This window comes from Macaca thibetana, chromosome 16 (assembly GCF_024542745.1).
Source record: "Macaca thibetana thibetana isolate TM-01 chromosome 16, ASM2454274v1, whole genome shotgun sequence".
NCBI lineage: Eukaryota > Metazoa > Chordata > Mammalia > Primates > Cercopithecidae > Macaca > Macaca thibetana.
Genome location: NC_065593.1, coordinates 71,646,534 through 71,934,891, shown reverse-complemented (window position 1 = coordinate 71,934,891; position 288,358 = coordinate 71,646,534). Strand labels below are relative to the sequence as shown.

Sequence of the window (288,358 nt, the reverse complement as noted above, 5' to 3'; positions counted from 1 at the left end):
GAGAATTGCTTGAACCTGGGAGGCAGAGGTTGCGGTGAGCTGAGATCTTGTCATTGCATTCCAGCCTAGGCAACTAGAGCAAAACTCTGTCTCAAAAAAAAAGAAAGAAAGAAAAAGGACAAGGCCGGGCGCGGTGGCTCAAGCCTGTAATCCCAGCACTTTGGGAGGCCGAGACGGGCGGATCACAAGGTCGGGAGATCGAGACCATCCTGGCTAACACGGTGAAACCCCGTCTCTACAAAAAAAAAAAATACAAAAAACTAGCCGGGCGAGGTGGCGGGTGCCTGTAGTCCCAGCTACTCGGGAGGCTGAGGCAGGAGAATGGCGTGAACCCAGGAGGCGGAGCTTGCAGTGAGCTGAGATCCGGCCACTGCACTCCAGCCTGGGCGACAGAGCGAGACTCTGTCTCAAAAAAAAAAAAAAAAAAAAAAAAAGAAAGAAAAAGGACAGAAAAGTATCTGTACCCCACCAAGTTATGTATTGGGTAATCACTCTGATTCCTTATGGAGGAATTCCTTCCATGGTTCCTGTCATAAGCATACTCACGTATAGGCCCGTCCTTCATGGCCTCCTGGCTCCATTCTGTTAGAGTTTGACATTAGTGACCACATTTTAATATTGACAACTTTTTTTTTTTTTGAGACGGAGTTTTGCTCTTGTTGCCCAGGCTGGAGTGCAATGGCACAATCTCGGCTCACTGCAACCTCTGCCTCCCGGGTTCAAGCGATTCTCCTGCCTCAGCCTCCTGAGTAGCTGGGACTACAGGCTAATTTTTGTATTTTTAGTGGAGACAGGGTCTTGCTATGTTGCCAAGGCCGGTCTTGAACTCCTGACCTCAAGTGATCCGCCTGCCTCAGCCTCCCAAAATGCTGTGATTACAGGCGTGAGCCACCATGCCCAGCCTAATATTGATAACTTTCACAGAGGATTCACAGATGTTAGCCAAAGGACACAAAATTTCATTTAGACAGGAGGAATAAGTTCAAGAGATTGTTGCAGCCTAACAGGTTCTTCTTGCTCACTGCCCCAAAAAAGAAAACCAATGGATCGAGAATAGCAGGTGTTGCAGCAAAGAAAGAGTTTGATTATCACAGGGCTGGCCAAGTGGAAGGATGGGAGAAATTCCTCAAATCTACCTCCCCGAGAATTCAGAGGTTAGGGTGTTGAAGGGTACTTTGGCAGGCTGGGGGCTGGGGAACCGAAACAATTGACAGGGCGGGAATGAACTCATAGTGCTGTCTAAACGGTGTTTGTGCAGCCGAGTCCATTTCCAGGAGTCTCAGGATCGGGTGGTGTCTCTTGGTCTGCCGAAATGCTAAATCTGAAGAATAGCTCAAAAGCCAATTCTTTAGTTTTCACAATAGTGATGTTATCTAGAGTTACAGTTGGGGAAGTTATAAATCTTGCAACCCCCAGTTATGTGACTCTGGGGTAGTAAGCAACTTGTAGAAAAGCAAGTTAAGCCATGGCAGGTCATTGTTTATGCCTATTTTTTTGTTGTTGTTGTTTTTAGATGGAGTCTTGCTCTGTCGCCCAGGCTGGAGTGCGTGGCGCAATTTTGGCTCACTGCAACCTCCGCCTCCTGGGTTCAAGAGTTTCTCCTGCCTCAGTCTCCCATGTAGCTGGGATTACAGGTGTCCACTACCACACTCAGGTAATTTTTGTTTTGTTTTGTTTTGTTTTTTTGAGACAGAGTTTCACTCTCGTTACCTAGGCTGGAGTACAATGGTGTAATCTTGGCTCACTGCAACCTCCACCTCCGGGGTTCAAGTGATTCTCCTGCCTCAGCCTCCCGAGTAGCTGGGAATATGGGCGTATGCTACCATGCCTGGCTAATTTTTTGTATTTTTAGTCAAGATGGGGTTTCACTATGTTGGCCAGGATGTTTTTGAACTCTTGACCTCAGGTGATCCACATGCCTCAGCCTCCCAAAGTGCTGGGATTACAGGCGTGAGCCACCATGCCTGGTAACCATGCCTATTCTTTAGCGAAGTCCAAGCCCCTACTGTCAGAGGCGTTTGAACTAAAGCAACTCCATCTTGAATAGGGTAAAATAAGGCTGAGACCTACTGGACTGCATTCCCAGGAGGTTAGGCATTCTAAGTCACAGGAAGAGACAGGAGGTCGGCACAAGATACAGATCACAAAGACCTTGCAAAACAGGTTGTGGTGGCTGGGTGCAGTGGTTCACACCTGTAATCCCAACGCTTTGGGAGGCCAAGGTGGGTGGATCACTTGAGGCCAAGAGTTCAAGGCTATCCTGGTCAACAAGGTGAAACCCTATCTCTACTAAAGATATAAAAATTAGCCGGGCATAGAGGCACGCACCTGTAGTCCCAACTACTCAGGAGGCTGAGGCAGGAGAATCACTTAAACCCAGGAGACGGAGGTTGCAGTGAGCTGAGACTGCACCACTGCACTCTAGCCTGGGCAACGGAGTGAGACTCTGTCTCAAAAAAACCAAACAAACAAAAAAACAGGTTGTGATAAAGAAGCCAGCCAAAACCAGGATGGCCACAAGAGTGACCTCTGGCATCCTCAGTGCTCATAGGCTAATTATAATGCATTAGCATGCTAAAAGACACTCCCACCAGTGCCATGACAGTTTACAAACCCTATGGCAACATCAGGAAGTTACCCTATATGGTCTGAAAAGGGGAGGAACCATCAGTTCAGGGAATTGCCCACCCATTTCCCAGAAAACCCATGAATAATCCACCCCTTCTTTAGCATATAATCAAGAAGTAACAATTAGTATAAGCAGCTGAGCCGCCCAAGCTGCTCTGCCTATGGAGTAGCCATTCTTCATTCCTTTACTTTCCTTATAAGCCTGCTTTCACTTTATGGGTTCACCCTGAATTCTTTCTTAGGGTCTGGATCAGGACCCCTTTCTGGTCACACTACCGTAATTCCAACCTTGTGACCTTATGTTAGTCTTTACAAATACGATTTCAATTTTTTTTTTGAGATGGAGTCTTGCTCTACAGCCCAGGCTGGAGTGCAGTGGTGCAACCTTGGCTCACTGCAACTTCTGCCTCCAGGTCCCAGTTCAAGCAATTATCTTGTCTCAGCCTCCTGAGTAGCTGGGATTACAGGCATGTGCTGCCATGCCCAACTAATTTTTGTATTTTTGGTAGAGTCAGGGTTTCACGATGTTGGTCAGGCTGGTCTTGAACTCCTGACCTCGTGATCTGACTGTCTCAGCCTCCCAAAGTGCTAGGATTACAGGTGTGAACCACCATGCCCAGCCTCAGTTTCAATTTTTTTTTTTTTTTTTTTTTTTTTTAGTTGGAGTCTCACTCTGTTGTTCAGGCTGGCGTGCAGTGGCACGATCTCGGCTCACCACAACCTCCACCTCCCAGGTTCAAGTGATTCTCCCACCTCAGCATCCCGAGTATCTGGGACTACAGGAATGTGCCACCTTGCCTGGCTAATTTTTATATTTTTAGTAGAGATGGCATTTCACTATGTTGGCCAGACTGTTCTCGAACTCCTGATCTCGTGATCCACCCACTTCGGCCTCTTGAAGTGCTGGGATTACAGGCATCAGCCACCATACCTGGCTGATTTCAATTTTTGAACAAGAAGATTAGTTCAAGGGAAGGACTATTATGGCCTCTGCGTAAAAATAAGCAAAAGCACCAGCCTAGCCAACTTGGTGAAACCTCATCTCTACTAAAAATACAAAAATTAGCCAGGCGTGGTGGTGGGCGCCTGTAATCTCAGCTATTCAGGAGGCTGAGGCAGGAGAATCACTTGAACATGGGAGGCAGAGGTTGCAGTGAGCTGAGATTCCACCTCTGCACTCCAGACTGGGTAACAGAGCAAGACTCTGTCTCAAAAAAAAAAATGGAATGACCAAAAGCAAGTTAGTCTGGTAGAAGCAAGATGGAGTCAGTTATGTCAGATTTCCCTTACTATTATAATTTCTGCAAAGGCAATTTCAAGATCTATGGTGATTATGGTTAATAACAATATATTATATACATGAAAATTGCTAAGAGAATAAATTTTGAGTATTCTACCACAAACAAAAATAAGTGAGGTAATATTTATGTTAATTAGCTTGATTTAGCCATTCCGCAAGGTACATATATATAGCAAAACATTATGTTGTACACCAAAAAAACAAAAAAGGAAAAATAAAATTATTTTACTGGGAAACACATTGTGAATTTTTTTTCTTCCATTAAAGCAAAGGTTGGCCAGGCATGATGGCTCAGGCCTATAATTGCAGTACTTTGGGATGCCAAGGTGACAGCGGCAGGAGGCAGACAAATCCTAGGCAAACAGGGGCAGATCCCCAGTGAAACCCAAACTTCAAGCCAAAGACAGTTTAGAGCCTAGCTACTGTGGGTAAGTCCACAGACTGGATTGAGAACCTGTCTTCACATTTGGAGCACTTTCCTCTGATTGACCCCACCCTTCCCCTGTTTTACATGTACATACCCTTCCCTAATTGGTTTATTACACTGTCGTGCCAATCTTTGAGTGGTGCCTTTGTTTTAGCCTTTTTTGCTTACCCACAAACCAATCAACACATACTCCCTATTCTGAGCACATAAAAGCCCCAGACCCAGCCACACTGAGCGAGAGACCATCTGACTTTGGGTAGGGGACCACCTTCACATCCCCTCTCCACTGAGAGCTGTTTCGTCACTCACTAAAATTCTTCTCCACCCTCCTCACCCTTTGATTGTCAGCATAACCTCATTCTTCTTGGACAGGGGATAAGAACTTGGGACCCACCAAGCACAGGTGCAAAGAAGGCTGTACACCCTCCGCCAGTGGAGGGCAGCTGCCTCATGTGATGGGAAGCAGCAGCAGGGCTGAGCCAGCCCTGGAGCCATAGGCCAGAGCAGGGCGACAGGACTGATGGAGCTGTTAACATGCTGTTGTCCATCAGGCTGTAGACAAAGGGACTAAAAGAGCTAATTTGCATGCCGTAACACCCCCTCTGGGGCTTCAGGGTCATGGGCACCCCTGCCTGGATGCCACTGTGTTCCTCTCATCTGGATGCCAGAGTCCACCACGGGAATCACTTGTGACATGCCTGGTCCAGCCACAAGCCCCACATGGAGCCCACTCCTCTGCCAGCACTTGGAACAGCCAGCCAGACCCCACACTCGCTCACTCACACACTCCCTCCTGCCAGGGGCTAAACACGCAGTAGTGGCGGCCATGGGACCTGCACTGGAGTGCAAGCCAGGTGCGGCCCGGCAGGCTGAGTAGACAGGGTGTCTCCTGCAGCAATCCCAGGCCTGAGCAAGGCCTGGGCAGGGGAATTGCCCTCTGGAAATCTCCAGCTGGCAAAGTGACTAAGAAAAATCCTGCATCAAAGGTGGGAGGATCTCTTGAGCCCAGGAGTTTGAGACCAGCCTGGGTAACCCCATCCCTGCAAAACATAAAAATTAGCTGGTCCTAGTGGTGCCTGCCTGTAGTCCCAACCACTTGGGAGGCTGAGGTGGGAAGATGGCACGAGCCCAGGAGTTCCAGGCTGCAGAGAGTAGCACGCCACCACACTCCAGCCTGGGCGACAGAATGAGACCCTGTCTCAAAAAAAAAAAAAAGAAAAGTTTGATTTCTTTGATGTTAAGTGACCTCAATGAACATCAGGAGCCTGACCCACTTTGTTGGTTTTCTTTTCTTTCTTTCTCTTTCTTCTTTTTTTTTTAAGACACAGTTTCACTCTGTCACCAGGCTACAGTGCAGTGGCGCGATCTTGGCTCACTGCAACCTCGACCTCCCAGGAAGCGATTCTTCTGCCTCAGCCTCCCGAGTAGCTGGGACTACAGGTGCGCACCACCACGCCCACCTACTTTTTGTATTTTTTAGTAGAGATGGGGTTTCACGGTGTTGGCCAGGATGGTCTCAATCTCTTGACCTCGTGACACCCACCCACCTCAGCCTTCCAACGTGCTGGGATTACAGGCATGAGCCACCGCGCCCCGCCCTGGTTTTCTCATTGAAAGGTAACATTTCTTTTACTTACACACTGGGTGAGTGTTACCTGGTTGTTGGGCTGATTGACTGCAGTAGCAATAAAAATGCAAAGAGGTGTGTGGAATGGGGCTATGGGCTCTGAATATAGTCCTCTGTGGATGTCTTTGTGAATGCTGAGTACTCATTCAAATGCAGAATATTCTGCTTTTTGCTAGGAGCTGAGAAGTAATAGATTTATAGACCTCTTATTCTTGGTCACCCTTGAGGGTGGAAATCGCTTTATTATAATGCATATAATTCAATACATATTCTCCTGGATTTAAACTCAATCTTCTGGCTAGTGATCCTTAAATTTTTATCTCTAGCTCTGACTTTCCCACTAATTCCTAAATTTGAATTTCCACTGCCTAATTAACATTTTTGATTAGATATCTGAAGCTTAATGTACTCAAAATGGAATTCTGGATTTTCCCCCCACTTTTTTTTTTTTTTTTTTTTTTTTTTTTTTTGAGATAGAGTTTCGCTCCTGTTGCCCAGGCTGGAGTGCAGTGGCATGATCTCAGCTCACCACAACTTACGCCTCCCGGGTTCAAGAGATTCTCCTGCCTCATTCTCCTGGGTAACTGGGATTACAGGCATGCGCCACCACACCCAGCTAATTTTTGTATTTTGGGTAGAGACGGGGTTTCGGTATGGTGGCCAGGCTGGTCTCAAACTTCCGACCTCAGGTGATCCGCCCACCTTAGCCTCCCAAAGTGCTGGGATTACAGGCATGTGCCCCTGTGTCCAGCCAGTTTTCCCCCACTTCTGTTCCCCTCCTCAATCCCACCTTGGACTTCCTGGGTGCTTGGCACCTCATTTCTCTAATCCCTCATCCATCAGCAAGTCCTGTGCACCTCCCCTGTGAGATATTTCCAAGGTGCAGCATGTCTGGTCCAGCCACAAGCCCCACATGGAGCCCGCTCCCGTGCGGGTGCTTGGAACGGCTGGGCCCCATTCCCCACTTCATTTCCACTGCAGCCACCGACCCGTTCTCCAGCATCTCTCGTCCTGCCCACTGCAGCAGCCCCCAACTGACTGCTTTCCCTCTGGCTTCGCTCCTATTAGAATATTCTTTTCACAGCAGATGATCCTAAAACATAAATCGTATCAGTTCACATGTCCTTTAAAAAGTTTCCTCATACTACTCTTAGCGGTGTATAAAGAAAGAAAAACAAACAAAAATTAAAAAACAAAAAAGTTCTGGCTAGGCTTGGTGGGTCATGTCTGTAATCACAGCACTTCGGGAGGCTAAAGCAGGAGGATCCCTTGAAGCCAGAGGTTTATGACCCGCATGGGTAACATAAGCAGATCGCATCTCACTGAAAAACAAAGGCCGGTCGCGGTGGCTCAAGCCTGTAATCCCAGCACTTTGGGAGGCCGAGACGGGCGGATCACGAGGTCAGGAGATCGAGACCATCCTGGCTAACACGGTGAAACCCCGTCTCTACTAAAAATACAAAAAATTAGCCGGGCGAGGTGGCGGGCGCCTGTAGTCCCAGCTACTCGGGAGGCTGAGGCAGGAGAATGGCGTGAACCCGGGAGGCGGAGCTTGCAGTGAGCTGAGATCCGGCCATTGCACTCCAGCCTGGGCGGCAGAGCGAGACTCCGTCTCAAAAAAAAAAAAAAAAAAAAAAAAAAAAAAAAAAAAAAAAAAAAAAAAAAAAAAAACAAAGAAATGAAAACTGAGGCTCGGCACACTGGCTTATGCCTATAATCCCAGCACTTTGGGAGACCAGGGTGGACAGATCACCTGAGGCAGGAGTTTGAGACCAGCCTGGCCAACTTGGTGAAACCCTATCTCTACTAAAAATACAAAAAATTAGCTGGGCGTGGTGGCACACACCCATACTCACAGCTGCTTGAGAGGATGAGGCATGAGAATCACTTGAACCCTGGAGGCGGAGGCTGCAGTGAGCAGAGATTGCACCACTGTACTCCAGCCTGGGTGATGGAGCGAGACGCTGTCTCAAAAAATTAAATAAATAAATGAATAAAAATAAATTAAATAAATAAAAAGTTTCCATGTACTGATCCATGCTATAACATGGATGAATCTAGAAAACATGACGCTGAATGAAAGAAGCCAGTTTTAAAAGGCTGTATGTTGTATGACTCTACTTGTATGAAATGTTCAGAAGAGGCAAATTCACAGGAGCAGAAAGCAGGTTAGAGGTTTCCAGGGGCTGGGGCTGCAGGGGGCAGGCGGTGGGTCCGGGAGGGATGGGGAGTAACTGCAGAAAGGGTTTGGGGCTTCCTCTTGGGGTGAGAAAAATGTTCTGGAACTGGATAGTGATGAAAATTGCACAACATTGAGTGTGCTAAATATCACCGAATTGTACACATTTAAATGGCAACTTTTATTTTGTGAATTTTACCATTTTTTTTCTAAGAAACGTTTAATGACTTCTCGTTGTGATCTTAAAATAGAAACCAGGGCTAGGCATTGTGGCTTATGCCTATAAGCTGTGCTTTGGGAGGCAGAGGTGGGTGGATTGCTTGAGGTCAGGAGTTCGAGACCAGCCTGGGCAACATGGCAAAACCCTGTCTCTACAAAAAATACAAAAAATTAGCCAAGTGTGGTGGCCTGCATCTGTGGTCCCAGCTACTGGGGAGGCTGAGGTAGGAGGACCACTTGTGCCCCGGAGGTGGAGGATGCAGTGAGCCTTGATCACATCACTGCACTCCAGCCTGAGCAATAGAGCCAGACCTTGTCTCAAAAAAAAAAAAAAGTACAATCCAAATTCCTAACTAAAGCCCACAAAACACTGCATGATCTCGCCACCCCACCTCCTCTCCTCCTCGTGCTCTGAGCCTTGCTCTACTTGCTCTAAGCTGTGGGCTGAGAAAGTGATGCACTCAAGTATGGCGCTTTGGGCCGGGCGCATAGTCCCCGCACTTTGGGAGGCTGAGGTGGGCGGATTTCGAGGTCAGGAGTTCAAGACCAGCCTGGCTAATATGGTGAAGCCCCATCTCTACTAAAGATACAAAAAATTTAGCCGGGCATGGTGGTGGGCACCTGTAGTCCCAGCTACTTGGGAGACTGAGGCAGCAGAATCACTTGAACCCGGGAGGCAGAGGTTGCAGTGAGCCAAGATCGTGCCATTGCACTCCAGCCTGGGCGACAGGGTGAGACTCCATCTCAAAAAAAAAAAAAAAAAGTATGGCACTTTGGTGTGCTGAGTATTTTGAACTAATGGAGATTGGAGGCAACCTCAGAACCAAGGTTTCTCTGACCTCCTACTCTCCTGTCTCTCACCCCTCTTTCTTCCCTAAAACGCAAGAAGAGATCTCTCTGAATTTCCCTTGTCTGCCTAAAGACGTGAAACTGCCCTTGCAAAAACTATGACAGTGAGATGAATCTGACATAGTGCCTTCATCTTGCTTCTAACCTCACAAGCTAACTGTCTTTTATGCTCATTCATGGGCCTAGGCCAAGTTAACTATGGAAGTTTAGTTTACAGTTTAACTTTAAAAGATGATTAACAGTTCCTTCCCAAAATGAATCTCGTCTTTGCTCTGGGACCGAAACCACCTTTGTAAATCTAACAAATTGGCCACGAGGTTGGAATTACAGTTGAGGAGTCATGTTGCCAGAGGTGACAAGATTTATAACCCACCCCCCAACTGCTCCTCTAGGTAACATCGTTATGATAAAATCTAAGAGTGGTATTTGAGGTATTTTTCAGACCTTGCATTCTGATGGACCAGCTGGCAGCACCTGGACCAGTAACCTACACCAAGAAACTGACTCCACTGGTCCTGCCACCCCACCCTGGAACTGACTCAGGGCAAGAAGACACCTTCAGCCCCCTGTGATTTCATCGCAGACCCAACCAGTCAGCGTTACCTGTTCCCTAGCCCACTGCTCGCCAAACGATTCTTGAGAAATCCCAGCCTCTGAATTCTCAGGGAGGCGGATTGAGAATTATCTCCTGTCCTTCCACTCGGCTGCCTTGCAATCATTAAATTCTTTCTCTGCTGTAACACTCCTGCTGTTCTCATTGTATTGGCTTTTCCAGGCAGCAGGCAGGAAGAACCCACTGGGCGGTTCCAGACAGACTTTCTAGAAGGAATAGAATTGTCATGAATCCCCTCCCCAAGAGTCTCATCAACAAGAGAAGATTAACTGTATCATGGGAGAGACTGAAGGTTGACCCCACACCTAGAGTTCATCACAGACCATCATCTATTCTTCTGAGGGCTGCTGCAAGAGAACTTCTATTACCCGTGAGATCTTTTAACTGCATAACAAGACAACCTCTACTCACCATGCATTTCCTCTCCTCATCCTCCCATAACTTGTCACCACTACTCCCCAGAAGCTACACACAGGCCCCTCTATTGCTTTCAGTAGCTCCAGTCTTATATTTTGGGACTCACCTGCAGAAGAATATAATTAAAATGATTATTCTCCTATTAATATATTCACTGTCAGTTGATTTCATAGACTCCATTTTATTTTATTTTTATTTTTTGAGATGGAGTTTCGCTCTGTTACCCAGGCTGGAGTGAAGTGGTGCAATCTTGGCTCACCACAACCTCCACCCCACTGGGTTCAAGCGATTCTTGTGCCTCAGGCGATTCTGAGTAGCTGGGATTATAGGCGCATGCGACAACACCCGGCTAAATTTTGTATTTCTAGTAGAGAAGGGGGCTTTCGCTACTTTGGGAGGCCAAGGCGGGCAGATCACTTGAGGTCAGGAGTTTGAGACTAGCCTGGCGAAACTCTGTCACTATTAAAAATACAAAAGTTAGCTAGGTGTGGTGGTGCACACCTGTAATCCCAGCACTTTGGGAGGCTAAGGCCAGGAGTTTGAGACCAGCCTGGCCAACATGGCGAAACCCTGTGTCTACTAAAAATACAAAAATTAGCCGAGTGTGGTGGCGCATGCCTGTAATCCCAGCTACTCAGAAGGCTGAGGCAGTAGAATCACCTGAACCCAGGAGGCAAAAGTTGCAGTGAGCCAAGATCATGCCACCGCAGTCCAGCCTGGGCAGCAGAGGGAGACTCCGTCTCAAAAGAAAATAAATAAATAAATAAATGTGTGTGTGTAGAATAAATGAATGAAGTTTTAAAAATAAAGAATACAAAACACTTCCTTTGTACCTTTTTTTCTTTTTTTTTTTTTAAGATGGAGTCTCACTCTGTCATCCAGGCTAGAGTGCCGTGGTGCAATCTCAGCTCACTGCAACCCCCACCTCCCGGGTTCAAGCAATTCTTATGCATCAACCACCTTAGTAGCTGGGATTACAGGCATGCACCACCATACCTGGATAATTTTTGTATTTTCAGTAGAGATGGGGTTTCATCATGTTGGCCAGGCTGGTCTCGACCTCCTGACTTCAAGTGATCCTCCCGCCTTGGCCTCCCACAGTGCTGGGATTACAGGTGTGAGCCACCTTGCCTGGCTCCTTTGTAATTTTTAATGGAGAAAAATATATATACTACCTATGTAAGAAATCTTAAATCTGCAAGGCATTTTGTGTATTTGGCCAGGAACTGGAGAAAGTGTGTTTGTCAACCAGACATTGGGTAAGAGACTAACCAGTGCTCAAGACTTGGCTTGAAGTCGCTGGTAATATACAGAACTTAAAACTTGGCCTGACTCTGAAGAAGGTGCAGCCTCTTCAGGAGCAAAAGCCTTTTAGCACAAGGGCTAATTCAGGAAAAGTACAAATGTTTACAGGTCTCATTATTTTTATTTTTTTCTGAGGCGGAATTTCACTCTTGTCACCCAGGCTAGAGTGCAGTGCCGCAATCTCGGCTCACTGTAAACTCCGCCTCCCGGGTTCAAGTGATTCTCCTGCCTCAGCCTCCAGAGTAGCTGGGATTACAGGCATCTGCCACCATTCCTGGCTAATTTTTGTATTTTTAGTAGGGATGGGGTTTCGCCATGCTGGCCAGGCTTGTCTCAAACTCCTGACCTCAGGTGATCCACCTGCCTCGGCCTCCCAAAGTGTTGGTATTACAGGCCTGAGCCACTGCGCCCAGCCTACAGGCCTCATTTTTTTATTCCTCAGTCAAAATGAGCTTTATTGCATCTTATGAAAAGAGACAGATACAGTGAGATGACCTACTTTCTTAACTAGAAGATTTCAGCAAAGAAATCATTACCCCTTGTTACCAAGAAAACGTCTGGGTCTGTCCTGAGCAAGTAGCATTCTAACCTTCTTACCTCGTTTTTAGATAGTGCATTAGTTCACCAAGTGACCTTCCATGCATTAGTTCATTTTTTCTTTGAATTCATTTCTGTGGTAGGTATTCCTTTTTTTTTTTTTTTTTTGAGACAGAGCCTTGCTCTGTTGCCCAGGCTAGAGAGCAACAGCGCCATCTCCTCTGCCTCCTGAGTCAAGAAATTCTCCTGCCTCAGCCTCCCAAGTAGCTGGGATTACAGGAACCCACCACCATGCCCAGCCAATTTTTTGCCTTTTTTTTTTTTTTTTTTTTTTTTTTTTTTGAGACGGAGTCTCGCTCTGTCGCCCAGGCTGGAGTGCAGTGGCGCGATCTCGGCTCACTGCAAGCTCCGCCTCCCGGGTTCACGCCATTCTCCTGCCTCAGCCTCCCGAGTAGCTGGGACTACAGGCGCCCACAACCACGCCCGGCTAATTTTTTGTATTTTTAGTAGAGACGGGGTTTCACCGTGGTCTCGATCTCCTGACCTTGTGATCCGCCCGCCTCGGCCTCCCAAAGTGCTGGGATTACAGGTGTGAGCCACCGCGCCCGGCAATTTTTTGCCTTTTTAGTAGAGATGGGGTTTCACCATGTTGGCCAGGCTGGTCTTGAACTCCTGACCTCAGGTGATCCACCCTCCTCGGCTTCCCAAAGTGCTGGGATTACAGGTGTGAGCCACCACAACCAGCCGGTATTGTATTTTTTAAAAAGTGCTTAGAGGGCCGGGCACGGTGGCTCACGCCTGTAATCCCAGCACTTTGGGAGGCCGAGACAGGCAGATCACAAGGTCAGGAGATTGAGACTATCCTGGCTAACACGGTGAAACCCCATCTCTACTAAAGATACAAAAAAACTAGCTGGGCGTAGTGGCAGGCACCTGTAGTCCCAGCTACTCGGGAGGCTGAGGCAGGAGAATGGCGTGAACCCAGGAGGCGGAGCTTGCAGTGAGCCGAGATTGCACCACTGCACTCCAGCCTGGGCGATTGAGCAAGACTCTATCTCAAAAAAAAAAGGAAAAAAAAAGTGCTTAGAGGCAGTGTCTTGCTCTATTGCCCCAACTGAATTGCAGTGATGTGATCATAGCTCACTAGAGCCTCAAAATCCCAGGCTCCAGTGATCCTCCCACCTCAGCCTCCCAAGTAGCTAGGACCACAGGTGCACACCACTACACCCAGGTATGTGTATGTGTGTGTGTATGTATGTGTGTGTGTATATATATGTATGCGTGTCTATATGTATATATGTATGTGCGTGTGTGTGTATATATATGTGTGTGTGTGTGTGTGTGTGTATATATATATATTTTTTTTTTTTTTTTTTTTTTTTGAGACGAAGTCTCGCTCTGTCGCCCAGGCTGGAGTGCAGTGGCCGGATCTCAGCTCACTGCAAGCTCCGCCTCCCGGGTTCACGCCATTCTTCTGCCTCAGCCTCCTGAGTAGCTGGGACCACAGGCGCCCGCCACCTCGCCCGGCTAGTTTTTTTTGTATTTTTTTAGTAGAGACGGGGTTTCACCTTATTAGCCAGGATGGTCTCGATCTCCTGACCTCGTGATCCGCCCGTCTCGGCCTCCCAAAGTGCTGGGATTACAGGCTTGAGCCACCGTGCCCGGCCATATTTTGTAGAGATAGGGTCTCACTATGTTGTCCAGGATGGTCTTGAACTTTTGGCCTCAAGTTATCCTCCCACCTGGGCCTCCCAAGCAGCTAGGACCACTACACCCAGGTGTGTGTGTGTATGTGTGTGTGTGTGTATGTGTATTTTTTTTAGAGATAGGGTCTCACTGTGTTGTCCAGGATGGTCTTTAACTTTTGGTCTCAAGTCATCCTCCCACCACGGTCTCCCAAGTAGCTAGGACCACAGGTGCACAGCACCACATCCAGGTATTTTGTGTTTTTTTTGAAACAGGGTCTCACTACATTGCCCCAGCTGGTGTTGAACTTCTGTCCTCAAGTGATCCTCCTACCTTGGCCTCCCAAAGTGCTGGGATTACAGGTATCACTATTATTCTCCCTTTGCAAATGGGGAAACTGAGGCTCAGAGAGACCACATGATTTGCCTAGAATCCCAGAGCAAATTAGCTATAGAGCAAGGGCCGAATGTGTTCAAACTCAACTTCGAGCAAGTTGCTTGGCTTCACCAAGCCTCCCTCTCTTTGCTTCCCTCCAATCCTTTCCACGTACCCCTGAGATGACAGAGCAAAATGAAATGAAGTAATGAAAGCAAAGTGCCTGGCTCTGGTCATATACCTTGAATCTAGATTTGCTATTGTGATATTTCCATTTAATAAAACTGACACAGCGCTTCCAAGGTGGCCCATAATGGACTAAGAGAGGACTGACAGCTCCTTCTCGCTCGCTCCGCATCCAAGTTTCCTGAAAGGCCAGAGAGCTGAGGGCTAGGATCTCAGGGCCAGAAAGTCTGTAAATATGGGTCTTCCTAGCTTTTTCCTTGTGTTTTTCATACCACACATGTGCTCACACACACACAGATGCTTGTGCAATGGAATTTCCAACTTGGACAGAGGGAAAGGAATGTATATTGAGGCCCACGATAGCCAGAAAAATAATCTGGCCTGGCCCTATTCCCAGGGCCAGGCGTCCCCGATGTCATCCACACCAAAGTCCACATCCAGTCACCCCCTGACCTACTGCCCGCCCAGCAGCTCCACGGCTCTCCCGGAGCCACCCTCTTTTGGGACAGGGTGTACATTGGCTAGATTCAAAGGGCAGGAGGTGACAGGCCCCAGGGAGGAGAGGAAGGAAGGGAGGCCCTCTCCCTAACACACTGCAGGATAATCCCCTGGACCACAGCACTTCAGCCAAGAAGCTCTGCTCACCACACCCTTGCAATGGTGTTCCAGAGACAAAGCAGCTCCCAGACCCTTGTTTACATTGTAGACAAATGAGGATTATCTCTGTTTTCTACTTTGCCTATATGACCATAGCAACCAGGTGGCTTTCAACTTTTCCGTTTCTCAAAGCCTCAATCCCCTTAATAAGGAGCAGCTAATCTGGAGTTGCTTTCATGTTCTTATCCACACCGAACACTCTCTGCCTTGTGCCCTGGCTGTTTCCCTCGACAGTAACTGTAGACCCCACTCTTTCACATAAAATGAGCCCAGTGATTTCATTTTACCTTTTAGAAACCATCACTGAATGGCCAGGCACGGTGGCTCACGCCTGTAATCCCAGCACTTTGGGAGGCTGAGGCGGGCAGATCACAAGGTCAAGAGTTCGAGACCAGCCTGGCCAACATGGTGAAACACCATCTCTACTAAAGATACAAAAATTAAGCCGGGCACGGTGGCTCACACCTGTAATCCCAGCACTTTGGGAGATCGAGGCGGGTGGATCACGAGGTCAGGAGATCGAGACCATCCTGGCTAACACGGTGAAACCCCGTCTCTACTAAAAATACAAAAAATTAGCCAGGCATGGTGGCGGGCGCCTGTAGTCCCAGCTACTCGGGAGGCTGAGGCAGAAGAATCGCTTGAACCCGGGAGGCGGAGCTTGCAGTGAGCCGAGATCGTGCCACTGCACTCCAGCCTGGATGACAGAGTGAGACTCCGTCTTAAAAAAAAAAAAAAAAAAATACAAAAATTAGCTGGGCGTGGTGGTGGGTGCCTGTAATCTCAGTTACTTGGGAGCCTGAAGCAGGAGAATTTCTTGAACCTGGGAAACAGAGGTTGCAGTGAACCGAGATTGTGACACTGCACTCCAGCCTGGGCGACAGAGCAAGACTCCGTCTCGGGGAAAAAAATAAAAAAGAAACCATCACTGAGAGAACTTGATAGAGTTTAGGCCACTTAAAAACTGGTTTATAAAATGAAAAAAACTATTTTAAATAAGTATATCTGTGCATATGAATATTACAATGCAATATTCTCTTTCTATGGATTATTGCCTTGTGAATGAATCAGTGTCTCACTACAAAAGGGGGCTGGACAGTATGCATGCCTGAACTTTCCTAATTGATATTATTTGGCTTTAAGGCCAACATATCATCTCAAAATAATTTTAATGTAATGTTTAAAAAAAGAATTTAGCACAGGATGATAGGGAGAACAAAAGAAAAAAATAATTTAGGTTTTCTACTACAAAGAAATCACAAGGGTATAATAGAGAGAGGAAGGATAATATATGCATTAAAAGAAACTGAAAAGCCATATCAGCCAGACACTGTGCCTCATGTAACCCCAGAAAGGGGTGCTAAGGTGGGAGGATCAATTGAGACCAGGAGTTCAAGATCGGCTTGAACAACATAGCAAGACTCCATCTCTAAAAAAAATTAAAGGCCGGGCGCGGTGGCTCACACCTGTAATCCGTGCACTTTGGGAGGCTGAGGCGGGCAGATCACGAGGTCAGGAGATCGAGACTACCCTAGCCAACATGGTGAAACCCCGTCTCCACTAAAAATACAAAAATTAGCTGGGTGTGGTGGCACATGCCTGTAGTCCCAGGAACTTGGCAGGACCCCCCCCCCCCCCCCCCCCCCCCCCCCCCCCCCCCCCCCCCCCCCCCCTCCCCCCCCCCCCCCCCCCCCCCCCCCCCCCCCCCCCCCCCCCCCCCCCCCCCCCCCCCCCCCCCCCCCCCCCCCCCCCCCCCCCCCCCCCCCCCCCCCCCCCCCCCCCCCCCCCCCCCCCCCCCCCCCCCCCCCCCCCCCCCCCCCCCCCCCCCCCCCCCCCCCCCCCCCCCCCCCCCCCCCCCCCCCCCCCCCCCCCCCCCCCCCCCCCCCCCCCCCCCCCCCCCCCCCCCCCCCCCCCCCCCCCCCCCCCCCCCCCCCCCCCCCCCCCCCCCCCCCCCCCCCCCCCCCCCCCCCCCCCCCCCCCCCCCCCCCCCCCCCCCCCCCCCCCCCCCCCCCCCCCCCCCCCCCCCCCCCCCCCCCCCCCCCCCCCCCCCCCCCCCCCCCCCCCCCCCCCCCCCCCCCCCCCCCCCCCCCCCCCCCCCCCCCCCCCCCCCCCCCCCCCCCCCCCCCCCCCCCCCCCCCCCCCCCCCCCCCCCCCCCCCCCCCCCCCCCCCCCCCCCCCCCCCCCCCCCCCCCCCCCCCCCCCCCCCCCCCCCCCCCCCCCCCCCCCCCCCCCCCCCCCCCCCCCCCCCCCCCCCCCCCCCCCCCCCCCCCCCCCCCCCCCCCCTCCCCCCCCCCCCCCCCCCCCCCCCCCCCCCCCCCCCCCCCCCCCCCCCCCCCCCCCCCCCCCCCCCCCCCCCCCCCCCCCCCCCCCCCCCCCCCCCCCCCCCCCCCCCCCCCCCCCCCCCCCCCCCCCCCCCCCCCCCCCCCCCCCCCCCCCCCCCCCCCCCCCCCCCCCCCCCCCCCCCCCCCCCCCCCCCCCCCCCCCCCCCCCCCCCCCCCCCCCCCCCCCCCCCCCCCCCCCCCCCCCCCCCCCCCCCCCCCCCCCCCCCCCCCCCCCCCCCCCCCCCCCCCCCCCCCCCCCCCCCCCCCCCCCCCCCCCCCCCCCCCCCCCCCCCCCCCCCCCCCCCCCCCCCCCCCCCCCCCCCCCCCCCCCCCCCCCCCCCCCCCCCCCCCCCCCCCCCCCCCCCCCCCCCCCCCCCCCCCCCCCCCCCCCCCCCCCCCCCCCCCCCCCCCCCCCCCCCCCCCCCCCCCCCCCCCCCCCCCCCCCCCCCCCCCCCCCCCCCCCCCCCCCCCCCCCCCCCCCCCCCCCCCCCCCCCCCCCCCCCCCCCCCCCCCCCCCCCCCCCCCCCCCCCCCCCCCCCCCCCCCCCCCCCCCCCCCCCCCCCCCCCCCCCCCCCCCCCCCCCCCCCCCCCCCCCCCCCCCCCCCCCCCCCCCCCCCCCCCCCCCCCCCCCCCCCCCCCCCCCCCCCCCCCCCCCCCCCCCCCCCCCCCCCCCCCCCCCCCCCCCCCCCCCCCCCCCCCCCCCCCCCCCCCCCCCCCCCCCCCCCCCCCCCCCCCCCCCCCCCCCCCCCCCCCCCCCCCCCCCCCCCCCCCCCCCCCCCTCCCCCCCCCCCCCCCCCCCCCCCCCCCCCCCCCCCCCCCCCCCCCCCCCCCCCCCCCCCCCCCCCCCCCCCCCCCCCCCCCCCCCCCCCCCCCCCCCCCCCCCCCCCCCCCCCCCCCCCCCCCCCCCCCCCCCCCCCCCCCCCCCCCCCCCCCCCCCCCCCCCCCCCCCCCCCCCCCCCCCCCCCCCCCCCCCCCCCCCCCCCCCCCCCCCCCCCCCCCCCCCCCCCCCCCCCCCCCCCCCCCCCCCCCCCCCCCCCCCCCCCCCCCCCCCCCCCCCCCCCCCCCCCCCCCCCCCCCCCCCCCCCCCCCCCCCCCCCCCCCCCCCCCCCTGAGGCAGGAGAATCGCTTGAACCCGGAAGACGGAGGGTGCAGTGAGCCGAGATCGTACCACTGCGCTCCAGCCTGGGCGACAGAGTAAGACTCCATCTCAAAAAAAAAAAAAAAAATTAAAAATAGTTTTTAATTTTAAAAAAGGACATATCAACCAATTGCAATATGGAAACTTTACTTGTATCTTAAACAACAAATCTTTAAAAATGTCTGACTTATGAAACAAACAGAAAGTTGATTTCCTTTTTTCTCTTTGCTTTGCTTTCTTTTTACCCCCGCAACAGAGTCTCACTCCATGGTCCAGGCTGGAGTGCAGTGGCACAATCTTGGCTCACTGCAACCTCCACCTCCCAGGTTCCAGTGATTCTCCTGCCTCAGCCTCCTGAGTTGCAGGGATTACAGGTGTGTGCCACGATGCATAGCTAATTTTTGTATTTTCAGTAGAAATGGGGTTTTGCCAGGCCGGGCACTGTGACTCACACCTGTAATCCCAGTACTTTGGGAGGCCGAGGCAGGTGGATCACCTGAGATCAGGAGTTTGAGACCAGCCTGGCCAACATGGTGAAACCCTGTCTCTACTAAAAATACAAAAATTAGCTGGGCGTGGTGGAAGGCGCCTGCATTCCCAGCTACTCTGGAGGCTGAGGCAGGAGAATCACTTGAACCCAGGAGGCAGAGATTACAGTGAGCCGAGATTACCCCCATTGCACTCCAGCCTGGGGGATGACAGCGAGACTTCGTCTCAAAAAAAAAAGAAATGGGGTTTTGCCATGTTGGCCAGGTTGGTCTCCAACTTCTGACCTCAGGTGATCCATTTGCCTCGGCCTACCAAAGTGCTAGGATTACAGGTGTGAGCCACTGCACTCAGCCATCTTTTTTTTTTTTTTTCTTCTTTAAAAATAATTGTTTCGGGCCGGGCGCGGTGGCTCACGCCTGTAATCCCAGCACTTTGGGAGGCCGAGGCGGGTGGATCACAAGGTCGGGAGATCGAGACCACGGTGAAACCCCGTCTCTACTAAAAAAAAAATACAAAAAATTAGCCGGGCGCGGTTGTGGGCGCCTGTAGTCCCAGCTACTCGGGAGGCTGAGGCAGGAGAATGGCGTGAACCCGGGAGGCGGAGCTTACAGTGAGCCGAGATTGCGCCACTGCACTCCAGCCTGGGTGACAGAGCCAGACTCCGTCTCAAAAAAAAAAAAAAAAAAAAAAAAAAAAAAAAATTGTTTCAAAGAGACAGTATCGGCTGGGCGCAGTGGCTCAAGCCTGTAATCCCGGCAGTTTGGGAGGCCGAGACAGGTGGATCACGAGGTCAGGAGATCGAGACCATCCTGGCTAACATGGTGAAACCCCGTCTCTACTAAAAAATACAAAAAACTAGCTGGGCACGGTGGCAGGCGCCTGTAGTCCCAGCTACTCGGGAGGCTGAGGCAGGAGAATGGCATAAACCCGGGAGGCGGAGCTTGCAGTGAGCTGAGATCCGGCCACTGCACTCCAGCCTGGGCCACAGATCGAGACTCCGTCTCAAAAAAAAAAAAAAAAACAAAAACAGGCCGGGCGCGGTGGCTCACGCCTGTAATCCCAGCACTTTGGGAGGCCGAGGCGGGCGGATCACAAGGTCAGGAGATCGAGACCACGGTGAAACTCCGTCTCTACTAAAAATACAAAAAATTAGCCGGGCGCGGTTGTGGGCGCCTGTAGTCCCAGCTACTCAGGAGGCTGAGGCAGGAGAATGGCGTGAACCCGGGAGGCGGAGCTTGCAGTGAGCCGAGATCGCGCCACTGCACTCCAGCCTGGGCGACAGAGCGAGGCTCCGTCTCAAAAACAAACAAACAAACAAACAAACAAACAAACAAAAAAACCAAAGAGACAGTATCTTACTTCTAGAATCTTCAGAGAGAGAGAAAAAAAGAGAGAGACGTATCTTGCTCTGTCACCTAGGCTAGAGTGTAGTGGTGTGATCATAGCTCACCGTAACCTTGAACTCCTTGGCTTAAGGGATCCTCCTGCCTCGGCCTCCATCCTTCTCAGCCTCCCCTGTGCCACCATGCCTGGCTTTTTTTCTACCTTTTGTAGAGGCATGGCCTCCATATGTTGAGCAGGCTGATCTCAAACTCCTGGCCTCAAGCGATCCTCCTGCCTCTGCCTCCCAGAGCACTGGGATTATAGGTGTGAGCCAACTTGCACAGCCAGAATGTGCATTTTTAACAAAATTCCCGCCGGGCGCGGTGGCTCAAGCCTGTAATCCCAGCACTTTGGGAGGCCGAGGCGGGTGGATCACAAGGTCAGGAGATCGAGACCACAGTGAAACCCCATCTCTACTAAAAATACAAAAAATTGGCCGGGCGCGGTGGCGGGCGCCTGTAGTCCCAGCTACTCAGGAGGCTGAGGCAGGAGAATGGCGGGAACCCGGGAGGCGGAGCTTGCAGTGAGCCGAGATCGCGCCACTGCACTCCAGCCTGGGCAACAGCGTGAGACTCCGTCTCAAAAAAAAAAAAAAAAAAAACAAAATTCCCAGAGTACGAGAGACAGATTTCTTCAGGGAGGTCACATGCAACTTAGTGTCGGCATTTTCATACACCGTTGTTGTATAGTCTTTCTAGAGGATGACTTACCGATATGCATCAAAAACCTTACAGTGCAGCCAGGCGCAGTGGCTCATGCCTGTAATCCCAGCACTTTAGGATGTCGAGGTGGGTGGATCACCCAATGTCAGGAGGTCAAGATTGGCCTGGCCAACATGGTGAAACCCTATCTCTACTAAAAATACAAAAATTAGGGTGTGCACGGTGGCTTACCTCTGTAATCCCAGCACTTTGGGAGGCCGAGGCAGATGGATCACGAGGTCAGGAATTCGAGACTAGCCTGACCAACATGGTGAAACCCTGTCTCTACTAAAAATACAAAATTAGCTGAGCATAGTGGTATGAACCTGTAGTCCCAGTTACTCAGAGGACTGAGGCAGGAGAATCGCTTGAACCCAGAAGGCAGAGGTTGCAGTGAGCTGAAATCACACCGTTGCACCCCAGTCTGGGCGACAGAGTGAGACTCCATCTCAAAAAAAAAAAAATTAGCCGAGTGTGGTGAGGTGTGTGTGCCTGTAGTCCCAGCTACTTGGAAGGCTGAGCAGGAGAATCACTTGATCTTGGGAGCTGGAGGTTAAAGTGAGCAAAGATCATGCCACTGCACTCCAGCCTGAGTCCTGGGTAACAAACCAAGACTCCATCTGAAAAAAAACAAAACAAACAAACAAACAAAACCTTACAGTGCATACATGCTTTAATCCAACAATTGCATTTCAAGGAATTTATCAGAGATCTGTACAAAGATATATGTGACAAGCGTGTCCATCATCGTGTTCCTTATAGTAGCACAAAGTGTGAGCTAAATAGCCAATAATAGAGCAGCAATTCAGTAATTTATATGAAGAAATTATATGCAATCTTTAAAAATTATGTTGTAAGGCCGGGCACGGTGGCTCATGCCTGTAATCCCAGCACTTTGGGAGGCCGAGGCGGGTGGATCACAAGGTCAGGGATCAAGACCATCCTGGCTAACACAGTGAAACCTCGTCTCTACTAAAAACACAAAAAATTAGCCGGGCATGGTGGCGGGTGCCTGTAGTCCCAGCTATTCGGGAGGCTGAGGCAGGAGAATGGCGTGGACCCAGGAGGTGGAGGTTGCAGTGAGCCGCGACCGCACCACTACACTCCAGCCCAGGCAACAGAGCGAGACTCTGTCTCAAAAAAAATAAAAATTAAAATAAAAAATAAAAAATAAAAAAATAAAAAATAAAAATTATGTTGTAAGGTTATTTATTAGCATAGGAAAATATACATGATATATTTAATGGAAATAAGCAGGCTTTAAAACAGCTTATGGATTCTGATACTATTTACTCAATGATACTATTTATACACGGAAAAATACTTTACATCATGATTATTTTGATAGGTAGCATTATGGGAGATTTTCTTTGTGTTTTCTATTCCCTAAATGTTAGACACAATAGTTATTTCCTATTGTAATTAAGAGAACAACTATTCTCTGTGTTTCATTTTTTTAAAAAAGGTGTAAGGAAGCAGTGTAATTTACAACAAAAACTATTCTCTTAACATAGGAAACGACAGAAAATGAGGAAATGTTCCCTTCGGATAATGTATCATTTCCCTTCCTTTATTTATTTAATTTATTTATTTTTTTGGAATGGTGTCTCACTCTGTTGCCCAGGCTGGAGTGCAGTTGTGCAATCTCAGCTCACTGCAACTTCTGCCTCCCAGGTCCAAGCAATTCTCTTTCCTCAGCCTCCTGAGTAGCTGGAATTACAGACGTGTGCCACCACGCCCGGCTAAATTTTTGTATTTTTAGTAGAGACAGGGTTTCACCATATTGGCCAGGCTGGTCTTGATCTCCTAGCCTCAAGTGATCCACCTGCCTCTGCCTCTCAAAGTGCTGGGATCGCAGGTGTGAGGCACCGCGCCTGGCCAGGGAATCACTTGTTTTATGAAGCAGAAGGAAATCTCCTGAACCTGTGTCTTTATTTTATTGATAAGTCAGCCAAAGCATTTTAACCTGGTCTTCACAAAGACTGACTGGGAGACAAGGCCCAGGGTCCGGGTGGACCTGATGGGCTTAATAAACTCTGGACTTTGGAAGGACAAGTGGGTACATCTGAGGAAAACTGCAGAAACCAGGGCCTTAGGAATGTCATCCCTCCCAAGATAGTTTGCTGAGAAGCCCCTGTCTCCACACATTTGGACAGTGTTTAGCTCATGCTGGAGGATGGGCTGGCCACACTAAATCTCAGCTTTCCTAAACCCATGGCAGCTCCCAATGGCAACCCGAGGTTAGGGAAGCCCAAGAGGAATGAGTCAGGCACTGGAGAAAAGACCTGAGCCCTGTGAGGGTCACCATCAGTAGCAAACATTTATGGGATGCCTGGTGGTGTACAAGTAAGGCATGCAGAGCCAAGCTGGAGTTTCTTCGTTGCCATTAGCTAGCAGCATGATTTGAATGAATGGCTTAAACGTTCCTTTGGTCCTGTTGTCCTCCACCACCTATCTCCAGCAAGGCCAGGCGGCTGTCCTCCACAGTCTATCTCCAATTCATCTGCTCTTCTCCATCCATCCCCCTTGATATGATTTGGCTGTGTCTCCACCCAAATCTCATGTTGAACTGTAGCTCCTATAATTTTCATGTGTTATGGGAGGGACCCAATGGGAGATAGTTGAATCATGGGGGCGATTTCCCCCCATACTGTTCTCGTGGTAGTGAAGAAGTCTCATGAGATCTCATGGTTTTATAAGGGGAAACCCCTTTCGCTTGCCTCTCATTCTCTTTTCCTCTGGTGCCATGTAAGACGTGCCTTTGTTCTTCCCTCGCCCTGATGATTCTGAGACCTCCCCAGCCACGTGGAACTGTGAGCCCATGAAACCTATTTTTCTTTATAAATTGCCCAGTCTTGGGTATGTCTTTACCAGCAGCATGAAAATGGACTAAGCCCTCATCACCACCTTAATCCAAGCCAACATGACCTCTTCTGGACAACTGCAAAGGTATCCATATCAGAATCGGCTTTAAGTATCAAAAAACCCAATTACAGCAGGTGAAAGAGCAAAACGTTACCTTACTCATGCGATAATGACCATGGAAAAAAGCAGCCCAGGATAGTTCTGTCTTCCTGCCCCATCATCTGCAATGCTTCACAAGATAGCCACTCACCTCCAGGGACTATGTCTGTCACCCAAACAAGAAAAGGGAAGGTCAAGGATCAAGGGCAAAAGCCTTCTCACCTGGTCTTTGTTCCTTCATTTGGGAAGGGAAACCCTCCCCCAGGGACCTGTGCCTGCATCTCATTGGCCAAAGCTGTGTCACATGACATGGCCATCCCCAGCTGCAAGGGAGCCTGGGAATGTGGGGTTTTGCTCTCTAGCCAGTATAGCAAGGGAAGGCAAAGGAGACGAGGTTGGGTGAGCCATCCTACAGAATCTCCCACAGCATCCTTACTGCCTCCCTGGAGCCATCCTTCCTTCCCCCAGTGCATAAGCCACCAATTTTTTTTTGAGTGGGGAGGTCTTGTTCTGTTGCCCAGGCTAGAGTGCAGTGGTGCAGTCTCAGCTCGATGCAGCTTCAACCTCCCAGGCTCAAGAAAATCTTTTCCCCTCAGCCTCTCAAGTAACCGGGACCACAGGCAAAACCCACAACATCAGACTAAGTTTCTGATTTTTTGCAGAGACAGATTCGGGTCTCCATATGTTGCCCAGACGGGTCTTGAACTCCTGAGCTCAAATGACCCTCTCGCCTCCACTTCCCAAAGTGCTGGGATTACAGGCGTGAGCTACTGTGCCCAGCCTATACCACCAACTTTTTTTTTTTTTTTTTTGAGACGGAGTCTCGCTCTGTCACCCAGGCTGGAGTGCAGTGGCCGGATCTCAGCTCACTGCAAGCTCCGCCTCCCGAGTTCACGCCATTCTCCTGCCTCAGCCTCCCGAGTAGCTGGGACTACAGGCGCCCGCCACCTCGCCCAGCTAGTTTTTGTATTTTTTTAGTAGAGACAGGGTTTCACCATGTTAGCCAGGATGGTCTTGATCTCCTGACCTCGTGATCCGCCCGTCTCGGCCTCCCAAAGTGCTGGGATTACAGGCTTGAGCCACCGCGCCCGGCCTACCACCAACTTTTTATTTATTTATTTTGAAATGGAGGCTTGCTCTGTTGCCTAGGCTGGAGTGCAGTGGTGCGATCTCAGCTCCCTGCAACCTCCACGCCCCGGTTTCAAGCAAATCTTCTGCCTCAGCCTCCAGAATAGCTGAGATTATAGGTGTCCACCACCACGCCTGGCTGATTTTTGTATTTTTAGTATAGACAGCATTTCACCATGTTGGCCAGGCTGGTCTCGAACTCCTAACCTCAAGTCATCCGCGTGCCTCAGCCTCCCAGAGTGCTGGAGAAGTGCTGCAGGTGTGAGCCACCGTGCCCGACCACTACCAGCTTTTTAAAAGCTCAAATCAGAGTGCACTGACGATAGCATAGGTGACCTGTAAGACTGGATGATCCACTTCCTTGCTGCTTCTCCAAATCCCTGCCTCCCTTCTCTCATAACCCCACAGTGCTCCAGGCATACAGGTCTTCCTTCAGTCCTGTGACTATATCAAGCTTTTTCCTATCGCAGGTCCTTTGCACATGCAATCCCCTCAGCCACAGCATGGCTGACTGCTTATCTCTGAGGTCTCAGCTTCAATGTCACCTCCTCAGAGAAGCTTCCCCTGACCACTCTTTTTTTTCCCTTTCTTTTCTTTTTTGAGACGGAGTCGCACTATATCTCCGAGGCTGGAGTGCAGTGGTATGATCTCAGCTCACTGCAACCTCTGCCTCCTGGGTTCAAGTGATTCTCCTGCCTCAGCCTCCCAAGTAGCTGGGATTACAGGCATGTGCCACCACGCCCAACTAATTTCTGTATTTTCAGTAGAGACAAGGTTTTGCTGGGTTGGACAGGCTGGTCTTGAACTTCTGACCTCAAGTGATCCACCCACCTTGGCCTCCCAAAGTGCTGGGATTATAGGCGTGAGCCACCGTGCCTGACCTTCTTTTTTTTTTTTTTTTTTTTTTTGAGACAGAGTCTTGCTCTGTCACCCAGGCTGGAGTGCAGTGGCGTGATCTTGGCTGTCTGCAACCTCTGTCCCCTGGATTCAAGTGATTCTCCTGCCTCAGCCTCCCGAGTAGCTGGGATTACAGGCTCCTGACACCACACCCAGTTAATTTTTTTTTTTTTTTTTTTAATAGGGACAGAGTTTCACCTATTGGCCCAGCTGGTCTCTGACTCCTGACCTCAGATGATCTGTCCTTCTTGGCCTCCGAAAGTGCTGGGATTACAGGTGTGAGCTACCATGCCCATCCCTGACCACTCTATCTTAGCAGAGTAGGTTTACCCTCTCCCCTCCATGCCTTATCTCTTTTTTTTTTTTTTTGAGATGGAGTCTCGCTCTGTCGTCCAGGCTGGAGTGCAGTGGCACGATCTCAGCTCACTGCAAGCTCTGCCTCCTGGGTTCACGCCATTCTCCTGCCTCAGCCTCCCAAGTAGCGGGGACTACAGGCGCCAGCCACCATGCCCGGCTAATTTTTTGTATTTTTAGTAGAGACGGGGCTTCACCGTGTTAGCCAGGATGGTCTCGATCTCCTGATCTCATTATCTACCTGCCTCGGCCTCCCAAAGTGCTGGGATTACAGGCATGAGCCACCGTGCCTGGCCACTTTTTAAAATTAATTAATTAATTAATTTATTTATTTATTTTTTTTTTGAGACGGAGTCTCGCTCTGTCGCCCAGGCTGGAGTGCAGTAGCGTGATCTCGGCTCACTGCAACCTGCATCTCCTGGGTTCAAGTGATTCTCCTGTCTCAGCCTCCTGAGTAGCTGGGATTACAGGCTTGCGCCACCACGGCTGGTTAATTTTTGTATTTTTAGTAGAGACAGGGTTTCACCATGTTGACCAGGCTGGTCTCAAACTCCTGACCTCATGATCCGACCGCCTTGGCCTCCCAAATGCTGGCATTACAGGCATGAGCCACCACGCCTTATCTTTTATCCCTTCAACCTCTTCAATTCCTTTTTACCATGAATTTCTACTTGTCATAATTTACTTGCTTCGTCAGGCAGGGACAATGTCAGTACAAAAAAAAAAAAAAGCATTTCCAGTACCTAGCACAATGCTAAGTACTCAATAAATATTAGTTAATTTTTTTCTTTTTTTTTTTTTTTTTTTTTGAGATGGAGTTTCGCTCTTTTTACCCAGGCTGGAGTGCAATGGCTTGATCTCGGCTCACTGCAACCTCCGCCTCCCGGGTTCAAGTGATTCTCCTGCCTCAGCCTCCTGAGTAGCTGGGATTACAGGCATGTGCCACCATGCCTGGCTAATTTTGTATTTTTTAGTACAGACAGCGTTTCTCCATGTTGGCCAGGCTGGTCTCGAACTCCTGACCTCAGGTGATCCACCCACCTTGGCCTCCCAAAGTGCTGGGATTACAGGCATGAGCCACCGCGCCCAGCCTCTTTCATTTGTTTGTTTTTTTGAGACAGAGTCTCGTTCTATTGCCCAGGCTAGAGAGCAATGGTGCGATCTCAGCTCAATGCAACATGTGCCTCCCAGGTTCAAGCAATTCTTGTGCCTCAGTCTCCTGAGTAGCTGGAATTACAGGGGCGTATCACTATACCAAGCTAGTTTTTGTATTTTTAGCAGAGACAAGGTTTTGCCATGTTGGTCAGGCTGGTCTCGAACTCCTGGCCGCAAGTGATCTGCCCGCCTCAGCCTCCCTAAGTGCTGGGATTACAGGTGTGAGCCACTGTGCCCAGCCAACATTAGCCAAATTCTTGAAAAAATGAATGAGGAATGGTGGCTATTGCATCCACAACCTCGGGGTTTCAAGAAACATCCTAATTATGTTCTTTAAATCAAATCAACTTAAATCCTACTTCAAGCTTTTATTTCACCAGACTAACAGGAAATCCAGTCGCAGTCATATTTGGGTTTCCCTCATTGATATGGTTCGGATGCCCTGCCCAAATCTCATGTTGAAATGTAATCCCCAGTGTCGGAGGTGGTGCCTGGTGGGAGGTGATTGGATCATGGGGGTGGATTTCTCATGAATGGTTTAGCATCATCATCTTAGTACTATTCTTGAGATGATGAGTGAGTTCTCATGAGATCTGGTCATTTAGAAGTGTGTAGCTAGGCCGGGCATGGTGGCTCAAGCCTGTAATCCCAGCACTTTGGGAGGCCGAGACGGGTGGATCATGAGGTCAGGAGATTGAGACCACCCTGGCTAACACGGTGAAACCCCGTCTCTACTAAAAAATACAAAAAGCTAGCCGGGCGTGGTGGCGGGCGCCTGTAGTCCCAGCTACTCAGGAGGCTAAGGCAGGAGGATGGCGTAAACCCGGGAGGCGGAGCTTGCAGTGAGCTGAGATCCAGCCACTGCACTCCAGCCTGGGCGACAGAGCGAGACTCCATCTCAAAAAAAAAAAAAAAAAAGAAGTGTGTAGCTCCTCTGCCCCTCCCTCTTGCTCCTGCTCTGGCCATGTGACCTGCTTGCTCCTCCTGCTTCTGCCATCATTGGAAGTTTCCTGAGGCCTCCCCAGAAGCAGATGCCGCTATGCTTCCTGTACAGCCTGATGAAGCGTGAGCCAATGAAACCTCTTTTTATAAATGACCCAGTCTCCGGTATTTCTTTACAGCAATGTGAGAACAAACAAATACACTCACCTTCTATAGCCACTAAGCGACTTAAATGGTGCCAAGGACGTAGGAGAAGAACAGTCCATCATGGTCTTTGACTAAGCCCCTGAGGTTTTTTTTTTTTTTTTTTTTTCTTTTGAGACGGAGTCTCGCTCTGTCGCCCAGGCTGGAGTGCAGTGGCCAGATCTCAGCTCACTGCAAGCTCCGCCTCCCGCGTTCCCGCCATTCTCCTGCCTCAGCCTCCCGAGTAGCTGGGACCACAGGCGCCGCCACCTCGCCCGGCTGATTTTTTGTGTTTTTAGTAGAGACGGGGTTTCGCCGTGTTAGCCAGGATGGTCTCGATCTCCTGACCTTGTGATCTGCCCGTCTCGGCCTCCCAAAGTGCTGGGATTACAGGCTTGAGCCACCGCGCCCGGCCCTGAGGTTTCTTATAGTCTGGCGGATCTCTGTTTCTGTGCAATGCCTGGGATTCAGGAATTTTTGCCAAGGTGAGGGTGGTACCCGCCTTGAGTACCCCAGAGCCAAGGATCTAGTGTCTCCCTCAGTATTGGCCACTCCCCGCTGAGCACCAGCCATTTCTCTGGAGTGCTGCCAGTATGTAAGTGTGGGGGCCCTACTCTTAACCAAAAGTTTTCTCCCCTTTCCTTCCTTCCTTCCTTCCTTCCCTCCCTCCCTCCCTCCCTCCCTCCCTCCCTCCCTCCCCCTCCCTCCTTCCTTCCTTCCTTCCTTCCTTCCTTCCTTCCTTCCTTCCTTCCTTCCTTTTTGAGACAATTTCACTCTTGTTGTCCAGGCTGGAGTGCGATGGTAAAATCTCGGCTCACTGCAACCTCTGCCTCCTGGGTTCACGCGATTCTCCTGCCTCAGCCCCTCTAGTAGCTGGGATTACAAGTGCCCGCCACCATGCCCAGCTAATTTTTTGTATCTTTAGTAGAGACGGGCTTTCACCATGTTGGCCAAGCTGGTCTTGAACTCCTGACCTCAGGCAATCCACCTGTCTCAGCCTCCCAAAGTGCTGGGGTTACAGGCGTGACCCACTACGCCCAGCTGTTTCTCCCTCTTTTCTATGTTCCCCTGTGTTGCTCTTAAAGTCATTCCTTCTCTTTCTTCCTCCTTTTTATTTTTATCTAGTTATTTATTTTTTGACACAGAGTCTTACTCTGTCGCTCAGGCTGGAGTGCAGTAGTGAAATCTCAGCTCACTGCAACCTCTGCCTCCTGGGTTTAAGCAGTTCTCCTGCTTCAGCCTCATGAGTAGCTGGGACTACAGGCGCACATCACCACACCCAGTTAATTTTTGTATTTTTAGTAGAGATGAAGTTTCACCATGATGGCCAGGCTGGTGAGCTCCTGGCCACAAGTGATCCACCTGCCTCAGCCTTCTAAAGTGCTGGGATTACAGGTATGAGCCACCTCACCTGGTCGTCTTCCTCCTTTTTATTTATTTTATTTTATTTTATTTTTGAGACGGAGTCTTGCTCTGTCCCCCTGGCTGGAGTGCAGTGGCACTATCTCGGCTCACTGCAAGCTCTGCCTCCCGGGATCATGCCATTCTCCTGCCTCAGCCTCCCAAGTAGCTGGGACTACAGGCGCCCGCCACCGCGCCCGGCTAGTTTTTTTTTTTTTTAGTAGAGACGGGGTTTCACCGTGTTGGCCAGGATGGTCTCAATCTCCTGACCTTGTGATCAGCCCGCCTCGGCCTCCCAAAGTGCTGGGATTATAGGCGTGAGCCACCGCACCTGGCCCACTTCACCATCTTCAAAATAAGGTGAACTAAACCATTCTTTTTTTTTTTTTTGAAACAAATTTTCGCTCTTGTTGCCCAGCCTGGAGTGCAATGGCGCCATCTTGGCTCACCACAACCTCCGCCTCCTGGGTTCAAGCTATTCTCCTGCCTCAGCCTCCCGAGTAGCTGGGATTACAGCCATGCACCACCATGCCCGGCTAATTTTTGTATTTTTAGTAGAGACAGGGTTTCTCCATGTTGGTCAGGCTGGTCTCGAACTCCCGACCTCAGGTGATCCGCCCGCCTCGGCCTCCCAAAGTCTTGGGATTATAGGTGTGAGCCACCACGCCCGGCTAACTAAACTATTCTTATGTAGCTCATGGGACTTCTGTGATAATCAAAGGTGATGACTTGCTAGCAGTTGTTTTCTATGTAGTGTTAATTGCCGTAAGTATACAATTTTTTTATTATTATTTTTAATTATCCTTTAAGTTCTAGGGTACACGTGCACAACGTGCAGGTTTGTTACATATGTATACATGTGCCATGTTCGTTTGCCGCACCCATCAACTCATCAATTACATTAGGTATTTCTCCTAATGCTATCCTTCCCCCAGCCCCGCACCCCACAACAGGCCTTGGTGTGTGATGTTCCCTGCCCTGTGTCCAAGTGTTCTTATGTTCAATTCCCACCTATGAGTGAGAACATGTGGTGTTTGGTTTTCTGTCCTTGTGATAGTTTGCTCAGAATGATGGTTTCTAGCTTCATCCATGTCCCTGTAAAGGATATCATCCTTTTTTATAATGTTTTTATATGGCTTACTGATTCATTTAATCAGATTGCTTTCTTAACATAGCAAAGCATGTGTAGAGAAGACACTGCTGTATGTAACCAACATGACAAGTCTGCCAGGTATATAAGGAGCTTGGTGCCAATTAGAGGAAGCCAACAGGTCACAGTGCTTTGGTGTACGGATGGGAGCTTGCCTCAGGAGCTCCAAAGCAAACAGGGGAAGGAGCTGGGTAGCAAAGATATAATGGGGCCATTCAATTTTGGAGCATGAGGAGATTGCCCCTGGCCAGAAAGAGCAGGGCCATTTCTAGTAGAAACAAGGGGGATGGGCGTGGTGGCTCATGCCTATAATCCCAGCACTTTGGGAGGCTGAGGCGGGTGGATCACCTGAAGTCAGGAGTTCAAGACCAGCCTAACCAACATGGTGAAACCCCCATCTCTACTAAAATTGCAAAAATTAGCTAGGCATTGTGGTGGCTTGTGCCTGTAATCCCCGCTACTAGGGAGGCTAGGGCAGGAGAATGGCTTGAACCCAGGAGGCGGAGGTTGCAGTGAGCCGAGATCGCACCATTGCATTCCAGCCTGGGCAACAAGAGCGAGACTCTGTCTCAAAAAAATAAGAAAAAAAAAAAAAGGACCAGGCTTGAAAAGGCAGAGGTCAGGTATACAAGGTCTAGGTAATAAGAGGGGCAGAATCTCAGGCCCAGAGGAACTGGTTCATGAGAGCCAACCTCGAGCACAGGATTGTGAATCTGCAGCTGAGGATGCAGGTGGAGGGACTTGGCAGAGATCAAACCCCAGGCACAGAAGGACTGCTCAGAATAGGTAACCAGCTGGGTGTGGTGGCTCACTCCTGTAATCCCAGCACTTTGGGAGGTCAAGGCAGGTGGATCAACTGAGGTCAGGATTTTGAGACCAGCCTGGCCAACATGGTGAAACCCTGTCTCTGCTAAAAATACAAAAAATTATCTGGGCGTGGTGGTACATGCCTGTAGTCGCAGCTACAGGGAGGCTGAGGAAGGAGAATCGCTTGAACTGGAAGGTGGGGGTTGCAGTGAGCCAAGATTGTGCCACTGTACTCCAGCCTGGGCAACAGAGTGAGACCCTGCCTCAAAAACAAATAGCAGGCAATGACCACTATTTCTGTACTGTGTTCCACACTTTCAACACATAATCACATGTCTTTAAAAAAAAATTTTTTTTTTTTTGATGAAGTCTTGCTCTGTCACCCAGGGTGGAGTGCAGTGACGCAATCTCAGCTCACTGCAAGCTCCACCTCCTGGGTTCATGCCATTCTCCTGCCTTAGCCTCCAGAAGAGTGGGAACTACAGGCGCCCGCCACTACACCCGGCTAAGTTTTTGCGTTTTTAGTAGAGACAGGGTTTTGCCGTGTTAGCCAGGATGGTCTCAATCTCCTGACCTCGTGATCTGCCCGCCTCGGCCTCCCAAAGTGCTGGAATTACAGATGTGAGCCACCGCGCCTGGCCAAAAATAAATCGTTTTGAGACAGTCTTGCTCTGTTGCCCAGGCTGGAGTGTAGTGGAGCGATCAAGGCTCACTGCAGCCTCAATCCACTGGGCTCAAGCATTTCTCCTGCCTCAGCCTGCCTGAGTAACTGAGACTATAGGTGTGCAGCACCACATCTGGCTAATTTTTTTTATTTTTTTTGTTTTTGAGACAGAGTCTCGCTCTGTCCCCCAGGCTGGAGTGCAATGGTGCGATCTCGGCTCACTGCAAGCTCTGCCTCCCCCAAATCCCTGGCCGCATAGTAGATGCTCAGTAAATATTTACATAAAGAAGTAATAAGAGGCCGGGCACAGTTCCTCATGCCTGTAATCCCAGCACTTTGGGAGACAAGCCTTAGAAGCACTATTCATGACTCCAGGCAGTGGCGGTGCCAAGGAAGTGACTGAAGGGTTGGAATCCCTCCCACAATCTCCATTAGTCCCACCGAAGCCACCCCAAGCAAGTGTATTATCTTTCCCAGTCGCTATCAAGACCAGCTAGCCCCTGGTTCCATCCAACCCACTTGCCTCCCCCAAATCCCTGCTAAGCAGAAATTTCAGAGCATCACTGGCTCCAGCGAAAGCTGTAGGACAAGAAAGGTTCTGTTGGACTAAAGTCTTACATTTGGGAAACATTACCCCCGTCTCAGCCTCAGTTTTCCTATTGGTAAACAGATAACTTTCACCTGTGGTTCTTAGGGTTACTGAAATAACCAAGTCAAAGAAATATGTATTTCTAAGATTCTAAGGTACTTGTTCTTTCACATATTATCTATGACATTGACATGTGCCTTATAACCAATGGCCTCTTTTATTTAACGTTATTTTATTTTATTTTATTTTATTTTATGAGATGGAGTCTCGCTTTTGTTGCCCAGGCCGAAGTGCAGTGGCGTGATCTGAGCTGACTTCAACCTCCACCTCCCAAGTTCAAGCGATTCTCCTGCCTCAGCCTCCCGAGTAGCTGAGACTACAGGCACGCACCACCACGTCCGCATAATTTTGTATTTTTAGTTGAGACGGGGTTTCACCATGTTGGTCAGACTGGTCACGAACTCCTGACTTCATGTGATCCGCCTGCCTTGGCCACCCAAAGTGCTGGGATCAACGAATTTATAAAACCATTGCCTTTCCGTGACTTTGCCACCTTTCCCTCTCCAGAAGGGCCAGTAGCGCCCCCTGCTGCCTGAACCGGCGCACTCCACTCTGCCCTAGTGGAGGGGGGCCGGGTGATGGGGGGCGGCAATAACGGGAGCGGTCCCTTAGGCTAGAGTGGTGCCTCCAACCCCTGATCCCCCTCATCACAGCCCATTTGTCGGGGCCAGGGCCAAGGACTCGGCCAGATACAGGGAGACAACCCCACAGGAACGTCATGGAAGGTGGTGCAGTGGAGACTTGCTGGTGTCCTGTCCCAGACCACGATGACGTCCATCTGTGCTGCTGCCAAGTTAAACCAGAGTGCGCTGGTTAACCTGGATTTGACCTTGGAGTTCTGGCCTCTGATTTGCCTTCCCTGGGACTCCATGTGCTCACTCTGCCTACAGATATTCTTGATGCATCTGCTAGTCTGATTTTGGACTTCTTAAATGTCTTGGTGTTTTTTGTTTGCTTTTTTTTTTTTTTTTTTTCCCCCAGACAGAGTCTCACTCTATTGCCCAGGCTGGAGTGCAGAGGTGTGATCTTAGCTCACTGCAACCTCTGCCTTCTGGGTTCAAGCAATTCTCTTGCCTCAGCCTCCCAAGTGCTGGGACCACTGGCACGTGCCACCATGGCTGGCTAATTCTTTGTATTTTTTGTAGAGATGGGGTTTCGTCATGTTACCCAGGCTGGTCTCAAACTCCTGAGCTCAAGCAATCTGTCTGCCTCAGCCTCTCAAAGTGCTGGGATTATAGGTGTGAGCCACCACACCTGCCCTTTATTTGTATTTGTTTAAGTACATTTAAAAATTAAAAAGAATCAATGCTACAATTCACAAATTTCTTCTTCCTCAGGGAAAACTCAGTTCTGAAGACTTTTCAACTGATTGAATGAGGTCCACCCAGGTTATTATATTTTTGGGGAGGATTAGCACAGGGTCTCACTCTGTCACCCAGGCTGGAGTGCAGTGGCGCCATCTCAGCTCACTACAACCCCTGCTTCCCAGGCTCAAGCGATTCTCACACCTCAGCCTCCCAAGTAGCTGGGATTACAGGCACACACAACCACACCCGGCTAACTTTTGTATTTTTTTGGTAGAGATTTTTTGGGATTTTGTCATGTTGCCCAGGTTGGTCTCAAACTCCTGGGCTCAAGTGATCCTCCTGCCTTGGCCTCCCAAAGTGCTGGGATTATAGGCTGACCCACCTCGTTCGGCCTCCACCCAGATTATTGAGGATAATTTCCTTTTCGTAAACTCAACTGATAGTAGATGCTAATCACATCTACAAAATACCTTCTAGGCCAGACACAGTGGCTCACGCCTATAATCCCAGCACTTTGGGAGGTGGGTGGATCACCTGAGGTCAGGAGTTTGAGACCAGCCTGGCCAACATAGTGAAACCCGTCTCTACTAAAAATAAAAAATTAACCGAATGTGGTGGCATGCGCCTGTCGTCCCAGCTACTCGGGAGGCTGAGGCAGGAGAATCACTTGAACCTGGAAGGCAGAGGTTGCAGTGAGCCTTGATCACACTACCGTACTCCAGCCTGGGTGACAGAGTGAGACTCTGTCCCAAAAAAACCAAACAAAACCTTCTAGCAACACCTAGATTAGTTTTAACTGAATAATGAGGTACTACAGCATCGCCAAGATGACGGAGGGAACGATCACAGATGGGTATTGGGTACCACCCATGTTGATGAACAGGCCAAAGCAGCACTCCATTCTCTGGCAAACTCAATGGGCTGAAGCCATGCTGTCTTCCCTGGTGTGTTCTCATACAAGTGGGGAGCAAGGCCACTCTCCCGACTTTACCAATGTACTTTCCCACGTGGACAAGGTGAAAGGGAAAATCATTGCTTCTGGGCCTATATCTTATAAAATTCGAATTGAAAATAGCTCTAGTCGAATGCAGTGGCTCATGCCTATAATCCCAGCACTTTGGGAGGCCAAGGCAGGAGGATTGCTTGAAGCCAGGAGTTTGAGACCAGCCTGGGCAACATGGCAAGACCCTGTCTCTATAAAAAAATTCAAATATTAATGAGGTGGGCTGGTGCAAGCCTGTAGTCCCAGCTATTTGGGAGGCTGAGGCAGGAGGATCACTTGACTCCAGGAGGTAGAGGCTGCAGTGAACTCTGATCGTACCACTATACTGCAGCCTGGGCGACAGAGTGAGACCTGTCTCTAAAAAAAAGTTATACATATAAAAAGAAGAAAGCTTTCTAGATTTTATTCATATTTAGCCTAGGGACTGAGACAGCTCAGGCCAGGGACATTGTGTTCCAGATGGCTGGGTTAGAAACTAGACCAGTAGACCAGGCATGGTGACTCATACCTGTAATCCCAGCACTTTGGGAGGCCAAGGTGGGTGGATCACTTCAGGTCAGGAGTTTGAGACTAGCCTGGCCAACATGGTGAAACCCTGTCTCTACTAAAAATAGAAGAATTAGCCAGCCATGGTATCGCAGCTACTCAGGAGGCTGAGGCAGGAGAATTACTTGAACCCGGGAGGCAGAGGTTGCAGTGAGCCAAGATCGCACCACTGAACTCCAGCCTGGGCTACGAGTGAAACTCTATCTCAAAAAAACAAACAAAAAATTAGCCAAGCGTGGTGGCACATACCTGTAATCCCAGCTACTGTGGAGCCTGAGGCAGGAGAATCTCTTGAACCCGGGAGGTGGAAGTTGCAGTGAGCTGAGATCGTGCTACTGCACTCCAGCCTAGGCAACAAAGCAAGACTCCATCTCAAAAAAAAAAAAAAAAAAAAAACCTAGACTGGTAAGAGGGACAGGCACCACTCCCATATTCCATCACCTGGGGCTTATTATTATGCCAAATTTGTCTGCCTGAAGCCGTCTTCCCTTAGGATGCATTATTTCCTAGTGACTTACACCCATAATCCCAGCACTTGGGGAGGATGAAGAGGGTGGATCACTTGAGGCCAGGAGTTCAAGACCAGCCTGGGCGACACAGTGAGACACCGCCCCCCTCAACCTCTACAAAAAAAATACAGAAAATTAGCTGGGCCTGGTGGTGGCACATACCTATAGTCCTAGCTATTTGGAAGGCTGAAATTGGAGGATAGGTTGAGCCTGGGAGATTGAGGCTGCCAGTGAACTGTCATTGCGCCACTGCACTCCAACCTTGGCAACAGAGTGAGACCTTGCCTCAAAGTAAATAAATAAAGATGTATAATTAAGAGTTTATGAATAGATACATCTCTCACATGTCATTATTTGTTTTTCTGAAACAAAGTCCAAGAAACTGTTTGCCTTTAAAAAAAGGGAAAGGTGGTATGGACAAAAGATTTTACTTTTCTTTTTTTTCTTTCTTTTTTTTTTAGATGGAGTCTTGCTCCAGGCTGGAGTGCAGTGGCGCGATCTCAGCTCACTGCAACCTCCAGCTCCCTGATTCAAGCAATTCTCCTGCCTCAGCTTCCCAAGTAACTGGGATTATAGGTACGTGCCACCACGCCCAGCTAATTTTTGTATTTTTAGTAGAGACGGGGTTTCACCATGTTGGCCAGGATGGTCTTGATCTCCTGACCTCGTGGATCCTCCCACCTCAGCCTCCCAAAGTGCTGGAATTAAAGGCATGAGCCATCATGCCCGGCCAAGATTTTACTTTTCACTTAGCTTTTATTTGTAATTTTGGATTTCCAAATCTATATATCTATATCTATCTATCTATCCACAAATATATATATATATAGAATTTTGTCAAGTATCAACCAAGATGCCCTAACATAATTTAACGTAGTTTAATTAATTTCACATACCTAAGTCACTTTAGATTACTTATTTTTCTGTTTCTGTGACTGTGCCTCTGTCACCCAGGCTGGAGAGCAATTGCATGATCTCAGCTCACTGCAATCTCCGCCTCCTGGGTTTGAGCAATTTTCCTGTCTCAGACTCCCAGATAGCTGGGATTACAGGTGCACCCCACCACACCTGGCTAACTTTTTTTTTTTTGGTAGAGACGGGGTTTCACCATGTTGGCGAGGCTGGTCTTAAGTGATCCTTTCTCATTGGCCTCCCAAAGTGCTGGGATTACAGGTGTGAGCCACCATGCCCAGCCCACTTAACTCATTTTAATTTAGTACTTACTATATTTGAAATGCTTCTGATAACTCTCCATGAAGGAAAAGTAAGATATATAAGAATTGGGAGGAAAAAGTACATATATCACCTTTGGCAGTCAATATATTTATATTCTGGAAAATCAAGCTAAAAATGACTTGAGTTTGCCACGGGATTAGCAAGATTTCAGGTTGTAAGAGTCAACTGAATTAATATAAACTAGACTGAGCATGGTGACTCATGCCTATAATCTCAGCACTTTGGGAAGCTGAGGCTTTTTTTTTTTTTTTGAGACGGAGTCTCACTCTATCACCCATGCTGGAGTGCAGTGACGTGATCTCAGCTCACTACAACCTCTGCCTCCTGGATTCAGGCAACTCGCCTGCCTCAGCCTCCTTCGTGGCTGGGATATAGATGCATGACACCATGACCAGCTATTTTTTTTTTTTTTTTTTTTTGAGCTGGAGTTTCTCTCTTGTTGCCAAGGCTGGAGTGCAATGGCGTGATCTTGGCTCACTGCAACCTCCATCTCCCAGGTTCAAGTGATTCTCCTGCCTTGGCCTCCCAAGTAGCTGGGATTATAGGCATGCACCACTGCATCTGGCTAATTTTGTATTTTTAGTAGAGACGGGGTTTCTCCATGTTGGCCAGGCTGGTCTCCAACTCCGTCCGCCTCGGCCTCCCAAAATGCTGGGATTACAGGCATGAGCCACCGCACTCAGCCTATATATATATACTTTTACTTATATATATATGTATATGTGTATATATAGTATATATACTAGTAACAGTATATATATACACATTTTCACTACACTGGTCAAAGTATACACACACACACACTTAGCAGTATATATATTATATATATATTCCAGTGTATATATCTACATGTAAAAGATAGATATAGATATATAAAATATATATGGATATATATATACTGGAAAAGTCAGTGAGGAGAAAACGATCCATTGGCCATACTAAATAAAAACCAAACCAACCAGGAAACATTTAGGAACTAGCTTCACTTTCAACATATAACCGGAAAAACACTAAATGTTGTTGCCTAGGAATTAAAAGTGAAACACCACGCCCAAATGGCTCAAGCTGGTGGCCAGAGATAAGAACTTAAAGGCATCTGTCTCGCCTAGCAGACCGGGCCCCCTGTTTTCCTATCGCTTCCTTTAAACAAACTATTCAGGCATTTGCCCACCAACTTAAAGGGGCTTTAAGTTCAACTTTAAGTGACACCCTGTTTGTTGCAGGTGGTAAATGAATTTACCAAGACAGCTGTAGGTAAAGAAAGGCAGATTTAACTACTCTTCCTCTTTCTGTTTTTTTTTGTTTGTTTGTTTTTGTTTTTTTTTGAGACGGAGTCTCGCTCTGTCGCCCAGGCTGGAGTGCAGTGGTGCGATCTCGGCTCACTGCAAGCTCTGCCTCCCGGGTTCACGCCATTCTCCTGCCTCAGCCTCCCGAGTAACTGGGACTACAGGCGCCCACCACCGCGCCGGGCTAATTTTTTGTATTTTGTAGTAGAGACGGGGTTTCACCGTGTTAGCCAGGATGGTCTCGATCTCCTGACCTCGTGATCCGCCTGCCTCGGCCTCCCAAAGTGCTGGGATTACAGGCGTGAGCCACCGCGCCCGGCCCTCTTCCTCTTTCTCTAAGCGGCCTGAGGTAATCTGTGAAAATGGTTCGCTATTCACTTGACCTGGAGAACCCCACAAAATCATGCAAATCAAGAAGTTCAAATCTTCGCGTTCACTTTAAGAACACTCGTGAAACTGCCCAGGCCGTCAAGCATATGCATATACAAAAAGCCACGAAGCATCTGAAAGATGTCACTTTATAGAGACAGTGCGTACCATTCCAATGTTGCAATGGTGGAGTTGGCAGAGGTGCCCAGGCCAAGCAGTGGGGCTGGGCACAAGGTCAGTGGCCCAAAAAGAGTGCTGACTTTTTGCTGCACATGCCTGAAAATGCAGAGCGTAATGCTGAATTTAAGGGTTTAGATATAGATTCTCTGGTCATTGAGCATATCCACGCGAACAAAGCACCTAAGAAGCACCGCCGGACCTACAGAGCTCATGGTCGGATTAACCCATACATGAGCTCTCCCTGCTACACTGAGATGATCCTTACTGAAAAGGAACAGACTGTTCCTAAACCAGAAGAGGAGGTTGCCCAGAAGAAAAAGATATTCCAGAAGAAACGGAAGAAAGAAAAACTGATGGCATGGGAGTAAATTCAGCATTAAAATAAATGCAATTAAAAGTGAAAAAAGAAAAAGGCAGATGTATTAGAGAAAGTGTGAAAATATGTTGTAAGGGTGCAGTGGGCAGCACAGCAAAGAAGGGACTGTCTGCCAAGAGGTAGGGGCTAGTGGGAGGTTTTATAGGGTCTTGCAGGAGGGGGCTACATGAAGAACAAGGTTGTAATGCTGGGGCTACATGCCAAACAGGTCATTGTGTCCACAAGTTTGTGATTAGCACTTTCTCAGAACAATTGTCCGTTATTCTCCCCCACCTGGGACCCCGTCCTCATTTTGCTTACTTATCAGGACTCCATACTATTCTGTTATACATACCACTAGTTGCCTCTCTCACTCTCTGCCTGACTCTTTTTTTTTTTTTTTTTTGAGACAGAGTCTTGCTCTGTCGCCCAGGCTGGAGTGCAGTGGCCAGATCTCAGCTCACTGCAAGCTCCGCCTCCCGGGTTCACGCCATTCTCCTGCCTCAGCCTCCCGAGTAGCTGGGACTACAGGCGCCCGCCACCTCGCCCGGCTAGTTTTTTTGTATTTTGTAGTAGAGACGGGGTTTCACCGTGTTAGCCAGGATGGTCTCGATCTCCTGACCTCGTGATCCGCCTGCCTCGGCCTCCCAAAGTGCTGGGATTACAGGCTTGAGCCACCGCGCCCGGCCATTCACACCTTTCTTAAAGTGGCAGAAGTTTTCTTCATGTGAAGTTCTTCCAATTCAGAGGCTTTATATATAGGACAGATACTATTCTATATATAAAAAGTGCAATTGCTTTTGTGCAAATTAAAAGAAAATGGTATATATACATAAACACATTTGTTGATATATGACAGGAAAGTTTCTGGAGGGATACATAAGCCATTGTTAGTTTTATTTTATACCTTTGTGTACTGTCTAAATTATTTTACTCTTAGTATACCAGCAAAAGTCATCACTGTTGATCATCTGGGGCCAATAGAACCTTCAAATTTTAAAAATATTTCCTGTAAAGCAATTTATAATAGTAAGAATAAGGGATAGTGAAAAACAACTTTGTTAGAAACTTTAACAAGAATGCTTTATCTCATTACTGGGTCAGTATATAAACATGGTGTTATTTTTCCTATGTTAAAACCTCTCTCATGATCCATCCCACAAGCCCCTCCTATTTCTGCCCCCGTTTCTCTGCTTTTTTTTTTTCTCTGTGAGAGGGGTTCTTGCTCTGTCACCCAGGCTGGAGTACAGTAGTGTGATCATAGCTTGCCACACCCTCAATGTCCTGGGCTTAAGCAATCCTCCCACTTCAGCCTCCCAAATAGCTGGGACTACAAGTGCATGCCACCCCATGCTTGGCTAATTAAAAAAAAAAAAAAAAAAGGCCAGGCGAGGTGGCTCACACCTGTAATCCCAGCACTTTGGCACGGTGGCTCACACCAGTAATCCCAGCACTTTGGAAGGCCGAGGCAGTGGATCACAAGGTCAGGAGTTGAAGACCATCCTGGCTAACACAGTGAAACCCCATCTCTACTAAAAATACAAAAACAAAAATCCTCTGGGCGTGGTGGCGGGCACCTGTAGTCCCAGCTACTCGGGAGGCTGAGACAGGAGAATGGCTTGGACCCGGGAGGTGGAGCTTGCAGTGAGCCGAGATCACCCCACTGCGCTCCAGCCTGGGCAACAGAGTGAGACTGTCTCAAAAAAAAAAAAAAAAAAAAAAAAAGGCTGGGCACTCATCCTTGTAATCCCAGCACTTTGGGAACCCAAGGCGGGCAGATCACTTGAGTTCAGGAGTTTGAGAACAGCCTGGCCAACATGGTGAAACCCCACTTTTACTAAAAGTACAAAAATCAGCCTGACACGGTGGGACACAACTGTAAACCCAGGTACTTGGGAGGCACGAGGCGGAGGTTGCAGTGAGCTAAGATTGCGCCACTGCACTCCAGCCTGGGCAACAGAGTAAGACTCCATCTAAAAAAAAAAAAAAAAAAATTATAGAGATAGGGTCTCACTATGTTTCGCAGGCTGGTCTGTTACTCCTGAGCTCATGGGATCCTCCACCTTGTACTCCCAATCCTGTTCCTCTTGAGAGCAAAATCCCTTGAGAGAGTTGTCAATACTTCCTCTTTCAATTTGTCTCCCCCATTCTCTCCTAAACCCCCTGTAATTAGGCTTCGAGCTCTCACCACTCTTCTGAAACTGCCCTTGTTCCAGTTGCCAAGGACTTTCATGGTCGTCTCAGTCTTTACTTGTCTTGAACAAGTAAAGACTGTTGGTGGCATTTGACGTGGTCGATCATTTTCTCCGTCTATTTTCTTCATTTGGCTCCTCCAATTCTATTTCTTGCTAGTTTTCCTCCTACTTGCTGGACCCTCATTGTCAGTTTCTTTTGCTGGTTTTTCTTCATCTCCCAAACAATGAATGTTGAAGAGTGCTGGGGTGTGGTCCTCGAACCTCTCCTCCATCTATAGTCACTTGCTTGTGATCTCATGCAGTTTCTTGGGTTTGAATATTATCTATGTGCTGACTCTCAAACTTAATTTTCCAACCTGGATCACCCCCACTGGACCATACCCAGCTGCCCTCCTTTTTTTGAGACAAGGTCTGGCTCTGTCACTCAGGCTGGAGTACAGTGGTACAATCATAGCTCACTGCAACCTCTGCCTCCTGGGCTCAACCTCCACCTCCCAGCTCAGTCTCCTGAGTAGGTGAGATTACAATCATGTACCACCATGCCTGGCTAATTTTTGTATTTTTTCTTTTTGTAGAGATGGGGGTCTCACCTTATTGCCCAGGCTGCTCTTTAACTCCTGGGCTCCAGTGATCTTTTCACCTCAGTCTGTCAAAGTGCTGGGATTACAGACATGAGCCACTGCACCTGGCCTGAATATCTACTAGGTATCTCAAGCCTAACAAGTCTACAATTAAACTCTGATCTTCCCCAACCTGTTCCTCCCATAGTCTTCCCTACATCAGCTAATGACAATTCTCCTTCCAGTTGCTCAGGCTAAAACTTTGGAGTCATCCTTAATGACTCTTTTTCTCTTGCACACTCTCTGCATTTTATCCACCTGCAAATTCCATCATCTCTATCTTCAAAATATACAGAATCTGACTCCATTTTGCTGCTTCCACTGCTAGCCTCCAGGCCCACGATGCTGGCCACTATTTTTCACTTGGAAAATTGCAGTAGCCTCTTTTATTCCCCCTTTTTTAAAAAACTTTTTTTTTTTTTAATTATTTTTTTGAGACAGAGTCTTGCTCTGTTACCTCAGGCTGAAGTGCAATGGCGTGATCTTGGCTTACTGTAACCTCTGCCTCCCAGGCTCAAGCAATTCTCATGCCTCAGCCACCCAAGTTGCTGGGATTATACGCGCCTGCTACCATGCCAGGCCTACTTTTTATATTTTTAGTAGAGATGGGGTTTCACCGTGTTGGCCAGGCCAGTCTTGAAGTCCTGACCTCAAATGATCCGCACTCCTTGGCCTCCCAAAGTGCTGGGATTACAGGTGTGAGTCACCACACCCAACCTCTACATACATTAGCTCCTTTAATCCTCATTTAAAAATTCTTGTGGTAGATATGAAGAGTCTTCAAAAAATCCACTAAAATGCATATAATGAATGGAAATACTATACATGGATTTCAAACATTTTTTTTGTATCAAAATAAAAGTATGCTAATTTGTCATAACCTTTCGCAACAGGATCTGGTTTGAGGCACTAAGGATAAGACATTTGTTTGAAAAGAGCTCCTATCAGAGCAACATGAATTCTGCTAAAAAACCACTTTTTTTTTTTTTAAACATAGGGCCTCACTCTGTTGCTCAGGCTGGAGTGCAGTGGCATCATCACATCTCACTGCAGCCTTGACCTCCTCCACTCAAGTAATCCTCCCACCTCAGCCTCCCAAGTAGCTGGGGCTACAGGTGTGCACCACCACACTTGACTAATTTTTTTTGGGGGGAGGAGGATGGAGTTTCACTCTCATCGCCCAGGCTGGAGTGCAATGGCACGATCTCAGCTCACTGCAACCTCCACCTCCCAGGTTCAAGTGATTCTCCTGTTTCAGGCTCCTAAGTAACTGGGATTAAGGTGCTTGACACCAGGCCTGGCTAATTTTTGTATTTTTAGTTGAGATGGGGTTTCACCATGTTGGTCAGGCTGGTTTCAAACTCCTGACCTCAGGTGATCCACCCACCTCAGCCTCCCAAAGTGTTGGGATTACAGGCGTGAGCCACCATGCCTGGCCAATACCACAGTTTCTTTATCCGCTTGTTCATTGATGGACATTTGGGCTGGTTCCACATTTTTGCAATTGCGAATTGTGCTGCTATAAACATGCATGTGAAAGTATCTTTTTCATATAATGACTTCTTTTCCTCTGGGTAGATACCCAGTAGTGGGATTGCTGAATCAAACAGTAGATCTACTTTTAGTTCTTTAAATAATGGCCACACTGTTTTCCATAGCAGTTGTACTAGTTGACATTCCCACCGGCAGTGTAGAAATATTCCCTGCTCACTGCATCCATGCCAACATCTATTATTATTTTTATTTTTTGATTATGGCCATTCTTGAGGAGTAAGGTGGTATCACATTGTGATTTTGATTTGCATTTCCCTGATCATTAGTGATGTTGAGCATTTTTTCCACATGTTTGTTGGCCATTTGTATATCTTCTTTTGAGAATTGTCTATACATGTCCTTAGCCCACTTTTGGATGATGGGATTGCTTTTCTGGCAACAGTTTTTGATGCTCAAGGCATTTTGCTTGTTGACTTTCTGGAGAGCCAAAGAACAATAACATCTGCGTATTAGGAGAGTGTTTTAAGGAAGTTAGTCAAAGCTTCTCCAGAAAAATGGCTGGCAGTTGTACTGAAGAGTTCTCCACCACCACAGTGCTTCTGCTCATTCCTCTCATCAAACAAGGGCAATTTTACAAAAATTTCAATGAGAAATCATTAGGAATGCACCTTACAGTCCTGATTTGAGCAGTTTAGAAATATGTTTCACAAAATATTAAATATTTTTATCTCTTGAGTCATGTATTAGTCAGAACTCCTCTGGTTGCAAGTGACAGAAATCCAACATAGACTACGGAAAAAAAAAATTACCTTAAAGAATTAATTGATCCTGGGCTGGGTGCCATGGCTCATGTCTGTAATCTCAGCACTTTGGGAGGCCGAGGTGGGTGGATCATTTGAAGTCAAGAGTTCAAGACCAGACTGACCAACGTGGTGAAGCCCCATCTCTATAAAAATACCAAAAAAAATCAGCTGGGCGTGGTGGTGTGCACCTGTAGTCCCAACTACTTGGGAGGCTGAGAGAGGAGGATCTGTTAAGCTCCAAGGCAGAGGTTGCAGTGAGCTGAGATTGTGCCACTGCACTCCTCTTTACAGAGGGAGACTCTGTAAAAAAAATAAAATAAAAATAGGAATCGATCCTGGATCCAGGAGCTTTTGAGCATGTGCCCAGGAAACTGAGGTTCTTGGCTCTCCCTGCCTCTGACCTTGTTTCCAGCAGCCATCCTCCCTCTGTTTGCTGGGGAAGACGCCCTGCCAGCTCCATGCCAACAGGAGTTGCACCGTTCTAGTCCTCAGAGTCTTCCCGAGTCCACAACTATCCAACAATTCCCTCAAAAGACTCTGAATAGAGACCAGGTGTGGTGGCTCATGCCTGTAATCCCAGCACTTTGGGAGCCCGAGGCGGGTGGATCACTTGAGGTCAGGAGTTCAAGACCAGCCTGGCTAATATGGTGAAACCCCATCTCTACTAAAAATACAAAAATTAGCCAGGCGTGGTGATGAGCTCCTGTAATCCCAGCTACTCGGGAGGCTGAGGCGGGAGAATTGCTTGAACCTGGGAGGTGGAGATTGCAGTGAGCCAAGATTGCGCTACTGCAGTCCAGCCTGGGCAACACAGCGAGACTCTGTCTCAAAAAAAAAAAAAAAAAAAAAAAAAAAAGACTGATAGAGCTGCCTAGGTCCTATGCCCATTCCTGAGCAACCTCATGTTCAAGGACGGAGTACTCTAACTGGCAAAGACAATGCCGTGTGTGTACCAGAGGGTTTCATTTCTTCCTGGCTTGGGAGAAACTACATTCCCCAGACACTCTTAAGTCTGGTGGAAGCATGTGTCTAGTTCTGAACAATGAATGTGGCACAAGAGAGGCTTACAGCTTCTGAGCTGGATCCTAAAATGCATCCTCCTCCCCCATCTCCATGCTGTCTCTTTGCTTGTCTATGGTGGATGCAGGCTCAGGTCTAATCAAGGGCTCCAAGGAAGCCCTAAGTAACACTGGAAGCGATAAAAGGAAGGAGCTTGGATTTCTGCTTAGAGGAAAGTCTTCTCAGGTCCTCCCCCAGCAACTTCCCAAAAAACCCTCATTGAGCTGTGATATAACCAAGAAACAAACTTCTTATTCTATTGAGCCACTGAGATTTGTGGTTAGTGGTTATCAATCGACCGTGAGTAGATTAGCTCAAATGCTCACTCCTGAGACAGGAGAGGTGGGACTTTTGCTTTAAAACAAGGCATACTGGACAGGCGCGGTGGCTCATGCCTGTATTCCCAGCACTTTGGGAGGCCAAGGCTGGTGGATCACTTGAGGTCAGCAGTTCGAGACTAGCCTGGCCAACATGATGAAACCCCATCTCTGCTACAATTACAAAAAATTGGCTGAGCATGTTGACATGCACCTGCAGTCCCAGCTACTCAGGAAGCCGAGACAGGAGAATCCCTCGAGCCCAGGAGGTGGAGGCTGCAGAGAGCCGAGATTGTGCCACTGTACTCCAGCCTGGGTAACACAGCAAAACTCCGTCTCAAAAATAAACCAAAAATAAGGCACACCAGAGCCATAAAGTGTAGGAGGGGCTGTTCCCAATGGAAAGGCATATGGGTCAGACAATAAAAGAGCAGATAAACAACCCACTTATCTTGAGTTTGGGAATCAGTCCAAAGGAAATAATACAAAAGGAAACTAAATTATTTTGAATAAAGATGTTCATTGCAGAGTTATTTATAATAGCAACAGATTGGAAATGTCTCAGAAGCTCAAAACATGGATGTGATAAAGCAAAGTATAGTTGATCAGTATAATGGACCCATGGATACGTGGAACTGTGTATCGGAAACCTCGCTGAATGACAGATGTTAAGCACAAAAGGATTTAGTCCTCTCCTTACCCCTTAGAAAGGCGCTGGGGGTTGGGCCTCCCCTGGCAGCTGAATTGAGGAGTGGAATCTTCAGAACCGGGGACCTGAATCAGGGAGTTCCCCCTAGATCTGGAGGAGGAAACTGAGCCAAAAGTTGTTCAGCAAACTGGGCTTCACATTCATGAGAAGAGACCCAGGAAGAGACATGGGATCAAGTTGTGGAACTGGGGAGAGAAGACAAAACTTTGATCAGATGAGGATCAAATTGGGAGGCAGGGAGAATGTGTGGGCTGTTAGATGATGCTCAGGATTGGCTTTTGAGGGTGGCTGGGCTGACTAAGCAAAGGACCGGAACTGGGGCAGGAACCAAACCCTTCTAAGTCCTCCTCTAGGCAGGGCAGGGCATCCCTTCACTCACCTGGTGAACTGCCTTTTTGTTTGTTTTTTGAGACGACGTCTTGCTCTGTGGTCCAGGTTGGAGTGCAGTGGCGAGATCTGGGCTCACTGCAACCTCCACCATCCAGGTTCAAGTGATTCTCCTGCCTCAGCCTCCAGAGTAGCTGGGATTACAGGTGCAAGCCACCATACTCAACTAATTTTTTTTTTTTTGAGGTGGAGTTTTGCTCTTGTTGCCCAGGCTGGATTGCAATGATGCAATCTTGGCTTACCGCAACCTCCACCTCCCGAGTTCAAGCAATTCTCCTGCCTCAGCCTTCCTGAATAGCTGGGATTACAGGCATGCGCCACCACGCCCAGCTAATTTTGTATTTTTGGTAAAGACGGGTTTCTCCATGTTGGTTGGGCTGGTCTCGGACTCCTGACCTCAGATGATCCGCCCACCTTGGCCTCCGTAAGTGCTGAGATTACAGGCGTGAGCCATCACACGTGGCCAATTTTTGTATTTTTAGTAGAGACAGGGTTTCACCATGTTTGCCAGGCTAGTCTCGAACTCCTGACCTGAGGTGATCCACCTACCTCTACCTCCTAAAGTGCTGGGATTACAGGCATGTGCCACTATGCCTGGCCTGAAATATCTTTTTTGAGACAGGATCTCACTTTGTCACCCAGGCTGGAGTGCAGTGGTGTGATCTCGGCTCACTGCAACCTCTGCCTCCCGGGTTCACGTGATTCTCCTGCCTTAGCCTACCAAGTAGCTGGGACTACAGGTGCGTGTCATCTTGCTGGACTTTTTTTTTTTTTTTTTTTTTTTTTTTTTTTTTTGTAGAGACGGGGTTTCACCATGTTGGCCAGGCTGGTCTTGAACTCCTGATCTTAAGTGATCTGCCTGCTTCAGCCTCCCAAAGTGCTGGGATTACAAGTATGAGCCACCATGCCTGGCCTAAAAGCTTCTCAGATGATTCTGATCTGCATCCCTTAGATGTAAGCAGTTAAGGTCCTAGCCATTTGCTTATACAGTGGTTGATTTAGAAGGTACAAGGAATGGAGGCCATGGCTGATGTGCGTCAGTGTGTTTTAGACATGGGAATGTAGTGAACTCTGTGCAAATTTTGCAGAATAAAGGAAGGTGATGTCCTGTGTTTCCTAGTGGTCAGGAAGCACAGCGTTCTCTACAATGTAATTGATGCATTTCACCAGGCACCAGGTGGAAAGGTCCAGTATGGGGCATGAAGCGTGACATCTTAGGATACTTCCTCCTATACCATGATGGTGTGATGGTCACAGGCATGGAGAGGGCCCTCTCCATTAGGATTATTGCTGTCTATCCTTATCCAGAGTACCTGTAACTCAAGAACTGATGAATTTGGGAGACCATCTCTAGACCACAGGGCCACCAAAAGTTCCACGGGCCCATGGTCAGGATTTTGAAGGACACACAGTGGCATACTGAGTAGTGTCCTGCCTAATCCCAGAACTGATGTGCAGGTTACTACTGCCAGGACATTGATGGCTATACTGGTGGAGGAGGATCCTGTGCATTTTTTTTTTTGATGGAGTCTCGCTCTGTTGCCAGGCTGGAGTGCAGTGGCGCAATCTCAGCTCACTGAAACCTCCACCTCCCGGGTTCAAGCAATTCTCCTGCCTTGGCCTCCCGAGTAGCTGGGTCTATAGGCACGTGCCACCGTGCCCAGCTAATTTTTGTATTTTTAGTAAAGACGGGGTTTCACCATGTTGATCAGGCTGGTCTTGATCTCTTGACCTCATGATCTGCCTGCCTCGACCTCCCAAAGTGCTGGGATTACAGGTGTGAGCCACTGCACCCAGCCGATCCTGTGCATTTTTTAAGCTTTGAGCAGGCTTGGAGCTCAGCCAATTGGATGATGGCCTTGCAGAACTGTTTAGACTCTCAGCAACAAAGCCGGCATGCCTGCAGAGTTCCCAGGCCACGGTGCTTTGGATGCGGGACTTCTCTGCCATCCCTTGCCATTGTGGCCTTGCTGGCAGGATATCTACCAAACAGTTTAGGCTGCTCAGCTCACAAATATGGGAAGCAAACTATTTGAAGACTGCGAGGAGGCATGAGTTGAGCCAAGTGTATTCCAAGCACTCCTAGGTGTCAGCTAATGGGGAATTCCCCTCCTTGAAGGCCGCTTAGATCACTAGCAATGCTATCTTCTTCACCATGAGGTCACTGACGTTAGTCATCCCAGTTTTCTTGCTGTGGAGTCACAGAAGAGTAAGTCATTTGGGCTGAAGACTGTTTTTTTTTTTTTTTTTTTTTTTTTTTTTTTGGTCCTTCTCCTGCCCGCTTGAGAAGGCTGGGGACTTCTTGACATAGGCTGGATGAGCTGGCCTTGAAGGCTATGAGGCTAGGCTGACTTTAGGGAAGCCAAGGACAAGTTAGAAAGAGTTCTCAGGCCGGGCGCGGTGGCTCAAGCCTGTAATCCCGGCACTTTGGGAGGCCGAGACGGGTGGATCACGAGGTCAGGAGATCGAGACCATCCTGGTGAACACAGTGAAACCCCGTCTCTACTAAAAACTACAAAAAACTAGCCGGGCGAGGTGGCGGGCGCCTGTAGTCCCAGCTACTCGGGAGGCTGAGGCAGGAGAATGGCGTGAACCCGGGAGGCGGAGCTTGCAGTGAGCTGAGATCAGGCCACTGCACTCCAGCCTGGGCGACAGAGCGAGACTCCGTCTCAAAAAAAAAAAAAAAAAAAAGAAAGAGTTCTCAATCTCTGAAACAAAGCACACAGTGAAGCTGGTAGCAAAGAAATCCATTTTTGGTTTTTTTTTTTTTTTTTTTTTGAGACATGGTCTCCTTCTGTCACCCAGGCTGGAATACAGTGCATGATCATAGCTCAGTATAAGCTTGAAGTCGTGGGCTCAAGTGACCCTCCTCCTTCAGCCTCCCGAGTAGCTGGGACCACAGGAGTGCACCACCACAACCAGCTAATTTTTTTATTTCTGTAGAAACAGGGTCTAGTTATGTTGCTCAGGCTGGTCACAAACTCCTGGGCTCAAGTGATCCTCCCGCCTTGGCCTCCCAAAGTGCTGGGATTACAGGCGTGAGCCACCGCATCCAGTGAATCCTAGATTCTAGAATTGCTTGGGGTAAGGGGTCTGCTAATCCTGGAACCCAGACCCTTTGCTCTGCTTGAGACCGCACTGCCTGAACTGAACGTAAACCCACGTCAGTCCAGCTCACAAAACTACACTTATGGGGATTGGCCTGGAGGTGGCGCCCCTGTTTTTGGTCTGGAAATGCTGGCCTGAGGCTCAGGCCAGTCTGGCAAATGGATAAGAACATCACCCAGTGGAAGAGGATGTCACAGCTCAGAAGGCTGGACTGGACTGCACCCTTTATCAGCCCCTGGAAGAGAGCAGGGGCACTACCCAAGCCTGAAAACACTGCACTTCCTCAAACTGCTCAACACTTATCTTGACATCTGTGGCGATTTTTTGTCTTTTTTTTTTTTTTTCCTGACGTGTCTCACTCCATCACCCAGGCTGGAGTATAGTGGCACGATCTTGACTCACTGCGACCTCCACCTCCCAGGTTCAATGGATTCTTCTGTCTTGGCCTCCCGAGTCGCTGGGATTACAGGCATCCACCACCATGCCCGGCTAATGGCTAATTTTTGTATTTTTAGTAGAGACGGGGTTTCGCCACGTTAGCCAGGCTGGTCTCAAACTCCTGACTTTAAATGATCCACCCGCCTTGCCCTCCCAAACTGTTGGGATTACAGGCGTGAGCCACCACGCCCGGCCTTGACATCTGTTTTTAACTTCCATTCCCAGGTCCAGAGTGATCTGGATTTTAAATATTACACCTTGATGTCTTAATAAAACATTCCAAATCCAGCCTTCCCAAAAAATTATTCCATGACACAGCTTAAACACTCTTCTGATCAAAATATACTGAGTGATTTTAGGGCAAAGATACATGTGACATCTTTGGTGGGTTTGTTTGAGGCGGGATCTCTGTCACCGAGGCTGGAGTGCACTGGTGCAATCTAGGCTCACTGCAACTTCTGCCTCCTGGGCTCAAGTCATCCTCCCACCTCGGCTTCCCGAGTAGCTAGGACTACAGGCAAGTGCCTGGCTAATTTTTGTATTTTTTGCAGAGATGGGATTTTACCATATTGCCCAGGCTGGTCTCAACTTCCTGGTGATCCACCCACCTTGGCCTCCCAAAGTGTTGGGCTTACAGGTGTGAGCCACCACACCTGGCCACATCTGACATATTTAATAAAAAGACTCCAAGCAGGGAGGGCCTGAGACAGAAGAATTGCTTGAACCCAGGAGACAAAGGTTGCTGTGAGCCAAGATTGCACCATTGCAATCTACCCTGGGTGACAAGAGCAAAACTCTGTCTCAAAAGAAAAAAAAAAAAGACTGCAAGCAGGTTAGATTGAAGGGCTGGTAGTACTTTCATCACCCCATGTCCCGCAGCCTGGCCAGTTTTGCCCTGTGGTTATGTTGAGCACCTCCTAGTGGAGGAGTCAGGTAGGTCAGGTAGCTGCAGGTGGTCTGAGAGATTCCATTCATTCATTTCTGGGCCACTGCTCTGGCCAAGGGATTCAATCTATGCAAACAGGTTGAGGCATGTCTGCAAGACTGCCTTCTGTTCCTTGCCTCTGTGATCCGGGTCTGCTTTTCTGAACACGATGCAGTCAGAGAATCAGCAAAGCAAGGCACAGTCCTGGGGAGTAACTGCTATAAGACTACAGTAGCTCTGGCTGAGGTCAGAGCCCATGGAATTTGGTCCAGCCTGGCCATACCTGTTCGTGAGGGCAATCTACTCTATGTACATGTGTGTTTTCCCAGGACTAGGCAAAGAAGATCCGTTCCTTCCAGCCTCAATCTGTATTAGTCAGGGTTCTCCAGGGAGACAGATCAAACAGGAGAGAAATAGAGAAAGACAAAATGGAGTTTATTTATTAGGGAAATTGGCAAGAAGTTCCATGACAGGTCGTCTGCAGACTGGAGACCCTGGGATGCTGGTAGTATGGCTCAATTCAAGTCCTGAAGGCCTCAGAATCAGGGAATCTGATGGTGTAACTCAGTTTGAGACCAAAGGCCTGAGAAGCCAGGAAGGGTGGAGGAGAGGGGAGAAGTCCTGGAGTTTAAAGGCTGGGGAGCCTGGAGTTTTTGTCCAAGGACAGGAGAGGAAGAATGTGTCCCAGCTCCAACAGATAGCTTGACATAGTTACCTCCCTGTTTTTGTTCTCTCCGGAGCTCTGGGAGACTGGATAAATAATGCTTTACCAGGTTTCTAGATATTCTTTAATCCATTCAAGTTGGCACCTAAAATTAACCACCACACAATCCATAGATCCCAGTCAAGGCAAAAGAAGCTTTACCCCAGGCTGGGCACAGTTGCTCACGCCTATAATCCAAGCACTTTGAGGGGTTGAGGCAGGAGGATCGCTTGAGCCCAGGAGTTCCAGACCAGCCAGGGCAGCATAATGAGACCCCGTCTCTATAAAAAAAAAAAAAGCTGAGCATGGTGACAAGTGCCTGTAGTCCCAGCTACCTAGAGGCTGAGGTGGGAGGATCACTTGAGCCCAGGAGGTCAAGGCTGCTGTGAGCTGAGATCATGCCACTGCACTCCAGCCTGGGCAACAGATGAAGACTCTGTGTCTCAAAAAAAAAAAAAAGGCCGGGCGCGGTGGCTCAAGCCTGTAATCCCAGCACTTTGGGAGGCCGAGATGGGCGGATCACGAGGTCAGGAGATCGAGACCATCCTGGCTAACATAGTGAAACCCCGTCTCTACTAAGAAATACAAAAACTAGCTGGGCGAGGTGGCGGGCGCCTGTAGTCCCAGCTACTCGGGAGGCTGAGGCCAGAGAATGGCGTGAACCCGGGAGGCGGAGCTTGCAGTGAGCTGAGATCCGGCCACTGCACTCCAGCCTGGGCAACAGAGCGAGACTCCGTCTCAAAAAAAAAAAAAAAAAGAAAAAAGAAAAACGAAAAGAAAGAAAAGAAAAAGGAAAAGAAGCCTCTTTTTTTTCCCCAGCCTCTTTTTTTTTTTTTTTTTTTTTTTTTTTTTTTTTTTTTAGGGAAAAGAAAATCCTATATGCCTTCAACATCAGCTGGCAAGTGTAAATGTATGTTTTATTTACTGCCTTCCCTTCCTCTAAAAAAAAAAAAGAGGTCATTCATATTATGATCAAGCTACTATAAATTCACTTTTGAGCAATGCAAATAAATGTTTAATTAAATTCTGAATATCATAAGATATCAGCTTTATAGATTCCTGGCTGAGAAAGTGGTATTTGTGAGGGTGAAAAGATAATGAAATGGCTGAAATGACTCAAGGTAGCTTTAGTCAATCAGGAAATCAACATATTTTCGCCCTTATAATGCTCAGTGAGAATGAGCCATTAGGAAGACTAAATGGGGCTTTGAAAAACCAGTGCTTGCTTCACTTCCTATTAGCCAGGCCTGCTCAGGGAGCACCCAGAGCCAAAAGAAGTAACTCAAGTATGACAGAAGCCCAGTTCAGAAGAAAAGATTATGTGTAACTTCCCCCTGGAAACAAAATTTGTTTTCCACTGCCAGGCGAGCTGGGCTGCAAATTCTTGAATGGGATGCCTGCGGTGGGGAGGATCAGAGGAGACTCTGTTTGAGTGACTGTCCTGACAAGTTGGAAAAAAAAGACATGGGGCATGATTAAAGGCTGGCAGCTGCTTGTAGGGGGGGTGTTCCCAGGAGCTTCAGAGGACTCAAGAACGAAGGAATAAAAATCACCTGGAACATTTGAAGGCATCAAGACTTTACTTTCAGACAAAACAACACTAGCTTGAAATGTATGATATGCCTCTTGCCAGTTTGCTTCATTCTCCCCGTTTTGGTTATTATGATTTTTTAAATCCTTTCATTCTTTTCACTCAGAATGAAGCAAGTAATTGATTTCCTTATCAAGAGGCCAGGCAGTCCATTTTTCATGGCGTTCAGGATGCACAGCAAATCTAAAACCATTGTCTGGCAAATGCAGCTTGCAGCCGCAATCATTATTTTCATCAGGTAAGCCGGCTGGCTTATGTTTTTAAAATTTTATTGTTAAGTATTGTCTTTTACTGGTTAAATCAATGATAACATTCTTTACTTTGTGGTTGTGTTACTCAAAATGAGGATTTTTAACAATGATAAAAATAAAGCTTGTTAGATCATTTTTAATGATAATAAATTGGTTCCTGGAGATTTGATTAAAGAGAAAACTAGGTCAATCTAAGCAGAGTCCAAATTAGGTAAAAAGTCTGTAGAGAAGGGGGGAAAAAAGGAAGTTGTGGAACCACAGACACAGTAAAAGGAAAAAAACTGGCCAAGTGCGATGGCTCACTCCTGTAATCCCAGCACTTTGGGAGGCTGAGGTGGGTGCATCGCGTGAGCCCAGGAGTTCGAGACCAGCCTGGGCAACATGACAAAACCCCCATCTCTACAAAAACCGTACAAACACACACACAAAAAATTAGCCAGGCATGGTGGTGTGCACCTGTAGTCCCTAGCTACTTCATAGGCTGAGGTGGGAGTATCACTTGAACCTGGGAGGTGGAGGTTACAGTGAGCTGAGATTGAGCCATTGCACTCCAACCTGGGTGACACGGTGACAGAGTGAGACCCTGTCAAAAAAAAAAAAAGAAAGAAAATTTTAAAAAATTATTTAATGAATTAATTTATGTTTGTGACAGTCTCTTTCTGTCTCCCAAGCTGGAATGCAATGGCATAATCATAGTTCACTGCAGCCTCAAACTCCTGGGCTCAAGGCATCCTCCTGCCTTAGCATCCCAAAGTGTTGGAATTACAGGCACGAGCCACTGCAAGGCTAGGCTTTTTTTTTTTTTTGAAACAAAGTTTGGCTCTGTCACCCAGGCTGGAGTGCAGGGGTGCAATCTCGGTTCACTGCAATCTTTGCCTCCCGGGCTCAAGCAATCCTCCTGCCTCAGTTTCTCAAGTAGCTGGAACTACAGGCACGTGCCACCACGCCTGACTAATTTTTGTATCTTTTGTAGAAAAGGGGTCTCGATATGTTGCCCAGGCTGGTCTTGAATTCCTGGGTTCAAGTGATCCACACACCTTGGCCTCCCAAAGTGCTTACAGGTATACCACGCCTGGCCAGAAAAATATTAAGTATTAAAATAAAAAAGAAAAATCACCAAGCCATTTTGCATATTTTTCTGGGGAGATATAGATACAGACACAGATATATATGTAGAGAGAGATAGAGATACCCAGATAGATCTGGACTGGACACCTTATGATAATACAGTATCAGTTGGGTATAACTTTGTTCTGGAAAGGCCAAAGGGAACTGATTAAAGAAGGCTTAAGGCATATATATATATATATATATATATATATATATATATATAATGTTTTCCCAATTTCTCATACCAGTCCTTTTTATTAATTTTTATTGAGATATAATTAATTTATCTACCATAAATTCACCCTTTTAAATAAGTACACAATTTAGTGGGTTTTAGTAGAGTATTCACAAGGTTGTACAACCATCACCGCTATTTGATTCCAGAACATTTGGCCGGGCTCGGTAGCTCACACCTGTAATCCCAGCACTTTGGGAGGCTGAGGTGGGTGAATCACCTCAGGCCAGGAGTTTGAGACCAGCCTGGCCAATGTGGTGAAACTCCATCTCTACTAAAATATATATATAAATTAGCCGGGTGTGGTGGTGCATGCCTGTAATCCCAGCTACTTGGGAGGCTGAGGCAAGAGAATTGCTTGAACCAGGGAGGCGGAGGTTGCAGTGAGCCGAGATTGCACCACTGCACTCTAGCCTGGGTGACAGAGCGAGACTCCGTCTCAAAAAACAAACAAACAAACAAAAAAACAAAAACAGAACATTTTCATCACCCCAGAAAGAAGCCCCAGAATCATTGGCCCTACTCCCCATTTCCTCTCCCGTTTCCTGGCAAGTATTTATTTACTTCCTATGAATTTGCCCATTTGGGATGTTTTACATAAATGAAATCATATAATATGTGATTTCACTAAATAAGACTTTTGTGTGTGGCTTATTTCAAATAATTTTTAAAATTGTGGTAAAGTATGCATAACTTAAAATTTACACTCTAACCACCGGCCCCCCTTTTTTTTTGAGACAGGGTCTCACTCTGTCTTCCAGGCTGGAGTGTAGTGGTATGATCACGCCTCACTGCAGCCTCAAACTCCCAGGGCTCAGGTGATCCTCCTACCTCAGTCTCACAAGTAACTGGGACCAGAGGCACGCACCACCACACCTGGCTAATTTTTGCACTGTTTGTAGAGATGGGTTTCAATATGTTGTGCAGGCTGGTCTTGAACTCCTGGACTCTTGTGATCCACCCACCTCGGCCTCCCAAAGTGCTGGGATTACAGGCGTGAGCTACCACACCTGGTTGTCTCTAACCATTTTTAAGTGTACATTTGAGTAGTGTTAAGTATATTCACATTGTTGTACAATCAATCTCCAGAACTTTTTCATCTTCCCAAATTGAAACTCTGTACCTATTAAACACTAACTCCCCATTCTCTCCTCCCAGCCCACGGTAACCACCCTTCTACTTTCTGTCCTTTTCTTTTCTTTTTTTTTTTTTTGAGATGGGGTCTCGCTCTGTCGCTCAGGCTAGAGTGCAATGGCGGGATCTCGGCTCACTGCAACCTCCGCCTCCTGGGTTCAAGCGATTCTCCTGCCTTAGTCTCTCGAGTAGCTGGGATTACAGGCACCTGCCACCATGCCCAGCTAATTTTTTTGTATCTTTAGTAGAGATGGGGTTTCACTAAGTTGGCCAGGCTGATCTTGAACTCCTGATGCCATGATCCCCCTGCCTCCGCCTCCCAAAGTGCTGGGATTACAGGTGTGAGCCTGGCCTACTTTCTGTCTTTATGAACTTGACCACTCTAGGTACGTCATATGAGTGGAATCACACAGTATTTATCCTTTGGTGACTGGCTTATTTAGCTTAGCATAATGCCCTCAAGGGTTCTCCATGTGGTAACGGTGTCAGAATTTCCTTCCTTTCAAGGCTGAATAATATATCCATTATATGGATCAATGGCATTTGGGTTATTCATTCATCAGTTAATGCACATGTAGGCTGTTTCTACCTGTTGGTCATTGAGAATAATGCTGCTATACACATATGTGTATATGTTTTTGCATGACCATTTGTTTGCAATTCTTTTGACTATATACGTATGAATAGAATTACTGGGTCATATAGCAGCTCTAAATTTAACTTTTTGAGTAACTGCCAAAGCATTTTCCACAGTGCTACACGGTTTTACATTCTCGCTAACAATATATAATGGTTCCAATTTCCCCAAATCCTCCCCAACACTTTTTATTTTTATTTTTTTAAAACAATTACAGCCATGCTAGTGAATGTGAAGTGGCATCTCACTGTGGTTTGGGTTTTAATTAATTTTTAAATTCAAAAGAATAGACTTGGCTGGGAGTGGTGGCTCATACCTGTAATCCCAGCATTTTGAGAGGCCGAGGTGGGCAGATCATCCGAGTTTAGGAGTTCGAGACCAGCCTAGCCAACATGGTGAAACCTCGTCTCTACTAAAAGTACAAAACTTAACCAGGTATGGTGGCATGCACTTGTAATCCCAGCTACTCAGGAGGCTGAAGCAGGAGAATCACTTGAACACAGGAGGTGGAGGTTGCCATGAGTTGGAATCACACCACTGCACTCCAGCCTGAGAGGAGACTGTCTAAAAATATATATATACGTATGTGTATATGCAAAGCACAAACATCTAAGGGCAGGGCATGGTGGCTCACACTTGTAATCCCAGAACTTTGGGAGGCCGAGACATGCAGATCACTTGAGGTCAGAAGTTGAAGACCAGCCTGGCCAACATGATGAAAACTCATCTCTACTAAAAATACGAAAATTAGCTGGGTGTGGCGGCAGGTGCCTGTAATCCCAGCTACTTGGGAGGCTGAGGCAGGAGAATCGCTTGAACTCGGGAGGTGAAGGTTGCAGTGAGCCGAGAGTGTGCCACTGCACTCCAGCCTGGGCAACAGAGAGAGACTCAGTCTCAAAAACAAAATAACACATCTAAGATTATATTGGTACAAACAGGAGAATTATTCACATAGCTAACAAAATGTTAAAGAGTAAGTCAGAGATGGGCTCTGGGTTGACATGAACTGATGGTATTCTTTCTAGGAGGATGAGAGGATTTAAAATCTCTTAGCCAGGCCAGGCATGGTGGCTCACGCCTATAATCCCAGCACTTTCAGAGGCCGAGGCAGGTGAATCACTTGAGGTCAGGAGTTTGAGACCAGCCTGGCCAACATGGTGAAACCACATCTCCATTAAAAAATACAAAAATTAGCTGGTTGTGGTGGCACACACGTGTTATCCCAGCTACTAGGGAGGCTGAGGCAGGAGAATCGCTTGAGCTGGGTGGCAGAGGTTGCAGTGGGCTGAGATCGTGCCATTTACTCCAGCCTGGGTGACAGAGCGAGACTCCATCTCAATCAATCAATTAATAAAAATAAAATCTCTTATCCAGGTGCAGTGGCTCACACCTGTAGGCCCAGCACTTTGTGAGGCTGAGGCAGGAGGATCACTTAAGTCCAGGGGTTCAAGATCAGCCTGGGCAATATAGTGAGACCCCCATCTCTACAATAAATACATTATAAAAAACAAACAAACAAACAAAAAAATCCTTGCAAGCTTAAATGACAATTAAAAGACAAAAATTTTGAGAATTTCCCATGTTATCAGGTCCCCAAGTTAAATATATTATGCATACTATTTCATTTAATCCTTAAAATAATCCTGTGCAATAAGTTCTATATTTACCTTCATTTAACAGCTGAAAAAACTAAGACTCAGGGAGGTAAAAAAAAAAAAAAATATATATATATATATATGTATATGTATATATAGCTACACATGCAAATTATAACAGTATGCAGTATCCCTGGGACTAAATCCAGATCTGATTCCATAGCATTTACATTGAACTATACCATGTGACTATTCATACATTCCTAAATGTTCTATTAATAAAATAGTAAATAATAAATTCATAATTATTGTTACCACTAACCTTCATTAAGTGTTTACTAGGTTTCAGGCATCACGCTAACTTCTTTATATTCATTATTTCATTTAATCCTCATTTTATTAAACTCTGTGGGTACATTCCATTTTACAGATGAGAAGACCAAGGTCAAGGAACCTGCCCAGGCTGGGCGCGGTGGCTCTTGCCTGTCCTCCCAGCACTTTGAGAGGCTGAGGCTGGTAGATCACTTGAGGTCAGGAGTTCAAGACCAGCCTGGCCAACAAGGTGAAACCTCATCTCTACTAAAAATACAAAAATTAGCCTGGTATGGTGGTGGACACCTGTAATCTCAGCTATTCTGGAGTCTGAGGGTGGAGAATCGCTTGAACCTGGGAGGTGGAGGTTGCGGTGAGCCGAGATTGCGCCATTGCACTTCAGCCTGGGTGAGCAAGCAAGACTCTGTCTCAAAAGAGACTTGCCCAGGATCACAGAGCTGGCCCCCAAACATTTTGTCTTCCCATTGTTTCCCAAGCAAGCTGGATCTACTCTGTTCAGAATGTTCTTCTCCAGCTCTTCACATTGACCGCTTCTTGTATATTCAAGTTTGAGCTCAAATGTTACCTCCTTGCAGAAGCCTTCCCCCTTGACCTCATCCAAAGTAGCATTTATTGCATACCTACCAGCACACAGTAGGCACTCAATAAATATTTGAGTGAGTAAGGGAAGGCATTCCATGAACATTCCTACTGCCCAAAATTGCTTCCTCCATTCCCAAAGTTCAGAATGCCTTGCCAACCTGACTCAGTTCCTCCCTGACTCCTGGTAATGCCGCTTTCTTTGAATACCTATAAGACTGTCAACCCTCACTCATCCAGCAGTTCCAGTCTCCTCAATTCTGAAATAATCCTCCCCTTCACTCTCAACCAGTGGAATTCTCCTTTTATTATTAATTAATTAATTAATTTTTATTTTATTTATTGATTTTTTTGAGATGGAGTCTTGCTCTGTCACCTGGGCTAGAGTGCAGTGGTGAGATCTCGGCTCACTGCAACCTCTGCCTCCTGGGTTCAAGCGATTCTCCTACCTCAGTCTCCTGAGTAGCTGGGATTACAGGCACCCGCCACTACACCCAGGTAATTTTTCTTTTTCTTTTGAGATGGAGTCTTGCTCTGTTGCCCAGGCTGGAGTGCAGTGGTGAGATCTTGGCTCACTGCAACCTCCACCTCCTGGGTTCAAGCTATTCTCCTGCCTCAGCCTCCTGAATAGCTCGGACTACAGGCACCAGCCACCAAGCTGGCTAATTTTTGTATTTTTATTAGAGAAGGGGTTTCACCATGTTGGCCAGGCTGGTCTCAAACTCCTGACCTCGTGATTCGCTCACCTTGGTCTCCCAAAGTCCTGGGATTACAGGTGTGAGCCACCGTGCCCAGCCTATTTATTTATTTATTTATTTAATTAATTTATTTTTTTGAGATGGAGTCTCGCTCTGTCGCCCAGGCTGGAGTGCAGTGGCATGATCTCTGCTCACTACAAGCTCTGCCTCCCGGGTTCACGCCATTCTCCCGCCTCAGCCTCCCCAGTAGCTGGGACTACAGGCGCCCGCCACCACGCCTGGCTAATTTTTGTTGTGTTTTTTAGTAGAGACAGGGTTTCACCATGTTAGCCAGGATGGTCTCAATCTCCTGACCTTGTGATTCGCCCGCGTCAGCCTCCCAAAGTGCTGGGATTACAGGCATGAGCCACCGTGCCCTGCCATTTACTTATTTATTTTTGAGACAGAGCCTCACTCTGTCGCCCCGGCTGGAGTGCAGTGGTGCGATCTTGGTTCACTGCAACCTCTGCCCTCTCCGCCCTCAGTCTCCCAAGTAGCTGGGATTACAGGCACCTGCCAACGCGCCTGGCTAATTTTTTGTATTTTTAGTAGAGACAGGGTTTCACGATCTTGGCCAGGCTGGTCTTGAACTCCTGACCTCGTGATCCACCTGCCTCAGCCTCCCAAAGTGCTGGGATTACAGGCGTGAGCCACCACGCCCAGTCCTATTGATTTATTTTTGAGTTGGAGTCTCGCTCCGTTGCCTAGGCTGGAGTGCAGTGGCATGATCTTGGCTCACTGCAACCTCCACCTCCTGGGTTCAAGTGATTCTCCTGCCTCAGCCTCCTGAGTAGCTGGGATTACAGGTGCATGCCACCACGCCTGGCTAATTTTTGTATTTTTAATAGAGACAGGGTTTCACCGTGTTGGCCAGGCTGGTCACAAACTCCTGACTTCAGGTGATTCACCTGCCTTGGCTTTGCAAAGTGCTGGGATACAGGCGTGAGCCACCACGCCTGGCCTGGAGTTTTCCTTTTTATACGTTCAACAACAAATTTCTCTTGAGTCTCTACTATATCTTGCTAGATGTGTTGGAAAAAGATGAATAAATGCAGTTCTACCCTCCACTTGTAGGTGGAGCGGAAGTGTAAACAAGCAATTTCAACACAGTGGGAGAGGTGCTAAAGAGAGACACGCGTGGTCACTGGGGCAGCACTCATAACCAAAAATAAAGAGAGACATATACAAGGCTCAGTGGTGGCTCAGTAGAGCAAAGCCAGGCAAAAGATGACACAGTCGTAAACAAACCAAAATTCACCATCAACATATTTTGAAAGTAGGTGGTGGTGTTGATGTCAAATTTTGGTTCCATCACGCACTAGCTATGTGGCCTCGGGAAAATTACATAACCTCTGAGCACTAGTTTCTACCTGGAGAAAATATTACCTGCTCCAGAGTGTTATTTATGATGAGATTTAAAGGAAATAATGCATGTAAAGTGCTTAGCACTGTCTCTGGCACGTAATGGTGCTTCCAAATTACTACTGAAAAAATGTATATTTTTACTTTTTAAGAGACAGGGTTTTGTTCTGTCACCCAGGCTGGGGTACAGTGACGCAATCATAGCTTATTCATTGCAACCTTGAACAGTTGGGCTGGAGCGATCTTCCCTTCTCAGCCTCCCAAGTAACTGGAACAACAGGGGCATGCCACTATGTGTGGCTAAGTTTTTAAAAACATATTTTGTAGAGACAGGCTCTCCCTATGTTGACCAGACTAGTTTCAAACTCCTGGCCTCAGGCAATCCTCCTGCCTTGGCCTCCCAAATGCTAAGATTACAGGCATGAGTTGTTGCATCTAGTCTGAAAAAAATCTTAAATATAGGAAAAGAAAAAACTTTTAGCACCAAGATATATTTATAATAGGAACATTTCTGGAACATACTGAAAATCCTCTTATTTTCTTTTTTTGTTTGTTTGTTTGTTTGAGACAGAGTCTCACTCTATCACCCAGGCTGGAGTGCAATCTCAGCTCACTGAAACCTCCACCTTATGGGTTCAAGTAATTCTTGTGCCACAGCCTCCCGAGTAACTGGCACTATAGGCATGTGCCACCACATGTGGCTAATTTTTGTATTTTTAGTAGAGATGGGGCCTTATCATGTTGACCAGGCTTGTCTCAAACTCCTGACCTCAAGTGATCCGTCTGCCTCGGCCTCCCAAAAAGGCTGGGATTGCAGGTGTGAGCTACCGCGCCCAGCCTAAATATTCTCTTGATGGAGTATTATGTAGCTGTTAAACTGTGACAATGTCTGGCAGAGTCACAGATACAAAAAGTACTAGATAAAATGTGAATCCAGTGTGATCTTGGCTATGTAAATAGATACCCAAAGTCCCTGGGCCTTTCCAGCCTGCGGTTTTAAATGAGGTTACATTAGCCTTTTACACAAATTTCACCGCCCCATTGCCCCCACCTGCTCTTATGGACCTCTGCAAAGGCCCTGAGGGCCCTAGGGAATAGTTAAAAGTATATGTCCCACCCACCCAAGAATTCATAAACTGTCTGTGTTTGATGGGCACAGCCACCCTTTGCCAAGTCTTTGCCCTTGCCATGCCTCATCACGAACACCTCCCTGTGGGGTTGACCAAACCACCCGGTTTGCCTGGGACTAAGAGGTTTCCTGGGATTTGGGACTTTTAGTACTAAAACTGGGAAACTCTTTGGCAAACTAGGAGAAGTTGGTCACCCTGACTCACTGTGCAAAGCTGCAATTTTTTTTTTTTCTTTTTTTGCACTTTCAAGCTGCAAAATGTTTAAACCCCGAATGGAGTTTTTTTTTTTTCTCAGCTACAGCTCAGCTCCATTCTTCCCGAAACAGGGACTGCTGGACCTCCCAGAGGACTGGGTGAGGTGAATATTCATGTTTTAATTCAGGGAACTTTTATCCCTGGTACCAGGGAAGAACAAAAAACAAAACAAAACAAAACAAAACAAAAAAACAGTCAAAAGGTTGCTTGAGAAACAGCTAATTAGACCGTAGGTCTAGACAGAGATGCTGGTTTGGGAAACATGAGCGTATTGGGTGGCAAGTATCATGAGACTGGACTGGATGGTCCAGGAAACCAGTAAACAGGAGAGAAGCCTGAGGGTAATGACATTTGAGCCAGTCTGCAGAGGTAAGTGAACCCACTAAAGACACCGAGGCCGGGCCTAGGGGCTCACACCTCTTATCCCAGCACTTTGGGAGGCCAAGGCAGGCAGATCACTTGAGGCCAGGAGTTCAAGATCAGCCTGGCCAACATGGTGAAACCTGTCTCTACTAAAGATACAAAAAGTAGCCAGGTGTGGTAGTGACAGCCTGTAGTCCCAGCTACTCAGGAAGCTAAGGTGGGGGATTGCTTGAGCCCAGGAGGTTGAGGCTACAGTGAGCCATGATCACGCTACTGCACTTCAGCCAGGGCGACAAAGACCTTGTCTCAAATAAATAAATAAATACAAATTACAGGCTCACACCTGTAATCCCAGCACTTTGGGAGGCCAAGGCAGGCGGATCACCTGAGGTCGGGAGTTCAAGACCACCCTGGCCAACAAGATGAAACCCCGTCTCTACTAAAAATAAAAAAATTGGCTGGGCGTGGGCCAGGCGCGGTGGCTCACGCCTGTAATTCCAGCACTTTGGGAGGCCGAGATGGGCGGATCATGAGGTCAGGAGATCGAGACCATCCCGGCTAACACAGTGAAACCCCATGTCTACTAAAAAAATACAAAAAATTAGCCGGGCGTAGCAGCGGGCGCCTGTAGTCCCAGCTACTCGGAAGGCTGAGACAGGAGAATGGCATGAACCCGGGAGGCGGAGCTTGCAGTGAGCAGAGATCATGCCACTGCACTCCAGCCTGGGCAACAGAGCGAGACTTCATCTCAAAAAAAAAAAAAAAAAAAAAAAAAATTAGCTGGGCATGGTGGCATGCACCTGTAATCTCAGCTACTCAGGAAGCTGAGGCAGGCGAATCACTTGAACATGGGAGGCAGAGGCTGAAGTGAGACGAGATTGCGCCATTGTGCTCCAGCCTGTGCAACAGAGCAAGACTCTGTCTCAAAAAAAAAAGAAAAAAGAAAAAGAAAAAAGAAACTGAGGGGAGTGGCCAAAGAGATAGGAAGAAAACTAGGATGTGAGGTTTGTAAGTTTTGGTGCATAGTGTCTGAAATTTGTCCAGTTTCCAATTTGGCTATGCCTTCACCCTAAAGCTAGTATTGATACTGATTGATCATGCTTCATATCATCAAGTAGACCACTCTCTCTCCTTCCAGCTTCTGAAATGTAGGTGATTCCCCAGAGTATATATGAGGTGCTCTTAGTTTCTCTGCTTTCTCTTTTATAATAGTTTAGTCTGAGGCTGGGCGTGGTGGCTCACACCTGTAATCCTAGTACTTTGGGAGGCCGGGGGGGGGAGATCACTTGAGGTCAGGTGTTCGAGACCAGCCTGGCCAACATGGTGAAACGCCATATCTACTAAAAATACAAAAATTAGCTGGGCATGGTGGCGCATGCCTGTAATCTCAGCTCCCGGGGAGGCTGAGTTGGGGGAATTGCTTGAACCAGGGAGGTGGAGGTTGCAATGAGCCAAGATTGGGCCACTGTACTCCAGCCTGGGTGACAGAGTGAGACTCTGTCTCAAAATAAATAGATAGTCTGCCTGGCTGCAATTTTTATCTCAATGAGACTGGTTTCCAAATTATACCCTCAGCTTCAATCCTTCCAGAGCTTCAGTCTACCTTTTTTTCTTTCTTTTTTTTTTTTTTTTTTTTTTTTTTTTTTTGAGACAGGGTCTTACTCTGTCACCCAGGCTGGAGTGCAAGCAGTGTGATCTTGGCTCACTGCAACCTCTGCCTCCTGGGTTCAGGTGATCCTCCCACCTCAGCTTCTGGAGTAGCTGGGACTACAGGCACGTGCCACTACGCCTGGATCATTTTTATATTTTTTGTAGAGAGGGGGTCTCACCATGCTGCCCAGGCTGGTCTAGAACTCCTGACCTCAAGTGATCTGGCTGTCTTGGCCTCCCAAAGTACTGGGATTACAGGTGTGAGCCACTTCGCTCAGCCCAGTCTACATTTCAAACTGTCTCTTGGACATTTTCACCTCATTATCTTGTCAATAACCCAAATTCAGCGCACTTAAATAGGAGCCATACCCAGATTATAATCATAGAGATTAGTATTGGAAGGAACCTTAGAGATGATCTAATCTAGACCTTCCTGATTGGAGAGCTATGGACTGATACACAGCGAATAGGGTTTGGGGTGGATGGGGATAGATATTCATCCTCCAAGCGCTCAGGGTGTCCACAGCCTCTGAGCCACTTTGTTCATGATAACCTCATCCTCTGATAGGCTTAACAGGGTGGGGTCTGATGGTGGGCAGGAGCCCACCATTGGCATTCAGTTGCATAGCACATTATTGCCTGTGTAGACAAAGGACCCACAAAGATGCTAGAGGAGTTTATGTCTCAGGAGCCCAAGGAGCATAAGGAACGATCCAATGTGGAGGAAGGGGTGTGTGTGTGTGTGTGTGTGTGTGTGGGTGTGTGTGTGTGTGTGTGTGTGAGAAAGAGAGACAGAAGAGAGAAAGAGATGTGGGCCGCATGCGGTGGCTCATGCCTGTAATCCCAGCACTTTAGAAGGTTGAGGGGGTCAGATCACTTGAGGTCAGGAATTCGAGATCAGCCTGGCCAACATGGTGAAACCTAATCTTTACTAAAAATACAAAAATTAGCCGGGTGTGGTGGCTTGTGCCTGTAATCCCAGCTACTCTCGAGGCTGAGGCAGAAGAGTCGCTTGAACTCAGGAGGTGGAGGTTGCAGTGAGCCGAGATCATGCCACTGCACTCCAGCCTGGGCAACAGAGCCAGACTCCATCTCTAATAATAATAATAATAATAATAATAATAATAATAATAAATAAATTAAGAGATAGGGGTTGGGGATTCTGGGACAGGCAGCTTAGAAACTATCTTCACATACTTTTGTATCGGATAATTTTGGCCAATTTACTACAGATGATGTCCAGGCTGTGAAATGATTGTCCTAATAATGCATTTGTGTTCTGTCAACAGGAACCTCATCATGATTTTGAAATACTATGGTAAGTTCGATTGGATCCCTATGGTAAGTTTGATTGGATCTAAAATCCAGAAGGAATATTCTAACTACATTTGTCAATGAAAGAAACAAAAGAGCTTTAAATATAACTTAAATATCATTTCCACTGTTGTGAATGTTTGGTTATAAAAGATGGCTTAAATTATTTTAGCACATACAGTTGCAAATGGTTTCTTGTCATTTAAAGAGATCACGCACCCGGGGTGGTGGCTCAGGCCTACAATCTCTCGGAAAGCTGAGGTGGGAGGATACATTAAGCCCAGGAGTTTGAGGCTGCAGAGAGGTGACTGCACCATTGCACTCCAGCCTGGGTGACAGAGTGAGATCCTATTTCCCATTTCTTTTTTTTTTTTTCTTTTTTCTGAGACGGAGTGTTGCTCTGTCACCCTGGCTAGAGTGCAATGGCACGATCTCCGCTCACTGCAACCTCTGCCTCCCAGGCTCAAGCGATTCTCCTGCCTCAGCTTCCCCAGTAACTGGGATTACAGGTGCCCACCACCACGCCCGGCTAATTTTTTTTTTTTTTTTTCTACTAGAGATGGGGTTTAACCACGTTGGCCAGGCTGGTCTTGAACTCCTGACCTAGTGATCCGCCCACCTCAGCCTCCCAAAGTGCTGGGACTACAGGTGTGAACCACTGCCTCTGGCTGTGAGATCCCATTTCTACCCAAAAAAAAGAAAGAAAGGTAAAAAGAAACAGATCAGCTAAAGAGACTCAATCAGGACTTACCTTACATGAGCTATGTAGAGTGCAAAACTGAGAATAAAAAGTTAGGTATAAGGATTCAAGTTCAAATTTCTCATTAAAAAATACGGCTTTTTGGGGAAAGTGTTATGAATGCAATATTTAGTATCTTCTCCAATGATATATTTTATTTTTATTACAATTGTACTCCTTAAAGAAATGTTTTAAACCACATTCCATATCCCCTGCTAATTTTCTTTGGGTGCTGTAATGTGGAAAGTATTGGAAAGTCTGGTTCTAATCCAGCCCCCTTAACTGATTTGTGAGCAAACTGGGGCTCAGTCAGGCTTGATTGACCTATCTGACATTACAGAGCGAATCACTGCCTTCATAAATCAGTTCCTGTCCTCTGACTTTCTAAGCCTTAACTGTAGATGTGTGATACATCACCCAACTCATCTAAGTTTAAATCAAATCAGGTTGGTTTCTTTCTTCGTGGCTGTTTTGTTTTGTTTTGTTTTTTAAGAGACAAGGTCTTGCTTAGCTGCCCAGACTGCTGGAGTGTAGTGACACCATCGAACCTCACTGCAGCCTCAAACTCCTAGGCTCAAGCATTCTTCTCGCCTTGGCCTCCCAAAGTGCTGGGATTATAGGTGTGAGTCACCACACCTAGCCTGTCATACTCCATCCAATCTGAACTCCCTCCCAGGTTTAAGGAACCCTTCACATTATGTGTAGCCTGTAACCCACTGTGGGAGCTGAGATGCCAGGCACTTGCCATCATGATCCCTCCCGCTGCTAGACCCTGCACTCAGGTACACCCAGCCCAGCCTTTTCGCTGGAAGCCAGAACAGCTATGAAGCAGTGGCCAGTGCCCAGGATTGATGCTTTACCAGGACAAGCTGGGCTTTCTGCCAGGCAGCTGCCACCATGCTGTCCTCACTGGTCCAGTTCTATAGCCTGATTTTGGACACTTGTTGGCTGCAAAGTCTCAGAGCCTCATTCCTGGGCGCTTTCAGAGATTCTGTGAGCTTGAAGTAGGCAGTGGTTCTGTTGCTTGCCATCAAGAACTCAACTGATATGCCAGGCACGGTGGCTCACATCTGTAATCCCAGCACTTTGGGAGGCGGAGGTGGGCGGGTCACCTGAGGTCAGGAGTTCAAGACCAGCCTGGCCAACATGGTGAAACCCCAACTCTACTAAAAATACAAAAATTAGCTGGGCATGATGGTGCATGCCTGTAGTCCCAGCTACTCAGGAGGCTGAGGCAAGAGAACCACTTGAACCCGGGACGCAGAGGTTACAGTGAGCCGAGATCATGCCACTGTACTCTAGCCTGGGCATCAGAGTCAGACTCCATCTAAAAAAAAAAAAAAAGACAAATGCCATAAAAGGCTCACATTTGCCAGGCGCGGTGGCTCACGCCTGTAATCTCAGCACTTTGGGAGGCTGAGGTGGGTGGATCATGAAGTCAGGAGTTTGAGACCAGCCTGGCTAACATGGTGAAACCCTGTCTCTACTAAAAATACAAAAAAAAAATTAGCCAGGAGTGGTGATTCACACCTGTAATTACAGCTACTCGGGAGGCTGAGGCAGCAGAATCGCTTAAATCCAGGAGGCGGAAGTTGCAGTGAGCCAAGATCATGCCACCGCACTCCAGCCTGGGTGACAGAGCAAGACTCTGTCTCAAAAATAAAAGAACCGATAAAGAAATTGGTACCAGAGGCCCGGCGCAGTGGCTCACGCCTGTAATCCCAGCACTTTGGGAGGCTGAGGTGGGCGGATCACGAGGTCAGGAGATCGAGACCATCCTGGCTAACACGGTGAAACCCTGTCTCTACTAAAAATACAAAAAATCAGCTGGGTGTGGTGGCGGGCGCCTGTAGTCCCAGCTACTTCGGAGGCTGAGGCAGGAGAATGGCGTGAACCTGAGACCATCCTGGCTAACACGGTAAAACCCCGTCTCTACTAAAAATACAAAAATTGGCTGTGTGCCTGTAATCCCAGCTACTTAGGAGGCTGAGGCAGGAGAATCGCTTGAACCCAGGAGGCAGAGGTTGCAGTGAGCTGAGGTTACGCCACTGCACTCCTGCCTATGTGACAGAGTGAGACTCCATCTGAAAAAAAAAAAAAGAAGACTATATATACCACGTTTGTTTGTGTTGCCTTAACCCATTTTCAGAGTGACCTGAAGCCTTGCTAACATTGAGCCACAAGGCAGAGCAAGAGAAGATTCTTCAGCAGGTCCAGGCTGTGGTGCAATGGGTTCTGCTAATTGGTCCTCATGACCCAGTGTATCCAACAGCGCTCTCTGTACAACCACATACTGGGGTGCTGTATGAAGGGCGCATGAAAACCCTGCAAAGGAGCATCATATGGTTGTGCTGAGGGTTTTGGATCAAATCATTGCTCTCCTTGGCTAATAAATATTCTTTCTGGAAACTGCTCTTACTTTGCTCCTGAGCCCCAGCAAAGATTGAAAGCCAGGTGACCACATACCTGTGCAGCTTGTCAGGAACTGAATCTGTTCCACTGAGCCAAAAAATGTCCAGTCGTGCTCCCTTCCCCAAGAAGACATGATGTAGCCTGGGCGCGGTGGCTCATGCCTGTAATCCTAGCACTTCGTGGGGCTGAGGCGGGTGGATCACTTGTGGTCAGGAGTTCAAGACCAGCCTGGCCAACGTGGCGAAACCCTGTCTCTACTAAAAATAATACAAAAATTAGCTGGGCAAGGTGGCAGTCACCTGCAGTCCCAGTCACTCAGGAGGCTGAAGTGGGTGAATAGCTTGAGCCCAGGAGGAGGAGGCTGCAGTGTGCCAAGATCGTGCCACTGCACTCCAGCCTGGGTGACAGAGCAAGAGCATTTCTTGGGGGAAAAAAAAAAAGTTATAGAAAACACCTCTCATTCCATCTATTGTATATGTTTTGTAAATTGTTTTCCTCTACTATTCAATTATAAATTTTGAAAGGTATTCCCACTTCTAATATCTTCGTATTCCCTGTAATACATAGCATTCTTATTTTATTTTGGAGCTGGGGATCTCGCTATATTGCCTGGAACTACTGGGCTCAAGTGATGCTCCCACCTCGGCCTTCCAAAGTGCTGGGATTACAGGTGTAAGCCACCGCACCTGGCAGTACATAGCATTTTACACACTAAATAGGATATACATTGCAAACTAGTAGACTCTGGGCTATATCCAAACTGCCTATTCTTTTTTTTCGGAGATGGAGTCTCCCTGTGTCGTCCAGGCTGGAGTGCAGTGGCACGATCTCGGCTCACTGCAACCTCCACCTTCTGAGTTCAAGTGATTCTCCTGCCTCCCTAGTAGCTGGGATTGCAGGCACACAGCACCATGCCCAGCTAATTTTTGTATTTTTAGTGGAGACGGGGTTTCACCATGTTGGCCAGGATGGTCTCAAACTCCTGACCTCAGGTGATCCACCCACCTAAGACTCCCATAGTGTTGGGATTACAGGTGTAAGCCACTGCACCGGGCCAAGACTGTTTATATTTTTATCAATCTGTAGTGTTTGTTCTGAGACAGGGTCTTGCTCTGTCACACATGCTGGAGTGCAATATAAACATACATTAATATTTATTGAAATAAGTGGCTACCAAAAAGTAATTTAAAGAAAAATAATTGTCTGGGCATGGTGGCTCACACCTTCAACCTCAGCACTTTGAGAGACCGAGGCGGCAGAATAGCTTGAGGCAGGAGTTCGAGACCAGCCTGCGCAACATAGCGGGACCTTGTCTCTAGAAAAAATTTGAAAATTAGCTGGGCATGGTGGTGCGCACCTGTGGTTCCAGCTGCCCGGGAGCCTGGGAGGTGGATTGGGAGGTGGATGTTGCAGTGAGCTGCAATTGCACCATTGCACTCTAGTCTGGATGACAGAGCAAAACCCTGTCTCAAAATTTAAAAAGAAAGAAAAGAAAAAGAAAAAGAAAAGAAAAAAGAAAAGAAACCTAATAGGATTCTGATTCTGTCCACCAAATGGATTATTTTTTTCTTTTTTTGAGACAGAGTTTCACTTTGTCACCCAGGCTGGAGTGCAGTGGTGTGATCTTGGCTCACTGCAACCTCCACCTCCTGGGTTCAAGCAATTCTCCTGTCTCAACCTCCAGAGTAGCTGGGATTACAGGCAAGGGCCACCACGCCCAGTTAATTTTTGTATTTTTAGTAGAGATGGGGTTTCACCATGTTGGTCAGGCTAATCTCGAACTCCTGACCTCAGGAGATCCGCCCGCCTCGTCCTTCCAAAGTGCTGGGATTACAGGCAGGAGCCACCATGCCTGGTGGCTTATTTGAATCTAGATAGGAAAATATAACACATATGTGAAATGAAAAAATACAAGCACTAATTGCCAGGTAAATATATTCAATATAATTTGGTTGAGTACCACGGTTGACAAATGTGTATATGCCTCCAGGGACCAGGTAAGTAATGACAGTCAATAAAGTAGGGCAAGATGAGGACTTTGACCAATGGAAGCGCCTTTTTTTTTTTTTTAGACAGAGGATCGCTCTGTCACCCAGTCTGGAGAGCAGTGGTGCGATCTCCACTCACTGCAACCTCCACCTCCCAGGTTAAGCAATTCTCCTGCCTCAGTCTCCCAAGTAGCTGGGACTACCGATACCCCACCACACCTGGCTAGTTTTTAGTAGAGACAGGGTTTCGCCATGTAGACCAGGCTAGTCTCAAACTTCTGCCCTCAAGTGATCTGCCTGCCTTGGCCTCCCAAAGTGCTGGGATTACAGACATGAGCCACCACGCCCAGCTCTGGCCCCATATTTTGTTTAAAGAGGGTGGCCGGGCACGGTAGCTGTGGCCTGTAATCCCAGCACTTTGGGAGGGAGGCGGGTGGATCGCTTGAGCTCAGGAGTTCGCAGTGAGCCAAGGTCGCTGGGATAATATATGCATATTTAAGGTTTCAATTTTTGTGTCTCCCAAAAAAAATTCTCAGTTCCTATCTTTTTTTTTTTTTTTTTTTTTTTGAGACAGAGTCTTGCTGTGTCACCCAGGCTGGAGTCCAGTGGCACGATCTTGGCTCATTGCAGCCTCTGCCTTCTGGGTTCAAGCGATTCTCCTGTCTGCTTCCCGAGTAGCTGGGATTACAGGCATGAGTCACCACGCCCAGCTAATTTTTGTATTTTTAGTAGACAGGATTTCACCATGTTGCCCAGGCTAATCTCGAACTTCTGGGCTCAAGTGATCCTCCCATCTGGCCTCATAAAGTGCTGGGATTACAGACCTGAGCCACCGTGCCTGGCCACCCTCTTCAAACAAAATATGGGCACTTCCATTGGCCTAGTCTTCATCTTGCCTACTTTATTGACTTACATTACTTACCTGGTCCCTGGAGACATATACACATTTGTCACCCTTAGAGCTCAACCAAATTGTATTGAATGCATTTATTTGGCAATTAGTGCTTGTATTTTAATCTTCATTTCACATATGTGTTCCATTTTCCTAACTAGATTGAAATAAGCCATTTGGTGTACAGAATCCTGTTAGATATCTTTCTTTTCTTTTTTTTTTTAATTTTATTTTTTTTGAGACGAGTCTTGCTCTGTCGCCAGGCTGGAGGGTAGTGGTGCGATCTCGGCTCACTGCAACCTCCACCTCCCGGGCTCAAGCGAGTCTTCTGCCTCAGGCTCCGGAGCAGCTGTAACTACAGGTGCGCACCACCACGCCTTGCTAACTTTCGTATTTTTAGTATAGATGGGGTTTCACCATATTGGCCAGGCTGGTCTCGAACTCCTGACCTCGAGATTCGCCCTCCTCAGCCTCCCAAAGTGCTGGGATTACAGGCGTGAGCCACCGCACCCAGCCTCTTTTTAAAAAAATTTTGAGACAGGGTCTTGCTCTGTCACCCAAGCTGGAGTACACTGGTGCAATCACGGCTCACTGCAACATCCACCTCCCAGGCTCAAGCAATCCTCCCACCTCAGCCTCTCGCTAGCTGGGACCACAGGTGCGCACCACCATGCCCGGCTAATTTTTCAAATTTTTTCTAAAGACGAGGTCCTGCTATGTTGCCTAGGCTGGTCTTGGACTCCTGACCTCAATCTATCCTCTGGTCTTGGCCTCTCAAAGGACTGGGATTGCAGGTGTGAGCTGCCGCGCTCGACCAACTATTTTTCTTTAAATTACTTTTTGGTTGTCACTTATCTCAGTAAATATTAATATGTTTATAAAACCTTTCTCTTATCTGAAGACCTGACCTCAACCACTCAGGGTTGAGTTCCTGTGATAAGGTTTGAGGGTGCCTGAAATGTCATCATGATTCGTCTTTTGGGCTAAGCTGAAACCTAGTGACCTGTCCGGTAAATCAATTAAGGCTATTTTCCGATAATACAAACATTTAACACCGTGAAGTAGGTTTTAGGCAGGATTCCCTCTTTTCCACTGCAAAGGAAAGGTAAGTTCTTGCTGAGGTGATCGAGGTCCTCGCTGGGGCACTGGGAAGGTGGCGGGGCACTGGGAAGGTGGCGGGACATTGGAACGTGCAGTAGTTGCGTTCTGGAGCTTACTGAGGCTTTCCAAGTAGGGATTCCACGCAACAGGTCTTAGGGCGCCCCTCCCTCTGGGCGTGGCAGCCCGGGGCGTGGCTCCTGGCACAGATCCGGAGCAGTTGTCATCGGAGTCATTTTCAGGACTCCAGCTCCAAGCTTCGGAGTTTCCTAAATTAGGGGGGCTTGTCTTCCTGTCCTCTCGACTAATTTCCCTCCGTCGCTGGCGCTGCCCTCGGTCGCTTGGGCCGCCCCTCTCCGCAACTTTTTTTTTCTTTCTCTCGCTGGCTCTTTCAGCATCAGTTTCCCTAGGGGGCGGGAGGGGAATGATATTTGGGGGCTCCCCTGCCTTCCTCTCCGAGCCGCGGAAGGGGAGACGCGGGGAGGAGGTCCGAGCGGCTTTGGGCTCCAGCCAGGGGTCCGCGGAGACTTTGGTCTCCGAAAGCCTTTGACGCCGGGCATTTCGCGAGCTGCGCGCCCCTCTCAGCCGCGCCACCCGCACCCGGAGTCCAGCCGCACCGCGCTGTGCTGAGCCCAGGCGCCCAGGGCTCCCCGCCCCCGACTCGACGCTCCCGCGCTCCCCCTAGCGGCCGCCGTGCCGTCTCACTCCGTCCCAGGCTCGTCGGCGGCGCAGCTCACGTGACCGCGCTCTGGGCCTGCGGCCGCTGTCGGTTCCCCCAGTCACCGAGCGAGAGGGAAGAAACAAGATGGCGGCTGAAGGCGATCCGGAGTGGGGCCCCAGCAATTCGGATTGAGCCTTCTCCCTCCACCCGCTTCCGTCGGCCGGGCCCCTCCCGCCCGGCCCCGCGGGCCTCCCCACCCGGCCCCGGCGCTCCCCACCGCCCCCCCTGCGCCCGCCCCTCCCCCTCCGCTTTCCTTCTCCCCCCGCCTCGGCTCCGACATGAGGGGCCGGCGGGGCAGGCCGCCCAAGCAGCCCGCGGCTCCCGCTGCGGAGCGCTGCGCCCCGGCCCCGCCGCCGCCGCCGCCGCCGCCGCCCACGTCCGGACCCATCGGGGGGCTCCGCTCGCGGCACCGCGGCAGCAGCCGGGGCAGGTGGGCCGCCGCCCAGGCTGAGGTGGCGCCCAAGACGCGGCTGAGCTCGCCCAGGGGGGGCAGCAGTAGCCGGAGGAAGCCGCCGCCGCCGCCGGCCCCCCCCAGCACCAGCGCCCCGGGCCGGGGGGGGCGAGGAGGCGGGGGCGGCAGGACGGGGGGCGGGGGCGGCGGCGGCCACCTGGCCCGGACCACCGCGGCCCGGAGGGCCGTCAACAAAGTGGTGTACGATGACCACGAGAGCGAGGAGGAGGAGGAAGAGGAGGACATGGTCTCCGAGGAGGAGGAGGAGGAGGACGGCGACGCCGAGGAGACCCAGGATTCTGAGGACGACGAGGAGGATGAGATGGAGGAGGACGACGATGACTCCGATTATCCGGAGGAGATGGAAGACGACGACGACGACGCCAGTTACTGCACGGAAAGCAGCTTCAGGAGCCATAGTACCTACAGCAGCACTCCAGGTACCCACCCAGCCCAGTTGCTGCAGACTCCTTCCCCACCTCCTCTGCCCTCCCCCCTTGCTCACTCGAGTGCTGTGCATCCTGCTCCGATCTCCCCCCAACCCCGCCTCCCCCCCAAACGGAGGGGAAATGCGACGGCACATCAAGTGGCAAAAAACTAGATTTACAAGAGGAAAGAGGCGCATTGTTCAAAATGGAGATTGCATTGTTGCAGTTTGCAGGCCACACTCGCTCGCTCGCTCTCTCCCCCCCACCCCCTCTTTTTCCTCTTCAAAATTTGTGCCAGTGCAGTGTCTCCACCGGGCAGGATTGAAACTTTGGCAAACACATATCCATTGCATTCATTTTTCTCCCCTTGTTTTGGTGTGGTTTTCTGGAATGAAAGAAGCCTCTTGTTTTGCAAACCTCTTTGCATTTCTAATGTGGTTTCTTTCGGATTTTTATTATATATCTGTTACTTAAAAGGGAATTAAGGATTTGGACAGATTGTGGCACACAAACACACACACACAAAAATGGGTTTTCACACCCCTAGCTGTGGTTTTAAAATTGTGTTAAGGAAACGGATCATTTGGGTTAGTAGGGGAACCTTATCTGGTCCTGTGTGTTTGTTTTTATTCTTCGAGTGCTAATGAGCCCGTGCAACAGTTGTTGGTAAATGGCTGATTATCAAGCAAAGCAGAAAGCCAAATAAGACCTAACCAAATTTGGGAATTCATCCGATTCAGAATTATTTTGGTTAAATCAAAAATAAAAGTACAAAACCTCAGGAACGCGCGTCTTAACTCATTTAATCGCTTTGCGTTGCTTGGGAAATGTAGTTTCGTGTCACCTGTTGCAGAAGATGTGTAGTTGATCATCTAGACATGGTTGCCGAAGATAAACTTTTGGACCAACTTCTAAGTCACACAGCGTCAGTATCAGATTTATTACACGACGACTTTTTCTTTTGACTCTATTTCTGAGGGAAAAGCCCTCCCGAAATCCGTAATGAATTTCTCCATGGTAACCCCTCTTCTGTTTTCTCACAGAAAGTTTCTCTAGGCTGGTGCTGATATGCATTTTGTTAAACACCCCCGACCCCCGCAAAAGGCTGCTTTGTACGTAGTTGCAATTTACTAAATTGTGAAATTAACCAAAGCAGCAACCGGCAAGACCTTTCCTTTATAATTTTGCAAATCTAGATTAATTAAATTAGAATCTAGTTTTAAAAGCATTTAAAAAATAAAGTTTATGAGAAAATATTTGTGAGGAAAAAAGACCTTTTTTTCCTTGAAGTAAGGTGTGTCATGTCTTTCTTAGAGAGACTACTGTAGTAGAAGTGGTTAACTTGAAAAGTTTCTGATTTTAATAAATGCTTAAATACTTATTGGAGAAGTAGGGTAGTATTAAGCCAAATGTAAACCCGCATAGGTTGTTCTAACTAACACAAACTGAAAAAAGGTCATTTCTTTTGCCCGATGGTCAGAATCGTTGCCAGTCTTGTCTGGGGGAGGCTGTAGGAGTACTTTTTTTTTTTTTTGAGAGGGAGTCGCTCTGTCACCCAGGCTGGAGTGCAGTGTCCCGATCTCGGCTCACTGCAACCTCTGCCTTCCAGACTCAAGCGATTCTCCTGCCTCAGCCTCCCGCAGCTGGGATTAAGGCGCCCACAAGTACACTCAGCTAATTTTTGTATTTTTAGTAGAGATGGGGTTTCACCATGTTGGCCAGGCTGGTCTCAAACTCTTGACCTCGTGATCTGCCCATCTCGACCTCCCAAAGTGCTGGGACTACAGGTGTGAGCCATCGCGCCCAGCCTAGTGCGTCTTTTATAGTAATAATTTTTACTGTACTTCACATGTTGGTCTTCTTTGTACCCAGAGCTAGTAATTGAAATATGGAGACTGAATTGCATACACCCCTGGAGGAAGTTTTTTTCTGGTTAGAAAGAGCTGAGACATTTTGACAGGGCAGTTCAGCTAACTTTAAGTCCCATTTGAAGGCCTATCAAATAATATTTAAGATTGAAGACTGTTCATATGCTGACTTAAATTACCATTTGTAGCTAGGTGTCTTTTAATATAATGTGTTTACTTTTGATACTTTTGTGACATTTTGTTTTTCTTTTTTTGAGAAGGAGTTTTGCTCTTGTTCTTGTTGCCCAGGCTGGAGTGCAATGGCACAATCTTGGCTCACTGCAACTTCCACCTCCTGGGTTCAAGCGATTCTCCTGCCTCAGCCTCCCGAGTAGCTGGGATTACAGGCATATACCACCACGCCCAGCTAATTTTGTGTTTTTAGTAAAGACAGGGTTTCTCCGTGTTGATCAGGCTGGTCTTGAACTCCCGACTTCAGTTGATCCGCCCACCTCGGCCTCCCAAAGTGCTGGGATTACAGGCATGAGCCACGGTGCCTGGCCTGACAGTTTGTTTTTCTTTTTTTTTTTTTTTTTTTTTTTTTTTGACGTGGAGTCTTGCTCTGTGCCCCAGGCTGGAGTGCAGTGGCGGGATCTCGGCTCACTGCAAGCTCCGCTCCCCCGGGTTCACGCCATTCTCCTGCCTCAGCCTCCCGAGTAGCTGGGACTACAGGCGCCCGCCACCTCGCCCGGCTAATTTTCTTGTATTTTTAGTAGAGACGGGGTTTCACCGTGTTAGCCAGGATGGTCTTGATCTCCTGACCTCATGATCCGCCCGTCTCGGCCTCCCAAAGTGCTGGGATTACAGGCTTGAGCCACCGCGCCCGGCCGACAGTTTGTTTTTCTTAATGACACTTGTAGCCTACCATGTGTCTACTTGTCTTATCCTTATATGAAATTATTAACTGGAGATAGGTATTGAGCTTATTCAACCCCTGCAGCTCCTTTAACAGTGTTTTGCACATAGCAGAGGTTCATCAAAGATTGGTTGGATAGATTGTTAGTAGATGTGAACTTGTAATAGATGAAGTTTTGATCATTCTACAGTGGGTGTCATAACCACTAAATACTTTGGATTTAGGAAACTAAAAATTGATCTAATTGGTTTTTTTGTGTGTGTTTGTTTTTTTAATTGGGTTTTGATGGACAATTTGATCAGTGAATGTTTTTCTTTTTTTTTCAGTGAATGTTTTTCATTGCAAGAGTTACTTTGTTTTTGAGTTGCTATTTCATATTGCTTGTTAGGCATTTTCCTTTATTGACTGTGATGTTAGTTTGGATGTTTTACCTTTTGCAGCACATTATTTCTTAAGATTATGGTAAAATGGTTGTCTTTTTTTTCCTTATCTCTTGTAAAAAAAAAAAAAAAAAGGGATACATGTGCAGAACATTTGTTGCATAGGTATATACGTGTGCCATGGTGGATTGCTGCATTTACTGACCCGCCCTCTGAGTTCCCTCCCCACACCCCCCTTTCCCTACCCCCCACCCCCCGGATGTGAGTGACATTTTGAGTTCTAAACTTTTAGAACATGCCCACTTGCCTCGAATGAGTAACAACGCATGACAGTGAGTTGTTTAGGCTAAGTACCAGTTTCATTGGTTTTATAGTCTGTACTTCCTGGAGGAAGGCTGTCAGGTAAATGTGTAGATAGAAGAAAAAAAGTTTTAGAACTGGTTTAAGATATCCAAATAACACATCAAGAAGTATGATGAATTTGAATCCTGTTGTACTGTGAAGGCTGAAAGAGGAATTTACTTTATTGGTGATTTAGAGTAATTTGATTAATTTTTATAGTTTACAGTGTTGGTTTAAGTACTGACATGTGACATTCCTAACATCATAAATAGCTCACTCCTAATATAAGAAATAACTCAGTATTTTGTAGGTAATATAACTTAATGCAAAGACATTCGTTGACATTACTAAAGTCATGAAAGGTTTATTCATTGAAGATTGTTTTCCTTTTATGGAAAAAATGTAAGGATGGCAACTTTTTAGTATAAAATTGAAATCACCTAGTTTTGCTTAAGCTAAAGGCATATGACTGAATAATGCTTTAATTCATTTTTACTTTTTAAATTTAGAATTACTTCAGCTTATAGGTTTTATGACATTGCCAGTATAATGAGAAGGATTGTATAGGAAGTGTTTTCAATAGGCATTTGGTAAAGTTCTGACAGCACTTTGAAATTAAGCATTTGCTAATTTTAAGAAATTATATTTAAAACAGAATGATTCTTGTGTTTCAGTCTCAGTCTCGTGTGAGACTTCTGAGAATACTTACTGGAATTTTAAAACTTGGAACCCCCGATAACTTAATAAAACAAAAGCCCTGGTGTTATCCTGGGAGAGTTAGCGATTTATGTCCTCTAAGGATTGTGACAATGGAGATCAGTGGCAGAGATGCCATGAATGAACCATAGATTTACTTCAAACAGACTTTGTCACTGGTTTGACAATATTATTCCCACCAGTGCCAACTTAATGTCTTTTCAGTATAATTTCTGATTGCTACATGCGAGTTACAAAGTGCAGTAGACATTTCAAGGAGGGCGAGATTATATACCCTGTTTAAGGGGATTGGTGTGGGCATAGGCTTCCTGGATGGGCATGTGGAGAGTAAGGACAGGCAGATGGAGGGAGGGAGGGGGAGGGAGCGGGAGGGAGCAGCAGGCACTGATAGTAAAGTGTGGGCAGTCTCAAGTAACTCAGTTTAGCAAGAGCCTGAGTGTGTGAACAGGAAATAAACCAAAGCTCCTTTGTATGCTGTGTTGGGCAGTACCTAGAGGATCAGGCTATAGCAACTGTACTTTCCCCCTCTTCTGTAGAATAAGAATTGCGCTAGATCGTGATCCTCAGGCCTTTTTCACTCCTAAACACCCCGAGGAGATATGCTGAATTCCCAGCAGCACCATGCACAAACGTGAAACAGAACCACATCAAATCACAGAGATGCTGTTGAACCACTGCTGTAGCCCTTTCTCCCAAATTGAGGGAATTACTGAGGAAATGGCCTGGAGCTCTCTCTCTTTCAAATCTATTTCAAATTTGTTTAATTTTGGGTATTGGGATGACCGGAAGATCTTGAAAGAGCAGGGCGTGATTTCAGAGGGATGCCACGAAGTTTAGCTTAGATTCCCTGCTGCGGGATGGATTGCCAAGGACAAGATAGCTGGTGGGTTTTGTAGCCCTGGATGGAAGACCTGTCCAGGAGGTACTTTAGAGTTCTTCAGGCCTTGACACATAGATGTGTAGAGAGAGGAATGCATTACAAATGCCTCCCTAAGAATGGTAGCACTTTCAGTAACAATAGGGAGGTCAAGATTATAAGGGAAATTAATGACATCTTGTTTCAGGTATCAGCACCTCAAGAGGTTAAACATGAGAATTAAACAAAATGAGAGCCAAAAGGGTTACGAAAAAGTTGGGCAATATGATTTGTGAGTAGTAGAGAGGCGTGTCCTAGGTATGCATTAATAAGTAGTCTTGCACAGAGTTCGTGCTTTTCTATTCTTCTGCTCACCCATGGGTGTGTTTGGAAGTTTGTATTGAAACATGCATATCACAGGACTGGGGATGTTAAGACCAGGAGCTCTGGTCTCTTCTGTTAGGTTCTCCTTTCCTCACTCCTCAAGACCCTGTGTCTTCCCTTTGACTAAAGACCTTTAATGGTGGAGACATGGGGGTGAGAGAGTGGTAGTCATGGTGGGCAAGTAGTAATCTGGGTGACACAGGAGCAAATCCTAGCTGATGCCCTTTTCCCTTCCTACTCCTTAGCCAGGCTTGAATCCCTCTTCCTGGGAGATCTTCCCTGAGTCCTGTTTGCACCTTGGTCTTCCTTCTCTTTGAGTGCCTGCTTACAGTGATTATCATCTCAGCACTAGCTTAACGCTGACACTCATTATTCTAATTTTATTTATTTATTTATTTATGAGACAGAGTCTCAGTCTGTCACCCAGGCTGGAGCGCAGTGGCATAATCTTAGCTCACTGCAGCCTCCACCTCCCGGGTTCAAGCGATTCTCCTGCCTCAGCCTCCCGAGTAGCTGGGACTACAGGCGCCTGCCACCATGCCTGTCTAATTTTTGTGTTTTTAGTAGAGACAGGGTTTCACCATATTGGCCAGGCTGGTCTCAAGCTCCTGACCTTGTGATCCGCCCACCTTGGCCTCCCAAAGTGCTGGGATTTCAGGCGTGAGCTGCTGCACCTGGCCTCTAATTTTTTTCATGCTTTTGGGTTTTTAAAATGACAAGCCTCAGGAGGCAGCATGTTTCTTAACTAAAATAAAAAAATATATATATACATCAAAATGCACTTTAAAAGATAGAAAGTGACCATATAGAAATAATTAAAATGCATGTAATTAAATATAATTATAATGTTTTGTCTGCTGGTATATATCTAAAATTTTTATGTTTTTCTAGATAGTAAGCTATATTCAAATAATTTGTGATTGTCACAATTTAAAAATAGTGACAGTAATAGCTAACATTTATGGGACATCTTCTAAATTGCTGAATGATTTTCAAGCAATATTTATGAAAATTCAGTTTTTAAAAGGTAACAGCTTTATGGAGATATAATTTACATACTGTAAAATGTACCCTTGTAAAGTATATAATTTAGTGGCTTTTTTAGTATATTGATAGAGTCGTGCAACCATTAACACTGCTTAATTCCAGCATGTTTTTATGCCCCCTCAGAAGAAGCCCATACCTATAGCAGTCACTCCCTATTCTTCACCTCCCTCCTGCTCGTCCCTGGCAGCCACTAATCTACTTTCATTCTTTGTCAATTTGCCTTTTTTTTTTTTTTTTTTGAGATGGAGTCTTGCTCTGTCACCTGGGCTGGAGTGGAGTGGCGGGATCTCGGCTCACTGCAACCTCTGCCTCCTGGGTTCAAATGATTCTCCTGCCTCAGCCTCCCAAGTAGCTGGGATTACAGGCGCCCACCAGTACGCCTGGCTAATTTTTTTGTATTTTTTTTCATAGAGACAGGGTTTCACCATGTTGGCCAGGCCGGTCTCGAACTCCTGACCTTGTGATCCACCCACCTCAGCCTCCCAAAGTGCTGAGATTACAGGCGTGAGCCACGGCGCCCAGCCTGATTTGCCTCTTATGGACATTTCTTAATAAGTGGAATAATATACTCTGATAATATATGGCTTCTGTCATTTAGCCTAATGTTTTCAAGGTTTATACATATCTTAACATGTGTCAGTACTATATATATGTATGTGTATATATATATTTTTAAATTTATTTTATTTTACTTTTTTTGAGGCAGAATCTTGCTCTGTCGCCCAGGCCGGAGTGCAATGTTGCGATCTTGGCTCACTGTAGGCTCCACCTCCCGGGTTCACACCATTCTCCTGTCTCAGCCTTCCAAGTAGCTGGGACTACAGGCGCCCACCACACGCCCGGCTAATTTTTGTATTTTTAGTAGAAATGGGGTTTCATGGTGTTAGCCAGGATGGTCTCGATCTCCTGACCTCGTGATCCACCCACCTCGGCCTCCTAAAGTGCTGGGATTTCAGGTGTGAGCCACTGCGCCTGGCATCAGTCCTATATTTGAATAGCACTTCATTGTATGGCTATACCACTTCTTTTTTTTATTTTTTATTTTTATGGAGACGGGGTCTTGCAATGTTGCCCAGGCTGACCTCAAACTCCTGGACTCAGGCAATCTTCCTGCCTCAGGCTTCCAGCCTCCAGAGTAGCTAGGATTACAGGCACACACCTCTGTGCCCAGAGACCATGTTTTGCTTATCCATTTCTTAAGTTCATGGACATTTGAACTGTTTCCACTTTTTGGCCATTAGGAATAATGCTGCTGAGCACATTCGTGTACATGTTTTTGTCTATACATATGTTTTCATTTCTCTTGGGTATATGATTAGGATTATTTGCTGGATTATTGCAAATTCAATTTTAATTTCTTTTTTTTTTTTTTGAGACAGAGTCTCTGTCGCCCAGGCTGGAGTGCAGTGGCATGATCTTGGCGCACTGCAACCTCTGCCTTCTGGGTTCAAGAGATTCTCCTGTCTCAGCCTCCTGAGTAGCTGGGACTACAGGTGTGCGCCACCATGCCTGGCTAATTTTTGTATTTTTAGTAGAATAGGGTTTCACTATGTTGGCCAGACTTGTCTTGAAATTCTGACCTCAAGTGATCCACCTGCCTTGGCCTCCCAAAGTGTTGGGATTACAGGTGTGAACCACCGCGCCTGGAAGAAAGTAATTCAGGAGTTAGAATGAATCCTTGGTGATAGATTGGTTAGGCTGGGATGTGGTGAGTGGGAGAAAAGGATTCAAGGATGAACTGACTTCTGAGTCTCCCTTATTTCTCTTTTCCTTATTCACTCCTTATTTCTTCTCCATCTCGAATGGATATAGTAATACTGATTTCTTTGTAGTTCTCACATACCTAACTCCTAGTCACCTATCTATCACCTTCTCCAGCCTGCCTTCTCAGATCACCATTCCCTTTACCGCCAGGTGGGGCTAAGTTCCTTTGTTTCCCACTCCCTTAACCTCCAGGACCTTATGCATTAATTGCTTTGGTTTCCAAATATTTAGGGATTTTTAAGGTATCTTTCTGTTACTGATTCTAATTTAACTTCATTTTGTTCAGAGTATACTTTGTATGACTTTAATTTTATAAAACATTTTTAGAGGTTTGTTTTGCACCCCAAAATTTTGTCAAAGTGAATGTTCCGTATGTACTTGAAAAGAATTTTGTATTCTGCTCTTGTGGGGTGGATTATTGCATAAATGTCAGTTAGGTCAAGTTGGTTGATAGTGTTATTACGATCTGTCTGACTTTCTACTTGTTCTGTTGATTACTAAGAGAAGTGTTGAAGTCTACAGCTATTGTGAAGGATTTGTCTGTTTCTCCTTGAAGTTCTAGTAATCTTCAGGTATTTTGAGGCTCTGTATTCATGTATTTTGAGGCTCCTTCCTAAAGTCCATAAATCTTTAGGAAGGATCCCTTTATCCTCTTAATTATGTAACCCCTTTATCTATATCTTTATCTGTTAAGACATGGAACTGAAATGGGCTGTTGATGATCTGGCCCTTCATTACAACTTAGTTTGGGCAGGGACAGTCTCATTCAGTCTCTGTAGTGCCTGGTTCAATCTCTTGAACGCAGTAGGCAGCACAGGTAATTGTGGAGCTGAATGACGAGTCAAAGAAAGCCTGTGGATTCTTTTCACCCTCTGTACTGTCCAGTATGGTAGCCACTAGCCATATGTAGAGAGTTAAATTAATTAAAACTAAGTAGGCCAGGCGTGGTGGCTGACACCTGTAGTCCCAATACTTTGGGAAGCTGAGGTGGGAAGATCACTTAAGGCAGCAGTTCAAGACCAGCCTGAGCAGCATGGTAAGACACTGTCTTTACGAAAGAATTAAAGTAGTTGGGCATAGGATGACATGCCTGTAGTCCTACCTAATTGGGAGGCTGAGGTGGGAGGATTGCTTGAGCCCAGGAGTTTGAGGCCCTAGTCAGCTATGGACCATGCCACCACACTCCAGCCTGGGTGACAGGGTGAGAACCCATCTCTTTAAAAAAAAATGTAAGTGAAATGAAAACTTCAGTTTCTCCAGTGGCACTAGCTATTATACGTTCATTTCAAGTGCTCTGTAGCCACGTGTATTGCACCACACAGATGTAGAGCATTTGGGGCATTTCATATCATTGCGGAAAGTTCCCCAGGACTCATTGTAGGCAGTCTGCCTGTGTTAGACCAGTGAGAATTTACCTAACATCTCTTTTTCTCTAGCCTTTTACTTGCCCTAAATCCTGCACAACTTGGGTAGCCCCAGTGGTCTGGCTGAGTGAGGTTCTCCTTTGTGGAGACTCTGGGCCCCGCGTTATTTGTGTATGTGATGGTATTGCTTTTCTGCAACAAGATTTGGGGTCATGTGTGAGATGACTTTCCATTATTTGTTGTTCTTGTGGTAGGGTGAAGAGGCAGTTAACATGTGATTAGAAAATCTGCCGCAGTCCTGGTAAAGTTAAGCTAAAAGTTATATATATAGGCCAGAAGAGAAGGAAGGATTAGGATTCAGAGACTTTTGGTTGAGAAATTAAATGTGATAATTCAGAGAATTTCAGTGTTATAAAAGTGTAAAAGCTGATATACAAACTGAATTGTGAGATGTTAGTATGTCCTCGTGTGTCTGGGTTCTCCTGTATAAAATCTCTTTCTCAGGAGTCACTGGCCAAATTATTTATCTATGGAACCCCCTTGAGATTTGCTAAGAAAGTTATTCTTAGACTCCTCTCTACTCATGGATATGTTCTGTAATTCACACACTTGGGAAATGGCGTGGCCATGTGATTCATACCAAATGGCAATGGTCAGTAGATGCAGTTTATATATTTTACTAGAAATATGGCTTCCTGCTTGATTTCAGTATGTTCATAGTGCCTCTTTTGAGGTCTGTGTATAGTATATAGTATATTCTATTTATGGAAGTTAAAAAAGTATTTCAGAAATGCATGTATTAATCTGTATGGAATTTCTCTTGTCCTTTTGCCTTTCTAATTCTTGCATAGATACTTGTCTCAAGAGATGGTCCAGTATTTAATATAGTGAATGACAGCCCATCCTAAAACAATTCTTTCTAAAGGTTTATGAGGTACATGAGGACTGATAAAACTCCAAGGAGAAACAGACAAATCCTTAACAATATTGTAGACTTCAACACTCTTGTCACAGTAGTCAAGAGATCAAATAGACAGAAAGTACACTTTTCCCTGTTTTTGTAGACATTAAAATTATTTCACACACTTCTTAAAGTCTTATTCAGTAAGTTACTCATTTCTCCACCTTATGACTGCTGTGCTTTCAAAGTGCTGTGCAAAGAATAAAAAGTTTTAAAGTGGTTTTACTGTAATTTCAGATACATATTTGAACTTTTGAGTCTGAATTATCCAGGTGAAATGCATTGGATTTCTGATCCTCTGTAAACTTGGAAGATTACCTGCTTCCAGGTATATTGGTTTTCCTTAATTGCCTTAATAGCGTGAGTTATGAATCTTCTCTGTGTCTCAGAAGAAACCTAACAGTGGAGATTGTTTATGGCAAGGGTCACACATTTACCTGCTCAGGTTAGGACCCTCTGTAAGGTAAAGACATGAAGCGCCCCCCTCTTTATTAATACATAACTGCATTTGCTGATAATATTGATTTGCCTTAAAAAACTAGACCTATTGAGAATTCAGGCTGTTTTTGCTTTTTCAGACAGTGCTGTCCTAAATGTGCTAGAGATGTACATTTAGCCACTTAAACTGGTGTTTCTGTAGGGTCGATTCCTAGCAGTGGGATTGGATTTTTATGTTATAGTGTGTGCCATTTAAAAGACTGAACCAGATTATACTCTCAACATCTGTTTTTAAGCCTTCCCTAGTCTGTGCTTATGTGGTATTTTTTTTTTTTTGAGATGGAGTCTCCCTCTGTCGCCCAGGCTGGAGTGCAGTGGCATGATCTTGGCTCACTGCAACCTCCACTTCCCTGGTTGAAGCAGTTCCCCTGCCTCAGCCACCTGAGTAACTGTGATTAAAGGTGCACATCACCACGCCTGGCTCATTTTTTTGGTATTTTTAGTAGAGATGGGGTTTCACCATGTTGGCCAGACTGGTCTGAAACTCCTGACCTCAGGTAGTCTGCCCACCTTGTCCTCCCAAATTGCTTGGGATTACAGGCATGAGCCACCGTGCCTGGCCTGTGTGGTTTTAAATTAACTTTTTCTAGAATCTACTGAGGTTTGCTCAGACCTTTAGCAAATGTTCTTGGATACTGACTAGGCCCAAAGTCCTCTTCTCATCAATTTATTGGCAAATACACTCATTTGCGATGTGATATGAGAGCCTGAGGTTTGCCTCCCAAATGGCAGGATGTCTGTTTTGAGAGTTTCCTGGCCAAGTGGTGGAAAGTACCGTAGAAATGGAGTTCTTCATTGCTTCTTACTTAACTTGAGTTTGGACCATAGAGAAACCATTCTTCTGTGGACCTCAGTTTACTCACCTGTACAGCATAGGATAGACTCGATGATCTAATGGGCAAGGGATTGGCATACTTGTTCTTAGGTTACCAATTAGTAAATATTTCAGGTTTTGCAGGCCTCCTGGCTCTGTCATAGCTGCTCATCTGTGCCCTTGTAGCATGAAAGCAGCCATAGACAATAAGTAAACAAATGAGCATGGCTGTGATCTAATAAAACTTTATTTACAAAAACGGGCTGTGGCTGGCCATAGTTTGTTCACCCCATTTTTGAGCTCTTGACATTCATTAGTCTGTGATTTCGGTAATTAGTTTAGGAAAAAAGCTTTGACTTTTATAGATAATGCTTCTGAAAATTTGGTAAAACCTTTAAATTTTATTTTTGCTTTTCCCCTTTATCAGGAAAGTAATGTAGACAATTTAGAAAACTCAGAACATTAATATTTTGGTTCCTCTCATTAGGTAACCATCTTTGTGTGAACATGTGTACGTACATACTTTTATTTATTTATTTATTTGAGCTGGAGTATCGCTCTGTCACCCAGGCTGGAGTGCAGTGGTGCAATCTTGGCTCACTGCAACCTCCACCTCTTAGGTTCAAGTGATTCTCTTGCCGCAGCCTTCTGAGTAGCTGGGACTACAGGTGCTTGCTGCCACACCTGGCTAATTTTTTGTATTTTTTTTAGTAGAGGTGCGGTTTCACCAGCCCAGGCTGGTGTCGAACTCCTGAGCTCAGGCAGTCCTCCCGCCTCGGCTTCCCAAAGTGTTGGGATTACAGGCGTGAGCCACTGCACCCAGCACATGTGTGCATATATACTTTTTACAAAATTGGATGAAGTACAATTCATTTGCTAAATATTTTCACTTATGCCATGAAATCTTATTTTATCTTTGTCTATAAAAATACCTGCTCTCCTGGGGCTTCTAGTTGAAAACTAATGAATTTTAAAAATTAATTTTGTAGTTGTTTCTTGTAGCTTTTGCTTTGATTGGAATAATTTTATTCTAGGAATAAAGTTGTATCATCTGCGAAAATGAATCATATGTACACCTCTGATTTTCTTATATTTATGTCTCCTTTTTCTCTTCAAATTACATTGCCCTCTACCATTGATGGGAACCTGGGTGATTAAAAAAAAAGAAAAAGAAGCAAATTGCATTGCGTAGCATCTCCAAAACAATGTTAAATGTTAGTTATAACGATAGTCATCTTAGTATGCTTTCCGAATTTAATGGAACTGATGTGACTATTTCATGGTTAACTGTTGGTTTGAGACCTTCAATATGTTGAGTATATTCACCTATTTCTCTTTTTTCCCTGTTTAAGTTAGAAAAAAATATCAGATACGGCTATTGTATTTTGTCAAATGTCATCTTAGCACCTTTTAAGATGATCATATAGTTTTTCTCCTGCATGCTACATATTAATTGCAGTGGTGTATATTCATAGAATTATATTAGATTTTATAATATTGATCCACCCTTGCATTCCTGCGGCGAACCTCTCTTGATCATATTTTTTTCATGTACTGTTTGACTTTTAAAAAGGTATTTTAATTTTTAAATAGTTTATACATGTACAGTGCCTAATGTATTTGTGATTCATCCATGTTGGTGTGTGTATCAGCAGTTTCTTTATTGCTGAGTAGCAATAAAGATAAACCTTTATTGCTGGGTTTTCACCGTGTTACCTAGGCTGGTCTTGAACTCCTGAGCTCAAGCAACCCGCCTGTCTCGGCCTCCCAAAGCGCTGGAACTACAGGCATGAGCCACCATGGCCTGGCCAATTCTTATTATTGAGTAGTAAGAGTTCTTTATATATTTCAGATATAAGTGCTTTGTTAGGCTGTGTGATGTACATATATTTTCTCCCCATCTGTGCCTTGTGTTTCATTCTCTTAACAGTGTCTTTTTCCCAGAGTATAAGTTTTAAATTTTGATGAAGTCTAATTTATCTAATTTATCACTTTTTTTCTTTTACATATTTGGAGTTCATCTAACAACTTTGCCTAACCCAGAGCTTGCCAGACTTTTTGTGTAAAAGGTCAGATAGTAAGGCTAGGTGCGGTGGCTCATGCCAGCACTTCGGGAGGCTGAGGCTGGAGGATCACCTGCAGTCGGGAGTTCGAGACTAGCCTGACCAACATGGTGAAACCCTGTCTCTACTAAAAATACAAAAAATTAGCTGGTCGTGGTGGCACATGCCTGTAATCCCAGCTACTCGGGTGGCTGAGGTAGGAGAATGACTTGAACCCAGGAGGCAGAGGTTGTGGTGAGTCGAGATCGCGCCATTGCACTCCAGCCTGAGCAACAAGAGCGAAAATCCATCTTAAAAAACAATAATAATAAAAATAAATAAATAAATACCACTATTTAATACTAATATAAAATTAGTATTTTATATTAGTAATATAATACTTTTTTTGACTAGTGATGGAATGACATATCTTTTTCTACCTTTTTGCTTTTAATCTATATATCATGATATTCATCTATTTTTTAATTTGTAAAAATAAAGATGGGATTTTGCCATGTTGCCCGGGCTGGTCTTGAATTCCTGGGCTCAAGCAATCCACCCACCTCAGCCTCCCAAAATGCTGAGATTACAGGCGTGAGACACCATACCTGGCTGTATCATTATATTTTCAGATGGTTTCTTGTTTGTTTTTCTTTTAAATTTAATCTGACAGCTTCTTTTAATTAATAAGTTTTGGACCATTTACGTTTAATATGATTGATAACTATTGGATTTAGGTTTCCTATTTTATTATTTGTTTTCTGATTATCTGTTTTTTTGGGGGGTTTCTTCTCTTTCTTTTGTCTGCCTACTTTTGGATTAATTGAATTTTGTTTTTTTTTTGAGATGGAGTCTCGCTCTGCTGCCCAGGCTGGAGTGCAGTGGCGCGATCTCGGCTCACTGCAAGCTCTGCCTCCTGGGTTCATGCCATTCTCCTGTCCCACCCTCCCGAGTAGCTGGGACTACAGGTGCCCACCACCACGCCCGGCTAATTTTTTGTATTTTTTAGTACAGACGGGGTTTCACCATGTTAGCCAGGATGATCTCGATCTCCTGACCTTGTGATCCACGCACTTTGGCCTCTCGGAGTCCTGGGATTACAGGCGTGAGCCACTGCGCCAGGCCTAATTGAGTATTTTTTAGTGTTATGTTTTATTAATTGGCTTTTGATTATATCTGTACTGTGTTTTTGCTGTAGGAATTACAAAATATGTACCTAAACTGTCTACTTAGAGTTAGCATTTTACCTCTAAATAAGATGTAAAATAAAACATAAAAGTATTGCAACCATATAGGTTTCTTTATTCTAGCACCCCCATGTTATAATTGTACATATGTGTTTATGTATGTGTATGTATATATCTTTATACACTTTCAATGTATGTAGATATATATAGATATGTATCTATATACACTTTCAGTGTATGTTATATCTATGTGCATACATTGTATATATACATAGACATTTATCTACATACATTGAAATATATATATCTACATACAGATACAATGCATGCATGTTACCTTTGGCCACTACATCCTTCTTAAATTTCCTGTTGCCACTCATGACTCAATTTCCTTGACCGGTTATTCCTCCTTCAAACATCCCTCTTATGTGTGATAGTCCTCAGCATTTAGTTTCCCCAACTTTCCCCTAATTATCAGTTGACTCAGTTACCACCAAAATATCAATGACTTCTAGATCAATTTTTCTTCTCGGACCTCTCTTCGAAACTCCAGTTATGTATTTCCAACTTCCTGTGCTGTCCCAGATAAACTCCACATTGTAGGAAATGGAAAGGAGTTATAAAAGTTTAGGTTCAAAGCAAAATTTAAAAACTCATAAATGAGACAAAGATTTTGTGATGATAAAGGCTATGGTCCACAATGAAGATATAAAAGTAATGAACCTTTCTATAAAACATATATGTGATAGAGTCAGTCCCCAACTTTCAGCCTTTCAGCGATTCAAGTAACTGCAGAACATCTTTAAAGTACTGAGAGAAATGTCAATCCAGAATTCTATATCCAGCATAAATACCCTTCAACAATTAAGGCCAAAAAAAAAAAAAAAAAAAAAAGAAATTTCGGATGAAGAAAATCTAAGACAATGTGTTGTCAAAAGTTCTGCTCTAAAATAAATGTAAAAGAAGGTCTTTAGGCCAAAGGAAAATTATACCAGAGAGAATACTAGAACTTCAGAGATAAAGAGCACAGAAATGGTACCTGGGAAAATTGAAAAACACAAACAGTTTCTCCTCTTAAGCTCTTTAAAATATGTATAGTGGTTGAAAGCGAAAGTTAGAACACTGGTGAGACTTTCAATGTATGTAGATATATATGTAGATACATATATCTGTATACATGTAGATGTATATAGATATAAAGGTATATATCTACATACATGTAAATATATAGATATATTTTTACATATATATCTACATATCTAGATATGTAGATACATATAGGTATGTAGACATAGATACATGTAGATATATATCTACATGAGATTGAGTCTAGCTTTATTGCTCAGGCTGGAGTGCAGTGGTGTGATGTTGGCTAATTTTTGTATTTTTAGTGGATATGGGGTTTTACCATGTTGGCCTCACTGGTCTGGAGCTCCTAACCTCAAGTGATCTGCCCTCCTAAATCTCTCAAAGTGCTGGGATTACAGACATGAGCCACTGTGCCCGGCCTTACGTGAGACTTTGAATGTATGTAGATACATATTTAGATATATATATATGTATAAATATCTGTATATATCTAGATATATATACAGAAAAGCTGAAAGAGTAGTACAACAATCACCTAGTATATCGTCTCGAGGGATTTGCCAGTTTTTCATAGTTTTTCACTCATACTGTATTTTTTTTTTTTTTTTTTGCCAGTCTCGCTCTGTGTGGAGTGCAGTCGGATCTCAGCTCACTGCAACTGCCTAGCCTCCCGAGTTTACAGGCGCCCGCCAATAGTTTTTTTATTTTTTTAGAGGCGGGGCGTGTTGAGAGAAATTGCAAAGTGTGGGATACAGGCTTCACCGCGCCTGGCCCTGTATTTTAAAATATTATTTTTGCTGAGAGTAAATTGCAGTGTTACACTTCACCTCAAAATAATTTGATGTACTCGGCCGGGCGCGGTGGCTCACGCCTGTAATCCCTGCACTTTGGGAGGCCGAGGCGGGCGGATCACGAGGTCAGGAGATCGAGACCATCCTGGCTAACACGGTGAAACCCCGGCTCTACTAAAATACAAAAAATTAGCTGGGCGCGGTGGCGGGCGCCTGTAGTCCCAGCTACTCGGGAGGCTGAGGCAGGAGAATGGTGCGAACCCGGGAGGCGGAGCTTGCAGTGAGCCGAGATGGTGCCACTGCACTCCAGCCTGGGCGACAGAGTGAAGACTCCGCCTCAAAACAAACAAACAAACAAACAAACAAAAAAATAATTTGATGTACTCAAAGACATTTCATTTAACACTGATATATTCCATTTCAAATTTCCCCAATTGCCTTTTATTGATGTTTTTTCCCTCATCTAGGATTCAGTTGAGGATTATGTATTTCATTTAGTTAATGTCTCTTTAACACTTTTACCCTAGAGCAGTTCTATCACCTTTGGGGTGAGGGTGGTCTTTTGTGATAATTAAAATTTTAAATTGTCCAGAGCAGTTGTCTTTTTTTTTTTTTTTTTTTTTTTGACACGGAGTTTGCTCTTGTTGCCCAGACTGGAGTGCAATGGCACAATCTTTGGCTCACCGCAACCTCCGCCTCCTGGGTTCAAGTGATTGTTCTGCCTCAGCCTCCCAAGTAGCTGGGATTACAGGCATGTGCCACCATGCCTGGCTAATTTTGTATTTTTGGTAGAGATGGGGTTTCTCCATGTTGGTTAGGCTGGTCTCGAACTCCCAACCTCAGGTGATCTGCCCACCTCGGCCTCCCAAATTGCTGGGATTGCAGGTGTGAGCCACCACGCCCGCCCCCCCCCCCCCCCCCCCCCCCCCCGCCATCTCCCGCCCTTTTTTTTTTTTTTTTTAAGATGGGGTCTCACTTTGTCCAGGCTGGAGTGCAGTGGCATGATCTTGGCTCACTGCAACCTCCGCCTCCCAGGTCCAAGTGATTCTTGTGCCTCAACCTCCTGAGTAGCTGGGACTACAGGCTTGCACCACCATGCCTGGCTAATTTTTTTTTTTTTTTTTTACCTTGTATTTTCAGTAGAGACAGAGTTTCACCTTGTTGCTCAGGCTGGGCTCAAACTCCTGAGCACAGGCAATCCGCCCGTCTCGGCCTCCCAAAGTACTAGGATTGCAGGCATGAACCACTGTGTCCAGTCTGTTGTTTTACAGAATAAATCCACCATTTGAATTTATCTGATTGTTTTTTACATGATTGATTGATTTTTACATGATTGATTGATTGATTGATTTTACATGATTGATTGATTGATTGATTTTATCTGATTGATTTTTACATAAATCCACCATTTGGATTTATCTGATTGTTTTTTACATGCATAGATTGAGTTTAGATACTTGTGGTAGGAATGCTGTATAAGTGCGCATCTCCTTCTCAGCACATCTCATGAGGAGGTACACCATCAATTTGTTCCATTATTGATAAGTTTGAACACTTGGTAAAAGTGACGTGCTATAATTATCCCTGTAAGGTACCTTTCACCTTTGAAGGTAGTAGTTATCTGTGAGGTGATTCTTTGAGAATATCCTGTTGCCCAACAACCTTTCACCCAATGGTTTTAGGATCTATTGATGGTTATTGCCTGAATGAATTACACCGGTGATTGCAAATGGTGACTTTTCTATTTCTGTCATTTATTCGTTCATTATCTGGCATTTGATGACATCTCCCTTTCTTCCTCCCTCCATTTGGAGTCTTACTGAAGAGTGGGCTTGAGTTCTTTTTTTATTCATTGTGTAAAACAAGGGGCCAGGCATGGTGATTCACGCTTGTAATCCCAGCACTTTGGGAGGCCCGAGGTGGGAGGATTGTGTGAGCCCAGGAGTTCAAGACCAGCCTGGGCAATATAGGGAGACCCCATCTCTACAGAAAATGTAAAAATCTGGTGGGCATGGTGGTGCACGTCTTTTGTCCCAGCTACTCAGGAGGCTGAGGTGGGAGGATCTCTTGAGCCCAGGAGGTCGAGACTGCAGTGAGCAGTGATAGCACCACTGCACTCTAGCCTGGGTGACAGCAAGACTCTGTCTCAAAAAATATATATATATATATTTTATATATATGTATAATTGTATGTCTATATAAATGTATACATTAAAGAAGAAAAACAAGGGATCTTTATGTCATAGTTTTTGAGCCACATTTTAGGAATGTTTACCAAACTGTCCTAGAGTCATACTTATTTGGGGAAAAGACTAAAGAGGTATATGAAAGACATTTTTATCTTTCAAAGGTTAGAAGACATTAAATGAGTTCTTAAACTTTTTTGAAGGCAAAATTTTTCTTTGTCCTGTTTTTCTATTGAAGCAAAATTTTATCTTGAATATGTGGAAAGTAACATTCACTAGTGGTTGGTGAATCATTGTATTTAGTGGCAATCTTCGGTAAATAAATCTTTCAAATATAAAAAGTTCTTCCATTAAATTAATTATACAATAGTTCAAACATTCAGAAAATTTTAAAAATATAGGCTGGGTATGGTGGCTCACACCTGTAATCCCATCTTTTTGGGAGGCTGAGGTAGGAGGATCATTTGAGCCCAGCAGTTTGACAGCAAGCTGGACAACATAGAGGATACTGAACGTATCTTAGCTTTGTGTTGATAACCCAATGGGTTATTTGAACTTCAGTTATTGTGTGGTAGTCCCTAGATGTATCTCTAGACCAAGGCTGTCCAACAGAACTTTTTGTGATGATGGAAATATTCTATATGTGTACTGTCCTGTATGGTAGCCACGAGAAATATGTGGCTATTAAGTAAGCACTTTAAATTTTTGTTCAGGTCTCATACTTTATAACATTGTCACTTCACTGATTTGTCTCCTTTATCTGTCATTTCTCCCACCTGCACAATAGGCATTTGTTATTTCTCAAATTCCCTTTCACTGAGAGGTCAAGTCAGGTGGTTTTTAACAATATGGGAGGAAGTCTGATATGGTAGTAAAGACCATAGCTTAGGATTTGTGTGGGTTTGTTTGGAGACAGAGTCTCTGTCGCCTAGCGTGGAGTGCAGTGGTACAGTCTTGGCTCACTGCAACCTCTGCCCTTTGGGTTCAAGCAGTTCTAGTGCCTCAGCTTCTGGAGTAGCTGGGTGCGCACGTCACCACACCCAGCTAATTTTTGTTTTTTTAGTAGAGACAGAGTTTTGCCGTGTTGCCCAGGCTGGTCCCGAACTCTGGACCTCAAGTGATCCACCCACCTTGGCCTCCCAAAGTGCTGGAATTACAGGCATGAGCCACCAAGTCCAGCTGGACTTGTGGGTTTGTTGTTGTTTTTTGTTTTATTTGGGACCTGTGTTTTAGTTGTAACTCTTAGTGGTACTGGCTGTGACCTTGGACAAGTCATTTAGCCTCTCTATAAACATCTTTGAAAGGAGGTAATAATGGTATCTATTTTATGGAGTTGATCTGAGGATAAAAATGAAATAATGCACTTTAAAGTGCTTACTTAGTACAGTGGCAAGTAGAAAGCTCTCTATAGGCCAGGCGTGCTAGCTCACGCCTGTAATCCCAGCACTTCAGGAGGCCGAGGCTGGTGGATCACCTGAGTTCAGGAGTTCGAGACCAGCCTGGCCAACATGTTGAAACCCCATCTCTACTAAAAATATAAAAATTATTTGGGCATGGTGGTGGGCACTTTCAATCCCAGCTACTTGAGAATGAGGCAGGAGAATGGCTTGAATCTGGGTGGCGGAGCTTGCAGTGAGCCTTGATTGCGCCACTGCAATCCAGCCTGGGTGACAGAGTGAGACTCCATCTCTTAAAAAAAAAAAAAAAAAAAAAAAAGACAGCACTCTACAAAAGCTGGCTGCTGGTTGTTATATTATTACTGACACAGAAGATAGGGATTGGGAGCAAATGGAATGTACTCGAAGAGCATAGCCTTGTTCAGTAATGTTAATACTAGATTGGGACACTATTCCACATCAAAAGGTGAATCCTTGTTGCATTTGACAAGTTTCATAATTGTTAAAAGATTTCAGTGCATCACAGATTATTTCTTCTTAATATGCCATTCATGGTTTATATATATGTAACAGTAGAATAAATAATTAGATTTTATTAGTTCTGGAGTATTAACTTCTGCTGGAAATGAACTTCCTCCTTCCCTATACCAGTGCTGAGTGAGGCCTCTTTCTCTCAGATACCAATTAGAAATAAGGGGACAATGACATTTTTTTCCTTCTAGAAACACACATTATATAGAGAGTTGTCTTTTGAGGTCTAGAAGTCTGAAAACACTGTAATTTTTTTTTTTTAAATTAATACAATAAATGTAGGGTTCAGCTCTAAAAAATCGACAGTGGTTTCTGGGATTTAATATTGGCATGACTACCCCTGCATCTCTGCGCTCTGCAGGTAGTTTTGTTTATGGGTGTCATTGGTTGAGCAAATATTTTTTTAGTTGCTACAATAACTAAAACATGATCTGTGCTCTAAAGGAGTCAACAAATGAGTCGGGGAGGGGGCATGAGTAATTGCCTGTAATATAACGGTGCTCACGCTGTCATGGAGGACCACACAAAGTGTACGAAGCACAGCGCCTGGAGGCACAGCAAAGGGTAGTAGAGGTGACATTTGTGCCCGGGCTTGAAAACTGTCTAGGATTTCTCAGAATTTCAGCAAAGTAAGGCAAATTCTGTCTATATAGGCAAACTTTTTTTTATTAAAAGTATGAGAAATTAATTAAATAACAGGTTATGACTACAGTGCATATTTAAAAACCAAGGAATGATGAGTGCTGTTGATTAGTTCATCCAAACAGTTCAGAGAAGAGAATATCCATGTAGATCCCTCTGGTATTACAGAATACAAAGCAGCAGAAAATTTTGCCTCAGTAAATGCCAGGTCATTCTAATTGGAATACCTATACATTATAACATAATTCCTCCATTGAGGTAATAACCGCCAGGTGGTCCAGAGTCTGCCATTCAGTCAGGAAATTCACTCCCTTAAGCTAGACTGTGCTGGAAATTCATTGACAAATTTTGTTCTTTGGTTCTCCATTTTTCTTCAGAATTCATGCAGACCACTTGACGTCCTTAGCATTTTCTTTTGTCGGCATATATTAATGTCTTTGATTAAGCTTCAGCTTCCCTTTGCATCAATCCTATTGTAATCATGCCTCCTGAGGCATCTTTTTGCTTCCCTTGCATGAATTTCCAAAGCCCTTTCTGCTTGGTAAGGGGAGTATCCATTTTCTTTAAAGTAGTGGTTTTCAAACTTGCCTGCACATCAGAATTATTTGGGGAGAAGGATAAAAATACAGATTACTGAGCTTCACCTGGGGTTCTGTGAATTTGGGTTGCATTTGAGATTACTTTTAACAATTTACCAGATGATTTTTGCTGCACTTCCATTTCAAGGCAGCTTTTCTTTTTTTTCTTTTTCTTTGAGACGAAGTCTTGCTCTGTTGCCCAGGCTGGAGTGCAATGGCACGATCTCGGCTCACCACAACCTCCGCCTCCTAGGTTCAAGCAATTCTCCTGTCTCAGCCTCCCGAGTAGGTGGGATAACAGGCATGCGCCACCACGCCTGGCTAATTTTTGTATTTTTAGTAGAGACGAGATTTCTCCATGTTGATCAGGCTGGTCTCGAACTCCTGATCTCAGGTGATCCACCCGCCTCGGCCTCCCAAAGTGCTGGGATTACAGGCGTGAGCCACCATGCCCGGCTCAAGGCAGCTTTTCAAACTTTAATGACCATATAAATTACCTGAAGATGGTGAGAAACTGCAGATCCTAATTTAGTAGGCCTGGGCTTGGGCCTGAGATTCTGAATTGCTCTCAAACGTGATAATGCCAATCACTTGTTGAGTAGCAAGGTTTTTGTTTCTTTTTGTTTGTTTGTTTTTCCAATATTTTCATGACATTCAATGAATAGCAAGGTTTGAAGGTAACTTCTGGAATTTCATCTAATGTGTATTAATTTTTACTCACCTGGATCTTAGGGGAAATAACCTATCAGGTTATAGGGAGGTGTTTCTCAGAGTATGGTTCGCCAGAATAGCACAACCTGGGAATTGTTAGAAATGCAAGTTCTCGACCGGGCGTGATGGCTCACACCTGTAATCCCAGCACTTTGGGAGGATAAGGTGGGTGGATCACTTGAGGTGAGGGGTTTGAGACCAGCCTGGCCAACATGGGGAAACCCCGTCTCCACTAAAAATGCAAAAAAAAAATTAGCCGGCCATGATGGTGGGCACCTGTAATCCCAGCTACTCGGGAGGCTGAGGCAGGAGAATCACTTGAACCTGGGTGACAGAGGTTGCAGTGAGCCGAGATCGTGCCATTGCACTCCATCCTGGGCAACAGAGCAAGACTCCATCTCAGAAAAAAAAAAAAAAAAAGAAATGCAAGTTCTCCGACTCTCTTCTAGACCTATTGAATCAGTAACATATGCACTCTGAAGTTTGAGAACCATGGTGTTAAGGCTTCTCACTGTAGTCATGTATTTACTTACATAGAAATCAAAACACATTTCTAATGTCATCAGATAATGCAAGGATATAATTTTCTTGTGTAAGTGCATGGGCTAGCACTTTCAAAACTACTAATTCTTTCAATAAATGTTTATTTAATAGCTTATTATATGCTAGCCACTGAACATTGGCAAACAGCTTAAAAAATCCCTGCCCTTAAGGAGATTATATTCTAGTGGTGATGTTAACTATTAGTTGATATATGTATTTATCCATAAGTAGTATATAAAACTATTTTTCCATGGTTTTACATTTTAAAATTAAAAAACTTTTCTTTTGCTTCATGGTGTTTTTGTTTGTTGGTTTGTTTTTTGAGACAGAGTCTCGCTCTGTCGCCTAGGCTGGCGGTGGCACGATCTCGGCTCACTGCAACCTCCGTCTCCCAGGTTCAAACGATTCTTCTGCCTCAGTCTCCCGAGTAGCTGGGAGTACAGGTGTATGCCACCACACCCAGCTAATTTTTGTATTTTTGGTAGAGACGGGGTTTCACCATATTGGCCAGGCTAGTCCGGAATTCCTGACCTCATGATCTGCCCACCTTGGCCTCCCAGAGTGCTGGGATTACAGGCATGAGCCACTGTACCCTGCCCGGTGTTTTTATTTTTAAGATTGAACCATGTTGATATGCATAGCCCTAAATTACTTAAGATTGATCTGTAGAATTCTATCCAATGAATAAGCCACAATTCAACTGTTTTCCTGTTGATGGACATTTTGGTTGTTTTTAGCTTGGTTGATTGATTGTTTCTTTGCTTTTATAAACAATGTTAAATGCTCTGCGTTGTTCTATGTGGGAAATACACTAGGGGAGAAGAAAAGACACACACGCTACCTTTAAGGGTAGACAAGCTTTATCCCACGTAAATGGCAATGCGGATATAATAAGTAAATGATATAATAGGCAAATTGATACAGTGAGCAAATTGTAATGGAAAGGGAAGGGAAAAGTGATATATCTGTTTACACTCACCAGACTATGGAGGATTTGTCACTAGACTGCAGGCTGGGCTCCAGAGTCGGCCACTCATCTGTGCACAGACGAGGAGCATTCTCATGAAGCTTGGGCAGAGCCTGGGACCCTAGCTGTTTTTGTAACGAGTTGTTTGGCATGAGATCCAGTCACAAGGGCCTTTCGGGACTGGGCTCAAGGAACACAAAAAGGTCAACTTGTTTTTGTGATTTTCTGGTGTTTTTTTTGTTTGTTTGTTTTTTGTTTTTAACCACCGTATAGGAATAAATTGAAATAGAGATTTCTGCCCAACAGCGCTGGATGAACGCCTCAAGGGGCTCACACAGCCTGTTCCAACCCTTGGTGACCATTGTTTGTGTCCACGTTCAATTGAGTTCAAATTTAATATTTAACTTTTCCTTCACATGCATATGCATAAGGATAGTTTCTCTAGAGAAGTATTTTTCTGTGAGCTGCAAGCAGCATGTTTCAAAAGTAGAAAGAGAATAGAATAGAAAATATTGGTAGGAGAGAAGATACTGTTATAAAGCATGTAGTGAGAATAGTGTTTTATAGAGCTTTTGTTTTCAGGGGTATGTGTACTGGATAAGATGTAAAATAATATTTCTTACTTGGTTGTGGGCAAACGGTTTGCAGGCTGTTCAGTTATATGCAGAACCTTAAACTTGACTAATTACTGAATTGCTGTCTGAAGTTGTGAAGTTTACAGTCCCAGTGGTGGTATACTCCTGTTTCCATTGTTCTGCATCCTTCCCAATAGTTTGTTTGGTTAAACTGTTAAATTTTTGTCCATTGAGGAGTATGAGAACAGTTATTTCATTGTGGTTTTACTTTGCTTTTTCTTGCTAACTAGTGAGCTTGGGGTCCTTTTTTTTTTTTTTTAAATGCAGGAAAATTAATGTAATTCACCTGGTAGATAGATACCTGATCAGTGTTGAAAATGATAATGAGTGTAATGCTCAGTGGTGTATTCTGAATACACTTCTGTGAATAAGTGAAATGACTTGACTTTCTTATACTAATGATTGACAGTTGAGGGGCTTAAATGGTTTAATTTAATGTGTTCTCTCTTTATACACTGTAGTCTGTGTTCAATTCTATAAACTTGAATCTTTGAATTTAGTATAATGACTTTGTATTTATATAAGAGTATCAGTAGTCAGTAGCAGCATCATTTTATTGATGTGAGTATTAAAAGTTTTATGTTTGTATAGATACCTGTCCAATTTTTTATTTTAAAATTTTATGATGAAAATACATGCATGAATTATTTTTTAAAGTATAAAAAAGTAAAAAGAAATTAGTCTTCTTTTCCTGTCCCCCAACTCTCCCCAGAAGCAACTACTCTAAAAAGATTCTTATATGACCTCTTAGATATATATACTTTATCACTATCCCCTTGCCCTCCTCTTTTTTTTTTTTTTTTGAAGCGGAGTCTCGCTCTGTCACCCAGGCTGGAGTGCAGTGGCCGGATCTCAGCTCACTGCAAGCTCCGCCTCCCGGGTTTACGCCATTCTCCTGCCTCAGCCTCCCGAGTAGCTAGGACTACAGGCGCCCGCCACCTCGCCTGGCTAGTTTTTTGTGTTTTTTAGTAGAGACGGGTTTCACCGTGTTAGCCAGGATGGTCTCGATCTCCTGACCTCGTGATCCGCCCGTCTCAGCCTCCCAAAGTGCTGGGATTACAGGCTTGAGCCACCAGCCCGGCCTCCTTTTTATTTTTAGTTTCTTTATTCAAATGACATTCTATTCATTGTTGTGTAGCTGTTCATTCCTTCTGCTTAACACTGTATCTTAAAGATTGTTTCATATTAACACATAGGAATTTTACCACTACTGAATTTTATTCCATTGTGTGGATGCATCATAATTCTTTTAACTATTTATGTATATTTAGATTAAAAAGAAAACCCGTGCAAAAGTTTCAGCTTTTTTTTTTTTTTGAGACGGAGTCTTGCTCTGTTTCTCAGGCTGGAGTGCAGTGGCGTGATCTCCGCCCACTACAAGCTCCTTCGCCTCCTGGGTTCACGCCATTCTCCTGCCTCAGCCTCCCGAGGAGCTGGGACTACAGGCGACCGCCACCACGCCCAGCTAATTTTTTTTGTATTTTTAGTAGAGACGGGGTTTCACCGTGTTCGCCAGGATGGTCTCGATTTCCTGACCTCGTGATCCGCCCGCCTCGGCCTCCCAAAGTGCTGGGATTACAGGCATGAGCCACTGCGCCCGGCCAAGTTTCAGCTTTTGTAAACTATATTGAATTAAATATTTTGTACTTAAATGAATGTGTGAGTGTGTAGGATTAATTCCAGGAGGTGAAATGACAGGGTCTCAAAGGGATATACATTTAGATAGATTTTTGCCAAATTGCCTTCTAAAAATTCAACCAATTTATACTCTCCCAAAAATAGATCAGAATGGGCCGTGTGTGGTGGCTCACACCTGTAATCCTAGCACTTTGGGAGGCCGAGGTGGGTGGACCACCTGAGGTCAGGAGTTTGAGACCAGCCTAGCCAATGTGGTGAAACCCCATCTCTACTAAAAAATACAAAAATTAGCTGGGGGTGGTGGCGCCTGCCTGTGGTCCCAGCTACTCAGGAGGCTGAGACAGGAGAATCGCTTGAATCTGGGAGGCGGAGGTTGCAGTGAGCTGAGATTGTGCCACTGCACTCCAGCCTAGGTGACGGCTCTAGGTGATTAAGTGAGATACATACGTTTGTTAAAAACAAAACTCTCAATTATGTATATTGATACATTTATATACTTACATATGTATATCTGGACATCACATCTCATAAATTGGGGAACAGGTATCTAAAAAGTTGTTTAACTGACTGGTAAGAAATGTAGTCTGTTGTCTGTTTCCTAGGTAAGCCACTTTTCTTTTCCCCCAGCATTGGAATTCTTCTCTCCTCCTCTGCACTTCTTTCCTTTCTGTCTTCACCTTGAGCCCATGCTTCACTGTGGAACTCTGCTTAGGAGGTACTTCTGGCAGAAAAAAAGAGGTCTACCCTGGGAACTTCCTGTCTGGTTGTTGACAGGCATTTCTGTATTACAGTTGACTTTGTGAGATCTGTTGCGCCTGCTTTGTGCTGTGTATCTTATGTGTAAATGTTTTTTCTCATTTATATTCTTGTCAAATCATTCATAAATGCAGTTATTTATTATTATTATTATTATTTCCTTAGAGATCCTTGTTCTGACACTGTTATGTTTTAATCATGGTTACCTGTGAGCCAGTTAATCCCTCTAGGTAATTGAGAACTGATTATAATTTTTTTACTTCTGGTTTATAGTCTAATGGGAAAACTTTGAATTTAGATTTTCTGTAGACTTAAAAATTAGAGCTGAATCATTGCTTCTTCATATTATTTTAACTTGACAATTATTAAAGGAATGTGCTTATCTATTTTTGGGGGGTATATGTTCAAATAGGAAATTTGTAGAAATGATGTAATATATTGATTTGTAATGATGTCATTTCTTTCTTTACAGGTAGGCGAAAACCAAGAGTACATCGGCCTCGTTCTCCGATATTGGAAGAAAAAGACATCCCGCCCCTTGAATTTCCCAAGTCCTCTGAGGATTTAATGGTGCCTAATGAGCATATAATGAATGTTATTGCCATTTACGAGGTACTGCGGAACTTTGGCACTGTTTTGAGATTATCTCCTTTTCGCTTTGAGGACTTTTGTGCAGCTCTGGTGAGCCAAGAGCAGTGCACACTCATGGCAGAGATGCACGTTGTGCTTTTGAAAGCAGTTCTGCGTGAAGAAGACACTTCCAATACTACCTTTGGACCTGCTGATCTGAAAGATAGCGTTAATTCCACGCTGTATTTCATAGATGGGATGACGTGGCCAGAGGTGCTGCGGGTGTACTGTGAGAGTGATAAGGAGTACCATCACGTTCTTCCTTACCAAGAGGCAGAGGACTACCCATATGGACCAGTAGAGAACAAGATCAAAGTTCTACAGTTTTTAGTCGATCAGTTTCTTACAACAAATATTGCTCGAGAGGAATTGATGTCTGAAGGGGTGATACAATATGATGACCATTGTAGGGTTTGTCACAAACTTGGGGATTTGCTTTGCTGTGAGACATGTTCAGCAGTATACCATTTGGAATGTGTGAAGCCACCTCTTGAGGAGGTGCCAGAGGACGAGTGGCAGTGTGAAGTCTGTGTAGCACACAAGGTGCCTGGTGTGACTGACTGTGTTGCTGAAATCCAAAAAAATAAACCATATATTCGACACGAACCTATTGGATATGACAGAAGTCGGAGGAAATACTGGTTCCTGAACCGAAGACTCATAATGTAAGTAAATCTGGTCTTAATTTTTTGTATGCATTTAAAATTAAACCAGTTTCCTTCATGATTGATATAGCAGACCTATGCTGTTGATGTGGTATAAACCTTTGTAACTTAATAGTTATACAGTTAAATAATTTCTTAATTGAAGGAATATGTGCATTAAAATAGCTTTTAAGAAGGTAAAGGAAACATATATGAAAGAAGCAAAATTCCATTGTTTTTGATGCCTAGGATAAGAAATAGAATGTTTCTAGGTGGGCTGGGCACAGCAGCTCACACCTGTAATCCCAGCACTTTGGGAGGCCGAGGTGGGTGGATCACCTGAGGTTGGGAGTTTGAGACCAGTCTGGCCAACGTGGTGAAACCCCACCTCTACTGAAAATACAAAACTTAGCCAAGTGTGGTGGCACATACCTGTAATCCCAGCTACTCAGGAGGCAGAGACAGGAGAATTGCTTGAACCTCGGAGGTGGAGGCTGCAGCGAGCTGAGATCATGCCACTGCATTCTAGCCTGGGTGACAGAGACAGATTCTGTCTCAAAAAAAAAAAAAAAAAAAAAAAAAAAAAAAGAATGTTTCTAGGTGGAATACCACTGTGAGCCTGTTTTTGGCCTAGCTCAGGTCATCCATCCCTAACTTTGGTGTCAGGATTGTTTTACTTCTCTTTTTTGGTTTTACCGTATCTGTATGTAAAATGGAACAGCAAGAAAATACCTAGTTGTCTAAGGAAAGGTCAGCTCTGCCATTATTGGTTGGAATCCCCCAGGAGAAGATGATCCCAACAGACTCAGGGTCATAGTCTGGCCTCAGTGTTCCTGAGGGTTTTCGAGAAGCTCTTCTGAGAAGTCTGTGGACGAGGTCAGGAGACAGTCTCAGGGTTTACCTCAGTCAGGGCATCAGGCAGGGTTGTAGTGTGGACTGAGTATCTGACATCTCGTGGCTATATGGTCAGAGAGATGGGCTACTTTGTATCTTCAGCTTCTGAAGTCTTCAAAGCCCTCTTCCAGTTCTTAGAATTAGGTCAAATGAAAAATTCTGGTAGGATGAAATGAATGTCAGAGCAGGGCATGGAAAGGAGAGTAGAAACTTTATCAGTGTGCTGTTGAGAAATCTGAATCCACACTGATTCTTCATTCTTTGTGGCTGGAAGCTTATAGAATCTTCACTGTCTATGGGGTTCCGCAGTTTTACAGTGACACGCCCTTGTGTGGGCCGCTCTCATCCACGACGTAATTTTGGTGGACATTTTCAATCTGGCAATTGTGTTCTTTGATTCTGAGAACTTCTCTTGACAACTTCCTCTTTTCCCTCTTGTATTTATCTTGAGCTATGATTTTATTGAATGTTGGACTTCCTGTTTTGGTCTTCTGACTTTCTTATCATTCTCTCCAGTTTTCCTCTTTGTCTCTTTTTCTCTTTGGGGTATGTGTATGTGTTCAGTTTCTTAAGATTTCCTTATCTTGGTCGTCCAACCCTACTATCCAGTTTTTCCTTTCTGCTACCATATTTTTATTATCTAAGAGCTCTTTTGTTTTTAGAATCTTCCTTTAAAAAAAATAGTAAAATCCTCTTTCTGTGTCTTGGATATAATATTTTCTCTTAACTTTCTGAGGCCATTAATGACAGATTTTTTTCTCTCCTCTGTGCGTGGTCTGTTTCTTCTAAGTTGGTTCTTCCTATTCTTTGTTTTGGTTTTTCTATTTCATATTCAGATGTTTATTAATTCTTAATTTTCTGCTCCTCATTATCATTGTGGTACTATGTAGCCAGTTGGAAGCTCTGAGCCAGTGGATGGGCCTTATCAAATTGACTTAACCATTGGATGATTTTCACTGTCTCTTTTATTGGGGGAAATCCCTCTTGTCAGTATCTTGAGGTCTGTCCTCGAGAGTAAGCTCTAGAGGAGCGATGGCATGGAAAGGCCTTTTCCTGTTTCCTGCTTGAAGCATGAAGGTCTTGCTAGTGGTATTCTGGTGGCTGAGTGGTGGACGAAAGCTTCATTTATTGTGCACACAGCATTTACTATGTGTATTGTCACTTAAATCCTCAGTTTTCTGTACAATACCTTTGTTCACAACTGAGCGTGGTTTCTCCCAGTCCAGGGAACCTCAATTTAACTCCTCCAGAGACTAGACCTTTGATAGCTTGAAGGGGAGAGAGATGGTTTGGAAATCTACTCCAGCCAGTTCCCTATTCTAGAGACACCTACTCCTCCTCGTTATCATTGCTTTTTGAGGATTGTGTTCTCAACCTCACCTTCCTTTTTAGTTTGAGATGGACTTTCTTGGGTCTGCTGAGGCAGTAATCACTGTTCATCTACATTCGGATTTTTTTGTTGTTGTTGTTACTATGTCTCCCCTACTTTATCCTTATGAGTTTGTCTTTAACAATTTTTTTTTTCTTTTTTTCGAAGACAGGATCTCCCTTTGTCACCCAGGCTCTGGAGTGCAGTGGCACTATCTCGGCTAACTGCAGCCTCGACCTCCTGGGCTCAAGCAGTCCTCCTGCTTCAGCCCCCCAAGTAGCTGGAACTACAGGTGTGTGCCACCATGCCCGGCTAATTTTTGCATTTTTTGTAGAGACAGGGTTTCACCATGTTACTCAGGCTGGTCTCGAACTTGTGAGCTCAAGCCATCTGCCCTCCTCGGCCTCTCAAAGTGCTGGGATTATAGGCGTGAGCCACTGCGTCCAGCCTAACAATATTTCTTTAGCATGGTTTTAAGAAGTTTTCAGGAGGGAGCAAAATGAAATCTGTCACCTTAACCCAGAAACTGCTATGAGAAACAATACATAAGGTTTTAAATGTATATTCTGTGTCTTTTGGTTTGGATCAGATATTTTAAGATATATGTGTAAAATATGTGTAATTTTTTTCTTTTCTTGCTCCCTTACCTCCCATACATGTGGTCATGGTATTCCTTGTGCCGTTTTTTGTTTTTGTCTTTGTTTTGACATTTTGCTGTTGAGGTGGTAACACGGAAACCTTTGTCAGCAAGGTCATTCCAAATGGTGAAATAACTGTAACCACATTTTTAAAGTTTATTGCTCTTGGGAAGCTGAGGCACAGGAATCACTTGAACCCAGGAGGCAGAGGTTGCAATGAGCCAAGATGGCGCCACTGTACTCCAGCCTGGGTGATGGAGTGAGACTCTGTCTGTCTCAAAAAAAAAAAAAAGTTTACTGCTGTGTTGTCATTGTAAGTGGAAATTCAGTCATGCTGCCTGTCAGGGAGCCCGGTGCTGTAGTCTGTATAGACATTCCGCAGTTAGCAGGTCACGTTCACACAGTCTCAAGTGGCTTCCTGAAAGGAGCTCATAGTCATCAGGATGGCTGGGAACAAATTAGGAAGTAGGTGAAATTTAGTCCATGTTCCAGTTCTCCCATTCCTGTGCCTTCCTTCTTGTGCTGCTTGTCCTCACCCTTTGGATATTCACTCTCACTGCCTCTTTCTTTCCCTGTGCTGTGCTTTTTGGCCAGATAGAGACCAAAGCCGCCTTGTCCACATACAGAAAAACCTTGACCTCTTTAAGGCTCATTACACAGTAATCAGTGGTATAGGTCTTAGTTTCGGAGACCTGTAAATAGAAGTAGTTGTGATAAATTAGGAATAGCCAAGAGCAACATTTATTGAGCACTTCCACGCGTGCCTCACAGTGTCCTAAGCATTTTATGTATTTTAAATTAATCCTTCCAACAGCCCAATAATGCAGGTACTTTATTTTTTAATTTTAATTTTATTTTTAATTATTTTTGGAGACAGGGATTCACTGTCGCCCAGGCTAGAGTACAGTGGCATGATCATGGCTCACTGCAGTCTCAGTCTCCTAGGCTTGGGCCATCCTCTCACCTCAGCCCCGCTAGGAGCTGGGACTACAGGCACGTGCCACCACATCCAGCTGATTTTTTAATTTTTTGTTTTGTAGCGGTCTCACCGCCTTGGCCAGGCTGGTCTCGAACTCCTGGGTTCAAGCAATCCTCCCACCTCAGCCTCCCAAAGTGGTAGGATTACAGGCCTGAGCCACCATGCCCTGCCTTGCAGGCACTATTTTTGTCTGCATTTTATAGATGAAGAGCCTAAATCTCAAAGAGGTTAAATAATTTGCCCTTGATTTTGCCCAAGACCCTGTGGCTCTTAGGAGTTAGAACCTGGAAGTTTTTTCAGAGCATGTTTTATGAGAGTATTTTCAGTACCTTATTTTATACTGTAGTCTAGTTTTCAAACCATCTTCTTGAGAAGTCTGCAACTTGCATTGTTTTAGCTGTTAAAACCAGTGCTTTATAACTTGGGGAGAAAGATCCTAAAATGGTTTTTGTTATATCTGCAGTGAGTATTTATGAAATCTTAACAAATTTGAAATAAAGGCATTCTTAGAAAATCTAATCTAAGTGGCATTTCAGAAAAGTTCTGTTTCCTGATATATCAGTATCAATATACGAAACAGCATTCAGGGAAGCAAAATATATGCTATTTTATAGTTACATAAATGCAAACCTTTGAAATCACATGACTCAGATGACTGTTTAATACCTGTGGGTGAATTTTTGATGCATTATTGAGGAAATCAAATATTTTATTTTCTTAGTGCAACAGTAAAATTCTTAAGTTATGTTTGTCAATAAAACTGTTCATTTAAGTTTATTTGCTTTAAAAGCTATAGTTGGCCGGGTGCGGTGGCTCAAGCCTGTAATCCCAGCACTTTGGGAGGCCGAGACGGGCGGATCACGAGGTCAGGAGATCGAGACCATCCTGGCTAACACGGTGAAACCCCGTCTCTACTAAAAAAATACAAAAAACTAGCCGGGCGTGGTGGTGGGCGCCTGTAGTCCCAGCTACTCGGGAGGCTGAGGCAGGAGAATGGCGTAAACCTGGGAGGCGGAGCTTGCAGTGAGCTGAGATCCGGCCACTGCACTCCAGCCTGGGCGACAGAGTGAGACTCCGTCTCAAAAAAAAATAAATCAATAAAAGCTGTAGTTGTCATTCAAATTGCCTTTTTTGATGCTTAATAAAGTGCACAGATTTTAAAGATGATTTCAGGCAAATAGGATATCTTTTTCTATGCTGTGATATTTTGAGTATTTTTCTATGTAAAATCAAGTAGGAAACTTTAAACATAGTGATAAGTATTCTGTGTCAACAATTTTGACAAATCTGAAAGATTTTACATCTTTTATGAAAATGAGATTAAAATAATTTCAGTTTAACTGTACCTTTGTGGTAGATTGTATGTGGACTCCTGGTGATGATTTTAAAGCCATGTAAAATTTTCACACAGTTTATAGTATGCAGAGGTTTTAATTGTAATGTTAGCAATTTTTATAGAAATTAAGTTTTCCATTATTGCTTTTAATAAGTGCTTAAAATATGTTATTTGTATAGATTGGTGAAGCATATAATAAAAAAGGTTCTTATATATGAATTTATAGTCCACCTGAGGATCCAAGACTTGCTCAGTGTATAACTTAGAGGCCAGTTTTCATTCATTATGTAAGTGGGCCAATCTGTCTTAACTATTGCTTTTATCCTGTCAATCCTTTGAAATTGGGACCTACTGAAATAGAAATTACCAGATTAGATTAGTACATTTTTCTGTCATCTCCATTCTAAACAAAATTACGCGAACACAGCATTATATATATTTTTTTTTTGTAGAGAGAGAGTCTGTGTTGCCAGGCTGGTCTCGAACTCCTGGGCTCAAGCGATCCTCCAGCCTTGGCCTCCCAAAGTGCTAGGATTACAACAGGCGTGAACCACCACATGCCTTTAAACGGCATTTTAAAAATCTGTATTCTTTTTAGTTTCCGAATAACAAAACTATGCTTTTAAATCTATCCAGCTTTCTACACCCCATTCTAGGTACAAGCCACATATTAACTTACTGACTTTAGTTGCCATCAGACCTGTGTCTGAATTTCTTCTGTCCGCGTTCAGTGCTGTATGTCCAGCAGACTCCTGGACGTGTCCACAAAGCAGGCACCTCAAAGATGTTTAAAACTGAACTCATCATTTCCCCCCATTACCTACTCTTCGTCCAGTGTTCTCGTCTTAGTAAATGGGATTACTGTCCCACCAGCTGCTCAAACTAGAAATATGGGAATAAACTTTTTCCTTTATTGTTTGTTATGCCTTTAAAATAAATATTGAATCAGTTTCTCTCCATTCCCACTATCCCTCCATGATACAAGCCAGTGTCATCTTCATTAGACTAGTCAGTCACCCTAAAGTGGTCAAGTGGTCTATATGTAACCCCCTACCCCAACCCTCCAAGATTTTTTTTTTTTTTTTTTGAGATGGAGTCTCACCCATGCTGGAGTGCAGTGGCCCAATCTCGGCTCACTGCAACCCCCTGTCTCCCAGATTCAAGCGATTCTCATACTTTAGCCTCCCGAGTAGGTGGGATTACAACTACTAATTTTGTAGTTTTAGCAGAGACGGGATTTCACCATGTTGGCCAGGCTGATACTGAACTCCTGACCTCAGGTGATCAACCTGCCTTGGTCTCCCAGCGTGCTGGGATTACAGATGTGAGCCACTATGTCCAGCCATACATAGCTGGATGATTTTTTAAAACAGCAATTTTGATCATGTCTCCTTTCCCCTAAGTTGAAAAACCTTTTAATTACAGTTACTTCCATTTGCTCTTTTTTTTTTTTTTTTGAGACGGAGTCTTTCTCTGTCCCCCAGGCTGGAGTGCAGTGGCTGGATCTCAGCTCACTGCAAGCTCCACCTCCCGGGTTCACACCATTCTGCTGCCTCAGCCTCCGGAGTAGCTGGGACTAAAGGCACCCGCCACCTCGCTCGGCTAGTTTTTTTGTATTTTTTAGTAGAGACGGGGTTTCACCGCGTTAGTCAGGATGGTCTCGATATCCTGACCCAGTGATCCACCCGTCTCGGCCTCCCAAAGTGCTGGGATTACAGGCTTGAGCCACCGCGCCTGGCCCCATTTGCTCTTAACAGAAACTTCAGACTCTTTAACACAGATCCCTAACTTTGTACATTTAATTATCTTGGTTTCTAACACTTAAAACCAAATAAAAAGCAAACAAAAGCACCTAAAAACCTGTTGGCTAACTAACTCATTCTTCAGGTCTCAGCCTATTTATGCTACTTCCTAGAGCTTCCTTTGCCTGCACCCCTTTCTTTCCCTGAACCCCTTTTTCTCTTGCATCCTGAAATACTACTTTTTAAAACACCCATCCTACCAATAGTTTTTTTGTTTTGTTTTGTTTTTTGAGACAAGACTCACTTTGTTGCCCAGGCTGGAGTGCAGTGGCACAACCTCGGCTCACTGCAACCTCCGCTTCCCAGGTTCAAGTGATTCTCCTACCTCAGCCTCCCAAGTAGCTGGGATTACAGGTGCCCACCACCACACCTGGCTAATTTTTGTATTTTTAGTAGAGATGGGGTATCACCATGTTGGTCAGGCAGGTCTTGAACTCCCGACTTCAGGTGATCCACCTGCCTCAGCCTTCCAAAGTGCTGGGATTGCAGGTGTGAGCCACCACGCCCAGCCCAGTTATTTGTTTTAAGGTAAATATTATATGTTTCATAAGGTGAGGAAAATGATGACAACTATGTATGTTATACCCATGAAGTGCTGGTACTACTCTAAATACTTTATATATTTTAATTCTAACTACAGCGTCTTCCAGGATACGTACCATCACCCTGTCTTTCAGATGGAGAGACTGAGGCATAAAGAGTTTTAAGTAGTTTATCCAAGATCACACAACTACTCAGTGATGGAATCGGGATTTGAATCCAGGCATTCGGGCTCCAGAATGTGCTCCTAAGCACTACTTGGGCTGTTTGACCAAGAGCTTAGGACCTAGCTTTTGTCTTTAATTGCTGAATTGCTAGTTGTATCAGTTTCCTGCGGCTGCTATAACAAAGTACTATAAAACTGGGTAGTTTAAAACAGAGAAAATTGATTATTTAACAGTTTTGGAGAATAGAAGTCTGAACTCAAAGGTGTCAGCAGGGCCATGCTCCCTCTGCAGGCCCTGGGAAAAAATCCTTGCTTTTTTTGGCCTTTTCTAGCTTCTAGCACCCCAAGTGTTCTTGGCTTGCTGGCAGCATGATTCCAATCTCGCTGTCACCATCTTTTCAAGGCAGCCTAGGTTTTTTCTATCAACTATCTAACAGTTCTTCCAGCCTCTTCCCATTACTCAATTCTAAAACCACTTTCACATTTTTGAGTATGTTAGCAGTAAGCACCCTACTTCCCATACCAAAAGTTGGGAGTTTCCTAGGGCCACCATTACAAAGTACCACAAATGGGGTGGCTTTAAAAAAAAATGAATTTATTGTCTCACAGTCCTGGAGGCCAGAAGTCTAAAATCATAGGTCAGTAGGGTTGGTTTTTCTGGAGACTCTCAAAGAGAATCTGTTCCATGTGTGTCTCCTAGCTTTTGGCAGTCCTTGGCATTTCTTGGTTTACAGACAGACACATCACTCCAGTCTCTGCCTCTGTGCTACCTTCTTTTCTTTTTCTTTTCTGTTTTTTTGAGACATGGAGTCTCTGTCACCCAGGCTTCAGTCCAGTGGCAGGATCTCGGCTCACTGCAACCTCCACCTCCCAGGTTCAAGCGATTCTCCTACCTCTGCCTCCTGAGTAGCTGGGACTACAGGTGCCCGCCACCACTCCTGGCCAATTTTTTGTATTGTTAGTAGAGACGGGGTTTCGCTGTGTTAGCCAGGTTGGTCTCCATCTCCCGACGTTGTGATCTGCCCGCCTCGGCCTCCCCAAGTGCTGTGATTACAGGCATCATCCACCTCACTCGGCCCATTACCTTCTTTTCTATGTGTCACCCTGGGTCCTCTCCTTTTCTAAGGATACCAGTCATTTGACTTAGGGGCCACCCTAAATCCAGGATGATTTTTATCTCAAGATCCTTAACTAATTACATCTGCAGAGACCCTATTTCCAAATAAGATCACATCCTGAGGTTTCAGGTGGACATGAACTTTGGGAGACATTATTCAACTCATCTCACTAGTGTTCTTTACTCTTCATTTCTATGAGTTTGTTTAGAAATGAAACTTGAAACTTATTGTTAGTCATTAACCTTCTACTTATCTAACCTAGGTAAAAGTCAAAGAAGCTTTAAAATGTAGACATATAATATGTATCTTTACTCTTAATTATATTTGTAGCAAACCTTTTCTTGCCAGCCTGTCTTCTCTTTGCCACCCTATGAGTCCTTAGAATGTGTGCCAAGTGGTAACTTCAGGGAAGCCGGGCCAGTTTGGGTGAACCTGAGGAACGTGGTAGGCCTTATAGGAATCAGAGCTTCTACAGAACCACATTATAACTCCAAAACCAAATATACATACATAATGTATATTTGTACCAAAAGCTGTTGTCACTTTTACAGGGACAGATAATTTTGATTATATAAACTGTATATAGGCCAAGTAACTAAGTATTAAAAAAACAACTTTTCAGCCCAGTGCGGTGGCTCATGGCTGTAATCCCAGCCCTTTAGGAGGCCGAGGTGGGCAGATTGCTTGAGGCCAGAAGTTCAAGACTGTCCTGGCCAACATGGCAAAACCCTGTCTCTACTGACAGTAGAAAAATTAGCCAAGCGTGGTGGTGCATGCCTGTAAATCCCACCTTCTTCAGAGGCTGAGGCATGAGAAATTCTTGAACCCCGGAGGCAGAGGTTGCAGTGAGCCTAGATTGTGCCACTGCACTCCAGCCTGGATGACAGAGCGAGACTCTGTCAAAAAAAAAAAAAAAAAGCCTGGCCACGGTGCCTCATGCTTGTAATCCCAGCACTTTGGGAGGCTGAGGCAGGTGGATCGTGAGGTTGGGAGTTCGAGACCAGCCTGACCAACATAGTGAAACCCCGTCTCTACTAAAAACACAAAAATTAGCCAGGTGTGGTGGCATGTGCCTGTAGTCGCAGCTACTCAGGAGGCTGAGGCAGGAGAATTGCTTGAACCTGGGAGGTGGAGATTGTAGTGAGTCAAGATTGCACCACTGTACTCCAGCCTGGGCAACAGAGCGAGACTCCGTCACAAAAAAAAAAAAGAAAAAAATTAAAACAGACCAGAAAAACCCCCAGCGTTTCTTTGAATGGATTAGCAGGTATTTGCTGTTTTGCTACTTTATGCTTTAATGAATTTATCTTTCTGTGGCTTCAAGAAGAAAAATGTTAAGTCAGTGAATACCATATAGGTTGAGTATCCCTTATCTAAAACTTTGGATCAGAAGTATTACGGGCTTTGGAACATTTGCATTATACTTACCAGTTGATCATTCCTAATCTGAAAATCTGAAATGCTCCAATGAGCATTTCCTTTGAATGGCATGTTGGCACTCAAAAACTTTTGGATCTTGGAGCATTTTGGATTTCAGATTTTCAGATTAAGGGTACTCCACCCATATCCTTTTATTTATCTGTGATTTAATATAGGCCTTCTTTCTTCAGAATTACTGAATGACTCCTTCCTGGAATGCTGCTAAATTGTTTTTCATTTATTACCTTAATAATAATGAACATTTATCGATCACTGATGTGCCCTGGCACTGTGGTAGATGCCTTATCGTTACACCTTTAAGTCTTATAGTGGCCTGCAGGCAGGTTTTATTATATCCTCATTTTACAAGTGAGGTAAATAGAATGGCTTAGAGACTCAGAGAGCTTGTATCTTGTCCATGTCCACATATCTTATAAGCAAATGAGTGTATTTAAAGCCAGATCTCTCCTAAAGCCCAGTTCTTTCAGTTCCCTCAGTTTGCCATTGAGTAAACAGGAAAATCAGACTCACTCTCATCAGGTGCTGCACGCATACTCTGGAATTCCTTTTGAGTGCGGACAGAAATACCATTATATGTTTCTCTACGTCTAGTCCTAGACATTAATTTGCCTGTTTGATTTAAGTTAGTGACCATCTCTGTTAAAGTCTTTAACTCCATTAAAAGTGAATGGAACTTTAGGAGAGTTTTAGGCAGGAGAGGAAGCTCCCCTTCTCTCCAGTTTGGGCTTCGATTGTCCAGAAGTAGAGAAGAGGGATGAGATATTATTTGAGATAACCCCTTCAAGAACCACAGCTTAGCAAAGCATTTACACCATTTTGTTGGAAATATATCTAAACTATATTATAAAATTAGCTGGCTGTTGTGGCACATGTCTGTAGTCCTAGCTACGTGGGAGGCTGAGGCAGGAGAATTGCTTGAGCCTAGGAGTATGAGTATGCAGTGAACCGTGATGGTGCCACTGCACCCTAGCCTAGGCAACAAAGTGAGGCCCTGTCTCTAAAATAAATTTATCTTATTCTAAAATAATTCTAAATACATTCTTCTCATCATATTGTTACATTGATGATCTTAAAGTTGATTGAGAAGTAGCTGAAACTGGCTTCTACAAAGTACTCTCACGAGGTTCTGAATTTTGAGGTCATCTTTCTTTGTGTCATGTTTGTTAGATGTCCTTTCTCAGAGTAAATCGAGTTTGAATAAGACCTGCAGGGATTTCTTGTGAGCACCTATATTGAGTTTTAGTGCATAAACTTTGTTTTAACTTTTCACTGGGTAGATGAACTGTCAGATAAGTGGCATTATGTGTAACATATATTTTCCCCTATTTTTAAACAGAGAAGAAGATACAGAAAATGAAAATGAAAAGAAAATTTGGTACTACAGCACAAAGGTCCAGCTTGCAGAATTAATTGACTGTCTAGACAAAGATTATTGGGAAGCAGAACTCTGCAAAATTCTAGAAGAAATGCGTGAAGAAATCCACCGACACATGGACATAACTGAAGACCTGACCAATAAGGCTCGGGGCAGTAACAAATCCTTTCTGGCGGCAGCTAATGGTGAGAGGGGCATTTTCTCATTTTATTTTTGTTAAGTCTGAGCTAAACTGTTGGTTTGAAATCACTGCAAAATTTGAAAATAAAGTTTTCAAGAACAGTTATGCATTGCTTAATGATGGGGATACATTCTGAAAAACGTGTCATTTGGCAATGTCATCATTGTGTGAACATCACAGAGTACACTTACACAAACCATACACCTAGGTTATATGGCATAGCCTATTGCTGCCAGACTGCAAACCTGTACGTCATGTGACTGTCCTGAATCCCATAGGCAGTTGTAGCACAACGGCAGGTGTTTATGTATCTAAGCATATCTAAACATTTAAAAAGGTAATACATATAATCTTATGGGATCACCGTCATGTATGTGGTTCCTGGTGGACGGAAACATTGTGCAGTGCATGACTGTGTATATTTTACTTTTGTTCTCCATATTTCATTTTCCCAAGAGAACCTTGTTCATTCCCACATAAATTAGGGATGCTATACATTTGAGTGTTTTATTTCTGCCTTGGGTCATTACTAATATTCCCTAAAATGTTAGTTTGTTTCTTTAATTCAAGTGTCTTATTAAACTTCTTTGACATTCCAGTTTTTAATTTTAAGAAATAATATTCTTTTTGAACTTTTTGCCTTTCTAAAAAATAGAACTTTGAATTTTAGAAAAATTTTAGATTTATACAAAAGTTGCAAAGATAGTAAAGGGTTTCCATATATCCTACACTTGGTTGCCCCTGTTATTAACATCTTAGATTAGTGTGGGATATTTGTTACAATTAATGGACCAGTATTAATACACTGTTACTAACTCAAGTCCATACTTTATTCAAATTTCTTTAGTTTTTGCCTGATGTCCTTCTTCTGCCTCATGATCCTATACCACGTGATATTTAGTCATCATGTTTTCCTCTGGATTGTCGGTTTCTCAGACGTTCCTTGTTTTTGATGGCCTTGACAGTTTGGGGGAGTACTGATTAGGTATTTTGTAGAAAGCCCTCATTATGGGTTTTTCTCATGGTTAGCCTAGGTTTTTGCATTTTGGGGAGGAAGACCACAGAGGTGAAGTACAATTCTCATCTTCTTAGCAAGAGTGCATGCTGTCCTCGTGACTTACCACTGATGATGTCAACCTTGGTCCCCTGGTTGAGGCAGTGCTTGTCAGGTTTCTCCACATCCTCCCCCATCCCTCAACTCCCCAATACTGTACTTTCTGGAAGCAAGTCACTGTAAACAGCCACACTTAGGGGGTGGGGAGTTATGTTCTACCTTCTTGAAGGGACAATATCTACATCAATTATTTGGAATTTTTCTGCACAGGAGATTTGTTTATTCATTTAGTTTTTCAGCATTTATTTCTATGAGTATACATTCATGGATATTTTATACTTACTGGATTATAACTGGATATTTATTAGGTCATAATTCAGTGTCACCTTACTTTGTTACTCAACTCTTTATTTTTTTAAGTTATAAATACATACATGTCTCAAAAGTTGAAATAGTATAAAGGGTATGCTGTGAAAAATGAATCTGTCTCCTTCATAATCTCCAATCTGACCTTCCTTTCTCCGGAGGCAATCACTATTGCTATATATTTTTTTGTGCCGCCAGATGTATTCTGTGCATGTTTAATAAATACTACCTGTGTTTAATATAGTCATCACTCAGTATTCTCAAGGATTGCTTCCAGAGCCCTCTGCAGATAGCAAAATCCGTAGATGCCCAAGTCCTGCAGTTGGCCGTGTGGAACCTGCTGATATGAAAAGTTGGCATTCCGTATCTAAGGGTTCTGCATCCTGAGAATACTGTATTTTCAGTTCGAGGTTGGTTGAATCCAAGGATGCAGAACCTTTGGCCACAGAGGGCCGACTGTAGTGCCTTTTCAGTTTTAGCTTAGATAAAATGATTAGGTAAGATTCTGCAAGGACACTTCTAAGTGCCTGGTTCTGAGTTCTGCTCTTCTGCATGCATTATCTGCTATACATATAATCCTATTAATTTTCCCCATTCTCCATTTGCTTAAAAATGGAATGTTTATATTTAATAAAGATACCCAGATAGCTGTATCCAAGCTTGTTCTCACATATTCTGCATCAATATTCCTGTGAATTCATGCATATTTTTGGAGAATGATAGGCTCTCACATATAAATACTCTTTGGCGCAAATATACTTTGTCTTCAGAAAAAAGCATTCTTAGTTACCATGAATTATATTTATTCATATCTGGTAGTTGAAAGTATTTCTCTGTTAGATCTGTTTAGGAAAATGTAATTTTTTTATTAGAAAACTTTTAGTATTCAGAAGTCTTTGGGAGATCAGTAATTGCAGTAACACAATCTCCGCCTTAGTCTCCCCTCCATATAGATCAAATCATAGGAAATTTTATTAATTTCAGCCAGCTCACTTCCCCCCTTAATTTCCTTTTGTGACTCATGGCATTAAAATAGATCAATCCCTTTTTGCTCTCCTGTGTTTTAGTACAACAATGGAGAACCATCTTCAGTCCCCTAAAAGGCAGTGTGAGATAGGATTTTATAAAGTACATTGAATTAAAATATTTTCCAGAATAAAAAATAAAAATGGAAAAAAACAAAAAAAATATTTTCTGTGTATTAAATTATATATACAGTATAATCATAATTAAAGAACAAAATCAAAACAGGAATGGACAATCAAGTGTTCAGTGGTTTGATTTGGGGAATGTAAAAACCTAAAAATGTTAATATAGGGGAATTGATAAATTTCATTATGAAGTATCATGTGATAGAACACTACGTGTTGGAGAGTTAAGTAAAGTACCATGCAAAAACTGTGTGAGATACTTAAATTCTCTTCCTCTAAATAACCAACTGGATTAGGTTTTATCATTAAAAAAATAACCAATTAGCATAGTAAAATTGTAGTTGGTTTCCTTTTCGTATTTTTTGCATTTCCTATAATGAGCATGTTATAGTTCAGTATAATTCAGCATGTAATGTACTTTTAAAAATTAGTTAAACCGGCAGGGTACAGTGGCTCACGCCTGTAATCCTAGCACTTTGGGAGACTGAGGCGGGCAGATCATGAGGTCAGGAGATCGAGACCATCCTGGCTAACATGAAACCCTGTCTCTACTAAAAGTACAAACAAACAAAAAAAATTAGCCAGGCGTGGTAGCAGGCACCTGTAGTTCCAGCTACTTGGAAGCCTGAGGCAGGAGAATGGTGTGAATCCGGGAGGCAGAGCTCGTAGTGAGCCACTGCACTCCAGCCTGGGTTACAGAGTGAGACTCTGTCTTAAAAAACAAAACAAAACAAAAACCACTTAGTTAAATGTTTTATAGTAATGGAGAACAACAGAGAGAGCATCGAGCTTTAGGCCACAATATGTTCTTAGAAAGTTAGATGAGTAAAATTTGTGTGCTGTGAGATTGCCTTGCAACCTGCAGTTATCCTCTTAGTACTACATGGAGTACATGGAAATAAGGTGAGTTGTACCTTGGGTTTAAGGGTGAGATCTGGACCCCAACAATGACATAAATATTTTTTTCTTTCTTTCCTTTTTTTTTTTTGGCTAAGGTACAACATCAACCTGGTACTAGAGGAGGAGGGGAGGGATTCATGAGAATTGAAAATTGTTGGGGAAGAGAAGGGGACACTGACATTTTTGAGTGCCTACTGTGGGCCAGGTGCTCAACTAGGTGTTTTACAATTCTTTAATCCTCTCAGCACCTTTTTTTTTTTCTTTTTTCTTTTCTCTTTTTTGAGACGGAGTCTCGCTCTGTTGCCCAGGCTGAAGTGCAGTGGCGCGATCTCCACTCACTGCAAGCTCCGCCTCCTGGGTTCACACCATTCTCCTGCCTCAGTCTCCCGTGTAGCTGGGACTACAGGCGCCCGCCACTGTGCCCGGCTAATTTTTGTATTTTTAGTAGAGAAAGGGTTTCACCGTGTTAGCCAGGATGGTCTCGATCTCTTGACCTCGTGATCCGCCCGTCTCGGCCTCCGAAAGTGCTGGGATTACAGGCGTGAGCCACGGCGCCTGGCCCCAGCACCTTTTTAAGGAGTGTATTGTTAATGAATTGAACATTCAAATAGAATAATTCCCCATTAAAACACCAGTCCACCACTGTTAACCTTTATTTGCTTTCTCTGGTAACCAAAATCTTGGCTATGATAGTCAGTTTAGGACCACCCAGTCCAGGTAAATACCCAAAATAATATATAATAAAGTTCTTTAACTTTTGGTTTTATGAGATGAAAACAATGGAAACCACTGGGGTTCTGATAATGGCCAAGAATAATTTACAGCATAACAGGAATTTCAGAATCGTAGCCTGTCCTGATGACTTTGACTTGATGTTAACCTCTCAAACAAAATACTTCATTTCTAATATATAACTCTCTGGTTTTTATACAAACACATGTGTCTACCTTAGGAGAGTTTAATTCTATTTTTGATAGTTCAATTTTTCTTCTCCATTTTTCCTCAATATTTTACGAAAAATTTCAAATGTACAGAAAGGTTGAAAGAATTATACAGTTACCAGCCTGATCAACATGGCAAAACCCCGTCTCTACTAAAAATACAAAAATTAGCTGGGCCTGGTGGCACACGCCTGCAATCCCAGCTACTTGGGAAGCTGAGGCAGAAGAATCGCTTGAACTCAGAGGTGGAGATTGCAGTGAGCTGAGATTGTGCCACTGCCCTCCAGCCTGGGCAACAGAGTGAGACTTTGTCTCAAAAAAAAGAAAAGAAAAAAAAGAATGATACAGTAAATACTCATATATTCATTGTCTAGATCTATACTTTATATATTTGTAGCTAAATATACAGCTTACTATATTTGCTTTATCCTGTGCCTGTATGGTAATTATGAAATGCTTTATTTTGCTTATTTGAAGGAAGTTTATTTTTAGAAGAATTTTTTCTAAGTAAAAATGGTTTCTAAAATCTGGTAGGTTAATTCTTTATTTAGTTTTGAAAAATGTTCATGCAAAGTGTAGAATATACTTGTTTATAGAATATGCATATTTGGTATAGATGAGATACAATGTAATTTTCTTTCATCCTTTAATGTTTTTCTCTGCTGAACATTTTGGGTCTGTTTTTATTTTTGTTGTTGTTGTTGTTTTGTTTTTGTTTTTCTGAGACAGAGTCTCGCTCTGTCACCCAGGCCGGAGTGCAGCGGCATGATCTCGGATCACTGCAACCTCTGTCTCTTAGGTTCAAGCAATTCTCTTGTCTCAGCCTCCCAGGTAGCTGGGATTACAAGCGTGTGCCACCACGCCTGGCTAATTTTTGTATTTTATGTAGAGACGGAGTTTCACTATGTTAGGCTGGTCTCAAACTTCTAGCCTCAAGTGATTCACCTGCCTTGGCCTCCCGAAGTGCTGGGATTACAGATGTGAGCCACTGCACTCGGCCCTATTTTTGGTCTATTTTTCTTACGGCTATGATTGCCATACTTTTTGAACCTGAAACTAGTGTGAATGTGTGTATGTATATACACATATATACATATACACATTTATACAAGAGTGTTTAACAATACAGACTGTTTGAAATTAGAATCTTTATAGAAAATCAGAGAACTATGGTTATGCAGCTTGTGTTTTTCAACCAATTTAAATGGTCTAAACTTAGTAGGCAATTAAAACAATTTTGTTGGTTTTATTTTCATTAAATATCACTGGGAAAGTAGGAAGGATGTACAATGATTTGGTTATGAAAAGCTATAGGGTGTAGTTATGTTTCAAAGACAGCCAGGCGTGGTGGCTCATGCCAGTAATCCTAGCACTTTGAGACGGGTGGATCACTTGAGGTCAGGTGTTTGAGACCAGCGTGGCCAACATAGTGAAACCCATCTCTACTAAAAATACAAAATTAGTCAGGTGTGGTGGTACATGCCTGTAGTCCCAGCTACTTGGGAGGCTGAGGTGGGAGAATCACTTGAACCCAGGAGGCGGAGGTTGCAGTGAGTCGAGATCGCGCCACTTCACTCCAGACTGGGCAACAGAGTGAGACTCTGTCTCAAAAAAAAAAAAGAAAGAAAAAGGAAATCTGTTCCTCTAAGAAAGACAGATAATCGGTAACTACATTTTCTTTTTCCAAATAAAACGTTCTTTAAAATATAGTAATTAAGGGCTGGGCACTGCTCATGCCTGTAATCTTAGTGCTTTGGTAGGCCGAGGCAGGGGGAGTTCAAGATCAGCCTGGGTAACATAATGAGACTCCATCTCTATTTTTAAAAAGTTTAAAAAATTAGCCAGGTGTGGTGACACGTACCTCTATTTCCGTCTACTTTGGAGGCTGAGGTGGGCGGATCACCTGAGGTCAGGAGTTCAAGACCAGCCTGGCCAACATGGTGAAACCCCATCTCTACTAAAAATACAAAAATTAGCCGAGTATGGTGGCAGGTGCCTGTAATCCCAGCTACTTGGGAGGCAGAGGCAGGAGAATCGCTTGAACCTGGGAGGCAGAGGTTGCAGTGAGCCAGGATTGTGCCATTGCACTCCAGCCTGGGTGACAAGAACAAAACTCTGTCTCAAAAAAAAGAAAAGAAAAAGAAAAACTGTGTTTCTTCTTATTCACAAATAGTGTACTCTAGTTGGTAAATTTATTTTTATGAGGAAACAGTTTAGCAATTCCGAAACTATTTTACTGTGTGTACTAGGCATGAACAAATAACTAGATATATTATAATGTGAGCCAGATTTCTCACTGTCAGAGAAGTTACAAATAAGCAAGTGGCAATGGTAAATGAATCCTACACAGACACATAGGCTTTCAGTCATACACGTATGTGTCCACACAAATAAATACAGAAATAATATAGATGTGTATATTTATGACTACATTTCTTAGCTCTGTTGGCTGAGAGACTCTAGAATAGCAACACCCCAGTAGTAACAAGCACACCAGGCACCTAGATTGTGACTTGTCACATCATTCTCCAATTTGTTCTTCAAAAAAGAACAAGGTCTCCTTGGAGAGATGGTGAGTTGTAGGGCTAGGGCAGGGAAAATACAAGGTGAGCCCAGAGCATCTAGTAATACCGGAAAGTGAGAAAATGCTGGCTGGCTGGATGGCTGGCTGGCTGGATGGATGAATATGTGTCAAAAGGACACTGGACTCGGAAAAAGTCCCCACTGGCCAAAGCTGAAACAATTTGTGCAACAAAATTAAAAGTGATAGTATTGCATGATAAACCAAAGAATATAATTAATATCCATGAGTCCATACTGATACACCGTGTGTTCTGTACACTGTGGTCCTTTTATATCCCATGGCCTATAATGTGCCATAGTATCACTCTATCTAAGTTGAAAGAGGGTAAGTGTACTTAGAGACTTAGTGACTTTTGGAACAGTTAAGGGACTTCAGAAAGAAAGTTGTTTCCAAAAGGGCCTCTGTTTTCTCTTCTTACAATTGAGGAAATGATGGCCTAGAGAGGTTAGGTAGCTCACCCAAAGTCACACAGCTAATCCAAGTCAGATTTACAGTGGGTTTTGGGTTTCTAGGTTTTGATCAGCTCGTAGTTTTTGTCGTCTGTCACAAATATCTATATCAAGCCTATATTTTAAAAAGATAGACTAATTTTACTTTTTAAAAAAAAAAAAAAAAAGTAGAGCCCATAATTAGCATGTATTTTCTAGAGGTGAAGGTACACCAAATTGATTGAATTCTGTAAACACAATTTTGTTTGTAATCTTGATTCTTATTTCATAGATCTAATGCTTTAAAAATACTTAATTTTTCCTTCTTAATAACTTGTATTGAAACTCTTAAGTGACATTTGTGGTACTGTTCTGTTTGGTTATATATGGGAATGATTTTTTTGTTTGTTTTACACATTATAGAAGAAATTTTGGAATCCATAAGAGTCAAAAAGGGAGACATTGATAATGTTAAAAGCCCAGAAGAAACAGAAAAAGACAAGAATGAGACTGAGAATGACTCTAAAGATGCTGAGAAAAGTAGAGAAGAATTTGAAGATCAGTCCCTTGAAAAAGACAGTGACGACAAAACACCAGACGATGACCCTGAGCAAGGAAAATCTGAGGGTAAAAAAATTACTTGATTAAAAAGAAATATTTCATCAGTGTTATTTATGAAACCTCCAGTTTTACTTGCAAAATGAAAGTGAAATATTGTAAGCAGCTACCTAGTTTAATATTTCTAAAGAGATCAGGATACCATCCCCTCTTGTAACATGTGTAACAATTGTAGTGAGTTTTACGTATTAGTGAATTTGCTATAATGTTATATTCATGTCTCTATACTTCCCATTAGTTTGCCATTTCCCTATGAAAAAGTACTATTTTTTATATTATACCAGAATATACGCTTTTGAATGTGATGAAATATGTTCATTTTTATAGTAATTAGTTAAGCATTCTTAATATATTATTATGTATTCTTAAATACTCTCTGGATTACCTATTGCAGCAATATCTGAGAATCTAATTGCTTTAAAATGGCCATCCAACGGAAACAGGATTTTTGGTGATTGATCATTTAGTAGTTGACTGAATGTGGCCATATGCCCTGAAGCAATTTTAAAGAATATCTTTAAAGTTTTGTTGTGCATTTTGCTGTAGAGCCAACAGAAGTTGGGGATAAAGGTAACTCTGTGTCAGCAAATCTTGGCGACAACACAACAAATGCATCTTCAGAAGAGACTAGTCCCTCTGAAGGGAGGAGCCCCGTGGGGTGTCTCTCAGAAACCCCTGATAGCAGCAACATGGCAGAGAAGAAGGTGGCATCTGAGCTCCCCCAGGATGTGCCAGGTACAGAGGGCAGCGTATCAATGCCTCTGTAATGGGGGGAATCCTTCCCTTTTGTAGTAAAAGCCGAATGTCACCTAAAACTTTAAACTATGTGTTCATTCATGCTGCTTGCTTACAGTGCCATCCCTGTTTGCTAAGTTGTCACCTAACATTTGGAGTTTGATAAATGTCCTCGCAGTTAGTGCTTGAAACTCATCATAATTTTCATGCTTCTTAAACTTCATTTAGCTGGTTTTGTTTAATAGATTTATTTTTATATTTTATCACCAGACCATAGTGGCAGATATTTTGGTTTTAATTACTTATGTACTAATGGCTCAATGTTGAATGATCTGACCTTTCCAGTTCCGTAGATACTAACAAATTAATTTTATGTTTGCATGTGCTCGTGTAATATTTATAACATTTCAAATCGTAGTGTTATGGTAGAAAATCATTATCACAGAACATTGTTGTCAGATATATTTTGACATAAAAATGTAAGTTGACCAGTAATTCATATTTTCAGTTTTTGAAATTAAAGTTATACTCCAAGTAAGTTGTAGCACACCAAGAATGTCCTGTTGCATAACATGAAGGATTTTGACAACCTGCAGTTCTTATGGGGCCGACTTCCATTTGAGTACTGGTCAACAGTGAGCTGTGTTGCTGAAAACACCAGTTTAACAGGGCGCTACAGATAGGGATGTAAGTGTAAGCTCCAGAAGAACCACAGCAATCAGCAGTAAGTTCACCGTATTTTATACTGATGAGAGATTGGTCATTAAGATCAAGAACAGGGCCACGTATGGTGGTTCACACCTGTAATCCCAGCACTTTGGGAGGCCAAGGCGGGTGGATCACCTGAGGTCAGGAATTCAAGACCAGCCTGACCAACATGTTGAAACCCCATTACCAGATTTTAAAGAGGAGTTTGGTACTTTGGTAAAGTAGGTAAACATTTTAATAGGTCCCCAACTTCAGAATACACTAACGGGATATATCAGTGACCAAAATAGATAAGGTCTGGGCCCTTGGTGACTTACATTCTAGTGAGCAGTAGACAGACCTAATAGAGTTCTGACCTTCAGAGAGAATTACCTGCTTCCTTCTGTTTCTGTGGCTCTCTCTGCAGTTATTTATTCAGCAGATATTTATTGAGTGCCTACAATGTGCCTGGCAATGTGCTAGACACTTTGTGATGTCCCTGGACCAAACTCTGTTACAACTGTTTACTACCTATGGTCAGTGGATGAGATGCCTTGTTAGAAGAATTGGGGTGGGAGAATTATTCATGGCAGATTAAGAACAATAGCTGTGATAGAAGACATCTTACTTGGTTTTCTTTTCTAAACTTTCAGAATGTATTTAGACACCTAATTTAATGATTAAAACTTATCGACAAAAGATACTGTCAGATTGGAAAGCATTTTGGATGGAAAGGTATTTTTGGTAAAGGTTTTTTTTTTTTTTTTTTTTTTTTTTTTTTGAGAGAGTCTTGCTCTTTCACCCAGGCTGGAGTGCAGTAGCGTGATCACGGCTCACTGCAGACTTGACCTCCCAGGCTCAAGTGATTCTCCCACCTCAGCCTTCAAAGTAGCTGAGACTACAGGTGTGCACCACCATGCCCAGCTTATTTATTTATTTATTTAGTAAGTAAGTATGTAGAGACAGGGTCTCACTGTGTTGCCCAGGCCAGTCTCGAACTCCTGGGCTCAAGCCATCTTCCCACCTCGGCCTCTCAAAAGTGCTGGGATTGCCGGGCGCGGTGGCTCACACCTGTAATCCCAGCACTTTAGGAGGCCGAGGTGGGCGGATCACGAAGTCAGGAGATCGAGACCATCCTGGCTAATACAATGAAACCCCGTTTCTACTAAAAATACAAAAAATTAGCCGTGCATGGTGGCGGGTGCCTGTAGCTTGGGAGGCTGAGGCAGGAGAATGGCGTGAACCCAGGAGGCGGAGCTTGCGGTGAGCAGAGACCACGCCACTGCACTCCAGCCTGGGCGACAGAGCAAGACTCTGTCTCAAAAAAAAAGAAAAAAAAAGTGCTGGGATTACAGGCGTGAGCTACTGCATCCAGCGACTTTAAAAAATTGAAATGTAACCTGCTGTAAAGTTTGTAAATATTAAGTGAATAACTTGATGGATGTTGACAAAGTTACCATATCTGTGTAACCATATCATGCCCCCTTTTAGCCACCACTACACCTAGCCCAACGAAGGTAGTAACTATTCTGACTTCTATCACCACTGATTAGTTTGCCTTTAAAAAAAAAATTTACTCAAGCCTGTAATCCCAGCCCAATCACAAGGTCAGGAAAGGTGGCTAACATGGTGAAACCCCGTCTCTACTAAAAATACAAAAAAACGCCGGGCGAGGTGGCGGGCGCCTTCTACTCGGGAGGCTGAGGCATGGCTGCGGAGCTTGCAGTGAGCTTGCACTCCAGCCTGGGCGACAGAGCGAGACTCCGTCTCAAAAAAAAAAAAAAATTTACTGGAACCATGCAGTATATACTCTTTGATGCCTGATAGCTTTTTTTCCCACCTCAACAAAACATCAATGAGAGCCATCCAGATGTTGCTAGTAGTAACAGCTTATTCTTTTTTATTGCAGTATGATATTCCATTATATAGATATGTCTGTCTTAATTCTTGTTACATTTTGATAGTTATTTTAATGGATTTTGGTTTGGGACCATTATGAATGATACTATTATGAATGTTTTACATGTTTCCTGTGCACATATATATACGTTTCCAGAGGTATAAGCCTAGTTGTGGATTTTCTAGGTCATGGAGCTGGTATATGCTTATCTTCGGTAGATACTGCTCAACAGTTTTCCACAGAGGCGGTGGAAGTACTCACTTCAACAGTGTATGAGAGTTCTAGCTCCTCTGCATCCTTGCTAACACTTGGTATCATCAGCATCGCTCTTTGTCTTTTTGGAGGACTGAGGGGACATGCTGGTGGGCATGTAGGGATATTTTATTGTTCTTTGCTCTTGCCAGCTCCCTGCTGACTAAGGATGTTGAGCATCTTTCTGTGTTCGTGTGTGTGTATGTGTCAGTCATTTAGATACCTCTTTTGGGAAGTACCTGTCTGCTCCTTTGTTCATTTTCTATAAATGTTCTGTTTTTTGCTTTGTAGTTGTTTCATGAGAGAGGGTAAATTTGGTTCTTTCACTTTACCTTGACTAGAAGCAGAAGTATCTGCATTGAATTTTGAATGTTAACCTAATCTCATGTTCCTGGGGTAAATATAACTTGTTGTGATGTATTTTCCTTGTTATATATTATAGCATCCAGTTTACTAACATTTTGTTTAGGATTTTTGCATTTACTTTCATGAGTAAAATTGGTTTGCATTTTTCTTCTCTGATAATGTCAGTCTTTAGTATCAAGAATATTTTGGACTCATATCATGAGTTGGTACTAGAAGAGTTTTTGTGGGGCTGGTGTTAATTTTTTTTTTTTTTTTTTTTTTTTTTTTTGAGATGGAGTTTCACTCTTTCGCCCAGGCTAGAGTGCAGTGGCGCAATCTCAACTCGCCGCAACCTCCGCCTTCCAGTTTCAAGCGATTCTCCTGCCTCAGCCTCCCAAATAGCTGGGATTACAGGTGCCCACCACCACACCTGGCTAATTTTTGTATTTTTAGTAGAGACGGGTTTTCACCATGTTGGCCAGGCTGGTCTTGAACTCCTGACCTCGTGATCCGCCCGCCTTAGCCTCCCAAAGTGCTGGGATTAGAGGTGTGAGCCACCGCGCCCAGCTATGGCTGGTGTTATTTCTTAAATGTTTGCTGGAGTGATTTGGTTCTGGAGTTTTCATTGTGGGAAGGTTATTACAGTTTTCATTCACTTCTTTAGTAGATAATGGGTGTCTTATTCCATTTGTGTTGCTGTAAATGAGTATCTAAGGCTGGTAATTTATTTAAAAAAAAAGAGATTGGCTTGGCTGTGGTTCTGCAGACTGTGCAAGAAGCACGGTACCGACATCTGCATCTGGCGAGGGCCTCATGATGCTTCCACTAATGGCGGAAGGGGAAAAGGGAGCCGGTGTATATTGATACCTCGTGGTGAGAGAGGAAAGGGGAGGCAGGGGTGGCAGATGACAGGCTCTTTTTAACAATCGGCTCTAGTGGGAACTAATAGAGTGAGAACTCACTCACCCCCAACACCTAACCCAAGGGCAGTAATCTACTCTTGAGGGATCTGACTCCAGAATCCAAACACCTCCCATTAGTCCCCACCTCCAACATTGGGATCAAATTTCAACATGAGATTTTTGGGAGGACAAACATCTAAACTATCCAAAGTACAGCAGTGGCTATTCATATTTTCTATTGTTTTCTTAGGTTTGTTCTGTTTAATTGCCTTTTTTAAGGAATCTGCTCATTTTGCTGAATTTTTACAATTTATTAGCATAACATCCTATCTTTTTTATATATATAGGGTCTATACTCATTCTGTTTTTCCAATCCAGAAATTTGTTATCTGCCACCATTAATCATGTTGCAAGGCTGTTAGCAATTCTGTTAGTCTTTTTTTAAAAAAAAACTTTGTTGACCTTCTCTATTGTTTTTTCTAAATTAATTTCTGGTCTTAGTATTATGTTCTTTCTTTTATTTTCTTTGTACTTTTGTGGATTTTCTTTCCTAGCTTCTGAAAATGATTGCTTTGATGGTTTGTAGTTTAGTTTTTTTTTATGATGTCTACTGTCAAGGCTATCAGCTTTCCTCTGTGTCCTGCTATAGATACATCCCACAGACTTATTTTATTTTATTTTTAAATGCATGACCAGAACACAACCACAGACTGTTATATGTCATGTTCCCTTTATCCTGTAGTTTAAAATATTTTCTAATTTCTGTTTTAATGTGGTGTGTGATGAAGTACATTGCTTAATATTCAAACATTTGTAGGTTTCTCTTTTTGTGTTTTGTTTTTTGTATGTGTGTAAGACAGGGTCTTGTTCTGTTACCCAGGCTGGATTGCAGTAAAGTGACCATAACTCTCTGTAACCTGGAACTCCTGAGCTCAAGTGATTATCCCACCTCAGCTTCCTAAGTAGCTAATTATCTTTTTTTTTTTCTAGTTTATTTCTAGTTTAACCCTCTATCAGAGAACATTCTATGCATGATTTATGTCCTTTAAATTTTATTGACGCTTGTTTTATGGCCCAACATTTAATTAATGTTGATAAATGTTCCTTGAACAATTGAAAAGGTTGTATGTATATTACATATATGTACATTACATATATATATGTAATATATATATTTTTTCAGTTGGGTGCAGTGTAAGACAGGTAAGATTTCTTGTTTTAATTTTTTTGTTTGTTTGCTTTTGGTTTTGTTTTTTTGACACAGAGTCTGGCTGTGTTGCTGAGGCTGCGGTGCAGTGGCTCAATCTTGCCTCACTGCAACCTCTGCTTCCTGGGTCCTAGCAATCCTCCCACCTCAGCCTCCTGAGTAGCTGGGACTGCAGGTGTTCACCACCATGCCTTGCTAATTTTTGTATGAGCAGAGATAGTGTTTCTCCATGTTGGCCAGGCTGATCTTGAACTCCTGACTTCAAGTGATCTACCGCACCTGGCCTCAGATAAGGTTTCTGATTATATTGTTCTGATCTGTATTCTTGGTACATTTTTGGGTGGTGGTGTTGTTTTTTGTTTTTTGTTTTTTTCCTGTCAGATATTTTAAAATTATTTCCAACTATGTATTGTAGATTTGCCTTTTTCTCTTTTTGCTTTTTTCAGTTTTTGCATTATACACTTTGAAACTGTTATTAGGAGCACCTAATATTTATATTTTTGTTGAATCTTTTATCACTATGAAATGTTATTTTATCATTATGAAATGTTATTTTTAATAATATTTTCAAGCTATACTAGCTTTATTTTGGTTAATGTTTGTATTGTGTATATTTTCTGCAACAGAAAGACTAAAAAAATCTGAGAATTTAAAATTTTTGTACAAATACATCTACTTTAGAATTTCTTTATATACAATTGCTTCTGTATATATTTTATTTCAGGCTTTACTTTGAAATAAAATCTTGTCAGAACATTGTCATTCTCATATAATGTGGTAGAAGTTATTATGTGAAGGAAAAAATGACAAAATTGTAGTATGAAAATGATAGGAGTGAGAATATAAGAAAATTGGGTAGATTTCATGTTGAAGAAATCTACCCATTATATTGAGTATGATCAGTGATCAGAAACATTTTGTGTGGCTCAGATTAAAGATTAAACTGAAAAAGTTGGGCAATATTTGGGGAAAGATTGCTACATATCATTTTAAAAAGTTAAAAAGTTAATCTCTTAATACCTATTCAGTTTCAACTGTCTTTGGCAAGAATACTTATAAACAATGTGCTGGTTAATTTATATTGTGTCACACCAAAAGGCTCATGGTATATGGTTTTTCTACCTTCAGAGATGCCTAGATGGATCAGTGAGTTTAGGTGGTGAGATTGCATGATTCTCTGTTAATCTCTCACTCATTAATGATCTTTCCAGAATCAGGGTTTTTTTTTTTTTTTGGATAGACGGAGTCTTGCTGTGTCACCCATGCTGGAGTGCAGTGATGCGATCTTGGCTCACTGCAGCCTCGTCCTCCCAGGTTCAAGTGATTCTCCTGCCTTAGCCTCCCGAGTAGCTAGGACTATAGGCATGTGCCACCACATCTAGCTAATTTTTGTGTTTAGTAGAGTTGGGGTTTCACCATGTTGGTCAGGCTGGTCTTGAACTCCTGACCTTGTGATCTGTCTGTCTCGGCCTCCCAAAGTGCTGAGATTACAGGCATGAGCCACCCACCCGGCCCAGAATCAGTTATATTTATGTGGAGACTGTAATATGGAGTTTTGGGTTTTTTTGTTTGTTTGTTTGTTTGTTTGAGACAGGGTCTTGCTCTGTCACCCACGCTGGAGTGCAGTGGCACAATCTCAGCTTACTGCAACCTCCGCCTCCTGAGTAGCTGGAATTACAGGCACCCACCACCACACCCAGCTAATTTTTGTGTTTTTAGTAGTGACACGGTTTCACTCTGTCGGCCAGGCTGGTCTCAAACTCCTGACCTCAGGTGATCCGCCCACTTGAGCCTCCCAAAGTGCTAGGATTACAGGTGTGAGCCACCGTGCTGGCCAGACTTCTTGCTTTTTAGCAGAATAAAATGTTTGAGACTTATGTTACACAGTACCTGTCCCAACTCGGAATCTTTTTTTTTTTCCTCCAAGAAGTCCTGGTTCCTTTTAATGGGAAACAATATTTAAAGTCTACAATCTAGACTCAGAGATACTTTTTGCTATTGGGCTGTCACTGCCCCTATGCTTTTTTGGTGGGTGTGTTATGAAAGACATGTTTTTGAAAAGAAAAAGATCATCAGTTTATATTAACATTTCAAATTCAGATTGCGGATAGCGTACTTAGTTTCTTTGTTTTTACATTTGTATCTCTGTTCCCTTACACTGAAGGTTTCAGTTCCAACAACAGTAATTCAGCTATACATTTGCTTTATTCCAATACAGGGTATTCCAATCCTAATGTGCATTAATAATAAGAGGAAGTGATTTATTTTAAATAGTAGTATTTTCATAATACCAGTATTACTGCTAACACTAAGACTACTGAATGGCATTTACGACTTTTTGCTGCTCTTTATTTTTCATTATACTTCATTTCTAGGAAGGATGTGCAGACAAAATATCGTATTCCAAAGTCGCTTAAAATAATCCCCTGGACTGGGCATTGTGGCTCACACCTGTAATCCCAGCACTTTGGGAGGCCAAGGTGGGCAGATTACTTGAGCTCCCGAGTTCAAGACCAGCCTGCCCAACCTGGCAAAATTCCTTTTCTATAAAAATTAGCCAGGCATGCTGGTGTTTGCCTGTAGTCCTAGCTACTCAGGAGGCTGAGGTGGGAAGATGGCTTGAGCCTAGGAGGTAGAAGTTTCAGTGAACTGAGATTACGCCAGTGCACTCCAGCCTGGGTGATAGAGCCAGACCTTGTCTTAAAAAAAAAAAAAAAAAAGAATGAAAGAAAAGAAAAGAAAAAAAGGGCCAGGCTTGGTGGCTCACGCCTGTAATCCCAGCACTTTGGGAGGCCGAGGTGGGCGGATCACGGGTCAGGAGTTCGAGACCAGCGTGGCCAACATGGTGAAACCCCATATCTACTAAAAATACAAAAAAAATTAGCCTGGTGTGATGGTGGGTGCCTGTAGTCCCAGCTACTCGGGAGGCTGAGGCAGGACAATCGCCTGAACCTGGGAGGCAGAGGTTGCAGTGAGCTGAGATCACGCCAGTGCACTTCAGCCTGGGCGACAGAGCAAGACTCCATCTAAAAAAAAAGATGATAATAATCCTTTGTGTGGTTATGCACACCTTGATACACAGTTCATTTGTTTCAGTTTAATTTTTAGGGATTGCTTTTCTATAATAACTTTAATTCTTTGAAAATATAGAACATTTACATTATTATAAATTCAAAACTATGTAACCGGAGATATTCAGAGAATTTTGACTTTCATTCCTTCTCTCTCTAGTTAACTATGTCTTTCTTTTCTCTTATAAGTAGCCATTTTTATTGGTTTTTGGTTATCCTTCTTTTTTTTTTTTTTTTTTTTTTTTTTGGAGATGGAGTATCACTCTGTTGCCCAGGCTGGAGTGCAGTGGCACAGTCTTGGCTCACTGCAACCTCTGCCCGCCTGGGTTCAAGCACTTCTTCTGCCTCAGCCTCCCAAGTAGCTGGGATTACAGGCGCCTGCCCCCGTGCCCAGCTAATTTGTGTATTTTTAGTAGAGACAGGGTTTCACCATGTTGGTCAGGCTGGTCTCAAACTCCTGAGCTCACGCTCCACCTGCCTTGGCCTCTCAAAGTACTGCGATTACAGACGTGAACCACCGCGCCCAGCTGGTTTTGTTTTTTATAAAAGTAAAATCTGTTTATAAATGTGTATTTCCTCTTCTTCTCACACAAAAGTAAGCATATTATAAGTATTGTTCTACACCTTGCTTTTAACATTTAATCTTGGAGATCATTTTATGTGTGAACATAGTGATTATCCTCAGTTCTTGCTACAATTGCATGGTATTTCATTGTGTATACCAACTTTTATTCAACCAATGCCCTATTGATGGGCATTTTCTTTTTCCTTTTTTTTTTTTGAAACAGAGTCTCGTGCTGTCACCCAGGCTGTAGTGCAGTTGCGTGATCTCAGCTCACTGCAACCTTAGCCTCCCAAGTAGCTGGGATTACAGGCGTGCACCACCACACCTGGCTAATTTTTGCATTTTTAGTAGAGACAGGGTTTCGCCATGTTGGCCAGGCTGCTTTCGAACGCCTGACCTCAGGTTACCTCAGGTGATCCGCCCACCTCTGCCTTCCAAAGTGCTGGGATTACAGGCATGAGCCACTGTGCCTGGCCCCTCCCTTTTTTTTTCAGACAGGGTCTCACTTTGTTACCCAGGCTAGAGTGCAATGGCACAATCACGGCTCACTGCAACTTCTGACTCTCGGGTTCAAACAATCTTCCTGCCTCCCTCAAGTACCTAGGACTAGAGGCATGCACTACTATGCCTGCCTTATTTTTGCATTTTTCGTAGAGATGGAGTTTCACCATGTTGCCCTGGCTGGTCTCGAACTCCTAACCTCAAGTGCTCTGCCTGCCTCAACCTTCCACAGGCGTGAGCCACTGCTCCCAGCCTTCATTGGCATTTTCTGTTTCTGGGTCTTTTGCCTTTTTAAATACTCCAATGAATAGCTAGCTCTATAGATAAGTAATTTAGTAATTTTTTTTAGTGTATTTTGAGCTAGATTTCTAGACACAGGATTACTATGTTAAGTAAATGCATGTGTAATTTTCCCTTCATGTATTGTGAGACTTGGATTTTTGCCAGTTGATAACTTTGAGAGTAGTTTCTTCATATAGTTTTATTTTACTTTTCTCATAGTATGAATTGGGCAAATTTCCATATGCCTAAAGGGCATTTTCTTTTCTTTTCTGACTGTTCACATATTTTTCCATATTTTATCAGGTTGTCGGGTTTTTTTCCTGAAACCCAACATTATATGTTAAAGATAGTTACTTCAATAGACTCAACCAATTTTTACTTAGGTGATTTGAAGAGTGTCTTGTCAGTGGCAGAAACAAATGCAGAGGGAGACTCTTAATTTCTGAACTACCATGGAAAGACAGGCTTTCTGTTCATGGTAGTGGTACTTTTTGTACATTTTTAAGAACTATACTCTTAATGATACTATTAAGTTGTCCTTAGAAGTTAACAGTCACAGCTGGGCACAGTGGCTCACGCCTGTAATCGCAGCCACTTTGGGAGGCCAAGGTGGGTGGATCACCTGAGGTCAGGAGTTCGAGACCAGCCTGGACAACATGGTGAAACCCTGTCTCTACCAAAAATATAAAACAATTATCCAGGCATGATGGCGTGCACCGGTAGTCCCAGCTGCTCAGAAGGCTGAGGCGGGAGAATCTCTTGAACCTGGGAGGCGGAGGCTACAGTCAGCCAAGATTGTGCCACTGCACTCCAGCCTGCGCAACAGTGAGACTCCATCTTAAAGAGAGGAAGAAGTTAACAATCACATTTAGGCATTACCTTCCAGTTAATGTGGAGAGCATAGGATTCAGGCAGAAAACCATAGAGTTAAATAATCCTGCTTAATTCTGTTTCTAATACTGTTTGAGTACTTTTGAAAAGTAAGACTATAAGCTTCAGATTTTGAATATTAGCTCAGCAAACCACCTCTGCAGTATCTGGTGCACTGTAAGTGTTGAGAGATAGTCATATCACTTGGTTATTCTCCAGCTCTGGGGTATCCAAAAAATTGTCTGCCTTGTACTGGAGACTAAGGTGATACAAGTCAGTGAGTTAGGGTTAGGCCCTCACCACTGCCCCCCTCAAAAAAGTCAGTGAGTTAATAGCCTGGAAGACTTAAAAAAATAAGGTGTTGCTTACCACTTTCTGGTATACATTGCATTACTCATACATGAACAGCTTTTCTTTTAAAAATACAGCTTTGTAATGAAATCCTGAAACAAATGTCTTTTTGACAATTCGTCATTTTTCATGTGATTTCCAATTTAAAAATCAGATATTCTATTTTTCTAGAAGAACCTAACAAGATATGTGAGAGCAGTAACACTAGTGCTACCACTACCTCCATCCAGCCTAATCTGGAAAACAGTAACAGCAGCAGTGAACTAAATTCTTCCCAGAGTGAATCTGCTAAGGCAGCTGATGATCCTGAAAATGGAGAAAGAGAATCTCATACACCTGTCTCTATTCAGGAAGAGATAGGTAAGAATATACTTCATCCATTCCATTAAAGGGAGGTTTTTTCTTTTTTTGTTTTTTTTTTGTGTGTTTTTTTATTTATTTATTTTTTTTTAGTTTTTAATTTTTTAAATGAAAGTTTGGTGGGTGGGGGGATTTAGATGTTCTTTTCCTTTATTTTCCATTTTTTTTTAAAACACAGATGGCACTTGCACTCAATGTTTTTGTTTTAAAAATCTACAAAAGCACACAGAGTGGGGAAGAAAGATCCTTTTCATACTTCCCTCCACAAAGGTAACCACCATCCATCAACAGTTTGGTGTGTAACATTTTAGATCTTTCTCTGCAGTTACATTTATGTATATATGTTTACAAAAGTTTTTGGAGGGCTTTGGGTGATTTTTTCATTTTGGGGGTTTTTAAAATATAAACAGGATCATTCTGCAAGTATTATTGTGCATCTTGCTTTTTTTACTCAGTGATACATGTAGAGAATCTTTTTGTGTTATGAATTGAATTCATTTTTTTTTTTAACTGCTGCATGGTACTCCAGAGTATGGATAAACCATAATTCATATACTGTTTCTCTATTAATGGACATTTATGTTGTTAACAGTTTTTCATTATTACAAATAGTGGTGCTTTTGAACATCCTTAACATATATCTTTGTGTACTTGTGCAGGTATTTCTGGCAGTATAGAAACAGTAGGTGGACTTGCTGGTCAAATGGTAGCTACATTTAAAAAACAGTGATGGCTACTGCTTAATTGTATATCAAAAGAGATTTATACCAGTAATTTTCATACATTTTGGTTTCCTTATTCTTTCACTTAAATTCAACATCATTCCTCTTAACATTTTTGCCCATGGTGAAAAGTATTTCGCATACAAATTTACATATTCTTACTCACGTGGTTAAGTTTCTTACATGTGTTTGTTGAACTTCCTGTGAATTGCTTATTCATATCTTTTTCTCACTTTTTCTTAATAGAGTTTTGTTATTTTTCTTTAATGAAGTTTAGGAATGCTTTATGTATTGTGGCTATTAATATTCAATTTTACATATATTGGCATAGTAATTGCCTACTTTTAGCTCTTTGTTGTCATACAGAAATTTTTACATTTTTATATAGTTAAATTTATCAATCTTTTTCTTTAGAGTTTCTCTGAATTTTGTGTTTTATTAAGGAGGGTTATCCCTATCCCAAGAATATACATATATTTTACAGTAATTCTTAATACTTCTATAACTTTGTTTTCAATCTATCTAAGGCAGTAATTTTCATTTGATATGAGTTGGAAATCTGTTTTAATTAGGACTTTTTCACTTGCAAGTGACCAAACCAACTTAAACTAGCTTAAGTGAAGAAGGAATTTAATTAGCTCTTATAGTTGGGAAGTCCGAGCCATCATCAGGCATAATTGGACCCTCAGGTATCAAACTCTTCATTTTCCTCTCTCTTTCACCTTTTAGGTCTACGTGTATTTATGTGTGTTAACCCCGTTCTTTTCCAATACAGAGACAGGCTATTACCATGTGGCAGGGAAGATGGCACCAGCAATTTGTATTTATGTTTCCAAGGTCTGTGACCCAAAGGCAAGGCCCCTACTTCTGCTCCAAATCAAAAGTCCTTGAGGAAGGAATTTGAGTGGCTTATCTTGGATCATATTGTTTCTAACCCTATGACCAGGGCAGGCAAGGTACTACTATTGATGCCTCCAGCAAAAGTGTATGACTGGAGTTGGGTAGGAATGGTTTTCTAAGGAAAGAAGTATGCCGCAAAGATTATAGCATAGTAAATATCTACACTTCCATCTTTTGGTAGCTCAGCACGTGTGTGTACTCACATTTGTTCCCATATATACAATTCAAAAATGGTTCTGCCTAATATAATGCAAATATTTCACCCACAACTTAAAACTTTTTCAAAAACCTCTTTCCCACAGTTACATCCTCTAATTGTATCTAGACCCAAATCTAGTATTTCTGTGTGTGTACATTAATTCCGATAGATCTGGAGGTGGCTTATCTTGATCTTACAGTCCATGAGCCACATTATGAATTTAACTGCCTATGACACTCATAAACATCGTGGAGGGTGTTCTTTAATAAATCAGGATGCCATTGGTTTTCTGGGAGAGTGGCTGTGGTTGAGAGGTGAGAAGCATATGAGAAGACTTCCCTTCTGGAGGCCATTCTGTTTTAGCTGCCTAGTTCCTGCTGGCTGTTATTGGGGTTGGGTTGCTGGGGACTTCTGTAGGATTAAACAATCATATAACCCTATTTGTCAGTTTTGGGGTTTTTTTCTGACAGTAGCACTCACTTGTAGATTCCTAGGTTCCCAGCTAATACTTAATGCCCAGTAACTTGCTTTAGGATCCATGAAGGTGAACACCCTCCACTTCCTCAGTTTATCTGTTTAGTAGACCAATAGTCCTAGCCCTCAGGTGAAGAGTTTGTGTAGGCTTCTGCCTGGTGGTATCATTAAACAATGAGCTGCAGAGGCTGATGTAGATCTGTAGCCTGCCGCCAGGCTGCGTCACAAGGATCCACTGCTTTATAATAGGAAGAATATGGCCTTTGGGCAGAGGGTGTTCAGTAAAGACCTCTACCCTCAGTTTAGTTCTCTTTTTCCATTCCTTTAAGTCTCACCCCGTGGTTGAATTTTCTTCTCCTTTCCCTTATTTGCACTAAATTTAGCAAGTGATAAAGGATTGCCTCTGAGCAGTATTGGATTGTTGGCTCTGCATTAGGAAACTTTTTAAAAGCACTGTGTCATTCTCTTTCTCTTTTCAGGAAATCTGACCCTGACCAAATGACGTCTAAAAAGTATCTATTACAGGACTTTATAGATGGTCCCAAGAACTAACCACTGTAGTTCAATATCTTGGCATAAAACTCCATGATCTGACAGCCAGGCGCAGTGGCTCACGCCTGTAATCCCAGCACTTTGGGAGGCTGAGGCGGGTGGATCACCTGAGGTCAGGGGTTCAAGACCAGCCTGACCAACATGGTGAAACCCCATCTCTACTAAAAATACAAAAATTAGCTGGGCATGGTGGCGGGCGCCTGTAATCCCAGCTACTTGGGAGGCTGAGGCAGGAGAATCGCTTGAACCCGGGAGGCAGAGGTTGCAGTGAGCCGAGATTGCACCACTGCACTCCAGCCTGGGTGACAAGAGCGAAACTCCATCTCAAAAAAAAAAAAAAAAAACCCTCCATGATCTGAGATCCAAGAGAAAATTGATAGTCTGACCAACTGCTTTGCTACCACACATCCAAAGTGACTTGCTTTCCAGCCTGGGGTGGCAAGATGCTCAGCACCCTCTCTCCATTTTGACTTATTATTTAAGGAGGGCAAAGAGGTGTGTTCTTTCTGTTTAAAACAAAAATCTGTGGAATGTGAGATAATTTTAATTACCATACCTTTAAGATAGGGGTTGGAAATTTGTAGAAATTTCTAGACCTGCTTTTGAATTGTATTTTATTTCCAAAACTGTACTAGTGTGGTATTTTGGAGTCAAAATCTTAAAATATTCTACTGCATTATTTAGAATTCACTGGTTTTGATAGAAATCCATCAAACCTGCTTAAAAGGGGAATTTTATTGACATACGCTATTGAGAAGTCCAGTGTTGGTGACAGTCTCAGGTGCATTATTGGATCTAGGGAGCCAAATGAGGTTATTGAGACTACTTCTGATTTTGCCCTTTCATATTTTTCTCTTTATTTCTTCTCTGTGATGGGTTTATTGTTTGCTGTTATCTATGGTTTTCTCCATGTCGTGGGAATAAAAGTGGCCAACTTCTGATTTACACCCTTCCTGCTCATTAGTACAAAAAGCCAAGACCCCTTCTCCAACTCCAGATTTTAAAAACTGGAAAGGATGCTGAGAGGGTTGGGCCAGAGAGCCAGTCTTGGGGCAGTCACTGTGGCCAGCTAGTGGTGTGCTTTGTCTGGCCACGCTGGGTCCTGCTGCTCACTCCAAATGGGAAACATACTTGATTTGCAGCCCTGGCAGAATCATATGATTAAAGTGTGGGAAGGCAGTGGTGAGGGAAGTATCTCCCCAAAGGAAAAAAGGGGTATGGAACAGGCAAAATTAACAGATGTTTATGAAATTGTCTTATTTTCCCCAAAATGCATAGCCAGTTTTCCCAATCCTAGTTTTTCTCTATTTACTTAAAATGCCATCTTTATTATATATAATATAGTAAATTCTCTGTCCTTTCATTTGCCAGTGCCACAGTGTCTTCATTTTTTAAAGCCTTGAAAAGGAAAAGTCAGAGCTTATTCAACTGTCTGGTCAATGGAAATTGAACAGTGATGCAGTAGTTTTAGAATGTATACAAATTTTTCCAGCCTGGGCAACATGGTGAAACCCCATCTCTGCAGAAAATACAAAAAATTAAGCAGGTGTGGTAGTGCATGCCTGTGGTTCCAGCTACTTGGAAGGCTGCGATGGGAGAACCACCTGAGCTTGGGGGATTGAGGCTGAGGGGAACTGAGATTGTGCCAGTGCACTTCAGAATGAGACCCTGTCTCAAAAAAAAGAGAAAAAAAATCAGCCAAAGTGAGACTATATGAAGCAGAAATTGCTCCTGTGCAGTTTGTCTCTTTAAAAAATTAAATTACTAGGAAAATGTTGAGAGGTCTTTATTAGGTTGTAAAACACTAGTTGATTTTTTTATATTGATAAGCATACACAGATAATTATCTAAATTCCCTAGTGGAAAATGCGTGACATTTATGTTTATAAGCTCAAAACTATTTGGTATTTAAACAGAATTTCAGTGGAAATCTTTTGAAAACTTACACCTTTTTATACAGAAATCCATATTGAATATATAAGGCAACACGTTGTTAGTTTGCTTTTTGAGTTATTATTACGTTTTTGTTACTTGTAAGTTTGTAGCAGCCCTTCCTGTTTTCACATAGATGAACTTTGAAACAGATAACCTAGCATGTTTGAATTTTTTGTGGAACAATAGATGACTCAGTAAAGTTACGACGTTTTCTTTTAAGTGAAAAACTTAAGGATTAATGATACTTGCTTTGCCATTCAAGGGCTTTTTAAAATATCTGTTTACTTTGTGGATTTTACATATATACCTGATATGAGTTTTGGTGAAATAAGGTGGTTATAATTATTTACTTATTGTCAGCAATTGCTTTGTGGCCTTCTCATTTGACAATAGGTGATTTCAAATTGGAGAAGTCCAATGGGGAGCTCAGCGAATCTCCTGGAGTTGGAAAAGGATCATCTGGCTCAACTCGAATCATCACCAGATTGCGGAATCCAGATAGCAAACTTAGTCAGCTGAAGAGCCAGCAGGTGGCAGCCGCTGCCCATGAAGCAAATAAATTATTTAAGGAGGGCAAAGAGGTGTGTTCTTTCTGTTTAAAAGAAACATCTATTTCCAAAACTGTAGTAGGTAACAAGATTGAAAGCATTAGGCTTTATAAGTATAGTTGCATACCCAAATTTCAGTCAAGGCATAAAAATGCTATAAATGGCTGATACGCTTTCTTACTACGTGATCAGTTTTATTCTACGTATCATTCTAAAGAATTAAAGGCTTCTTTACACATATGAGTAGGCTATTTTGGGTTTTATGGTTTATTAAATAACTGTAGGTGATTCACTGCTCAGTTCTAGCTATGATCACTTCAGGTGAACCTGCAGCTAAAGGATGAGGCTTATCCACTGATAGCAGAGTACTGTGGATAGGACAGCATGGCATCCCAGCTCTGATCATGAACAATGGGATCAGAGCTAGGACTCGGTATCTCTGTCCTTCAGCTAGCCATGGTGACAGGACATGGCCCCAACTGTGTCTCCCATATTCAAGAATTATTTTCAGAGTAGATATGCAAGAATAAATGATGCTCTTAACATCACAGCAGTTGCTTAAAAGCAGTGCCTTTCATACTTCTTTTTGACCCTGACCCTCACTCACATACACATTTTTCCATAGCAGTCCAGTACACATATTCAAAAGCTTTCTGAAATACTGTTTTACCTTATTATGTGGGAAGCACTCTGGTATTTTCTGTGCTAGCCTATATTGCATTACATTTTATTTTTTAAAAAGCTGAATAAGACCCACTGTTTATTTCATAGTCCATTAAAAGTTGGGACCAACTGTTTGAAAATACTATTTTGAAGTATCCATGGGGTCTTACACTATAGCTGGAATGATAAAAGGACCCGAAAGGATGTTTTTAGGGATATAATTTTTGGGGGATAGTACATGCAATGCCCTTCTTTTTCTCTTAAGTGTACGTTATATACTTGAAAAAAATGGTAGGTGAGTAATTTATATGTATGGTTTCATGTGTATATTTGAAGTATTAATACATGAAAGCAGTGAATAATAGTATCTGGCATGTAATAGGTACTTAATATGTGTTAGTTTTCTTTCTGCAGGCATATCTTGGTTGTTTAATTGTAAACAATTAGCTTTAGCTTTTAACTTAGCTTTTAGACTTCAAAAGTTCTATCATAAGATTTATCTTAACTTACTTTGAGTGATTAATTTTAGCTATTGAAAGACAGTTGATCAGATGAAATTTACATCTTTGATTGACATAAATAATGCAGTCTTTTTATGTTTTTGGTCAGGTACTGGTAGTTAACTCTCAAGGGGAAATTTCACGGTTGAGCACCAAAAAGGAAGTGGTCATGAAAGGAAATATCAACAATTATTTTAAATTGGGTCAAGAAGGGAAGTATCGCGTCTACCACAATCAATACTCCACCAATTCATTTGCTTTGAATAAGCACCAGCACAGAGAAGATCATGATAAGAGAAGGCATCTTGCACATAAATTCTGTCTGACTCCAGCAGGAGAGTTCAAATGGAACGGTTCTGTCCATGGGTCCAAAGTTCTTACTATATCTACTCTGAGACTGACTATCACCCAATTAGAAAACAACATCCCTTCATCCTTTCTTCATCCCAATTGGGCATCACATAGGTAAAGGAAACTAAGGTTAATTTATTGCTGTAGATATACTAAATGTTTATAAAATGATTGTTGTAGATGTGCACTTGAAAACGTCATTACCAATGAGTTGAATGAAGTCAATGTGGTCAACAGACAGGATGTGAGAGGCATGAGTGTACTTCTAAGTTACTGAACCAACACCACTGTTTGGAGGATTAGGAGTCAGAGTCTTTATCCCTGGAATCAGATGGAGGCCAAAGTTACAACTACTGTGCTTTTAACTTAAGGTCAACGTAGTGAAATAATTTCTTTCATTTCTTCTGAAATATAGGGCAAATTGGATCAAGGCCGTTCAGATGTGTAGCAAACCCAGAGAATTTGCATTGGCTTTAGCCATTTTAGAGTGTGCCGTTAAACCAGTTGTGATGCTACCAATATGGCGAGAATCTTTAGGACATACTAGGTAAGTGAATTCTGAGCCTTGTAAATGATGTTGGACTCCCTTTTGAAATACTAGCATATTAATAATGAAAGTTAGTGTATTTAAGAGGCCATATTGAAGACTTTACCTTTGGCCTCATTTTCTTCCTATGTAAGTTGTAAACATTAATGAATATTATTAGGTCTTTTTTTTTTTGAGACAGAGTCTTGTACTGTCGCCTAGGCTGGTGTGCAGTAGCGCAATCTCAGCTTGCTGCAACCTCTGCCTCCCAGGTTCAAGCGATTCTCTTGCTTCAGCCTTTTGAGTAGCTAGGATTACAGGCACCCCCCACCATGCTCAGCTCATTATTTGTATTTTTAGTAGAGACATGGTTTGACTGTGTTGGCTAGGCTGGTCTTGAACTCTTGACCTTATGATCTGCCCGCCTCGGCCTCCCAAAGTGCTGGGATTACAGGAGTGAGCCACCACACCCTCCCTGAATATTAGTTCTTATTTGCCATACAGGATTGTGATGAAGATCAAAAGAGATCTGGTATATGAAAGTTTGAAATATTTTCTAAAGTAGCATTTTTATTGACTAGAAAGAACACTCATGTTTTTTAGTATTTATTCTAGAATCTTGTAGGCAGTATGCTGGGAATCTGATTTATATCCTTTTTTAAAGTTCAGTGTCCAACCAAAGATCATGTAGCTCCTGAGTAGACCCAGGGCTGTGCAACTTGAACAGATGATTCAAAAGAAAGAAAATTTTGTGACTTGAATCTACTTTTTAGCCCTGATAGACTTGCTTTGTAACTTTAGTCTTTAAAAAGTTATTATTACAAAACTAAGGTTATGATAATGGAAAGAATATTTAAGGGCATAAAGCAAAAAGTAAGAACTACTTTATCTTCCCTGCCCCCATCTTTTCTACAGAGTCCACTCCAAAGGCATAGCCCTATAGCTTTTAAAATGTAAATACAAGCCAGGCACAGTGGCTCAACGTCTGTAATCCCAGCACCTAGGGAGACCGAGGTACTAAAAACACAAAAATTAGCTGGGTGTGGTGGCACATGCCTGTCGTCCCAGGTACTCGGGAGGCTGAGGCAGGAGAATTGCTTTAACTCAGGAGGCGGAGGCTACAGTGAGCCGAGATTGCGCCACTGCTGCACTCCAGCCTGGGTGACAAAACAAGGCTTCATCTCAAAAGAAAACAAAAGGGACATAAGATATATTTTTGAGAAAAATAAATTTATGCCTACTAAATGTTTTTCATCTGCTAAAGGTATGGCTCCCAGTTTTCTTTGGTGTTTCCACCACATACATCTTTTTTTTTTTCTTTTTCACATAGGATATCACTGTTACCCAGGCTGGAGTGCAGTGGCACCATCACAGCTCACTGCAGCCTTGACCTCCCTGGGCTAAGGTTATCCTCTCACCTCAGCCTCCCGAGTAGTTGAGACTATAGACGCATTCCACTATGCCTGACTAATTTTTGTATTTTTTATAGACAAGAGGTCTCGTTATGTTGCCTAGGCTGTTCTTGAACTCTGGGCTCAAGCGATCTGCCTGCCTCAGCCTACCGGAGTGCTGGGATTAGTGATACATTTCTGATAATAGCACAATAAGTACAATGGTTGCTATAACAGTTTAGAGAGTGGTTTGACAAAAACAAAGTTAAAAATGCAATTCCACTCCTTCCTAATACAGTAGAGAAACTTCTACCCTGTGTACATGAGAAGACATTGTAGCAGGGTGTTCCTTATAATATTATTTCGTATGGTGAAATTTGGAAACAATTCCTAAGTACTCGTAATCAGGCCTATTTTATTTTGTTTTTAGAGACGGAGCCTTGCTCTGTCTCCCAGGCTGGAGTGCAGTGGCGCGATCTCGACTCACTGCAAGCTCCGCCTCCCGGGTTCACTCCATTCTCCTGCCTCAGCCTCCTGAGTAGCTGGGACTACAGGCGCCCACCACCATGCCTGGCTAATTTTTTGTATTTTTAGTAGCAATGAGGTTTCACCATGTTAGGCAGGATGATCTCGATCTCTTGACCTCATGATCTGCCTGCCTCAGCCTCCCAAAGTGCTGGGATTACAGGCATGAGCCACTGCGCCTAGCCAATCAGGCATGTATATTTGTGTAGAGTTTAAAAGCTTGTGTGATAATACAATTTTACAGTATTGTTTAGGAATATAGACATTTGTAAAATTTTAAATGCAAGGGCTATATGCTTGAAAGGTAAGAAATACACTTCTAAATAAATAAATGCTCAAATATAAATCATAATGAAAACTGGAAGACATTTTGATCTGGATGTTCATGAAGGTACTACATACATTGAAATTTATGAGATGCAATTAAAGACTTCCTAGGAGAAGTTGCTAGCTTTTAGTGCTCATATTAGAAAAGAAACTGCAAATTAATTAGCTAGGGGTACATCTCAAGGAACCAAGCTAAAGAAAGAAAATATTAAAGTTGAGCAAATGTGATGAAATAGAAAACAAATATAGCTTAGGATCCCATTATGTTTTATAAGCCTCTGATAAGATTATCAAGGGGGGAAAAATAATATAGCACAAATAACCAATATCTAGAATAAAAACACGGTGGCTCACGCCTGTAATTCCAACACTTTGGGAGGCCAAGATGGGCAGTCACCTGAGGTCAGGAATTCGAGACCAGCCTGACCAACATGGAGAAACCCTGTCTCTATTAAAAAATATATATATATGAAATTAACCGGGTATGGTGGCACATGCCTGTAATCCCAGCTACTTAGAAGGCTGAGGCGTGAGAATCGCTTGAACCCGGGAGGCGGAGGTTGCGGTAAGCCGAGATTGTGCCGTTGCACTCCAGCCTGGGCAACAAGAGTGAAACTCTGTCTCAAAAAAAAAAAAAAAGTAAAACAAGAGACATACTAACCAATATTTCTGATTCTCTTTTATTAGAACTTGGAATTTTAAAGCCTTCACAGGGTCCACTAATATAGTATTCGGGTTTCCTACATCCACAGAGAAAGGGGTCCAGCTAGAAGGAGTGGACCAAGATGGTGGAATAGAAGTCCCCACCTGATCGTGCCCCACCTTGCATCCCCACCGCTACAGAAAGGGGCCCACCGAGCTCCCTTTGGGTGGGGGAAGGGTTGGGAAGGATGCCACAGTGATCTCAGTCCTTAATAGGGCAGAAGCCACACTCAGGCAGGAGATGGATTTCTGGTTGTTTCACTGTACCTGTTATTAAGGTGATGGCAGGACCAGATGAGTTCATAAGGTTTTTTTTAAGTTTCAGGAACCAGATAGTTTAAACTTTTCTACTAGAATACAAAAAGGAGGAAATTTTACAGATTATTGTTTCTGTTAGTGTGAAACTGTTAGAAAACTTGATAAATAGAAATAGACAAATAGAAAATTATGGCCCTGTCTCCTTTATTAATATTTATTATAATAATTAATAGCAAATAGGTATATCTATAAGAAATCTGAAAATATTGGTATGCAGATATATTCAGGAGTAAATTTAAAGAATAAGAAACCATGGCTAAATTGGCTTCACCTTAGACACCAATCTCCAATACTAGGAGATTACTAATATCATACTATTTTAAGAAGTCAAAGAAGGCCTGGATGCTATGGCTCACACCAGTAATCCCAACACTTTGGGAGGCCAAGGCGAGTGGATCACTTTAGCCCAGGAGTTTTAATACCAGCCTGGCCAACGTGGTGAAACCCCATCTCTATGAAAATTTAGCCAGGCATGGTGGTGCACACCTGTAGTCCCAGATACTAGGAGACTGAGGCAGGAGAATCAGTTGAACCTGGGAGGCAGAGGTTGCAATGAGCTGAGATCGCATCACTGCATTCCATCCTGAGCAACAGAGCAAGACACTGTCTCAAAAAGAAAAAAATCAAAGAAAGGAAACCTTTTGATCATCTCATTAGATGCCAAGAAGCTTTTTTGTCTAAGTTCATTATTTATTGTTTTTTTGTTAAATTTTTTTACTTTTTTTTTTTGGTAGAGATGGGGTCTCCCTACGTTACCCAGACTAATCTTGAATCTCTGACCTCAAGTGATCCTCCCACGTTGGCCTCCCAAAGTGCTGGGATTACAGGTGTGAACCAGCGCACCTGGCCTATTCATTCATTTAAAAAAAAACTCTTAGATAAGTATGAATGTATGAAATCTTTTTTTTTTTTTTTGAAGATGTATTTCAAACCAAATTATTATGCCTTTTGGTGAAACCCTTGAAGCATTCCCAATAACATTGAGGTGGAACAAAATAGATACCCACTGTTGGCCAGGTGAGGTGGCTCTCCTACCTGTAATCCCAGCACTTTGGGAAACCAAGGTGGGAGAATCACTTGAGGCCAGGAGCTGGAGGCTGCAGTGAGCAATAATTGCGCCACCGCACTCCAGCATGGGCAAGAGAGTGATACCCTGTCTCAAAAAAACAAACAAAAAAAATTGTCAACATTATATTTTAACATTTTCTAAAAGTACCAGGAAATGCAGTTTGCCAAGAGAAATAAAACTTATAAATATTGTCAAGATACAGACACAATTATATGCAGTTGATCTAATTAATTAACACATATAATTTTGTTCCATGCTGAACTCCACCAAAACTGTGGCCAAACTTTTTAAAAATTACGGACCCACGGGGACAAGGAGAACAACAGAAAATACATCACCTATAAAATTGCAGAAGCAATACTGCAGGTAGACAAATGACAGCCTACCCTCGAAGGCCAAATCCCAAGTCATGGTGTAAACAATCCTCAAAAGATCCAAAAACAGGAAGTACAGAGCCATCCACTTTGGATGCTTGTCTATAGTAGACCTGTTTTATGCTGCAGTCACAACAGATACCTTGATTGTGGTGAGCCCTGTATCTTCCAGGGTTTGCTCATGATCTCACCCACTGATTTCACCAAAAGAGGTCTGTGAACTTTCCTGAAAGCTAAAGCCAGATTGTGACCCAGAGACAAGTTTGTATTTTCCTGGGAACCTTCTTTGATAGTAACAAAACTGCTCTATGCAGGTAGTTTTATACTTGATGCTGAGTTTTGTTTTGTTTTGTTTTGAGACAGAGTCTTGCTCTGCCGCTCAGGCTGGAGTGCAGTGATGCAGTCTCAGCTCACTACAACCTCCACCTCCCGGGTTCGAGCGATTCTCCTGCCTCAGCCTCCTGAATAGCTGGGATTATAGGCACGTGCCTCCACGACCAGCTAATTTTTGTATTTTTAGTAGAGACGGAGTTTCACCGTGTTGACCAGGCTGGTCTCCAACTCCCAACCTCGTGATCTGCCCACCTCGGCTTCCCAAAGTGCTGGGATTACAGGCGTGAGCCACCGCGCCCAGCCTATGCTGAGTTTTCAAAAGCCAAACTTTATACTGTTTGGGATGCCCACACATAGATTCTAAAAGTGTAAGGAAAAACAAGAGAATGTTTGCCACAAAAGTATTGATTGCCAGGGAGTTGGACACATAAGCATCTGATGTATTGGTTATAGATAAAGTTACGTTTCTTAACCTGGTTGCATTTTACATATTTTGAAAAATTATAATGAATAATTGTGTGTGTGTGTGTATGCATGTGTGTGTCTGTGTGTTTTGAGATAGAGTCTTGCTCTGTCACCCAGGCTGGAGTGCAGCGGTGCCATCTCAGTTCACTGCAACCTCCGCCTCCCGGGTTCAAGCAATTCTCCTGCCTCAGCCTCCCGAGTAGCTGGTATTACAGACAAGTACCACCATGCCCGGCTAATTTTCGTATTTTTAGTAGAGACAGGGTTTTGTCGTGTTGGCCAGGCTGGTCTCAAACTTCTGTCCTCGAGTGATCCACCCTCCTCAGCCTCCCAAGGTGCTGGGATTACAGGTGTGAGCCACCACATTTGGCCAAATGTAACAAGAAATATTCAAGGCCTGTGTAAAGCAATCTTTAGGCTAGGCGTGGTGGCACACACCTGTAATCCCAGCACTTTGAGAGGTGAGGTGGGAGGATCGCTTGAGCCCAGGAGTTCAAGACCAGCCTGGGCAACATAGGGAGACCCTATCTCTACCAAAAATAATAATTAATTAAAAAGTTAAGCAATCTTTAAAGCTTAACTAAAGACATGAAGGATACTTTGGGAGTAAGATTTTCCATCCTGGAGCAGGGGAGGCTTGACCAAAATGAAACTAATATTTGATCTAGAAAAGTTAATGTGCAAGAATACTGAGCACAGTAGCTCACGCTTATTATTCCAACACTTTGAGAGGTTGAGGAGGGAGGATCACTTGAAGTGAGGAGTTTGAGACCAGCCTAGGCAACATAGCAAGACTCTGTCTCTACAAAAAAATTAAAATTGGCCAGGTGTGGTGGTGTGCGCCTGTAATGCCAGCTACTTGGGAGGCTGAGCCCAGAAGTTGGAGGAGGATATCTTGAGCCCGGGAGTTTGAGGCTGAGGTGAGCTATGATCGTGCCATTGCACTGCATCCCAGGCAACAGAGTGACAACCTATCTTTAAAAAAAAAAAAGGAAAAAGAAAGTTATTGTGTAAGAATAGCCAAAAGGGGAAAAAATAGATGTTAATGAAAAAGGCCCTAGATATTAGAGCACATTTTGAAGATTCATTAATTTGTTCTACAGAAGAAGCAAATCAGTAGATAAATACAGAATCCAAAAATAGACCTAAGCATGGAGATTCAGCTGTGGTAGCATTACACATCACAAAAGGAAAGCATGTTTGGGAAAATATCACTTAGATCTCTGCCTTAGCAAAAAAACATTTAGATTGATGAAGAATTGTTAAAAACCCCACAACCCTAAAAACAAAAGAGAACTTCAGTAAGAAAGCATGAATTAATTTATGTTTTTATTGTGATACTTTCTTTTTAGAGAGATAAAAAGTCCAAATGCCATAGAGGAAAAAAGTGGATACATGTATTTAAAATTCTGAGTGGAAAATTGTTACTGTAATCAAACTCAAAAGACATGACAAACTGAGGAAAAATATTTTGTACCACAAATGGAAAATTTTCTTAATTGACAAAGACCTTTTATAAATGAAAAGTGCTAATAGTCTAATACAAACAAGACAAAGGATTTGAATAGGCACTTTGCAAAAAAATAAATATGAAAGGCCAGTAGACAGAAAAATGATTACTTATTTCATAATTAAAAACAATGGGATAGTATTTTTTACCTCTGAATTTGACTAACAGTTTAGAAGTTCAGTACTAACTCAGCATGAGTGAAAGTGTAGGAGCGCAGGGTGGCTTCATGATTGATGGTAGTGTGGGACTATGATTGCACTGTTCTGAAGAGCAGTTTGACCCCACATCCATCAGCATTTTCAGTGCAGGAACTTTCGGACCCAGCCATCCCACCACTGAAGGATATAGAGGGGTATTCCCTAGGTTTACCAAGAAAGACATAGAATGTTGTTTGTTACAGCTTTGGCTGTGATAGCAAAACAGCACAAAACCCTGAGCCCCATGTGGAGATGGGAGTGGAGTTGAAGTTCAGTCCATTCTCCTGGTCGGACTTAGTTGATCAAGGAGAAGTAGAAGGAAAATCTGCCACTGGCACACCCACCAGCATGCTACTCTGGGATAGGTAGCATCACAGATTAGCCATAATACTGCCTAACTGGCCTTGCTTCCTCTGCAAAGAGAAGCCTTTGTATTTGGTGATAAAAGGGACCTCTTTGCCTCGTGAACACCAAGAACACAACTGAGCACGCTGCCCAACTGTGAGCTCCTAGGGTGTCACTGCGCTAGAGTCCTTCAGACCGTGCTCCATTCCTGGCCTTTCTCGGCAAAAATGGCCCAGTTGCCGTGCTGGACCTGGCCTTTCGGAGGCGTATGGAAAACATGCCCTGAAAATCTCCATGAGAAATCCTACACAGTCCTTCTGGCATAGTCACCCCGCCTTACTCCTGTAGCCTGAGACTTCACGTTATCCACTGTATTGTGCCTGCAGAGCTTGTCCTCCTCCTTAGTTCCAAGTGTGTTGCCAGTGGGATGGAATTTGAGTACGTTAGCTCCCAGTGAGGATCCACTCCCTTTCCCCTCCTCCCATCACCTTATGAGAGACTGTGAAGAGCCTTATGGAGAATGTTTGCTACACCAGTTGAGTGCAGTTAATAGGCATGAGCTGTCAGCCTGGGGGAGAACGTATTGTGGGGACCTACAATCACAGGGACACAAAACCTTAAAAGTGGAGGGGCGAGAAGAAGCAGGGAGAGTGATGGGGAGTTTTTGGTTGGGGGGAAAGGAGATAAAAAGACTGAAATCTCCTCCCACATCTTTTTGGCATCACTACCCCAAGTTAAAAAAAGGTCTCTATTCTTTCCACAGAACTGTGCATGAGAAATTGGCTGCATTTGGTTAGGGAGTGATAAAAGCAGTTCTTCTGCCACTAGCACTCTTAGAGACAAGAGCTCCTTTCTTTTTAGGTTTTGCTTCGTGTCTCTGTTTGTGAGAAATATTCTGATTCATGAAAATCTAGTCTAATCCCCTGAATGTAGAGCCTCACCACAGGCCTGGTCTTTACTAGTAGATGCAGTGATTTTCTTTCCTGCCTGAGAAAGCGTTGTGGCTGGTGCCTGTGTCTCATGATTTAGGTCAATATGGGCCGACCTTCCTCATCCTTCCTCTTTCTCGAAAGCTGGGCCCCATGGGCCCCATTCTCTGTGGATGTAAGAAACCTGATTTATGTTAGTAGATCCTTGAATGCTTTAAAATCCCCAGTGCTTGTGAGACTCAGAAATATTGCTTGATAAAATAAACGTTTTTGTATTCTTTGGTCTTCATTTTTTGGAAGGAAAAAACTCTGGAAACAAAATATTCTTTAACAGTGACCTGGTTTAATAAATTATAGCGTATCCATGCAATGGTATATTTTTTAATTCCTTAAAACATCTGTGTATTTTGATAAGGAAAGATCTTCTAGTGTAATTATCCACTGATTAAAAACTGTGGTTGTGTGTGCACTATAAAATACATATGTGTGAATATGTAATGGACTATGTAAAGAGATACATAAATGTTGGTATGTACATGAAATGTTTTAGGAATAAATCATAATTATTTCTTATGAGGAGGCATGGAAAGGATAGCATTTCTTGTTTTTGCCTTTTTGTACTCTTTTGTCTTTTCTTATTAAGGAATTGTACAACTACAACTAAGTTTTGTCAATTGGGGTTGTCTGGTTTATAGGATTATAAATAAGTCTGCTTTGTCTTCCTAATTTTTCAGTATTGCATTTTTATCTTTTCTGTTTATTTTTCTAAGTTAACATTGTCTTTCTATCCATGCATTCTTAGGTTACACCGGATGACATCAATTGAAAGAGAAGAAAAGGAGAAAGTCAAAAAAAAAGAGAAAAAACAGGAAGAGGAAGAAACGATGCAGCAAGCAACATGGGTAAAATACACATTTCCAGTTAAACATCAGGTAATTTTTACAACAACCCTTTAAAATAGTGTTAGCCATTTCTGAAACTTTTATCCTGAAACTTTGAATACTTACTAATTTTATTTTACTTTTGACATAGTCTTTTTATTTTATTTATTTATTTATTTTTGAGACAGAGTCTGGCTCTGTTGCTCAGACTGGAGTGCAGTGGCACAATCTTGGCTCACTACAGCCTCAGCCCCCTAGGTTCAAATGATTCCTCTGCCTCAGCCTCCTGAGTAGCTGGGATTATAGGCGTGCAGCACCATGCCCGGCTAATTTTTGTATTTTTAGTAGAGACAGGGTTTTGCCATGTTAGCCAGGTAAGTCTTGAACTCCTGACCTCAGGTGATCTCTTGCCTTGGCCTCCCAAAGTGCTGAGATTACAGGTGTGAGCCACTGCGCCTGGCCTACTTTTGACATAGTCTTTTAAGTAATATGTTAGGGATGAAGTACATCTTCCTGGCAAATTTACAAAGCATCAGTTTATCTTAGTAGAATATAGGAGGCTTATGAGGACAATTTGTTGAAGTTGTTATAAAACTATAAAATTGTCTTAATTTTTACATGCTAAAAAGGAGCATTATTTCATTGACCTTTGATTCCCAGTGAAAACTAAGTTGATTAGTAAATTTTTTTTTGTCCCCACTTGGAAAAACCTGGGGATGATTAGTAAATTTAATTTGCCTCACTTTGAAACTTGTTTGGTAAAAATGCATAAAACCACATGTGGTTTATAAGCATTGTCATTCTTACTGTTTAATGTTTTCATTTACACCAGGTTTGGAAACAAAAAGGTGAAGAGTACAGAGTGACAGGATATGGTGGTTGGAGCTGGATTAGTAAAACTCATGTTTATAGGTTTGTTCCTAAATTGCCAGGCAATACTAATGTGAATTACAGAAAGTCATTAGAAGGAAGTAAGTAATTAAAATTACGTTTTCTGCATAATCGTTCTGCTTTATATTTCTTATAAATTTGTAGTAGTATATTGACTATATTTTAGATAAAAACATTTTCCTGAAATTTTTAATAGTACTGCAAAATTACCAATTTAGTTTACTAAAACCCTAAAACTGTAAAAATTACCTTTATTCACAGGAATTTGATGTCTCAGATTTCCGTAAGATCGTAGAATTGAACTTGTTTTTTAGAAGAGGCCTCAGCCGCCTGATTATCATTTTTCAAAATCTTAGATTCAGGCCAGGCCACCAGGTGCAGTGATTCATGCCTGTAATCCCAGCACTTTGGGAGGCCGAGGCAGGCGTATTACTTGGGAGTTCTAGACTACCCTGGCTAATATGGTGAAACCCCGTCTCTACTAAAAATACAAAATTTACTGGTGTGCTGGCACACACCTGTGATCCCAGCTACTCAGTAGGCTAAGGCAGGAGAATGGTTTAAACCCAGGAGGCAGAGGTTACAGTGATCCAAGGTTGCACCACTGCACTCTAACCTGGACGACAAAGCAAGACTGTCTCAAAAAAAAAAAAAAAAAAATTCAGGCCAGCCGCAGTGGCTTACACCTATAATCCCAGTGCTTTGAGAGGCTAAGGCAGGAGGATCACTTGAGGCCAGAGGATCACTTGAGCCCAGGAGTTCAAGGCCAACCTGGGCAACATAGCAAGACCCCATGTCTACAAAAAAGTTTAAAAAATTAACCAGGCATGTTGCCACGTGGTGCTACTTGGGGGTCTGAAGCAGGAGGATTGCTTGACGCCAGGAGTTTGAGGTTGCAGTGAGCTACAATTGTGCTGTTGCACTCGAGCATGGATGACAGAGCAAGACTCGATCTCTTAAAAAAAAAAAATCTTAAATTCAGTACTAATTCACTTCTTGAGGAGTCGTGTATCTGGTAACCTTAGCATTGTTGCACGTAAGAGAAAACCAGAAAGGAAGTGATAGAGGCTTCCAAAACACTGTCACATAAATGAGGTTTTTTTGTGGGGGTTGGGAGGTTGTTTTTTTTGTTTCTGTTTTTGTTTTGTTGAGATGGAATCTCGCTCTGTTGCCAGGCTGGAGTGCAGTAGCGTATCTCGGCTCACTGCAACCTCCGCCTCCCGGGTTCAAGCAATTCTTCTGCCTCAGCCTCCCAAGTAGCTGGCACTACAGGCGCATGCCACCATGCCCAGCTAATTTTTGCATTTTTTGTAGAGATGGGGTTTCACCATGTTGGCCAGGATGGTCTCGATCTCTTTACCTCAAGTGATCTGCCTGCCTTGGCCTTCCAAAGTGCTGGGATTACAGGTGTGAGTCACTGCTCCCAGCCAAATTTTGTCACTCTTGGTTCAGTTGTCACTGACCACTTTTTTAAATTCTGTAGTGTTTTAAAACAAATCCCAGAAATTATGTTTCACCAGAAGTTCAGTATATATCGCTACATAGACATTTTTTCCATAACCATCATGTCATTATCACACTCAACAAATTAACTATAATTAATAAATTAATCATCTGATTTTCAGTCCATATTCCACTTGCCCTAGTTGTCTTAGAGGTACCTTTTTACTGTTAGCAGTAAACCAGGTCCAGGCAAGGCCACACATTGCATTTCATGATTTTTCTTCAGTCTTTTATTCTGTTATATAAACTTCAAGGAGTCCAAGAACCATTGAAATAGATTACAAAAGTTTATATACATACTTTTTTCCTTGGTAGAGGATCATAGTATTTATCCATTTCTAATAGGGTTCTGTGACACAAAGTATGTTAGAAACCAGTAATGTGGACTTTCTGGAATCATCGAACAGATTGTGATAATCCTTTATACACGAGTTTTCTTTCATTATATTTTTGTGTGTGTGTGACAGAGTCTCACTCTGTCAGCCAGGCTGGAGTGCAGTGGCACCATCTCAGCTCACTGCAAACTCCACCTCCCAGGTTCAAGCAGTTCTCCTGCTTCAGCCTCCCAAGTAGCTGGGACTACAGGCTCGTACCACCACGCCTGGCTAATTTTTGTATTTTTAGTAGAGATGGCGTTTCACCTTGCTGGGCTGGTGTTGAACTCCTGGCCTCAAGTGATCTGCCTGCCTCAGCCTCCCAAAGTGCTGGGATTACAGGCATGAGCCACCACACCCACCCAAATTTTATCACTTTTGTTTCAGTTATCACCACTTTTTTTATTTTATTTTATTTTTTTTTAATTATTTTTTTTTTTTTGAGACTGAGTCTGGCTCTGTCGCCCAGGCTGGAGTGCAGTGGCCGGATCTCAGCTCACTGCAAGCTCCGCCTCCTGGGTTTACGCCATTCTCCTGCCTCAGCCTCCGGAGTAGCTGGGACCACAGGCACCCGCCACCTCGCCCGGCTAGTTTTTTTGTATTTTTTAGTAGAGACGGGGTTTCACCGTGTTAGCCAGGATGGTCTCGATCTCCTGACCTTGTGATCCGCCCGTCTCAGCCTCCCAAAGTGCTGGGATTACAGGCTTGAGCCACCGCGCCCGGCTAATCACCACTTTTTTTTTGTTGAGATGGAGTCTCATTCTGTCACCCAGGCTGGAGTGCAGTGGTACGATCTCAGTTCACTGCAACCTCCACCTCCCGGTTTTCAGCGATTCTCCTGCCTCATCCTCCTGAGTAGGGATCACAGGTGTGCACCACCATGCCTGGCTAATTTTTCTATTTTTAATAGAGACGGGGTTTCACAATGTTGGCTAGGCTAGTCTTGAACTCCTTGTCCTCAAGTGATCCACCTGCCTTTGCCTCCCAAAGTGCTAGGATTACAGGCATGAGCTACCACACCCATCCAAATTTTATCACTCTTGTTTCAGTTGTCACTGACCGCTTATTTTTTTTAAGACATAGTCTCGTTCTGTCACCCAGGCTGGAGTGCAGTGGCGTGACCTCAGCTCGCTGCAGCCTCCGCCTCCTAGGTTCAAGCAATTCTCCTGCCTCAGCTTCCTGAGTAGCTGGGATCACAGGTGCGCACCGCCACGCCCAGATAATTTTTGTATTTTTAGTAGAGATGGGGTTTCACCATGTTAGCCAGGCGGGTCTGGAACTCCTGACCTCAGGTGATCCACCCACCTCTGCCCCGCATAGTGCTGGGATTATAGGCATGAGTCACCACGCCAGCCTGTAGCATTAATGTTTATCTTGTAGCTATGTTACTGAATTAACAATTTTTTTTTTTTTTGGACGCAGAGCCTCACTCTGTCACCCAGGCTGGAGTAGAGTGGCATGAGCCTCTGCACCAGGTCCACTTTTTTTTTTTTTTTTTTTTTTTTTAATCCTGCAGTGTTTTAAAACAAATTTCATAAATCATGTTTCACCAAAAATGTTTGTACAAAGTTTTTTTTTTTTTTTTTTGAGACGGAGTCTCGCTCTTCTGAGTGCAATGTCACTGCAAACGCCATTCTCCTGCCTCAGTCCCAATTACAGGCGCCCACAACCGCGCCCGGCTAATTTTTTGTATTTTTTAGAGACGGGGTTTCACCGTGGTCTCGATCTCCTTTTGATCCGCCCGCCTCGGTCCCAAAGTGCTGGGATTACAGGCGTGAGCCACCGCGCCCGGCCTGTACAAAGTTTTCTGAAATGTCTGGATGTTTTAGGTCAGCCAGGCATATAGGATTATATGGTACCTTATACTCAATAAGACCTTTGTCCTTTTTTTTTTTTTTTTAATGAAAAAATGAAACATAACTTGCTGGAAAATACTTGTTTGTTTTCACTAAACTTGACATATTAAAGTACTAATACTGGAAATAACGTTAATTATGCTATACACGGTTCTTTTTAGCCAAAAATAATATGGATGAAAATATGGATGAGTCAGATAAAAGAAAATGTTCACGAAGTCCCAAAAAAATAAAAACAGAGCCTGATTCTGAAAAAGATGAGGTAAAAGATTCAGATGCTGCAAAAGGAGCAGACCAAAGTGAAATGGATATCTCAAAGATTACTGAGAAGAAGGACCAAGGTAAGGAGAGTCAGCTGTGGAGGGCAGCCTGGGGGTGATAAGAATGCAGTGGATCGGGGTCCCACCACAGGAAAGGTACTGCGTTGTGTTTTCTTGATAATAGCTTTATTAAAATGTAATTCATATCCCATACAATTCACCCAATTAAAGTGTAAATTCAGTGGTTTTTAGTATAGTCACAAAGTTCAACCATTATCACGTCAATCTTAGAACATTTTCATAACCTTGAAAAGAAGCCTCATTCATACCCATTAGCAGTTACTTACCAATCCTTCCCCAAAGTGCCGCCAGCTTAGCAGTCTACTTTCTGTCTCTCTGGATTTGCCTATTTTGGACAGTCCATAGAAATGGAATCAGGCAATATGTGGTCCTTTGTGGCTGGCTTCATCCACTTAGCATGTTTTTAAGGTTCATCCATGTTGTAGCATGTATCAGTACTTTCTTTCTGAATAATACTCTGTATGGATATGCCACATTTTGTTATCCATTCATCAGTTGATGGACATTGGGCCGTTTCCTCTTTTGGCTATTATGAATAATGCTGCTATGAACATTCATGCAGAAGTTTTTTGTGGCCAAGTGTTTTCACTTCTCTTGGAGATATACCTAGAAATGGAATTACTGGATCATATGGTAACTCTGTTTAACCTTTTGAGGAACTACATTGTCTTTTGTAACAAGTCATTTTTTAAAAAACTAAATAAGCTAAATAATGCATGTGGCTAGAGATACGTTATAACTGTAAAAGTCTATACAAAATATTACATGAAGGTACTATCGTGTGCAGTAGCCTGCCACATACTAAGTACTTTTTCATTATGGCATTCCATCGTTTTTAGATACTAAGGATCAGAATATTTAATTATTTTGGGGATGTATGTCTCATAAAGTTCAACACTATCTATTGACCAGGAACTTTGAAATATATGTTTAAACTCTAGAGAGAAAATGAGAAAAATAGATACTTTAATATTTTTGGCTAGGCACAGTGGCTCATGCCTGTAATCTCAGCACTTTGGGAGGCTGAGTTGGGCGGATCACCTGAGGTCAGGAGTTTAAGACCAGCCTGGCCAACATCGTGAAACCATGTCTCTACTGAAAATTCAAAAACTAGCCAGGCATGGTGTCACATGCCTGTAATCCCGGCTACTCGGGAAGCTGAGGCATGAGAATTGCTTGAACCCAGGAGGCGGAGGTTGCAGTGAACTGTGATCACGCCGCTGCACTCCAGCCTGGGCAACAGAGTGAGACTCCATCTCAAAAAAAAAAAAAAAAGTATAAATTCCTCCTTTCAGAGTAAAAGTTACATTTCTATAAATGTCTTTGTTTCACAGATGTGAAGGAGCTTTTAGATTCTGACAGTGATAAACCCTGCAAGGAAGAACCAATGGAAATAGACGATGACATGAAAACAGAGTCACATGTAAATTGTCAGGAGAGTTCTCAAGTAGATGTGGTCAATGTTAGTGAGGGTTTTCATCTAAGGACTAGTTACAAAAAGAAAACAAAATCATCCAAACTAGATGGACTTCTTGAAAGGAGAATTAAACAGTTTACACTGGAAGAAAAACAGCGCCTCGAAAAAATCAAGTTGGAGGGTGGAATTAAGGGTATAGGAAAGACTTCTACAAATTCTTCAAAAAATCTCTCTGAATCACCAGTAATAACAAAAGCAAAAGAAGGGTGTCAGAGTGACTCGATGCGACAAGAACAGAGCCCGAATGCAAATAATGATCGACCTGAGGACTTGATTCAGGGATGTTCAGAAAGTGATTCCTCAGTTCTTGGAATGAGTGATCCTAGTCGTACCACCAACAAACTTTATCCAAAAGATCAAGTGTTAGATGATGTCTCCTTTCGGAGCCCAGAAACAAACTGTCAGAAAGAAAATTCCGTTGAAAATGACATAGAAGAAAATGCCTCTGACCCTGCCAGGAAAGGCCAGGAACCCAGTAAGAGTAGAACAAAAGGAAATGATAGTTTCCTTGATGACTCTAAACTAGCCAATGCAGGTGATATTGGTTCTTTGATCTATAGGAACAAAAAACTGCTCATACAGGAGGAAAACGACACCATCGTTTCTTCTTCCAAGAGTGCTTTACATTCATCAGTGCCTAAAAGTACCAATGACAGAGATGCCACACCTCTGTCAAAAGCAATGGACTTTGAAGGAAAACTGGGATGTGACTCTGAATCTAATAGCACTTTGGAAAATAGTTCTGATACTGTGTCTATTCACGATAGCAGTGAAGAAGATATGATTGTTCAGAATAGCAATGAAAGTATTTCTGAACAGTTCAGAACTCAAGAACAAGGTATTGAAGGCTTGGAGCCATTAAAATGTGAATTGGTTTCTGATAAGTCCACTGGAAACTGTGAGGACAGACTGCTGGGTAAGGTAACTGAAGCAAATGGTAAAAAAACAAGTCAGCAGAAGAAATTAGAGGAGAGATCAGTTAATAAATGTAGTGATCAAATAAAGCTAAAAAATACTACTGACAAAAAGAATAATGAAAATCGAGAGTCTGAAAAGAAAGGACAGAGAACAAGTACATTTCAAATAAATGGAAAAGATAATAAACCCAAGATATATTTGAAAGGTGAATGCTTGAAAGAAATTTCTGAGAGTAAAGTAGTAAGTGGTAATGTTGAACCAAAGGTTAATAATATAAATAAAATAATCCCTGAGAATGATATTAAATCATTGACTGTTAAAGAATCTGCTGTAAGGCCGTTCATTAATGGTGATGTCATCATGGAAGATTTTAATGAAAGAAACAGCTCCGAAACAAAATCACATTTACTGAGTTCTTCAGATGCTGAAGGTAACTACCGAGATAGCCTTGAGACCCTGCCATCAACCAAAGAGTCTGACGGTACACAGACGACCACACCTTCACCATCTTGTCCAGAAAGCAATTCAGTTAATCAGGTAGAAGATATGGAAATAGAAACCTCAGAAGTTAAGAAAGGTAGTTCATCACCTGTTACTTCTGGAGAGGAATCTAATCTCAGTAATGACTTTATTGATGAAAATGGTCTGCCTGTCAACAAAAATGAAAATGTCAATGGAGAATCTAAAAGAAAAACCGTCATCACAGAAGTCACTACGATGACTTCCACTGTGGCCACAGAGTCAAAAACTGTGATCAAGGTAGAAAAAGGCGATAAGCAAACTGTGGTTTCTTCCACAGAAAATTGTGCGAAATCCACTGTCACAACCACCACTACAACGGTGACCAAGCTTTCCACACCTTCCACAGGCAGCAGTGTGGACATCATCTCTGTAAAGGAGCAGAGCAAAACTGTGGTCACCACGACAGTGACAGACTCCCTGACCACCACAGGAGGCACGCTGGTTACATCTATGACTGTGAGCAAAGAGTATTCCACACGAGACAAAGTGAAACTGATGAAATTTTCAAGACCAAAGAAGACTCGCTCAGGTACAGCTCTGCCATCCTATAGAAAATTTGTTACCAAGAGCAGCAAGAAGAGCATTTTTGTTTTGCCTAACGATGACTTAAAAAAGTTGGCCAGAAAAGGAGGAATCCGAGAGGTCCCTTATTTTAATTACAATGCAAAACCTGCTTTGGATATATGGCCATATCCTTCTCCTAGACCAACCTTTGGCATCACTTGGAGGTATGTACTTTAAAATGTATTTGGGGAGGGAGAAAATTTTTGAAAGAATTATCTCACAAGAATATCTCATTTTTTAAAAATGAGATAATAGAGATAAGACAGGAAACATATTAATGGCTAAAGATAGTAATGGAAACAGGATACAGAAAGCTTCAAAATTGGCCAACTGGTATGTACTAAAGTTTTTGTAGGGAAAAATGTTTAAAGACTTAAAATTTAAGAGAATGTTTTAAAATGATATTCAGTTTTAACTTTCATAAGACAAAAGGAACGTGTCAGATGTGATTGTTTTTGTGGTCTGATTTTCTGAGTTACTGCTCTGGGAACAAGATAATCACCAACTTTCTGGAATGTTTGTATTTTATTAGGTAATTCGTAAAAAATAAGACATAAAGAAACATGCCTGTAAATTTCATAAAGCTTATCATAATGTGAAAATCTTCCTAATGTAGCTTATTTGCATGATAAACATTTGTTTTGGAGTTCTCTGTTATTTACGTATGAATAGGTAGTCTCTAAGATTCCTGAGAAATTTTTTTAAACCCAGAAAGAGTCCTAATTTAAACTTCTCTGGGCACTTTAGGTTTAGGGGATGCGTCCTAAATAGATAGTGTTGGTGCTTGTAAAATCATGTAGTTCGATGTTGGGAAGGGATCTTAGAACTTCTTATGTTTTGTAAATGTACAGTGATTTGCCTGTGGCTACAGAGACACGGGAATAGTGCCCGGTTTTCCTAAATCCCAGTCTAGTACTTTATCTGCTATATCACATTTCACTTATTTGTCCTTGCTTTCTCCTTTTTCATGTCCTTGTCTTTATCTTTTCACCCCTGTAATTGAGAAGGATGGAACATAAACATTGAAAACATGAGAGTTCTGGGAACATCTTTAGAAATCAGAATCGGTCATAGTTGCAGTTAGATTTTGCTAGGATCCTCAAATTATTTCAGCGAGTTACGGAGCTGTTTTCATTTCCCCTTAGGCTTCGTTTTTGTGTGTCTTTTAATATTTTTCCAATTTCTTTAAAAATCACACTTTTTTGATTTCCTTTATATTACAATCAGCTAGTATTAGAAAAAAAAGTAAGTACTCTCTATGAAGGAATTCATTTATTAATACAACCAGTCATAGTTTGTTTGACCAAGTTTTTTATAACTCATCTTTTGATTTGAAATAAAATATCATCACTCCATTACACATTCAATAGAGACAGCTGAAAAGTACAATTTCTCTGCAGGGCCTGCAATGAAGGATTTGCAGAATCCTGCAGGGAATCAAGGAACTCTTCATTACAATTCATGGATTTATAGGATTACTCTGCACTTTTCTGCTTTCTTCATTGAGAGCGGTCCCAAAATGTGTCCTTGACTGTCCTGCAGGTAACTTCTTTCCCACTGGAAAAGTTACTGTGTACAAATACTTTAATTATAAAGTGACCTGGCAGTTGTGGAGGCCGACCTTTCTGCTCTTTGTATTCTGAAACGGAGGGTAGGCTCAACTGGGAAGCACTCTTCTCTGAACGCTCCAGCAGAGTTAGGCACCGGTCCTGATCAAGTGTTGCTCGGGGCCCTGTTCTGCACAGCTGAATTTCAGGAGCTGAATTTCATGTCTTAGTGTGCACGATGGTGCAGTTTGTATTACTTGATTTCACATTTTTTAGTGGAAGGAAATACCTTCCATTAAACATTATACATTTTAAATCGATACTGCCTTCAAATGTATGCTAACATCTTAATTTGCTAAAACAAATTTGAGAGAAGCATAATCCTTTCTGTCTAATGGAGGCATGGGTAAATATGTAAATTGATCATGACTTTAGAATGCATTTTTAAAAAGCATATTGCTATAAAAAGCCATGCACGTGAAATGCATTTTTATACTAACACTTGAATAGAATACATCTGATGGTTAGGAGTTAAGAATGCCAGAGATGCATGTGTGATCTTTGTTATTAATGAGCAATGTTGGAAAACTTGTCTCATAGACTCAATAGGGCCTCTTTTTCCCTCCATACCATCCATTCCCTTATGCCCATCCTCCCAGGCCCTGATTCTGTGCTTCATTGTCACATTGAACTGATAGTTGTCCTCCACAGTGCTGCCAGAGATTCTCCTAAAATGCCCCTCTATCCTGTGAATAGTCTGACTGAGCTAAGGGACTTGCTAACTACTGCAGCAAGGAGCGGGGAAAGCATTTGTCACCTGTAGATCACATTCATGGAAAGTACTTCCCTTTACAACCCATCCAGTACTGGATAAATCTCAGAGGACTTAATATACATACCCTTTAATGCTCTTCTTTAATCTTTTAATTTGGTACAGCGCATTCTGGCTTCTGCCTTTCTCTCTCATGCCACCTTCATCTCTTTCTGTACCTCCACACCCCTTCCCTCCAGTCATAAAACACTGGATGTGGTCTCTGAGAAGAAATGTGTACTCCTGCACACTATTCTCTTTAGTGTATTTGTGCCCTTTACCTTTGATCAGCAACTCCCATGCTCTTAACTTGTCCTTTGAGACTCCAGCAAAGCTGTGATCCTCATTCCCGAGCCAACTCATATGTCCCTCCCTTGTCCTTTCCTCTCTCAGCTCTGAGAACACAGACAGATTCTAGTTCACCTCTGTGTCCCCAACTCCTGTCACATAGTCTAACACATAGAAGATGCTCAAGTATTTTTTGAATGAATGCTTGAATGAGCAGACTTGCCATGCATGTGGTGTGTTCCTCCCCGGTGTTATTTCCATTTTTAAATAAGGATACTTTAAAGTCATTGTTTGACCACAGAGAATGAGGATGAACTTTTCCTTCCAAATAAATGTTTATTTGCTTTCTCCTATGACATTAAAGATCTCTAGGAATTACTATGGGGTATGGTCTGAAAGGGACAGACACTTTCCCCCTCTTGGGACATCCCTGCACTAGTTAATATTTCCCCTCTGATTTCCCCTTGACCTGCTCTGTCCGGGTGAGAAGATTCATAGTGCAATAACACAGCAGAGAGAGTAATGGTGTCACAAGTGGATATGGGAAGTTCAGAAGCTGCAGCAACTTTTTGGCTAGAGCTTTCCCTCTCACAGTGTTCATTTTTCCAACTGAATACTGTCAATAGAAAGCACTGCTTTCTACGCAGAAAGGGCGGGCACGGTGGCTCATGCCTCCTGTAATCCCAGCAGTTTGGGAGGCCAAGGCAGGTGGATCACCTGAGGTCAGGAGTTCGAGACCAGCCTGGCCAATGTGATGAAATCCCATCTTTACTAAATATACAAAAATTAGCCGGGCGTAGTGGCGGGCGCCTGTAATCCCAGCTACTCAGGGGACTGAGGCAGGAGAATCGCTTGAACCCGGTAGGTGCAGGTTACAATGAGCCGAGATCGCGCCATTGCACTCCAGCCTGGAGCAAAACTCCATCTCAAAAAAATAATATACAAAAATTAGCTGGATGTTTGGGTGGGCGCCTGTAATCCCGGCTACTCTGGAGGCTGAGGCAGGAGAATCACTTGAACCGGGAGGCAAAGGTTTCAGTGAGCCAAGATCACTGTACTTCATTCCAGCCTGGGCAACAGAGCAATACTCTGTCACTGGAAAAAAAAAAAAAAAAAAGGGCATTGCCTTTTGCATGCAGAATTTTTGAGATTTACCTTCCACATCTATTAGAAGAGGACATTATTTTTATTTTATAGGCTTTGTCTACACCATAATCAACCACTAAGTTCATTTAAGTATAGTGAAAATGTCAACAAAGTATTCATTTACACAAAAATATAATGAATTCCATTTTAGGACATGATATTTAATGCAGTTAAGTAAATTTATTTTGAAATACATTTTGAGTATTTTTAAAGAATGTCTAAAACGTTTAATAACTCCATACACAATGTTTAGAAACAAACATGAACACAGAGAGATTTGTCTGTTGATAAGTAATACGGTCTTGTCCTTTCTCTTTCTTTTTTTTTTTTTTTTTTTTGAGATAGAGTCTCACACTGCTGCCCAAGGTGGAGTGCAGTGGAGCGATATCGGCTCACTGCAACCTCCGCCCTCTGGGTTCAAGCGATTCTCCTGCCTTGGCCTCCCAAGTAGCTGAGATTACAGGCGCCCGCCACCATGCCCAGCTAATTTTTTGTAATTTTTTTTTTTTTTTTTTTTTTTTGAGACGGAGTCTAGCTCTGTTGCCCAGGCTGGAGTGCAGTGGCCAGATCTCAGCTCCCTGCAAGCTCCGCCTCCCGGGTTTACGCCATTCTCCTGGCTCAGCCTCCCGAGTAGCTGGGACTACAGGCGACTGCCACCTCGCCCGGCTAGTTTTTTGTATTTTTTAGTAGAGACGGGGTTTCACCGTGTTAACCAGGATGGTCTTGATCTGCTGACCTTGTGATCCGCCCGTCTCGGCCTCCCAAAGTGCTGGGATTACAGGCTTGAGCCACCGCGCCCGGCAATTTTTTGTATTTTTAGTAGAGATGGGGTTTCACTATGTTGGCCAGGCTGGTCTCAAACTCCTGACCTCGTGATCCACCCACCTCGGCCTCCCAGAGTGCTGGGATTATAGGTGTGAGCCACTGTGCCCAGCTGGTAATTGTCCTTTTTCTAATATTTTATTATTCATTGTAGAATTCGAAAACTACACTAATGCTGTTAAAGTTTTATTAGTATTAGCTTTATTCATCATCCAGTTGTTCATGTTTTGAAGAACCACCATTTGGATGCAGAATGTTTTTGTCCATTTAGAAAGGTCTTACTAGATTTGTAAGATGTTTTGGGTTTAATTTAATTAAATTAATTAATTAATTTATTTATTTTGAGATGCAGTTTCACTCTTATCACCCAGGCTGGAGTGCAATGGTGTGATCTTGGCTCACTGCAACCACTGCCTTCTGGGTTCAATTGATTCTTCTGCCTCCAGCCTCTCAAGTAGCTGGGATTACAGGCGTGCACCACCATGCCCAACTAAGTTTTATATTTTTAGTAGAGATGGGGTTTTGCCATATTGGTCAGGTTGGTCTTGAACTCCTGACCTCAGGTGATCTGCCCGCCTCGGCCTCGCAGAGTGTTGAGATTACAGGCGTGAGCCACCACATCTGACCTCATTTTATTCTTTTAGAAAATTTAAACATTTTCAGGTTTTTTGTTTTTGTAAAAGTTAGGATTTTTCCTTCAAAACTCCTTTATCACATTTAATAACAATTATCTATTTCTCTATATTTGGTCCTCAAAATTTTCCTAACAGATATTTTGGAATTAGGTTAAATTTATAAAATCTTCATGAATTTTTGCCTTACCAACCTTACAATGAAACATTCTCATTTTATAAATTTATATGGCATTTAAAATGGATATCGACCCTTTTTAAAAAAAGTTAGGTACCTGTTATGCCTGTGAACAAAGAAGTTTTTCTTTTAAAGGACATATAATACCAAAGTCTTACAAAACCATATTATAAATACTGAAGTCCTAATGAGTACAATTGTGAAACACAACCCTTCAGTTTAGTAGAGTGAATATGAATGTGTATGTCTGTGTATATACATAAAGATATATATATATGGATTTCTTTGGTTTTCCTTTCAGGTATAGACTTCAGACCGTAAAGTCCTTAGCTGGAGTGAGCCTGATGTTACGGTTACTGTGGGCAAGTTTGAGATGGGATGACATGGCGGCCAAGGCTCCTCCAGGAGGAGGGACTACACGGACAGGTAAGGGGAAGGGGAGTTATTTTCTAATTTAAGTTTAAAAGCCAAAATCACAGGCCAGGCATGGTGGCTCATGCCTGTAATCCCAACACGTTGGGAGGCCGAGGTGGGCGGATCACAAAGTCAAGAGATCGAAACCATCCTGGCCAACGTGGTGAAACCCCGTCTCTACTAAAAATAGAAAAATTAGCTGGGCGTGGGTCCCAGCTACTTGGGAGGGTGAGGCAGAAGAATCACTTGAACCCAGGAGGCAGAGGTTGCAGGGAGCTGAGATTGCGTCTCTGCACTCCAGCCTGGCAACAGAGCGAGACTCCGTCTCAAAAAACTTTTAACAAAAAGCTAAAATGACTTGCCTATTCACTTAATTTTAAGTATCTCTGTTTTCTTATTAAAATATAATGTACTGGGCACGGTGGCTCACGCTTGTAATCCCAGCACTTTGGGAGGCTGAGGCGGGCAAATCACAAGGTCAGGCAATCGAGACCATCCTGGCTACCACGGTGAAACCCCGTCTCTACGAAAAATACAAAAAATTAGCCAGGCATGGTGGTGGGTGCCTGTAGTCCCAGCTACTCAGGAGAATGGCATGAACCCGGGAGGTGGAGCTTACAGTGAGCGAAGATCGCGCCACTGCACTCCAGCCTGGGTGACAGAGGGAGACTGTCTCAAAAAATAAAAAATAAAAATAAAATAATAATAATAAAATATAATGCTTGTATTTTAAAAATACAGTTTTGGCCATGTGTGGTAGCTCTCACCTGTAATCCTAGCACTTTGGGAGGCCAAGGTAGGAGGATCACTTGAGGCCAGGAGTTTGTGACCAGGCTGGGCAACATAATGAGACCTTGTCTCTACAAAACTCTAATTAAAAAAGAAAAAATAATCAACTAGGCCTGGTGACAGGTGTCTATAGTCCCTGCCACTTGGGAGGCTGGGGCCAGGAGGATTGCTTGAGCCAGGAGTTCAAGGTCACAGTGACTATGGTCCACCAATGTCCTCCAGTCTGGATAACAGAGCAGAACACTGTCTCAAAAAAAAAATTGTTTTCACATACAGCTTTGTTGAAGTTTGGCACATGCTATAAAATCCTAGGGGCCAGGAGGGAAAGTTCAGATTATAAAATGAGTCACTTATGTGTGAACCAGTCTACATTTTTTAAAAGATATTTATTATTGTTTAATTAAAAATTTAAGACTTCTGGAGGCCTGTGCTTGCTGCTTCTGTCCTAGGCTTTTTATTGTTTTGATTGAGTATTTCCACCAGGAGCTCAGCTCTACCCAGCAGCATTTTGTTTCATTTAGAAATTTGCAGTGAGGAAGAAGCTCGGTATTGTTGCAGTCTAGCAGTGATCCTGTTAGATGTTAGTGATCCTGTTAATTAGTCAGATGTTTCCAAAAGTTTATTCCATGTGTGTCTTTTTGAAAGCACCAGATGTACCTTTTTAGTCTCTGAGTATTTCAGTTGGTTATTAATACTATGTGAATTAAATCACCATAGAAACATCCGAAACTGAAATCACAACAACAGAAATAATTAAGAGGAGAGATGTTGGTCCTTACGGCATTCGATCTGAATATTGTATCAGGAAAATCATTTGTCCCATTGGAGTTCCAGAAACACCAAAAGGTAAGGAATAGAAGGAATTATATTCTTTCATTATTAACCTGTTAGCCATGTATTTTATGAATTGAAATTTGATATTTTTTTCTTCTCTCTGTTCACCTTTTAAAAAAGAAATTTTTTACAACTGCCAAATTTTGGAAATGATATTAAAGTAATAAACATAGGAAGATTCTGGTAGACACACATTGATGCCTATAAGCCTTGTTCCAAGCACAGCAAAGGGCTATAATAATACCTCTTGTAGTTAAGATGTGAGACATTGCCTGACCACAGACCAGCAGCTCCTAGAGAGCAGCCATCTCGTCTGTCTGGTTTGTTCAAGTCCTGGTAACTAGTACCGAGTCTAATATGTAAGTGGGTCAATAAAGATTTCTTAAGGATTAAAACTATTGTGAAATACTTCAGTGCTCAAGCTAGAGATAATCTAAGAGGCATAAAGAGTTACTCAAGAAATGTTTATAGAGCACCAATACAATACGCACTGGGTGGCAAATACATAGAAGAATGAGATTTGGCCCCTAATCTCAAGGAAGCGAAGAAAAGCTTATAGTATTATAATATCAGTGTTATATGTGTTGCAATAAGATAAGAGAGTAATGTTGGAAAAGAAGATTAACACTATTTTATAGATAATTATGAATGCTTAGAAAATTCATGAGAATTAAAAGTATTAGCACTAATAGGAGTTCATTGTAGTACCCAAATTGAAAATATATAAAGTCCATGTTATTTTATGTAAACAATAAAAATATTTAGGAGAAAACCTAGTAAGAAATGTATAAAAAGGCCAGGTTCAGTGGCTCACACCTGTAATTCCAGGACATTGGGAGGCCAAGACAGGTGGATTACTTGAGCCCAGGAGTTCAAGCCCAGCCTAGACAAGGTAGTGAAACCCCATCCCTACAAAATATACAAAAGTTACAAAAATACTGGTAACGTGCATGCCTGTAATCCCAGCTACTCAGGAGGCTGAGGCCCGAGAATCGCTTGAGCCTGGGAGGTGGAGGTTGCAGTGAGCTGAGATCTCACCACTTCACTCCAGTCTGGGCAACAGATTGAGACTCCATGTCAAAAAAAAGAAAAGAAAAGAAATACAGGCCGAGCATGTGGCTCAAGCTTATAGTCCCAGCACTTTGGGAGGCTGAGGCGGGCACTTCACTTGAGATCAGGAGTTTGAGACCAGCCTGGCCAGCATAGCAAAACTGCATCTCTACTGAAAATACCAAAAATTAGCCGGGTATAGTGGTGCACACTTGTAGTCCCAGCTACTTGGAAGGGTGAAGTGGGAGAATCACTTATACCCAGAAGGCAGAAGTTGCAGTTAGCCAAGATTGTGCCCCTGCATTCTAGCGTGGGCAACAGAGTGAGACACTGTCTCCAAATAAATAAATAAATAAAAAGATAATGTCCTTAGATAGAAACATAGTGTTTTTATAAAAGTTACTTCTCCCCAAATGTATACACTTAATTTTTGAAACTTGATTAAATTAACTTGGGAGTTCTTGGAGAATAACCTTTTTGAAAAGAGCACTAATGAAGCAACACCTGTTCCTAGTGGATGATAAATTTTAGCTTAATTAAAACAGCAGCCAGGCGCAGTGGCTCACGCCTGTAATTCCATCACTTTGGGAGGCCGAGGCGGGCGGATCATTTGAGGTCAGGAGTTCAAGACCAGCCTGGCCAACATGGTGAAATCCGTCTCTACTGAAAATACAAAAATTAGCTGGATGTGGTATTACACACCTGTAGTCCCAGCTACTTGGGAGGCTGAGGCATGAGAATTGGTAAACCCAGGATGGGGGTATTGCAGTGAGCTGAGTTCACACCGCTGTACTCCAGCCTGGACAACAGAGTGAGATTCTGTCTCCAAAAAAAAAAAAAAAAAAATCACAAGGTCATCCTGGCACAGAAAGAGCTCTGTTGATGGTCAGAGAAACAGATGGAAGATGTCCCTGACAGGCCTTCAGTCTCCTTGACCCCACAGCCTTTGATGCAAACCACTGCAGCCCCCTAAAATCACTTTTCTTTGATTTGTATCCCTTTGTACGATTCAGGTCCTGCTACCATTTCTGTTTCCTTCTGCTGCTTCCTTGTGATTGAATATATGGGAAGGTTCAATGCTTGTCCCTCCCTACTTTTTATTTTTTAAATCTTTTTATGAGGAGATTTTATCTATTCTTAGGTTTCAGATCTCCCCTTTATATTGGTAACTCTCAAATCCCCCTTCTGTATGTGGTGATAGGGAAACACATATTGTACACCCAAGTGTGAGAAGAACATGCTAGTCTTTTGTAGGAAGTTGAATTCGTGTTGGGGTCTGGAGGATGAATTGACATTAGTCAGATGAGCAGTGGGGGCTAGGAATAGTGCTCCAAGTAGAAGAAACAGGTTGTATAAAGGCTAATAAGCCTTTTATTTTGGGGGTCAGCAAACCACAGCCCATGAGCCTTGGCCTACCCTGCTTTGATAAATGAAATTTGATTGGAACACAGCCACATTTACTCACTTATGTGTTGTCTTTGGCTGCTTTCATGATACAAAGGCACAGCTGAGTAGCTGCAGCAGAGACCATCTGGCAATTTAAGAGGAAAAGTTTGCCAACCACTATTTTTCATGATAGAAGATGCCAGAAGTACTTTAATTTTAGAAGCAATATTGCTTAAAATACTCTGATTTCCTTTCCAAAGAAACACCTACACCTCAGAGGAAAGGCCTTCGATCAAGTGCACTGCGGCCAAAGAGACCAGAAACGCCCAAGCAAACTGGCCCTGTTATTATTGAAACCTGGGTAGCAGAAGAAGAGCTGGAATTGTGGGAGATCAGGGCATTTGCTGAGAGGTAAGGAAATGGTTAATACCTGGTCAACTATTTGAAGATTTTATCACTTCAGAATCAGGAAATTACTTTTTTTTTTTTTTTTTTTTTTTTTTTTTGAGACAGGATCTTGCTCTGTCACCCAGGCTGGAGTGCAGTGACACAATCTTGGCTCACTGCAACCTCTGCCTCCCAGACTCAAGTGATCCTCCCCGCTCAGCCTCCCCAGTACCTAGGGCTATAGGTGCATGATACCAGGCCCAGCTAGTGTTTGTAGTTTTTGTACAGAGATGGGGTTTTGCTGTGTTGTTCAGGCTGATCTTGAACTCCTGGGCTCAAGCGATCCACCCAACTTGGCCTCCCAAAGTGCTGGGATTACAGGCATGAGCTACCCTACCTGGGGTGAAAGAATTATCAGTTTAATCGTTTATTCAGTGCAGTAAAGTCCTAGCTTGACTTTACTCCACCTTTGATTTTAAGTGCTAGCGGTGAATAGTTTAGTAAGGTCCTCTCTCTCTCTTTTTTTTTTTTTTGAGACAGAGTCTTGCTCTGTCAGCTAGGCTGGAGTGCAGTGGCGCGATCTCAGCTTACTGCAACCTCTGCCTCCCAGATTGAAGCAATTCTCCTGCCTCAGCCTCCCAAGTAGCTGGGAGTATAGGCATGTGCCACCACGCCTGGCCAACTTTTTTTTTTTCCCCCCAAGACGGAGTCTCGCTCTGTCACCCAGGCTGGAGTGCAGTGGCGCAGTCTCGGCTCACTGCAAACTCCACCTCCGAAGTTCAAGCAGTTCTCCTGCCTCAGCCAGACAGCCACCACCACGCCTGGCTAATTTTTTATATTTTTAGTAGAGATGGGTCGAACTCCTGACCTCAATCAATCCACCTGCCTCGGCCTCCCAAAATGCTGGGATTTGCAGGCATGAGCCACCGCACCCGGCCTGAGCCACTGTGCCCGGCCCTGGCTAACATTTGTATTTTTAGTAGAGATGGGGTTTCACCATGTTGGCCAGGCTGGTCTTGAACTCTTGACCTCAAGTGATCTGCCTGCCTCGGCCTCCCACAGTGCTGGGATTATAGGCATGAGCCACCTCACACAGCCAAATGTTTTATTTTTAAATTGAGATAATATCATACCTTTGTATGATGTGAAAATCAACCGGATTTCACTTATATTAGATGTTAGATGCCTAATAGGGTAGTTTCTGATAAGTTTCTCCTTTTTTTCCTGCAGAGTGGAGAAAGAAAAGGCACAAGCAGTTGAGCAACAGGCTAAGGTTAGTGAACAGAAGAAGGCAGAGGACATCAAGGCCCAAATGGAGGCTCTTTCAAAACAGCAGCTCTTGACTTCCCATCAGCCGGGGGAGTTGGTCCTGGTCCCACTTGACAACATACATACATTTTTTAGCCAAATTCATGCACACCCGTGCACAGTAATGATACATTCTTGTGGGTTTTGGTGATTATTTTTTTGAGACAGTGTCCCACTATCACCCAGGCTGGAGTAGATCACAGCTCACCGAACCTTGACCTCTCTGGTTCAAGCTATCCTCCCACCTCAGCCTCCCTAGTAGTTGGGACTACAGGCACACACCATCATGCCCAGCTAATGTTTGTATCTTTTGTAGAGATAGGGCTTCGCCATGTTCCCCAGGCTGGTCTCAAACTCCTGGACTCAAGCGATCCACCTGCCTCAGCCTCCCAAAGTGCTGGGATTTTAGGTGTGAGCCATTGCACCCATCCAGGTTTTTTTTTTTTTTAAGTGTATCTCATGTATATCTTATTGTCATTATTTGAAAACAGCTCTGTGGATACACCAAGCTGTGGTTTTGTAAAAAGTGTACCTATCTGGAGGACATCTGAAATAAGATTTCTATTATTTATTATCTTTAGAGTTTCATGAGTAATTTCTGAAAATAATTTTTTCTTGTGAATTTCCAATCTGGAAGATTTCTGTGATCTATGAAAAAGCAAATTATACTAAAACTCTTTTTCTTCTGAGGAATGAGGAATTGTGTAAAGTGCTTTATATTCAGGTATATAGGATAGGTACAAAAGTAGTCCTAAAAAAATTGGATGTGATGTCATAGGTGAGCAGTTTGCAAAGGCAGGAGATAGTGGTGCAGCATTGGAATTTGATTTTAGCAGACATCCCAGCGTCACCCTTAACTAGCTCTGTGGCCTTGGGCCAGTTCCACAACCTCTCTAGTCTCTGTTTCCTCAACTTACAAGATAATGAAGGTAAAGCATCTGCCACCAGGTTTGCAATAAATTTCACCTGTTGTTTTACATGTGTATGGTCATCACACCACTGTTGATAAGCTGTTAGAAAAGTTTAGCAATCTGTAATAAAGGATATACAGAATATCTTTAATAACTAGTTTAAAAGATCATATTATACAACTCTGTATAGTATAAAGTATTTTTCTATAAAAATATTTGTATAAGAAGTCTAGGAAAACTATAATTTTCAGCCTGCTTGATTGCAGATTTGCCAACTTTAATAATAGTGTCATTAACTATTGACATGCTTTTTATAGTTGGATAAATTAACATTACAGTGAAACAGAAACCTTTCACAGCTCCATTTGTTCTCAGCTCTGAATCTCAACACTGAGCAGCATGGTGTTTCTGTCTCCAGTAAGATTACCCACATCTCTGTTGTTTTCAGTCTGAAACCTTGGATATTTGTACAAGCCAGAAAAACTTGATAAAATATTTTCTGCTATGAACAGCTTAGTACTTTTAATGTAATATATGTGGTATAGAGATATGAAAATACTGCCTTCATAGATAGGTACCTTGGAGGAATTAAATATATGAGGCGGGTGCGGTGGCTCACGCCTGTAATCCCAGCACTTTGGGAGGCCGAGGTGGGCGGATCACAAGGTCAGTAGATCAAGACCATCCTGGCTAACACGGTGAAACCCTGTCTCTACTAAAAATACAAAAAATTACTCGGGGGGGTGGCGGGTGCCTGTAGTCCCAGCTACTCGGGAGGCTAAGGCAGGAGAATGTCATGAAACCCAGGAGGCAGAGTTTGCAGTGAGCCGAGATTGCGCCACTGCACTCCAGCCTGAGCGACAGAGTGAGACTCTGTCTCAAAAAATATATATGTGTATGTGTGCACATATATATATATATATATATATATATATATATAGCCTTCATCAAGAAATTAAATTCAGGTTTGTTTGTTTTTTGTTTTTTTTTAAGAGATAGAGTCACTCTATCACCCAGGTTGGAGTGCAGTGGCATGATCTCAGCTTACTGTAACCTCTGCTACCCGGGTTCAAGCAATTCTTCTACCTCAACCTCCCGAGTAGTTAGAATTACAGGCACGAGCCACAGTGCTCGGCTAATTTTTGTATTTTTTGTAGAGGTGGAGTTTCACTATATTGGCCAGGCTGGTCTCGAACTCCTGACCTCAGGTGATCTGCCCACCTCAGTCTCCCAGAGTGCTAGGATTACAGGTGTGAGCCACCGCAGCCAGCCATAAATAACGGTAAATTTATAGGGCATATATTTTTGAAAGTAAAATATTTCAGAAATGTAGTGGAATTAAGGTGAGAGAAATTGTGGACTTGTAGAATCATATTGTTTTTATTTAGAACTATTTTGATTAATATTTCCTCTCCCTCACTTTTTTAGAAACGACTGGAGCAGCAGAAGCCAACAGTGATTGCAACTTCCACTACTTCCCCAACGAACAGTACAACCAGTACCATCTCTCCAGCACAGAAGGTTATGGTGGCCCCCATAAGTGGCTCAGTTACAACTGGAACCAAAATGGTACTAACTACTAAAGTTGGATCTCCAGCTACAGTAACATTCCAACAAAACAAGAACTTTCATCAAACCTTTGCTACGTGGGTTAAGCAAGGCCAGTCAAATTCAGGTATACAACTATGATTAAGTAAAAGATTACTTTGGTTCAGGAAAAAGAATTTTCAACCTTTTAGCTACTGAAATGAAACATTTTTTTAGAAGATTGTTTTTCTTTTGCAGCCAGTTGAGCAAACAAGCTGTAACAGTTGGTTTGTTACAAATAATGTTCATAATATTACATTAGCAAACTCCTCTCTTACATTATTTCACTTTCAACATTTACATAGTTCACTTTGAGTGGAGAGGAATGTTTTTATTAAAAATACAAAATGAGCCACATTTCATGCATTGGTGCCCGTTCCTAGAAGTCACTACGTTGCTGGTTATTTTAAATCTAAAGCTTATTAAATGTCTTATACCCCATTAGCCACCAGCACAGCTGCCACATCTGCTACAACCATTGCCAGCACAGGTCAGACGTTCCAAATTACAGGCAATCCAGTCACTATGGCAGGAAAAGTAATTACCAAACTGCCACTTCCTGCAAACAGCAAGATTGTCGCTGTAAATGTGCCAGCAACACAAGGAGGTAAGGGAAATGTGAAGAGTTTTAATTCACATTTGCCAGATCATACTGTTGCCATTATTTTTCATCTCCTTTTCACTGATTTCAGTCCTCGGATCTCACATTCTATGTAGCCCACTATAAAACCCTGCCACACGTAGTTTCTCCTCAACAACCGAGCAACACGTAATGCTTTCTAATAAAGTGACAGTTTTTAATTATGGCTTCATCTTTTTTTAAGGCGTTGTTCAAGTACAGCAGAAAGTCCTGGGTATCATTCCATCAAGTACAGGTACCAGTCAGCAAACCTTTACTTCATTCCAGCCCAGGACAGCAACAGTCACAATTAGACCCAATACCTCAGGCTCTGGAGGAACCACAAGCAATTCACAAGTAAGAATTCTTACCGACTTACTTGGTTTGATGTGTTGAGCACATCACATTGTTTTTATAATGGCTTCTTCCAAGATTAATCCAACTCAGTTTCCTTTGCCTATTACTGCATCTGTGACAGAGTACTGATTAGGAAAAAAATCTGTTATATTTCTGATAAGTGAAAATGATACATGAAGTTTTAATATTTAACATTTAGTTAATGACACATAGTATGGTTTATGAAGAAGAATAATTGCTTTCTAGGATTTTATAAAGAACATTTTTTTATGTAAAACAGTGGACAGCACTAGACCACCCAAGGAAGTGTGCTGTGTAGGCTCGCTAAGAAATCAAATTTAAAATCTGGACCAGGAGCGGCGGCTCACGCCTGTAATCCGAACACTTTGGGAGGTCAAGGCGGGCAGATCACTTGGGCTCAGGAGTTCAAGGCCAGCCTGGGCAACATGGCAAAACCCTGTCTCTACAAAAAATACAGAAATTAGCCAAGCGTGATGGTGCTCACCTGTAGTCCCAGCACCTCAGGAGGCTGAGGTGGGAGGATGACTTGAGCCTGGGAAGGGAAGGCTGCAGTGAGCTGAGATTGTGCCACCGCACTCTAACCTGGGCAATAGAGCCAGACCTTGTCTAAAAAAAAAATTTAAAAAGTAATCTACAGTACTGTTAACTAGTTTGTTATCAGCTGATATGTACACATATTAGATACATCATTTCTTTTTTTAAGACAGAGTTTCAGTCTTGTTGCCCAGGCCAGGAGCAGTGGCATGATCTCAGCTCTCTGCAACCTCTGCCTCCTGAATTCAAGCGATTCTCCTGCCTCAGCCTCCCAAGTAGCTGGTATTACAGGCGCCCACCATCACACCTGGCTAATTTTTTTTTTTTTTTTTTTTTTTGAGACGGAGTCTTGCTCTGTCACCCAGGCCAGAGTGCAGTGGCGCAATCTCGGCTCACTGCAAGCTCCGCTTCCCAGGTTTACGTCATTCTCCTGCCTCAGCCTCCCGAGTAGCTGGGACTACAGGCGCCCACCACCTTGCCTGGCTAGTTTTTTGTACTTTCTAGTAGAGACAGGGTTTCACCGTGTTAGCCAGGATGGTCTCGATCTCCTGACCTCGTGATCCACCCGTCTCGGCCTCCCAAAGTGCTGGAATTACAGGCTTGAGCCACCATGCCCGGCCTAATTTTGTATTTTTATTAGAGACGGGGTTTTAACATGTTGGTCAGGATGGTCTCAAACTCCTGACCTCAGGTGATCCACCTGCCTCGGCCTCCCGAAGTGCTGGGATTACAGGTGTGAGCCCCCGCACCTGGCCCAGATACGTAATTTCTTTGTTACTAGTATGGAAAAGACTTAAAGTTTTGTAAACTAGTATTACGGAAAAGGTTTAAAATTTTAAATTTTTGAAAATGTTCTGAACCTAACTATAGAACTGAAAATAACATACTTTCTAGTTTCCCTTTTAGACGGAGTCTCGCTCTGTCACCCAGGCTGGAGTGCAGTGACGAGACCTCAGCTCACTGCAAGCTCCGCCTCCCGGGTTCACGCCATTCTCCTGGTCTCGATCGCCTGACCTTGTGATCTGCCCTCCTTGATCTTAGAAAGTGCTAGGATTACAAGCGTGAGCCACTGCACCCGGCCCTGGTTTCCCCTTTAAAACTATGAAAGGGCCAGGGACAGTAGCTCACGCCTGTAATGCCAGCACTTTGGGAGGCTGAGGCGAGAGGATCACTTAAGGCCAGGAGTTCGAGAACAACCTAAACAAAATGGCAAAACCCCATCTCTACTAAAAATACAAAAAATTGGCTGGACATGGTGGCACGCACCTGTAGTCCCAGCTATTCCCAGCTACTTGGGAGGATAAGGGATGAGAATTGCTTGAACCCACAAGGCAGAGGCCACCACGAGCTGAGATGGAGCCACTGCACTGCAGTCTGAGTGACACAGTGAGACTGTGTCTCAAAAAAAAAAAGAGTTAGAAGATTCGCCGGGCCAGGTGCGGTGGCTCATGCCTGTAATCCCAGCACTTTGGGAAGCCAAGGTGGGCGGATCACCAAGTCAAGAGATCGAGACCATCCTGGTCAATATGATGAAACCCCGTCTCTACTAAAAATACAAAAATTAGCTGGGTGTGGTTGGCACACGCCTGTAGTCCCAGCTACTCAGGAGGCTGAGGCAGGAGAATTGCTTGAACCCGGGAGGTGGAGGTTGCAGGGAGCCGAGATCACGCCACTGTACTCCAGCCTGGGTGAAAGAGCGAGAATCTGTCTCTAAATAAGTAAATAAATAAATAAGCGAGACTCTATCTCTAAATAAATAAATGAATGAATGAATGAATGAATGAACGAACGAATGATTAGCCAGACATGGTGCCATTCACCCATAGTCCTAGCTTCTTGGGAGGCTGAGGCAGGAGGATTGCTTAAGCCCAAGAGTGAGCCAGGCTGCAGTGAACTGTGATTGCATCACTGCATTCCATCTTGGGCAACAGAGTGAGACCCTATCTTTAAAATAAATAAATAAATAATTTTTTTAAAACTGTGAAAGAAAATAGGGTTTCTGATCTTCCTGTTATATTCTGTGGGTTACGGGCATGATCTGGAGCTTACAGAAAGTGGGACTCCACATTGTCCTGTGAGCACTAGTTACAGAGCAGAGCCCCACTGGCATGTGTTCCTTCCTTTTAGTCCTCAGGCTATTTTTTGTATCAGTGGCAGGGAATTTTGTATGATAGCATTTGAATTAAGTTTTCTTTCCTCAAAATTCCATCTTTATTCTGATGTTTAATACAATTTAAAATGTAATGTTCAAGAGCCCCTGTCATTTCTGTAAACATTTTTATTAATGTAGAATATTTAAAGATCTTGGATTCTAAGTCCGTTATACTTTAGTCTTTTTAAAGCATTTTAATTAATTGCTCTTTGTGTCATTTATAGGTAATCACAGGGCCTCAGATTCGCCCTGGTATGACCGTGATTAGAACACCACTCCAACAGTCAACACTAGGAAAAGCAATTATTCGAACACCTGTGATGGTACAGCCAGGTATTTATCCATCCAGCATTATCATTTTACATCTGAACAGCCAGTCTAGGAAATATGTAATTATCTGCATTTGGCACTACATGCAAGAAATACAATTTGAATTAATACTTCAAAGCATACTAAATTTCTAATCCATTGTGAGATCTATTCAATGATATTATTTCATTTTGACCTTGACAGTAAAAATAGGTTGAAGTATGCTTATTAAAAATGTAATAGAAACCACTAATAAATAAAATATATAATTGAAGTAAGGGAAACAGTCTGTATAGCAAAAGACAGAAAATCAAGGAGACAGCAAAGAAACACATAAAACAAAATTACAAATGCAGTGCCAGACGTTCATTTATTACTCTTAATGTGAATAGGTTAAAACTACCATTTTAAAAGTTGAAGAGTGGCCAGGCTAGGTGGGTCTCCCCTGTAATCCCAGCACTTTGGAAGGCCAAGGCAGGAATGTCACTTGAGCCCAGGAGTTCAAGACCAGCCTGGCCAACATGGTGAAATGCCATCTCTACAAAAAATATACAAAAATTAGCCAGGCATGGTGTCTCCTGCACCTGTACTCCCAGCTACTTGGGAGGCTGAGGTGGAAGAATCACTTGTACCCAGGAGGTGGAGGTTGCAGTGAGCCAAGATCATGCCACTGCACTCCGGCTTGGGCAACAGAGTGAGACCCTGTCTCAAAAAAGAAAAAAAAAGTTGAAGACATTAAAGATTTTTTTTTAAAACCCTATACATTTATGAGAAATGTAGCTAAAATCAAATTACTACAAAAGCTGGAAAGGTTAAAAATTAAAGATGGACACAGGCACGCAAAATAAAGGCCATAAAAAGAAAGAAAAGACAAGGATGGCCCTACTGATACTGGACAGAATAAAATTCAATGTTTAATAAAAAGGAAAATTTTATGAAAAATAGTCATTTGTTTATTGGCTTAAAGGTAAAGATCGGCCGGGCGCAGTTGTTCACGCCTGTAATCCCAGCACTTTGGGAGGCCAAGGCGGGCCAGATCACCTGAGGTCAGGAGTTTGAGACCATCCTGGCCAACATGGTGAAACCCCGTCTCTACTAAAAATACAAAAATTGGCAGGGTGTGGTGGTGAGCACCTGTAATCCCAACTACTCTACTCGGGAAGCAGAGGCAGGAGAGTTGCTTGAACCCAGGAGGCGGAGGTTGCAGTGAGCCGAGATTGTGCCACTGTACTCCAGCCTGGGCAAAAAGAGTGAGACTCCATGTGAAAAAAAAAAAAAAAGGGTAAAGATCGTGGCCAGGCACAGTAGCTCAAGCCTATAATCCCAAAACTTTGGAAGGTTGAGGCAAGAGGATCACTTGAAGCCAAGAGTTGGAGACCAGTCTGGGCAACATAGTGAGACCCCATCTCTACAAAAAATAAAAGAGTAACCAGGCATCCTGAAGCACGCCTTTAGCCCCAGCTACTTGGGAGGCTGATATGGGAGGATTGCTTGAGCCCAGGCATCGAAAGCTGCAGTGAAGTATGCTCATGCTACTGCACTCCAGCCTGGGAGACAGAGCACGACCTGTTTAAAAAAAAAAGAAAAGAGAAAAAGATTGCAGTTAAGGTATAATCTTGAATCTTTATGAATTAAGTAGCATGTCATATTAAAGTGTACAAAGCAAAACTATTTGAAATCAAGGAGGAATTAATAGGAACATAGTAAGCCACAGTTAAACTATGTATCAACTTTAGTACCTTCCGAAATACACATTCATTTAAAATATTTATAGGCTTAACCCAGGCACAGTGGCTCCCTCCTGTAATCCCACCACTTTGGGAGGCCAAGGCGGGCAGATCACCTGAAGTCAGGAGTTTGAGACCGCCTGGCCAACATGGTGAAACCCCATCTCTACTAAAAATACAAAAATTAGCCGGGCATGGTGGAGGGCACCTGTAATCCCAGCTAGTCGGGAGGCTGAGGCAGGAGAATTACTTGAACCCAGGAGGCAGAGGTTGCAGTGAGCCGAGGCCATGCCATTTCACTCCAGCCTGGGCAACAAGAGCGAAACTCCATATCAAAGTACATTCTAAGTAACTTTTAAGTTAAAGATACATCAAATATGTAATTATGAAGCAATTCTCAAATAGCAACCTTAAGCCTTGACGCCGCAGTTAAACTTGGAGGTGATTCAGTCTATTCAATACATATTTGAACACCTATTCTAGGCCATTGAAATAAATCAGTGAATAAAACAGACCAAAAATACCTCTATTAATCAGAAGTTAGAAACATATATAAAACAAGTTTCAAAAGAAAACAAGACCTGATGTGGTGGCTCACACCTGTAATCCCAGCACTTTGGGAGACCAAGACAGTCAGATCACTTGAACCTATTAGTTCTAGACAGCCTGGGCAACGTAGTGAGACTCTCATCTCTACAAAAAATTTCTGAATAGTTAGCCAAGCGTGGTGGCACATGCCTGTGGTTTCAGCCACTTGGGATGCTGAGGCAGGAGGATCACATGGGCCCAAGAGGTCAAGGCTGCAGTGAGCCACAGTCTTGCCACTGCACCTCCAGTCTGGGTGACAGAGTGAAACCCTGTTTCAAAAAAAGAAAAAAGGAAAGAAAATGAGGGAGGAAATGAAAGCACAAGTAATAATAATTACAAAACAAAAAAGACAAAAAAAATTAGACCATTATTTTGCAAGTCTAATCCAGGGAAAAGGGAGGAGTATGCTTGTTCACAGAATTAGGAATGAAAAAGTACAATAAAAATAAAGTGAGCTTTTTTAACTCAAAAGGAATTGTAGATTATCTGAGGTCAGGAGTTCAAGACCAGCCTGCCCAACATAGTGAAACCCTGTCTCTACTAAAAATGCAAAAAAACCAGGAATGGTGGTGGGCGCCTATAATCCCAGCTACTCAAGGTTGAGGCAGGGAGAATTGCTTGAGCCCTAGAGACAGAGGTTGCGGTGAGCCAAGATTGCACCAGGGGATCTGGAAGTAGTAACTTTTCATGTATTGTTTCTCAGACTGCAAGGCAAGGATCTAGCGCTGCGCTACAGGAGTTCTCAAAGCCCTTGGCCACACTATGTTATGTTGTCTTTCAGTTCATCTTGAATAAATGAATGAGAGTAACAAAGAAAAATTTAGAAGAAAGAGTAATGGAAAAGTTGTACAACCAGTTGTTAAAGCATGTTATAAGGTCACCAAAATGAGCATGATACCAAAGGAAGCAACACAAATAGTTACAGAGGCATTATATGTGAGAATTGGCTGCATGACAATGGTGTCATTTTGCATCAGTAAATGATGCTAGAATAATTGGTTTATAGTTTGGGGGGAAAATAGACTTCTGTGTTACAACATACACCATGACTAAGAACATTCTTGGGAGGATATATCTAATGAGAGAATACAAGAGAACTTTACAAGCAATAATTAAAGTCAAAATTTTTAAAAAGACTAGTCTATTTGACCGCATTTTTTAAAATTGCAAGTTTAGAAATAAAAAGGTAGATGGCAAAGTGGAAAAATTAGTATTTAAAAATATGTATTAAATAAGTAGGAAGAGAAATGGGCAGAGTGTGGAGAGAGAATTCACAAATGAAGAACAGTGACTTAAAACAGTTTTTAATGCCAGCCTGTAGTAATTGAGAAATTCAGACACTGTGATACATGATACTATTTGCAGTTGCCTGAATATTTTACTTTACTGGTGATATCAAGGGTTGGCAGGGTTCAGTGAAATAGGCATACAGACGTGGCGGTAGTATGAATTGGAATAACCTTTCAAAACTTCAACTTAGTACTATAATTCTACTGTGAACCCAGTAATATTTTTGGGGGGATTACTTAAAAGAAATAACCAGAAGCACCCAGAAATGTATAAGCAGGGATTTTACCATGGCGTTAGTTTAACAATAACAACAACAAAAAGGCATGGGGGAAGTATTCTAAATGTCAAAATAGGTTTCATTTTATACATGTGCAGTAACATGAAGTATCATTCAGCCATTAAGAGAAACACAAAGAAAGTATATGTGTATTCACAGATGGAACAAATGTAGCAAGTAAATATTAAAAACTTGAGAAATTTGATGTTTTTCAGTAGTTAGTAATGAGTCTGTAAATGTCAAATTAGCTACCAGAAAATTATTCTTAGCAACTGTTCTACATGGGGGAAAATTCCGCTTGCCTATTCTAGTTTCAGCAAGTTAAACTAAAAAGAGATTTATGGAAAACTGTAGAGCCATTCCAGTTCAACTTCATTCATTCAGTAGACATTTATTGAACAATTATTATGAAAGCATTATTTGGGCCAGGTGCGGTGGCTCACGCCTGTGATTCCAGCACTTTGGGAGGCCAAGGCAGGCGGATCACAAGATCAGGAGATCGAGACCATCCTGACTAACATGGTGAAACCCGTCTCTATTAAAACAAATACAAAAAATTAGCTGGGTTTGGTGGGACATGCTTGTAGTCCCAGCTACTCAGGAAACTGAGGCAGGAGAATCGCTTGAACCCAGGAGGCAGAGGTTGCAGTGAGCCGAGATCACGCCACTGCACTCTAGCCTGGGCAACAGAGCGAGACTCCATCTCAAAAAAAAAAAAAGCATAATTTGAGGACCCTGCCCTAGTATTGAGGATATAGTGGTCCTTGCCCTCCTGGTTCTCCCAAGCTGTCTGTCAAATAGCTGTAAGAGAAGCTTATTATAAATGCAATTGGCCCAGAATTTTCCAGATTCTTTATATTTTGTTTAAAATTCGTATGAATTTTTTAATTTAAATTAGCATCTTATTTTTAATATTATATTCCTAAGAAAAGGCAGCCTTATAAACAGTATATTTTATATATTCTCTTTTGTCTTCCCTATTGTCATTTTGGTTTTAGATTTATAGGAAGAATTTTAATAGCCCATGTTTTTTTGAAGATGGAAAAGAATACATTAATCTAAGGTGTTGAATTATTTCAATTCAAAATAATGCCAAAGATGTATAAGCCTTCATAATGTTTTGCTGTTTGTGTAGGTGCTCCTCAGCAAGTGATGACTCAAATCATCAGGGGACAGCCTGTCTCCACTGCAATCTCTGCCCCTAACACAGTTTCCTCAACACCTGGGCAGAAAAGCTTAACTTCAGCAACATCCACTTCAAATATACAGTCTTCAGCCTCACAACCCCCTCGCCCCCAACAAGGACAAGTGAAGCTCACCATGGCTCAACTCACTCAGTTAACACAGGGCCACGTAAGTAACATAACTCTATTTTAACTTTAGAGGTGATCTTCTTTATTCTTGCTCTAAGTTTAAAAACATGAACTTATTTTGATAAGTTTTTAAATGTGCTGATTTGAAGAAATGGCTACTTCCTGGAGTCAAACAGAAATACCTCTTAGACAGGGTATAATAAACCCCAACTACTAGAGTAATCCTTAGACAGTGAGCTATAACAGTGAGACAGATACCCTTTTAACCACCAAAATTGTATTCATTGGCTAATCTCCATGAGACAAATAAAATTTGGGTATATTAAGCTACTTCTTTACAAGACTTAGTATTGTTAGCAAGTCTTCTAATATTGATTAATAGATTGAATGCAGCTCCCATCAAAATCCCAAGAGGTTTCGTTTTTAGTGAAACTTCACAAGCTGATGCTAAAAGTTTATATGGAGGTACAAAGTATTAAGAATATACCTTTGGCCGGGCGCGGTGGCTCACGCCTGTAATCCCAGCACTTTGGGAGGCTGAGGCGGGCGGATCACAAGGTCAGGAGATCGAGACCACGGTGAAACCCCGTCTCTACTAAAAATACAAAAAATTAGCCGGGCGCGGTTGTGGGCGCCTGTAGTCCCAGCTACTCAGGAGGCTGAGGCAGGAGAATGGCGTGAACCCGGGAGGCGGAGCTTGCAGTGAGCCGAGATCGCGCCACTGCACTCCAGCCTGGGCGACAGAGCGAGACTCCGTCTCAAACAAAAAAAAAAAAAAAAAGAATATGCCTTTGAAGAACAGGATTATTTGCCCTATATGATAACCTGATATCAAAACTTAGTACAGGCTGGGCATGGTGGCTTGCGCCTGTAATCCCAGCACTTTGGGAGGTCAGGGCAGGTGGATTGCTTGAGGTCAGGAGTTCGAGACCAGCCTGACCAACGTGGTGAAACTCTGTCTCTATTAAAAATACAAACAAATTAGCTGGCCGTGGTGGCATGCACTTGTAATCCCAGCTACTCAGGAGGCTGAGGAAGGAGAATTGCTTGAACCTGGGAGGTAGAGGTTTTAGTGAGCTGAGATTGTGCCACTGCACTCCAGCCTGGGCGACAAAGCAAGACTTCATTTAAAAAAACAAAAACAAAAAACTTAGTATATAATATTTCACTAATTAATACAGCGAGTTACAGACATAAGGAGAGGCAGATAGACCAACAGAACAGTAGAGAGTGCAGAACATGAACCCCATGTATGTGGACACTTGTTATGTGACAAACGTGACATTGCAGATCATTGAGGATGAGATGACTTTTCAGTAAATGGTGCCGGGACAATTGAATATACATGGGAAACTATGAAATTGGACCATTATTACCTCACTCTACATAAGCTCAATTCCAGGAGGATGAAAGTCCTAACTGTGAAAGGTAAAACTATAATACCTTTAGAAGATAAGATAGAAGAATATCTTTATAGCTTTCCTAAACAGACAGAAAATGCTAACCATAAATGAAAATATTTATAAATTCAACTACTTTAAAAATAAAAATAAGAACTTCTGTTCATTAAACGCGCTGCAGAGAGAGTGAAGAAAATGAGAAAAGAACCAACCAAGGACTATTATATCTCCAGAATATATAAAGAATTACTACAAGTCAAGAAAGAAAAAAATCCAGATAGATCAGTAGAAAAAAAGACAAACAGGCCAGATGTGGTGGCTCACACCTATAATCCCAGCACTTTGGGAGGCCAAAGTTTTGGGAGGCCAAGGCAGGTGGATCACTTGAGGTCAGGAGTTTCAGACCAGCCTGGCCAACATGGGGAAGTCCCGTTTCTACTAAACATACAAAAATTAGTCGGGCCGGGCGCGGTGGCTCACGCCTGTAATCCCAGCACTTTGGGAGGCCGAGGCGGGCGGATCACAAGGTCAGGAGATCGAGACCACGGTGAAACCCCGTCTCTACTAAAAATACAAAAAATTAGCCGGGCGCGGTTGTGGGCGCCTGTAGTCCCAGCTACTCGGGAGGCTGAGGCAGGAGAATGGCGTGAACCCGGGAGGCGGAGCTTGCAGTGAGCCGAGATCGCGCCACTGCACTCCAGCCTGGGCGACAGAGCGAGACTCCGTCTCAAAAAAAAAAAAAAAAAAATTAGTCGGGTGCGGTGGTGTATGCCTGTAATCCCAGCTGCTTGGGAGGCTGAGGCAGGAGAATTGCTTGAACCCAGGAAGCGGAGGTTGCAGTGAGCCAAGATATACCACTGCAGTCCAGACTAGGCAACAGACTCCGTCTCAAAAATAAGAAAAAAGAAAAAAAAAAGGACAAACCAACATTATGAGGAAAGAAGAAATCTAAATGTCCCAAATTCCAAAAAACTGCTGAACTTAATAATGAGAGAAGTACATATTAAAACCATATGCTTAAGAGATTGGTACAAATTTAAATATCCAACAAAACCAAGAGTTAGCAAAGGCGTAGAGCAGAAGAAATTCTCATGCACAGCTGGTGGGCCTGTCAGTCAGTTAAGCCATTTTGGAAACCCCCCAGACATTGTCTGGTAAAGTTGAAGCTGTATATGCCCCAGGTCCCAGTATACCTTCTAGGTATATCCCTAGAGAAGTTCTTGGTCATGTGAGCACCAGAATACCTGGCATAAATATTCATAGCAGCATTGTTCATAAGAGTCAAAAACTAAGAACAACTCAGATGTCTATCAAAACCAGTTAGATAAGTAAATTGTAGTATATTCCTATAGCAATAAAAATGAATAGACTTCAACCACACAGAACTATGCAGATGATTCTCATAAATATATAATGGTAAGCTGAAGAAGCAAGTAGCTGCCAAAAAAATACATGTTATAATTTCATTTGTATAAGATTCAGAAATAGGCAAAAACTAAGCTATTTTGTGTAAGGATACAGGGCTGCTGCATTGCCTGCCTGGAGGGGACACCATTCCCATTGTATTCTTCGTGAATATTGCTCCTGAGTTTGTGAACCTCAGTGGCCCTGTATGTACCTAAGATATATCCCGAAGTAATAACGAAATAAAGCGTTATCATCAAAGTGAGGATAGTGCTTACCTCTAGGGGAGAGGGAGGGAATTGAGATCTGGGTGAGTCACATGGGGGCTTCTAGGACATTGGCAATGGTGACCACAGTCGTGGTTTTATAGATGTTTACTTCACAATTTTTAAATTGTACTTGGTATTTTGTGTATTTTGTGCATAAAAAACGTATTTTAGAAAAGCAAGAGTAAATAGGTTTTGAGGAACTCACACGTATATGGAACTTACCTAGTACATGGACTTTGTGCCATCAGTTTTGGTCATTGGGAGTTTAGGGGATGATTTTTACTTTTGCTTTCCAGTTCTCCACCATGTTCCTGGTATTCAAGGTTTCTAGTTTAATTAAAGTTCTAGACAGAAGAGACAGCGCCTAGAGAATTTTAAATTTCTAGACCCCGTTTTGGTAACTGCTCAGACCTTAGTGATCCTCCTTACTTGGTGTTTGCATTACATATCTAAAACCCTAAGCTTTTTACACTTTAGCACACACACACCCCACAGGTAATTTGGCACGTATTGAAAGACAGAATTCGGCCGGGCGCGGTGGCTCAAGCCTGTAATCCCAGCACTTTGGGAGGCCGAGACGGGCGGATCACGAGGTCAGGAGATCGAGACCATCCTGGCTAACACCGTGAAACCCCGACTCTACTAAAAATACAAAAAACTAGCCGGGCGAGGTGGCGGGCGCCTGTAGTCCCAGCTACTCCGGAGGCTGAGGCAGGAGAATGGCCTAAACCCGGGAGGCGGAGCTTGCAGTGAGCTGAGATCCGGCCACTGCACTCCAGCCCGGGCTACAGAGCAAGACTCCGTCTCAAAAAAAAAAAAAAAAAGACAGAATTCAGGAGATCTGGGTACCTCCTTTTATCTCACCTTTAAGTAGGGTGGGGTACTTAACCTTTCTAACCTGAGTTTCTTAGTTGGGAATCAGAATAATATTTTCTCTGCCTACCCCACAAAGTCACAAGTTCATTGTGAGAATCGAATGAGGCAGTATCTATGAAGATGCTTTTGAAATTGTAAAATATGAATATAAGATTATTTAAAATCAGAATTTTGTGGGGACCTTAGTCATTCAATACCTTTACTTTATAGATTGGGAAACTTGGATCTGGAGGAACAGTGTTGCTTGTGGGCAGATTACTGGCTGACCATTGGGGGAGCTTGAACTGGAATTCTGGATTGTTGATGTATTTCCTGCTAAGCAACATAAATATTCTTACTTTAGCTTATCTAAATTCCTGCTGGTGACATTCAAATATGCATTTTCATTATATTAAAAGATAATTACACATAAAAATGATTTAATAAAAATGATACACATACAGATTGATGCTTTGAACACTGTTTACATGTTGTGTTTTTTCCACAGGGTGGCAATCAAGGTTTGACAGTAGTAATTCAAGGACAAGGTCAAACTACTGGACAGTTGCAGTTGATACCTCAAGGGGTGACTGTACTCCCAGGCCCAGGCCAGCAGCTAATGCAAGCTGCAATGCCAAATGGTACTGTTCAGCGATTCCTCTTTACCCCATTGGCAACAACAGCCACCACAGCCAGCACCACCACCACCACTGTTTCCACGACAGCAGCAGGTAGAGCTGTGGGTTTATCAGAAATGTCGGATGTTACTACTACACGTTGCTGGGCTAACAGAGGCCAACAGGAGAACCAGTATTTACCTTTGGAAGGATATGCCTCAAGCCAGTGAGCTCAACAGTTGACATAGTCAGCCTCACAACATCTCGAAGCTTTTGTACCCTGTTCTTACAGACTCCCTGTTACCACCACCCTCTCCCTCCCATTAAAAAAGAGAGAGAGAAAAGGGGCAAAAATAATGGTTATCTTGGTAACTATGCCCACAATTCCTCCTTGCTAAGCCTTGTAGGTGCTGATTGAGTCATGGAGGTGATCTCAGGGAGGGTGGGTAAATCCAGTTCATGACTGAGATTGAGAGCGGGTCCAGAACCACTTTGTTGGCCTTCTGCTGCAAGTCATTGTAACTACCACTACATCATGGGAGAAAAGTGAGGCTTGACAGTTAGCCTGGGCCAGGTGACCCAGGTGATTTCCAGAGGCTGCAACTAACTTTGGAAACCAGCCCTCTAGAGTTAGGATAGTGTACAGGGGACAGCCAAGAAGCAGGGCCCAGGCTCCCCAGTTTCAGAGAGTCCTGCCCTAAGCATGTCCAAATGGAGCATTTCAAAGGCATAGACCTTCTATACCAAAATACAAAATTCTTAACTTTATTTACTTTATTTATTTTTTTGAGACAGGGTCTTGCTCTGTCACCCAGGCTGAAGTGAAGTAGCACCATTACTGCTTACTGCAGCCTTGACCTCCTGGACTCAAGCAATCCTCCCACCTCAGCCTCCCGGGTAGCTTGGACCATAGGCATGCTCCACCATGCCCAGATAATTTTTATTTTTTTTTTGATTTTGTGTAGAGACGGGGTCTCACTGTGTTGCTCAAGCGATCCTCCCACCTCAGCTTCCCAAAGTGCGCAGGTGTGAGCCACTACGCCTAGCCAGAATTCTCAACTTTGGAAAATTTCCTTCAGATTCTTCTTTAACCACAGTCTTATGTTCTAGAGTAATATAAATGGTTCATCTTTCCTTTTCACAGGTACAGGTGAACAAAGACAGAGTAAACTGTCACCCCAGACGCAGGTACATCAAGACAAAACCCTGCCAGCAGCTCAGTCGTCAAGTGTGGGTCCGGCAGAAGCCCAGCCACAGACTGCTCAGCCTTCAGCTCAGCCCCAGCCCCAAACCCAGCCCCAGTCCCCAGCTCAGCCTGAAGTTCAGACTCAGCCTGAAGTTCAGACGCAAACAACTGTTTCATCCCATGTCCCTTCTGAAGCACAACCCACCCAAGCACAGTCATCCAAACCCCAAGTCGCAGCACAGTCTCAGCCTCAAAGTAATGTCCAAGGACAGTCTCCTGTTCGTGTCCAAAGTCCATCACAGGCTCGAATACGTCCATCAACTCCATCCCAACTGTCTCCTGGACAACAATCCCAGGTTCAGACTACAACCTCACAACCGATTCCAATTCAACCACATACATCTCTTCAGATACCTTCCCAAGGCCAGCCACAATCACAACCCCAGGTACAGTCTTCAACTCAAACTCTTTCATCAGGACAAACTTTAAATCAAGTTACTGTTTCATCCCCATCCCGTCCTCAGCTACAAATACAGCAGCCACAGCCCCAAGTCATTGCTGTGCCTCAGCTGCAACAACAAGTCCAGGTTCTCTCTCAGATCCAGTCACAGGTTGTGGCTCAGATACAGGCTCAGCAAAGTGGTGTGCCCCAGCAAATCAAACTGCAGTTACCTATCCAAATTCAGCAAAGCAATGCTGTGCAGACTCACCAGATTCAGAATGTGGTTACAGTGCAGGCAGCCAGTGTGCAAGAGCAGTTGCAAAGGGTTCAGCAACTCAGGGATCAGCAGCAAAAGAAGAAACAGCAACAGATAGAAATTAAGCGTGAACACACCCTCCAAGCTTCTAATCAAAGTGAAATCATTCAGAAACAGGTAAAGTTATTAAGTAAAAGCAGCATGTTCAGTAGCTTGAATTATTGTGCTGTGCAGTAGACTTAGTGTTTGGTTGTGTTAGGTTTCCTAAATGAGACAAAGTCATTAATGTTTAAATTTAGAAGAAACACTGAATTGACCAAAAAAAATATTGAATGACTACTGTGGTGTGGAACTCTTCATTAGATACATATAATATGTAGTCAGTGCTTATTAGGAATGACTTCTATTTTGGGAGGACTAAGATGGGAAGAATGGAGTTATGAGCTTTAATGATTACTATAAAACTTGAGGGTTTAACCTAAGTTTTAAAGTCACTTTGGACATTATAGCAATTCCTTTAAAGTTATTCAAAGCTGTCATTCTTTAGTTTGCATGTAGACTATGCAAATTATAGACAGATTAAACTCATTTGTATTTCTAGCCACACCTTCGTAAAAAAGTTTTTAAAAACATTATTTCATAGCTTAAATAGAAAGTGGCATCATTCAGCAACATCTTGCAATGGCACATTAGTGAAAGAAAGCAATTTAGGTGAGTTAGAATTAGTCTACTAAAGTGAAGTCATACATATAACATCCGATAACATTACTGGCAAAAACCATGTTTTCATCTACCTATAGCTTGCTTCGCTCAGTACTAGGCAGGAGTTTGAGTGTGGATTTTAAGTGTTACCAAGTCGTGAGACCTTCATTCAGTTCCTAGGTCTCCCATTCACAGTCCGTGAAACTCATTTATCCCTCCTTGGCTATAGCCTCTTAAAACTCTTCTCTTTCCAGCCACATGAGATTATTGCAATGATTAAATGAGGTCATAAACGTAGAAGCACTTTCTAAACAGCGAAGTTATTTTAAAGATGTAGTATTCTTATGAAAATGATGGTTATATGTATTATATTTAAATGTATTATTACCCAGCTTTACTGGATATGTATAAACTGAGAATTACTACACTGTCTGTCTATCTCCTAATCTTTATATAGGGGAGACAAGGGACAGCTTTTTAAAATTCATTCCTGGGAAGAAAGCATAATGTTAAAAATACGGCCTTTGGAGAAGAATAGCCAGGTTAAAATTTCAGCTGTATTACTTATTGTTTCTCAAACAAGGTGGTTAATTTCTTTATGTCTCAGTATCTTGTTTATAAAATTATTGCTATGGTTCAGTGTTGTTATAAGGAATAAACGAGGTAATGTCAAGTGCTTAGCCTAGCAGTCCCCATTAGGTGGTAAGCACCCAGGCCATCTAGTAGCTGCTAATTTTATTTATGAATTCTTACAGTTTCTTTAAAAAAATACGTATGTGCTCAGATTTCTACTGTTGTTATCTGTGTACTAACCTGTGGTCATTATAAAATATGCGCTTTTGGATTTATTCTGTCCTGAAGGTGGTGATGAAGCATAATGCTGTAATAGAACATTTAAAACAGAAAAAGAGCATGACTCCAGCTGAAAGAGAAGAGAATCAAAGGTAGGGGAGATGCAGGGTCTTGTCTGTCCGTCTCTTCTCTTTATCGTGCACATGCACAGTGTTCTGAGTTTATACTTGTTTATCTTGATTGAAGTTTATTAAATGAGAACACTTGGCACTAATAATTGCTCATAACTGGTTTGAACCACTCTTGAAATTTTCCAGTCACAGAAAGTTTGTGTCTCATCTGTAGAGGCATAGAAGAGTCATGTCTTAAGCCTTTCATAATAAAACGCGCAGCATTACATAGGTTGTGTATTTTTCTCTAGAATGATTGTCTGTAACCAGGTGATGAAGTATATTTTGGATAAGATAGATAAAGAAGAAAAACAGGCAGCAAAAAAACGGAAGCGTGAAGAGAGTGTGGAGCAGAAACGTAGCAAGCAGAATGCCACTAAGCTGTCAGCTCTGCTCTTCAAGCACAAAGAGCAGCTCCGAGCCGAGATCCTGAAGAAGAGAGCACTCCTGGACAAGGATCTTCAAATTGAAGTGCAGGTAAGAGGGCATGCCCTTTTCTTCTGTGTCCAGTGTTTAGCATCTAAGGTTCTGCTTTTTTCCCTTGCCTTTTTAATAAAGCTTCAAATTTCAGTATGTTTTCTGGAATTTACCTCTGTGTACGTAGAGTAAAAAGCAGTGTGACGTGTGTGTCTTATGAAACAAGTCAGAGCTTTTATAACTAAATGTATCGTTATATTGTGTTCTCCATACTAGCGACTCTGAGAGGTGAGCTTGTTGATTGAAATGTTGTAGAACTCTGAGAGCAGTTTTTCAAGTCTATGACATAGTCTGGCCAAAAGTTAATTAGGAGCAGAGCTTCATGAGAAAGGTACGGAGACGGTGAAGTAACGTTGAAAGAATGAAAAATAACATGAGTCCATTAAATAAGACAAATTCCACCAGGATGAGGTGGCTCGCTCCTATACTCCCAGTACTTGGGGAGGCCAAGACAGGCAGATCACTTGAGCCCAGAAGTTCGAGACCAGCCTGGCCAACATGGCAAGCCCTCGTCTCTACAAAACATGAAAAAGTTAGCCAGATGTGGTGGCACACAGCTGTGGTCCCAGCTTCTCAGGAGGCTGAGGCAGGAGGATCACTTGAGCCTGGCAGGGTTGAAGCTGCAGTCAGCCCTGATGGCACCACTGCACTGCAGCCTGGGCAACAGAGCAAAACCCTGTCTCATAAACAAAGAAAAAAGAAAAATTTCTTCTTTGACTTGTAAATGATTCTGTAGGTATTGCTAACCTGCCTTCGAGAGGAATTTATTAAAAAATGAAAGTAGACTGGCTGTGGTGGCTCATACCTGTAATCCCAACACTTTGGGAAGCCGAAGTAGACAGATTGTTTGAGCCCAGGAGTTCAAGATCAGCCTAGGCAACATGGTGAAACCCTGTCTCTACAAAAAACACAAAATTAACCAAGCATGATGGCGTACACCTATGGTCCCAGCTACTTGGGAGGCTAATGTAGGATGATCACTTGAACCCAGAAGGCAGAGGTTGCAGTGAACCTTGATCACACCACTGCACTCCAGCCTGGGGAACAGAGTGAGACTCTGTCTCAAAAAAAAAAAAGTAGGGCCGGGTATAGTGGCTTACGCCTGTAATCCCAGCACTTTGGGAAGCTGAGACGGGCGGATCACAAGGTCAGGAGTTTGAGACTAGCCAGACCAATGTGGTGAAACCCTGTCTCTACTAAAAATACAAAAATTAGCTGGGCATGGTGGCAGGCACCTGTAATCCCAGCTACTTGAGATGCTGAGGCAGGAGAATAGTTTGAACCCAGGAGGTGGAGGTTGCAGTGAGCTGAGATTGTGCCACTGCACTCCAGCCTGGACAACAGAGTGAGACTTCGTCTCAAAAAAAAAAAAGTAGACATCTATTTATGCACATATATATATAACTTATACATAATTACACAGCTTTTTAGAAGAGAAGTAGGCTATCAAACATTTCAAGGCCGGGCGCAGTGGCTCATGCCTGTAATCCCAGCACTTTGGGTGGCCAAGGCAGGTGGATCACCTGAGGTCAGTTCAAGACCAGCCTGGCTAAGATGGTGAAACTCCGTCTCTACTAAAAACAAAAATTAGCCGGGCGTGGTGGCTGGTGCCTGTAATCCCAGCTAGTCAGGAGTCTGAGGCACGGAGAATTGCTTGAACCAGGAAGGTAGAGGTTGCAGTGAGCCAAGATTGCGCCACTGCCCTCCAACCTGGGCAACAGAACGAGACGCCGTCTCAAAAAAAAAAAAAAAAAATCATAACATGTCCTAAACTTTTTAAGAAGGTGAGAAATAGGCCAGGCACAACAGCTCATGCCTGTAATCCCAGCACTTTGGGAGGCCGAGGTGGGCAGATCACTTGAGCTCAGGTGAAGGCTGCAGTGATTCAAAATCATGCCATTGCCCTCCAGCTTGGGCGATAGAGCGAGACTGTCCCCCGCCCCCCAAAAAAAGGTGAGAAATAGTAAGAAAATATTAACCAGACTAATATTACCTAACTGTGAAACATTAGAGATCTTCCAGTTAAAGTCAGAATCCTCAATGATGCCAACAATCGACATTATTATTTAGCATTTCTGGAAGTTCTGGCAAATGTGTTAAGCCAAGAAAAAGGAAAAAAGACAAAAAATTGAGGAAAGAAGACAACGTTGTTTTCATGTGCGATATGATTATTACATCAAAACCCCAAGAAAATAGTGATTACAATTTATAATTCAAGGCTGGGCATGGTGACCCCACCTGTAAATCCCAGCACTTTGGGAGGCCGAGGCAAGCGGATCATTTGAGGTCAGGAGTTCAAGACCATCCTGACCAACATGGTGAAACCCCATCTCTACTAAAAATACAAAAAAAGGCTGGGCACAGTGGCTCAATCCTGTAATCCCAGCACTTTGGGAGGCTGAGGTAGGCGGTTCACCTGTGGTCAGGAGTTTGAGACCAGCCTGACCAACATGGAGAAACCCTGTCTCTACTGAAAATACAAAAAATTAGCTGGGTGTGGCCTGTAATCCCAGCTACTCAGGAGGCTGAGGCAGGAGAATCGCTTGAACCCGGGAGGCGGAGGTTGCGGTGAGCTGAGATCGCACCGTTGCGTTATAACGTGGGCAACAAGAGCGAAACTCTTGTCTCAAAAAAAAAACAAAAAAATTCAAAAAAGTAAGCCGGGCATGGTAGCAGGTGCCTGTAGTCCCAGCTACTCGGGAGGCTGCGGCAGGAGAATTGCTTGAACCCGAGAGGCAGAGGTTGCAGTGAGCTGAGATCACGCCACTGCACTCCAGCCTGGGTGACAGAGTGAGACTAGCTCTCAAAAAAAAAAAAATTTTTTTTTTTTTTTTTTTTTTTTTTTTTTGAGACGGAGTCTCAGTCACCCAGGCTGGAAAAGTTTTTTGCAAGCTCCGCCTTCCGGGTTCCCGCCATTCTCCTGCCTCAGCCTCCCGAGTAGCTGGGACTACAGGCGCCCGCCACCTCACCCAGCTAGTTTTTTTGTATTTTTTAGTAGAGACGGGGTTTCACCATGTTAGCCAGGATGGTCTCGATCTCGTGACCTTGTGATCCGCCTGTCTCGGCCTCCCAAAGTGCAGGGATTACAGGCTTGAGCCACTGCACCTGGCCAAAAAAAAAATTTAGTAACATAGTCAGTTACAAGATAAACATTGAACCTGCCTCCCAGGTTCAAGTGATTCTCCTTCCTCAGCCTCCCAAGTTGCTGAGATTACAGATGTGTGCCACCACGCCTGGCTAATTTTTTGTATTTTAATAGAGACAGTGTTTCACCATGTTGGTCAGGCTGGTCTCGAACTCGTGACCTCAAGTAATCCACCCACCTCAGTCTCCCAGAGTGCTGGGATTACAGGCATGAGCCACTGTGCCCGGCCTCAATTTGGGTTTTTATGGAAGCTTCATTATATAGTCATTAATGATTACATCATTGACCATTGGTGGTCAGCTTGACCTTCAGCCTCTCTCTTAGAGGTTGGGAGGTGGCACTGAAAGCCCTGACAATCAGCCCCAATCCTGAGGCTCTCTAGGAGCCTCCAGCTGTCATTCAATCATTAGCATTAAAAAAATCTTATTTTGCAGATTCTGAGGGTTTTAGGAATTGTATGCCGGGAAACAGGGAGGAAGATTAAATATGTATTTCACAGTATCACAGGACCACAAAGAGGAGATTGGTCATCAGTGTTTCTCAACAGAAACACTTTGGCCTTTTGGACAAGCCAGTTTACACACTGTAGGAAGAAGTTTAGCATCATTTAAGGTGTGCCCACACACTATTTCCTTTCCACATTCTACACGAAGTGGGAAAATAGTTGTAGTTTATATCCTTTATATATAAATTGGTCAGTTGCCCTTCGAAGCCAACAAATAAAAATGATGTCTAAGGCCAGGCGTGGTGGCTCACGCCTGTAATCCCAGCACTTTGGGAGGCTGAGGTGGGCAAATCAACTGAGGTCAGGAGTTCGAGACCAGCCTGGCCAACATGGCGAAACCCTGTCTACTAAAAGTACAAACATTAGCTGGGCATGGGGGCGGGCGCCTGTAATCCCAGCTACTGAGGAGGCTGAGGCAGGAGAATCACTTGAATCCGGGAGGTGGAGGTCGCAGTGAGCCAAGATCGCACCACTGCACTCCAGCCTGGGCAACAAGAGTGAGAGGCTCTGTCTAAAAATATATATATGTGTGTGTGTGTGTGTGTGTGTGTGTGTGTGTATGTTTGTATGAGGCAGGAGAATTGGCCTGAGCCTCCTGTTTTTGTCAAATTGTTCTCTTTTATTTATTTATTTATTTTTGAAATGGAGTCTTGCTCTGTCACCCAGGCTGGAGTGCAGTGGCACGATCTCGGCTCCTGCACCCTCCTCCTCCCGGGTTCCAGCAATTCTCCTGCCTCAGCCTCCCAGGTTGCTGGGATTACAGGTGCCCACCACCACACTTGGCTAATTTTTTTTTTTTTTTTTTTTTAATTTTTAGAGATGGGGTTTCGCCATGTTGGCCAGCCTGGTTTCGAACCCCTGACCTCAGGTGATCCGCCCATCTCAGCCTCCCAAAGTGATGGGATTATAGGTGTGAGCCACCATGCCCGGCCCATCAAATTGTTCTATAATTTCTCTCTTTTTTTTTTTTTAGACGGAATTTCATTCTTATGTGTGTTATTAGTAGAGATGGGGTTTCACCATGTTTGCCAGGCTAGTCTTGAACTCCTGACCTCAGGTGATCCACCCACCTCAGCCTCCCAAAGTGTTGGGATTACAGGTGTTAGCCACCGTGTCCGGCTCTATAATTTTGTTTGGAGTGAATTCAGATTAGACTATTGATTTTACTGCTCTTTTTTCTTTTTTCTTTTGAGAAGCAGGGCTTTGTTCTGTTGCCCAGGCTGGAGTGCAGCGGTGCAGTCACGGCCCACCGCAGCCTCCACCTACCCAGATCATTCAGTCCTTCTGCCTCAGCCTCCCAGGTAGCTGGGACTACAGGTGTGTGCCATGCCACCATGTCTGGCTAATTTTGGGGTGTTTTTGTTGTTGTTATTGTTGTTGCTTTTAGAGACAAGGTTTTGCCATGTTGCCCAGGCTGGTCTCAAACTCTTGGGCTCAAGCCAGTGATCTTCCTGCCTTGACCTCCCAAAGTGCTGGGAATACAGTCATAAGCCACTGTACTTGGCCCTGGTTGTCTTTTTTTCATATTACATATTTTCATTTTCAAATATTTAAGTTTTGTAAGCTTATTTTGAGCGAGAGGAGTTTGGTTTTTTTTTTCTGTTGTGAAGCCCAGTGTAGCCCAGTCAACCCTTAACTTCCAACAGGGAGCCAGCTCTTATCACTGCCTCACGCACAGCATGTTAGTCTCCCTTACCCCCCAAGAACCTCTTACTGTTAGTGTTCGGTCACCACTTCCTAGTTCTGACTCTGGAGCCTAGCAGGCCTACTGTTTTAGTCCTGCTCACAGTTTTGTGTCTCTATTCCGTTGAGATTTTTGTAACTTATTTAAGCATGGCTATGTCTTCTCAATTTCTCTTTTTTGTATTTTACGCTCACTTGTATGTTCTTGAAGGGAGAGGGAGGATCAAAGTGTGTGCTCACTATACTATCTTAGTTTTCCCAAAATCCATCCCATGATGTTATAAACATATGAACTAGGAAATGAAACTCAAGATTTTGTTTCCAACCTAGGAAGAAGTTCAGTCTCTCTCTATAAATAGAGAAGGGCTGTTGAATAATTTGTCACACTGCTTCTCTTTTGACTTTATAAGACTAGATAGTCTATAGAGAGAGAAACAAATTCATTAAACCAGGGCTCTTCGTTTATTTGGTAAAATATTTGTGATATGTTTAAAAGCTTCGGCCGGGCGCAGTGGCTAATGCCTGTAATCCCAGCACTTTGGGAGGCTGAGGCGGGTGGATCACGAGGTCAGGAGATCGAGACCATCCTGGCTAACATAGTGAAACCCCGTCTCTACTAAAAAAAATACAAAAAATTAGCCGGGCATGGTGGCGGGCACCTGTAGTCCCAGCTACTCGGGAGGCTGAGGCAGGAGAATGGCGTGAACCCAGGAGGCGGAGCTTGCAGTGAGCTGAGATCACACCACTGCACTCCAGCCTGGTCGACAAAGCGAGACTCCATCTCAAAAGAATTTAAAAAAAAAAAAAAAAAGGCCGGGCGCGGTGGCTCAAGCCTGTAATCCCAGCACTTTGAGAGGCCGAGACGGGCGGATCACGACGTCAGGAGATCGAGACCATCCTGGCTAACACGGTGAAACCCCATCTCTACTAAAAAATACCAAAAACTAGCCGGGCAAAGTGGCGGGCGCCTGTAGTCCCAGCTACTTAGGAGGCTGAGGCAGGAGAATGGCGTGAACCCGGGAGGCGGAGCTTGCAGTGAGCTGAGATCCGGCCACTGCACTCCAGCCTGGGCGACAGAGCATGACTCCGTCTCAAAATAAATAAATAAATAAATAAATTAAAAAAAAAAAAAAAATTTTAAGTCAGATTTTAAGAAATATTTTTATGGCCAGGTGCAAGTGGCTCATACCTGTCATCCCAGCACTTTGGGAGGCAAGGCAGGCAGATCACTTGCGCTCAGGAGTTACCTGGACAACACAGCAAGACACTATCTCCTCAAAAAAATTAGCTGGGCATGGTGGTGAGCACCTGTAGCTACTTGAAGGGGTTGAGGTGGGAGGATCACTTGAGCCTGGCAGGTCAAGGCTACAGCAAGCCATGTTTGTGTCACTGCGGTCCAGGCAGGGTGACAAAGTGAGACACTGTCTCCAAATAAGAAATACTGTTGGTCATAGCTATGATTTCTTTACGCCAAGTGTGTTTGTGGATGCCAATCACAATGGGTTTGTTCATAGGGTAATAAAGTTTGCTTTGATCATTTCCAAGAGTAAGTTGTACTCTAGCAGAAGAAGTGTGCTTTAAAAGTATGGCAAAATGCGTATCGAGAAAATAGTATGTTGACCAGACACAGAGGCTCACGCCTATGATCCCAGCACTTTGGAAGGCAGAGGGTGGGTCACTTGAGGTCAAAAGTTGGAGACCAGCCTGGCCAACATGATGAAACCCCGTCTCTACCAAAAGTACAAAAATTAGCTGAGTTTGGTGGCACGTGCCTGTGGTCCTAGGTACTTGGGAGGCAGAGGTGGGAGGATCACTTGAGCTTGGGAGGTGAAGGGCACAGTGAGCCGAGACTGTGCCACTACACTCTAACCCGGGTGACAGAGTGAGACCCAGTCTCAAAAAGAAAAAACAGAATACAGTAAAGAAGCCGGCCAAAACCAAGATGGTGACGAAAGTGACCTCTGGTTGTCCTCACTGCTCATTAAAACTAAAAAAAAAAAAATATATATATATATGAAGGGGCCAGACAGTGTGGCTCATGCCTGTAATCCCAGGACTTTGGGAGTTCAAGGAGGGTAGATTGCCTAAGGTCAGGAGTTCGATACCAGGCTGGCCAACATAGTGAAACTCTGTCTCTACTAAAAATAAAAAATATTAGCTGGGTGTGGTGGCAGGTGCCTGTAATCCTAGCTAGTTGGGAGGCTGAGGCAGGAGAATCGCTTGAACCTGGGAGGCAGAGGTTGGAGTGATTGATGCCACTGCACTCCAGCCTAGAGCAAAACTCCGTCTCAGGAAAAAAAAAAAAAAAAAAAAGAGACCGGGTGCAGTGGCTCACACCTGTAATTTCCAGCACTTTGGGAGGTCGAGGCAGGTGGATCACCTGAGGTCAGGAGTTTGAGACCAGCCTGGCCAACATGGCGAAACCCTGTTTCTACTAAAAATACAAAAAAATTAGCTGGTTGTGGTGGCACACGCCTGTAATCCCAGCTGCTCAGGAGGCTGAGGCGGGAGAATCACTTGAACCCAGGAGGCATAAGTTGCAGTGAGCGGAGATTGCGCCATTGATGAGAGCGAAACTCTGTCTCTAAAAGCATACATATGAAAAGAAAGTATCTTTTAAAAAAAGAAAATAGTGTGTTATGTTGCCCAACTCTCCCTGCAGTCTGAAATTCTAGACATAGGAGCATCATAATAAACAAGGCAAATCTGCCTCTTTTCTGCTTTCTGCTGGTCAGACCACATTTTGAGTCTCAAGGCCAGTTCATGTCCACTCTCACTGTAAGGACAGAGAGCAAGAGCAACTAGAAGAAAGCAGCCAGCAGGTGAGGATGCTTGCAGTCGCCTTCTGAGCAACCACAGAAAGAGCCCAGATGGGACAGGGGCAAGCCAGGAGGGACGCTCTTCCTAGCCACTTGGCTCATCTTTCAGTCAACTCTCCTTTGAAGATAACTAGCATCTTTCTAGTTGTTCTTACATAGTCTTCATTTTCTGTTTCTACTTGTCTTGAGTTGGGTTTAAGATACAAGAAAACTCTTGTTTGCAACTAACTAAAATTCTCTCACATTAGACTGAACTGTGGAGCTACTTCGACAAGAGTGGGTAATGTACCATCTTCTGGCCAGATCACACATTTACATGACTCTAATGATAGTCTTGTATTGTCTTTAATTGACAACAGGAAGAGCTGAAGAGAGACCTGAAAATTAAGAAAGAAAAAGACCTGATGCAGGTGGCTCAGTCCACAGCAGTAGCTGTACCCTGCCCCCCAGTGACGGCAGCTCCTCCAGCCCCTCCAGCCCCTCCACCTTCACCTCCCCCTCCACCTGCTGTGCAACACACAGGCCTCCTGTCCACGCCCACCTTCCCTGCAGCTTCCCAGAAGAGGAAGCGGGAAGAGGAAAAAGACTCAAGCTCAAAGTCCAAGAAAAAGAAAATGATCTCTACTACCTCAAAGGAAACTAAGAAGGACACAAAGCTTTACTGTATCTGTAAAACGCCTTATGATGAATCTAAGTGAGTAGATCTTTTTGAGCTCTAGTTTTTTGTCTTGAAAGTTTAGCTATAAAATTGAGTTTTGAAGAAAATGAATATTTTGGGAATGATATAAATGAAAATATTAAATTTAAGAGTAATGTTTCATCCATGGTCTTGCATGTGATATTCTTACCATTGACGCTAGTAAAGTAAAATTTGCTATTTCACGTGTTTGTGATTGTCCTTTGTTATATTCTTTTCTGTCAAAAACAAGCTTTCTGTTGCTCCTTTGCTTTCTCCTCTTCCCTCTGAATTAACTCCAAATCAACGAGTAATTGATGTCTGGAGAAGGACGTGTATTACTGTTGCCCAAAATGGAGAGCATCCTTTCTGGGATCTGTTCAAAGCCCTGTAAATACATGAAATCCTGGAAACCATTTGAACATCAATGGTCAGAGGTTTTGAATTTGAGTGGTTTGGTTTCTTAATTGTTTTATTTTAGGCAGTTGTTTTTTGTATTAAAATACTGCAACTCATATTTTTGTCAGAGTTTCCACTTTCTTATCAGAGACAAAAGCCAGAAAAATACAAAAAGTGTTCCATTCCTCAAGTATAACGTCCAACAATTTGGCAGCTGGAAGCTGTTTTTGACAGTTGTGACTTGTATTTGGTGATACAAACAAGATTATAGAGGCACTAAACCATAAATGTAGTTTCATTTTTGGGTCATTAATATCATTTTACAAAATATTTAACTTCTACTTTGAACATTAAAGTGTAGTCCAGCTTTTTAAAGCCACAGTTAACCACCATACTTTTTACAGGACCAAAAAGTTTGATTGTGCTTTAAAAAATGATCATTTAGAATCAATTAATTAGAATTAGGAATGCTTAATGCCTGCCTTAAGTGGATACCTAATTGATTCCTGAAATAAAATTGTGGTCCCTTTAATGATGTTCAGGTTGCAACATGGAAGCTGCTTTGGTGGCGCTGTCTAAATGATCATCTGTTTGCAAATGCCAAATGAAAACTCTTTGTTGGCAGATTGAGCTGTGTGCTGAATTAAACACAAATCAATTTAGGCATCTTTGCTTTTCATTATCTTACCTCATTGGAAATTATACATAATGTAAACAGTAGAACCTGATTCACTGATTTTTTTTCCTTAGTTTAATACAAGTGTGCCTCACTTTAAGCACAATATACTAAATGATTTCTGAAACAGAAGTTTCCTTACTTTTTCAGTTAAAAAGATTTGCTTACAGAACTTCTTTAAATAACAAGACTTCTTTGGCCTGTTTAGAGTATTCAGATCACAGAAATTATGTCACACACAACTTCTTTGAAATACCTACATTGCATAAAATGAGGCACACAGATACATGTGCCCATTCCATCGAGATTGCCTCATTATTTTGTGTTATTTTATATTTTTCATTTTGTCATTATTAACACTTTAGTATACCAGGTTCATTCACTCCCTATTTTAGTTGGGATGAGTTAGTGTTTCTAAGGAGTGTTTCGTAATCTCTTGTCCCAAACTAGGCTGGTTTGGGAATCCAGTGAGAATGACTGAAAACTGAAATTCAAGTCCTGAACATCCTTCCAGAACACAGCCTATCACTCTGTGGAGATAACACACAAAGTATCTCAGGAGGACCCCCACCTGTGGAAGTGAAAATCATGTGAGAGTCATAGTTCAAAAGAAAAAAGTGCTGGGCACTGTGGCTCGTGCCTGTAATCTCAGCACTTTGGGAGGCCGAGGCAGGAGGATCACTTGAGCCCAGGTATTTGAGACCGGTCTGGGCAACATAGGGAGACCCTGTCTGTACAAAAAAATTGGCCAGGCGTGGTGGCTCACGCCTGTAATCCCAGCACTTTGGGAGGCCGAGGTGGATGGATCAGCTGAGGTCAGGAGTTCGAGACCAGCCTGGCCAACATGGCGAAACCCCGTCTCTGCTAAAAATGTAAAAATTAGCCAGATGTGGTGGCACACACCTGTAATCCCAGCTACTCGGGAGGCCGAGTCAGGAGAATCGCTTGAACCTGAGAGACTGAGGTTGCAGTGAGCCAAGATCATGCCACTGCACTCCAGCCTGGGAGACAGAGCAAGGCTCCGTCAAAAAAAAAAAAAAAAAAAAAGCCAGGCCTGGTGGCGCATGCTTGTAGTCCCAGCTACTCGGGAGGCTGAGGTGGGAGGATCACATAAGCCTGGGAGGTCCAGGCTGCAGGGGGGCCGTGATCCTGTCCCTGCTCTGCAGCCTGGGCTATACAGTGAGACAAAAGAGAAAAAAAAGTTAGTGGTAACAGGATAAACTACATAACCATATATTATTCCTTCACATTCATGAAGCAGGTCAAGTTGAAGCTTGAGGACGACTTCCATTCCTCTAGGTGAGGCATTCCTCAAGAAATGCCTTGGTAGAACTAAGAGTGCCAATGGTATCAGCAAGGCCAGTCTGGTTCCCTGTGATTCATGGTAATTCTCACTATGACTTTGACATGGTGTTCCTACACAGTGCCTATCAACACTTGTAGACACACTATATAAGCGTTTGTTACATTTACTTTTCCTTTTGTCATTAGGTAGTTTATTACAGAGGCCACTCTGCACTCCACAATCACACACTTATACAGCTCCGCCTTGCCAAGCAGTGTAGACCCTCACAGGTTTCGGATAACTATCCTTGCATCGTTCTCCACACCTTGTCCCCGGTGCTGAACTGAAGCAGCTCCTTCCATGTTCCCTGCTCGTTAATTAGCCAGGCCACTGTCCACATTGTCACAAACATTACATTAACAGGAAAACTGGCCCATGCCATATTCCATTATGAGAGATTATTTTTAATTCGATTAAATTCCAGTGTTTATTCAGAAAACCTGGTAGAGATTGAATTGCTCTATGTACCTTTCTTAGTTTTCTTCTTCATCTCATATTTTGACCATTTATCTTCTACACCTGGCTGACCTGCATGTTCCTTGTAGTGTAACTTCTACTTGGTGTTTGCGCTTTGCTTTGTTCTCAAATTTAAATTGTGAGATACATTTTCAAACCTATCTAAGAAATAGCCCTGATATTGAAATGGCTTCTGTGGAATAGGTTTGACAGATGTAAGTCTTTGATTCTTTGGCTTTGGTTTTTGTGCCTGTTACAGTTTTACACACATTCATTCAGAGGAAGACATTACCATCAATGTGTTGTTTCTTTTTTCAAATTCCAGTATGTTTTTAAAGACCCATATTTCACTAAGCAGTGTACTTGTTGAAACCGATGTGAGTGACTTTATGTGTCCACACGTGATAGAGCATCAGATACTGGAGTTTGCCAGGGGTAGAATGGTTGGATTCAGGAATGTTTAGCTGACTCATAAGCAGGAAGTTATCCTGTAAAAAAGTGAAGCAAGGCAGGGAAGACAGATTTAAGTACCATTGCAGCTCAAAATGACAATTACATTGTCATTTTCATTGTGAATACTTTTAGGTTCTATATTGGCTGTGATCTTTGTACTAACTGGTATCATGGAGAATGTGTTGGCATCACAGAAAAGGAGGCTAAGAAAATGGATGTGTACATCTGTAATGATTGTAAACGGGCACAAGAGGGCAGCAGTGAGGAATTGTACTGTATCTGCAGAACACCTTATGATGAGTCACAGTGAGTTCTGATAAGAGCATCATATTTAATAATTTAGGAAGCCAAATTGCTCTGACTGGTTACTTATTTATTTTAAAATAAAAAGCAGATTTTTTTTCTACATTTATTATACACTTACATTACAAATTCCTTTTCATTTTTCTCTTTTTCCCTTTTTACCTACCTTTCAAATTTTATCTTGCTTCATAGTGAATGTTTGAGACACATTGGGGAAAATGTGGTTTAATAGTAGATTTGATTCTTCAATATGTAACATAGAAATTAATGTGATTAAAATAGCCTGACTTGTTTGGACTTTATCAGTGTTTGAAATGGTGCTTTATTGTAGGTTAGAAAAACACTAATATGGGTACAAGCTCTGAGACTCTGTTATTAGCTTATAGGATTTTGAACTCCCATATGGTACTGTACTAGTTGAAAGATTTTTGGCTTTGTTTTCAGCTTTAAAATCAATTAAATGTTCCATATTTATCTTTAAATTTGTTCTCTAATATTACACAGTGTTCTTACAAATTTTTTTACTGCTTGTTCTTAACATCAAAAAATACTAAATTAATGTACTGGAATGCCAATCTTGAAAGTATTAAAACCATAATACTAAAACTATTTTGTGTCCCAGGGTTTAGCAAATTTTCAGGTGCATGCTTTATTATAAGTAACATCATCCCATCTGTTTTGAACTCACATTTCCATTTCGGATCTTACAGATTTTATATTGGCTGTGATCGGTGTCAGAATTGGTACCATGGGCGCTGCGTTGGCATCTTGCAAAGTGAGGCAGAGCTCATTGATGAGTATGTCTGTCCACAGTGCCAGTCAACAGAGGATGCCATGACAGTGCTCACGCCACTAACAGAGAAGGATTATGAGGGGTTGAAGAGGGTGCTCCGTTCCTTACAGGTGAGACCCCTCTGTGTGCAGCATTTGAAAATGAAATCAGCCAGCAGAATTTTGGAAAGATTTCTAGGATTTCAACTTTCCAGTCTTAAAGTGATTATTTACTGACTCCCAGCTAGTCTAGTGAAGTGCCTGACAAACTTCAGTCCTTCACGTACCAGTGTCATGAGCTTTACCATATCCCCACACCACCTCAGCTTATTTCACACTCACAAGAATGTTAACATGACTCACTTCTTTATATATTTTATTTTTTTTTTCCTCTTGGATTGAGAAGCAGTATGATTAGATTTTCTTTTTTTTGAGGCAGGCACAGTGGATCACTTTGTCGCCCAGGTTGGAGTGCAGTGGCCGGATCTCAGCTCACTGCAAGCTCCACCTCCCGGGTTCACGCCATTCTCCTGCCTCAGACTCCCGAGTAGCTGGGACTATAGGCGCAGGCACTGGGACTATAGGCTGTAATCCCGCACTTTGGGAGGCCTAGTTTTTGGATCACAAGGTCAGGAGATAGTAGAGACATCCCGGGTAACACGGTGAAACCCCATGTATACTAAAAATACAAAATGTTAGCCAGGCGTGGTGGCAGGCGTCTGTAGTCCCAGCTACTCAGGAAGCTGAGGCAGGAGAATGGTGTGAACCTGGGAGTTAGAGCTTGCAGTGAGCGGAGATGGCGCCACCGCACTCCAGCCTGGGTGAGAGTGTGAGACTCCATCTCAAAAAAAAAAAAAAAAAAGATTATAGTTATTCTTTTCCTTATGAAAAACAGAAAGGGGGCTGGGCGCGGTGGTGTACTCCCTAATCCCAGCACTTTGGGAGGCTGAGGTGGGCAGATCACAAGGTCAGATGTTCGAGACCAGACTGGACAAAAGGCTGAAACCCCATCTCTCTACTAAAAATACAAAAAATTAGCTGGGTACGGTGGCGCACGCCTGTAATCCCAGCTACTAGGGAGACTGAGGCAGGAGAATTGCTTGAACCCGGGAGGTGGAGGTTGCAGTGAGCCAAGATCGAGCCACGGCACTCTAGCCCAGTGACAGTGCGAGACTCTGTCTCAAAAAAAAAAAAGAAAAACAGGATGGGGATGGGTTGCAGGATTAGCAAGTGATACAGATGTATTGAAGACATGGAAAGCCAGTGTGGCTACTCACACCTATAATCCCAGCACTTTGGGAGGCCAAGGCAGGAGGATCACTTGAGTTGACGAGTTAGAGACCAACCTGGGCAACAAAGTAAGACCCCATCTCTACAAAACATTTTTAAAAATTAGGCTGGGCGCGGTGGCTCAAGCCTGTAATCCCAGCACTTTGGGACTGAGGCCGAGATGCTTGGCGGGATCGCAAGGTTCAGTGAGGAGATCGAGACCATCACTGGCTAGCCCTGGTGAAGTGCCCGTCTCTACTCAAAAAAAAAAATACAAAACACTAGCCGGGCGATGGGTGGCGGGCGCAAGTGTAGTCAGAGCTACTTGGGAGACTGAAAGGCAGGAGAATGGCGTGAACCCGGGAGGCAGGACCTTGGAGGTGAGGCAGGAGATCCGAGTTGACCACTGCACTCCAGCCTGGGCAACAGAGCAAGACTCCGTCTCAAAAAAAAAAAAAAAAAAAAAAAAATTAGCTGGACATGTTGGCACGCACCTGTAATCCCAGCTACTCAGGAGGCTGAGGTGAGAGGATCACTTGAGCACCGGAGGCTACAGTGAGCTATGGTCATGCCACTCCAGCCTGGATGACAGAGCAAGACCCCATCTCAAAAAAATGGGGGGAAATAAAAGGATATAGTGCACTGGATTGAAACTTTCTCCTCTTGTTATCATAATCACAAGAATTGAAGTAACTAAAAAGAGAATCGTAGTCTCAATATGTGGTTGAATGTTATTTAACGACACATCTCTGCCACCTCATCATTAACCAGCTGTGGTAATGACTCCACACTTTGAACCCATTCCACCTGTTTATAGAAGTGATTGCAATGCCAGCATCACTCAGTGACAGCTCATCATGTAGGGCTCAGAATACTGATTTTGTGACTTCTAAGCTTGTGCTCCACCCCCCACACAAGGTCTTCTGACCAGCCTTTGAGTACCATTATTGTAGAGGAGACTCATCTTAGGTAACTTATTACTAGAGCAGAAATCACCTAATATAAAGTATTTCATGTATCAAATTTAAGACTGACTTTTGGGTTCATTGATGTAGTAACTCAGCTGAGAAACTTAAATGGAATTAGTGTTTTCACTGACAATAATGATGCTGCTTTTTCATTATAGGCCCATAAGATGGCCTGGCCTTTCCTTGAACCAGTAGATCCTAATGATGCACCAGATTATTATGGTGTTATTAAGGAACCTATGGGTAAGTACATGAGTTGAATATGAAGTTCTTCAGAAGTCTCAGTGGATGTTTTATTATCCATAAAATTAGTATCTTAGAATATTTTTAGCAAGGCTGGTGGGGGTATAAATTGGTATGGTCACTTTAGAGGGTAAATTTGTAGTATCTATTAAAGTTTAGTTGTGCATACTCTTTTTTTTTTTTTTTTTTTTTTGAGACGGAGTCTGGCTCTGTAGCCCGGGCTGGAGTGCAGTGGCCGGATCTCAGCTCACTGCAAGCTCTGCCTCCCGGGTTTTAGGCCATTCTCCTGCCTCAGCCTCCCGAGTAGCTGGGACTACAGGCGCCCGCCACCACCTCGCCCGGCTAGTTTTTTTGTATTTTTAGTAGAGACGGGGTTTCACGGTGTTAGCCAGGATGGTCTCGATCTCCTGACCTTGTGATCCGCCCGTCTCAGCCTCCCAAAGTGCTGGGATTACAGGCTTGAGCCACCGCGCCCGGCCTACTCTTTTTTTTTTTGAGACAGTCTCTCGCTCTGTTGCCCAGGCTGGAGTGCAGTGACGCAATCTCCCGGGTTCATGCCATTCTCCTGCCTCAGCCTCCCAAGTAGCTGGGACTACAGGCGCCTGCCACCATATCCGGCTAATTTTTTGTATTGTTAGTAGAGATGGTGTTTCACTGTGTTAGCCAGGATGGTCTTGATCTCCTGACCTTGTGATCCACCCGCCTCAGCCTCCCAAAGTGCTGGGATTACAGGCGTGAGCCACCGCGCCCGGTCTTTTTTTTTTTTTTTTTTTTTTTTTGAGACAGAGTCTCGCTCTGTTGCCACGCTGGAGTGCACTGGTGCAATCTCACCTCACTACAACCTCCGCCTCCCAGGTTCAAGCAATTCTCCTGCATCAGCATCCCGAGTAGCTGGGACTATAGGCATGCACCACCACACCTGGCTAAATTTTATATTTTTTATAAAGACAGGGTTTCACGTTGGCCAGGATGGTCTCGATCTCCTGACCTCATGATCCGCCCCCCTCAGCCTCCCAAAGTGCTGGGATTACAAGCGTGAGCCACCATGCCCAGCCAATTGTGCATACTCTTGAACCCAGCAGTTTCATTTCTTAGGATTTACAGGCACACAAGTATGTTCATTGTGGGAGTGTTTATAATTACAAAAACATTGGAAATTGCAGGGTGGCTCACGCTGGAATCCCAGCACTCCAGGAGGCAGAGGTTGCAGTGAGCCGAGATCACACCACTGCATTCCAGCCTGGACCACAGAGTGAGACTCCTTCCAAAAAAAAAAAAAAAAACCCCTGGGCGCAGTGGCTCACGCCTGTAATCCCAGCACTTTGAGTCGCCGAGGCGGGCAGATCACGAGGTCAGGAGATCCAGACCATCCCAGCTAACATGGTGAAACCCCGTCTCTACTAAAAATACAAAAAACTAGCCGGGCGAGGTGGCAGGAACCTGTAGTCCCAGCTACTCGGGAGGCTGAGGCAGGAGAATGGCGTGAACCCAGGAGGGCAGAGCGTGCAGTGAGCAGAGATCGCGCCACTGCACTCCAGCCTGGACAACAGAGCGAGACTCCATCTCAAAAAAAAAAAACAAAGGATTGGAAATGAAATAAGTAGCCATCAATAGCGTAGCTATATCAAATGGTGTCTGACTGGAGTATTATGCAGCTTTATAAAAGAATGAGTGAAATTAATGATTGGGTTGTGGTCTATTTGATCCTCTCATCCTTCTCCATTCAATTCTGCCTCATCTTTTTCTGAAGGAGAGCAAATTTGATGAACTAGAGAGAATATACTCCTCATTTCCCAGAAAAAAATGGTAATAGCAGCCACAAGTAATTGTATCAACACTAATGGCTACAAATGATTGTATTAAAAAAATAATTTATCTGCAAAAGAAATTAGAAAAATTAAAACGTAGTTAAAAGCTTCCAAAGGATCACTTACTGCTAATGAAAGAATTATGTTCCAGAAGCCAGCTAAGCATTTTTTTAAATGAGAAGAGTTTGTGTTTCATGGCAGCTTCAAAGAGGGGGAAACATGAAGAGGAAATAAATGAAGACTGTCTCTGAAAAACAAACATAAACAAGTAGTTACTACCTTTGTTCTCCCGATGCTGAAAATGGAAGGAGTTAATCATTGTACATATTTCAAATTTGGGTAGTCACCATTGAGAAGGTACCCGGGAGACTGAGACATTAGAATGGCGTGAACCTGGGAGGCAGAGCTTGCAGTGAGCCGAGATTGTGCCACTGCACTCCAGCCTGGGTGACAGAGCAAGACTCCGTCTCAAAAAAAAAAGAAAAAGAAAAAGAAAATTTAGAAAATAAATACTACACAAAATTAGCCCGGCATGGTGGCACATACCTGTAATCCTAGCTGCTCGGGAGGCTGAGGCAGGAGAATCGCTTGAACCTGGGAGGCAGAGGTTGTATTGAGCCAAGATTGTGCCACTGCACTCCAGCCTGGACAACAAGAGCAAAAGTCTATCTCAAAAAAAAAAATAAATAAACAAAATAAATAAAGAAGATAAGCCGGGCACAGTGGCTTATGCCTATAATCCCAGCACTTTGAGAGGCCAAGACAAGTGGATGGCTTGAGCCCAGGATTTCAAGACCAGCCTGGACAACATGGCAAAACCCTGTCTCTCCAAAAAAATTTTTTTTAAATCAGCCGGGGCTAGGCACAGTGGCTCATGCCTATAATCCCAGCACTTTGGGAGGCTGAGGCGGGCAGATTGCTTGAGATCAGGAGTTCAAGACCAGCCTGGCCAACATGGTGAAACCTTATATCTACTACAAAAAAAATACAAAAATTAGCTGGGCGTGGTGGCAGGTGCTTGGACATTGTATGGTTCCAAGTTAATTAAGTATCCCTTAAAGTCCTAGGAGAACACATAGGTGAGTATATATCATGGAGGATATTAGCCTCCCAGCTAAGGACCCTGAGGCACAAAAATCACTTGAACCCAGGAGGCAGAGGTTGCTGTGAGACAAGATCGTGCCACTGCACTCCAGCCTGGGCAACAGAGAAAAACTCTGTCTCAAAAAACAAGAGATAGTCATTACTTTTGGTGTGTTCTTGTATGCATGGGTGTTAAAATTCATATCATACAGTAAATACAAACATTTTCCTATGTAAATCTTCTTCAAAAACCCATGATTTTAATGGCTTTTTATGGTCCATTAGTTGAATATACCTTAGCTTATTTAACCAAAATTATTTTCTTGAAGAGCTGGTTTTCCTGTTTGTTTTTGCTTTTTTTAATACCAAGATAAACCCCAAATGGTGGCTCACCCAGCACTTTGGCCAAGGCAGGTGGATAGCTTGAGCCCAGGAATTTAATACCAGCCTGGGCAACATAGTGAGATCCTGTCTTTACAAGAAAACAAAAAATGCTTAGGGGGCTGAGGCGGGAGAATTGCTTGAACCCAGGAGGCAGAGTCCAGCCTGGCGAACAAGAGCGAAACTCCATCTCAAATAAATAAATAGCAAAAAATGGCCGGGCACGGTGGCTCACATCTGTAATCCCAGCACTTTGGGAGGCTGAGGCGGGTGGATCACCTGAGGTTGGGGGTTCAAGACCAGTCTGACCAACATGGCAAAACCGTCTCTACAAAAAAAATACAAAATTAGTCAGGTGTGGAGGCACATGCCTGTAATCCCAGCTACTTGGGAGGCTAAGACAGGAGAATTGCTTGAACCCAGGAGGTGGAGGTTGCAGTGAGCTGAGATTGGGCCATTGCACTCCAGCCTGGGCAGCAAGAGTGAAAGTCCGTCTCCAAAAAAAAACCTTTAGCCAGGCCTGGTGCCTCATGCCTGTGATCCCAGCCACTCAAGAGACTGAAGCAGGAGGATCGCTTCAGCTGGGAGGTAGAGGCTTTAGTGAGCCATAATCACACCACTGTATTCCAGCCTAGGCAACAAAGCGAGACCTTGTCCCACAAACATCATAATAAAATACAGATATACATCCATACTAAGTTAAACATAATCTCCTGTATCTCCTAAGTAGGTAAATAAAGATAATAATATAGATCTCCCAAAACATGTTGTTGAGAAAAGAAGTGAAAGTTACAGAGCAGTACCCAGATTTTAAGCAGTAAACATTTATTTTCTAAGAGTACCTAGATATGTTTAGAAATGCATAGAAAATGTCTGGAACAATATAGACTAAACTGAAAATAGTAATTTTCTTTAAAGGTATAAGGGAACCAACAAAATCAGCAACTTTTATTTTCTTAAATAGAAATAAGTTTAAATGAGTTATCATGTTCGGTAATGTGTTTTGTAAACTTAATACTTTTTCACATCAGCTGTTATAGACCTACATCATTTTTAATTATATGAAATTAAAATTAACACCCCCCAGCCAGGCATGGTGGCTCATGCCTGTAATCCCAGCACTTTGGGAGGCCGAGGTGGGCGGATCACAAGGTCAGGAGATTGAGACCATCCTGGCTAACTCGGTGAAACCCCGTCTCTACTAAAAATACAAAAAATTAGCCAGGTGTGGTGGCGGGCACCTGTAGTCCCAGCTACTCAGGAGGCTGAGGCAGGACAATGGCGTGAACCGGGGAGGTGGAGCTTGCAGTGAGCAGAGATCGCGCCACTGCACTCCAGCCTGGGCAACAGAGTGAGACTCCGTCTCAAAAAAAAAAAATTAACACCCCCCATCAATAGTTTTGTTGTGTGTAGTTTTTGCTAGTAAAACAACATGTCACTGAACATCTTTGTTTATACATCTGCCTGTACTTGTTCTAAAAAAAACAGTCTCCAGGTGAAAGGGTCTAACTATATTTGAGGCTTTGCTGCTGCTGTTCTGCCCAGGCTGGAGTGCAGTGGTGCCATCACCAGCTCACTGCGTCCTCATCCTCCCAGGCCCAGGTGATTCTCCCACCTCAGCCTTTTGAGTAGCGGGGATGTAGTACACTGTTTTTGTTTATTTTTTGACACGGAGTCTCGCTGTATCACCTGGGCTGGAGTGCGGTGGCACTGTCTCAGCTTACTGCAACCTCTCCCTCCGTGGTTCAAGCGATTCTCCTGCGTCAGCCTTCTGAGTATCTGGGATTACAGGCGTGCGCCACCACACCCAGCTAATTTTTGTATTTTTAGTAGAGTCAGGGTTTCACCATGTTGGCCAGGCTGATCTTGAACTCCTGACCTCAAGGGATTCACCCACCTTGTCCTCCCAAAGTGCTGGGGTTACAGGCATGACCCACCGCACCTGGCCCTTTTTAGGCCTTTTTTTTTTTTTTTTGAGACAGAGTCTCGCTCTGTTGCCCAGGCTGGAGTGCAGTGGCCGGATATCAGCTCACTGCAAGCTCTGCCTCCTAGGTTTACGCCATTCTCCTGCCTCAGCCTCCCGAGTAGCTGGGACTACAGGCGCCCGCCACCTCGCCCAGCTAGTTTTTGTATTTTTAGTAGAGACGGGGTTTCACCATGTTAGCCAGGATGGTCTCGATCTCCTGACCTTGTGATCCGCCCGTCTCGGCCTCCCAAAGTGCTGGGATTATAGGCTTGAGCCACCGCACCCGGCTTTTTTTAAAAAAAAAAAAAAAAACAATGGCCAGGCAAGGGTGGCTCATCACTGTGACACCTCCACGCTTCAGCCTGCGCAACAGAGTGAGACCCTGTCACAAAAAAAAAAAAAAGAATTATTTTTAAATTACACTTTAGGGCCAGGCACGGTAGCTCATGCCTGTAATCCCAGCCCTTTGGGAGGCTGAGGCGGGCAGGTTACAAGGTCAAGAGTTCAAGACCAGCTTGGCCAACATGGCAAAACCCTGTCTCTACTAAAAATACCAAAATTAGTTGGGCATGGTGGTGCGTGCCTGTAATCCCAGCTACTCAGGAAGCTGAGTCAGGAGAATTGCTTGATCCCAAGAGGTGGAGGTTGCAGTGAGCCGAGATCGTGCCACTGCACTTCAGCCTGGGTGATAGATCGAGACTCCTTCTCAAAAAAAAAGAAAAAGAAAAAAGATAAAAATTACACATTAGCAAATTGAACCAGCTTCCACTAATTGTGTATATCTGTAACATTCTGTCTGCACTCTTGAAAAACACTGAGTATTATCACTCTTTTGAGTGGCATATTTTTTGTCTTTGAAAATACTTATTTCAAAAGTAGTGTGTTTTATAGTGTACAAATGCAGATGTTACAGAGATGTAAAATGTAATATTTACCACTACTCCCATATTGTCCCCTACAGGTAACCTCTGTTAATAGGCCAGTGTTATCATTTTTAATTTCTGCCAATTTGTCAAAGAAAGTGTTTTTATGTAAGAGTGTCCTATTTACATATTTCTTCTATTTTTCTCTCGAGATATTTATATTGTTATCAGTATTATTTAAGGGCTTTTATTTTATATTTTCATTTTTTGAGAAGGAGTCTCACTCTGTTGCCCAGGCTGGAGCACAGTGTCATGATTTTGAATCACTGCAACCTCCAGCACCCGGGTTCAACTGATTCTTCCACCTCAGCCTCCCGAGTAGCTGGCATTACAGGCGCCCACCATCACACCCAGCTAATTTCTGTATTTTTAGTAGAGATGGGGTTTCACCATGTTGGTTGACCAGGCTGGTCTTGAACTCTTGACCTCAGGTAATCCGCCCGCCTCTGCCTCCCAAAGTGCTGGGATTACAGACATGAGCCACCACGTCTGGCTATTTAAGGGCTATTTGTTTGTTTGTTTGTTTGTCTTTTTTTTTTTTTGAGACGGAGTCTCACTCTGTCGCCCAGGCTGGAGTGCAGTGGCCGGATCTCAGCTCACTGCAAGCTCTGCCTCCTGGGTTCACGCTATTCTCCTGCCTCAGCCTCCCGAGTAGCTGGGACTACAGGCGCCCGCCGCCTCGCCCGGCTAGTTTTTTTTTTTGAATTTTTTAGTAGAGACGGGGTTTCACCGGGTTAGCCAGGATGGTCTCGATCTCCTGACCTCGTGATCCGCCCGTCTCGGCCTCCCAAAGTGCTGGGATTACAGGCTTGAGCCACCGCGCCCGGCCTTTAAGGGCTATTTGTATACTAAAAAGAAGTAAAAGTTTTATGATTTTTTTGGCATATGGTAGTTTTTAACATTTTTTGGAGTCATATCTATTAATCATAAATAGGCATCATGCTTGGAGTCTTTTTCCTCTTCCATGATATATACTCACCTATGTGTTCTAGGACTAAATTTAAGGGATATCTAATTAACTTGGAGCCATTCGGTGTCCAAGCGTTATTCACATACTTTATTAAAACGAAAATTAGTCAAGCAGTAGTAACCAGCACATAATATAAGTATGAACCAAGAATGTCCTAGTGTGATGTGTTCGCTCTTTCCTGTACACCTTACATGAACCTACAGCATTGATGTGCCAAGTCTTGCTTGGAATCAAGCTATGTGTATTTTCACAGTTCTTCACATTTACACATTTTTTTTAAAACTACATAAACTGGAGCTTTCAAAGAGGTGTGTGTGTGTGTGTATACTAAAATATATATAACACAGTTTGCCATTTTAATCCTTTTTGTATATACAGCTCAGTTACTACATTTGCAGTGTTTTGTCTCCTAGTACTTTTTATGGTTTTAATTTTTGCCCTTGGATTTTAATAAACTCAGAATTATCTGGCATATAATGAGATAGAATTTTTTTTTTTTTTTTCAGATATGTAGGCAGTTGCCTCAAACTCTTTTTTTTGTTTTTGCTTTTGTTTTTTGAGACGTTGTCTCGCTCTGTCGCCCAGGCAGCGGTGAGTGCAGTGGTGCGATCTTGGCTCACTGCAGCCTCCACTTCCTGGGTTCAAGGGATTCTCCCCTCAGCCTCCCTAGTAGCTGGGATTAAAGGCATGTGCCACCATGCCCAGCTTATTTTTGTATTTTCAGTAGAGATGGGGTTTCTCTGTGTTGGCCAGGGTGGTCTCAGAACTCCTGACCTCAGGTGATACGCCCACCTCGGCCTCCAAAGTGCTGGGATTACAGACGTGAGCCACCCCGGCCGCAACCTCATTTATGAATGAACTCCTTTCCCTACTGACCTGAAGGGACATCCTTAACATATGTGAAATTCTTACATTAGATACAGTTAAATCTGTTCGTGGTTTGAACTTGTCTCTGTTAGTGTTCGTGTTGTTCTGCGTGCTGCCACACTGCGTTATCACAGCTTTAGAATAGTTTTTAATGGCTGACAGATAAGATTCTCTCTCATTACTTTTACTTTTCAGCTGTTTCTTAGGTATTCTAGTACTTTTACTTATTGGATGAACTTTCAAGTCACTTTCAAATTCAAAAATATTCACGAAGCTTTAGTTTGGAATGTGTTGTCTGTGCACCCTAGATAGATTGGAGATTACTGGCCTTTCACTCTCTCAGATATTTATGTCAAATTGTATACAGAATTTTATTTCAAGCACAACGTTCTCCTAGGATCAATGTTGTTTCAGGTAGATTTATTTCAGTCAGTACATTCCAAAGCAGTTGCCTGCTCTACAGCAAAAAAAAAAAACAAATTTGTTTTCCTGTGCGCTCTCACTACAATCAACGTGGGAGAATTCTGTTTGCTGACCTCTGGTCGCCAAGAAGTGGGTGGGGATTTCTCCCCATGAACAACCAATCCAGTCGTCTGCTTCAGACCCTAACTGGGTGTCTTCTAATTCAATTCAATTCTGACACTATCTACCTGAAGATAGGGTCAGATTCCACAGGCTGGGGACTCAGTCCCCAAGATTACCCCCTCTTCAGATGCTAATTGCCATCCCCAGGTTGTTTTACCTGCATGTCTGACCGTCTGGCTATAAATCAGGGTTCCCACAAGCTTCTCCTAAGATTCAGTAATTTGCAGGAGCAGCTCACAGAACTCAGGGAAACACCTACTTAGGCTTACCGGTTTATTAAGGACACTGCAAAGGATTCCGATGAACACCAGGTGGAGAGGATGCACAGGGCAACGCTGTGGGGAGGGGCGTTCATGCCCTCTCTGGGCACACCACCTGCCAGTCACGTCCACACGTTCAGCTGTATCAGGAAGCTCTCTGAACCCAGTCCTTTTGGGTTTTTAGGGAAGCTTCATTACGTAGGCATGAGTGATTACACCCTTGGCCATTGGTGATCAGTTTAACCTTTAGCCCCTCTTCCCTTCCGGAGGTTGGGGGATGGGACTGAAAGTCCCAACCCTCTAATCCTGACTAGGTCCTTCCGGTGACCATCCCCCATTCCAAAGCTATCTAGGGAATTCCAGCCACCAGTCATTAACATATAAAAGAAACTTACCACTCTGGAGATTCCAACCGTGTTAGGAGCTAAGTGTCAAGAAATCGGGACAAAGACCAAGTATATATTTCACAATATTACACCCATCTATCACCATAATGATTTTCTCCTTTCTACATATTGCCTGTACTATTACATACTAATATTCGTATCAGCTAATATTTTTCCCTTACATTTAAGTGGACACTTATCATTGCAGTCATGAATGGTAAGACAGTATCACTTTATCACAAATATAAGGTAACAATAAAAATGAATAAAAAAGCAATATGATGTTATTAAAGTCTAATGCAAGGATCATAAAGCCACTAGTACAGAGACTTTGTTCTTAATTCTGGATTCCCACCTTTTCTTTGTACATATACTAAATTGTTTGCATGTAGAAATGTGTTATACTTCGATATGTATAGATCATGTTGGTGTGTTTCATTGATCTCAAACCATTTGAATGAAGGACTATTCTATGCAGTTAACTGAAAGTAAAAGAACCTTCTTAACAGCAGCCAGGATTTATATATTAGAACCTCAGTCAGAAACAAAATTGGAAAAGTACTCTTTTGTTCTTCATGAATTGCAAAATAACCTCCAGGGTGAACCAGCCTGGTTCCAGGACTGCTTGCAAAGTAAACATATATATTTGTTAGAACTTCAGAGGATATTCACATTGGAAAAACCTTAAAGCTCTGAAAATGTTTTACATTTTGTGTTTTTAAGACCTTGCCACCATGGAAGAAAGAGTACAAAGACGGTATTATGAAAAGCTGACGGAATTTGTGGCAGATATGACCAAAATTTTTGATAACTGTCGTTACTACAATCCAAGTGACTCCCCGTTTTACCAGTGTGCAGAAGTTCTTGAATCATTCTTTGTACAGAAATTGAAAGGATTCAAAGCTAGCAGGTGAGCAAATGGGTTCAGTGTTCTGAATTAATTCAGCTCTTCACTCTTTTTATACTACTCTGTCTCAAGATTCAACCAGTGCAGTTTATGGTAATTTAACCTTAAATATCTTTAAAAAACAAAAACAAAAAATCAAGACTCCAGGGTTATAATCTACTGGCAAGGAGAAGTGGACAGACAAAATATTGGGAAATTGCTGGATTTGTCGTTGATCTGCTTAAAGTCTTTTTTTAAAATTCACAAAGTGGCCAGGCGCAGTGGCTCACACCTGTAATCCCAACACTTTGGGAGGCCAAGGCAGGCAGATCACCTGAGATCAGGAGTTCAAGACCAGCCTGGCCAACATGGAGACACCCCGTCTCTTACTAAAAATACGAAAATTAGCCAGGTGTGGTGACACACGCATGTAATCTCAGCTGCTTGGGAGGCTGAGACACAAGAATCACTTGAACTTGGGAGGCAGAGGTTGCAGTGAGCCAAGATCACACCACTGCACTCCAGCCTGGGTGACAATGAGACTCTCATGGTAGGGGGTGGGGGGGTGGAATTCCCAGCTTCGTCAACACAGTGAGATTGTGTCTCTACAAAAATTTTAAAAATTAACCGGGCATAGTGGCATATACCCGTTGTCCTAGCTACTCAGGAGACTGTGACAGGAAGATCACTGTGCCCAGGAGTTCAAGGCTGCCGTGAGCTGTAATTACACCACTGCTCTCCAACCTGACTGACAGAGTGAGACCCTGTCTCAAAAAAAAAGACAAGAATGAAAGAAAAATTTGCTGAGCTGATGATAGTCACAGGACTTTAAATTCTAGCAGAATAAATTCCTTCACTCAGCAAATGACTTGAGAACCTGATGTGTGTGCACCAGATACAGGGAATTTAGCAGTGAATAAATTAAGGCCCTTGCACTCTATGAGGGGTAGGGGGGAGCAAGGGAGACAGTTGATAAACCTTATAAACCAGGTGGACAAATGGAAAAAGACTCACCCCTACATACATCACTATAAAATTTCCAAACGCTAAGAATAAAAGAAACTCTTAGATAAAACAGACAATCTATGAAACAAGAATTAGATTGGTGTCAGATTTTTCTGCCCTGACATTTAGTGCTAGAAGATTATGGAAGAATAAATCTAAAAGTTTAAGAAAAAATGATTGGCCGGGCGCGGTGGCTTAAGCCTGTAATCCCAGCACTTTGGGAGGCCGAGACGGGCGGATCAAGAGGTCAGGAGATCGAGACCATCCTGGCTAACACGGTGAAACCCTGTCTCTACTAAAAAATACAAAAAACTAGCCGGGCGCGGTGGCGGGCGCCTGTAGTCCCAACTACTCGGGAGGCTGAGGCAGGAGAATGGCGTGAACCTGGGAGGCGGATTTTGCAGTGAGCTGAGATCCGGCCACTGCACTCCAGCCTGGGCGGCAGAGCGAGACTCCGTCTCAAAAAAAAAAAAAAAAAAAAAAAAAAAAAGATTGTCAGTTGCATCCAAACGGTCAAGTTTAGAGGCAGAATAAATACATTTTCAGTCACGTGAGGACTCAGGACATCCTTTCTTGGCAGGTATTTTTAAAAAGTATGTGCTATTGGCCAGGCACGATGGCTCAAGCCTGTAATCCCAGCACTTTGGGAGGCCAAGGCAGGTGGATTACTTGAGGTCAGCAGTTCAAGATCATCCTGGCCAACATGGTGAAACCCCATCTCTACTTAAAATACAAAAATTAGGCGGGCATAATGGTGCACGCCTGTAGTCTCAGCTACACAGGAGACGAGGCATGAGAATCGCTTGAACCCGGGAGGCACAGGCTGCAGTGAGCTGAGATTGTGCCACTGCATTCCAGTCTTGGTGTCAGAGTGAGACTCCATCTCAGAAGAAAAAAAAATGTGTGCTATCAAAAATAAGGAAACAAATTTTTTCCTTTTTAATGAGCTTCTTGTAATCCCAGCACTTTGGGAGGCCGAGGTGGGTGGATCACGAGGTCAAGAGATCGAGACCATCCTGGCTAACACAGTGAAATGCCATGTCTGCTAAAAATACAAAAAAAAAATTAGCCGGGCGTGGTGGGGGGGCGCCTGTTGTCCCAGCTACTCCCGAGGCTGAGGCAGGAGAATGGTGTGAACCCCGGCAGCGGAGCTTGCAGTGAGCCGAGATGGCGCCACTGCACTCCAGCCAGGGCGACAGAGCGAGACTCTGTCTCAAAAAAAAAAAAGAAAAGCATCTTTTTTTTTTTTTTGAAACGGAGTTTCACTCTTGTTGCTCAGGCTAGATTGGAGTACAATGGCGCCATATCGGCTCACTGCCACCTCCGCCTTCCTGGTTTCAAGGGATTCTCCTGCCCCAGCCTCTCTAGTAGCTGGGATTACAGGGGTTTCTGCATGTTGGCAAGGCTGGTCTCAAACTCCCAATCTCAGGTGATCCGCCCGCCTCGGCCTCCAAAAGTGCTGGGATTAACAGGCGTGAGCCACCGCGCCCGGCCATGATGTATCTTTTTAATTAGGGACAGGGTCTTGCTATGATCCAAGCTAGTCTTGAATTCCTGAGTTTAAGCAATCCTCCCACCAGCCTTGGCCTCCCAAAGTGCTGGGATTACAGCCATGAGCCATTGCACTGGGCCAGAAATTTTTTTTTTTTTTTTTTTTTTTTTTTTTGAGACAGTCTCACTCTGTTGCCCAGAATGGAGTTCAGTGACACAATCTTGGCTCACTGCAACCTCTGCCTCCTGGGTTCAAGCAATTCTTCTGCCTCAGTCTCCCAAGTAGCTGGGATTACAGGCGCCCACCACCATGCCCAGCTGATTTTTGTATTTTTAGTGGAGACGAGGTTTCACCATGTTGGCCAAGCTGGTCTCAAACTCCAGACCTCGTGATCCCCCTGCCTTGGCCTCCCAAAGTGCTGGGATTACAGACGTGAGCCACCGCGCCTGGCCAGAAATTTTTGTTTATTTGAGTTCAGAAAACAGGAGGTTCAGGAAAGTAATGAGAATTACTCTGACCCAAGGTGACATTTGTACAGCAGGCTGTAAAATGTCAGCAGTCCAAATCCTAACAGGAGAATGGAGCACTCCCCAGAGGCTCAGTAGAGCAAGAAAATGACTCATACATTAGATAATTTGTTTAAGACAGAAAAACATAAGGCTATGATTAAGCCGAAGAATGTCAGGGATAAAAATGAAAGGCAATTAGAAACACCACTAAAAACAGAAAGTTGTGTAAGTGTGCTCTGTTAGCTGGGCACGGTGGCTCGTGCCTGTAATCCCAACAGATTGAGAGACTGAGGCAGGAGGATGCTTGAGCCGAGGAATTCTAGACCAGCCTGGGCAACATGACGAAACCCCATCTTTACAAAACATAAAATTTAGCCAGGCATGGTGATGTGCACCTGTGGTCCCAGCTACTTCAGAGGCTGAAGTGGGAGGATTGAGCCCAGGAGGTAGATGCTGCAGTGAGCCATGTTCATGCCACTGCACTCTAGCCTGGACGACACAATAAGACCCTGTCTCAAAAAAAAAAAAAAAAAAAAGAGCCCTATTAGCAAAAGACTAGGTGCTACAGAGAAAAATATTTACATTTTCGTAGTAACATTGGGCCAGGCACAGTGGCTCACACCTGTAATCCCAGTGCTTTGGAAGGCCAGGGTGCGTGGATCATCTGAGGTCAGGAGTTGAGACCAGCCTGACCAACATGCTGAAACCCCGTCGCTACTAAAAATACAAAAATTAGGTGTGGTGGCGCATGCCTGTAATCCCAGCTACGCAGGAGGCTGAGACGGAATCACTTGGACCTGGGAGGTGGAGGTTGCAGTGCACCAAAACCACGCCACTGCACTCCAGCCTGGGCCACAAGAGCAAAACTCTGTCTCAAAAATAATAAAAATAATGACATTGATTTTCAACTTTTAGAATCACCCTATAGACAAAGCATAGAATTATGTAATTTTTAAATTATAGGGAAATAAAACTCGAGACTCAAAAAGGGAGGTGAGAAAATGGTTAAGTGAGCTTGGTTCTCATTGCCATAGCAGGGCTTAAACAAAAGTTGATAAAACAAGAAATAGCTGTATAAGAAATCTACCCTGGGCCGGGCGCGGTGGCTCAAGCCTGTAATCCCAGCACTTTGGGAGGCCGAGGCGGGTGGATCACGAGGTCAGGAGATCGAGACTATCCTGGCTAACACGGTGAAACCCCGTCTCTACTAAAAATACAAAAAACTAGCCGGGCCTGGTGGCGGGCGCCTGTAGTCTCAGCTACTCGGGAGGCTGAGGCGGGAGAATGGCATGAACCCGGGAGGCGGAGCTTGCAGTGAGCCGAGATCACACCACTGTACTCCAGCCTGGGAGACACAGCGAGACTCCGTCTCAAAAAAAAAAAAAAGAAATCTACCCTGGCCGGGTGTGGTGGTGGCTCATGCCTATAATCCCAGCACTTTGGAAGGCCGAGGCAGGCGGATCACCTAAGGTCAGGAGTTTGAGACCAGCCTGGCCAACGTGGTAAAACTCCGTCTACACTAAAAATAAAAAAATTAGCCAGGCATGGTGGTGCACATCTGTAAGTCCCAGCTACTCGGGAGGCTAAGACAGGAGAATCAGTTGAACCTGGGAGGCGGAGGTTGCAGATCGTACCACTACACTCCAGCCCAGGTGACAAGAGTGAGACTCAAAAAAAAAAAAAAAAAACCCTACTCAGGCTGGGTGTGGTGGCTTATGCCTGTAATCCTGACACTTTGGGAGGCTGACGTGGGTGGATCACTACTTGAGGTCAGGGGTTCAAGACCAACCTGGCCAACATGATAAAACCTCATCTCTACTGAAAATACAAAAATTAGCTGGGCTTGGGGACAGGCACCTGTAATCCCACCTACTGGGGAGGCTGAGGCAGGAGAATCATTTGAACCCGGGAGGAGAAGTTTGCAGTGAGCAGAGATCCCGCCACTGCATTGCAGCCTGGGCAACATTGAGACTCCGTCTCAAAAAGAAAAAGAAATCTACCCAGAGAACTGAAAAGTCAAAGGAATTGATCATAGGGAGCCAGCCTGGATTTCAGATGGAGTTAAGGTAGGACAGAGGAGCACAACTTCTCATTATAAGCCCCTCTATGCTTTTTGATTTGTGCATCATGGTTATTCCTCTAGTTCAGTTTCTAAAATTGCTTTTTTAAATTGGAAAGGCCTTTGGTGGTATCTGTGAGGTAGAAGCCAAGGGGTGAGAATCCTACCCTGGTGCCAGCTTGCTGGCAGAACCCAGAGGATGACTGCTGGTAACTGCTGATGAAGGAGAGGAAATTGCCTGGAGGTCCTGGGGCCTGTAGGCAAGACAAAGGGAACTTGGTAAAGGAGAGATGGAGGCCTAGGCTGGGCCTGCACAGTGAAGGGGCCACTTACGATGGCTTCTTGCCACCTGGTTATTTTATGTAGCTTTTTAATATACTCAAGTTGACATAATTTTCATTAAAGCACATGGGAGCTGAATCGAGAAGTTTGCTCAATTCTGCTTAAATAAACAAATTAGGCTGTGCACAGTGGCACACGCCTGTGATACCAACACTTTGAGAAGCCAAAGCAGGCAGTTTGCTTGAGCCCAGGAGTTTGAGACCAGCCTGGGCAACATGGGGAATCCCCATCTCTACAAAAACTACGAAAAAATTAGCCGGGCATGGTGGCACGTGCCTGTAGTCCCAGCTACCCAGGAGGCTGAGGTAGGAGGATCACCTGAGCCCTGGAGGTTGGGACTGCAGTGAGCTGTGATTGCGCTGCTGCACTCCAGACCGGGCTAGAGAGCGAGACCTTGTCTCAAAACAAAACAAAATTACAGTGTAAAGAATTGTATAAGGGCAACTTGCTATTGCCTTTTTAGGGAATTTCCAGATTTAAGGCAGAATGAAACATAACTAGCCAGTTATTGATACTTGATTTATGTATGGATTTCCAGAATTTCCTTTGCCATATTTTCCCATTTTAATTTATGATCTCCAGCATTGTTTGCACATTTTTTTCATTACTGCACTTTGTTATAATTCATCATTTATACCATCCATATTCTTTCTTTTCTTACAGATTGTGATATCTTTAGTCTGAATTTTTAACTGGAATCAGAACTGGATGTTGTGGTCACTCTTTGTTTTATTGTACCTCGTGATTACCTAATTCAAAATTGCCCCCCAAAAAGTCAGATTAGTTAATATAATTTTTTAATGTTAAAGATGTATCGTGGTAAAACATTTATTCTAGCAGCCATGTTGAACAATGTATTTAAAAATTGTAAACTCTTGGAATACTGTATTTATCTGCTATTGCAATATAAAGTCCTTTGACTTAGTCCTGGTAACTGTACAGTAATTTGGTTTACTAATGAAAGTTGTGAATAAAACTGTGAAACTAGAAGGGAGACTTTCTGGACTTTAATAGAAAAAATGTGATTTTAAGGTTGCTTTTTTTTTTTAAGCATATTTTTCCCTTTATATTCCCCTCATCAATGTAAATAAACACACACACACACACACACACACACACACACCTTTCACCACAGTGGTAATGCTTCTGTAAATGCCTCTATTTGTCCAGTTGGCTGAAAATATTGTAATCTTTATTAGACAAATATTATATATATATATTTTAATATTGGCTTTTTCCAGTGAGTTATTATGTTTAGTGTACAGTGAAAAGTTTGAATATTATAGGTTAAAAATTTCTTAATCGTTCTTTTCTATTCGCTTGCCAAGGGTGAATGAAAGAACATGGCTGCTTCTCCCAGACTGACTGACCTTGGCATCCGCATAAAGCATCATTGTTTTCAAAAATGAAGGGTGCTTAATTGTTCCCTTTTTTCTATATTCTGTAGGTCTCATAACAACAAACTGCAGTCTACAGCTTCTTAAAGTTCAGCGTGTTAACCTAACATAAAACACAGCAAGAATCTGGTTGTCTGAACTATTTTAAATTAAGGAGCCAGATGTTTTTAGTCAGGCTATCCTGACAAGACTTGACCTAAACTTCGTTTTTATTGGTCATAACAGTCCAATTATATTCTTGGCCAATTTTGTCCAACGGACAAGAAAAAAGCAAAGTCAACGACACCATTATCTTGTCAAGATCAAATGGTTTTACTATTGTGGCAGAAGCGAGAAAACTTTGTTTATTGAAAAAAAAAGAAAAAGAAAGCAAGAAAAAAAGATACTATGGGGTCAAGTGTAACTCCATGGAAATGCCACGTCTGCTCTTCAGTGAAGAAGCTGGTTTAGAGTCTCACAGAAAACTTTTGACTGTATTTATTTATTGTTGCAAAAAAGACGCTTTTTTATTGCTGCCCTCATTTGTCAGCTAATTATTTTTTCTTATAAAATCCAGCCCCGGTTACATATAATCATCTGTATCTTATCATGATTCCTGTAGGTAAAAGTACAAGACGACCTCTAGATGTCTTTTCTTTCTATGAAAGGAGCTGCTATGTACACATGTGCACACACACACAACTGGGAATCAACAATGAGTTTATTGTTCATGGTAGATTAAAATGAAGCTTGCATAAAGGTTGGGCTAAGTGGTCCTGGACTACAGACTCTGTTGCCTTGAATATAAACAGTACAATTTGTCAATTACTCCGCACCAGGCTAAAATGAGTAAAATCTATTTGAAGGTATCTTGTTTGTAAACATTTGTCAGATTCTAATTTTTTTCTTTTGTATTAAAATTCAACTATGGATGTATATGAAACAAAATAAATGGAGATAATTTTTCTCCCACAGACAGAGGTGTCTTTGAATGTGCGCTAATGATTATCTGTAAGCCTTTGTGGGGGAGGGAGGGCTGCAAGGTCATGAAAGGCAGAAGAATCTAATTGTGCCTGGATCTGTCCAGCACAGCAGTGGCCCCTCGTTTTACCATTCCCAGTCCATTGTCGTCACGTCAGAGAAAAATCTTCAGGGGTGCTAGTCCTGTTGCATCAGTTGATCATACTAACAAAAAAGGTAATGTGGCAAGATACACATTGCCTTCATCTGTACATTCTGTGATACCAGGCAGATTACCAGTTACAGACAGCTACTTACATTTTATGAAGGGCATTTTGTGGATGACCTTATCCTCTGTGTTATTTGTTGATTGGGTTTGTTTTCTGTTTGTTGGTTGGTTTGTTTCTTCCATGTAAGGAAAAGTAGTGTAAACAGTAGCGAGAAAATGGAAACCACAGAGGAAGATGTGTTTTGCATGTTTTTCCTTTCAATGTTCTTACATGTTGTATCACTGCATTGTGGTAATAGCTTCTATAAAATCTGCCATAGTTGGATTATGCAGCTTTGCAAAAATTTTACTAGATTTTGCACTAACTCATACTAGCTTTGTCCTACCAACTTCTGGAATTTATCTAATTATTGTTTTTAAAAGTTTCTTTCCTTTTAATGTTTCCCTGCTATGCAAAACCTTTCCCAGACCTCAGTTTCTTAAAAGAAAGATGTTGCTACAGTTCCCGATTCTTTCTTATTACAGGCTCAGGTGTACAGGTTATTCTGGGTTAATTTTATCTAATGAAGCCCATTCCTTTTTGTACATAAAGATGTCACTTAAACCTATGCTTACAAACTAAAGAGACTAATCGCTCAATATGAAAACATGAAAAAATTTTTGCTTAAAGTATTAAGATGGAAGTAGTTAAATATGGGTTATTTTGTCCTTTTACTTTTTAAAAAAAATGTTACTTATTGTATGCACTGTGCTGATGCAAGAATTCTACATTTTAATGAATTATAAAATTATTCTGCATCTCATCACGTCACAGTATTTCTGTACTATTTATTCATATATATATATATATAAATATATATGGGCTTAATCATTTAAAATTTGTTGCAGCAAGAACTTTCCTACCTGTAGGCAATAGATTGCTATGTTTTTAACAAATTGTGGCAAATTCTAAACAGCAATTCTTTTGTACGTAATAGGACATTTCATCCTAGAAAAATAAAGTAATGTTTTTGACATTGGATTTGGTGCAGTTTCTAATGAAGCAATGGTTGGTTGGTTAATATGTTTTCTGTAGCTGTTAGCCTTGCCAAATTGTATAAAAAGGGTAAATTTTATGGAAATCCTGAAACCAGGAAGATGGTAATTTAATATGTGTATTTAATTGTATAAAGTGTTTTACAGTCTCTATCACCATATAAATACATAAAGACATTTTATAGTTTCATCAACTACAGAGCTTTAGTCTTTCAAAAGTAATTTTTGAAAAACACATTTTTTTTTTTTTTTTTGAGATGGAGTTGCACTCTTGTTGCCCAGGCTGGAGTGCACTGGCGCCATCTTGGCTCACCACAACCTCTGCCTCCCGGGTTCAAATGATTCTCCTGCCTTAGCCTCCTGAGTAGCTGGGATTACAGGCATGCGCCACCACGCCTGGCTAATTTTGTATTTTTAATAGAGATGGGGTTTCACCATGTTGGTCGGGGTGGTCTCGAACTCCTGACCTCAGGTGATCCGCCTGCCTCGGCCTCCCAAAGTGCTGGGATTACAGACATGAGCCACCATGCCCGGCCTGAAAACCATACATTCTTATAGAACATAATTCCAAAAGCTGCTTTTCTGTGACAAGCAGAAATATTGACAAGCTTCTGCTGTTCGGTAAGATCTACATAATACAGCTATTTTGCTTCCAATAATCCAGGCAGTAAACTACATTTGTGATACTCTTAGGATGTTTCTGCCCCAGGCCTTGGGCTTATAAATACATTTAATTTGCATCAATAGATTTCCTTGGCTAAGAATATTTTCAATACCTGCTATAGTTTACCTGCCACGTTCACAATCCAAGAAACCATTTCATAAAAAGTATTTTCCTATTGGTAAAGCTTTTATTCTCCTATCCACATCCTTCAGGAGGTTTAAATAAAAGTGTGGCTGGGCAGGGTGGCTCACGCCTATAATCCCAGCACTTTGGAAGGCTGAAGTGAGAGGGTCACTTGAGGTCAGGAGTTAGAGAGCTGCTTCACCAACATGGTGAAACCCTGTCTCTGCTAAAAGTACAACAATTTAGCTGGACAAGTGGCACACACCGGTAGTCCCAACTACTCAGGTGGCTGAGGTGGGAGGATGGCTTGAACCCGGGAGGTGGAGGTTGCAGTGAGCCAAGACTGTGCCACTGCACTCCAGCCTGGGTGACAGAGTGAGACTCTGTCTCAAAAAAAGTGAGCTTTTGGAGATCTTTTCTGAAGTAAAATAATTACCTTTTTATATTTGAAATGGCCTAGAGTGTTATTTAGAGACACTAAGGTTTGCGGTTGTTTGTAATCTGACTTCCTAAGATCTGCAAATAAAAGTTATTTCCCTATTTCTGTTAATTCCTTTAGGCAAACTCTCTACTTCTTTATGAAAGAGCCAGCCGGGTGGCCTTTCAGATCTCTGCACACTTAGACAAATCTACATGGTTATTACAGCTTTCACTCTTCATGATTGAAGCTATTACCATAGGTCTCAGATTTCTTGTCCTTAATGTGAGAATGGTGGTATTTCATGGATAAAGTAATGAAGTACCTGAGGAGGTGGGGGGAAGAGCCAACTGAGAAGTATTTGTAATAATTTGAAACATTCTGAGGTACTTCTAGACACTTGGAGCGAGATACTAAAAGATTTTCTCAGAAGATCATACCGCTTGATCCAATTTGAACCAAATTCAACTAATTTTCAACTAAAGAAATTAGCTATATTCTTAAAATGGTAATGTCCTGATTTGTTGCTTGCTCAAATATTTCCTGAAATTGAGGTGATGCATTGTAGGTGGCGGGTCAGTTTTTAGGTGTTTGTTTATATGTGTTCATGGTTAACTTAAAAATGATTTCGGCTGGGCGCAATGGCTCATGCCTGTCATCCCAGCACTTTGGGAGGCCAAGGCAGGTGGATTACCTGAGGTCAGGAGTTACCAGCCTGGTCAACATGGTGAAACCCCGTTTCTACTGCAAATACAAAAATTCGTCAGACGTGGTGACACATGCCTGTAATCCCAGCTACTCGGGAGGCTGAGGCAGGAGAATTGCTTGAGCTGGGGAGGCAGAGGTTGCAGTGAGCCAAGATGGTGTCACTGCACTCCAGCCTGGCCGACAGAGCAAGACTCTTGTCTCAAAAAAAAAAAAAAAAAAAAAAAAAAAAATTCAAGAGAAAGACTAACAGTGCCAAATGATACTTTACAAGGTAGTTGTAAAAAGCTATGGGTGGGGCACAGTGGCTCACGCCTGTAATCCCAGCACTTTGGGAGGCCAAGGTGGGTGGATCACAAGGTCAGGAGTTCGAGACCAACCTAGCCAATGTGGCGAAAAACCCTGTCTCCACTAAAAGTACAAAAAGTAGCCGGGCGTTGGTGGGCACCTATAATCCCAGCTACTCAGGAGGCTAAGGCAGGAGAATCACTTGAACCCAGGAGGCAGAGGTTGCAGTGAGCCAAGATTGCGCCACTGCGCTCCAGCCTGGGCGACAAGAGCAAGACTCGGTCTCAAATAAATAAATAAATAAATAAATAAATAAACAAACAGTGTATATGTTTTATAGACCTTTTCCTACCCAAAGAAAAACAAGTACTTTTTCCCCTTGAATTGTAATGGCTTCATTTGAAGGAGGGATGTTGTTGAATTACTACTGAAGGCAAGTGAGTATTCCATTTAGGGACTATTAATATGTGCACATAGGCACAAAACCCATTTGCTAAGAAAAATCTATCAATAGGAAAAGATGATAAGAAACTGTAGTGAATTTGCTCATTAAAATTTTCCATTAAATTGGCAGGGCGCGGTGGCTAATGCCTGTAATCCCAGCGCTTTGGGAGGCCGAGGTGAGTGATTCACTTGGGGCCACAAGCTCAAGACCAACCTGGGCAACACGGTCAAACCCCGTCTCTACTAAAAGTACAGAAGGCCGGCTGGGCGCGTGGCTCACTCCTTAATCCCAGGACTTTGGGAGGCTGAGGCGGGTGGATCACGAGGTCAGGAGTTTGAGACCAGCCTGATCAACATGGCGAAACCCTGTCTCTACTAAAAATACAAAAATTAGCTGGGTGTGGTGGTGGGTGCTTGTAATCCCATCTACTCGGTAGGATGTGGCAGGAGAATCGCTTAATCCCGTGAGGCAGAGGTTGCAGTGAGCTGGGATCACGCCACTACACTTCAGCCTGGGCGACAGAGTGAGATTCCTTCTCAAAAAAGAAGTATAAAAGTTAGCCAGGCATGTTGGCGCATGCCTGAAATCCCAGCTATTTGGGAGCCTGAGACATGAGAATCACTTGCACTGTGGAGACAGATTGCCAGGATCTTGCCACTGCACTCCAGCCTGAGTGACAGAGCAAGACTTTGTCTCGGAAAAAAAAAAAAAAAATCCGTAAAATTAAAAGATTCTATCCAAGGTACTGCCTGCCTATTGAGAAGTGAGTCTTCTTGACTTTTTGCCTCACCTGGCATTACCTGTCCTCTACTGCCTCCGGTGCGCGCCTCCACACCCACCACTGTTGTACTGCGTTCGAGCCTCACGAGTCTTTCCTTACAGACCTGGTCTTGAATGAAGACCTTAATGTTTAGCCAGGAAGTTTCTAAGAATCTGATCTGCATGTGTTTGCCAAGGTGTGCATGTTATGTGACCTCCAAGTATCACAGGTATCACAGCTCTGGCACTTTTTTTTGTTTCCAGAATTACCCAGAAACTGACTATTATCAAACCAATCTAAGTAAAACCCTAAACTTAAGCTTCAGGATTATGTAAAAGTTAATTTTTTCTTTTTTTTTTTTTTTTTTTTTTTTTTTTTGAAACTGGGTCTTGCTCTGTTGCCCAGGCTGGAGTGCAGTGGCACAGCTCACAGCAGCCTTGACCTCCTGAGCACAAGCCATCCTCCTACTTCAGCCTCCCAAGTAGCTGGGACTACAGGCACACGCTAGCATGCCTAGCTAATTTTTTAAATTATTTGTAGCAATGAGGTCTTGCTATGTCGCCCAGTCTGGACTCAAACTCCCGGCCTCAAGTGATCCTGCCTCAGCCTCGCAAAGTGCTGAGATTACAGGCATGAATTGCCACACCTGGACCTTTTTTTCTCTTTTAAACTAGAGCTGTTTCAGCAGGATACAGACTAAAATTAAAAATCAGCCCGGCACAGTGGTTCACACCTGTAATTCCAACACTTAGGCAGGCCGAGGGGGTTGGATCACTTGAGGTCAGTAGTTCAAGACCAGCCTGGCCAACATGGTGAAACACTGTCTCTACTAAAAATACAAAAGTTAGCCAGGCATGGTGCTGGGCATCTATAATCCTCAGCTACTAGGGAGTGTGAGGCAGAAGAATCTCTTGAACCTGGGAGGTGAAGGTTGCAGTGAGCTGAGATCACACCACTGCACTTCAGCCTGGGTGACAGAGCAAGACTGTCTCAAAAAAATATTCCAGAACTATTTATAACTTTTCTGTTTTAACATCTGACCATCCAGCCAATAATTTGGTCATCTTGTAGTTGTCTCTACCACATTATTCGAGATAACCACTTAGCCTTTGTTTGTTTGTTTGTTTTTGAGATGGAGTCTTGTTCTGTTTCCCAGGCTGGAGTGCAATGGCACAATCTCGGCTCACTGCAACCTCTGCCTCCCAGGTTCGAGCGATTCTTCTGCCTCAGCCTTCCGAGTAGCTGGGATTACAGGCATCTGCCACCATGCCTGGCTAATTTTTATATTTTTAGTAGAGATAGGATTTCACCATGTTGTCCAGGCTGGTCTCGAACTCCTGACCTTGTGATCCACCCACCTCGGTCTCCCAAAGTGCTGGGATTGCAGGCGTGAGCCATCATGCCTGGCCTAGCCTTTTGACATTTAAAAATTCAACTTTGATTTGACTGGCCTGAGTTATGCCTGAGTTAATGTTTTTTATCTTAAAGAAAACTAACTCAGGAGGTCTTCATTAGCTATATACTCTATCACCAATAGTTCGTGTAATAATGCCACTGATTTCCAAAAAGCAATTCTTGTAAAATTTGTAAGTTTGGAGAAAACTTATTTTTGGAAAATACTCTAAAAATCCCTCAGTAGTGCTTTACCATAGAACACTCAGAACCTCTCAACCCTTTATTACCTGTCTGCCCCATAATTGGAACAAATAATAGTATCAGATATTGTAATGTTAGGCTGTTGCTTCTTGGATCCTGTGATTCCCTAGCGACCCATCCTGGATGTCCTTTAGGTGCACAGTGCTACTACTGTGTGCCATGGACAGTGTCAGGATGCATTCTAAGCTTCCTGAGTGCATCACCATGAGGCCAAATAGACTGTTCTCTCTCCAGTGAAATTCCTTCCTGTCTCTCTTTAGGCAGTCATCTTCATCTATGCATCAGTGGTGTCTCTGTTCACCATGCTTCATATAAACTAAAGTACAGCCTGATCTTCCGAAAAAATACTCTTTTGTGGACTCAAGTATAAAATCAATATTTAGGCCGGGCGCGGTGGCTCAAGCCTGTAATCCCAGCACTTTGGGAGGCCGAGATGGGCGGATCACGAGGTCAGGAGATCGAGACCATCCTGGCTAACACCGTGAAACCCCGTCTCTACTAAAAATACAAAAAACTAGCTGGGCGAGGTGGCGGGCGCCTGTAGTCCCAGCTACTCCGGAGGCTGAGGCAGGAGAATGGCGTAAACCCGGGAGGCGGAGCTTGCAGTGAGCTGAGATCCGGCCACTGCACTCCCGCCCGGGCTACAGAGCAAGACTCCGTCTCAAAAAAAAAAATAAATAAATAAAAAATAAATAAATAAAAATAAAAATAAAATCAATATTTAATTTAGTGACTAAACCTTTTTTTATGGTGGTGGTTTTTTGTTTTTTGAGACTGAGTTTTGCTTTTGTTGCCAGGCTGGAGTGCAGTGGTATGATCTAGGCTCACCACAACCTCCACCTCCAAGGTTTAAGCGATTCTCCTGTCTCAGCCTCCCAAGTAACTGGGATTACAGATGCCCACCACCACGCCTGGCTAATTTTGTATTTGTAGTAGAGACAGGGTTTCTCCATGTTGGTCAGGCTGGTCTTGAACTCCCAACCTCAGGTGATCTGTAGGCCTTGGCCTCCCAAAGTGCTGGGATTACCAGCATGAGCCACCGCACCTGGCCAATTAAACCTTTTTAAAACCAACTGAAAAATGTTGAAAATTCACTTCCTTGTGAATTGTCATTGGTGAATAGTGGTTTCAAGGTTTGGGGAATGAATTTTAAAAAGCCATTTTCCTCAAACCTTTAGGGCTCAGTAAGGCTAAAACAAAAACAGGTGCATCCAAGATCTGATTTCAAGGCAAGATTTACTGCTTTACAAACAAACATTATACTTGGTCTTAATAGAAAAATGACATCAGATACATCCAGAATACATTTCACATTGGGATAGCTGCCAGTTCAGCACAAAACATACATTATTAGGAGCAGGGAGGCATGAAAATAAACTATATCTTATTTTTTGGTACATCAGGAACACTTTTGCCTGAAGTAAGCCCTTTAGCACTATTTTTTATTTATTTTTTTAATCCACCCATCTGCACACTGGCCCTTTAGTACTCTTTAAGTGTAAAACTTTAATACTTGGCCTGGGCTTTGACCCTTGTGTTTGATCTAAATGACATTTCAAACTTCAATGGCTTTCGACTAGTGCGCTTACTGTTCTGTACAGAATTTAAAATGTGATAGTTTGAATATAAAATCTGGTTTGATACATGATATAAAAGTTGTATATTTAAATTCAAGAAAATGTTTTTGTGGACTATTTCTACTAAAGAATATTAAATTAAAATAATTTAAAAACGTATGAAGCAGTGATCTGTTAACTGGACAGGTCAATTCTCTGAGCTGTGTAAATCACTGGCACTACAGTTAAATAACCTTCACACTGAGCTCAGGAGCAGCCCACTTAAGAAGATCTTGTAAATAACAAAGTGACACCTTCGAGATTACAGTTGCAACTATGCAAGTCATTCACAGAGTAGCTGCGGCCTCTCTTCTAAAGGAGGACCCATTACATGAAGATAGACCTTTCATGTCTTGTTGCTGATGTCCAAGTCTCTTGTGGTCCAGAAATGCCAGGATGGTTGTTTCAAATGCATTGGTTATGAATTGCACCTTGAATTTGCCCTTCCCTTTTTCGGTTAAACCTTTTCACATAGCTGCTGCTGCTCCTCAGCAGTCCATCCCCTGGTCGGAGGCGGCCTCTCAGGACCTGGAGCAGAGCTGTAGGGAGCTGCCGTCTCTTATGGTAGATGTGGCCCATCACAATATACCTGCTGCCTGGACAAAATAACCAGAACATTAATTCATAGTGTCTTTTAAATGCCATGAAACAGAAAATGTAAGGCCTTTAAGAAATGCCTAAGCTGCAATCTATTATCTTGCTGCACAAGTTGAAATTGATACTGAGTCTACAGGCATCTGGTGGAAACAGCCTAGCGACCTTTAGAAGATAACCAACCAGGCCGGTGTGGTGGCTCACGCCTTTAATCCCAGCACTCCGGGAGGCCGAGGCGGGCAGATCTCTTGAGGTCAGGAGTTTGAGGCCAGCCTGGCCAACATGGTGAAACCCCATCTCTACTAAAAATACAAAAATTAGCAGGGCATGGTGGCGCATGCCTGTAATCCCAGCAACTTGGGAGGCTGAGGCGGGAGAATCGCTTGAACCCGGGAGGCGGAGGTTGCAGTGAGCTGAGATCGCACCCACTGCACTCCAGCCTGGGCGACAGGGCTGAACTCAATCTCAAAAAAAAAAAAAAAAAAAAAAAAAATGTAGCGGGACCACATTACAGAACAAAGGTCCTTATCCCAGAGCACATGCCTAGAAAGATGTGGGAGTGGGTATTCCTCCCACCAATCTCACATACACACCCAAAAAAGCAGCTTTTCTAAACTCAGTTCTGTACAGTCCATTCTGGCAATGAGGGTTGGTCGTCCACTCCATTTGTCAACATTTATTGACAGCCCGCTTTGTGCCAACCCCTGCGGTTCTCACCCTTGAGGGTGGGGACTGACAGGGCTTAAGTCACAGAGTGGCCGAAATAATACCTGTCGTCTAAAGCCTACTCATGTCACTGTCCCCCATCCCTCCCAAAAAAGGCTGGGCGACCCACAGCCCGGGCTGTGGCACCCACGTTACAAACGGTGGTATAAAGTACATAGGCAGCGTCATTCAGCTCAGTTTCAATACCAGGTTTAAACTCTGGACACGGCTTATTGCAGCTGGAGGAGTCCAGGGCTAACATGTGGACTCGGAAGAAGAAGCCGTCGGGGGTGAGGTACAGGCGGTTCATCTTGTACAGCCCGTCCCGATCCACCAGCAGGGTCACCAGCCGGATGCCCGCGCCCAGCACGTCCACGTCGTGCACGATCCCGTTCACCGCTGTTTCCAAAAAACAGTTTGGAGAAGAGCATTACCCCGAGCTCCTCTCCCAGTCCCCCGGGAGGTGGTTTTTAGCAACCGCGAAACGGCCCGCACGGGTCGGGCGCCCTGGGATCTCGCAGGCGGGCTTCTCTGGGGCTCGGAAACGCTCGCGGGGCGGCGGCGCGGCGGCCAGGCTCACCGAATTCGCTCTCGCAGAACGCCTCGCGTTCGTCCAGGTCGGATCGGCAGGCGCGCGCGCAGGGCTCGGCGCCGGGCTCCGCGTCCCTCTGCGGCGGGCTGAGGTCGAAGCTGAGGGTGAAGCGCGGCAGCGGCGCGGGCGCGGGCGCCGGGCCTGGGGCCACCGCGGCGGCGCGCGGCCGGTTGGGATGGGCGTGGCCGGCGGAGCCCTCGGCGGCGCGCGCGGGCGGCCGGGCGGCGGGGAAGCGCAGAGCCCGTGAGCGCGCGCGTCGCGGGGCGTCCTCCAACGCGAGCCCGCGGCGCGGCGACGCGCGGTTCTCGGCTTGCGCCAGGCTCGGACCCGGCGGGCCAGCGGGCGCGCGTGCGGCCTCCCGGAAGCTGGCCTGGTTGTCGGCCGGCGGCGGGGGCTTCCGGCGCCGCGGGTCAGGCCAGGGGCGGGCGGCGGGGGCGTCCTCGGCCGCGCGCGGCCGCCGCGGGGCCTCAGGGAGCGGCTGCGCGCGGGGCCCCGGTGTCTCCTCCGCGCTCGGGAAGCCGCGGGAGTCTGGCTTTCTGCTGTGCGGCGGCGAGGCTGTGGGGAGAGAAGAGGAGAGGCGGGAAGGCGGTGGGGGAGGAGAAGCAGTGAGGGGAGGCCGTCGGGGAAAGCCGAGGAAGCCGAGAAGGGAGAAGAGGGAAGGGGAGGCTGAGACGGGAGGCCGAGAGGGGAAGGGAGGCCAGGAGGGGAGGAGGCCCCTAGTGGGGCAGGGGTGCTGCAGAAGAAGGGCTCTGGGAAGGGGAGAGAAGAGAGGGGACAAGGGAGGCTTCGTGGGCACCTGCAAGAGGAGAGATGGGAGGGAGGCCCGGAGGCCTGAAGTGAAGCCGGGAGAACCCGGACGCAGCGTCGCGGCCGAAGCGGGGCACGCGCTTCCCAGGCCCCAAAGGAAGAAGGATACGAGGGTCTTGCCCTTTAAGATTATAGCTTTTAAAATTACAACCCCCTATTTACTCTAAGACTAAACATGTCTGACAACACTGGTTAGATAACAATTTTTTTTGCCCTTCCTTTAATATATACGTATAAGTATGTGTGCATGTGTGTGTGTATATATATAAAATATATAAACATCCGCCTCTTTGCTATTTACAGTTTGTTGAGAAAGTACCAAGAGCAAACCCCAGGGGGAAAGGTCTCATATTACAGGTTCTCCTAATTGTTTAAGCGCCCCTGACAACAGAACTATTTGGTTTTCCCATCCGTGTTTACACTGTCATCTCGGTCCCTGCAGAATCGAATATTTGCGAGTGGATTTTTATCTGGCTTCTTGGACACCACTTACTGGTAAACCACAGCTAAGGAAGGTTTTGAAAGCTTGGCTGGGAGGCAGAGGCCCCTGGTTAAGTATAAAAGCACACATCGCTTCCATTTTTTTCCCCATTAGATGGTGGAGGAAAGACTCCTAAATGGTATGGCATGAAAACACATTTTTAAAATTATTAATGATTTTCCCTAGTTCTGCAGACAGGTTGGTGGGTAAACTTCAGCCAGCTTGGGAGCTGGGCACCTTTCCATACCAGTTACACAATTTCACCTCCTTGCTTGCCTGGGTCCCAGTGCCCTCCAAACAGGCAAGAATTCGCCTTTATTTTTCTCTCCCCTTTCTTTAAAGAGGTGGATCTGCCCATTTGCAGCTCTGGCAACACTTCATTTAGAGTGATTGGTCTTGCCAAATCGATAATCTGCTTTAAAATCAGCTTTCACCCAGCAATAATAGCTGGTTAGAGTTCATGTTGTTGCAAAGGGGTTGATTCTGACTCATTACGTTGTTAAACGGTTGTGCCATGCACAGCTGAATAAAGTTCTGGTGGATATCCAGTTCCTGACTGTCAACTGTTGACCTCACAACTGCTTCCCCATTGATATCACCATCTGTTGTCATGGGAAAGATTGTCTGATATTTGGGTTAAATGCCACTGAAGTCACTCAATTTCCATGTGGAAAAATAACCCAGAGTAAATTGCCCTGTGAGGTACGGAAACTGTTTTTCCCAGAGATAGCGAAGCCGACAGAACATCCAAATAAAAGCAAAACAAAAACACGATCCCCCAGAGAACCCCTCATTTCTTCATGGGCTGAGTAACTTAATTTCATTTCGTGCATGAATTATGAGTGTGTGCGTGTTAGTTAAATTCCGGCTCAGGTGTCCCAAGGTTGTGCGCTAGGGCTGCGGGGAGAGCAGAGAAGTGCCCGGGGCTGCCGGATTTCGACCCGGCTTCCCCCCAGCCCTCCCCAGCGCCCCCCGCAGCCTCTGCTCACCCAGCCGAGGGGGGCGGACCCCGCGGCGTCCTGCGATCCCGGCCCGGGCAAGGCTCCCGAAAGGCGCGCCACGACCCCTTTTGACACTTTCCCTCCTCTGTGATGGAGCAACTACTTAACATGCAAAGTTTTCCCCAGCCTGCCCGGCTCGCTCGGGATCATTTCAGTAGCTGAATTGGCTTCTTTCCGAAAAGGCTGCCAAGAGACACGAAACCTTGGGGATACACTTTGCTCCTTTCTAAGACGAACGCAGACCCAGGGTGTCCTCTCTTGCGAGCTCTGACCCCCCTCCTCGTCCCGCGTTTCACTGAGCCTCCTTCCCAGCTCCCCACCAGATCCCCGCTCCGCTCCCAGGGCCCCGCACTACACGGATCTTACTTTTTCTCTCCGCCACCGGTGCTTCGGGGGATGATCCGACGATCAAACAGAGGAGCCAGAAAGCTCTAGCTGTCATTTTTGCAGACAGGGTTCCCAGGCTCTAAAAGTGAGCCTGGGCTTTTGCTTGCTTTCTCTCCCCCAACCCCTTCTCCACACCCCCACCCCCGTTCATGCTAATGAGGGGCAGCCTTTGGGGAAACGGGAATCACTCGCTGAGCAGACCATTGGAACAAAACCGAGCCGCAGGGATTTCTCCCTCTTCCTTCCTAAGGGGGACGAGCACATGGCCTGGCAAAGTTGTCCCCGAGAATGTCTGTCCTGCGATCTGCGGGCGAGGATAACATCACAGACTAAAGTTTAAACCTGTGTGCGTTTGCGCGCTGGGGTGGGGGCAGCAGAGGGTGGGGTGACAAGTGCGGAGAATAAGGGTGTTTCGGGGCTGAGGGACTGGGTGGGGGAGAACGAATGACGGAAGCTTTTTTCTAGATTAGGTCAACAACAAATAGGAAAATAGTGCTTAAAACAGCGTGGGTTTGTGGAAGGGAGGATATTCCAGATGACAGAGAATGTATCCTGGAATGTGTGTGTTAGGCAATTTCTAGAGAAATCAAGTCACTGCTTCCTAAGTTTAGTAAAACTTTCATTACATATGACAGCTCACTGTAACCTCCGCCTCCCGGGTTCAAGGATTCTTGTGCCTCAGCCTCTCAAGTAGCTGGGATTACAGGCATATGCCACTATGCCAGGCTAATTTTTGTATTTTTAGCAGAGACGGGGTTTCACCGTGTTGGCCAGGCTGGTCTCAAACTCCTGACCTCAAGTGATCCACCCACCTTGGCCTCCCAAAGTGCTGGGATTACAGGCGTGAGCCACCACGCCCGGCCCAGTGGTCTTAATTATTAATCCCAAGGTTGCCTGTTGAGGCCAGGCAGGGTGGCTCATGCCTATAATCCCAGTACTTTGGGAGCCTGAAACAGGAGGATCTCTTGAGTTCAGGAGTTCAAGACCAGCCTGAGCAATATGGAGAGAAACTGTCTCTACAAAAAACACAAAAATTAGCCAGGCATGGTGGCTCACGTCTATGGTCCTAGCCACTTGGGAGGCTGAGGTGGGAGGATCGCTTGAGCCTAGGAGGTGGAGGTTGCAGTGAGCCGAGATTGTGCCACTGCACTCCAGCCTGAGTGACAGAGTGACAGAGAGAGGCCCTGTCTCAAAAAAAAAAAAAAAAAGAAGAAGGAAAAGAAAGAGGAGGAGCTGGGCGCGGTGGCTCATGCCTGTAATCCCAGCATTTTGGGAGGCCAAGGTGGGTGGATCTCGAGGTCAGGAGTTCAAGATCAGCCTGGCCAACATAGTGAAACCCCGTCTCTCCTAAAAATACAAAAAAATTAGTCACGTATGGTGGCACAAGCCTGTAGTCCCAGCTACTCAGGAGACTGAGGCAGGAGAATCGATTGAACCTGGGAGGCAGAAGTTGCAGTGAGCCGAGACTATGCCATTGCACTCCAGCCTGGGCGACACAGTGAGACTTTGTCTCAAGAAGAAAAAAGAAAAAGAGAAAAGAAAAAAAAAGAAAGAAAGAGGAGGAGGAGGAGAAGGAAGAAGAAGAGGAAGAAGAGGAAGAGGAGGAAGAGGAAGAGGAAGAAGAAGAGGAAGAGGAAGAGGAAGAGGAAGAAGAAAAGAAGAAGAAGGAGAAGGAGGAGAAGGGAGGAGGAGAAGAAGAAGAAGAAGGAGGAGGAGGAGGAGGAGGAGGAAGAAGGAAGAAGGAGAAGAAGAAGAAGAAAAAGAAAAGAAGAAGAAGAGTGTAGTGGCTCACATCTGTAATCCCAAGGCCGAGGTGGGTGGATCACGAGGTTAGGAGATCCAGACCATCCTGGCTGACACGGTGAAACCTCATCTCCACTAAAAATACAAAAGATTAGCCGGGCATGGTGGCGAGCACCTATAGTCCCAGCTACTCGGGAAGCTGAGGCAGGAGAATGGCGTGAACCTGGAAGGCAGAGCTTACAGTGAGCTGAGATCGTGCCACTGCACTCCAGCCTGGGTGACAGAGTGAGACTGGGTCTCAAAAAAAAAAAAGGAGAGGAGGAAGAGGAGGAGGAGGAGGAGGAGGAAATAAGTTTGCCTGTTGAGCATTAGATCAAAGAAAAGAAAGTTGCCCGCTGGGTGCTGTGGCTCACACCTGTAATCCCAGCACTTTGGGAGGCCGCAGTGGGCAGATCATGAGGTCAGGAGTTCGAGACCAGCCTGGCCAACATAGTAAAACCCCCATCTCTACTAAAAATACAAAAATTAGCCAGTCATGGTGGCAGGCGCCTATAATCCTGGCTACTCGGGAGGCTGAGGAAGGAGAATCAGTTGAACCCAGGAGGCAGAAGTTGCAGTGAGCCAAGACTGTGCCACTACACACTCCAGCCTGGACAATAGCACAGGACTCCGTCTCCAAAAAAAAAAAAAGAAAGAAAGAAAGAAAAAGAAGGCCGGGCGCGGTGGCTCACGCCTGTAATCCCAGCACTTTGGGAGGCCAAGGCGGGCAGATCACAAGGTCAGGAGATCGAGACCACGGTGAAACCCCGTCTCTACTAAAAATACAAAAAATTAGCCGGGCGCGGTTGTGGGCGCCTGTAGTCCCAGCTACTCAGGAGGCTGAGGCAGGAGAATGGCGTGAACCCGGGAGGCGGAGCTTGCAGTGAGCCGAGATCGCGCCACTGCACTCCAGCCTGGGCGACAGAGCGAGACTCCGTCTCAAAAAAAAAAAAAGAAAAAGAAAAAAAAGAAAGAAAGAAATTTGCCTGTTGAGCATTAAATCAAATTGCAGCAGAAGGAGGTGAGCTAATCTTCCCTCATTCAGGTGTTAGAGGAGTGAATTATATTCTCCATCCAAAAGAGTAAACCTCTACAGCCACTGCAAAGCTCGGGTACACCAGAGTCAGGGTCTCCAGACCCTAGAGAAGACCAGATAAACACTAGTCAATTCATGCCCTTGGGCCCTGTTTATAGCTGTCCTCAGATCCCCTTCTTTCATGTGCTCTTTCTTTAAGTCAAGTGGAATAAAATTCACTAGGCTTAAGATTTCTCAGTTACAACCACATCTCTGACATACCTTCTTACGATTACATTCAAATCACCCAGAACCTACTGGGGGGTGTTCCTGAAACCCTTCTGTTGCAGGAATGTTGAGAATGCCCTGAAACCCACACCCTGAAATGTAGAGGCAGGGAGCAGGCCGGATGGCTCCCAGGGGCTCCCAGAGGTTCCTGGGGTGGCACCAGCTGGAAGAACTTGCCAGAGTCCAGTGCTGGGTCTTGGGCAGTGTCTGGCTTGCAGCCTTAGAAATCACACTAATGGGCCAGACACCGTAGCTCACATCTGTAATCCCAGCACTTTGGGAGGCTGAGGCGGGCAGATCACCTGAGGTCGAATTCGAGACCATCCTGGCCAACATGGTAAAACCCTGTCTCTACTAAAAATACAAAAATTAGCCAGTCGTGGTGGCGGGCGCCTGTAATCCCAGCTACTTGGAAGGCTGAGGCAGGAGAATCGCTTGAACCCGGGAGGCAGAGGTTGCAGTGAGCTGAGATTGCACCACTGCACTCCAGCCTGGGGGACAAGAGCGAGACTTCGTCTCAAAAAAAAAAAAAAGAAATCACACTAACGGTGGAAGTTACAAAGAGTTCAAAGAGACTGATCTGTGTAGCCAGAATGCCAGTTTATTAATTTTCAATGAGAAATCATCTCAGAAATGCAAACTCATGTCAGCCTGGGTAGCATTCTCTTTCTATAAACAAGCCACACAGGAAGCCAAGTTATCCTCAGGGTGCTTGGTAATATAAACCAGAGCCTGGGGAGTTTGTCACCTGATTGGAATGTTTACCAGTATTGGTTTCTCACAGCCTAAGTGTTCGTCTCTGCAATAGGTGTGTATACCTGTCAGGAGGAAAAACCCAAGAGACCAACTGGCATTCCCTTCCTTGATAATTTCTGGTATTTTGAGTGTGTGTTTCTGCTTAGCAGGTATTTATTGAGCATCTACTCTGTGTTGTATGATAAAGAATTTGTAGTCCAGGCGCAGTGGCTCACACATGTAATCCCGGCACTTTGGAAGGCTGAGGCGGGCAGATCACTTGAGCTCAGGAATTCAAGACCACCCTGGGCAACATGGCAACATGATGAAACTCTGTCTCTACAAAAAAAAAAAAAAAAAAAATTAGTCAGCTGAGGTGGTAATTCTAGAGAATTTGAATTCTCTAGAATGACTCACTGAACTCAGGATAGCATTTTACTTACAATGAGTTGTATTATTATTTTGTTGGTTTGTTCTTTTATGTTTATTTTATCTTATTTTAATAGAGATGGGGGTGGGGGCCAGGTGCAGTGGCTCACACCTGTAATCCCAACACTTTGGGAGACTGAGGCGGGCAGATCATTTGAGGTCGGGAGTCCAAGACCAGCCTGGCCAACGTGGCAGAACCCCGTCTCTTACTGAAAATACAAAAATTAGCTGGGTGTAGTTGTGCGCACCTGTAATCCCAGCTATTCAAGAGGCTGAGGCAGGAGAATCACTTGAACCCAGGAGGCAGAGGTTGCAGTGAGCCAAGATTATGCCACTGCACTCCAGCCTGGGTGACAAAGCAAGACTCTGTCTCAAAAAAAGAAAAAAAGGATTTATCTTCGTTTTAATGCATATTTCTTTAATGGCTGGTGAAATTTTACATTTTTTTCATAGATTTATTTGCCATTTACATTTCTTCTTTTGTTAATTGGCTGTTCATATGGTTTGTCTATATGTGTTCCAAATATTTCCTGGCAGAATTTTGTTTGTTAAAACCTTTTAGTGATTTTTGCCATAGAACTTTAAAATTATGTATCATAAAGTCCATCAATTATTTTTTATTTTTATTTTTTTGAGGTGGAGTTTCGCTCTTGTTGCCCAGGCTGGAGTGCAATGGTGCCATCTCGGCTCACTGCAACCTCCACCTCTCGGGTTCAAGCGATTCTCCTGCCTCAGCCTTCCCAGTAGCTGGGATTACAGGCATGTTCCACCATGCCCGGCTAATTTTGTATTTTTAGTGGAGACGGGATTTCACCATGTTGGCCAGGCTGGTCTTGAACTCCTGACCTCATGATCCACCCGACTGAGCCTCTCAAAGTGCTGGGATGACAGGTGTGAGCCACTGCATCCAGCCGAGAAAGACTTTCTTGAAATCAAAATTTTACATATATATGTATTATATCCCCATATTTTTATAATGCTTATATTTAAATCTTGATTCCATCTGGAATTTATTTTGGTATTATAGTCTGATGTAAGAATCTAATTTTATTTTTTTCTTCAGTAACAGACAGTTGTCTAATCCAATTGACAAATAAATCCATCCTTTCCTAAATCTGAAATCTGAGCTATCATCTTTAATATAGACAGTTTTTTTGTTTGTTTGTTTGTTTGTTTGTTTTGAGAGGGAGTCTGGTTCTGTAGCCCAGGCTGGATCTCGGCTCACTGCAACCTCCACCTCCCAGGTTCAATCGACTCTCCTGTCTCAGCCTCCCAAGTAGCTGGGATCATAGGCACACACCATTATGCCTGGCTAATTTCTATATTTTCAGTAGAGATGCAGTTTCGCCATGTTGGACATGCTGATCTCAAATTCCTGGCCGCAAGTTATCCCCTGCCTTAGCCTCCCAAATGCTGGGATTACAGGCGTGACCCACCGCGCCCAGCTAGGGTATTATCGTCTTCTTTGTCTAAGCTCTAAACATTTCTTCTTAGATTTAATTCCTGGGTATTTTATATTTTTGGTGTAATGTGGATAGCATACTTTTTCTTTTATATTTTCTTTTCTTTTTTTTTTTGGAGACAGAGTCTTGCTCTGTCTTGACCTTGTGATCCGCCCACCTCGGCCTCCCAAAGTGCTGGGATTACAGGCATGAGCCACCGCGCCCGGCCTACATGAGTAAATTCTTTAGTGGTAATTTGTGAAATTTTGGTGCACACATCACCCGAGCAGTAAACACTGCACCTAATTAATAGCCTTTTATCCCTCACCCCCTTCCCACCCTTTCCCTCTGAGTCCCCAGATTCCACTGTGTCATTCTTACGCCTTTGCATCCTCATAGCTTAGCTCCCACTTATGACTGAGAACGTATGGTGTTTGGTTTTCCATTCCTGAGTCACTTCACTTGGAATAATAGTCTCCAATCCCATCCACGTTGCGGCAAAATGCCATTAATTCATTCCTTTTTATGGCTGAATAGTATTCCACTGTATATATATACCAGTTTCTTTATCCATTCATTGATTGATGGGCATTTGGGCTGGTTCCGCATTTTTGCAGTTGTGAATTGTGCTACTATAAACATGCATGTGCAAGTATCTTTTTCACATGACTTAGAAAGACTGAAGTCTTATCTGGGGTGTGTGTGTTCTCGCCATCTCTCTTTTAGCTCATTCACTCTGGCTACGTGGGGAGGACATTCAAACAGTCTATGGAGAAGTCCACATAGCAAGCCAGTGACGTCTTCAACCAATATTCAGTAAGAAACTGCAGACTGCCAACAACCAATGAGTGACCTTGCATGCATATTTTCTCCCAGCTGAGTCTTCAGATAAGAGTGCAGCTCCAGGCCACTGCTTGACTGAAACATCCGGAGAGACCTGAGCAGAACCACCCAGCTAAGTCCCTCCCAGATACCTGGCCCACAGAAAGTGTGATGTAATAAATGGTTTCTGGCCGGGCGTGGTGGCTCACGCCTGTAATCCCAGCACTTTGGGAGGCCAAGGCGGGCGAATCGCCTGAGGTCAAGAATTCGAACCAGCCTGGCCAACATGGTGAAACCCCGTCTCTACTAAAAATACAAAAATTAGCCGGGCGTGGTGGCAGGTGCCTGTAATCCCAGCTACTTGGGAGGCTGAGGCAGGAGAATCGCTTGAACCTGGAGGCAGAGGTTGCAGTGAGCTGAGAGCATACCACTGCACTCCAGCCTGGGTGACAGAACAAGAGTCTAAAAAAAAAAAAAAAAAAAAAAGGGCAAGGTGGCTTGTGCCTGTAGTCCCAGCTACTCAGGAGGCTAAGGTAGGAGGATCGCTTAAGCCTGGGAGGTTGAGGCTGCAGTGAGACACGATTGCACCATTGCATTCCAGCCTGGGAAACAGAGTGAGATTCTGTCTCTAAATAAATAAACAAACAAACAATAAAATAAATGGCCACCCTCGGCTTCCAGTTGAATAAAACCACAATAGTGTTTCCTGGTCTACACATTCCTTCCTTTGGCACTAGGACCTCTGGACCCACTGAGTCCCGGGTCCCTGGCAAGGAAAGCAAAAATTCTTCGTGTGAATTCTTAGGGGCCACTGTGGGAGGAGCCACTCCCACTTCCTCTCCTCGCTTCCTGGACTCATTCTAACATTGTCTAAGTCTAGGAACGGCAGTGCTAGCAGAAGCCCCACAGGCAAGGGAGGAAAATCCACACCCAGAACACGGGTCTGTGGCCATAAGAGGCACTGTCCCCACACCCCAGTCTGGTCACTACAAAAAAGGATGGCCTCTCAAGGTGCGACCTTCATCTTGGAGCAGCGCCCTCTGCTGGTCACCCCTAAGATCTGTGGCCACGCCCATCCCGCTTCTAATCCTCGCCAACAGAGGTAGGGGTTGGTGTGTTTTGTTTGTTTGTTTATTTGTTTGTTTATTTGTTTTGAGACGGAGTCTCGCTCTGTCGCCCAGGCTGGAGGTTCAAGTGATTCTCCTGCCTCAGCCTCCCAAGTAGCTGGAATTACAGGCGCCCGCCACCATGCCTGGAGACTTTCTGTATTTTTAGTAGAGACAGGGTTTCACCGTGTTGGCCAGGCTGGTCTTAAACTCCCGACCTCAAAGGATCCGCCCGCCTCGGCCTCCCAAAGTGCTGGGATTACAGGCGTGAGCCACCGCGCCCAGCCTCTTCACTGTTTTTGTAGCCTTTTTCTCGTTTTATTTGAAGTTTCTAATATCCCCCAGTTTAACTGAAGTGGTCTTTGTGGTTCTGATTCTCATCCCTCTTGTTGTTTTTGTGGGATTTCCAAGAAGAGTAGGAAAAAAAAAATGGCATCTTCACTGTCGTTTTAATGTTGGAAGCTGGTAAATGTTAAAAGTATTATAGTATTATAATTTCAAATACTGTGTTAAGGGCAGGCGCGGTTGGTTCATGCCTGTAATCCCAGCCGAGGCATGCGGATCGCTTGAACTCAGGAGTTCAAAACCAGCCTGGGAAACATGGTGAAACCCCATCTCTACAAAAAAAACAAAAATTAGCCAGGTGGAGTGGCACACACCTGTAGTTCTAGTTACTTGGGAGGCTGAAGTGAGAGAATCACTTAAGCCCAGGAGGTGGAGGTAACAGTGAACTGAGATCATGCCACTGCACTCCAATGTGGGCCACAGAGCAAGACCCTGTCTTAAAAAAAAAAAAAAAAAAAATCAATCAATTAATTGGTGACCCTAGTGAACACCTGATACTTTATCTGGCTCAATTAAAATAAAAAAGAGAATTTTATTCAAAAATTTCAGACCACTGAATTTTGCCAAATGATTCCATTTACTAAGGATTCCATCTTTGGTTCTAATGTAATGTATATTCCCTATATTCCCTGTGGAGAAGATGGATTTCTCCAAATAACTGGATCCACAGTCATGTAATGCTAGTGGGGAAAATCACCCCAGCTTAGATACTATCAAATGAATTCCAGCATATGTGGGCTCTCCCATTAGTTGTCTCCTCACCTGCCAGCCTGCCTCTCTTGGCAATGCTAGGGTTCCAGAATCAGGCCCTAAACTCAGCAAGGGCCTCCATGAGGGCCATATTACACCTTAAGCTTCCCAGATGTCTATTTGGAACCACCTTTGACTTACGCCCTTACTTTGCCGCTGAAACTGCATGGGAACAAAGAAGAAATCATAAAAACAGGGACAATTGATGTGGCTCTAAATATTTTAATGTGGCTTATCAATAATGTCGTCATACTATCCCTGTTTGCTAAGCCTTTATGGCAGTTTCTCCACCTTGATACTGTTGACATTTTGGGCTGGATCATCTTTTTTTTTTTTGAGACATTGTCTTGCTCTGTCGCCTAGTCTGGAGTACAATGACATGATCTCGGCTCACTGCAACTTCTGCCTCCCAGGTTCAAGCGATCCTCCTGCCTCAGCCTCCCGAGTAGCTGGGATTACAGGCACCCACCACCACACCCGGCTACTTTTTGTATTTTTAGTAGAGATGGGATTTCATCATGTTGATCAGGCTGGTCTTGAACTCCTGATCTCAGGTGATCCACTCGCTTTGGCCTCCCAGAGTGCTGGGATTACAGGTATGAGCCACCATGCTCCGCCGGGATCATCACTTTTTGGGGGGAACTGTCCTGTGTGTTTTAAGATGTTAAGCAGCATCCCGACCTCTGCCCTCTAGATGTTAATAGCAACCCCCTCCACTTCCATTGTGACAATTGCAAATCTCCAGATATTGCCAAATGTCACTTGGGGAGAAAAATTGGCCCAGTTGAGAACCACGGGACTAAAGTAAGCAGAATTATCAGTATAAAACAGAAAATTGACCTCTACCATAGCAGAGTTTTTTGTTTGTTTGCTTTTAGAGACAGGGTCTTGCTCTGTCACCCAGACAGGAGTGTGGTGGTGTGATAATAGCTTACTGCAGCCTCAAACTCCTGGGCTCTCAGGAGATTGAGAAGCAGTGAGTCACAATTGTGCCACTATATTCCAGCCTTGGCAACAGATGGAGAACCTGTCTCAGAAAATAAGAAGCAGCGGAAGAGGAAGAAGAGAAAGAGGAAGAAGGGGAAGGGAAGGGGAGGGAGAGGGCAAGGGAGAAGGGGACAGAGACTCTGGGGCTCAAGCCATTCTCCTGCCTGAGCCTCCCAAAGTACTGGGATTACAGGTGTGAGTCACTGAGTGAATTAGGGTTCTCTAGAGGGACAGAACCAATGGAAAAAAAAATATATATATATATAAATAAAATAATATAATAAACTCATATATGAGTTTATACATGTTATAATAAACTCATATATACGAGTTTATACATGTTATAATAAACTCATATATACGAGTTTATATACGTTATAATAAACTCATATATACGAGTTTATATATGTTATAATAAACTCATATATATGAGTTTATGTTATAATAAACTCATATATGTGAGTTTATATATATGTTATATAAACTAGCTCACACGATCACAAGCTCCCACAAGAGGCCGTCTGCAGCCTGAGGAGCAAGGAGAGCCAGTCCAAGTTCCAAAACTGCAGAACTTGGAGTCTGATGTTCAAGGGCAGGAAGGATCCAGCATGGGAGAAAGCTGTAGGCTGGGAGGCTAGGCCAGTCTCTCTTCTCACATTTTTCTGCCTGCTTATATTCTAGCTGTGCTGGCAGCTGATTAGCTTGCGCCCCCCGAGGTTAAGGGTGGCTCTGCCTTTCGCGGCCCACCGACTCAAGTGTTGATCTCCTTTGGCAACACCCTTACAGACACACCCAGGATCAACACTTAGTATCCTTCAATCCAATCAAGTTGACACTCAGTATTAACCATCACACTGAGCTGGGCCAAAGCTGAACTACTCGTTAAGCTTTTGTCTGGAACCTTGATTCAGGAGCAAGTGGCCCGAGGACAATGAAAACCATCAGACATGGCCAGGCATGGTGGCTTATGCCTGTAATCCCAGCACTTTGGGAGGCCGAGGAGGACAGATCACTTGAGGTTAGGAATTTGAGACCAGCCTGGCCAACATGGCAAAACCCCATCTCTGCTAAAAATATAAAAATTGGCCGGGCATGGTGGCTCACACCTGTAATCCCAGCACTTTGGAAGGCCAAGGCAAGTGGATCAACTGAAGTCAGGAGTTCGAGACCAGCCTGACCAACATGGTAAAATCCCATCTCTACTAAAAATATAAAAAATTAGTTGGGGATGGTGGTGGGAGCCTGTAGTCTCAGTTACTTGGGAGGCTGAGGCAGGAGAATTGCTTGAACCCAGGAGGTGAAGGTTGCAGTGAGCCAAGATCGTGCCACTGCATTCCAGCCTGGGCAACAGAGCAAGAGTCCATCTCAAACAAACAATCGGAGGCGCTGGCTACAGTGACGGCCATCTGGCTCTGACATTTGCTGTGCTTCCAGCTTCTTGCTTTTCAGGGGCTCTGGTCTTTATTCTTGCAGGTTCCCAAACCTGGTCCTACAGCTCCCCACCTCCTGTCTCTTTAGTGATTTAGTGAGCGCTCTCTCCCCTCTAATTTTCCAGTGAGTTATAACGTGCTTTGCTTAGGTAGGGCTGGTTTGTTTCCATTATTGACAACAAGAGGGAATTGGTCAAGGAGTCTAAGGAGTTGTCTGGAGAACCAAGAAAAGGATTTCCTGGAAGCCCAGAAAAAGTGTGTTTCCAGAAGAAAGATTCAACAGGAATTTCTAATGTCAGGGCCAACTTAAGCAAGACAGGGACTGAAAGATGTTCCTTAAATTTGTCTATGAAGAGGCCACTGCTGGGGAGGAGTGTGTCAGGTGGCAGCGGAGGGAGGACAGCAAGTGGGGACTCTGGACACGTAGACACCACTCATGATGCAGCCTGGCTGCTCGGAGAGAGGGCAAACAGGAATTGTGAGAAGCACCATAGGCCCGGGGCTGAGCTTGAAGGGGTGGAGAACCTGCAACCTGCAGAATGTTTTTTTTGTTGTTGTTTTTGTGTGTGTGTGTTGAGCTGGAGTCTTGCTCTGTCACCCAGGCTGGAGTGCAATGGTGCGATCTCAGCTCACTGAACCTCCGCCTCCTGGGTTCAAGCGATTCTCCTGCCTCAGCCTCTTGAGTAGCTGGGATTACAGGCACACGCCACCACACCCGGCTACTTTTTGTATTTTTGGTAGAGATGGGTTTCACCATGTTGGCCAGGCTGGTCTTGAACTCCTGACCTCAGGTGATCTGCCCACCTCGGCCTCACAAAATGCTGGGATTACAGGCTTAAGCCACTGCGCCCAGTCTTGCAGAATGCTTCTGCACTCAGGCAAGAGCCAGCAGAGGGACAAGCTAAAGGCACTCAATCACTATTTGCTGACTCCAGCTCAATGGACTATGGTGAGTGAGGCTAGAAACATCTCCCAGAGAGAAGGAGCTGGGCTCAGAAGGAGGCTGAAGAAGGGGAAGAAGGTGGGAGAGGCAGATGAGCACCGTAGAGGACTGAGCAGCTGTCAGAAGCTCAAGGGGCAGAGAATCCAGGATGAGTTTGTGGTGCCCAGACTTGGGGGCTGCACATTCCAATATCTGTGCATTTGGGGGATCAAGGACACATTGTCACTGTCTGTAATTTCCAGATGCTGGCTGCAGGTGGGGGACAGGAGACCATGCAGTTTATTTTATTTTATTTTATTTTTTTGAGATGGAGTCTCGCTCTGTCGCCCAGGCTGGAGTGCAGTGGTGCAATCTCGGCTCACTGTAACCTCCACCTCCTGGGTTCAAGTGATTCTTTTTGCCTCAGTCTCCCAAGTAGCTGGGACTACAGGACCACACCACAATGCCCAGCTAATTTTTGTATTATTAGTAGACACGGGGTTTCACCATATTGACCAGGCTGGTCTCGAACTCCTGACCTTGTGATCTGCCCACCTCGGCCTCCCAAAGTGCTGGGATTACAGGCATGAGTTGAGTTACTGCATCTGGCCGTTTTGTTTGTTTTGAGTTAGGGTTTCGGTCAGGCTGGAGTGCAGTGGCATGAACACAGCTCACTGCAGTCTCAATCTCCTAGATTAAAGGATCCTCTGACCTCAGCATCCTGAGTAGCTGGGACCACAGGTGTGTGCTACTGCATGCGAGGCTGATTTTTTTTTTTTAATTGTTTCGTAGAGATGGGGGCGGTTTCACCATGTTTCCCAGGCTGGTCTTGAACTCCTGGTCTCAAGTGATCCTCTCCCCTCAGCTTCCCCAAGTGTTGGAATTACAGGCATGAGACACTTCACCTGGCCGCAGTTCAGATTTTTTGAATACCTACTGCATCCAAGGACCTAATGTGGCCACCAATATTCAACTCTGAGATACCTACCAGGAATTGAACTGGAAATTATTCTTGGTCTTCTGTATTTATTAATGCTTTCTGGTTTAAAAATTCAGCACTAAGTGCTCGCTTCGGCAGCACATATACTAAAATTGGAACGATACAGACTAGATTAGCATGGCCCCTGTGCAAGGATGACATGCAAATTCGTGAAGCGTTCCATGTTAAAAAAAAAAAAAAATTCAACACTAATTTCTAATCTTAAGGGACAAGGGTATCCATTAAAATTCTCCACTGGTTATTAGTGGTTGGATTTTCTTTTAATACACTTTTTATTTTGGAGTAAATTCAGATTTACAGAAAAGCTGCAAATGTAGGGCAGAGTTCTGGCATATCCCTTAACCCTAATGTTAACATCTTATGTCACTATGTATATTTGTCAAAACTAAGAAATCAACACTGGTTCATTACTAGTAATGAAATTCCGGTCGGTCGCGGTGGCTCAAGCCTGTAATCCCAGCACTTTGGGAGGCCAAGACGGGCTGGATCACAAGGTCAGCAGATCAAGACCTTCCTAGCTAACACGGTGAAACCCCGTCTCTACTTAAAAAAAAAAAAACAAAAAACTAGCTGGGCGAGGTGGCGGGCGCCTGTAGTCCCAGTTACGAGAATGGCGTAAACCCGGGAGGCGGAGCTTGCAGTGAGCTGAGATCCGGCCACTGCACTCCAGCCTGGGTGACAGAGCGAGACTCTGTCTCAAAAAAAAAAAAAAAAAAAGATACTCCACGCTGTACAGTATTTGAGTCTACTGATTTTTTTCCACTAATATCCTTTTCTGTTTCAGACTTCAACCCAGGACACAACATTGCATTTAGTGTTTAGTTGTTTTTAAAGAGTAGGGATGAACTCAGTGGATGTTCCTTTTGTACAAGTGTGCAAGAAGAGTTTAAACTTTCCAGGCTAGGCTGGGTGCCGTGGGTCATGCCTGTGATCTCAGCACTTTGGCAGATTGAGGCAGACGGATAACCTGACATCAGGAGTTCAAGACCAGCCTGGGCAACATGGTGAAACCCAGTCTCCACTAAAAATAGAAAAATTAGCCAGGCATGGTGGCACATGCCTGTAATTCCAGCTACTCTGGAGGCTGAGGCATGAGAATCGCTTGAACATGGGAGGTGGAGGTTGAAGTGAGCCCCCATCATGGCACTGCACTCCATCCTAGGCAAAAGAGCAAGACTCTGTCTCAAAAATAAATAAATAAATAAAAATTTCAAGCTAGTCAACTGAACTGATCTGAAAAGCTTAAACTCTGATTATTGTGTGTGTGTTTTTTTTATTTCACTAATTTGCAGATCTCTCTCTCTCTCACACACACAGGCACAAACAAACGAACTGTCCTAATTACAATTTGTTGTTCATAATACTTTGAAGACAGCAACAATAAATTATGTTTATTATAGTTGTATGGTGTAACTCCACAGTTACTCTGCTATAAACTTTCCTTAGTACTGTCCTGGAAATCTGAGGCCAGCACAGTTGGATCTGCTCACACATCCCTTGGAATAAGAATAGGGAGAAAGTTTCGTAAGTGTGGCTGCCCATTGTGAATCTCGGGTTGAAAAAGTAGACAGAACTCGGAAGGCTGAGGCAGCAGAATCGCTTGAACCTGGGGGACGGAGGTTGCAGTGAGCCAAGATCGTGCCATTGCACTCCAGCCTGGGCTACAATATCGAGATTCCATCTCACACACACACAAAAAAAGTAGAAAAAGAGATGATGCCATATGTTTAGTTGCCAGTTTGTGTTTGGTAAAGTCTTTTTCGTTTAAAAATCAGTAAAAGTTAAGCAAGAATAAATGCTTCCTCCATGTGAGCAATTTTTGTCAATTACATCTCAATAATGCTGGAGAAAAACACTTTTTAAAATTATTATTATTATTATTATTATTATTTATTTTCGATAGAGTCTCGCTCTGTCACCAGGCCGGAGTGCAGTGGTGCAATCTCGGCGCTCATTGCAACCTCCACCTCCCAAGTTCAAGTGATTTTCCTGCCTCAGCCTCTCAAGTAGCTGGGACTACAGGCAGGCGCCACCACGCCCAGCTGTTTTTGTATTTTTAGTAGAGACAGGGTTTCACCCTGTTGGCCAGGGTGGTCTCGATTTCTTGACCTCATGATTCGCCCGACTTGGCCTCCCAAAGTGCTGGGATTACAGGCATGAGCCACCATGCCCGGCCTTATTTATTTATTTATTTATTTTTTTAAGACGGAGTCTGGCTCTGTCACCCAGGCTAGAGTGCAATGGCACCATCTCGGTTCTCGATTTACTGCAACTTCCAGCTCCTGGGTTCAAGCGATTCTCCTGCCTCAGCTTCCAGAGTAGCTAGGATTACAGGCATGGGCCAGAGCGCCTGGCTAATTTTTGTACTTTTAGTAGAGACAGGATTTCACCATGTTGGCCAGGTTGGTCTTGAACTCCTGACCTAAGGTAATCCGCCTGCCTTGGCCTCCCAAAGTGCTGGGATTCCAGTTGCGAGCCATTGCGGCTGGCCTAAAAAAAAAAATATATATATATATATATATATATTTATTTATTTATTTAGAGACAGAGTTTTGCTCTTGTTGCCCAGGCTGAAGTGCAATGTTGCGATCTCGGCTCACTGCAACCTCCGCCTCTCAGGTTCAAGAGATTCTCCTGCCTCAGCCTCCCAATTAGCTGGGACTACAGGCATGCGCCACCACGCCTGGCTAATTTTTCATATTTAGTATTTCAAATGTTGGTCAGTCTGGTCTCGAACTCTTGACCTCAGGTGAGGCCTCGGCCTCCGGAAGCACTAGGATTACAGGCATGAGCCACGGCCTGGTTTTTAAATTCTTTTTAAAGATTGATACTTCATATCGATTTTGAGTTTTTTTGTTTTTGTTTTTTGAGACAGGGTCTCGCTCTGTTACCCAGGCTGGAGTGCAGTGGCCCAATCGTATAACTCACAGCTAATTTTAAAATTTTTTTCTGGGAGGTTGGGGTTGGGGGTGGTGTCGTCTCCTTATGTCGCCCAGGCTGGTCTCAAACTCCCGGACTCAAGCTATTCTCTCGCCTTGGCCTCCTAAAGAGCTGGAATTACAGGCGTGAGCCACCCCACCCCGAATAACAAGTGATACTGTGTTACATTCGTGTAATATGTAATGATCAAATCAGGATAACTAGGATAGCGGTCACCTCAAGCACTGATCATTTCTTTGTGTTTGGAGCATTTCAAATATTTTCTTCTAGCTACTTTGAAATATACAGTAAATTGCCGTTAGCTATAATTACCCTACTGTGCTTCGTAACACTAGGTTTCACCGTATTTTTGTACCCATTCGCTGACAGTGTTTTTAAAACTCTCAAAAGCACCTCTTCATTTGTGATAACGATAGCTGCCGAGAACCGAAGGAACCACGTCGCAATCTGTCCAACGATCACCCTTTATTCCACCAAAACTAATCACACGCGACCCAGATGGGACTCGAACCCACAATCCCCAGCTCCGGAGGCTGATGCCTTATCCATTAGGCCACTGGGTCACCACAGGATCCGGCTTCTCACACCCTCTCCTTACGTGATGCCATCATCACGCTCCTGCCCCCGCGCATCGCGGTCTCGCGCCCAGCGGCAAGTGATTTGGCAGCCGCCCCCAGCTGCGGCGGCGCGCGCCTGCGCTTTTCTGCGTCGCTGTCCCTGCCGGCAGCCTGGACCTCCCGCGCGCCTGCGCCGTGGGCCCGGAGCGGCCGCGAGGGCTGCGGAGCGCCTGCGCCTGACCCTCCGATCCCTGCTGCCGGGTAACTGCATGGCATCCGCGCTGCCGGGTTTGGGTGCTCGCTTTCCTGTTGGGTTCTTCGAGCGTTCTCAACTCTGGTTGTCCATTGGGCTCACCTGGGGAACTTTAAACAAGGTTCCAGTGCCTACCCCATCCCATTCTAGTTCAGTTGACTTGGGCGGATCTGGGCGCCTTCAGTTTACAAAGTTCCCCGGGACCCTCTGCAGGGCAGGCGGCATTGGGAGCCCTGCAGATCGCGAAATCCTCCCGCAGCTTCCTTCTCCCGCCAACCTTCTTGTCCCTTTCTTCTCTTTCTTTCCCGCGTTTATTCAGCAGAGATTAATGTGATAACCTGTTATGTGCTAGGAACTGTTGGACTCCTGGGTGAACAGGCTTTTCCATCCCAGAGAACTTCAAATCTGACCTCTGTCCCTTCGGCCGTTTTCCTCCCCCTGACTCTTCTTTCCCTCTGGAGTAAAGGGAAAATTAACACAACAAGGTCCCTAAGTGCCAAATGGTACGGGTTTGTCTCCCCCTCGCCCCCAACCAACATCCTGAAGTTAACTTTTGAGTAAAGATTTAGAGACTTTCTGGTGCCATGCACAGTATCTGTATGCTTGTTTCATGTAAATATGCTGCATTTGTGATTTTTACAAATACACAATTTTGTTTTATTCTTAGACACGTAACACTTGTTCTTCACAAGTTTGTATAAAATATGGCTAAACCGGCCGGGCGTGGTGGCTCATGCCTATAATCCCAGCACTTTGGGAGGCTGAGGCGGGCGGATCACCTGAGGTCAGGAGTTGGAGACCAGCCTGGCCAACACCTGATGAAACCCAGTCTCTATTAAAAATACAAAAAAAATTAGCCGGGCGTGGTGGCGTGCGCCTGTAATCCTAGCTACTAGGGAAGCTGAGGCAGGAGAATCGCTTGAACCCGGGAGGCAGAGGTTGCTGTAAACCGAGATTGCGCCACTGCACCCCAGCCTGGGCGACAGAGCACGACTGTCTCGGGAAAAAAAGAAAAAAAAAAAGGGTAAGCCAAGTAAAGAAAATCGAAATTGGGCCAGACTCGGTGGCTCACGCCTGTAATCCCAGCATTTTGGGATGCCGAGGTGGACGGATCACTTGAGGTTAAGGAGTTCGAGACCAGCCTGGCCAACAAGGTGAAACTTAATCTCTACTAAAAACGCAAAAATTAGCGGGGCGTGGTGACGAGCGCCTGTAGTCCCAGCTGCTCCGGAGGGTGAGACAGGACAATCCTTGAACCGGGGAGGCGGAAGCTGCAGTGCGCAGAGATCCCGCCACTGCACTTCAGCCTGGGTAATAGAGCAAGACAACCTTTACAAAAAAAAAAAAAAAAATGCCGTGCGCGGCGACTCACGCCTGTAATCCCAGCACTTTGGAAAGTCAAAGCGGGCGGATTACGAGGTCAAGAGTTCAAGACCAGCCCGGTCAACACGGTGAAACCCCGTCTCTACCAAGAATACAAAAATTAGCCGGCCGTGGTGGCGCGTGCCTTTAATCCCAGCTACTGGGGAGGCTGAGGCAGGAGTGAGCCGAGACTGCACCACTGCACTCCAGCCTGGAAGGTAGAGCAAAACTCCGTCTGGGGAAAGAAAAAAAAAGAAAATCGAAATTGGCCCTAATTTTTATCAGTCCAAGTTAACCACTACTACAAAATGTATTAACATTTTGGTGCATATCTTTCTAATCTAGGCTGTGTGTGATATGTCACTTAACTCACCTTGGTCTGTGAACTCTGAGGCATTCAGGAAATGCTTTTCATGAAAACAAGTTATTTATTGCGTTGACATTTGCACCGATGGTGAAATAGCAAATTTAAGGCAGTTGAACTAAATTACTAATAGTCATAATCTTTACCTTCGTGCACTGGTGGGGGGAAAAAGCCAGGTTTACTGAAGCATATCCTTGGTGATGCTCTAAGAATAATTAAGTGTATTAAGTTTCAACGCTTGAGTGCGCGGCTTTTTAATATTTTCTTTGACAATAGGAAGTATGAATAAATCACCTCTATGCATACGAAAATACAATAGTTTTTGCTTGAGTAAAACACTTGTGGGATGTTCCAGTTGCACTCTGAACTAGCTGCTTTTCAATGGAACCGAATTTTCATTGAAGGAACAACTGACAGACAAACTAGATTATTCAGAGTCGGGCAGTTTGCAGATGTTTTTTAGAAAATATCTGAGCATGTCGCTTCAAGGAAAGTGAGCATGTCGCTTCAAGGAAGATAATTTAACTGTTTGTGGCTAATGAAACAATTTACACTTTCAAGGGAAGGCCGGGCGTGGTGGCTCACGCCTGTAATCCCAGCACTCTGGGAGGCCGAGGAGGGCGGATCACGAGGTCAAGAGAAGATCGAGACCAGCCTGGCCAACATGGTGAAACCCCCATCTCTACTAAAAATACAAAAATTAGCTAGGCGCGGTGGCACGCTCCTGTAGTCTCAGCTACTTGGGAGGCTGAGGCAGGAGAACTGCTTGTACCTGGGAGGCGGGGCTTGCAGTGAGCCTAGATGGCGCCAGTGCACTCCAACCTGTCCACAGAGCGACAGAGCGAGACTCCGTCTCAAAACAAACAACAACAACAAAAAACTTTCAAGGGAAAATTTAAAAGCCTGAAGCCTTTAATCCAGCACTGTAAGCTTGATAGCTTTCAAATACCTAAAGACATTTCTGTTTAATGAGTGCAATGTTTTGATGTTGTACAATTCAATGTGTTAACACTTGGAAGATCTGCATACCTTAAAGTCCAATATGTTCCAAATGACCAATACATAATGTTCAATATTCGTGCATGGGTAAAAGTAAAATATGCATCCAAGTGGAGTCCAGACTAATGAGCCACTGTGCATGGCCAGACTAATGGATTTCAATGTAACAGAATACGGAAAGTTTGGTGATATGCTCTAGTTTTCACATTGCAGCATATTTTCTTAATTAATTGACTATTACTTTTTAGCAGTTTTAGGTTTGCAGAAATATTGAGTGGAAAGTACAGAGGGTTCCTGTATATTCCTTCACTTTCCCTCACCAATTTTCCCTGTTATTAACAGCTTGCCTTAGTATGGTATGTTTGTTACAATTGATAAACTAATACTGATACATTATAATTAACTTTATTAACAATAATATAATAATAATAACATAATACTTAATATTTAATAGTATACATTAGTATTAAAGTCCATAGTTGACACTATAGGGTTCACTCTTTGTATTGTGCATTCTATGGTTTTTGACAAAAGTATAATGTCATATATCCACTGTTACAGTATCACACAGAATAGTTTCACTGCCTTTAAAATGCTGTAGTCCACCTATTCATTGTCCTCTTCCTCCCCTAAAACCCTTTCCAACCACTACTTCTTTTTTTTTTTTTTCTTTTTTTGAAATGGGGTCTTGGTCTGTCGCCCTGGCTGGAGTGCAGTGGTCTGATCTCGGCTCACTGCAACTTCCGCCTCCCGGGTTCAAGCAATTCTCCTGCCTCAGCCTCCCGAGTAGCTGGGACTACAGGTACAAGCCACCATGGCCGGCTAATTTTTGTATTTTTTAGTAGAGACGGGGTTTTACTATATTGGCCAGCTGGTCTCGAACTCCTGACCTCGTGATCCGCCCGCCTCGGCCTCCCAAAGTGCTAGTATTACAGGTGTGAGCCACTGCACCCGGCCCCAACTACTAATCTTTTTAGTCTCCATAGTTTTATCTTCTCTAGAATGTCATTTACTGTAGTTGGAATCATACAGTGTGTAACCTTTTCATATTGGCTTCCTTCATTTCGCAATAGGCATTTAAGGTTTCTGTGTGTTTTTCTCATGGATTGATAGCTCATTTCTTTTTTGCTTGCTTGTTTGTTTATTTGTTTGTTTTTGAGATGGAGTCTTGCTGTGTCGTCCAGGCTGGAGTGCAGTGGCAAGATCTCGGCTCAGTGCAACCTCCACCTTCTGGGTTCAAGCAATTCTCTCTCCTGCCTCAGACTCCTGAGTAGCAGGGACTACAGGTGTGTGCCACCATGCCTGGCTAAATTTTTTTTTTTTTTTTTTGAGATGGAGTCTCACTCTGTCACCCAGGCTGGAGTGCAGTGGCTATGATCTCGGCTCACTGCAACCTCTACTCCTGGGTTCAAGCAATTCCCCTGCCTCGGCCTCTGGAGTAGCTGGGATTACAGGCATATGCCACTATGCCCAGCTAATTTTTGTATTTTTAGTAGAGATGGGGTTTCTCCATGTTGGCCAGGCTGGTCTCAAACTCCTGACTTCGGGTGATCTGCCCACCTCGGCCTCCCAAAGTGCTGGGATTACAGGCATGAGCCACTGCACCCGGCCTATATTTTGTATTTTCAGTAGAGACGGAGTTTCACTGTTTTGGCCAAGCTGGTCTCAAACTCAAACTCCTGACCTCAAGTGATCTATCTGCCTCGGCCTCCCAAAGTGCTGGGATTACAGGTGTGAGCCACTGCACCCGGTCTGTTTTTTTTGAGACTGGTTCTCACTCTGTTGCCCAGGCTGGAGTGCAGTGATGCAACACGTCTTACTGCAGCCTCCAACTCCCACGCTCAAGTGATCCTTCCACTTCAGCCTCTCAAGTAGCTGGGATGACAGGTGTGCACCACCATGCCTGGCTAATTGTTATATTTTTTGTAGAGACCAGGTTTTACCATGTTGCCCAGGCTGGTGTCAAACTCCTGGACTCAAACAATCCGCCCACCTTGGCCTCCCAGAGTGCTGAGATTCTAGGCATGAGCCACCATGCCCAGCCTTCTTTTCTTTTTCTTTTTCTTTCTTTCTTTTTTTTTTTTTTTTTTTTTTTTGAGACAGTCTTGCTCTGTTGCCCAGGCTGGAGTGCAGTGGCTCAATCTCAGCTCACTGCAACTTCTGCTTCGCAAGTTCAAATGATTCTCCTGCCTCAGCCTCCCTAGTAGCTGGGATTACAGGTGCATGCCACCACGTCTGGCTAATTTTTGTATTTTTTTTGTAGAGACGGGGTTTCTCTGGGCTGGTCCTAAACTCCTGACCTCAGGTGATCCGCCCGCCTTGGTCTCCCCAAGTGCTGATATTACAGGTATGAGCCACTGTGCCTGGTCCAGCCTTCTTTTTTATCATTGAATAATATTCCATTGTATGTTCATATACCAAGGCCGGAGGATCGCTTGAGCCCAGGAGTTCAAGACCAGCCTAGGCAATATCACAAGACTCCATCTCTACAAAAAATAAAAATTTATATTACCTGGGCATGATGGTACATTCCTGTACACAGCTACTTGGGAGACTGAGGCAGAGGAGCCCAGGAGTTTGAGGTTGCAATTAGCAGTGATCATGCCACTGCACTCCAGCCTGGGCAACAAAGCAAGATCCTGTCATTATATGGATGTACCACAGTTTGTTTATCCATTTCGCTATGGAAGCACATCTTGGTTGGTTCAAATTTTGGCAATTACGAATGAAGCTGCTATAAACATTTGTATGCAGGTGCAGGTTTTTGTGTAGACACGTTTTCAACTCACTTGGATAAATACCACGGATTGCGATTGCTGGATGGTATGGTAAGACTATGTTTACCTTTGTAAGAAACTGCCAAACTGTCTTTTGAAGTGGCTGTACCATTTTGCATTCCCACTAGCAATGAATGAGAGTTCCTCTTGTTCCATATCCTCACCAGAATTTGGTGGTGTCAGTGTTTTGCATTTTAGCCATTCTAATAGGCGTGTGGTGGTGTCTCATTATTTTGATTTGACATTCCATAATTTTGCCGTGAGGTGAGTTTCTTGGTTGGAGCAGTGTTGTCTGTCTGGGAATCCATGACAGCATAAAAGACTTGCAGAAAGTGAATGGAAGGGCCAGCGCGGTGGCTCATGTCTGTAATCCCAGCACTTTGGGAGACTGAGGCGGGTGGATCATGAGGTCAGGAGTTCAAGACCAGCCTGGCCAACATGGTGGAACCCTGTTTCTACCAAAGATACAAAAATTTAGCTGGGCGTAGTGGCACATGCCTGTAATCCCAGCTACTCAGGAGGCTGGGGCAGAAGAATTGCTTGAACCCGGAAGGCGGAGGTTGCAGTGAGCCGGGATCATGCCACTGCACCCCAGCCTGGGCGACAGGGCAAGACTCTGTCTCAAAAAAAAAAAAAGTGAATGGATGCTGGTGCTGGCAGCAGACTGACATATTGGAAAGTAAATATGGCCCAATCCAGATAAAATGTCTCTTCCTCCTGATCTATTATGGAAAGCGTCCAATGTTATCGTCGTGATCACCAGGTAATTGAATGGTGCCTTCAGGGTGTGAAGTCAACCTCAGGGCTGGTTGGGCCCCGGCAGGAATAGTAGCCAGACCACACTCAGTAGTAGGAAGTGAATGATACTGAGCTTATGCATAGCCTCTGTCTCTGCTGCCTTGGCCACGTGGTTCATGATCCCATTAAGCAAGCACTGGCCTGGCAGGGGAAGGAGGATGATGGACATCTACAGAGCAGGCCATCATGGCCACCTGAATATTAATAGCCTGTTCCACGGTGGAGGCCTTTGGGTGAACATCCGTACAATTCTTTTTTTTTTTTTTTTTGAGACGGAGTCTCGCTCTGTCGCCCAGGCTGGAGTGCAGTGGCCGGATCTCAGCTCACTGCAAGCTCCGCCTCCCGGGTTCACGCCATTCTCCTGCCTCAGCCTCCTGAGTAGCTGGGACTACAGGTGCCCGCCATCTCGCCTGGCTAGTTTTTTTGTATTTTTTAGTAGAGACGGAGTTTCACCGGGTTAGCCAGGATGGTCTCGATCTCCTGACCTCATGATTCGCCCGTCTCGGCCTCCCAAAGTGCTGGGATTACAGGCTTGAGCCACCGCGCCCGGCCGAACATCCGTACAATTCAAATATCTATACCCTCTAAGTTCATTCCAAGAGATCCATACGTCTACCCCTTCTCCAAACCACCTTTGTTGTCAATCCTGTCTTCCTCTCACAACTTCCTGACTGGATTGTTTATGACTCTTTTGGTTGCAAGAGGCAGAAGACCCAATTCGAAGTTGGCTTATGAATAAAGGAATTAACCACCTCAAATAAGACGGCTGGGCGCAGTGGCTCATGCATGTAATCCCAGCACTTTGGTAGGTTGAGGTAGGATGATCAATTGAAGCCAGGGATTTGTGTGACCAGCTTGGGCAACAGAGGGAGACCCTGTTTCTCTACAAAAAAAAAAAAAAAAAAAAAAAAAATTAATTATCCAGGTGTGGTGGTGTGCACCTGTAGTATCAGGTACTTGGGATGCTGCGGTAGGACAGTTGCTTGAACCCAGGAGTTTGGGGCTGCAGTGAGCTATGATTGAGGCGCTGCACTCCAGCCTGGGTGACTGAGCAAGACCCTGTCTCTAAAAAAAATGATAATAATAACAAAAGTCCAGTTCGGGTGCGGTGGGTCATGCCTGTAATCCCAGCGCTTTGGGAGGCCAAGGCCAGTGGATCACCTGAGGTCAGGAGTTCGAGACCAGCCTGGCCAACTCCAGTAGAGATGGCAAAACTCTGTCTCTACTAAAAATATAAAAATTAGCTAGGCGTGATTGCAAGTGCCTGTAATCCCAGCTACTTGGGAGGCTGAGGCAGGAAAATCGCTTGAACCCAGGAGGTGGAGGTTGCAATGAGTCAAGATCATGCCACGCACTCCAGCCTGGGGCAATGGAGTAAAACTCTGTCTTAAAAAAAAAAAAGGTCCAGAGATAAGTCCGCTTTCAGATGTGTCTTGATTAGGGGTTTAAAAGAAATCAGCTGGGTGTGGTGGCTCACGCCTGTAATCCCAGCACTTTGGGAGGCTGAGGCAGGCGGATCATGAGTTCAGGAGATTGAGACCATCCTGGTTAAGACAGTGAAACCTGTCTCTACTAAAAATAAAAAAAAAAAAAAAAAAAAAAATTAGCCGGGCGTGGTGGTGGTCGCCTGTAGTCCCAGCTACTTGGGAGGCTGAGGCAGGAGAATGGTGTGAACCCAGGAGGTGGAGCTTGCAATAAGCCAAGATCGCGCCACTGCACTCCAGCCTGGGTGACAGAGCGAGACTCCATCTCAAAATAATAATAATAATGATAATAATAATAATAATAATAATAAGTAAATAAAATAAAAATAAATCAGAATCTGGTGTCTCTCTTGAACCTGTTCTGCTTTGTTCTATTGTTGCTCCATTTTCAGACAGGCTCCAGGCTCTTTCCTTACAGTGGTAAAATATTTACAACAGCTCCAGACTTTACATCCATTATCATAATTCCAAGTATAGAGGAAGTACATCTCTCCCCTATTGGTCCAAGTCCCAGGCCTGATTCTTCCCGGTCCCTACTGAGTTACATGCTCTCCATGAAGCCATCCCTGTGACCTAGGGGAAGGGTTATCCTCCTTGGCTTATGCCAGTTAGAGTCCACCCAGGGTATGGAGTCAACCTCATCCAAGCACATGGACTGGGTGCGGGTGAGCGCTGGTTCCTACAGGAAAGTTAAGAATTACTCTTTTTTTTTTTTTTTTTTTTTTTTGAGACGGAGTCTCGCTCTGCCGCCCGGGCTGGAGTGCAGTGGCCGGATCTCGGCTCACTGCAAGCTCCGCCTCCCGGGTTCACGCCATTCTCCTGCCTCAGCCTCCCGAGTAGCTGGGACTACAGGCGCCTGCCACCTCGCCCGGCTAGTTTTTTTTTTTTTTTTTTTTTTTTTTTTTTTTTTTTTTTTTGAGACGGAGTCTCGCTCTGTCGCCCAGGCTGGAGTGCAGTGGCCGCATCTCAGCTCACTGCAAGCTCCGCCTCCCGGGTCTACGCCATTCTCCTGCCTCAGCCTCCCGAGTAGCTGGGACTACAGGCGCCCGCCACCTAACCTGGCTAGTTTTTTGTATTTTTTTTAGTAGAGACGGGGTTTCACCGTATTAGCCAGGCTGGTCTCGATCTCCTGACCTTGTGATCCGCCCGTCTCGGCCTCCCAAAGTGCTGGGATTACAGGCTTGAGCCACCGCGCCCGGCCGTTTTTTGTATTTTTTAGTAGAGACGGGGTTTCACCGTGTTAGCCAGGATGGTCTCGATCTCCTGACCTCGTGATCCGCCCGTCTCGGCCTCCCAAAGTGCTGGGATTACAGGCTTGAGCCACCGCGCCCGGCCAGGAATTACTCTTTTAACAGAAGTGTGCATATCTGCTGGGCAACATAAAAGAATTAATGACCCTTATACCAACCAACCAGCCAAACTGGTTTTCACTGTTTGGGAATCAGTGTAGATCTCACCTTGGGATATGTGCCCTTTGAGAAAAATGTGTACCAGCTGCATGCTTCAAGGTTCCCTACCCACTAGGGAGTTTGACTACTTACTTTCCTTCAGAGCTGTGTATTAGTCCATTTTGTATTGTTATAAAGGAATATCTGAGGCTAGGTAATTTATATTTTTTTAAAAAGCGGGATTGGGGGGGTTGGTCACTCATGGTTCTGCAGGCTGTACAAGAAGTATGGTGCCAGTATCTGTTTCTGGTGAGGGCTTCAAGAAGGTTCGAGATGGAGTCTCACCCTGTCACCCAGGCTAAAGGGCAGCGGCACAATCTCAGCTCACTGCAACCTCTGCCTCTCAGGTTCAAGTGATTTTCCTGCCTCAGCCTCCTGAGTCGCTGGGATTATAATCACACGTCACCATTCCTGGCTAATTTTTGTATTTTTAGTAGAGGCGGGGTTTCACTGTGTTGCCCAGGCTGGTCTCAAACTCCTGACATCAAGTGACCCACCCCCCTTGGCCTCCCAAAGTGCTGGGATTGCAGGCATGAGTCACCCCGCCTGGCAGGTTACATTTTTATTTGGTGATCAGTAAGGTGGTCAAGAGCTCTTTCTCAAAACGAGGACAGTTCCTTACTGAAGGGTCTCCATATGTGGCACTGATCTCTGCAGTTTCCCCGAGGATGCAGTTTTGCTTCTGAGTTACTCTTTTTGTGGGGAAGGGAGCACCAGTGACTTTCATTTAGCCAAGCCTGCCACCGTAGCCCTGACGCAGAGGGTAAGAAAGCCAGCGTGGGGGTTCTACCAGCAGCTGGGAACATCCGTCCCACCTGCAGACTCAGGAACAGGCAAGTAAACCCAGGATGGGTTTGGAGACTCTTCAGCTGACACAGGGACCCAGGTTCCTTCCATGTTGCAGCCCTATCACCTTCTTCATAGGGCTTCCAATGTGACCAGCTTGTCTGCTTCAAGCCAGGGAAAGGAGAGAGAGAGACACCATTTTGTAAGTGCTAACCCATTAGACAAATGCATTACTTTCGCATCAACTAGACTTACGGCCTCACCTCGATCCAACGAAACTGAAAAGTAGAGTCACTGGCTAGGCAGCCATCTGCCAGCAACAAGGAGAACAAATGGAAGGTGAAACGTGAGTTTTGGTGGATAACTAGGGATTGCTGACACACTAAATTAAATCAGAAAGGGCTGTATTTGGCTGAGCACAGTGGCTCGCACCTGTAATCTCAGCACTTTGGGAGGCTGGGGTGGGCAGATCTCTTGAACCCAGGAATTCTAGACCAGCTTGGGCAACATGGCAAAATCCCATCTCTACAAAACATACAAAAATTAGCTGGGCGTGGTGGTGCATGCCTGTAGTCTCAGCTACTTGGGAGGCCGATGTACGAGAATCACTTCAGCCCAGGAGGTTGAGGCTGCAGGGAGCTCTGATTGTGCCATTGCACTCCAGCCTGGACGACAGAGCAAGACCCTGTCTCAAAAAGAAGAAAAAAGTGAGAAAGTGGTGTATTTGAGGGATGTTGTATAGTTTACAGAACTGAAACATGAGTTTACAAGACGGCCTAGAAAGACAGAAACCAAAGGACCTCAGCTTCAGTAGCTAGCGGCCCTGTGTCTTTCAGCCAACTCAGCTCCAGCCCCTTTCTTTCTTTCTTTGTGTGTTTTCACTCAACATTCATAGTTTCAAGGAAGAGAATCTGAATGGATTAAAAAAAAATTTTTTTTTGAGACAGCATCTCACTCTACCACCCAGGCTGGAATGCAATAGTGCAACCTCGGCTCACTGCAGCCTCCACCTCCCAGGCTCAAGTCATCCTCTCACCTCAGCCTCCCAAGTAGTGGGGACTACAGGCACACGCCACCATGCTTGGCTAAATTTTTTTTTTTTTTTTTTTTGGAGATAGAGTCTCACTTTGTTGCTCAGGCTGGAGTGCAGTGGCGCATCTCAGCTCACTGCAACCTCTGCCCCTGGGTTCGAGCGAATCTTGTGCCTCAGCCTCCTGAGTAGCTGGGACTATAGGCACAAGCCACCGCACCTGGCTAATTTTTGTATTTTCAGTAGAGACAGGGTTTCACCACGTTGGCTGGGCTGGTCTTGAACTCCTGACCTCAAGTGATCCACCTGCCTCGGCCTCCCAAAGTGTTGAGATTACAGGCGTTAGCCACCACTGGCCTTGGCTAATTTTTAAATTTTTATTTTTGTAGAGACGGTGGTTTGGGGGAGGGCATCTTGCTATGTTGCCCAGGATGGTGAATGAATATTATGTACTGAACGTTTGCATCCCCCTCAAAAACTCGTATGTTGAAAACCTAACTCCCAGTATGATAGTATTTGGAGATGGGGCCTTCGGGAGGTTGAAATTAGTTCATGAGGGTGGGGCCCTCATGATGAGATTATTGTCCTTATAAGAAGAGACACCAGGCAAGCCGCAGTGGCTCATGCCCGTAATCCCAGCACTTTGGGAGGCTGAGGTGGGTGGATCATGAGGTCAGGAGTTCAAGACCAGCCCGGCTAACATGGTGAAATCCCATCTCTACTAAAAATACAAAAACGAGCTGGATGTGGTGGCATGCAAGTAATCCCACTTACTTGGGAGGCTGAGGCAGGATAATCGCTTGAAACCAGGAAACGGAGGTTGCAGTGAGCCAGGATTGTGCCATTGCATTCCAGCCTGGGTGACAGGGTGAGACTCTGTCTTAAAAAAAAAAAAAGGCCGGGTGCGGTGGCTCAAGCCTGTAATCCCAGCACTTTGGGAGGCCGAGACGGGCGGATCACGAGGTCAGGAGATCGAGACCATCCTGGCTAACACGGTGAAACCCCGTCTCTACTAAAAAATACAAAAAAATTAGCCGGGCGAGGTGGCGGGCACCTGTAGTCCCAGCTACTCGGGAGGCTGAGGCAGGAGAATGGTGTGAACCCGGGAGGCGGAGTTTGCCGTGAGCTGAGATCCGGCCACTGCACCCCGGGCAACAGAGCGAGACTCCGTCTCAAAAAAAAAAAAAAAAAAAAAAAAAAAAGAAAAAAAAAGAAGAGACAGGCCGGGCGCGGTGGCTCACGCCTGTAATCCCAGCACTTTGGGAGGCCGAGGCGGGCGGATCACAAGGTCAGGAGATCGAGACCACGGTGAAACCCCGTCTCTACTAAAAATACAAAAAATTAGCCGGGCGCGGTTGTGGGCGCCTGTAGTCCCAGCTACTCGGGAGGTTGAGGCAGGAGAATGGCGTGAACCCGGGAGGCGGAGCTTGCAGTGAGCCGAGATCGCGCCACTGCACTCCAGCCTGGGCAACAGCGTGAGACTCCGTCTCAAAAAAAAAAAAAAAAAAAAAAAAAAGAAGAGACACCAGAGAGCTTTCACTATCCCTCCTCTGTGCTGAAATGAAGAGATCGTGCTAGCACACAATGAGACGATGGTTATCTGGACTCCAAACAGGGGGCCCTTCCTGGAAACTGACCACTCTGGCACCCTTATTTCAGATTTTGTGATCCAGAAATGTGAGAAAAATAAATGTTTGTTATTGAAGCCTTCCAGCCTGTAGTACTTTGTTATGGTAACCTAAGCAGACTATGCCAGTGGACTAATACATCAGCTAAAACTTGGTTGTAAATGATAGGTGTTTTCCTTTTTTTTTTTTTTTTTTTGTGACGGAGTCTTACACTGTCACCTGGGTTGTAGTGCAGTGGCGTCATCTTGGCTCACCGCAACCTCTACCTCCCAGGTTTAAGCGATTCTTGTACCTCAGCCTCCCGAGTAGCTGGGACCACAGGTGTGTGCTACCACGCCTGCCTAATTTTTTGTATTTTTAGTAGAGACAGGGTTTTACCACATTGGACAGGCTAGTCTTTTGTATTTTTAGTAAAGACAGGGTTTTGCCACGTTGGATAGGCTAGTCTTTTTTTTCCGAAATGGAGTTTTGCTATTGTTGCCCAGGCTGGAGCGCAATGGCGCGATCTCGGCTCACTGCAACCTCTGCGTCCCAGGTTCAAGCGATTCTCCTGCCTCAGCCTCCCAAGTAGCTGGGGTTACAGGCAACCGCCACCACGCCCAGCTAATTTTTTGTATTTTTAGTAGAGACAAAGTTTCCCTATGTTGGCCAGGCTGGTCTCGAACTCCTGACCTCAGGTGATCTGCCCATCTCATCCTCCCAAAGTGCTAGGATTACAGGTGTGAGCCACCGCGCCCGACTATATCGTATCTTTCAAAGGCAATTTTGGGCATTATACTTCTGTTTCAGGTTGTTTTTAGGTGCAAGTACAGAATAGCGGTTCAGAATACAGATCCTGGAACCAGGATCTGTTATGGCTGAATCCTGTCTTTGCCATGTACTGGCTGTGTGACCCTGGACAAGTTACATAAACACTTGTGATTCAGTGCTCTCTTTTGTGAAATAGAGCAAATAACAGTACTACCTCACAGTTGTGAAGATCAAGTATATTAATACATGGTAAACACTCAACACTTCTGCACACATAGTAGTCAGTATTTTCAAGCAAAAGAAACTCAACTTGGCTTGGTATGGTGGCTCAGGCCTGTAATCCCAGCACTTTGGGAGGCGAAGGTGGGTGGATTGCTTGAGCTCAGGAGTTCAAGACCAGCTTGGGCAAAATAGTGAAACCCTGTCTTTACAAAAAATACAAAAATTAGCTGGACGTGGTGGTATGTACCTGTAGTCCCAGCTATTTGGGAGGCTGAGGTGGGAGGATGGCTTCAGCTCAGGAGGCAGAGGTCGCAGTGAGCCAAGATCGTGCCACTCCACTCCAGCCTGGGTGACAGAGCCAGACCCTGTATCAAAGACAAGAAAAAAAAAAAAAAAAAAAAAAAAAAGAGAAGAAACTCAACTTGACAATACAAAAGAAATGTGTATCGGATCTCATAATTGCAAACCTTCAGAGATAGAGCGGGTCAGACCTCTCAAGGTTTCCCTACAGTTTTCTTATTCAGATTTCTAGGACTCACATCCCTCAGTTCAGAAGAACAGAGGCTGCTTTCCTACCTCCAACCAGTAAACAAAAGGCACGGGCTGTCCAACTGGATGAATTTAGGTCATGTGCCTGCCCCTGAACCATTCTCAGTAGCTGAGAGAATGCCTCACAGTGATTGGTTTAGGGGTGAATTCCTTCCACATTCTTGCATTTAGGGGGATGGGATTATGCTGATTAAGAGTAGGTGCAACCCTTTATGAACTCTGGCTGCTATACAATGAATGAGGCTGGCATTAATGACTGCAAGAATGGACAAATTTGGTGTTTGAATTTATTTATAGTAAGAAATAAACCATGACAACTTTTCTAAAATGTAATCTTTTAGAACACAAAAAAATTGCAGAAACAAAAATGGCCCATAATCCTGATGCTCTGTTGACCATCTTTGTTTTGTTTCTTCGTTTGAGCATATGGCAAAAAATGCAAAATTCAGAAATGTGTAACGAGCATAGAATGTTACTGGAACAATTGACAAAACTTGAACACAGACTACATACTAAACAACAGCATGAAATTTCAGTTTTTCTGAATTTGACGACTGCAGTGTGGTTATGTAAGAGAATGTCTTTTCTTAGGAGATACACCGTGAAACAGAGGAAAAAGGACATGATTCTGGAACTCTCAAATGTTTCAAAAAGTAACATATTGAAATCACACATAGGTACACATGTGCATAGGTATACATATATATGTATAGAGACAGCAGTAGCAAATGTGGCAAAATGTTAACATTTGGCAAATCTGGATAAGGATTTGCAATTCTGCTGCATTTGAAATTATTTAAAAATACAAAACTTGAGTGTTTGGAGAAACAGGAATAAGAAGTATTTTGTTACTATATTTGCGGCTTCTATACAGTCTTTTACGACGCAATTGAAAAAGAAAACTAAACTAAAAAATATAACATAAATCTTCCCTCCCATAGTGGCCAGAAACCCCTGCCAAGTTCTTCGGATATCCTAACAGGAAAAAAATGCAAAGCAATATGTCTTTCTATAAAGATTACTTATTTACTAATTATCATTTTTTAATTTTCATGAAGATCAACAACAAAGTTTTTTTAAAATAATGACTTTGAGAATCATTTTGCGGTATTTGTTTAAGGCTGTCGCCCAGGAAAACGCCCAGGGACCATGCGCGCTTCAACCCAGTGGAAACACGAACGGCCCAGGGACCGCCCCTTCGCGTTGCTTGACGGGATCTGGAGTCCTCCCGCTCCGCCCGGCCAGGCGCTCGGGAACCGCCCGTCTGCTCCCTCATCTCGCGATGCCATCCTCCTTTTTTATTTTTTTCCCCCCGCCCACTCGCCCCTAAGCCCTATGACTCCCTCCCCTCTCAACGTGTTTTTCAAATCCACCAATGGGCACACAGCTTGGGCTCGAACCAGCCAATCGGAATGCGGAGTCACCGGGAAATTTAAATCGCGCCGGCCGGCTGCACGAGCCACACGGTCTTTGAGCTGAGTCGAGGTGGACCCTTTGAGCGCAGCCGTCCCACAGCCGCTGATTCCCCGCATCGCCTCCCGTGGAAGCCCGGGCCCGCTTCTCAGGTACAGACTCAGGCGGCGGCTCGGCCCGAGCGCTAACGGTTTGCCCGCGGGCGGCGTTCGCCTTTGGGTGGGGGGAAGGAGGCCCCGGGTCCACGCCGAGCCTGGCTCAGCCTCCCGCGTTGTCTAGGCCTCGGGGGCGACTGGTTCATTGACCAGGCGGCTGAGTTTCGCGGGGTCTGCGGGTTTAGGGCGCCGACGCTCTTCAAACGGCAGCGGAGACCGTAACGCGTCGCGGCCGGGAGAATCGGAGCGAGCCAGGCCTGAGGGCGAATGTCCCGGGAGGGCTCGTGGCGGCCCTGGCCTCGCTTCCCCCTTTCTCGTTGCATCTTCCCCGACGTAGGGGCAGGGGCAGGGGCTGGGGGTGGCAGTTGGGAGCACTGTCTCTGACACTTTGGCCCCGGGGTGGCTGTGCCACCAAGTCGTAGGCGAGCGTAATGAAAGCAAAGATAGCAAATTGTAAGGAGGGCTTTGACTTTTGTCGTCTTCTGAATGACGCACAGCTGATGTCGTCCTAATTAAGTGCATTCGCTCCTAGTCTCTGGAAATGAAATCAAATATGCGACATGCGGCACTGCATTTTTAATGTTGACCATAATGTAATGATGAAGCAAATTTTTTTTAGTTTTCGAATCTGCACCTATTTTGGCCAAGTAAAGACAGTAAAGTAGTGCGAGCCTCCTGAGAATCTGAATTTATTGCCCTGGCACATAATTTTTAGCTGTAAGTTAACTTGGTTCCCCTACTTTGCCTTGGATTAACTATTAGGGACTCTGGAGTATCGAGCCAGGCTGTCAGAAACGGTGGACACACGTGGCTAGTCCAAATTGAAATACGCTGTAAGCTTAAAGTACACAAAAGACTTCAAAGATGGAGTATGGAAAAAGAATGTAAAAGATGTCAGTTATTTTATATATTGAAATATGTATGTTGAAATACTATTTGGATATGTTGGGTTAAGTAAAATAAATTATTTAAATTAGTTTCACTTGTTTCTTTTCGCCTTTTAAAAAGTATGGCTACTAGGAAGTTTCAATTTATATAGCTTGCATTCTATTTCTGATGGACAGCCCTCTCCAGGAAGTCTCAGCGCTTCAGAGGGAAGGGGGACAGTTCCCGTTTGGGTAAAGCTGAATTTAGTTCAGCACTAAATTTCATAGTGCTGAAAGCATGATGATCCCCCCTCTAGTATACAGGTGTGGATTCAGTAGATGCTTGATAATTCAATTCTTATTTGGTACTATTATTGACAAAGGAAAATGATAAAGGAAATATTTTTCTCCTCGCCCATCTTTTAGCTTTCTCCCTTTGTCTCATAACCATGTCCACCAACGAGAATGCTAATACACCAGCTGCCCGTCTTCACAGATTCAAGAACAAGGGAAAAGACAGTACAGTGAGTACCTTCTGTTGCTTTCCTGTGGTGGTGTTTAAATGGGAGGACATTTGGAAAGGGGTGAAAACTTAGGGATCTTTTTAAAAATACCCTCACTTAGCAACAAAAACTGATGTGATAGGTGAAACGGCATGTTATCTTTTCTCAAGGAAATGAGGCGTCGCAGAATAGAGGTCAATGTGGAGCTGAGGAAAGCTAAGAAGGATGACCAGATGCTGAAGAGGAGAAACGTAAGCTCATTTCCTGATGATGCTACTTCTCCGCTGCAGGAAAACCGCAACAACCAGGTAAAAAATGTATTTTGGTTTATGAGTTACGTGAAATCCAGAAAATCAGTAGGAACTTTTCTTAGAAATTCAAGTAAACTTAACATTTTTAGCCTTAGGTTGTAACTATCTGTGAAGATCTTTTTCTCTGTTCCCAATTAGTAATTGTCTTCTTTCCTGCCTTCCATAATCCACTGAAGCTGATTTAGGATCTTCCTTTAGCTCTGACCTTCCTTCAGACTTCCCTGCATTTCTAGCTGCTAACTGGGTACCTTGACCTGACCACTGTGTCCAGAGCCAACCAGTTTCTGGTTTATTCTTTTTTTTTTTTTTTTCCCTAGACGGGGTCTTGCTTTGTTGCTCAGGCTGGAGTGCAGTGGCACAATCTTGGCTCACAGCAACCTCTGCCTCCTGGGTTCAAGCAATTCTCCTGCCACAGCCTCCTGAGTAGCTGGGATTACGGGCACGCACCACCATGCTTGACTAGTTTTTGTATTTTTGTTTTGTTTTGTTTTTTTGAGTTTCCCCTCTGTCGCCCAGGCTGGAGTACAGTGGTGTGATCTCAGCTCACTGCAAGCTCCACCTCCCAGGTTCACGCCATTCTCTTGCCTCAGCCTCCCAAGTAGCTGGGACTACAGGCACCTACCACCCTGCCCAGCTAATTTTTTTGTATTTTTAGTAGAGACGGGGTTTCATCATGTTAGCCAGGAAGGTCTCAATCTCCTGACCTCGTGATCCACCTGCCTCGGCCTCCCAAAGTGCTGGGATCACAGGTGTGAGCCACTGCCCGGTCTGTTTTTGTATTTTTAGTAGAGGCAGGGTTTCACCATGTTGGCCATGCTAGTCTTGAACTCCTGACCTCGTGATATGCCTGCCTTGGCCTCCCAAAGTGCTGGGATTACAGGCGTGAGCCACCAGACCCTGCCCGTTTTTGGTTTATTTCTGCCTTTTTTGGTATTCTCTCTTTTTTTGTATTTGTCACCAGCTTTGTTCAGGACTTTCCTTCTGAAATATTTATGGTAGCCTCCTAAGTTATCATTTCCTCCTTTCTGTGCCATATATTATTTTCCTGAAATTTTTCCTGAAGTACTGCCTTAGACATGTGTTTTCTCTCCTCAAAATCCATCCTCCAAATTGCTTGAACCTGGTAGGTGGAGGTTGCAGTGAGCCAAGATCGTCCCATTGCACTCCAGCCTGGGCAACAATCAAGGAAAAAAATAAAAATAAAAAAATTCATATTCCAGCTGGGCATGGTGGTTCATGCCTGTTCATGCCAACACTTTGGGAAGCTGAAATGGGAGGATCACTGGAGGCCAGGAGTTTGAGCCCAGCCTAGGCAACGTAGCAAGACCTTGTCTCTATAAAAAATAAAGTTAGCTGGGCATGGTGGCATTGGCCTTTAGTCCTAGGTATTCAGGGGGCTGAGACAGAAGGATCACTTGCCAGGATTTTGAGGTTGCAGCGAGCTATGATTGCACTACCGTACTCTGTGCTGGGTGACAGTGAGACCCTATCTGTAAAAATAAAAATCCCTGCTCCATGAAGGCCTTCCATAAAGTAGACCTATCTTAGATTTTCAAATTTATCTTTCATCTGGGCACTTTCCTACATCTTTTTCTCACAATATGCGTCCTTTTTTTTTTTTTTTTTTTCTTAAGATGAAGCCTTGCTTTGTTGCCCAGGCAGGAGTGCAAGGCACCATCTTGGCTCACCACAACATCCGCCTCCTGGGTTCAAGCGATACTCGTGCCTCAACCTCTGGAGTAGTTGGGATTACAGGCATGTGCTACCATGCCCAGCTAATTTTTGTTTTTTTCCAGTAGAGACGGGGTTTCGCAATGTTGGTCAGGCTGGTCTCGAACCCTGACCTCAGGTGATCTGCCTGCCTTGGCCTCCCAAAGTTCTGAGATTACAGGTGTGAGCCACCACGCCCAGCCACATTATGCTTCCTTTAGCACTCCACATTTATCTTTTTTTTTTTTTAATTGAATACTACCTATGTTCTATATTTAGGGTACTAATACTCAAAGCTCATCTTCTCCTTATAGCACTCCTTAGTCTAGCAGGAAAGACACTTCTTTCTCAGGATTCTCTAGCACCTGGTTCTGCACCCAAAATGGGGAGTAAATGCTGTGTAGCCCATCTATTTACCACTTGTTTTACGCTGTTTGTCTCCTTGTCACATTTCCTCTGTGAGGCGTCAGGCTCCTGGAGAGACAGGGATACTGTCTTTTTAAATTACGGGTAGCACTGGTTCTCAAACCTTTCTACTGTGATTCACAACATAAATATATATATATTTTTTTTGGTGGGGGTCGGGGAATGGGTCTTGAGCTGTTACCCAGGCTGGAGTGCAGTGGTGCGATCTCCGGCTGACTGCAGCCTCCATCTCCTGGGTTCAAGTGACCCTCCTGCCTCAACCTCCCAAGTAGCTAGGATTACAGGGGATCACCACCATGTCTAGCTAATTTTTGCATTTTTAGTAGACATGGGGATTCACCATGTTTCCCAATCTGGTCTTGAACTCCTGACCTCAGGTGATCTACCCACCTCGGCCTCCCAAAGTGCTGGGATTACAGGCATGAGCCACTTCGCCCAGCTGAACATAAAACATTTATATTTGCAACAACACTCAACCATGGAAATACACAGATTATAAAATTAGATATGAGAATCCTCGGCCAGGCGTGGTGGGTCACACCTGTAATCCTAGCACTTTGGGAGGCCCAGGCGGGCGGATCACCTGAGGTTGGCAGTTCAAGACCAGCCTGAGCAACATGGAGAAACCCTGTCTCTACTAAAAATACAAAAAAAATTAGTTGGGCATGGTGGCGCATGCCTGTAATCCCAGGTACTCGGGAGGCTGAGGCAGGAGAATCGCTTGAACCCAGGAGGCGGAGGTTGTGGTGAGCCAAGATCGTGGCACTGCACTCTAGCCTGGGGAACTAGTGAAACTCCATCTCAAAAAAAGAAAATCCTCAGAACGTTGCCTATAACTTCATGTCTTTCTCCCTCAAAGTATATCTGAATGCAAGTTATTGAGACTAATGTAGAAATAATCTTTGGTCTTGTATGGCGACAGGCAGACACCACCATGCCTGGATTTTTTTTTTTTTTTTGTCGTGGGGAGGTCGTCTCACCCGAGCTCAAACCATCCTCCCTCCTGAGCCTTCCAAAGTGCTAGGCTTACAGGTGTGAGCCACCATGCCTGGCCTTCTAGTTCATTTTTTAAATGGTTCAAAGCTGCCTTTTTTAGCGACAGGACACTTGGATACTCCATAACTTGAGACTCTAGTGAGTCATGACACCGAGTTTGGAAACTGTTCTACATATAAAATAATGAATATTTAACAGGCAAAATTAAATGTAGGGTTAAATATGTAGTAGCTGGCTATAAGCCTAATGATGTTTACACAAGTAAGTGTGGATTTTATTTGTTTTTTTTTTTTTTTTTTTTTTGAGACGGAGTCTCGCTGTGTCTCCCAGGCTGGAGTGCAGTGGCGTGATCTCGGCTCACTGCCAGCTCTGCCTCCCGGGTTCACGCCATTCTCCCGCCTCAGCCTCCCAAGTAGCTGAGACTACAGGCGCCCGCCACCACGCCCAGCTAGTTTTTTGTATTTTTAGTAGAGACGGGGTTTCACCATGTTAGCCAGGATAGTCTCGATCTCCTGACCTCGTGATCCACCCGCCTCGGCCTCCCAAAGTGCTGGGATTACAGGCTTGAGCCACCGCGCCCGGCCGGATTTTATTGTTTGTATTTAAGCTTAATGATAATGTGCAAAATTTCACTTTTCTTCTAGGGTACTGTAAATTGGTCTGTTGATGACATTGTCAAAGGCATAAATAGCAGCAATGTGGAAAATCAGCTCCAAGCTACTCAAGCTGCCAGGTAAGTCTTGTCTGCAATAGCATGGGTAGCCCAAGAAATTCAGGTCTTTAGATTTTTTTTTTTTTGGGTGGGGGCAGGAAGGGACAGATAGTGTGTAAGGAAAGATTAGGCCAGCCAGCCATACGCCAAATAGTATTTTTTATTTATTAATTTTTTTGAGAGAGGGGCCTTGCTATTTTGCCCAGGCTGGTCTCGAATGCCTGGGTTCAAGCAATCCTCTCACCTCAGCCTCCAGAAGTGCTGGGATCATAGGTGTGTGCCATTGCACCTGCCCATAAAATTTGTACCAAAGTAATGTTTCAGGTCACTGGCGGGGAAAGGAAGAAATAAATAGTAAGTGGGATTAAGACATGCATTTAGAATGATAGATCCATTTAGGAGATCAGTATAATTTGACCTTTACCTCCCACCATACACAGATATTTATGATATGATAGAAAGGATTAATAAGTTCTGTAGCTTGAGAGTGTGCGGAAGAACAAATTTCAATGGTAAATTATCATTAAAAAGTTCTAGGCTGGACACTGTGGCTCATGCCTATAATCCCAGCCCTTTGGGAGGCTAGGGGGCGGGTTACTTGGGCCCAGGAGTTTGAGACCAGCCTGGGCAATATGGTGAGACCCCGTTTCTACAAAAAAAATTATTAGTTGGGTGTGGTGGCACATGCCTGTAATCTTAGGTACTCGGGAGACCCAGGCACGATAATTGCTTGAACCCAGGAGGCGGAGGTTGCAGTGAGCTGAGATCTTGCTACTGCACTTCAGCCTGGTGACAGAGCAAGACTCTGTCTCAAAAAATAAATAAAATTACCCGGGTGTGGTGGTGCGCACTTGTTGTCCCAGCTACTAAAGAGTCTGAGGTGGGAGGATCACTTGAGCCCAGGAGGTGGAGGCTGCAGTGAGCTGTGATCATGGCACTGCACTCTAGCCTGGGTGGAGTGAGATCGTCTCAGAAAAACAAAATGTAGCCGGGCGCGGTGGCTCAAGCCTGTAATCCCAGCACTTTGGGAGGCCGAGACGGGTGGATCACGAGGTCAGGAGATCGAGACCATCCTGGCTAACACGGTGAAACCCTGTCTCTACTAAAAAATACAAAAAACTAGCCGGGCGAGGTGGCGGGCGCCTGTAGTCCCAGCTACTTGGGAGGCTGAGGCAAGAGAATGGTGTGAACCTGGGAGGTGGAGCTTGCAGTGAGCTGAGATCCGGCCACTGCACTCCAGCCTGGGCAACAGAGCGAGACTCCGTCTCAAAAAGAAAAATGTGCTTAACCACAACTATCAGGGAGAACAAATTCAGTTAACAATGGGAGTCTAACCCTGTCAGAACGTCAAAAGTTTTTTTAAAAAGTGACAAGATCTGTAGATTTCTGCAGGGATGGAGAGGAGGGTAATCTACATTAATTTTTGGAAAAATGGTAGTTAATGATACCGCATATATAGCACCATATAGGTAATCTGTTCAGCTTCTCTTAGATTCCAGAATGTCTCAGCATTTAGTGATTTACTTAAAAGGTTGTCTGAAGTTCTAAACTGTTGAATTGCATTTTAAATTGGTTTTTACACAAACTCCTTTTGTTAACCACTTTCAATTTTTATTTCTCTTTTTGTTCCCCTTTAGGAAACTACTTTCTAGAGAAAAACAGCCCCCCATAGACAGCATCATCCGGGCTGGTTTGATTCCAAAATTTGTGTCCTTCTTGGGCAGAACTGATTGTAGTCCCATTCAGTTTGAGTCTGCTTGGGCACTCACTAACATTGCTTCTGGGACATCAGAACAGACCAAGGCTGTGGTAGATGGAGGTGCCATCCCAGCATTCATCTCTCTGTTGGCATCTCCCCATGCTCACATCAGTGAACAAGCCGTCTGGGCTCTAGGAAACATTGCAGGTACTTGGACTTGAAGTTCTTTTGACTGAATGTATCTAAGCGTAATGAGTTCAAAGAAAGGCCTTATAAATAGTAACGACTTCATCAAGTTTTGAGCTTGCTTTCAAGCCGTTATTAGGAATGAAAGTGTCGTCTTTACAAAGGCAGCAGAGGGGCATCTAAGTACGCTTGGGAGTTTTTGCTGGTGCATCAGTCACTGAACGTTGGTGGTGTTGGACAAGATAATAAAATTAATCTTGCCTTTTTTTTCAGGTGACGGCTCAGTGTTCCGAGACTTGGTTATTAAGTATGGTGCAGTTGACCCACTGTTGGCTCTCCTTGCGGTTCCTGATATGTCATCTTTAGCAGTAAGTTACTAACATGAATAAAGTTACTCACTTCTTCATTCTAATTTCCCCCATCTTCTCAAAAGACAGAACCTCTCATTGCCTATTTTTTTCCCCCTAGTGTGGCTACTTACGTAATCTTACCTGGACACTTTCAAATCTTTGCCGCAACAAGAATCCTGCACCCCCAATAGATGCTGTTGAGCAGATTCTTCCTACCTTAGTTCGGCTCCTGCATCATGATGATCCAGAAGTATTAGCAGATACCTGCTGGGCTATTTCCTACCTTACTGACGGTCCGAATGAACGAATTGACATGGTCGTGAAAACAGGAGTTGTGCCCCAACTTGTGAAGCTTCTAGGAGCTTCTGAATTGCCAATTGTGGTAAGTTATTTACTTGTAGATTAGGACATAAGTATAAAAAGCATGATCAGGGCTGGGTATGGTGGCTCACGCCTGTATAATCCCAGCACTTTGGGAGACCAAGGCGGGTGGATCCCCTGAGGTCAGGAGTTAGAGACCAGCCTGGCCAACATGATGAAAGCCCATCTCTACTAAAAATACAAAGAAATTATCTGGATGTGGTGGCACGCGTCTGTAATCCCAACTACTTGGGAGGCTAAGGCAGGAGAATTGCTTGAATCCGGGAGGCAGAGGCTGCAGTGAGTCGAGATCGTGCCATTGCACTCCAGTCTGGGTGACAAGAGCAAGACTCCTGTCTCTCAAAAAAAAGCATTATCAGTTGATACTAATATTGAAATATTACCTATTTCATACCCATGATGGGCCTCTTGTTAAAACTTTTAGGGTACAGAATTTCTGAAGTGCTGGGAAAAAACCAGCATCAACATTTTTTTTTTTTCCAGACTCCTGCCCTAAGAGCCATAGGGAATATTGTCACTGGTACAGATGAACAGACTCAGGTTGTAATTGATGCAGGAGCGCTTGCTGTCTTTCCCAGCCTGCTCACCAACCCCAAAACTAACATTCAGAAGGAAGCTACATGGACAATGTCAAACATCACAGCTGGCCGTCAGGACCAGATACAGCAAGTTGTGAATCATGGATTAGTCCCATTCCTTGTCAGTGTTCTCTCTAAGGTAATGAAGTCTTAGGATTTAATCAAGTCATTTTTAGTATTTATAGAAAGCTCTGCTTGATAAGCTTCTTCACGTGCAAGAATCTTGGGTTCTACTTGGAGTCCTTTGCTGAAAAATACCCAGTAACCCCTTTCACTTACAGTTGGATAGAACCTTGGTACTTTGAGTCATTGTTTTTGTGAAAAAGTACTCCTGGAAACTTATTCTTGCAACTTTCTGAAATAAAACCATTTCGTTATGTTTAATAGGCAGATTTTAAGACACAAAAGGAAGCTGTATGGGCCGTGACCAACTACACTAGTGGTGGAACAGTTGAGCAGATTGTGTACCTTGTTCACTGTGGCATAATAGAACCGTTGATGAACCTCTTAACTGCAAAAGATACCAAGATTATTCTGGTTATCTTGGATGCCATTTCAAATATCTTTCAGGTAAGACCTATCAAGGTGGCTTTGTTTGAATTTGAACTTGATAATAATCAGTTTACTATTTAGACCTGGGGGAGGGCAACTGTTGTAAGTTTAGTCACTAGTAAGCCACAGATTCAGAAAGCCTGTTTAGGTGGGCCACACCTTTGATTAAAAATGTGGCAGGCATTATCAAAGATGAAAGAGATGACAAGATGGGACCTGAATCGAAGTCGGGCGTTTATGTGAACTCATCACATCTGTTTACTTAGTTGATTTAATGTCCCAATTTCATACTGAATTTTGGTGAAATTAAATTTGAATGACTTGGCCAGTCATGGTGTCTCATGCCTGTAATCACAGCACTTTGAGAGTCCAAGGTAGGTGGATCACCTGAGGTCAAGAGTCCGAGACCAGCCTGGCCAACATGGTGAAACCCCGTCTCTGCTAAAAATACAAAAATTAGCCATGTGTGGTGGCAGGCACCTATAATCCCAGCTACTTGGGAGGCTGAGGCAGGAGAATCGCTTGAACCCTGGGCCAGGGGTGGAGGTTGCAGTGAGCCAAGATCATGTCACTTCACTCCAGCCTGGCCGGAAGAGTGAAACTATCTCAGAAAAAAAAAATTTGAATAACTTATATTTTTCTTCTGGTTGTATCCCTAATTGATCCAAGCATACCAGCATATGGCACTTTGTCATAGTGATTGGTGGTAGGTAAGTCCTACTCATCAACTTTAGATTCTAGAGATTTTTACATATAGAAGTTGAGTCTACAGGCTGGGCACAGTGGCTCACACCTGTAATCCCAGCACTTTGGGAGGCTGAGGTGGGCAGAGCACGAGGTCAGGAGTTTGAGACCAGCCTGGCCAACATAGTGAAACCCCGTCTCTACTAAAAATACAAAAAATTAGCCGGGTGTGGTGGCAGGCGCCTGTAATTCCAGCTACTTAGGAGGCTGAGGCAGGAGAAAGGCTTGAACCCGGGAAGCGGAAGTTACAGTGAGCTGAGTTTGCGTCATTGCACTCCATCTTGGGCAACAAGAGTGAAACTCTTGTCTAAAAAAAAAAAAGTTGAGCCTACAATAATGGATGCTGGCGTATTTGTCACTGTGTATAAATAATTTGTCAATATGTGGCCAGTATTTCTTCTTCACCTCATCTAATCCCCTAAGTTACTTTGAAGCAAATCTGTTATTTCATCTATAGATATTTATGTATCTCTTTAAAGTTGAAAATTTAAAGGAAAACTAACCTACATACCATTCCGTATGTCCAGTAAATCCTTAATACCAACACACATTCTGGTCAGACATTTAGTTTAGCACTCCATAGGCCATCTTTGCCTTTGACACCTTGACTACACCTTGTGATGATAAAGGATTTTTTACAGAACAATAAGCCCCTGTTCCCATAGCAGACCAGTTGAACTGGAATGTAGTGTGTTTTAAAAATTGCCCACGTGATTTTGATACATAGAAAAGGTTGAGAGCTATTGATTGTAAGATCTTTGGCTCCAGTTGAAGTAGTGCTAAAAGCAGGTATAGATCCAATCACATTGAATTTCAACAAAATATAAAATGGACTGTGATAGTGATAGGTTTGTTGAAGGAACTGTTAGGTGATTATTTCTGCCTGACATGTGTCTATATTCAAATTATCGATGTTGTTTTGTTCATTAAAACATTCAGAGTATACACCAGTAAACTTGGAATTTTTTTTTTTAGGCTGCTGAAAAACTAGGTGAAACTGAGAAACTTAGTATAATGATTGAAGAATGTGGCGGCTTAGACAAAATTGAAGCTCTACAAAACCATGAAAATGAGTCTGTGTATAAGGCTTCGTTAAGCTTAATTGAGAAGTATTTCTCTGTAGAGGTGAGTAATGGATGGTAATATTAATAACAACTTGGAAACATCTAAAGTCAAGGCCATGAGCCTTTTTTTCCCCTCATACTTTTTAAAATAAGTCTCATATCTTTGTTAAATGTAGTAAAATATCAGTGTGCATAGGACATAATGTACTTATTTGCCCCTCTAGTTTGGCTTGATGGTAATAAAATCTTTTTAAACTGAGATTTTAAAAGTCCCCAGATTAGTTTCAAATGAACAGCCTTGAGAATCTTAGAATATCTGGAGGGTAAGTTAGTGGGTGTCATTGTAGGAGGTGATAGAGAAGGAGGCCAAACCCACCACTATGCTCTGGGCCTAATACAGTCTTTTCCTATTGAAAAGTGGCAGTTGGGGAAGAAAAAAATCTGTTTCTGTCACTGTAGTAGCATTTCTTATCCCCAGTCCCTGCAACTCCCCAGGCACTCATGAATTGGCAAAGTTTCAGAGACCCTCCCTCCACTATGTCAAATACTAGAATATCATACAGGATTAAAGGTATAATATGCAGATCAAGACCTAGAGATTAAATACAGACTTCTAGGTAGGCTGCTGCTTGAAATACTTACATTCTTTTTATAATATATTTCCAGGAAGAGGAAGATCAAAACGTTGTGCCGGAAACTACCTCTGAAGGCTACACCTTCCAAGTTCAGGATGGGGCTCCTGGGACCTTTACCTTTTAGATCACGTAGCTGAGGCATACATTTGTTGTGTACCATGTTTGGTATTTTGTCTTATTGTTTCTCTACTAAGAACTCTTTTTAAATGTGGTTTGTTATTGTAGCACTTTTTACACTGAAACTATACTTGAACAGTTCCAACTGTACATACTGTATGAAGCTTGTCCTCTGACTAGGTTTCTTATTTCTATGTGGAATTTCATATCTTGCAGCATCCTGTAAATAAACATTAAAGTCCACCCTTTTCTTTACTTCACCATGCCTGTGTGTGGCTTTCTAATTTGGAGCCTTTAATGTCTCTGGTGAAAGGTAACCCATCTGAATTGGTGTGATGAACCAGAGTAGTCCTGGCTGCAGTTTTTACAGAAGAATGAATAACATTTTCTAGAAACCCTCAGCCAGTGTCTCCTTAAGTCTCCTTGGCCAGGGAGATGGGCTAAACACCTTAAATTTAATCATAAATCTCTCCTGGAGCTACAAGCAGAATTCATTCCTCCCAAACTTCAAGGCTGAATGGGATTCCAAGGTCAATCATGGCTGCACATGGGCCTCACCTGGGAAAGTACCCAGTTCTGTTTAGTTGATGAGGGCCGTGAGGGTCCACCTTTGGTCTTTTTAAAAAATGCAATTCCCAAGGGCTCCTCCTGTACAGTGTAGGTTGATAGACACTATTCTTTTTGAGATGGAGTCTCTGTCACTCAGGCGAAACCCTGTCTCTAGTAAAAATACAAAAAATTAGCTGGGATTACAGGCATGGTGCCGGGAGCCTGTCATCCCAGCTACTTGGGAGGCTGAGGCAGGAGAATAGCTTGAACTCGGGAGGTGGAGGTGGCAGTGAGCCAAGATTGCGCCTCTGCACTCCAGCCTTGGTGACAGTAGTAAGCCTCCGTCTCAAAAAAAAAAAAAACCACTGATAAATAATGTATCTTTACCTATAACTTTCATTTTTGTATTTGTTTTTGTTGTAAGCAAGGGAGGAAACGTAATATTCCTAAACCTATTTGGCAATTAACAGTAAAAACTGCTAAAACTTATTTTGCTTGTTGAAATAATCTTAAAAGGGTAACATTAAAAGATTGGATATCAGTGTTAAACATTTCACAAAGTATTGATTCATTGCTATATTGCATTTTGGCTAAAAATAAGCTACTTGATTATTTTTAGAGCAAAGGAAATCAACATTCTGTTTCCTAATGTTGATTTTTTTTTTCTCTCATCTGTGGCTGCATCATCACTGAAGAAAAAGCTCAGGATAATTTTTTGTTATTGTAAATCCTCGTTGTTAAGTAAGATTTTTATTTCAGCATTTGGCTTCTTTAATTGCATAACAGCAGTAACAGCAAAGTCAGTTTTGTTCATATGAGCCATTGGAAACCTTGTCAGATACAGGACCCAAGTTCAGAAGGCCATTAAGGCCTGGCTGCCCCTTACCTCTCTCCACCCTTGCTGGAGCTTGCCAAAACCCGGTGGACTGATTTTGGAAAACCCTTGAAACATGTCATTTCATTAATGGTGCTTTCTTTTGGGATTGGGCTGTTGACCTAATTTGTGATGAAGGAAACCTGGCCAAATCATGCAGCCTCCCTCTAACTCCCCATGGGAAAGTGTTAGAGAAAAGTGTTTCAGCAACATCACCCATTTAAGTTTCATAACCCCAGCTAATAAAGATGATAAGAAACACCCAAGCTATCAACTAGGGTTTTTTGAGGGCAGAAGTACAATTTAATTTTGAGCACTTGAATGTTAAACGACATGTTTTTGGCATAGTTTGAAAGCTAATTCTAGTGTCTGTAAACACCCAGTTCCTCCTAAATATTTGGGACAGTTTCATAACACTGTAGGAGGTGTATGCATCGAACCCTCTTAAACTGATCAGTTCGTGCATTCCAGGCTTTTCACAATTGTCAATGTCTTTTCCCATCCTAGTTGTGGGAGGTAGCATGATGCAGTCAAATGGACTAGTATTTAAGAGCCAGATCTGTCTGAATTCAAATCCTACCTCTTTATTATGTCAGTGAAAGACGTTTTGGTGGGGCAGCTAAGTGCCTGGCATAAGAAAAGTATAGATACTAATTCCTACATAATAGATATTTCCCAGATAAGTATTACAGCTACTCCAAACTTTTTGTTGTTGGGAATAGCCATAGTAACTGAAGAAACAAAGTCTTGCTATGTTGCCCAGGCTGGTCTCAAATTCCTGGCCTCAAGCTATCCTCCTGCCTCAGCTTCCCAAAGGGCTGGGATTAGAGGCATGAGCCACTGCACCCGGCTGCCTCCAACCTTTTAACACCAAAGATTTCTGTTTGTTCTTACATAGACCCTTGTTTTGATATATTTTACCGTCTAGGCTAAGTTTATTAGTACTCTTCTCTTTTTTTCCCCTTGTCAGTCAGATACAAGTAAACATAAGATCACCATACTGGATTGTTTATATACTTAATGATAGGATTCTACCAAAAAGTCAAATGTTTTGTCAGCCTTTAAGGTCTTTTAGGGGCTTGCCATAGCTCTCTGAACAGTGGAACTGGCTCAAGGAGGGCCCACTGTGACTAAGTTCCTAGACTGGCTGTTAGCCTTTGCAGTATCCCAGTGAGAGGTCCAGCTGTCTTCCTGTGCCCACTGGTTCCCTTTCTCTTAATTCTATTGGACAGAATAATTGGAGCACCTCCTCACCTAACTTCTTACTGGCCATAAGAACAGGACCGAACCACCCAAGTCCAACTTGGTGATGGAAGCTTGTCAGTATCAATACCTGATAGGCCCCTAATACTAGTGTTAATGAAGTTTCTTAAATGAGGGAACACTTGACTGTTTTTCTACTATGAAGAAACTCATGTTTAGAACTTGAACAAGTTTAGGCAGAAATATTGGAAGCTTATCCATAAAAACAAGGGAATATGAGGAAAGATTGGATAAATAAGAAAACTTTGAATAAATTCAAAATTAAAGTTAATGGTCAAAGTATGACACCCAGAAGGCATCTCCTGATTGTGGCTGCAAAAAATACATATTTTAAAAGCAAAACTGTTGAAATACAGGAGAAATGTAGAAAAACATGTATAAATAAGATGGTCTTTTTTTCTTTTTTTTTTTTTTTAAATGGAGTTTCGCTCTCGTTACCCAGGCTGGAGTGCAATGGTGTGATCTTGGCTCACTGCAACCTCCGCCTCCCAGGTTCAGGAGATTCTCCTGCCTCAGCCTCCCGAGTAGCTGGGACTACAGGCACATGCTGCCACGCCCAGCTAATTTTTTGTATTTTAGTAGAGACGGGGTCTCACTGTTGTTGCCCAGGCTGGTCTCGAATTCCTGAGCGCAGGCAATCCACCCTCCCAGGCCTCCCAAAGTGCTAGGATTACAGGTGTGAGCCACCGCACCTGGCCTTTTTTTTTTTTTTGACAGAGTCTTGCTCTTGTTGCCCATCCTGGAGTGCAATGGTGTGATCTCAGCTCATTGGAACCTCCACCTCCTGGGTTGAAGTGATTCTCCTGCCTAAGCTTCCTGAGTAGCTGGGATTACAGGCATGCACCACTGTGTCCAGCTAATTTTTGTATTTTTAGAGATGGGGTTTCACCATGTTGGCCAGGCTGGCCTCGAACTCCTGACCTTGTGATCTGCCCACCGCAGCCTCCCAAAGTGCTGGGATTATAGGCATGAGCCACTGCACCCAGCCGCTTTTTTTTTTTTTTTTTAAATGTCACTCCCTGAGCCTAAGTAGTTTAAGACATCAGATCAATGAATGTAACTGCCATTTGACTAAAGAACTCCAGTTGAACAGTTTAGCTGCTGTCCCTAAAAGATGGCATTTGGTTTCATTTGTTCCAAAAGCATGATAAAATACTAAAAATCTGTGGTGCCTTTGTCCCCGGAAAGAGAAGATGGCAAGGGTTTATATTTCTCGTTCGGCCAGGAGTGCAGTTTCCCTGCAAGCCCCTGAGGGTGGGTGGTAACAATGGGATGTGTTTGGCTCCTCATCCTCCTGCTGACAGCCAGGTCTCAGAGAGGCAGGTCCCACACTTCCCAAGCTCTGGATCCCAGCTCGGCCGCCGCGGGAGGAAAGGCTTCTAACTGGTTAGGAAGCACAGAACTTGCCTGGCCTTCGCCAGCATAATCCGATCTGTCATTCTCTGTAGGAACCGGCTCTGCTCTAGGCCTTGTTCTTTGCTCCGGAGGTAACAATTGCCATTTTTCTTTGGTATTTCGGC

General features: G+C 44.1%; 3 protein-coding genes, 2 non-coding genes and 1 pseudogene across 7 annotated transcripts; 4 read left to right on the top strand and 2 right to left on the bottom strand.

The window, feature by feature from the left end:
• The first annotated feature begins 39,566 nt into the window (after nt 1-39,566).
• On the top strand, nt 39,567-40,135 carry LOC126938367 (60S ribosomal protein L17-like; annotated as a pseudogene).
• A 34,931-nt stretch (nt 40,136-75,066) lies between these two features.
• Nucleotides 75,067-227,266, top strand: BPTF (bromodomain PHD finger transcription factor). 2 transcript variants are annotated; one of them, XM_050762382.1, is made up of 30 exons: nt 75,067-75,897; nt 103,941-104,763; nt 116,361-116,584; nt 124,428-124,631; nt 125,169-125,357; nt 136,462-136,650; nt 141,826-142,013; nt 143,253-143,608; nt 143,910-144,041; nt 153,308-153,437; nt 154,219-154,357; nt 158,172-158,351; nt 159,686-161,996; nt 167,558-167,682; nt 169,177-169,305; nt 171,990-172,140; nt 173,347-173,389; nt 175,764-176,010; nt 176,747-176,898; nt 179,830-179,938; nt 184,932-185,149; nt 189,546-189,768; nt 190,799-191,715; nt 193,102-193,184; nt 193,454-193,679; nt 202,191-202,525; nt 206,850-207,042; nt 209,306-209,390; nt 219,343-219,529; nt 226,360-227,266. In XM_050762382.1, the coding sequence occupies exons 1-30, from the start codon at nt 75,285-75,287 to the stop codon at nt 226,394-226,396; spliced, it is 9,138 nt and encodes a 3,045-aa protein (XP_050618339.1). In that variant the 5' UTR covers nt 75,067-75,284; the 3' UTR covers nt 226,397-227,266. The 2 variants fall into 2 exon arrangements, with proteins under 2 accessions (XP_050618339.1, XP_050618340.1); XM_050762383.1 differs by having other exon boundaries at nt 75,068-75,897; nt 190,799-191,286.
• KPNA2 (karyopherin subunit alpha 2) lies at nt 143,510-284,412 on the top strand. 2 transcript variants are annotated; one of them, XM_050762454.1, is made up of 11 exons: nt 143,510-143,608; nt 273,615-273,712; nt 273,862-273,999; nt 277,779-277,867; nt 279,484-279,752; nt 280,005-280,099; nt 280,200-280,463; nt 280,946-281,179; nt 281,428-281,610; nt 283,312-283,461; nt 284,067-284,412. In XM_050762454.1, exons 2-11 carry the CDS (start codon nt 273,638-273,640, stop codon nt 284,157-284,159), a joined length of 1,590 nt encoding a protein of 529 aa, XP_050618411.1. In that variant the 5' UTR covers nt 143,510-143,608; nt 273,615-273,637; the 3' UTR covers nt 284,160-284,412. The 2 variants fall into 2 exon arrangements, with proteins under 2 accessions (XP_050618411.1, XP_050618412.1); XM_050762455.1 differs by lacking the exon at nt 143,510-143,608 and adding an exon at nt 272,277-272,319.
• C16H17orf58 (chromosome 16 C17orf58 homolog) lies at nt 234,789-240,120 on the bottom strand. Its single transcript, XM_050762483.1, has 4 exons — nt 239,734-240,120; nt 237,067-237,633; nt 236,694-236,885; nt 234,789-235,783 (listed from the first exon to the last, which is right to left on the bottom strand). The coding sequence occupies exons 1-4, from the start codon at nt 239,807-239,809 to the stop codon at nt 235,593-235,595; spliced, it is 1,026 nt and encodes a 341-aa protein (XP_050618440.1). The 5' UTR covers nt 239,810-240,120; the 3' UTR covers nt 234,789-235,592.
• LOC126940111 (U6 spliceosomal RNA) lies at nt 252,870-252,976 on the top strand. Its single transcript, XR_007720622.1, has one exon. It is a non-coding gene; the product is annotated as a U6 spliceosomal RNA (small nuclear RNA).
• Nucleotides 256,238-256,310, bottom strand: TRNAR-CCG (transfer RNA arginine (anticodon CCG)). The gene has a single exon. It is a non-coding gene; the product is annotated as a tRNA-Arg (tRNA).
• Nucleotides 284,413-288,358: the final 3,946 nt, after the last annotated feature.

What these genes read in the sequence shown, in the direction of transcription:
- KPNA2 (XM_050762454.1), top strand. Translation starts at nt 273,638, where the DNA reads ATGTCCACCAACGAGAATGCTAATACACCAGCTGCCCGTCTTCACAGA. An exon ending in TTGTCAGTGTTCTCTCTAAG is followed by an intron (nt 281,180 to 281,427) that starts GTAATGAAGTCT and finishes TATGTTTAATAG; the next exon opens with GCAGATTTTAAGACACAAAA. An exon ending in CCATTTCAAATATCTTTCAG is followed by an intron (nt 281,611 to 283,311) that starts GTAAGACCTATC and finishes TTTTTTTTTTAG; the next exon opens with GCTGCTGAAAAACTAGGTGA.
- BPTF (XM_050762382.1), top strand. Translation starts at nt 75,285, where the DNA reads ATGAGGGGCCGGCGGGGCAGGCCGCCCAAGCAGCCCGCGGCTCCCGCT. An exon ending in GAATCTTTAGGACATACTAG is followed by an intron (nt 144,042 to 153,307) that starts GTAAGTGAATTC and finishes ATGCATTCTTAG; the next exon opens with GTTACACCGGATGACATCAA. An exon ending in GAACCACAAGCAATTCACAA is followed by an intron (nt 176,899 to 179,829) that starts GTAAGAATTCTT and finishes TGTCATTTATAG; the next exon opens with GTAATCACAGGGCCTCAGAT.
- C16H17orf58 (XM_050762483.1), bottom strand. Translation starts at nt 239,809, where the DNA reads ATGACAGCTAGAGCTTTCTGGCTCCTCTGTTTGATCGTCGGATCATCC. An exon ending in GTTCTGCGAGAGCGAATTCG is followed by an intron (nt 236,886 to 237,066) that starts GTGAGCCTGGCC and finishes TTTTGGAAACAG; the next exon opens with CGGTGAACGGGATCGTGCAC. An exon ending in GTGTCCAGAGTTTAAACCTG is followed by an intron (nt 235,784 to 236,693) that starts GTATTGAAACTG and finishes TATTTTGTCCAG; the next exon opens with GCAGCAGGTATATTGTGATG.